Raw genomic sequence first — 239,470 nt, 5'->3', positions numbered from 1 at the left:
AAGTTCGCAGGTTCCGCTTCGGCAACCCGGGGTTCACCGGTTCGGATCCCGGGTGTGGACATGGCACTGCTTGTCAAGCCATGCTGTGGTAGGCGTCCCACATAGAAAGTGGAGGAAGATGGGCACGGATGTTAGCTCAGGGCCAGTCTTCCTCAGCAAAAAGAGGAGGACTGGCAGTAGTTAGCTCAGGGCTAATCTTCCTCAAAAAAAAAAAAAATTAGATTTAAGGGCCAGCGCTGTGGCATAGTGGTTAAGTTTGTGCGCTCCACTTGGGCAGCCAGGTGTTCACGGGTTGGGGTCCTGGTCATAGACCTAGCACTTCTTGTCAGGCCATGCTGTGACGGCATCCCACATAAAATAGAGCAAGATTGGCACAGATGTTAGCTCAGGGACAATCTTCCTCATCAAAAAAAAAAAAATTAGATTTACAGGAAAAATTTAAGTCAGGTCTGGGCAGGAAAGCACAAAGATTGTGGGGAACAGAGAGGGGGAGTGTCAGGTTCACAGGGAGAGGGCGAAAGAGAAGGCAGGGAGGTTGGGTGTGGCCCGGGGCGGGGCGCTGGGCACAGGTGGAGGGGTGCTGCTTCTGGTGTGGAATGGGTTCAGCGAACCTCTCTGCCCCTGAGCAACGGAGCAAGTGGGAGACGTGGGGATGAAAAAGAGGATCCGGAGCTGGACGGGGCGCTCTGAGTGGCGAGGGTAGGGAAAGGGCGTGAAGGGTGTCCACAGAGCACCCCTGGCATTTACTGAGAGTCTGCCGTGTGCCACATACGGCTCTCTTAGTCCTCTCCGCCACTCCGAATATCAGCATTACTGTCTCCATTTTACAGATGAAGAAACTGAGGCTCAGGAGCACACACTGGCACCAAGTGGACTAGGATTCAAACCATTGAACACATTCTTTCACCTCCAGGTGCAGCAGCACCTGGGAGACCCGAGTCCCTGTCCTCCTAGGCCTCAGCAGTGCGTGACCTGGAGTGGCATCAAGCCAGCCTGGGGTTTCCAGGGACCTTCCTGACTGATTCACCAGAAAGACCCTTTCATCCCGTCCTGTGCCCCAGGTGGGACCTGCACAACGGCACTAGGCTGGAGCAGAGGTGTGGGGGTGGGGAGGTATGCAGATCCTTGGGGTTTTAGCAGAGTTCAAATAAGTTTGTTTTGAGAATATGATAAACCCTTTGAGAGGACTAGAGGAGGTGGAGGCAGCCCCGGCGCCACCCCACGAGCCCTTCCACACCCTGGCAGAGCTGTGAGCCAGGGGGATAGTTCTTCCCCTGAAGGACTCAATTCCTTGGGCCCGCACTCCTTTCCCTCATGCTGACATCTGAAAGGAGATGAAATGCCTCAGATAAGACGGCATTTCTAAACCTCGAAGCCCCAGAGCGGGCAAGATTGCTGTGCATCTAAAGGTGGGTGCAACAGAGAAACAAACATGGTCCATGGAATCCCAGGCTTATCCCCCTCCACTCAGAGCTCAGGCTGTCTTCAGGGAAAGTCTAATTGCCTGAGCGAGCATTTTTAATTTTTCCAATCCACCTGGCAGGAAGCCTGACCACAGCGTCTGCCTTGCCCTCTTCCTGAAACTCGGGCCTATTCAGCAGGACTTATAGATTCGGGAGGGGGTCTGTATTTCTTCCCAGTTCTGCTGCCCGTTTTTCACAAGAGAAAACTGGGTTTCAGAGATATGAAATAGATTCTGCAATGAAAGCATTTGGAGCCAGACAGTGAGAAAAATCTAGTGTATAACCAGGGTCCTTTTACGACCATGGCTGCAAATTAGAACCACAAGGACACTTAAAAAAATTCTGATACCCAGGCTCCACCAAATATTTACTCTAAGATGGGGCCTTTTCCTTCCCTCCCTCCCTCCATTCCTTCCTTCCTTTTTCTCTGTCTCTCTCTCTCCTTCTCTTTCTCTCTGTTTCATTCATTTAAAAAGTCTTTCCCAGTGATTCTAATACACCAGGGTTGAGAACTACTCACCTAAATAAGACAACTGTGTTAAAAAGATGCTCCAATAGAAAAATGGACAAAGGAAATGAATGGGGGCAATCCACAGAGAGGAAATAAACATGGCTAATAGGTACATGAAAAACTGTTGACCCCAATTAATTATGAAAGAAATGCTGAATAAAACAATCATGAGATAGCATTTCATGTATCAAATTGTCAACCTGGTTTTTTTAAATGAAAGAATATTCCCAGGAATGGCAACAGCGTGTCTGTGTGTGTGTGTTGAGGTGGGATGGAACGTCTAAACTGGTCTATGAGAATACATGGCTACAAGCTTTCCCCAGGGCATCTTCTAAAAGTAAAAGATACTTTTCAAGGATCTTTTAAAGGAGGCAACAGACACACCTTTTGAGCCATCCGTTTCACTTCAAGATTCTAGATAAAGATATACCAAGATTTTAACTAGAGTTGTTAATCATAGCAGGAACAAAATATTGGAAATTCCTAAATATTTAATTAACATTAGGAGGTTAGTTCAATGAATTATGTGCAGCCATAGATGAGAATGCTGCACAGCCATTGAGTGGGTGTAGCAGATGAATAAATATGCCCCCACTTGGGAAGATGTTCAGATAAATTATTGAGTGAAAAAAAGCAGTTTCTAAATAATAATGATAACATTTTTGCTTTGCTAGAAAAATAAAGTATGAAAAAGTGTATTGTGTGTTTGTGTCTGCACTTAGAAAGGAACTTACAAAAATATATGCAAGGTTTTAGCAGTTATCACCTGAGTAATAAAAAGGTGAGGATTTGACATTTTTATTTTTGCTTCTCTGTATTTTCCAGTTTTTCCCTACAAAGGACATACTTGGTTTTGTCAAAAGGAAAAAAAATGTATTTTTAATTTAAAAATTTACTTTCCGGAGCAAAATTTTCTAATCTATTTTGTTTGGGGAGGGGAGGAGTCAACATCTTGGAGCAATGAAATCACCAGATAGTCCCCTGACCACTTGTCCTGCTCTCCGCATCTCATCTTTGACCAAGAAGCCAAAATAGAGGCTCAGACCGGATTTTTCCTCTTCTTCCAGGCCTTTCCCACATTGTTGGGCTGAAGGAAGTGAAGTCTTCAACGAAGACAGTGAAACAGCTGAGGGAGGCGGAGCTGGGGGAGAAGAGGAGGATCCAGAGGTCTGAGGGGTCCCCATCACAGTGAAGAGCCCAGGCTTTGAAGTCTTGGCTCCATCTCTGCTTAGCTATGTGATCTCGGGTCAGGTCCATGCCCCCTCTAAGCCTCAGTGTGCACAGCTGTAAAATGAGAACAATAATAGTGCAGACGTCATGGGTGGCTATGAGGCTTTCCTGAGGCAATGCAATGTAAAGGGCTCAGCATGCCATCTGGCACATGGCACTCAATGAATGGCACTTCTGTTTGTTTCTGACTTGGGAAGCCAGACCCTTCCCTGCCCAAGGGGTGGGCAGACACACAGGGAGCCTTTGGTTGTCCTGACCCTCAGTGAGGCCCTTGTGACCAGGGAAACTGGAGATAGAAACCAAGCCCCAGAGCCACAGACTCCAGAAGGGTCTTCCTAGGCTCCGTGCCTGGACCTATTGCCTGGGAGGCCATACCTGGTAAGGGCTCCTGATCCAGCCCCTTCCCCATGTGCCCTGTCACTCCGTCCATAAACACACTCAGAGACTGGTGGCCATCTTGACCCTTCCTCTCATAGTAACTCCATTGATTGCGGTCCACTTGGTGATGTGTGAGAGCCACCCAAGGCCTGTGAACTCATCTTGCCACTTCCTCACCACCCCCTGCCCCCACAACAATGTAGGATTGAGAGATCAAAAACCACCTCCACTCACCCACCTTCTCAACCCCCATGACCACCTCCGTGCCTCCAAGCCCCTCACTGTCGACCCAGGGGAAAGCTCACACCAAGGTGACGCAGCTCTTCAGTGAAGAGCGAGGTGTCCACCAGGCACAGAGTTCCCCAGTCAGTGCAGCGGCCGGGGCCTGTCACCTAGGCTTGGGGAGGCTCCTCAGCAACAGTGAGGATGCCCTCTGACAAAATCGGGAACAGAGTGGTTTCATGGTCTTCTAGAAGGTTCTATCTGGGAGTTGGAGAAGCTGTGCTTGCTCTCTGACCCAGAGGAGGCGCTGGTCCCTGGAGGCAGCACCTGGCCCACATATCCTCCACCCCTCCTCAGAGCAGGGCTGCCTGGGACTGGGTCCTCAGACACAGTGTAGGTAGGAGACAGCCTTTACAGCAGCACGTGGGGCATCTGTGAAATCCCCTTCCCCAAAGACCAGGAAAGAGCTGGGGGAACATTGGGGTTTTTCCGCGCAGAGGACCTGGTGGGCTGGCATGACTTCACCTCTCCTGAATGAGTGAGGGGATGAATGAATGAATGAATGAACGATTCGAGTTCACGCTCTTATTTCTAGAGTTAATTAAGATAACATAAAACATCTATGGAGGGGCTGGCCCAGTGGCACAGTGGTTAAGTGCGCACCTTCTGCTTCGGGTGGCCCGGGGTTCTCTGGTTCAGATCTCAGGTGTGGACATGGCACCGCTTGGCAAGCCATGCTCTGCTAGGCGTCCTATGTATAAAGTAGAGGAAGATGGGCACAGATGTTAGCTCAGGGCCAGTCTTCCTCAGCAAAAAGAGGAGGATTGGCAGTAGTTAGCTCAGAGCTAATCTTCCTCAAAAAACAACAACAACAAAACATCCATGGATGTGCTAACAGCCACTAGAAAATAGTTATATAAGCCTGGAAGCTTAGCTGAGCACACACGTGTCAGGAGGCAGCCCCATTTTGCATTCCTGCCCAGCAGCTAAACCAGAACTTGGCCCACAGTGTGATAGTTCAGTCAACTATTGATATTACCAGTCGTACGGGAAAGGAGAGGAAGTTCTGCGTGTGTCTCCACTTGTCCTTGGTGGTGAGACCTGACAGCTCGGTGAACCTTGGAGTCAAGCACCCACAGAGGGAAGCTCATTTATTTAAAAAAGTGAAATTAACAAAGCAAAGGGGCACACGCACCCAGGAGGGGTCAGTCTATGCCCCAGGCTGCTCTCCCAGTGATCTAGTCAAGTCACACCTGCCAGTGCTACAGGTCTTCAGCCCCCACCACCACCACACACACACACACACACCCATGGGGACCCTGTCCTAGGCTAATCTGAGTGTTTGGTGCTTGAGCCATTGTTAGGGTTTGTGTAGGGTGAATTCCCTGCAGGTTGGGCTTCTGGCTGGGACCAGGTACCTAAGAATTCCCTGTTGCCTCAGGCCCTCTGGCCTTATTGCTGTGTTGCGGACTCTACTGGGGACTCCTGGTGGCTTTGAGGTTCTGCCTGATCTAGATGAGTCCATGGGGCTCCAGCATTCCGCCTGGTCCCTATCTACTGTCTCCCACCTTTGGACTCGGCTGGGCAATGGGCTGTCCCAGTCTGAAAGGGGCAGTGCCCAGGCCCTGTCAGGTTGGGGCCATGGCCCCAGGCAGCATCTGGAGTGGAAGGTAAGCCTGCAAAGTTGGTGTTTTTCTTCTGGGGAGTGGCCCCTTTTTGTGACTCAGACCCTGGGAATCTGGGAGCCCTGCTAGGCTCTGGCCGAAGCTGGACTCCCAGGAGCCCTCACCAGGCTCAGAGTGAATGCACTCGGGTTTCTTAGCTCCCCTGGCCCCCTCCCATGCCCCTCAGTGGGTTCCTTTTGTTGTCACTAAATCCCCTCCAATCTCCCCTTCCAAAAGCCGGCAGATCCAAGTGGAATTCAACACCCAAACACTCACACAAAGACTAGGATTAATAGCTGGCTTTGTCTGGGCACAGATGTGCAGCAGCTTGGAAGGGGGGGACATTTTTCCTGCCACTTGAGTCAACCCCGCCAGCTCCACACTGGGGGAGGGAGAGATTGGAGAGGGGGGGAGACTGCTGCCTGGATCCCCCTCGAGGGCGCCACGCCCCACCTCTCTGAGCTGGTGTGCTCTTGGGTATCTGGCCCCACCAAGGAGGAGACAAAGGTCCTCTCCCGCTGGGAGGCCCCTCAGCCTCCCCTCCTTCCCCTTCCAACAAGTCACACTCAGCGGCTGGCTGGCGCTCACAGTCCCTGGACTCGGTCCCTGTTCTTCTGGAGCCTGAGCTCTGAAACAGGCCCCAGCAATCCTCAAAGAAACCCTGTGAGCTGAGCAAACTAACGGGGCACTGACAGGAGGCCCCCAGGAGCTTGTATGCGCAGGCCACAGGGAAGGTTCTGGGAGGAGGTATGGCAGAACTCCAGAGGATGGGCAGGGTCTGGTAGGCAGGGAGGGCATGAGGCATCCTAGGCAAGGGGACTCCAGAAAGAGTCTGTGGGCAGGAGAGAGCAGGGCCTCAGAAGCCTGGAAAAAGGGCTTGGATATTTCCTCATGGCAATAGGCAGCCACTAAAGGTTGCGGATCAGAGTAGGAACTAGAAGAACACAGTGGGGTGTAAGGAGCACTATTCTGTTGTTGAGTAGGGGACAGGCTGGAGGAGGTGTCGGCCAAGGAAACACATGGGAGTTGCTGGGGCGGAGCTGGTTCTCGGTCCTCTTTGCCTCCAAGAGAATCCCTTTGCTGAACAGTCCATGCTCCTGCTCAGCCACACAGTTGTGGTGGGTTTGAATTTGGTCCTGAACACTTAGGAGAAAAATATCATGTTTCCCTATTGTTCTGTGTCAGGTAAATCAGGCTCCACTCCCAACAGGAGAGCTGGTTGGAATTACATCAGTCAAGTTTTGAGGGTGGTGGAGTGGCTTCCCCTCTCTAGGGTGGTACAAATATCTGGGGTCCCCCAGCCCATGTGGTCGCTGAGAAGCTTGTTGAGCAAGACAAGGTCCCTGCTGTCAGGAGGTTTATATGCTACAGGAAAGAAAACAGGTAGAAACAAAGAAGCAAACCAATAAATGAGATGAGTTCACATGGTGAGAATGCTAGGAAGGGAGTAGAGAGTGACTGGCCTGGTTGGCAGGTGGGGGGTGGGGGAGGGTCAGGGAAAGCCACTCCGAGGTGGTGGCATTTGAGCTGAGATTTGGAGGATGAGCAGGAGTGGGACCTATTAGGAGAACCCTATGCAATCACTGATATTTAACCTTTTTTTGGTCCACAAAAAAGGGTAATTTCATAGAGTTCAATGAAATATAAAGATAGAGGGGAAGGGAACAGCAAATACAAAGGTCATGAGGCAGAACCAAGTATGGAGTGGTGGCCCGAGGTCAGAGAGGCTGGTGCAGCACAGGCACCGAGCAAGAGAATGCTTAGGAAAAATGAGGTTGGAGGGGCCGACTGGCCAGCGAAGGAGGTGAGAGTGTAACGTCAATGGGAAGTTGTCAGAGGGGCAGGATGTCGCCTCATTCTTGCCTGGAATGTTGAAATGTTGACTGTTTGGAATTTGAAATTTAAAACATAACACCATTTGCATCAGCACTTTACACTTAAGTGTAAAACTAACAAAGTACGTACAAAATCCGTATGAGGAAAACAGGAAAATGCTGATGAAAGAAATCAAAGAAGATCTAAATAAATGGAGAGATGTTCCATGTTCATGGAGAGGAAGACTCAATATTGTTCAGATGTTGGTTCTTCCCAACCTGACCTACAGGATCAACACAATTCCAGTCAAAACCCCAGTAAGTTAGTTTGTGGATATTGACAATCTGATTCTAAGTTTATATGGAGAGGCGAAAAACCCAGAACAGCCAAGGCAATAATGAAGGAGGAAAACAAAGTTGGAGGATTGACTACCTGACTTTCAGACTTATTACAAAGATACAGTGATCAAGACAGCTAGTAAAGGAAGAAGAATAAACAAATAGATGAATGGAAGAGAACAGAGTGCCCCGAAATAGACCCACAAATAGAGTCAACTAACTTTTGACAAAAGAGCAAAAATGGAGAAAAGATAGTCTTTTCAACAAATGGTGCTGGGACAACAGAACAGACAGGAACAAAGAAAGGAATCTAAACACAGACCTTACACTCTTCACAAAAATTAAAACAGATCATAGACTTAAATGTAAAGTGCAAAACTATTTAAAACTTCTACAAGATAACATTGGGGAAAATCTAGGTGACCTTGAGTCTGGTGATGACTTTTTAGATATAACACTAAAAGTATGATCCATGAAAGAAAAATTTAATAAGTTGGACTTCATTAAAATTTAAGATTTCTGCTCTGTGACAGACATTATTAAGAGAATGAGGGGCTGGGCCCGTGGCCTAGTGGGTAAGTTCACACGCTCCATTTCGATGGCCCAGTGTTTTGCTGGTTCGGGTCCTGGGCTCGGACATGGCACCACTCATCAAGCCATGCTGAGGTGGCGTCCCACACACCACAACTAGAAGGATCCACAACTAAAAATACACAACTATGTACTGGGGGGCTTTGGGGAGAAAAAGGAAAAATAAAATCTTTAAAAAAAAGAGAGAGAATGAAAAGAAGACAGACTGAAAGAAAATCTTAGCTAAACACATATCTGATAAAGGACTGGCATGCAGAATACACAAAGAACTTCTCAACAATAAGAAAGCAAAAATCCAATTAAAATGGGCAAAAGATATGAACAGATGCCTCATCAAAGAAGATATACAGATGACAGATAAGCATATGAATGATCATATGATATGGTCAATATCATATGTCTTTGGGGAAATGTAAATTAAAACAACAATGAGATACTACTACACACCTATCAGAATGGCTAAAATCCAAAACACCGACAACACCAAATGCTTGCGAGGATGTGGAGCAGCAGGGTCTCTCATTCATTGCTGGTGGGAATGCAAGTGGTACAGCCACTTTGGAAGACAGTTTGTCAGCTTCTTTCAAATCCTCTTACCATATGATCCAGCAATCATGCCCACAGGTATTTATCCAAAGGAGTTGAAATCTCATGTCCACACAAAACCCTGCATGCAAATGTTTATAGCAGTTTTATCCATAACTGTCAAAAATTAGAAGCAACCAAGATGCCCTTCCACGGGTGAATGGATAAACAATGATTGTACATCCAGACAGCAGAATCTTACAAGAAAAAGAAATGAGCTATCAAGCCATGAAAAGACATGGAGGAATCTTAAATGTGTATTGCTAAATGGAAGGAGCCAGTCTTTCAGGGTATATACTGTATGATTCCAATTATATGACATTCTGGACAAGGCAAAGCTATGGAGACAGTAACAAGATCAGGGGTTTCCAGGGGCTCAGGGGAGGGGAGAGGGGTGAATAGGTGGAGCACAGGGCATTTCAGCGTGGTGAAACTTCTGTATGACGCTGTAAGGGCGGATGTGATATTATTCATTTGTCAAAGCCCAGAGGACTGTACAACACAAAGAGCGAGCCCTGAAGGAAACTGTGGACTTTAGGTAATAATGTATCGATATTGGCTTATCAGTTGTAACCAATATAACAAAATAATGCAAAATATTAATAATAGGGGAAACTTTGGGGGGGCACGGAAGAGGGGATATATGGGGACTCTCTGTACTTTTTTCACAATTTTTCTATAAACCTAAAATGATCTAAAAAATAAAGTTTATTAATTAAAAATCTTTAAAAGTAATTAAAAACAGATTTGTGCTGCCCACTTCCCTCTCCTTCAGGATGGAGCCGGGCAGCCCCCCTCCCTCAGCTCCAGCTGCCAGCAGGAGCTCTCTCCTCCCCACCCAGAGCCCTAGAGGGCGCATCACGGAGCCCAAAGCACCATTCAGGCAATGGCGGGGTGGGCAAGCCAAGAGCACAGCACTTCCTCCACTGGGGAAGAGAAATACTTCTCATCTGGCAACAGGACCAGCACACACATCATTCTCTCAATCAATTATCTCGCCTGGGACAATGCCCTTGGGCCTCCTCCCTCCAGGCTGGAGCCAACCTCACACCGCCCTCCCTCTCCTCACCCCTCTCAATTCTCACCAGTGTTGGTGGGGCAGGGGGCAGCATTCAAATGCCTGGGACCAAGGTGTGGTCCCCCAGCCTGAGAGCAGGAGGGAGCGGAGACGGTGCGGGGCAGCCACTTCGCCCCCCTCACCTCTGCAGGTTGCCCAGCTTTGGCCCTAGGGGAGGATAGATAACAAAGGGGAGAAAGACCAGATCCCTAAAGACCAGCAAGCAGAAGGCCGCCCTCAAAGAAGTAGGTGGTAACGACAGCACCTGCTTTGCTGGGCTGTAGTGGGATTAAATGAGATAAGTCATGGAAAACATTTAGGCCAGGGCAGACACTGGAAGAGGTCAGGAAATACTGACTGTGACTGCTCGGATCCGGGTGCTCACCCCACGCCCATCCTCCTGGTGGGAACGAGGCTGTGGACTGCGCGAGGGTGGGCGCCAAGCTGCTTTGCTCTGTCCTGGAGCGCCGGCACCAGCAGGATCTAGTCCATCCGCTCCTTCTGCGAGGAGTTACCAGGGGTTGGCCCCCATGCCAGGCACTGGGGACGGCCACAAAAACACAAATTCCAGGCCTCGTGGACTCTACCCTTCTGTGAGGGAGACACGAGCATCAAATAACCACCAGAGGTTTATAAACTCGTAGGAAGCAATGTGTGGTGGAAGGCAAGGAGTCCGGCGGGGCTGGAACAAAGTGCATGGGGAGAGGGGGGACACAGGGCAGAGAAGCAGCAGGGGCCAGAAAGGCCAGGACAAGAATTTTGGATTTTATTCTAAGAAAGCGTGGAGCGCTTGGAGCACAGGAGTGACGTACTCTAATGCTTGGCTGCTGGATGTGGGCTCCGTGGACTGGCATCTCCCAGAGGCTCGTGAGATGCAGGCGCTCAGCCCCATCCCAGAGCCACGGATTAGAAGCTGCACTTTCACCAGTCCCGCGGGTGAGCCGTGTGCACATTCTGGGAGCACAGGACTGATTTATACTTCTAAAGGATCCCTCTGCCTGCTACGTTAGGATCCAGACAAGGAGGGGAGCAGGGAGAAGAGCTGGGAGGCTGTGTGGTAATCCCGGTGGTGAGACGCCAGGAGACCCTGCGTTCGTCTGAAGGGCAGAATAAACAGACCCCACTGATGAGGTGGGTGCGGTGGGAGAGAGGAGGGTCAAAGTGACTCCAAGGATTTTGGCCGCAGCAGTTAGGTGAGTGGTGGTGCCGTCTACTGCGATGTGGACGCCAGGGATGAGGCAAGAAAGGCTCATGGAATGAAAGAACAAACGGCCCACAGGAGCTCCCTCACCTGCAGCTGCCCCAGCCATGGTCTTCCTGCTGCCACAGCCATCAGACAGGCTCAGAGGTCACTTCTAGCTGGGGAGGGTTCCATCCTCTATTTGTTATGACCCACAAAGATCAGTCTCAGTGTGGGGAGCCCTTCTGGTCTCCAGAGTTCCTCTCCTGCCCATCCTGTTCTTGCCCGTAGCCAAGCTGAGGGGTCTGGCAGGCCGGGGATGCAGGCTGCTCAGATCTGGGGACCAGAACCTATTCTTGGCCCCTCACTCCCCTCTGAGCCAGCCCCGCCCAAGATGGCTAGGGATCACATCCAAGCTTTCTGTGTGGCACCGTCTCCACAATGACCCACAGTGTGGCCCAGGCACCCTGGACAGCAGAGTGATGTGTCCGTGCCATGAAGAACAGAGTCTTACAGGAACACGCAGACCCCCTGCACTCCCCAGGGACCAGCTATGCCACCTTGGACAACCTGCCTAACTTTTCTGGGCTTCAGTTTCCCTGTCTGGATTAGTGAGAGGGTGGCCAGAGAGGGCCCAGCCCAGTGTCCAGCAGAGAAAAAGTGCTTTACAGAAAGTAAGGGTCTCCCCCTCCCCCATCTCCCTAAGGGCACAAGCCCTCAGCCCCAACCTGTCAGCAGTCTTCAAGGTCCCAAGCAGCCCCTACCCCGACAGCATGGTCTGTTTGCAGACCACTGAGAACAGAAGGACCCAAGACTCGTGCTCCCCACCACCTGCCAGCACCACTGGCTCCTCTCCCCATCCTTGGCAGATGCCTCTCCTCAGAGCCCACCTCCCTCAGAGCCTGGCACCCCACCAGCTCAGCTGACCCAGGCAGTGCCACCTGGGAGGCCCTCCCCTCTGCCTGGAATATCCTCCCTCCATGTCCCATCTGTACTTAGTCCCTGCAGAGCTGCTCAGGCCAACCTGGAAAACTGAGCTAGAAACCTCCTACCCCAACTGACCCACAGCCTGGAGGCTGGGCGGCCCCAGATGGGGAAGCCAGGTACCTAGGAGGCAGCACCAAGGCCCCCCCACCCTGCCAGACCAGCAGATGCCCCTCAGGGGTTCCTGGGGGCCCTGGCCTTGTGACTCAGAGGTCGCCAGACCTCTGTGAACCTGAGCCCTGGAACCTCCCAGTCCCACCAGGCCTGCCTCAAAGGCCAGGGAATAGGGCCCAGCTCCTGGGATGCAGAAATCTCATACCTCGGAGAGGGGTGAAGCTCCGAGGGCAGAGGGGCCTGGGTCACTGGCTTCCAAGGTCAGATTCAGCGCTGGGTGACAGCAAAGCTGGCTAAGTAGTAACATGGGAAACACAGCAGTCAGAGACCAACGGAAACTGAGGGGAGGAGAAGGCAAAGGGAGACAGAGTCAGAGACTGAAGAGAGGAGGTAAGAGGAGAAGACGTGGCAGGAATGGAGGTGGGATGGAGAGAGAGAGAGAGAGACAGAGAGAGCTCCAGCCAGCACAGGGGGCGGCCAGGGGCCACAGAAGTTCTGCACCGCAAAGCTTAGGGGTGCAGTTTGGCTGGAGGCCACCTCCGGGTTTGTCTCAGAGCTGGGCTGGCCCAGCAAGCGCCTGAGTTTGTTTAAGGCTGAACGTTTGGGGTGTCTCTGTGGGTCACAGCCAGGCCTGGGCCTAAGGCCCTGGAGGTAGGGCAGGGCACCGGCTGCCTGGAGCTGAGGCCCCTCCGCTCCCTCCGCTGCGGACAGCCCCCTTGGGGGTTGGTGGGTCGCCCAGGGGAAGAAAGGACGGACAGGAAGCTCTGAGGCTTCAGTCCCCCCTCAGCTGTTCCAAAGGTCCAAGAGAAGATGCAACTTCTAGCTCCAAGGTTCCCTGTTGACCCTTGTTTTGTCATCACTGAGCTTCCGGCCAGTTTCTTCAGGCTCTGAAGCACCAAAGGTGGTACAGGTGGGTGGCCAGAGCTGGAACTGCATGGTCACACTCCTCCACCTAGCAGCCCTGGGCCCCTCGCTGCACCTCAGTTTCCCCACGCCTGCAGGGTCTCCCCCCATCACCACCCCCTCCAGAATCGTCAGGAGAATCAAACAGCGAATGGACATGACAGGCTTCTGGCACCAGGAAGCCGCACCCGAGTGTCAGGACGATTGTTACCAGCACTGGACCCTCCCCGGGCCGGGAAGCGGCCCTCCCTGCGCGGGTATGGACTGGATTGACTCTGGACAACGCCACTGCAGGGGCGCCGCCACCTGGCCCTGGCTGCAGGCCCTCGGCTGGGAGATAAGTGACCACAAATCCTTTTCTGGTGGCGGCCTGACCCGGCGCGCTAACACACACCGACGCGCCCTCCCCGGGAACGGCCTCCTGAGCGGACCATCGGGAACAGAAGCCTGCTAGTGCGACTGTGCTGAGGACGTGGCCCCAGCGCGCCCCCTCCCCCTGCTGTCTCCAGCCTCCCCGGCCTGTGCTCCCCGCAGCCATTCCCTGTCACTGCTGAACAATAGGCCTCCTGGCAGCTGGCAGCCCGGCCGCCCCGCCGGCGAGGGGAGAGGGGAGCGAGCGAGCGAGCGAGGGAGGTGGGAGGCCGCCGGCGGGCTGCGAGGGGCTCCCAGCTCCAGGCACAATGGCAGCGTGCGCGCCTTCCCATCATGCGCACGGCCGTGCCACCCCCGAGCCTCGAAGGCTGGTGCTGGGCACCTTAGGGCCCCGCGCGCGTCCCACCTAGAGCTTCCGTGAAACCCGCGAGGCCTGGGCCCTGGGCCAGAGATGCTGGCGGAGGCCTCAGGATTCTCACCGGCCGCCGGGGAGAGCCAAGGCCGAAGCGCACGGCATGTACGTGGTCCTGCACCTTCCCTTTGCCCCTGAGCCAGCTGAGTCCCTGAGAGGGCAGGTGACTGGCCCAGGGTCACACAGAGCCAGGACGAGAGAACCTAGGGGGCATTCAGCTCTGTAGAGCAGTCCCAACTCTTGGTTCACTGCTGGCCCCACTGGGACATCTTCCTCCTCTTGTCCCTCTGGGTGGTGCCCTGGTGTGCCAGGAGGACTCCACACCCCCAGGAAGAAGAGGAGACGTGAAGCGGCTGTCCAGGGTCAGGCAAGTGAAAGAGGTAAAGCTCGGATGGCATGCCATCTCCTGACTCCCGCACCTTGTTCAGCCTCCAGTGTCAGCCTGCCTGTGGATGCCATGACACAAGGAGCAGTGATGAGTGCTGACAGGAGAGCGTGCTGAAGGGGTTACAAGAGTCATGGGGCCCCACCCACAATCCCAGCTCTGCCACTTGCTAGCTGTGTGACCTTTGGGCAATTGCTTAACCTCTCTGAGCCTGGACTCCCTCCTCTGTAAAGCAGAGGTGGGAGGAGAAACCTCAAAGGGCTGGGGTGAAGAGTCCATGAGATCATGCACGTCAGCACTTCATGGTGTCTGGCACGTGAGTGCTCAGTTAAGTGGTCACCCCGGGGACAATCACTGCTGATTCAGTCAAAGATTCCTTTCCAAGAGGGGCAACAGGACCTTAAAAGCAAAGATGGAAGAGGCAATAGGCACTCTGGGAGCCCAGACTGCCACACGAGCTTCAAGCACCGTGTCCTCAGTAAATAAAAAGCTGACCACTGTGATGACAGGCATGGTGTTAGGAAACGGCGCTGTCCCCACAAAATGTGCGTTTAGCATGAGGACGCCCCAGCTTTGCTTTATGGCCCAACATAAAACACCGCCCTGAGTGGAGGCCTGGACTTTAGCCCTGCCCACTGTCGTGTGTGCCACAGCTAACATTTGTGGACTTCTGTTTTTCATGGCCTAGAACTGCGTTAAGTGCTTCACATGGATGGACCCATTTAATCCCCACCATTGCAGGAGACAAGCTAGTTATTACCCTTGTCTTTCAGAGGAGGAAGCTGAGGCACAGAGGTGATCAGGAGCTCGCCCAAAGTTACAGGCTACAAACGATGGAGCACAATTCAAACCAGGCTGTCTGGTGGCAGAGCCAAACTCTGAACGCCGGTGCTATAAACTGTGTCTTGCCCTAGACAATAATCACGTCCCCTCCCTGTGCCTCGGCTTTCACATCTGTGAAATGGGGCCCTGGGACCAGAAGATCCATGTCTGAGGCTCCTCATAGGTCTCAAGCTCTCTGAAGATGTCCACTTTGGTGTGACTTTTCTGACTGCTCCGCCTTCTCTGGCCCTCGCACCCCCACCTCCAGCGCTCTGTGCCCTTGGGACCCTTGCCGCCACATCTGTACTGTCTTCGCTTTCCTGGGGTGTAGGTCCCAGTCTATGTAAGCCTTGGAGCCCAGGGACTGCAGCCTGGCCCAGCTGTGGACGAACACTGTCCTAAGCATTGCATGGTTTGCAAAGATTAGGGTTTGGCAAACTGTTTCTGTTAAGGGCCAAAGAGCAAATATTTTAGACTTTGAGGGCCATATGGTTTTCTGTGCCATTGTAGCAGGACAGCAGCCACAGACAACACACAGATAAATGAATGTGGCTGTGTTCCAATAAAACTTTACTGACAAAAACAGGCAGGGGGCAGGATTTGGCCAAGGGCTGCAGGTTGCTGACCTCTGGCAAAGGTGAACATCACAAGGTCGTTGCTCTTCAGAGCAGCAGAGGGACGTGGAGGAAAATGGCGTCCAGCTAACCTGAGACATGGCAGGACTTGTTAAGAGTGTTCGCAGAGGCTCGGAGCACCCCAGAAGAGGTTGGTTCTGACTGCGGAGAAGGCTTTATGGAGAGGCACTTGAGCTTAGCCTTGGAGTGATGGGTGGAATTTCTACAAGCAGAAGTGGGGGCCCAAGCAAGGGCACGCAGTGTGCTGGGGATGACGGCATCCAGAGGGCCAGGATGGGAGTGGGCCTGGGACCCAGAGAAGACTGAGTCCTGGCTTCTCTCATTCCATAGAGAAGGGTGAACTCCAAGGGTTTTTTTCCTTCTTTTAATCCAACAAATGTTTTCATGCCTTTGGAGGCATGAGATGACAGGCATCCGTAACTTGTGTTTTTCTTGCACTGTCAACATTTTCAAAGAGATTTAGGAGCTATGACTTTATCTTATCCTCACAAGTCCAGAGAGATCGAGCGATTTGTGATTTCTATCTCTAATTAACAGCAGATGCTCATAATTCTAGAGACAAACCACTCTCCTGAGCGAGAGACTCTTACTTCTAGCTGCCTAATGAGTCTCCACCGGGATGTCTGGAAAGAGCTCATCCTGTCCTTCTCCCCCTGAGTTTGCTGGGGCTGCCGTAACGAAGTACCATGAACTTAACAACGGAGTGGCTTAAACAGCAGAAATTTATTGTTCTGGAGGCTTGAAGTCAGAGATGGAGGTGTCAGCAGGGTTGGTTCCTTCTGAGGCCGTGAGGGAGAATCTATTCCATGCCTCTCCCCTAGCTTCTGGTGGTTTCCTGGCCATCTTAGGTGTTCCTTGGCTTGTAGACACATTACCCTGATCTCTGCCTTTGTCTTCACAGTGCTCTCCCTGTGCACTCGTCTGTGTTGAAACCTCTCCTTTTGATAAGGACACTAGTCATACCACAATAGGGCCCACCCTAATAACCTCCTTTTAACTTGATTATCTCTGTAAAGACCCTGTTTCCAAACTAAGGTCACATTCTGAGGGACTGGGGGTCAGGCCTTCAACCTATCTTTTTTGGTGGGCACAGCTCAACCTGTAACACCTCCCCAACACTCCTCCCTCATCACATTCCATTGCTGATTGATTGGAACCCTCATTTCCCAGGTCCCTCACACCCAGCCCCCTCCCCTAGCCAGCTGGTATGGTGGCCCAGAACTGCCTGGACTAGGCAAGGCTGGATCCCACGACTCCATCAAAGATGGGCCAGCTGCCGAGGAGGATGCACAGGATCTCCTCCATTAACCTCTGAAGATGGGGGGGAGCAGGGCCAGTTGTATAAATCACAGGGGGCTGCTGGAGGAGGTGCAGCAAACGCGTGCGGCACTGGCGCTTTGAAACGTTGACTCTCGAACCAAGGATGTAAGAGAAACAAAGGCGGCAGGTAGAGTAGCTAGGAAGCAGGTGCAGTGATCGGAGGCAACAAGGGGACCTGAGCTGGGGAAGCTGTGGTAGGGATGGAAAGGAGGTGGTGGGGGACCTGTGAATATTCGGGAACAGGATGACTGGCATTGGAGGAGTGGGGGCAGCAGAATCACACCTGGGAGGAAGGTGACAAGGCCAAAGAGGGGCCCAAAGGGGAAGGATCATCCCAGTGGGAAATGAGGCAGTTTTAGAATGCGCTCAGGGTGAGACGGCACGGCCTGGCAGATGCTTAAGTCCAGGGCTCGGGAGAGAGGCAGGAGCTGGAAGCAAGTTTTCAGAGTCCCGAGTTGATCAGATCCCCTGGGCACAGCAAGCTGGTCAAAGAGCTGGTCACTGACCAACCAAACCCTGGACAAAAATGATTACAGAGAGTTGGGGGAGCAGAGTTCGAACAAGGAGAAAGGCCCAAGAGGCAAGGGAGAACCAGGAGAGAAAGGTGTGTCTGAGACCAAGAGGCATGAGAAGGTCCCCAGCTCCACCTCCAGCAGAGGGAACACGACGACTCCTGACATCCGAGCTGGCCGAGCTCCGGTGAGAAGGAAACTGCACACGCGCCTCACTCATCTTTTAACTGTTTATTGTATAATATAAAACTACAAAAGTAAGACTGCTCATTTCCATGTACATTTAATCTGTCCAATTGTTTAGATTACAGCCCAAACCTACACGTGAATACAGCCATCTGGGTTCCGATGTAACGTCTGTAATATTGCATAGAAAAGGCACAGCTCTCAGGTCTGTGGGGGAAAGGTTACACCTCCTTTTTTGACAGAAGCCCTCCTCAAAACACCATGCACCAAACACACCACTATGTACATCTTTTCCAAAATCTTGGTTGTTTGCTTGTATGGATTGCACTTCTCTTCTAAACTTGTTATCCCCAAAAGATGTCCAAAATTTTTATTGGCTTTGTCTGCAATCGCATTTGATCCTGGCCAATTTTCAAGAACCATTTAGACTCGTTCTTAGAAGCACTGAAAACAACTGTACACAAGCAGGACGCACGCACCTCGCTGCCATTGGCAGGTACCAGGAAGTTAACCATTTACAGCCAGAACGGGTTAAACAAGCTCTTTTCAATATTTTCAGAAAATGTATAAAGGTCCAATTTGTAACAGCAAGGTTTTGAAATTAAGACAATTCATATGGAGAAGGACAATCGCTGCACAAAGCAGAGTCTCTTAGTTGTTTTTTTACATCTGTCATTTAAGAAGGCTGCCCTGCGGGATTCATAATTCATTGTTTACCACAAAGGTGGCTAATAAATTTAGGCTTTAAAAACGATCCGTAAGTTGATACTTTGGCTCTTTGGAGCTTATTTACTTAAGAAATTTTCCTTGATTGACCTCAGGGCCGCTGGGACGCTCCGAGGGGCTATGGCCATCAAAAGCTTAATTGATAAAGACACTGGAGGTGGAGCAGGGGCCCAGCTCGTTCTCAGCCTCTGATGTGAACAAGGGTGTCAGTGTGGTGGCCCCGTCTGTCATAAAGAGAAAGTGCTACTAGAAACATGTTTAAAAATATCAACCCTTTGATGCTTGATTTTCTTAAAAATTTGGAGGTATTAAAACATTCCTCATCCATACCTTTTGCATATTTCAAATAGACCCATATTAGAGAAGAGAGTAAAAATGAATGTGGACTGTGCATACGATGAGAAGACCCAGGGGTCTGGCTCGGACCCCCTTTTAATACAGATTGACATTCCTACAAGAGAATACATTCCTACCATACATTCTGCACATGTTACGATCCAGATGTTGTTAGAGCTCCACAGTAAAATAAATATATTTACACAGAAAAAAGGAATAAATAACTTATGAAAAAAAATCACTTCAAATTCAAAGCTCTTATTATTCTGCTCTCGTCTTGTCACTTCATTGCACATCACTGTCAATAATTGTCCTCTCCCAGCCCCACCCGGCACGTCTTTCTCATGAAGGCACCTCAAACTGCCTGCCTGGCTTACTGAATGCCGCGTGATGTCCTCCAGCACCGGGAGGGCACTGCTGCCAGGTGGCATCTGGAAGCACGTCCCACAGTCAGACTGGGACTCGGAGATGGCACACAGGCTCACGTTCTTCCCTGTTGGGACATCACTTTGTAAAAATAAGACACAAAGATAACTTGAACACTTGATGGTTTTGTTCTTTTAAAATGGGCCACTAACTTCCCCTATCCTCCCCATTAGACCTTGAATATCAAGCATTTACGGCAAGAGTATCCAGAGTTAAAAAGCATCTGCCTGCTGTTCTCGAGGGTTTTGTTTTGATTCTGAAGCCCAGCCTTACAAACACGAGAGAGTCGGAGAACCACGTCTGGGCAACACTTCGCTGTGCTTATCTGAACTGTTGCCCAACATATGGGATTTGTTTAAACACACGATTTGCTAATCCACCCAGAGTACAGTTGTTCTAAGTTACTGTAAATCAGCCTTTAACAATGGCTGATCAGCCGCCCTTAGCCTGTTATTGTTGGGCATCATCAACACTATTGTGTGTGTGCACGTATGTGTATGTGTGCGGCAGGGGGTGAGTCGGCTGGGTCTTCCAGTTATCAAAAGCATGGCGTCTGCACTGACTTGTTCTCCATAGGAAAAGGAAGCTCTTAAAACGGACAGGCACAGTGACACCGGAAGCATCTACAACAACCCTCACCTTCGCTATCTGGTCCCTAGTCCTACCAAAGGAGGTGACACATCTGAAGCAGCACGAGGTGTTCCGGTGGAGGTGGGCTGTAGGAGAACAGGTGCAATTTGATCCGTTTCTCACTGTTCTGAGTTGATAAGTAGCCTTTAAAAACACATTCAAGTGGGGGGGGGAAGTAAATTAGAATGTAGAAAGATTCAATCATATCATACACGAATCTTTTGCTTAGATGAGCAGTTCCTTCATCACAAATGTAATTACTTCCCCATGTGCATTATAAAAATAAAACTATCTATGGCTTGTTTAAAGTGCCATTTTATAAAGCTGACTTTTTTAATTGGCCAGAAAGACTCAATTTTATCCATGGCAAGAAGTGAGCAGAATTGGTGACTCAATATTGACAAATGACCAACAACAAAGACAACAACAACAACACAAATCCCATAATTTAAAAATTCTTAAATAAATATAAAAGTTATTCCTAAAGAAGCCATCTGCATTTCAACAAATATAGGTGGTAACCAGCTAAAGTACCATTGGAAGAAAGAAAAAAAAACGAAACGAAAAGGCCATAAACAATTTCGGCAACAGGCATGATACATTGCAAATGTTTTAAAATTAAATGTACACCGCTAGGAACAAAGAGCTACTTCTCAAGTGTCCTGGGGGGGGCGGGGGAGGGGGAGGAGGAGAAACATGCACAGAAGGTCCTGTCTGTGTATTGGGGTAAAACAGCCTTGCAAAGTGTAGTTAAAGCAGTTGATTCAAGAAAGTAACCAGATTGGAAGCCGTGATGTAATGGGACCGACTCCAGGTTCAAGAGTTACACGAGTGCACCCCAGGCTGAGCCAAGGTGAGCAGAGCTCACTGTGGTGATCATGAAGATGCCATTTCCAGCACTTAGCAACAGAGGGAATGAGAGCTCTAGGGAAGGGAAGCTGCAAAAGACAACTGAGCGACATGATGGATGCCTTCTGGGGGAAGATTTTCTTCTTTACGAGCCTTAAGCATTGCGGTACGGTTTAGTTCCGTGAAGAGGTTGGTTGCTTTTCATAAAATTTTGTTCACGTGTAAAATTTCACGTCATCATAAAAATTACGCCAAAAAGGGAAACATTTGGGTTTTCGTTTAAAAAAAATAAAAACAATTAAAAGCGCAAACTTGGCATAGATACAGTGAGTATTCGGTAGCCTTCCTCTCAAAAGAGGAAGCTAAAGAGAACCATCACTTAAACCCCCCCGAGCTTGACAGTTGTCTCCCGCCAACCGCTGACTGAAAATTTGATGAGCAGACGTGGCTCTGGCTCCGGAAGTCACCGTGCTGGCGGGTGTTCATGCCAGGGGGTCGGTGCTCCTGAAATTTGGGTGTGATATCGCCTGGCCCTTCCTTAAAGCACTGTGTGTGTGTGTGTGTGTGTGTGTGTGTGTGTGTGTTGTTGCATTTGGGGACATCAACTGCAGACTGATTTGATCCAATTTTCTCTTTGCACCAAACACATATAAAACATTACAACTCTATAAAAGTACAAGTGCAACTTGTACATCTGAAGTTTGCAGGAACTAGGTGAGCAAATCCTATCAAAATAGCTATCTCATATGTATAAACAGCATTTGTTTTTAGAAAAACAATATCATAAACTGCAGAATCTGTACAAAAATATAAAATAAATTTGGGCAGCAGTTTCTAAACAGCCATGTAAATGCAACACTTATGAGGAGTAGTTAATGCCTCTAAAAAGGCTGAATTGCCAAGTCAACCTATACAGGGCGAAAATGCCAGAAAAGGTACTGAGATTATCTAAATAATATATATATATTTTTTCTTTTTTTTCTTTTTTTACCTCTTGCAATAAAACTTATAGAAAAAATAGACAAATATGCACATGCAATTTACAGCTTTTCCAACTTATTCCTTGTGCTTCACTTGAACTGTTTATTTTTGTCATTCAGCATAGCAACATTGTCTTCCAATGTATTCTTTCCTATTCCAGGGTAGCAGGTCTCTGAGGAACCACTCCGAAAAGCATATTAAAAGTGGTCGTACTTGGATGAAGGCACTCCAACTCTGCTCAAAGCAAAAACTAGTGTGATCCTTTTGTAAAATGTTTCGTTTTCTCTGAAAAAGGCAAGCAAGGGTGCATGCACAGTGCGGAGAGCTGTCAGGGTGTGGGACGCTGGCAGGGTCTGGATGGGCACAGTCACCGGGTCCCCAGGTCTTAGGACCCGACGAGCACCTCCATGATGTGGTCCAGCTCTGTGAGGTCCATTTTGAAAGGCTGACTCGGGGCGACGGGCTGACTGCTGTAAGGAGCCAGAGTCTTGAGGAGGTCGTCGGCGGACACCGGGGCCATTTTTGAGGCTGTCCCCGACGTGGACGTGCAGGGGTCAAAATCATACATCGACGTGTCGATGTCGGCAAACAGGATGTCGTCCAGGGTCAAGTCTGTCAGAAAGCCTGTGGACGTCGTGATTTCAAAGTTCCCGGGTAGAGAGTCCATCAGTTTCGAGTCGTCAGGCCGGCCCTCCTGGAGCCCCTCGGGTTTCTGGAGGCTGGACTCGCTGGAGTCCCCCTTCGGGCTGTCAGTCGCTGCCACGGTGGTGGCCTCGGTGGAGGTAGATGTGGGACAGAGCTCCTCGATCTCGTCCAAGGCCGAGGAGAAGCTGTCCTTCTCCGGTGGGAGGGCTGGAGGGGAGACTCTGGCGGGAGCAGCCGGCGGCATGGCCGGGGAAGTGCAAAAAGTGTCATCATCGTCCTCGAGCAGCGAGGCCGGGGTGAGGCAGGCCTCCAGGGGCGTAGTGCTTCCGAGGTCGCAGGGGTGCGCAGAAGGGGACGCGGGGTGGCTGAGGGGGGCCGGGGCCTCTCGGTAGCTGTCGCTCAGCGAGTCGGCCGGCTGGGAGGAGGCGGGGAACACAGGCCTCAGGCTGCCTTCCTGTTTGAGCTCCTCTTGGATCCGCCTCAACATGTTGTTGATGAGCACGGTCTTCTGCAAGCTGGGCTCTGTGAGGGGCCTGTGGTTATAGAGTTTCATAAGGGAAATGTTGAAGATAGTCTGGCGCTGTAAGGTGTAAGACACCTTGGACGGACCGTCGGAGGGAGACACGATTTTGCCTTCCAGCCCATCTTCATGCTCGTCAAACTTCCGTTTTCCTCCTTTACCCAACATATATCTGCAAAGGAGAAAGGGAGGAAACGGAATTAATCACCCGAAAGCTAATTCCCACCGTAAAACAAAGACGCTGATTCAGAGGTCAGGACTTGGACTTCAATTCCTTGCCCATGGTTAGTGAGAACAGACTGATTAACTGGGGGAAGACCTTTTGGAATAAGAGAGAATTGGGAAATCTACGTTCGTATGCCGGTGGAGCAATTTTTATCACTAGGTAGTCTGGTGAATATATTTCTTGAGAAATGTGTACGACACAGACAAGTTAAACGTTACCATGGAAACCGTGATTTTGACTTTCTCAGCTCGCGTGCCTGCTTTCGCTTGCATGCCTAACATTACTATGCAGGTTCAATTTCCCTCCCCCAAACCCATTTATTTTTAAAGCTCAAGAAAACACTTACAATGCTAGGACCTAAAGAGATAAAGGTGTCAGAGATTACAGGTTGACCACATCTTGAACAATTAAAAGAACCAAGCTGGAGAAGGGGGAAGAGGTACAATTTGGGCAGAACTGTGTGTGCTTTCAATGTGCCTTTTCCTTGCTCATTATGCATACAGTCCTTCTGTCTGTTTGGTGACATGTGGTAAAGCACTCGGCCTGTGTTAAATGACCAGTGTGATTGACCTGCCACAGCTTTTCAGTCTAGAATCAAGAGGAGGAATGTGGATTTCCCAGCCCGAGTTTTTCCATGACTTGATTTCACTGTGTGCAGTTATGACTGAATGCCACTGGACTAATTTAAAAAGTAATTTGCCCTGATTATAAGCATTGCTCTTTGGGTACTTGAGATGTCTCATAACAAAATACCTACAGATACAGATGTATGTCGAAGCAGCGACGAGCTCGGCTCTCAGAACGTGAGCGTTTGGGAATGGGTTGCATTTTAACTCCCGCCCCACCTCACCTGAGGCTCACAGCCTGGCTGCCTCGCCTCTTGCTCTGCCCTGAGTGAGGACGTCCTCAGCTGGCTGCGCCTTTTGGAGAGGGGTCCCTCTTCTCAGAACTTCTACCAACTGAACAGAACAATCTCAAGTCCACTGCCCTTTGCCTCACAGACCTCCCTTCTACCCATTTAATCAGGAAAGCTGTCCTTATGTTGTCCAGAGGGGGAGACGTGGTTCTAATTAAGCCTGGCCCCTGCCTTCTCCCTCACCTCCTCTACGACACTTACCCATAGATGCGTGTTAATCCTCTCCTCAGTGCCACTCACTCACTCTCGTATCTTCATATACAAGTGAGTGCTGTACAGTGATCCAATTTTTCTTCTAAAAGTGACTCGCCTTTCACTGAATTGCTTCAGCTGATTTTGACGGCGCCTCAGTCAATCCTTTACTACCTCATTCCGCATCTCTGCTGTCCTGGGCACGGGCCAGAAAGCGCGGAATCCTGCAGACGGATAAAGCCTGGTCTTCACGGGGCTGAGTATCTTCTCCCACACCTCAGTATCATTTTGAATTATGAGTCTCACCCCAAAGGAAGAAGGCTAACTATAAGAAAACTTCACAGAACTTCCCTCCGACACTTTGCTAAAGGAGGCCACACTGTCCCTCAAGGGGGCCAGACATGCAGGTGGCCAGAGAGCCTGGCACACAAGTCTCATGGGGCGGTGTGGGGGACTGCCTTCATGTGCCTCAGTCTCCAGGAGAGAAAGGAGACAGCTGCAACCCGTCAACGTCAGACTCAGCTTGAGAATTTGTTAATGCTCATAAAGAATGTGGAATTACTTGTCTGAAACACTTTCTCTCATTTTGTAAACATTAAGAAAATGGCTGTCAATCACTAGGACCAAAGACCAGTCCCATAATTAACTGCTCTCCGAGGCAAGGAAGGGTGATAGGAACAACTTGCTTATCGAATACTTCAGATGAAAGAAACATTTCCCGCTGCTCACACGTCGCCCAGGACACTTCCTGTCTCGAGTCTCTGTGCCTGTGCAACTTGAAGCGAATCAGAGAAGGTGATTCATTTCACATTACAAAATACTTTTCCACTTTATGCAGAAGTGTTACCGGACAACTGTTTTCAAACAGAGAACTGTATTCACAATTATACTATTTGTGTTTGCTTACAACTTAAGCATTTACATACTTGCTTCCAGAAAGCTTCCTCTTTTGCCAAAGAGCTCACTAAGGTACACTTAATTCCCATATGAAGCTGTTAGATGATGTGCATTCTATGTAACAATGTGATCATATCCAATACATTTAAATGTGCGTGTGAGAACACAAAAATGCATACACATACCCTCGGAAACAGTGTTTCTCAAAGTGTGGTCCATGATGAGGTAAGTAGAGATACTGTATTAATTAAAAACTTTTATAGAAAATTTACAGAGTAATTGTATGTCTGTAAATCTAATTTAAAAACGAGGTTTCTATTTTAACGTCTTTGTCCTTTAATCTCATTTCCCAGTGACTGTTTTTATTATGTTTCACTAAAATATTAGTCTATGAAGGAGGAAACAAACAAAATGGTCCTTCATCACAGAAAGTTTGAGAAGCACTGTCCTAAAATGTAAACTGAAGTCACAACTAAAAGCAGGTTAGTAAGCTCAGCGCCACTTTCAATTTTTCTTGGTTTTCTGGAGGAGAGGTAACACTTGGCTAAGACTTTTTTCTTTTGGTCTCGATACAGAACTGTCTCTTGAAGACTTGCTGCCAAAATAAACAACAGGACTTTCTCAATAACTCACATTTCTCTAGAAATAATCACTGAATCTACAGAACTGAGATATCTGATAAGCACGCAGTCCTCCAGGCCTTTAGCCGAATTCTCACAGCTGAAGGAGATCTGTGGAGATCTTTGCAGAGAGATGTCAATGTGGGGAGCACCTAATTTCCAATTAGAAGGATCCAGCTGGTCATAGCTGTGTGATAATCCTAATGATTTGGGAAAAGCCTGATAAAACATTTGTAATGCTGTCTGGAAGGGGAAGGAGGAGGGCCCCTTGTAAGCAAGATCTGTGAGCAGGAATATTTAGACAAATCGAATCTTGGATGCTTTTCAAATGTGTAAATAGGACCCATGATGGAGTATGTCTCAAAGCAAGTTTGCCCTCATTTCTCTGGTTCATTTTATGAGGCAAAACTGGCTGCACACACCCAGTAAGATTGCAAAATCCACACAATCTTGATTTGTAATCCTAATTCTATCTAAATTCTTATAGAAAGGAGTAACATGCAACATAAAATCTAGTCCACATTTTTATTTTAAAAAATTTAAAAGTCTTAAAACATTAAAATTTTCCCAATGTTTGTGGAACACAGTTTCGAGTCAAGTGCTCCCACTCCCAGAAGCGGGAGGGCGGTGAGAAGAGCGCTCCCTCCCAGGGCTGTAGGAACACCCACCTCTGGGAGCAGGGCACCATTCAAAGAAGGACAGCCAGCCTCTCGAGGACCCGACGGCAAGAAGCCAGGCGGGGTCTCGGGCCTGAAGTGCTGGCTGGCCAACGCCAAGGCCGGCTGGCTCCGCAGAAGCCGCTTCCCTCAGGCACTCCAAGAAATAACAATAGCTCTTTAAGCACGCTATTGGAGAGGCACGTGACCTTTTAAAAGGCCTCGCTAGGCTGCAGTCTGAAGATGAAGCAATGGCTGGGGCTCACTGCAGGCTTCAAGGTAACACTAGTGAAGGGGGCATCTGCTGTTCTGGCCTGAAGGGCCCCCAATTGTGGAACACAGACTCGGGATGATGGCCTGGAGTTCACTGAAAGGCGGGGCTTGTGACAAGTCCGGTTTCTAGGCCGCCCTGAGGCTTGACACCCCATTGTGTCTCCTCCCTTGGCTTGTGAAGACCTGAGCCCAAAGCCCGTGCTTTCTACCCAATCTTTCAGTCAAAGTCCCAAAAGGGACCCGAGCTTCAGGGCTGGTTAGAGACCCCCATATGGAGGAGTGAGGTGGGTGTTCCCTCCCTTTTCTGCCCACCCAACTGGGCCTAAAACTAACCACAGGCACTCTCCACTGGCTCTTAATATACGGTGCAAGATAAAACACCCTCCTCCCCAATACACTTGTTAGAAACAAACTCCTAGCACTCTGACTTTCTTTGCATAAATTTCAGCAACTATAACTGCAGCAAACAGTTTTGAGAATAAAGATCAAAACTCATGGGTAGCAACAGAAATGAAAACTTCTCTTCCGGAGTTTTCCAGGAAGTTTAATACTGAATAAAACTCTCTCTATACACCAAATCTGGCTCTCAAGTGTGCAGCTTTCCCCAGGAAGGACCCTGCCCTGAAAAGCTACAACCTGCTTGAGCAAATGATCACAGGTAACCAATGCCACTCAGAGATTCCTGAGCAGAAGAAGTACCAGAGGAACAGAAGACGACAGTACCTATCTGGGAGTCTACAATGCCAGAGTCCGAGGGACTCGCATGGTGAGGAACCCGAGACTGTTACAGACTAGGCGGATCGGGGAGGCTTCTGGAGACAGGATTTGAGATCTATATTTAAAGTGGGATTGTCTCTTAATGTCTGTTTTCCACTCAGGACAGTAAGCCCCACGAGGGCAGAGACTGTTTCATTCATCTCTGCATCCTCAGGATAGGGCAGTCCCTGACACAGAGAAGATGCTCCATAAATCGTTGCTGAATAAATGAATGGTAAAATGGAAACAACGGGAAGAGACACTGAGGGACTGCCAGAGAAGAGTGATAAAACGAAAGATGGGAGGGGTGTGTGTCTTTGGCCCTGAGTGTGATCTGTGCATGGGAGGGAGGGCATGAGAAAGGGGAGAGCTAACGGGCCTCAGAGGTGACTGCTGTACAGAGTGGACCTGGGCAAGGAAATGCGCTAGGACCAGAGGCGCAGAAGGTGGCAGGGCAGCTCCAGCTCAGAGGGCTCTGGTGAATGCCTCTGTCTCACTCGCTAGTTCTTGAACTCGGTGAGCATCAGACTCACCTGGAGGGCTTGTGAGCACAGAATGCTGCCCTCCCACTCCCCAATGTTCTCAGCAGGTCTGGTGTGGGCGCCTGAGAATCTGCATGTCCAACAAGTTTCCAGGTGATGCTGGTTTGAGGACCTCACTTCGAGAACCATGACTTCCTCTTTTCCCCATGCGGCCATTTTGTGTTTAAGCCTGAGAATATCTTTCTTTACTCAATTAATCTTCAGCCGGAAGGTCTTCCCTGTTTGTGTCTAAGCTAGAAAGAAATGAACGGCGTTTTTGTGACGGCAACTGACAACTGACCTTAAAAAAACACTCCATGTAGAATTAAGATGTCTTCAGCTCAATTTTAACGACAAAGCTCAGCCTCTCAGACTGATCATCAGATCCCACTGGCTCAGTGGGACCCAGACTCTTCTTGCTGTGATCTTAGAGGGAACAGCAGTGAGGCCTTATGTCCAAAGTCCAAAAAGGAACTGAGATAGTACCTATGTGTTACAGGGTAACATTTCACAGCTTTTATATTTTTAAGCCATTAAGGGAAAAAATGCCAACATTAAGAAAAACAAGCGATCAGAAAAGTTCTTTTTAACTCAATGTCTTTCAACTACGTAAAGCCTATGCCTTTGAATTTTTTAAAAAAATCACTCTCCTTTAATGTTATCTGAACTGTCAAAATGTTATGATTTTAAAATTAAGAATAGTAAATCTACTTTTGTAAACTACCACTTCTGTAAGCCTAATGACAACAAAGCCCACCGCTTTTTTAAATTGAGGTAACATTAATATTATAACATAAGTTTCAAGTGTACAAGATTATAATTCAACATCTGTATACACCACAGCATGCTCACTACCAAAAGTGCAATTTCCATCTATCACCATACAACTGACCCCCTTTACCCATTTTGCCCACCTTCTATACCCCCCCAGCTCTGGTAACCACCAATCTGTTGTCTGTACCTATGTTTGTTTTTGCAAAACCTACTGCTTTAAGCTGCAGGCTCACCACAGTCCTCAGTGCCCACTGGTGCTTCCTAGAGGCCCCAGCCTGCTGGCTGCTGACTGACAGGCTCACGGAGGGGCTGTGCTGCCCCTGCCGGCAGCCTCACTGCTGGGGCTTGTGAGAGGCCTGAACAGGGAGCCCTCCCCATGGCTTTCTGACTCTGTGCCAGGCAAAAAAGATGTAAAGGACTGCATTATGCTTTAACCCAATTCATCCCAAACAATAGTCACTACTCCAGACAGAAGGAAAACCCTCCATCTTGTCCTACTCAGCATCCAGGGAATTCATGCTACAAAAGGTCTTTAAAAGGGGGTCAAAGTTGATACCTCAGTCCCAATTTCTGAAGCGAGGAAATGATTGGGGAAGGTGTGACTGACCACATGATCAAAAGGCAGTGATGTGGGGAGGCAGCTGACCCGGCACACCTGGGAGGCCGTGGAAATGGCTCCCAGCTCAGCACCACTCGGGTAGAGCGATGCTTGTCAGGACACAGCACAGGATGGGGGATCCCGGAAGCCATTTCTTGGAAACACCTAAAAAGGCCCAAATGGTTTGTACCACATGTACATTTTCAAGCGCTTGTTCCAATTTCCTTTTGGACTAGTGAATAACAACTACAAGTCCAGTGTCTTCCCTTCTCAGAGTGTAGCAGGCTTCATGATTGAGTGATGTGTTTTAAAAGTCAGTTAACAGGGCAGAACTAAGCCACGGTGCCTGCCATCGGGGAAAGGTAGTTACCACCGGGACGCACAGCTTCTGGGGAGCTGGTCACATTCTACTTCTTCACCTGGGTGGCAAAGACACTGCTGTTTGCTTTGGGATAAGTCACTGGCCTGTAGCCTTAGGATCTGTGCACACTTGTGTATGCATGTGGTACTTTAATAAAAATGGTTTTTTTCTTCTTCTCCCCAAAGCCTCCCAGTACGCAGTTGTACATCCTAGTTGTGAGTGCCTCTGGTTGTGCTATGTGGGACGCTGCCCCAGCATGGCCTGATGAGCGGGGCCATGTCTGCGCCCCGGATCTGAACCAGCAAAACCCTGGGCCGCCAAAGCAGAGCACAAACTTAACCACTCGGCCATGGGGCCGGCCCCCAATAGAAATGTTTTTAAAACACTAGTTAATAGTTCTTAAGAAAAAGGCTCCTAATTCAAAGGAGAGCTTTATGAAGCCATATCCCTAATCTCTTCAACGACACCATCCAATGTGACCACTGGTGTGACCGCCGCTTGCTGAAGAGTCCAGAAGTGCTGATGCTGACACTAAAAATCATAAAAATGAAGCATTTACAGTAACACCAACAATTCCCAACAATGATTTGTCGTCATGGATCTACCTTGTTTGAAGAAAATGGAAGCTAAGAGAAGACGTGTGACGAGTGTCTTCGATGAGGCTGGCAGAGGCTACTTCCTCACTCTGACATCCTGGGCCGCCACAACCCCAAGCCCCTTAAGTGGAAACACACACACATGTTCTTTCGGTTTCTCTTGGGGGTGGTGGGAGAAGAAAGAAGCGCCCCTGGCAAAATTTCTGTGCGTGTGACAGACTTCTGAGACGCAGAGAGAGGCCGGCCAGAAGGGGTTTTGAGACAACTTCTGAAATACAGAACAACCTCACTTCTCTCCTCACCCCATCCACTTGCCCACAGATGTGTTTTGGACCCTGCTTTTGAGGTGGTCCAAATGGAGAGCCTCTCTTCCTAACAAAGGCCACCTCCTGCCAGCCACAGGGCAGGATTCTGAGAAACGGTTCTTCTCCTGTCAGACTGTCACACAGCAATGCCCAGGCAGGAAGGAAAAACCCAATCCTACTTCAACGGGGGGAAGCCACGTCTGCTAGGACAACTTTTTACACTGATAAAATATTACACCTTAAGAAACGCACAGGAGTCAGAAATCTGATAATGTCTATGCTTTTAACACCTTCCCTCTCCTAAGTAACAACAAAACACACCAAGAGAACAAAAAGGCCACCCTGAAAAGGACAGGGGTGGGGAGTAGGTGGTGGTGCTGGTGGGATCAGAGACAGCTAACCAAAGCAGGCCAGGCCTCCAGGGGTGTGCTGCCCAGGGGTGTGCTTTGCACCGTGGCTGGCGCAGGAGGACTGACAGCCCTCCACAAAGTGCCAGGGCGGCGATTCCGTGAGCCTCCAGGAGGGTGGGGAGAGGGGGACCAGCTCTCCCAAAGGCTGCCTCCACACCCCAAAGTGCCTGCCTGGGGCCCAGGGGAATGGCAGACTGCAGGGGTAAAATTCCAAAGGGGAGAAAGCCTCTGGGCTTATTTACAGCCAGGGTGAGGGCTCCCAGAAGACAAGGGAGGAGGGTGTTAGTAACAGAACCCCTAAAGCTGCCCGGATCAGAGGAGCTTGTGCTTTTTAAACCAAAGCTCATCTAGGATGAAGTCCCCGCAGTAACATCCATGCTAATTGGTAAGTAAGACAAAGCCTTCCCTAACAAATCAGCAATGTAATTATGAAGCCAGTCGCTAGACTGAGCCAGTTCAGCGCGCTTGGGCGCTATTCCGGAGCTGTAACCCGATACCACTGTTTGCCGCCGGCGCCTCCTCCCGGCTCTCCCGCCGCGGGGGCTGGGCCCAGGGCACCGCACCGGCTGTTTATTCACGATCACACTGCATTTCGACGGGGACGGCCGGGGACAAGCCTGCCTCCCTGACAGCGTCTCAAAGCCTCGAGATAAACCGAAATTCGGCCAGGAAGTCGACCTCTAAGTAAATTAAAAAAAAAAAAAAACAACTTTCACTGTTTGGGATGTCTTCTAAAGTCCATATTTTAAGAAACTCTAGCTTTCCCTCTCGGGATTTTTACATACTTCTATTAAATTGAAGACAGTTTCTGATACTGTTGGTTTGTCAAGTATAATCTCTTCTCTTGGAAAAAGAAAAGAAAATTTTAAAATGTTGACACCTAACTGCAATTAGTAGGCAAAATAGAGTCTAATTCTGGGAGAGAATGTTTCAAATAAATATTTCTTTGAATAAATTATGGCCTTGTTAATAAACATCTGGAAAGAAAAACAGGCTTTTAAGAATGTAACTGTTAAGTAGTATAAAATGTTTCTAATATCCTGGCTTATTGGTCTCTCCACCGGCTGGAAATTTTAGGTTTTAAACCTAACTCCTAAATGAAGCTGGGGACACCACTCACCTTCTTCCAGACAATAGAAATGCTAACAATTCTTTTACTTTACCCAAGAATTCTGGCTATAAGCACTGCACACTTAGAAGATTGAGTAGAATTATACAGTTTCTAAACTTAAGTTTAACAAAAACATACAATCTATGATGCCTGGAATCTGCTTTAAAATCCTCCAGGAAAAAAGTGGCCATGTCGGTGAAACAAGATTGACAAAATGCTGATAACTGTGGAAGCTGGGTGATAAGTACAAGGGGGTGCACTGTATTCTTCTCTTTACTTTTGAGTATGTTTGGAATTTTCCATAATAAAAAAGTAAAGAAACACAACACACCAAAACATATTTTTAAAATTCTACAAATTAAAAAAAATCAAATATGCACAATAAATTATTTATACCCTCAGCGAGAACTATAATATTAACCTGATAGGTTACTGTCCACAGAAGAAAGCTATGAATCTCTATGTAAACAAGCACCCCCGGCACAAGAAGGAACTCCTATTAAGCTGTGAACGACAGCATGTCACATCCAGCCACAAGGGGGCAAAGCAGAGCAATACTCCTGAAGTCTGCTTACTCACTGCATTTTCTACCTACAAATCTCTCCAAGTAGACACATTTCCAAGACTGTTCCCAAATTCAGGTCTCCACAGGACACTGCTAAGCAAGTCAGGGGCCTTGCCAAGTCCAAACTAAATTATATTATGCTATAGTTCAAACTCTGGAAATACTGGCATGTAGAAAAGGTTGTTGCCTGTATGTAAGCAACACATGTTTCAAAAACCATGGTTAAAATCCGTAGAGGACTCCTAAAGTGAGAAAAAACAACAACACACACACAACTCAAGTCATAAGACGTGCACTTGAAGAAGCCAATGGTTCAGAATTTCCAGTGGGAGCCCTCAAGCAGACTCCCAACCACACAATGGTTTCAAGGTTAGCACTAAGAATTTTACTGGCACAGAAAAACCTTCAATAATCCTATTGCTTCTTAATAACAGGAAATTACCTCCAGGCTGAACAGATATGGCTTCAGGCACTGATTTGGGAAAACTTCATAAAGAATATTGGGGAGGAGCCATTTAATTGTAAAATGTAACATGGTTAACCTGAGAGAGAGAATGAAGCAAGTTACTGTATAACTACTTGCTGGAATTCTTTCTATTCAAATTACAAGTTGAGGTTCTACGAGTTGCGTGTTCAACTATAATGTTCATAAGAGATGAACTATTTATCACCAATCTCTCCACTTGAAACTTGGTAAATATGAACATATTACAGTATTATTTCAATAAATATATTATTATAATCATTTAAATTATCTACTTCAAACTAATTTGGTACCAGGAACCCATCTTTAGCATGCTGAATTTAAAGCCTCATTATCATTAAGGTAAGGGATTCTTAGATATGAATTTCTTTCCCTTAAGATTATGTGCTGTAAAGGCTAGCCAGCCTCGCCCCACCCCCATTCCCGTGCATAATGAAAATATTTTTTTCTCCTCTATTTCTAATTGCTTGGATGGGATTCTGGTTTCAACGCTCTTGTAGCATCTTTTCCCCAAAGATACCTTGTTTTTCCCCTCACACTAGAGACCCTTCAGAAACAATGTCAGGGGAAAAATGGCTTAGGGTAGAAACCAAATGCTTTGCCAGAAGTATTTGACAGTTGTTTTTTTCAAAAGAGCCATCAGATATATAAAACAGTCACACTAAAACATGTAAATATAATTTGTTAGAACAAATCCATGAAAAATAAAATTGAATCCTAGTTAAAATAAGAGGTTGCCTTCTAGATTTTGTTAGCCAACTACTTGCCACTGAATAAAACTAACAAAAACTTAGTATCCCACATCAGGAAGTGTTTTCATGGAAGTGTTTCTTAAAGGTTATGATTAGTTTTTAATCTTCTTTGCTTTCAAATTTGGAATGCTTTATTACTGTGAAAAATCACTTAAAAGAAGACATGCTATAAAATATTCTTCACAAATACAGAACGTACTTAATCTTTTAACTTCCACATGCAGTCTAAAGAGGAAAATCAGAGAAATGTTATTTCTTTCTTTACTTACTGAGAAAATTAAAAATTGTGCTGTACAGTCTAAATGTGGATCCCGTGGTTTTTTTTTTTTTTTTTTTGGTGAGGAAGAGTGACCCTGAACTAACATCTGTTGCCAATCTTCCTCTTTTTTTTTTTTCCTCCCCAAAGCCTCAGTGCATAGTTGTATATCCTAGTTGTAAGTCTTTCTAATTCTTCTATGTGGAATGCCTCCACAGCATGGCTTGATGAGCAGTGTGTAGGTCTGTGGCCAGGATTCGAACCAGTGAACCCCAGGCCACTGAAGTGGAGCACACGAACTTAACCACTCAGCCACAAGGATGGCCCCTCTAAATCTGGATACTTTAGAAGAAAATTTTCAAGTTTCCACAATATGACACGAGTATAAAAATTTAAGGTATAGGATAATAGAAATATACTTAAGAGACATGTAAAAAGGAGGAACTAACTATTCTGCTATGTAAATATTTGTCCCATGTAAGCAACATAATTATTCAGAATGTTTATTTTAGTTAATTCTGAGAATTAGGCAGGCTAGTGACAAGGTTTCACAAAGACAATTTAAATTTCATATCATTTACTTGAATAATTCACAAAGTAGAAAAAGGAAATGAGAATACAAAGTAAACTTGAGGGCAGTGAATGATACTTTGTAAATACAGTAGCCACTTATTTTTTTAAATAATTACCTCGCGCTATTTTGAGATAAAATGTATTTATTTCTTCCAGAGGACTTCTGTGTATTGACAATTAACGACCCATAGAACTTTACGCAAAGTCATGTAGTCAAATACAATAAAAATAAGCAGAGTACCACACTGAATATAATAAATATTTATTTCCTAAGGAAACTACCTCATAATATTTCAACTTCAATGATCTTCAATGATCTGTAAGGAGAGGCTGCCCCCAGCCCACCTCACTTGCCAGCCCCTGACAGTCCATTCAGCCTCCCATCAGGATCTTAGAAGCTAGAAGGCAGGTGCCACTTGAGGAATCTACATTTTGAATTTGTAAACCAACAAATGTCAGATAGCTAGCAATCATCACCAAGTGAAATCTACTTCATTTCATATTTCTGAATACGGTAAAAAATATTTTTAAAAATCAGTCTGTTTTAAAAACTGTTCAGAAAAGTCCAGCACCAGGATCATGACAAGCAGAGAGGCAGTGCGAAACTTTCTTCCTCAGCTGCAGACCACAGCGCTCAAATTCCTCAGCCAGATCGGTTCTTATGACAGCAGGGAAGACACAGAGGTACACACGTACATGGAAGTTCCCTCCTCACAAAAGGAAAGAAATCTGAAAAGCAAATCTGTATCACGTATTATTATAAAATGGGATAACCACTCAGGGAGGATCAGTTTAAAATAGTTGCCACCTCGTTATCTTGTGAGTGTGGCTAGAATTTTATGCAAACCTGTTCTGGTGTGAGATGACCTTGGGACTTTCAGATTCCCTGAGTTTAACTCGGGCAACACTTCTGAACACCAGGGTGGGGTACTCCAGCAGGCTCGCTCAAAGCCCAGGAGCCGCGGCGTGGCGTGGAGTGATAAGCAGCCTGCCAGGGCCGAGGAGAGCGAGGGGCTAAAGGTCGATCTGCAGCAAGTGACACTTTAGTATTTAATTTTCTGACCATGGCATATTCAAGTGGCAGTTTTTACTTTTGTTCGGCAGGTTCACACAGCTCACTGTAAGCGTGTGTGTTTGTGTGTGTGTGTGTGTGTGTGTGTGTGTGTATCCTTAAGGCCCAGAATCCCCTCCCCTTCACTATTCTACGTGAAACTCCTCAGAAGCACAAAAATGCCTGGTTTAGCATCTTCTTCTCAGTTAGCTGCCTATGCAGATTTTAAAAGGAAAACAGCTTAGAATTAAATAGTAACTCCGCCAAGCTACAGGTTTTTTTGCAAAGAGACAAAAAAAGACAGTAACACAGACATGACTTAGTTTTAAGAACCTAGGTTTGCTGCTACCTGGAGTTACTGGAGAAACAAAGCTGCCTTTGGGCACCTAAAACTAGTCAGACCTGCTGTAGCAGTTGTACAGTCGGCTCCGCTCTGTCCTCCACTCTCCTCCCTCAGCCCCCACCCCACGCATCCACAGAGCTTGCTCCACTCTCCACTCGGGGCAGTGCCGAGCCGGGCACACTCACCCCTCATTCTGCTGTCCCTGCTCAGAGGCAGGGCCAGCTCTGGACACACAGCGAGCAAGTGTAAGAGGAGGCCAGACAAGGGAGCAGATGCTGGCTCCATTCTGAACTGAAAGCTGCAGTGGGTGCAGAATACAGCTTATGCGATCCCGGTTTCTAAAACAGATAAATCAAATTGTGGTGTTTGCTTCAGTGACTCCGGGCAGGTACCTCCGATTAAGTTCAGATGAGGGACAGCAGAGCTCCAGAGGAGACGAACGAGCCTTTCCAGCTTTAGAAGCCTTCACACCACAAAGACAGCAGAATTTCCAAAAGGGAGTTTGCATTGTCTGTATGTGGTGCTTGTTTAAATGGTAAGCATCTGTTTTTATCCTATTAGAAATCATATGTTTTCAAAGATATTGTGATGTTTTTATTTTGAAATTTTTATTTGTATTTCAAAGAAAATTTTTAGACAGCCAAGCATGTTTTGTTTGTCTCATGATCTTCAAGAAAAAAAAAACAACAAGGCATCTATTTATTACCCAGAATAGGAATGTCGTCTTATTGGCCTGACATATGCCATTCACAGATTCATACAAAGAATGAACTGCCACACAGAGCTCATGGAGAAAGACACTGCTCCACACAATGAGTGATGGGCGCTCCAGGGGACAGCTCTGTTCACAGGGTTTCCTAGCATCTGCACAGAGGGCAGAAGTTTGCCTTTAATACCAACTGCACTGGCCACTGGAGACAATACTTAAAAAAAAATATGCCAACTTTGGTTAGTAGCTATTTCCTTCAAGAATATTAAAAGTAAATTAAATATCCACACACTTCTTAAGCAGGAGTCCTAGCTTGTGGGTTTCTGTCAACTGTTTAAGGAATAATTATTAACAGTAGGTAGAAAATATATGATTTGTACATAGGCAGTGGCCACAGCATTTTCAGATTCTCATGTTCTGCGGATCAGTATTAATTAATAAAAAGACCAATGAAGGCGGTGTTACTCTTACTGTGAGGCGATTTTCACTTAGAAGTGGAGCTTGCCCTCTGGTGCCTTTACCATCCACCTGATCTTTGGACTCAGTAATCAGAGGCACCTCTCTCTCTCTCTTTCCTTTGCCAAGAAACTATTGCACCTACAGCTATCTCCTATAGGATATGCCATTAACAGTAAACACGAAATTTCTGTAGCAACAAAGCCTTAAAAAAATTCTGCAAGTCAATTAAAGTTCAGACTCCTAAATACCATATTTACCTAGACATGTTTTTTATCTATATATAATATTGACAAAGTCATCTTGATTTTTCTGATATAAATGAAATATAAAATAAAGCTTCATGCCTTTACTAGTGTTCTTTAACAAGAAACCCCAGCAAAAGAAACCTCTACAATTTTCTGCTGTAGCTTTTACCTTTCTTAATTACTAAAATGTCAAATATTTTGACCGAGGGTAAACTTATAGTTTAACTTGATACTGATAATTTGTAATATGCTACTTTACTTATTGACAGAAAAATCTTGATGTATTTGTATATGTATCTTCAACATCCCTTATACCTTTTTATCTGTTATGTGTGTGTGCGCTTTCTAAAGCAGCGCTGTAACTTTTATTCTGCCACTAGAGCACCGTTTAAAATAGTAGATGCCAAAAGCTATCAGCTGCTACACAAATCTGAGTGTGTTTTAAAATATCAAAATATATACCATTTTATATGCTCATTGTTAATAATTCAGTACATGGCAACTGGGTAAAATTTATGTTTCAGCTTCTCAATTAAATAAAAAAGCTTTCAAGGGAGACAATTCAGAAAATAGGAGTCTAACGATTTTCTAAATCTGTTTGAAGATCCTTTTCTTAGTTTTTTAAGAGAAACAAGCCTGAGCAACTGTTACCTAAGCTGTGACATTCTCCGGACAATAAAACTGTTTCCTAGGATATCTTTTGTCACACACTTGGTTGGTATCATAAAATGTGACTCTTCTCTCCTACCTGTTGTAATAAAGCCAGGAACAGAGCTGAGCGTTTAAAAAAAAAAAAAAAAAAAAGGCTGTCAAATCCATTTCATAAGATTTCTCACCTGAGAGCAACATGCCTATGCACATTTTAATTAGGAGGAGGGGAAAGAAGTAAACATTATTTTAAAGGGTTCCAGACCTGAGGAACACAACTTTACATTAGCATATAATACCTCTAAGTAAATCAAAAAGCTTGAAGCTAAAGGAAAACTTTCTAACATTTGTCCCTCTCTCTCTCCTTTTTTTTTTCCATGAAGAAATTGATAAAATGAACAGGAAAGCAGAGACCCATGAACAAGCTATTCTTGCTCATGCCAGAAGCTGCGATCTTAAGATGGGTATTTTCATCCACACAGCACACCCTAGCACACTGAAATCAGAACAGACTGCTATAAAAAGGGGCAGGAATGGGAGGAGCTCTTGGGGTGAGACAGGCCTCCTGGTTAGCCCAGCAACTAACCCCCCATCACCAAAACAACCCGGAGGCCCTCAGGTGGACTGTCCTCCAGGGGTTGAGTGGAGCCAAGAGCCCACTTCACTCTTGTCAGAGACTAGCCCCTAATTATAAAAGGCTACTTTGAACACTTAAGGCCTCAGGGATCCTATTGGCTACCACAACTTCTAGGCTGTTTACACACATTATGGATATTTCTTAACATACATTGGGAAATCAAAAAAGCATATTTCATGAACAAAGCTTGAAAACATTTACTATCTTCCTGAAGACCAACTGGGGCTGCCCAATTCGACTCAAATAAAAACTGCTCTAGTCTGACGCTGGATTTCTCATCCTGCTGATTGCCCTTCCCCATTGGGTGCCTGTAAAAACTTACTTTCCACCTCCTGAAACATCCTGAAACTACCTAGCTTGAAAGCAGAAAGTTATTCTAAGACAAACTACATCTAATCTTTTTGTGAAATTTAAGACTAAACCCCAAACTCTACTCCCATCTCAATCTATTACTATTACTTCTACTAAAGGTAAGATAACTCATGCCCAAGAAAAAGAAAGAACAATTTATGATTTTCTCGCTGCAATGGCCCTCTGACGGCACCCTCTGTCTTGATGGTACAAAGTCCAGAGCTTGGGACAGCTGGCTCCCCTCAGCCCCCTCCCTTTCAGTCATAGGCGGTCACCACCAAGATGACTTGTAGATTTCTAACTTAAACACCAATGAGACATTACGTTTAACATACAAATATATTCAAAATCAATTCACTTAGGCATGGGCGAAAAGAGGGTAGAGAGGGATGTTTTTAAGCTAAAAACACAGGGAAACTCACAGAAACACACTATAGCAAGTTGGATGCAAACCCAGCCACGGAACTCAGAAGTGAAGGAGCCTTCGCGCCAGCAATCCGAGCCTTAAAAAAAAAAAGTCTCGCACGTTCACAACAACACAACCGACACAACACGCACACACATCCCAGCTGTAAAAGCGACAGCTTCAAGCTCCCTCGTTCCCACTGCTGAGCTCTGGTTAGCTCCCGACCCTCTCCTGACCCCGGTCCGTGACTGCCCGTCCCCTGCCCTTCCCCCAGCAGATCTGCCCGCAAACGCTGGGGGTCCCCGGACCCGGCCACAGGGGTCCAAGGGCGCCGGGCCGGGAAGCGGCGGGAGGCAGCACTCCTCCTGGTACCTGCTCCAACTCAGGTCCCTCTCGACCAGGCGCCCGAGACCCTCGCGGCCGCCCGGGTCCCTCCTCCGCCCCCGAGCTCTCCCGGCCCTGGCCGGGTCCCAGTGCCGCCCCCCACTCATCCGGAGCCCAGCGCATCTGAGGATCCCCTCCAGCCCGGCGCCGGGAGAACTTACCACATGCAGCTCCACCTGGGAACTAACGCATCAGGAGGGGTTTCTGCCCACTCCTCAAGCTACTCCCGCTCCATGCAGAGTCCCCCGCTCCGGGGGCCCGAGGGTGGCGCCGGGGAGCGGGCAGGAGGCGAGACCGAAGCTAAGACTCCGCCGTCCTGTGCCTGCGCGCTCGGAGCATTATACAATGGTGGAGGAGGAGGCGGCGGCGGCGGCGGCGGCTGCAGGCAGCGGAGGAGGAAGCGGGAGGCGGGCGGAGGGGGCGCCCTGACCGAGCGAGCGGCAGCTCGTACTCCAGCACTCGCCGTGCAGGAGTGACGTGCGGCCAGCGAGCCTCCCGCGAGCTCCGGGCTCCGGGCTCAGCAGGCCCCGCCCGTCGCCTGGCCCCGCCCCTCCGCAGCCCGGCCCCGCCCCCTCCCCCGGCGGTCCCGGGAGGCGCGATAAATGTGGAGCGGGCCCCGGCCGCCGGAGGAGCAGGAAGGGGCAGGCGGAGCACGCGAGGCGCCGGGTGGCAGCGCCGCCCACGGCTCCCTCTCCGGCCGGCGCGCCCTTTATTTTCTCTTAAGGAGAGGCTTAAAACGAAGGGGAGAGGGAAAGAGACACTCCGGCCAGGGGACCACAACTAACCACCAGCAATCCCCTCACGCTCCAGAAAATACTCATGCAAATGACGGAGCGGCTAGTCACAAAGGCGGCGGCCAGCGCAGCGCGCGCACAGCCCGCTGAGTCGCGCGACCGCAAATATGACAAGCATCTGAGCTATTCGGCAACTTGGGGCCGGTCAGCAGGGCGGGCAGGGTCCCGCGAGGGGGGTGGGGGGCAAAAATTCGACCCGCAGGCGCGACGTCCACGCTGCCCGCGGTGCTTTCGAGACAGGCATCCCGGGAGGGCGGGGGCGGCAGCGTCCGCAGCTGGGCCACTCCCCGATGCCCCCGTCTCGGGACGCACGAGTGGCCCGCAGAGATGTCCGAATGGCAGGATGGGTGCTCCAGCTGGAGAGCCGGGGGCAGAAAATGTCCCATGCGCGCGGTGGCCTCGGCCCAACACTCGAAATGGGTCACCAAGTCCAGAGTACTTTCGGAGCAGGACGGAACCGAGTTGCATCGTTTGTGGCAGGCTGCGCCGCGGTGTAGACCCGGCAGCCGGCCGGCTGCCCTGGCAGAGCCCACGCAGGTAGGGAAGCCAGGCTTGGAGACGCAGGGGCGTCAGAGGCGCCCGTCCTCTGCCCAGAAGTTTCATGCTGATAGCCTCTTCCCTCTCCTTAAGCAAGCTTCTGCTTTGAACTACAGACTGACTTCGGCAGGGAAATTTACACTAGTTGGGAGAGGTTGAGCTTATGCCTAAATGGTGCGAATTTAAGAGCACTAGGAAAAGAGAGACAGCTCCCCTGGAAAATTAATGATTATCTTAAAAATTACATGTGCGTTCAGTTCAAAGATGTTACAAAAAGTAATTCAGGCACCTTAAAATTTTGGCTACCACCCCAGTCAATATCATCTCAGCTCACTTTGGCGTTTAATGGTCCACTATACTAGTTATATCTAAGGATAATAAAGCTTTAAGACCTAACATAAAGGTGATTATAAGTCGTTAACATCAAGACAAGTTTAGACCCGCTGGAACTGTCCTGTAATGATTTGTTATCAATCAAATTGATGATTTTATTGAAATTAAACCTGGGTTAAAATGTTGGTAGAGGAGACAATGTTTCATGTTTTATCTTTAAGGGGAAGGAAAAGGTTTTTACTGTACCCTCAGGATAATTAAAATCTTATACGAATTTTTCTTTAAGTATAACCGATGTCAAAAGCTAATTATTTGTGGACGTCTTTAGAAAGTTTCATTATAATGGCTTTCCAAATTACACATGGACGCAGTGTTCAGGGCCCTCTGCAGGTCCTGCTCAGTTTGTGCCTGGGTGGCATAGCATTCAAACGTTTTGCCAGGAAGCCAAGATACTTTTCATTTCCAGAGTTCTGCCTTTTAGAGACGACATTAACTACTAACAGTTTCCTAACCACCCACTCATTTATACTTTCAGCGCTCACTTTAAGGAAAAGTCATTGAAATAGAAGCTGCAATAATCTCTTCCTGTGATATCTTTGTAGTGGAGGCCAGAGGCTTGGTTGAATTTAAAATGAATTTAGACTCTTATTCATGAATTGAAGTTAGCAGCAAGTTAGACATTCAGAATTTTTGTGACACTTGGATATTTTCTAGCAAACGGATTATCAAATGTAGTGTTCCTGTACAAAAGAACTAAGATCAAAGAGACAATTTTTGTGTCTCCAGAGTGGACACGTGATTCTGCTAAAGCACGTATTCTGTGCATGCTGGGTAAAGGTTTGTGTTCTTAGGAGAGCAACCTGAGGTTTGGGGTGAAATGGTTTTCACCTTTCCACACTTTTGAAGGTTGTAACATCCTATCAGTGCACACATTATATACAAGTCCCATTTCCCCCACTTTTAGATTCTGGCATCCTTCACCAAGAAGTCAAAGCATCAAGTGGCAGCTTTAACAGCTGCTGATGTGGTCCAGCACCAGGTGGTTAACCACCCCCCTCCCCCAGGCCGAGTCCCCCACAGGCCAGCACAGCAATGCCTGCCTGGCCCTGGGAATCCAACTCCAAGAGGATAAGGAAAGGCCCCCCTGAGCTTTTGAAGTCAACTCCCTTCAGTATTCAATGGCATGATTTTAAAAAAATTATTGTTTATTCCTAGCAAGAGAACAAGAAACATTTACCAAACATGTACGTGTGGTTTTCACACTTTCACTTTTTGGGACATTTAAAAGCCCATTTAAAATAATCCTACCCTAAGGATTTAGAGTTTAGAGTTTCTCCCTCTCACTTTCACATATAAGAAATTAGGCCAGTCATCTACATTTAACTATCAGGAACATATCTGTTTAGGGAGAAAAAACACACATTGCTTTTGTAAGTATAGAACTGTGATGGTAATTTTTAAAAATACTCATGAGTTTAATTTCAGAGAAGTACTTCTCAACATCGCTTTGTAGTTCTGGGTACTAGATTGCTCTTCGAGGCTTCTCTTGAAAGTTGCTGTGCCCTCACATCTTGCAAACTACTAGACTACTGCCCCAACTGAAGGCCACTTTTAGCACTTAATTAGCATGCACCAAAGAAATGACACAAGGACAGCTGGCTGAGAAACAAAGACTTTAAAACAGTTTGCAAACTTTAATTTTTCTTTCTCCTTTACTGTATTTTACCTTTCAAGTTCCACCTAAAATACTGGTAATAATCATCATCTGTATGCCTTGGAAATTTTGGTCTTACAGCAAAAAAAAAAAAAGATAAACATTTCAGTTATTAAATACATTGTATATAGCTGGCTGGGCTAAATAAACTTGTCATGGAAAATACAGAGATCCTAAATGAATGTGGACTTCCCATTCACCAATAACTGGAAACTATTAATCAATCTTCAAAATAAAGTTCTGGGAGTCACACCACCTAGCTGATTATCTAGGAGTTGATACAGGATGCAATGCTTTGGAAAACTGAAGACTCACAAAGATGGCACAGACAGGTTCAAGGTTCAGTACTTTTCAGCCACTAGCAAGTTAAAACTTCAGGTACCAAAGGAGCAAGTCAACTCATCTACTTCTGCAGACTCTTCTCCATCTCTTCTTCCCCCGCCTTTTGTCAGGTTTTTTTCCTGCTTCTCCCTGAAGTCACGCTTCACACACGTAGAACTTCAACTCCACCGAAGGGCTGCTTTTGCAAAGCTTCCTTTATTGTTACTGGATTGCCTTGCAATGACTGTCCCTTATGTACCCAGAGAGGGTCATTCTTCTGTTAGAGATGTGCCATTTTCTCTTTTAAAAATCTGACAATATTTAAAATTCTAATTTGGAACAAGATCTTAATAATAATATTCGAAGAAAATGCTTTTACAACCACTTGCTTTTTTCTAGCATTTCTGATTAGTCCCTTCTAACCATCACTAGAGAAGATGGCTTCTGACGGGCATTAGCTTCCTTCCTATTCCATTTGCCACTGCTTTCCATTAAAATCCTCAGATAAATTGTGAGGTCCAATTCTGAGCAGCTCTCCATAGAGACTCCAGCTTCTGCTGCCACCCTCTCCTCAGCTGGAAAGCAAAGGCCTTTCCTGGTGACAACTCCAGTGTTCCCTTCCTGCCAGATGCCACTCCACTAAGACTGGTGGTCGCTTCTCAGAAACCTCTCTCCTTGTCCCCAGACCCCCACACAGCACTACCCTCCCGGTGGCCTCTGCATGTTGACTCTGTGCTTCCTGTCTGTAGACCATCCCCCCTTCCTGAGGAGTTCATATTCTTCTCAAGACACTCAGCACTCCTGACTTCCACAGAAAACCTCAATGAATGTTAGAAATCACACAGCCTTCAGACTTCCCTTGTCCCTGGGAAACAGCTGGGTGACATGAAGTGTCCTGGAGCAGGAGCTGGAAGATCTTGTACAAATAAATCACTTAACTATAATTAATCGTTGCCTTTAGTTTCTTAATCTGCTATGTCACAGATTTAGGATCAGCACCAGTTGGGGTGAAAAGACAACAGGTTGTTAGTTGTCAGGAGATTTCATGTCTAGTTCCTCAGCCACAGACAGCAGTGAGGCTGAATCAGACCCTTGACACCATTGGCCACCTCCACACCCCACAAAAGGAGGAGCTCGAGCTCAAAGATGTCTGTAGCCCCTTCCCAGAGCTAGGAGTCTATGAAAAGGTGACTACAATGGGAACTACCTTCATGGAGGAGTTTTAGGACTCAAATAAGAAAATCGGCTCAAACTGGAAGAATATAAAACCAACTTTACACTCATACATTTCTAAAAAAAAAAAGAGAAGTACAAATAATGATAATATGTATGCTCTCTTCAATAGGATATGTTCTTTCAATTATTTTTCAAATTCAGAAGACAGATTTGAGCAGTCCTATCCATATTCTCCTGGATTTGTTACCCATTATGGTTCAAGTCACCTGCCTGTGACATCTGTAATACCCTGCTCCCCCACCCCCACCCCAGACTCCAACATTTGTAAAGAAGCAGGACAGTTTACAAGGCATTTTCACATGGATTCCCTTGTTTGCCCTTCATAACACCTCCCCTGGGCCATAGGCAGGACAAGTGCCACTGCCCAAGTTCTACAGATGAGTAAAGAGAGGCTGAGACAAGGACCGCCTGTTGAACTCTTCCTTTCTCAAGCTGACTCCCAAGAACAAGGAAGGTCTGGAGGCTGCGAGGTTTCTAACATCCATTGAAATTTTGGGAGGAAGCCAGGAAAGACTCCAGCCGAGTGTCTTGAGAAGACTACGAACTCCTCAAGAAGGGAAGATGGTTTACAGACAGGAAGTGCAGAGTCAACATGCAGAGGCCACCAGGAAGGTAGTGCTGTGCCAGGATCTGGATCCCACTTTGCTTCAATCCTACACTAGAGCCATGAAGTAACACTTCTGTCTCTTAGAGAAAGAACTCCAGCCCTGCCTGTCCTTGGCTTTGTTGGCATCACAGTTTAACCCACAGAATTAATAACTCACAACCACCACCACCAAAAAGAAATAAAAGACATCACACCCTCCAGCCCTTCACTCATTTCCAATATGGTTTGTAAAACTGTCGTTATTGTTTGTCACTCTAGCTCTAGCCTCTGGGACAGTACCTGGCACAAGAGGCATTTGGTAAGCATTCACTGAGTGAATAAATTAAAGAATGCTGAAGACTTTATACCAGCTTCATAAACTCAAGGGGTTAATCTTTCCTGCTAAAATTCTCTCACTACCATTTTACTAAGCTCTGTGTGTGTGTGTGTGTGTGTGTGTGTGTGTGTGTGTGTACATATAAATAAGTATACACAGAGATTGTTTAAGCAGTATTTGGGAACCTTCACATTAGAGGGATCACTATGAGCAATATAACGTCGTAATTATAACTACTTTGCAGCATTTCTAAAATACGCCATTTGGGTTTAACATAGTTAAAAGGACTAATGGACACTCACAAAGTACTGTTAGGAGTTAATCTATACAGCCTCACTATTGGGGGAGGGTTCAACCTTGCAGATAAACAAATCAGTGCCATAATTCCACTATTCTGTACTTCCTTTATGAAGATTTTTCTCTTCCTAGTTTAAGAATTAAAAGTCTCAGTTAAATTATATTTAAAAATACAGCAGCATTTGATAATTACAAATAAAAAAAAAAACTTGCCTATCCAAATTTTCTAGTGATTACCTAAATGGTTCAAGTGACCACTTATTAATCTCACCTTCATTTCCTCCTGGTCATGGAATATAAAAATATGCCAATAATCAAACATTTTATGAATATCATCAACCAATATTAATTCCCAGGAAAACCTGGCAAAACGATGATAGGAAAAATCATTCTTTTTAAAAGGATTACTCTAATACCAGCTGTCTTTTATGTTTTATAATCAAGCAAATCATATGACTGGCTGGACTAAATTCTACTTTCTGCTCTGCATATTCTCATACCTACTGTAGAAACCATCCAGGACTGTGTACCTTTAGGTCACCTATGAGTAAAGAGGTCACTTAAGACAAGTATGGCAATTTAGGGAATGTAAATAATATATTTAAACTATTTTTTGAAGTCCCAGCTAGAAAAATTCTACTTTGAGAAGTTAAAAAAATTCAAAGTTTTAATGTATATAGAGGCCCAGGAAATGCATTTAAGTTCAGGCTATGAGGTCTCATCAGAAAATGAACCTGTGGACAGAGAACACAGTTTAAATGTAAACACAGTAAACAAGTAAAAATGAGTTGGCTCTTTGCCACTTTGAATTTTTATTGGTTTGCTGGAGGAGAGTGAACACTTAGGTAAGATGGGGTAGACTTTATCTTTTCTTTCAGTGACCATGGAGAACTATTTTTTAAAGAGCTGTTGCCAGAATAAGCAAGACTTTTTCAAATTATCCAGCTGTCCAATAATACTAGTCCTTTGCTTTAAATTGAAAAAAATTACATTTTTAAATTTAAAGTTTTTTAGATTTAAAATGTCCGAAATGCACAGAGTGAAGTCAAGTAGAATAAAATAAAGCAAGCACCTCCGAAAAACACCAGTACCACAGCAGATACACTTGTGTAATCAGTCAATTGTTTTTCTAAACATGCTTTAAATATCGAACAGAGGATTTAATCTTGCTAAGTATTATTTGTTTCAAAACTGTTTTCTTAAAAAAGTTTTGTTTGAGATATATGAAACTCCTTAAATGGGCAATTATCAGAGAAACTGGCTTTTAAGGAGAAAATAATAGTGTGAATGAGCTATATGTAACTTCCCTTTTTAAAAACAGAAGTTGAATCTGTAACACCAAATTTAGAAAGGAGAGTGGATGGCAGCAAATACCACGAGAATATCATGTTATAGCATAGACGCCCACTGCCGTTCTGTTCTGTTACAAATAAATGTACACTCTATGATCCTGAGTTTGCTCAAACAACGCATGTATTTAATCGTCCCTACAGATTACTCTTTTAAAAGAAAACATACATGTGAAAGAGTAACATCAAATTTTAAAAAATCACTTAAAAACTGAGTCAGATTCTCTGACTTTACTGTGACTCATTTGGCCTCATTACACAGAGTGTAGCATAGTCCATATTGCGGCTGTGGATGAATAGCTTTTGTGGGAATAATATTGGTAATTTCAACACATTTATATTTCCTTTTAACTTCCTTTAAGAAATTAAAGCCCAAATTACAAAAAGGTAGAAAAATTTTTTACTGAACCAGATATTCATTTTCTTTCTTCTTTTTTTGCTTTGGTGAGGAAGACTGTCACTGAGCTAACATCTGTGCCAAGCTTCCTCTACTTTGTATGTGGGACACAGCCACAGCATGGCTGTATAGGTCTGTGCTCAGGATCTGAACCCCCGAACCCCAGGCCACTGAAGTGGAGCAAGCAAACTTAACCACTATGTCACCAGGCCGGCTCTCAGATAGTCACTTTCAATCCATCCTGACTTGTTACCACTTTAGAACCGTTAGACATCATGCTTTTAGTTTTAGTGATAAAAATTAAGAGCTATAAATATAAAGACTCCAGAATTATTATTTTCACATTATAGCCAAAAATGAAAAGTGAGAAAATAGAAAGCTTTCCAAAAGTTCATCAGACGAAAAGATTAGAATTAATGAGGAGTCGTACCAATTATGGACAAAAATACTTAATACTATATAACCACAAATTCTCCCCAAACTCATCAATAAATTAAATGCAATTGTAATTTAAATCCCAATATTTTTGAACTTGGTAAGCAAATCCAGAAATTCATCTGGAATAGCAAAGGGCAAAAGACAGCTATAATAAGTTTAAAGAACAAGATGGGGGGGTGTGTCCTATCAGATATCAAGGCTTATTATAAAACTCTAGTAATTAAAACAGAGTGGTGTTGGCATAGGGACAAACAGATCAATAGAAGAGAATTGAGAGTGCACGAATAGACCCACACATCTACGGAAGCATAATATATGGCAGAGGTGAGATTACAGATTAGTGGGAAAGAACAGACTTCTCAATAAATTGCTACGGGTAACCTGGTTACCTGCCAGAAAAATGAAATTAGGTACCTAATATTTTTTCAAAAAATATTCAGTTCAGGTGTACTGAAATCTAAATCTGTAAAATAAAACTTTTGGGAGAGACTATAGGAAAATATGTTTATGGCCTCAGGGTAAGGAATGTGTGATTACTGTTTGTCTCCTGAGATTCATTCTCTACTTCCCTCTGCTTTGCTCTGTGCCTTGAAATGTTGGCCCCTGGGGACTAAGCTCCTTTGCCAACTAGCCTCCAAATGGATTCACCAAAAGGAAGGTGCCAGAAAGAGATCAGTGGGTCAGGGGAAAGAGTGGCTGGGGTATTTCTTGCCTGCCCCTTCCTGCTTTGGGCCCCTGTTACGGCAGTACCTCCCTCCACAACCACGGCTCCTGCAGGTGGCCCCTTCTCCAGGATGCCAACTCACGGATTCTGGCAACACCATTTCCTCCCCTTTCTCCTTTGGGCCTAAGGATAGTAACAGCTTCCTACTGTTGTTGGTCTTCTATGCCTCAACTTTTGTCACATTCCTGTAAAAAGTCCCTTCATTAAAATCTCTTTAGTGGAATTATTTGAGTGGAATTCTGTTTCCTGCCAGGACTTCGACTACTGAGAAACAAGACACCCAATGCACAAACCATAAAGAAAAAGATCAACAACTTTGATTACACTAAAAATTAAACATCTATTAAACAAAATATAGTATAAACAAGATAAAGGCAAGCTAAAGATTGTCAAATGATATACGTGATTCATATAATCAAGAAAAGATTAGTACTCAGAATTAATAAAGAATTCCATTGAATCAATATTTAAAAAGCCATATAAGCCCAACAGAAAAATGGGTGAAAGAGCAAACTCAAATGTCCAACAAATATGTGAAAAGATACTCAACCTCACCAGTAATAAGAAAAATGCAAATTGTAAAGAGAGAGTTCACAGCTCTCAGACTGCCTACTTTGGAGATAATTTGGCGTTATCCAGTAAAGTTAGAGATACACACCACACACACACACTCACACACACACACACGGTCTTTCTCAGCTGGGGTTCCACAAGAAAATAAGTCCCACAGAAAAAGATTCAGGTGAATATTTCCTCAATTCTCCCAAGGACGGGATAAAGTTACAAACCAGTGGTGTGCCGGTAAATGTTTCGCAGGCCTGGGGGATGGGGAAAGAAGCCCTTATTTGTAGCATTTGCTGATTTCTGTGGTGTAAATACCCCCACCATGGCTGATTTCAGGCCTCCCAACTGAACTCAGAAAGGGATTCGCACAATTGCTCTTCGGAGCAGCTATGAGTCTGCAGCTCCAGCCTAACGCCTGAACCATTCTAGACCTACAGGACGGAAGTTATTTCACTACATACAATGGATGCCTTAGGGTAGTGGGGCTTAATTCTCTGGAGGAATTCTGGATGCAAAGAGCTAAATCTAGAATGCAGAGAAATTCTTATTTTTATCCCCCAAGGAGATATATAAGGATGTTTGTGGCAGCTTTGCTTATAATAGCTAAAAATTGGAAACAAGCTTAATGTTCACCAAGATGAGAATAAATTGATACACTCAAAACTACAGTGGTTAAGAAGTACTAAAGGGGGATTGGCCCGGTGGCGCAGCGGTTAAGTTCTCACGTTCCGCATCTCAGTGGCCCAGAGTTCGCTGGTTCGGATCCCGGGTGCGGACATGGCACCACTTGTCAAGCCATGCTGTGGTAGGTGTCCCACATATAAAGTGGAGGAAGATGGGCACGGATGTTAGCTCAGGGCCAGGCTTCCTTAGCAAAAAGAGGACTGGCAGTAGTTAGCTCAGGGCTAATCTTTCTCAAAGAAAAAAAAAAAAAAAGAAGTACTAAAGCTACCATATATTGACATGATTAAATGTCAAAAACACAATGCTGAGTAAAATTAAGCAAGCTGCATAATATATACAGTATAATATCATTTATATAAAATATGCAAAATAGTGCTGTTTATGTTGACAAATACATACGTATGCAATTATAGAATAGAAAAATTAGAGATAAAAAACATTCAGGAAAGTGGTTACCTCTGGTAAATGGCGGAGGATAATGGAAGCAGGGAGAGACACACTGCTGGCTTCTGTTTTATCTGTAATGTTTAATTTCTTTTTTAAAAACATGAAAGACAAATAAATATGTCGTAATACTACACAATTTTATTTTATTGTTTTAGATTTCATCAGGTTAAAAAAATACATTTTTTCTTTCTTCCTTATGGTTCCCAAGAAGTAGAACTTTATAAGGTTTTTTCCTACAATTTCTAATATCTATTACTAAAGATATTATTTGTACAATATTTGTATTTCATGCATTTCTTTATTCCCCATAATTTCAGTAATAACTTACTCCTTTCACTCACTTTGATATATTGTCCTTCTCTCTCTGTTACTAATAGTCTATAAAATTCAATAATAATGCTAGATTAACCTAAAGTTCTTAACAGGAAGCCCAGCTGACAGGGCAAGTATAAGAGAATAATTGGTTTAAAGCCTGAGTTTGGGGTCTGTTTCTCACCTGCCAGGCTAACTTTCATCTTACTGGAAAAGACAAAATTTCCTCTCAAAATATTGAAGATTTCTTCTTACTTCCTTAATATGCCAAATTACACATTTAGCACTAAAAAGTGAAATCTTATTTTGTTTTGTTTTTTAAAAAACAACGGAAACACACTTTCCCCACAAAATATCTTTCACTTGGTGTTCAGGTGACCCCTGACTGACACCAAATGCATTTAGACTCTTTCTTATTTTGTGTCTCTTGATACGAGGATCAGAGGAATAAGGCCCACAGGCTCTCTTGACCTTTGGGAACGTGACGCTGTCTTGGTGCCTGAGTAGTGGGACTTTTTTCAGAGATCGTCTTGAAATAAGCCTATGTTTTAAATACACACTTTTCTGCGCGCTAGCAGGCATTCTGAAGCTAGGTGGTTCTAAATAAAGAACTCTAGTCAACAACAGGAAATAACTCCCACAGAAAAAAGGGGCAGAATACAAACTCTCACCAACTCTTGTACACAGTTCACAACGGCCTTTTGTTCCATGCACATTAAGCCTGAAATCTTTACTTTTCAGAGCATGTTTGGGCCTTTGCAGAGCAATTAAATCTTTCTTTTCCTTCTGCTGGTTGTCCTTGCCTTCTTCTCTCTGAGGAAGTTAACCTTACAACTAACTTCTTACTGTGAGGCAGCAGATCAGAAAACGGAACAGCTTCTATTCCGAGACGTAATATATTTTTTTCTTAATGGAGCTTCTCAAGAAAAAAAAAAATCAACTCTCAGTTTAAAACTCACTTTTCCTTCTAATACCTACAATACCATGTAAACACACATGCGTGCGTTCTAAAGGAATGTGTTCATCCGCAGTCTATGTATCTAAAGGTATCAACCAGGATGCATCATATCAACCCATAAATCTAGACTGATGGGTTATCAACGCTTTACCAGGGACATTTCAGCAAATCAATGCAACTAGAAGACAAATTTATATTCTATTCAAAGGCTCCCATCTTGAGTTTTTAGTGAAAAAGAGGGAGAAAACCCTAGATCCCAAGCTAACCAAACAGAAAGACATCTGAAAGATGGTTTTCAAAGTCAAAGTGACTCCTACTGGAATGATTTGGTGGCATTTGACTACAGCACAGCACAAGCACTCCTGACAAGAGAACAGGGCTGAGCAGAAGAGCTTCAGTATGACTGCAGACTGGTACTTCTTCCCTCTCCTATACACTCGGCCTGCCCTCTTTACTGGCTCCTTCCTGTGGTCAATAAATTACAGACTCAACGCGCTCTATCTTCACTGTTAACACAAGAAACAATCCTCCTCTGCTTCAGTGCTGCAGGAATGCTGGTGGCTACTCCTGTCTTTACCCTTCACAGCTTTAGTCCCTCCTATTTCCTCTGGCTGCTGCAGAACTGTATTGACCATCCCCAGAAAAGGGCACCAGTGCCCCCTAAATGCCAAGGCCAACGGACACTTCTCAGTTCCTCATGCTACTGAGCTGCTCTGCAGCATGTGACATTGCTGACCACCTCCACCCATTTCTTTCAGTAACTTTGCTTGAACTACACAGTGTCCTGGTTCTTATCTCTCTAGCCACTTGTAGTTTCCTTTGCTGGCTCCTCTTCCTCTGCCCAACCTATAAACCTATAGTTCTTGACTTTTTTTTAATCACCTCCGGTGGCAATTTGAGACCAGAGAGGATTATGAGGTGAGTGGGGGATGGGGATGATTGGTTAGGATATCAGTCTTCAGAAAAATTTGGAGATATTAATGTGTTGAAAAAGTTTTGCTAGCTGATAATCACTGTCCAAATGTTTGCATTCCCTATTGTTTTATTTTTGCTCCCTCTTCTCTTCTTCTCATCCTATAAACTCTCCCTAGGCAACCTTATCCACTTTCAGGGCATCTATATGCTAGTGCTTCACAAATCATTAACCACATTCCAGACCTTTCTCTTTGAGCTTCATATCTGACCTTTATATAGAGACAGACCATATATCCAGTTTGTTAGGGTCATTTCTAGTTTATGCTTATCCTGGCACAATTATTAATAGCACCCTATTTCAATCTCAAAAAGGTACTGGTTTGAACCATAAAAGTATATAATTAGCCTATTTCTACCCCATTGCCTATTAGACATCTCCACTGGGTATCATATAGGCATCTACAACTCACAGCACATCTAAAATGGTCCTAATCGTATCTTCCTTAAATCTGCCTGTCCTCCTGAATGCCTAAATATAGTTAAGGTACCAGCAAGGTACCCCTAGTGTCTAAGCCGGAAATCTAAGATTCAGAGTATCTTCCCTCTCCTCTTCCCTCACATTTAACTAGACATAAAGTTTTGTCAATTTTCTCTCTTAAGTACTTTTCAAATATGCTCTCCCTCCCCATTTTTCCCATCACTGGCCTAGTCAAGACTCTAATTATCTTTCACTTTGATTATGGCAACAATCCATCTCCTTACTTCCAATCTTGGATATTCTCCTCTAATCCAGCTACACCACCTACTGTGTGACAGGTAGCATGCTTTGTACTAGAAATACAAAATGAACAAGAGATGCTCCTACTGAGTTCACAGGGAAGACTAACTCGTCATTGTGATGCAATGAGTTACGTGGTGACAGAGACATGCTCAGGGGGACAATGGACACACACAAGTGGCCACAGAGCCTGGACACTGTGAGAGTAGTCAGGGAGGTGGTGATGGATTTTGGGGTAAATGGGAATTAGTCAAGGCCATTAAGGGAGATAGAGCAGCAGAGATGGGGAGGTGAGAAATAGCACAGGAGACAGGCGCAGATCTGAAGTGTAAATCACAGGCAGGGAGTAGAAACACACAAGACAGAGGGTTTGGCTGGGCATGTCTAGGAAGCTTGGATGCCACATGAAGGGGTCTGACCTTTACATTCTGAAGGTGGTGAGGAGTCATTAAAAGATTTCCCATGGGGGAGTGGCACGATCTGACTTTTATTTTAGGACATTAACTCCAGATGTATTCCTGAACGTGACAAAATCATCCTAAAATTTATTTAGAATAACCAACAAATGAAAAAGCTGTAATAATTAACAGAGTTGGGTTCTGGCAAAAGAAAAATATAAATAAATCTCCATTGAACAACTTGAAACAGACCTTAGTATAAAGATTTAGTGTATGAAAGATGGTTTTCTTGTTAGTTCGAAAGGAAGGCAAGTGCAATAGTTTACTATTTAAGAGGAAAGATGGACATTAGATTCTTGCCTCACACAATATGACAGAACACTAGAGATTAACTAAAAAATAAAATTTATTTTTAAAAAACGTAAGAGCACTAAAAGAAATTGCAGATGCATAATTGATCCTACAAGTAGATAAGACCTTTCCAAACATAAAGCAAAAGAAGAACCATAAAGTTTAAACAGATCACATTTAAAAACTATGTAGCAAGAAACCCCATAGGCAAAATTAAAAGAAAAGTGACAAATAAGGAAACATATTTGCAACACAGATAACAAAGGCTTAGTGATGTTACAACCTAAAGAGGTCTTAAGAATCAATCAGAAGAACACCAATATTAAACTAGAAAACATGAAACTAAATTAGAAAAATGGGCAAACGACTCAAGCTGATGATGACCAAAGGAAGAAATGCATGAAAAAAACAGATACGAAGTCATCTAATCAAAGCAATACAAAGTAAAAAGAAATATAATTGCCACATACCAAGCTGGTTACTGAGATATCAAAACTGGTGACAATGTGAGGGCACAGAGGACTAGGCTGTGTCATTGCCACTGATGGGAGTGTAAATGGATGCAACCTAGGGAAGGCAGAGTTTGGTCCTGTGTATCAGGAACCTTTAAAAACGTCCACATCCTGCAATGTGGTCATTTCATTTCTAGGAATTTACTCCATTGAACTAATCAGAGCTGTGCATACAGAGTATATTCATTCAACAAATACTTAGTGAATGACTACTGTGTCTTACATTCTAGGAGCTGGGAATGCGGCAGTGAACAAAACACACAAAAATCGTTGTTCTTACCGCTCTTACATTCTAGTGAGGGGAAAGAGAGAAAATAGAATAAATTAATAAATTATATGGAATATCAGAAATTAAGTGCTACAGGGAAAAATGAAATAGGGAAGGAGGACGGGGAGCGTGTGCTTGGGTGTGTACGTGTGGGGTAGGGGTGCACTCTTCAAGAGGTGGTTAAGAAAAGCCTCATTGCGAAGATGACCTTTAAGTAAAGACCAGAAGGAGGTGAGGTCTTAGGTCAAGCAGAAGAGTTTTCATCACAGAGGGAACAGACAAGGCAAGCGGCTGCGAGTGGGGAGCACGCCTGAGGGCTCAAGGATGTCAACCTGGAGGGGAGGCGTGGATGAGAGGGAGAGCGGAAGGAGAGGAGGTGTGCGGAGGGGCAGGGTGGGTGGTCGAGGGCCTTACAGCTAAGGCAATGACTGGATTTTACCTTGAGTCAGACGGGAAGCAATTATTGTAATAATCATGTATTCCCAATATAGTGGCCACTGATTAAACAAAACTAATCCTATTAAAATTAATTAAACAAAATTAATAATAAATCAATAAAATCATTAATTAAAATAAATAAAATTTTAAAACTATAAATTAATAATCGAACAAAATTATTCCTATTGAACCTATTAAAACAAAGGTCAGGGCATGTCACTCCTCTATCAAACCCTCCAGTGATGATGGCTGGGTTGTAATGATTGATTTGTTTAGTGTTCCTTTGAGTTTTTAATCTCTTGAAGCGTGCCAAAAATTCTAATATTTGGAAATGTGCATTCAACACTAAACAATGCGAACCACCGGGCTGCTGTAACGGTGAAGAGCTTCAACTCTGCAGTGAAGGCAGATCCGCCCCTTCTGAGCTTCCCACTTACAGATCTTGGGTAGGTTTCTCAATCTCTGATTCTTAACTGTGAAAAAGGGGAAGTATCACCCATCCCATGGTGTTATAAAAAGTTAAATAAGATAACGTATTTCTTTTCAAAGTAAAGGGTCCCACTGGTGGCACATGAGGTGACTTTGAAAGGTACAAGGACCTGGCACTAAAGGACCATCTTGGAGGAGGAAGGCAACAGCCATGAAAGAGAAGTGTTGTTTGATGGGACACAAAGGTTTCCCAGGAGGAGGAGGAGAACAGGATAATGTTTGAGACTTTACTCAAGGTTCCTTGCTGTCTAGCCTCCAATGCTGCTGGAGGTGGCCAGGTGACACAGTTCTGGCTAAGCAGGTGTAAGGGGAAGGCTGGGAGCCCTGAGAAAGTCTTTCCACCCTGACTAAAAAGTGAAGGGCACACAGGCACGCAGGGAGAGCTCTCTCCATCCCAGCTGTGTGAGGATGTGGTGCCTGGAGCTGTAGCAGCCATCTAGTGTGCATGATGTAAGAAGGCTAAAGACAAAAGGCCAACACATGGAGGGTGGGGGTTGAGGTCCAGGTGGAGCCTGGGCCCTTGACGACATCACTGACCTGATGAGCTGATGAGAGCCAACGGATGCTAGGACCATCCACCTCTAGACTTCTGACGAAAACAACCAACGTCCTTACGGGTGAGTTTGTAACTCTGCAGGTGAGGTCCAAGGACCACAGGCCACTCAATCACCTAGGGATTAGTTTAACCCCACATCCCTGGACCCCACCCAGCTCTGCCAAAACATGATCTCTGTGGGAGGAGCTGAAGAATAGGCATTTTATACTTCCCAGGGTATTGGTTTCCTATGGCTGCTGTAACAAATTGCCATAAACTTAGCGGCTAAAAATGACACAGATTTATTCTCTTACAGTTCTGGAGGACAAAATCTAAAATCACAGTGTTGGCAGTTTCTTCTGGAGGCCTCAAGGGAGAGTCTGTTTCCTTGTCTTTTCCAGTTTCTAGAGGCCACCCTCACTCCTTGGCTCACGCCTCCTTTTTCTGTCTTCAAAGCATATCATTCCAACCTCTTCTTCTGTCATCCTGCTCATTCTTCTGTCTTTGACCTTCTTGCCTCCCTCTCATAAGGACCCTTGTGATTACCTGGCGCCCAGCCAAATAATCCAGGCTAACCTCCTCATCTTAAAATCCTTAATTTAATCACATTTGCAAACTTTTACCATCTAAAGTAACATGCGGGGGGGGGGGGGGGATACTATTTTGACCACTACATCAATTGATTACAGAATCAATAAAAATTATAGGTTTAAGAGCCAGCCCTGATAGCCTAGTGGTTAACGTTCGGCATGCTCTGCTTCAGCAGCCTGGGTTCGGTTCCCGGGTGTGGAACCACACCACTCGTCTGTCAGTAGCCATGCTGTGGCAGCAGCTCACATAGAAGAACCAGAAGAACTTACAACTATACACAACTATGCACTGGGGCTTTGAGGGGGAAAAAGGAAGGGAAAAAAAAGAAAGGAGGAAGATTGGCAACAGGTGTTAGCTTAGGGCAAATCTTCCCCTGGGGAAAAAAAATTATGGGTTTAAGCCACTGTTTGTTGATTCTTCTGTAACCTGCATGTGAAAGCATCTTCATAAATCACTTAATGGTCATAAAAACTTAACCCAGTGGTTCTTGAGAGGAGCAGAGGTGGGGGGGTGGGGCATGGAGGATGGGAAAAAGGGTTGGGGGCAGTTACGCACATTAGAATTGTTTGGGATCTTTTTCCAAAATAATTCCAAAATACCTGGGTTCTGCCCCAGACCTATGGAACTGGAATATCCAGGCAGAGGCATCAGGCATGTATAGACGAACAAACCTCCCTAGGGGATTCAGCTGCGAACCCTGGCTAAAATCCACTGATTAAGCTCCAGCTATGCCTTAGTATTTTAATCTATAAAATATAAAAATAATATATGCTCCCCCTATCTCTCATGATCATGTGAGGATCAAGGGAGGCAATGTACTTGGAAGCATTTTAAAATTGGTAACCAGCTACATAACTATCACTGGTGATCATTAGAGGAAACTGATGCGGGCTGTAAATGGTGGTGCTGGGCAAAAAATTCATCCAGAGAGACTCCAACCACTGAGAACTAACAAGGCAAGCAAAATAAATCCTTGAGAAAAAAGAAATCACTAGGCCCATACACCAAACTTCATAATTACCATGTACTCCCTGAGCATCTATTTAATCTTAAAGATTATTTTAATTTATTTGTGTTTTTTCCCCCAAACTATAGATTGTAAATGGAAATTAGAGGGGACAATGGATTAAAAGAAGCAAGCACATGATACTAGCAAAAAAAAAAATGAATTCAAAAAATTTAGTGATGTGGGATCGTTTACAGTATGGGCAAATAGCACCATGCCCCGCACTAGCCCTGACCAGAAGACTTTGTATTCTAACAGAATATGTGAGCGATCGAAATGACCCTGAGTCATGAAGAAAAGGTAGCATTATGTTCAATGCTCTCTATGGAAAAAATGTACTAACACCACCACAATAATGATATAGGGAAAGATTTTTATTGAACAAGCTTACATTAAGCAAATTTGGGTGCTTAAAGAGAAACTTCAAATATCTATAAAATGTACACATGCAGAATGTACGTGTGCAAATATCTATAAAATCTATAAAATGCACATGTACAGAATGCCTGTATGCTATCTAAATGATATGTCACTGTATAAACTATAGCTATTGTACATCCATACGTAAGTTCTGCAGATGTGAAGGAAGCCCTCACACATCATAAGAGATCAATAAATCTGTGTTGTTCGAGAGAATGAAACTGACATTGCCACCTTCATGGATGAAGGATGGTGTTAGACGGGCTCATCTGCTGGCTGTGGAGTATACAATAACAATACCACACCTTTAAATTTGTATAATTACTTATTTACACATTATAAAGTATGTTGACATCGCATCTTATTTGCTCCCCACCCACTAAAGCCCCAAGAGCCAGCTACTACTATTCTACTTTACATTTGAGGAACTGAGGTTCAGAGAAAACTTTCTCAAGATGCCACAATGACCAAGCAGCAAAGGCCAGCCTGGAACCCAGATGTGATTCAAGATCCAGTTTTCATTTTCGAATTTACGTTACTGTAAATATCACTTCACTTAACCATCTAACAAGGACGCTTTGCCGAAGCACATTTCTAAAAACAAATTCAGATGGGAACTTAACGTATCATGATCTATCTATTTACCTATCTAACAATCTACCTATTTATAAAGCAGCATGAATCAGAAAAATTTTAATATATTGTACCTTTTTTTTTAATGTGTCCACACACTGGGTACGTTTCTATAAACAGCTTTAGCTCAGAGTGAAATTTTATGACTGAATCTTAAACACTTAAATAAATAGAAAATGCTAAAATGATCTAAGCTAGTAAACAAAATCATTAGTTCTAAAAACAAAAAGCTCAAAATGTGCAGATTTCACAAGTATTTGGTTGCTATACGTTACAGTTATTCAAATGGTGTATTTTACTTTTATTTATATTTCTAGTGGACTACTATCTTTCCGCGCAATTTCAACCCACATACATTGATGACATATGCAGAGCTTAAAATGCCATGATTCATCAAGGCTGCCACAGTCATGCAGCTCAGTGATAGACCCATCGGATGTGAAGCTGCACGCTGCATAATGTACACTCACGCTCCCCTGCCCCCACCATGCATTGCATGTGACTCCAGCAAAGCATATTCACCCACCTCCAACCCACCCTCCCACCTGAGGGAGAGCACATGCCATGAAACTGAAGTAAATAAAAAAGGATTACATAAAGGCACCCTTAGTCAGAAATCATCTTTTCCACATTAACAGTAAAAAAGTCTTCACTATGAGTTTGGCCAGTTTTATACCATTACCTTTTGGTTCTTTGCAGAGAAACCAAAGTACAAAATGCAGAGTATTTTCAGATTATTTAACATGTATTTAAGCAAACTATAGTCAACATTTTCCAACATGCACCAGAACCCTCACTTTGCAGTCAAATAGTCCTGGGACAGACAGGGTTTCAAGTTCCAGTTTGACCATGTCTTGGCTATCTGACCTCAGGCAACTTGCTTCAGCTTCAGTTTTCTCAACTGTAAAAAGGGGATAAAACCAGGACCTGAGGTATAGTGATATTGTGAAGGTTAAGTGAGATTATGTATGTAAGGAATTTAGCACAGCTTCTGAAAATGATAAACAAACGTAGCTATTTTTGTTATTAATAATTACTTAATTATAAAACGCTCATTAAGTTCAATACTGCACCGGTGGTCACTGGTATTGGAAAGAGAGCTTCCTTGCTCATCCCCAGCAGGCTTAGTCACTGCTGCCAACTGTGATGAATCTCACGTACAGGTCTGAGAGCCACATTACAGCATGCTAGAGATCAGATGGAACTCCACTCACTCAAGGCACCAGGTCAGACTGGAGTACAGGAAAAATACATCTTTACTGAATAAATCTTGTCATCCGACTAGCATTCAAAATGTACCCACATCCCTGCAATTCAATATAAAGCCAACCCCACTTTCTTTCTTCTTCTAACAAACATTTACTGACTGTCCACTGTGCGAGGCCCTAGGCACAGCTTAAGAAGAGATTCACAAATAACTGAGAGAGGGCTAGAGTGCTGGACTGTCAATTAGTTGTAATTCCCTCCTCCTTGTTCTTTTGCTTTAATTATATTCTGATGGGCAAATGTGTACACAAAACGTAATACAGACTAGCAAAGATCAGCTACTTTCTTCAATGGTTTTACAATATAAGTAACAGGAGCAACCAGCAGGCCTCTCCCTACTTTCATTGCTTTAACTGGGCTAAATATTTTCTATTTCCACGTAGAAAAATGCCAGTGATGTTTGGCAAAGTGAATCCAAAGAAATGGAGAATGTATACCAAAAACGTGGAAAGCTTTAAGCCTCCATTAGGAATAGACATATCCATCTTTCTATAATATCCATTATAAGTGTGTGCAGTTGAACCTCAGATCTCAAATCTCAATTTCTTGGTTTGCTCTGAAAAATATTGGTGCTCATCACAGACACAAATATCTCCATTGGCCCATGTTTCTACCTCCAGGTTGATGGATTATGGGCTTGAATGATATATTGGGATTTACAATTGGCTGTGACTTAAGAAATATTGACTAACAGTGGCTTAAATGACTAAGAGTTCCCCTCACTGTCAAAAAAATTAGAAGTCTGGGGTTAGGCAGTCCAAGTCTGGAAAGATGGCTCAAAGGTACCTGTTCCACCATCCTCATGGTCCTTAGGGTCATAAGAAGGCTACTATCCACCAGCTTTTTCATCCACATTCCAGGTAAAAATAAAATCAAAAGTCTTGTGTTCATGAGGCTTTGTCTTTTTTTTGTTTTTAGACTTTATTTCTTTTTGGTGAGGAAGATTGGCCCTGAGTCAATAAGGGCCAATCTTCCTCTATTTTTTTTTTGTATGTGGGATGCCGCCACAGCATGGCTTGATGAGTGGTGTAGGTCCACACCAGGGATCCAAACCCATGAACCCCAGGCCACCAAACAGAGCGTGTAAACTTAACTACTATGCTACTGGGCTGGCCCCGAGGCTCTGTCTTTTTATTCCAAAAGGGGTATCCTCCCCAGGGACCTCTACCCACATCTCGCAGGCCAGAACAGAGCCCAAGTGGAGCCACCTCATCTATAAGGATGTCAGACCATCAAGTATTTTAGCTTAGCACAGAACAACTCCAAATAAAATCAGGGTTGCCTTAAAACAGAATGAGGGGGAGAGGATTCTGGGAAGATGGAAGAGTGGGAAGCACCAGGAATCTGTCTCCCCACCTAGACAACAATTGCATTGGCAGAATCTGCCGGATATAAACAATTTTGGAACTCTGGAGTCTGTGGAAGGCTTGCAACTTCCAGGGAAAGACTTGTACGGCAAATAGCAGTAAATTTTGGTAAATTTCTGTCCATTTCAGCTTTTAGCACAGTAGCAGCTACCGACCCCTCACCCCTAGCTGTGCATGGCTTTCCTAGAGCAGCTTGCAAGCTGCTCACGGGAGCCAGGAGGGCAAAAAGGACCCTGTCCTCCAAATATTGGGGATCTCTGCTCTAATTGTTAATTGTTGCTTCTGATCACAGAGGTGCAGACAAAGAGGTGGGCAGCCCCTGTTGTTGCACCTCCCCGCATTGTTGCAAGTACCTCCCCCTCCACCTGAAGTAACTTCCAGGGGTTGAAAGGACCAGCACTCTTCGCTGCCACCCCCCCTTCATTTTTTGCTTTTTCCCCTTTTGAAAGCCAGACATTAAAGACTAGGCCATCAGAAAACAACTGCAATAGGGCCCAGCCCCATGGCTCAGTAGTTAAAGTTCCATGTGCTCCACTTCAGTGGCCCAGCTTCACGGGTCTGGATCCTGGGCATGGACCTACTCTACTCACCAGCCATGCTGTGGAGGTGTCTCACATACAAGAGAGAGGAAGACCGGCACAGATGTTAGCTCAGGGCTGGTCTTCCTCAAGCAAAAAAAAATATGGAGGATTGGCAACAGATGTTAGCTCAGGGTGAATCTTCCTCAGAAAACAAAAACAAAAACAAAAACAAAAAAACCCATAACCTGCAATACACAGGGAAAATAAGAATGTGACCATGTATGCCAAGAGAAAGGCTCAGAAAAGACCTGAAAAGGCCTTAAGTTTACACCTCAGGCTGATCCTTGGCACAGAGGCAGCCTACAACAATTAAAAAAAAAAACCAAAACAATACAAAAAACAGCAAACCTTGAGGAAGGGAGAGAACTTGATTTCCAGAGTTACCACATTATTAGATTCAAATGTCCAGTGTTCAACAAAAAAAATCACAAGGAATACAAAGAAACAGGAAAGTATGGCCCATTCAAAGGAAAAATATAAATCAGAGAAATTGTCCTTGAAAAAGACCTATTGGAGATATACTAGAAAAAGACTTTAAAACAACTGTCTTAAAGATGCTCAAAGAACTAAAGGGAGATGTGGAAAAAATCAAGAAAATGACGTGTGAACAAAATGGATATCTCGATGAAGAGACAGAAAACCTAAAAAGAAACCAACAAGAAGTTCTGGAGCTGAAAAGCACAACGATTGAAATGAAAAATTCACTGGAAAGTCTCAAAGGCAGATTTGAGCAGAAGAAAGAATTGGCAAACTTGAAGACAGGACAACGGAAATTATCAAGTCTAAGGAACAGAAAGAAAAAAAACCTGAAGGAAAACAAACAGAGCCTGAGGGACCTGTGGGACAAGTGAAACCACATCCCCACTGTGGGGGGCCCAGAAGAGAAAGACAGAGAGGAAGGGGCAGAGAGAATATTTCAAGAAATTATGGCCAAAAACTTCCCAAATTTGATGAATCCAAGAAGCTCAACAAAATCCAAGTAAGATGAACTCAAAGAGACCTACACCAAGACACATTACAAGAAAATTTTCAAAAGACAAAGAGAAAATCTTAAAAGCAGCAAGAGATAAGTGAGTCATCACATACAAGGGATCTTCAATAGGATGATCAGCAGATTTCTCATCAGAAACGTTGGAGGCCAGGGGCTGGCCCCGTGGCCGAGTGGTTAAGTTCGCGCGCTCCGCTGCAGGCCGCCCAGTGTTTCGTCGGTTCGAATCCTGGGCGCGGACATGGCACTGCTCATCAAACCACGCCGAGGCGGCGTCCCACATGCCACAACTAGAAGGACCCACAATGAAGAATGTACAGCTGTGTACCAGGGGGCTTTGGGGAGAACAAGGGAAAAATAAAATCTTGAAAAAAAAAAAAAAGAAACGTTGGAGGCCAGAAGACAGTGAGCTGATACAGTCAAAGTGCTAAAAGAAACACTGTCAACCAAAATCCTATTATCTGGCAAAACTGTCCTGCCAAAGTGAGGAAAAATTAAGACATTCCCAGATAAACAAAAGCTGAGGGAGTCCATGACGACTAGGCCTGTCCTGCAAGAAATGCTCAAGGGAGCCATGTGAGGTGGAATGAAAGGACACTAGACAGTAACTCAGAGCCATTTGGAGAAATGAGGATCTCAATAAAGGAAAATACATGGACAATTATGAAAACTAGTATTATTGTAAAAACTGTTTTTAACTGCACTTTTTATTTTCCATGATTTAAGAGACTGATAGATTTAAAGAGAAAAAAACCCCAATTATTAGGGGTTAATTAATACTAAATAAAATCTAGTATTACTGTAACTTTGGTTTGTAACTCCAAATCTTGTTTTCTCTACAGTTTAAGAGACTAATGCATTTAAAACAATTATTAGTTTATGCTTCTGGGAACACATGCATAAAAGTGTAATTTTGTGACATCAACAATTGAAAGGGGCGGGGATGGAGCTTTTATAAAGGAGCAGAGTTTTTGTATGTTATTGAAGTTAAGCTAGTATAAATTCAAATTAGAGTGTTATAACTTTAGGATGTTAAATGCAATCCCTATGGTAACCACAAAGAAAACAGCTATAGAATATACACAAAAAGAAGTGAGAAGGAAATTTAAACATTTCACTACAAAAACATCAATTCAGTACAAAAGAAGACAGTAATATAGGACATGAGGGACAAAAGAGCTGTAAGTAATATAGGAAAAAAATACCACAATGACAGAAGTAAATCCATCCTTTATCAGTACTTGCTTAAAATCAATTACATGTCTATACACAAACGATGACGAATCTGAAAAAGAAACTACAAAAATAATTCCATTTACGATAGCATCAACAAGAAAAAAACACTTAGGAATTAACTTAATCAAGCGGTGAAAGACTTGCACAATGGAAACTACAAAACATTGCTGAAAGAAATTAAAGAGGACATAAGAAATTGAAGAGAACACCCCATGTTCATGAATTGGAAGACCCAATATTGTTAAAATGTCAATACTACTCAAAGTGATCTACAGATTTAATGCAATCCCTATGAAAATCTCACTGATATTTTTTGCAGAAATAGAAAAAAATCCTAAAATTCATACGGAATCTCAAGGGACTCCGAACAGCCACAGCAATCTCAAAAAAGAACAAAACTGGAGGACCTAGACTTCCTTATTTCAAAATTTACTACAAAGCTACAATAATCAAAGCAGTGTGTTCCTGGCATAAAGACAGACATATAGACCAACGGAACAGAATAGAGAGCTCAGAAATAAACCATCTCATACATAGCCAAATGATTTTTGACAAGGGTGCCAAGACCATTCAACGGGGAAAGGACTGTCTTCAACAAACGGTGCTGGGAAAACTGGATATCCACGTGCAAAAGAATGAAGTAGGACTCTTATCTAACACCATATACAAAAATCAACTCAAAATGGATCATGGACCTAAATGTGAGACCTAAAAACATAGGACAAAAGCTTCACAACATTAGATTTGGCAATGATTTCTTGGATATAACACCAAAGGCACAAGTAACTAAAGAAATAATAGACAAATTGAACTTTACAAAAAATTAACTCTGTGCCTCAAAAGACACTATCAACAGAGTAAAAAGGCAACCCACAGAATGAGAGAAAATATTTGCAAATTATATATCTGATAAGGGATTAATATCCAGAACATATAGAGAACTCCTAAAATTCAACAACAAAAGCAAACAACTCGATTTAAAAATGGGCAAATGACTTGAATTAGACATTTCCCCAAAGACACATGAATGGCCAACAAGTACATGAAAAGATGCTCAACACCTCTAATCATTAGGGTAATCCAAATCAAAACTATAATGAGATACCATCTCACACCCATTGGGATGGCTACAACCAAAAAAACAGAAAACAACAAGTGCTGACAAGGATGTGGAGAAATTGGAATCCTTATGCACTGTTAGTGGGAATGTAAAATAGTACAGCCACTATGGAAAACAGTATGGCGGTTCCTCAAATAATTAAAAATAGAATTACCATATGATTCAACAATTCCACTTCTGGGCATACACCAAAATGAATTGAAAGCAGGGACTCAAAGAGATATCTGTACACCCATGTTCATAGCAGCATTATTCACAATAGCTAAAACATGGAAGCAACCCAAGTGTCCATTGACAGATGAATGGATAAGCAAAATGTGGTATAAATGTACAATGGAATACTATTCAGCCTTAAACAGAGAGGAAATTCTGCAATATGCTACAGCATGGGTGAACCTCATCGCATGGATGAGGACATCATGCTTAGTGAAATAAGCCAATCACAAAAAGACAAATACTGTATGATTCCACTTATACGAAGTACTTAGAGTAGTCAAAATCATCAAGACCAAGTATAATGGTGGCTGCCAGGGGCTGGAGGTATGGGAGAATGGGGAGTTACTGTTTCACGGGTATATAAACTAGACCCATTACAGTTTCTATAATTACAGTATTTTAAAATCTAAATTCTAAATACCCATTACAGGTTCTTGTAAAACTAAAACTGTAAAATAATAATCTTGTAAATTATTATAAATTAACTATTGTAATTTTTACAGTTTTACAAGATGAAAAGAGTTATGGGGATGGATGGTGGTGAAGGCTGCACAACAATATGAATCTATTTAATACCACTGAACCGTTCACTTAAAAACTGATTGAGATGTTAAATGCTAGGTTATGTGTATTTTGCCACCAAAAGAAAAAGGGAAAGAAGAAAAACCAGAACGAGGGAACAAGGGAATAGGTATAGCATAGATAATTAACAGAATTTGCCATAAGTGGTAAGAGTCTGCAGCTTAAATTTATGACTTCATTGTGGGAAAAAAATGAGTTAAAATGTCAAATGATTATTAACAACTGAAATGGCTTTGTATTGGTTGTATTAATAGAAATAACTGCAATAGCATCTTGTATTCACAGAGAACTTTTCTCTGAGGATCTCCACATGTTTTCTACACATATTAACTTTTCTCCTAAGGTTAAATGAGAAATTTTTCCAGAGAATATTTGCATAAGGTAAAGGATAGGAATGCAGAATACAGAACTATAGAATGCGCCTTTGTGCCAAGCGCTGTGCTAAACACGTTACGTGTGCTGCCTCATTTTCTCCTCCCAGAGACCCTGTGAGGGATTCAGAAAGGTTAGGGAGGCTTTTAAAGGCTGTTCATGAGAAATGCAGTCTGAGTCTAGTTAGGTTCACCAAAACCGTGGCGTGAACCCATGAGACTTTTCAGGAACCCAATCCTCACCCCTTATGAAAGAGGTCTGCAAGCACAGCCCTATGAGTGTACGCACAGGGAAACAAACACAAGGTCTCAATATTTAGGTCACCGTAGTCAAGTTGTCACTGCTAGATCAAAAGAGGAAGGGAGGGAAAGGGGGGAAGGAGTTGAGAGGCGGAGCTTTGATCACTATGAAACAACTCCCAAAGACTGGGACGAACTAAAATCATGTCACCTATGATATTATTCCCTTTAATTCAAATATAAGTTCACAGATGGGTAGCTTTGTCCAAGGAAATTAAACTTTCAGAGAACATGTATACAACATACTCAAGCCCAGAATATATTCAGATTTGATAGGGCATCATATAGCCATTAATTAACATAATTTGCTCCTGAACATATGGAGTTTCTAACTCAATCACAGCTTATTTCTAAATCTTTAATCATTCTGTAGACTAAAAATAAAAGTATTATTACTAAGCAAAACAGTAAAACACAATGGAAGCTCTTCTTCTCTGAGCACATATACAACTATTGTTACTAAGGGAGCTGAGCACACATTCATTTGGAGAAAAAAAAAAGGAAAACTCTGTAATTCTCAGAGCTATTAGAAGTGATGCATTATCTTCCTCAGATGAAAGAAGGAAAGCGGAGGCTGTTTAGATTTACAGGTTTCAAATATGTACATGTTCAATCAATCATATTTATTTTGTGTTAATTTTAATTTTAAAATGTCACCCCACATGAAATGGTTGCATCACTGATGGATTAGATCATAACACTCTTTTCAGAAAAGCAAAGATAAGTTTAGTAAGTTTAAATAATATACTAAATAAAGGTTCCCTTTCTCAGCCAAGAAATCACGTGAGTTGAAATCAAGTATGGGGGAGTTCTGGAGTCAGTTTCATAATTACTTATGACCCCACAAGAAGTTAGAGCAAAAATGCTTCATAGAAAAAAAAATTTGTTTTAATTCACAATTATGTGGTTGGGTTCACATTCACCACTAGCTATGCAGATCATAAGGTCTCAAAAGCAAATAAATACACTCTTTGTCTTAAGACCTTGGTCTATCTTTGAAGAAGAATGGGTGTGTGAGTGGGGTGGGGAGTACTTAAAGCTTGAAGGAGCCTGGGAAGCTCATCCAAGACTTTAAATTTTAAGAAAGACACAAAACAACCCAACACTGGGTCCATTTATGGAGGAATATTTGCCTGGTTGCAATAGTGAATACATTTCTTTTCCTGCGGTGTGTGTGTTGAGGAGGTTGACATGATTTTTAATTGTATACTACCAAAATGGATTTACAACACTTTTTGTTGGTTTTAAAACTAATAAAAAAAATTTTTAAGTAATACTTTTTCCCCCCAATGGACAAAAACTTGGGCCTTCTAATGGCTTCATACGAGTTGGTTTTTAAAACCTGGAAACTGATTGGGTGACATTTAATCTCCGAGATTAAAATCACTTAGTGAATATTGTATTGTTCCACTGTTCTCACTGTCATTTTGGCATTTGGGGCCTCGCTCTGCTGCTTCTGCTGGCGCACTTACCAGCTAATGAAACCTAGCCCAGGAGCAGCTGCCTGAGTCTATGTCAAACTGCATCTGGCAGCCATCTATCTTCCAGCCATCTAAATTCACCTCTGAAATCACACAGAAGCAGCGCAGAGCTGCCTGCAGCCACACCAACACACCAGTCTTTGTTTCATCAAGCCTGTAAAGCAATTTTAAACCTTTTTTTTTTTTTTTAATTTGCCACATATTTTAGAGTGGCAGCTTTTGAAAGGAATGCAGGAAAGTTGTTTTTTTTTTTTTAATCATGAGAATATCAAGTCTTAAAAATATCCTGTTAAAATTTGGTAGACCATCATTAGCACAGTTTTGGCTGAAACAGTACATTTAGGGGCTTGCCAGTAGAGACACACTGGTGCCGACAGATCCCAGACAAGGAGGCGAGTCTGCTTAAAATTCTTGAGTTGTCGCGGTTATTAAATATGCTGTGCCACAAAACCTTCCAGTACTCAAAGTTTTCTCCATATCTGCTCTGCTAAATTATCAAAAATGCTGGTTTTAGCAGGAAAATTACTTACATGTGCAGTCAAGGAACGTTATTTTAAAGGACTATTATATGAGAGAGAAAGGTTTTCCTGAATGAGGAGATAGACAGATATAGATATACATACATAATTTATAATCATATAATTTTAAAGATGAACTTTTTCCAAAAATTGTAATTAGTTGGGTCACTCTGTAACAATTGACTCTTCTCCTGCCCTTCTGATGATGACCCTCATAAGGGGAAGCTATTTTCTTTAACTGCAATGGCTAGTGTTTGAGCCATTAAGAAACAAGTGTAAGAAACACATACTAAGGGATCTACAAGGAAAGCCAAGTCTTAGATGATGCCTAAAGCAAGCTTAGCTCTTAGATCAGAAGTAAGTGGAAAAATAGCTTTTCTTTGCTCACTCATTGATTTTATTCATATATATATTATCAATTTTACTTTAGATAGTGTTTTACCTACATAGTCTACTTTCTCTTTATTGTGGTATTTACATTTATCATTCTAACCTTCTTTTTTGTGTGTGTGAGGAAGACTGGTCCTGAGCTAATATCTGTTGCCAATCTTCCTCTTTTTGCTTGAGGAAGATTGCTGCTAAGCTAACATCTGTGCCAATCTTCCTCTATTTTATGTGGAATGCCACCACAGCGTGGCTTGATGAGTTCTAGGTCCATGCCCGGGATCTGAACCTGTGAACCCCGGGCTGCCAAAGTGGAGTGCACAAACTTAACCACCATACTACTGCGCCAGCCCCCTATTTCAACCTTTGTAAAGTGCACAATTCAGTGGCATTAAGTACATTCAGTCTGTTGTACAACCATCACCACCATCCAATTCTAGAACTTTCTCATCATCTCAAAGAGAAACTCTGTACCCAGTAAACAATAACTCTCCAGTCCTTCCTGCCCCAGCCTCTGACACCCTCTATTCTACATATGACTTTATGAATTTGACTATTTTAGGTAGCTTATATAAGTGGTGGCATACAATATTTGATTTTTTGTGTCTAGCTTATTTCACTTAGTATTTTTTCCAGGTTCACCTATATTGTAGCATGTTTTAGAATTTCTTTCTTTTTAAGGATGAATAAGATCATACTATTGTATGTATATACCACACTTTGTTTATCCATTCATCTGTTGATGGACATTTGGGTTCCTTCCACCTTTTTCTACTGTGAAAAATGCTGCCATGAACATGGGCATAGAAGTATCTGTTTGAGTTCCTGCTTTCAATTCTTTAGAGTATATACCTAGAAGTGGAATTGCTGGATCATATGGTAATTCTACAACTTTTTGAGGAAATGAAAAGTAGCTTTCTATAACAAATCTTCTAAAACTTAATTTTGTCCTTATAATGAGCCATAGATTCGTCTAGTGACTAAAATCTTCTTCTCTGATGTATGGGGATCATCAGCTCCCTCCACATTGCTAAATTCAATGGTCAGTTCTCACTTGACCTACACAGGTGATCAGCTGATCACTCCCTCCTCCTCAAGGCAACACTTTGTTCACTTGGCTTCCAGGATCCTGTACTCTTGGTTTTCTTCCTCTCTCATTGGCCATACCTTCTCAGCCTCTCAGCTGGTTCCTCTCTCTCTGACTTCTAAAGGGTCCCTGGGGCTCAGTCTTTGGACTTCTTCACTTGGAGATCTCATCTAGTTTCATGGCTTTAAATATTCTATGAATGCTGACAACTTACAAATTTATATCTCCAGCCTGTAGACCTCTCCTCTGAACTCCAGACTGGAATATCCAACTGCCTGTTCAACATCTCTACTTAGATGTCTCAAACTCAACATGCACTCCTCAACTTCCCCCCAAAGTTGCCTCCACTTCCGTTTTTTTCAACTCTGTTAAAGACAACACCATCTGTCCAAGTCCTCAGCTCCAAAACTTTGGAGACATCATTGATTCCTCCTTCCTTCATACCCTATATCCAATCTGGCAGCAAATTCTATTGGCTCTGTCTTCAAAATCTAAAGACAAATGGATCACTTCTCATGACTCTCCTGCTACCACTCCAGTCCAAATCACCATCACTTCCTGCCTGGAGTACTGAAACAGCTTCTGAAGTACTCTTCCTTCTCCTTAACCTATTCCCCTACTGTTTGTTCTTAACACGGCAGCCAGAGTGACCCTTTTTAAAATGCTAAGTCAGGTCATGCCACTCCTCCATTTAAAATCCTCCAATGCTTCCCCATTTCACTCAAAGTAGGACCTAAAGACTTTACAACACCCTAAAAGTTTCCACATGTTCTGCACTCTCATTGTCCCTCTAACTTCATCACCAAACTACTTTGCCTCACTCACTCTTGTTCCTCCAACACTGGCTTTAATTTCTTGCTTGTCCTTGAACATGCTGGACGTCTTTCTGACTCAAAGCCCAGAACTCTCTATCTCCATATACCCGCATAGTTTTTCCCTTACTTCCTTTAAGACTTTGCTCAAATGACACTGTCTCTTTGTCTTTAAATCTTGTTTAAAATTGCAAATTGCAACCCACTCACTCTTGCAGTCTTTTTCACATCCTCAACCCCTAAACACTGCTTTAAAATATTTTCCATTGCACTTACCACCACCTAACATACTGTATAATTTATGTATTATGTTTATTGTCTTCTGCCCCAGTTAAACTGTAAGCTCCATGAAAGCAGGGCTTCCCCCACCCCCCACTTTGTTCCTTGTTATATTTCCTGCAGTTAGAAGAATGTCTACTATAAGGGAGATGCTCAATAGATAGTTTTTGAATGAATGGGCCAGCAGAGAGATACCCTTCATTTTGAGATGTACTCTCAGTTATGGGTGCTTAATATAGCTACATTCAAATGTTCAGCCGTTCTCACTTAAGGCAACCCACAAACATTTTTGAAGCATCTTCTATTAGTCAGGCATGGTACTAGCTGCTGGTAAAATACAGATACGCCTTCCTTCATGGAGTTCAGTCCAATGGAGTTCTAAGGAGTTCATAAGTTTTTAAACTTTTTATTTTGAGATAATCGTATTTTCACATGCAGTTATAAAAACAACACCGAGAGATACCATGTACCCTTTACTCAGTTCCCCCCAAGGGAAACATCATTATAAAACTATAGCACGGGGTATTGCCATTGACATAGTCAGCTACAGAACTCTTCCATCACTGCACAGATCCATTGTGTTGCCTTTTTACAGCCAACCTACTTCCCTCCCACTGCCCCCCACCTTCCTTAACCCCTGGAAACCACTAATCTGTTCTCCACTTCTGTAATGCACTTCAAGAACATTACATACATGGAATACGACAGTATGTAACCTTTTGGAACTGGCTTTTTTCACTCAGCATAATTCATCCAGGTTGTGGCAATGTAGCATTAGTTGCTGCCTTCTCATTGCTGAGCCTATGAACATACCATAGTCAGTTTAACCACTCACTCACTGCAGGAAGTGAATTGTTTCCAGTTTGGGGCCACTATGAATAAAGCTGCTATAAACATTCATGCACAGGATTTTGTATGAACTTAAGTGTTCCTTTTTCAGGGATAGATGCCCAGGTGTGCAATTACTCGGTCATGGTAGCGGCATGTTTAGCTTTTAAAGAATCTGCCTGTTTTCCAAAGTGTCTGCAACATTTTACATTCCTACCAGCAACATAGCTGTGACCCAGTCTTAGCATCCTCACCAGCATTTGGTATTGTCACTATTTTTTATTTTAGCCATTCTGATAGATGTGTATGTATCTCATTGTGGTTTTAATTTGCATTTCCCTAATCTAAAGATGTTGAACATATTTTTGCCATCTGTACATTCTCTTTGGTGAAAAGTCTTTTCATGTATTTTGCCCATTTTTAAATTGGATTGATTGGGGGTTTTGTTGTTGTTGTTGTTTTTACTGTTGAGTTTTGAGAGTTCTTTGCATGTTCCAGATACCAGCTCTTTGTCAGATATGAGGTTTACAAATATTTTCTCCAAGTCTGTAGCTTGTCTTTTCATCCTTTTAACAGTCTTTCATAGAGCAAACTTTTTAACTTTGATGGTCTAATTTGTCAATTCTTCCTTTTATGGATTGTGCTTTTCTTGTGTAATACAATTTATTTTGTAATGAACCTGGGTCTTAAATCAGTAAGAGTTTGCCAGAATGAGAAATGGGAAAGAACATTCAAGGCCAATGTATCAAAATGGCAATACTAGCTACGAGGCCAGTTGGCTTAAAAAATATGAGTGCTGGAGAACTCTTTGACAATCTCATACTTACAATGATACTCTAAGTGTAACCAGAAAGTTCTGTACTCTTTACAGTGTGGTGGGGATGGGGTGTAATTGCTCTATGTTTATAATCTGAAATATGTGGAGATTGGCTAATACAGATACTGTCTTTAAAAAAAAAGAAATTACTAATGTCAACCACTCTGAAACAATATATAATTCTAGATACCAGAAATGAAACTCAGAAAGAATGTTCCGATATAAATCATGTGTTGGTAATTAGATAAAGGTGAAGAGTATTGTGAGTAGAGGGGCCTCTCCTTAATTTGACAGGATCATTTTTACGGACTGTTCTACATAAATGAATTTTCCAGATAACTGATGAAGCTTACCTCTTCAGAGTGCCAAAATGTTTTTTCTTTTAACCACAATGGAAGATTCTAGATCACTGTTACTAAATCTAAGTATTTTACTATGTGGTAACGTTGTTAAATGAGCAGTGCCTTGGGCTACTAAAGGTCACGGGACTGCTTGCCCCTCTATCAGATTCCTCTGACCTGCCAGTTTAGTTTTTGCCTCAGCCTTCTGTACGTTCATATTTGTTACTGGACACTCTGCTCTCAATTTTTGCAGCTGTCAAGATGCCTGCTTGTCACTACACTTCCTCCTAATCTGCAGTGGTTTGGGAAGCCCTGTAACTAAGCTAATAAGAATTCTGTCTAAATTAAGAGTACTAGGCTCTGAATGAGGACGTGGTTTTACTCACCTCTGAGCAAAATGCATTAGTGCGTGGCCATGTGATATCCATTTTAAGGCTGTCGAAAGCTTCGAGCAGAGGCTTCTAGTTACCCCCCAATATATACTCTCCCTTTCTTCAGCAATAATATAATTTTTAGATGAGCCCATGACTGCACAACTAAAGACTAAAGTTCCTAGCTTTTTTTGTAGCTGGGTGTAGCCACGTAACTCTGTTCTGGCAAATGGGATAGGAGCTGAAATGACAGCTGCAACTTCTGGGTTATGCCCATCTTCGCCCCACCGCACTCTGTTTCCCCTTTCCGGTGGCTGTTTCAATGGGTATTGTCATCCTGGACAAACGTAATGCTCCAGGGACGGTGGAGCAATAAGACAGAAAGTGATATAACAGTTCTAGTGTACTGCTGCCCAGTCCTTTACCTATTACATCTTTGAGTATCACTAATATTTTTAAGGATGCCATAATATTCTTAGTAAAAAATGAATTCTAAGTTAGAATACCTATTATGTAGAACTTTCTGAGAGGAATGTTGTGGTAGGGAGCCTCTAACATGGTCCCCATTGATTCCTGCTTCCTGGTCTTCATGTTCTCATGAAATTCGCTTCCCTTGAATACAGACTGACCTAGTGACTCCCTTATAACAAAGAGATGGAGCAAACACAATGGGATGTCACTTTCAAGATTAGGTTTACAAAAAGACTGGCTTCCATCTTGCTCACACTCTCTTGCTTGATTGCTATGATGGAAGCAAGACGCCATGTTGGGAGCTACTCTTGACAGAGGCCCACAAATCAAGGAACTTCTTCCAACGGCCCCTGAGGGACCGAGGCCTTCATTCCAACATCCTGTTAGGAAACGAATCCCGCCCACAACCATGTGAATGAGCTCAGAAGTAGATCCTCCTCAATCAAGCCTTCACATGAGACCACAGCCCTGCCTGACCTTGAGAGACCCTGAGGCGGAGGCACGCAACCAGGCTGCACCCAGACTCTTTACCCACAGAAACGGAGACGATAAACGTTTGTTATTTTAAGCTGTTATGTCTTGGGATAACTTGTCATGCAGCAATAGATAACTAATACAGCTGTTTCAAAATATAAATATCAATGATAAGAAAACATAATTTCAAAAAGTCATACATAAATTTCATTTCATGATTTTGCTGTTTTTATAGATACTAGAAATTTGTAGGCAGTGTTTATGTGAAAATAAAAGGACTAAATTATCCAGAGTATGAAAACAACTTTGTTTATAGCTATACAATTTAGACATAAGCAAATCAGTCTTTGGAAGTAATAAATTTTATTAAATCTTGTAGGACTAAAGATTTCATATCAAAGCAATGATCTATATTACACAGCCATAAAGATTTGTTACTCTTTTCCACCAAAATAAAATAGTATCTTGGTTATAAAATAATTTAGGGTTGAATTCTAATTGTTAAATTTATAAAATGTTATAAAATTCAGGAGGGATATCAATAATAACAAGCAAATTTCTAAATGTCCAGATTTGCAAATGTTTAGGTATTGGTAATTTAAATATTCATACATTAGTAACTTAAATATTTGTATCTTGGTAATTCCAAGCCCCTGAGTAGACTCTCTCTTGCACAGAGGGAAATCCAACTTTCTTTCCTCCAGATTCAATTTTGTAAAACTCAAATGAAGAAGAGAAATTTTTTTTTTTGAGAAAGATTAGCCCTGAGCTAACTGTTGCCAATCCTCCTCTTTTTGCTGAGGAAGACTGGCCCTGAGCTAACTTCCGTGCCCATCTTCCTCTATTTTATATGTGGGACACCTGCCACAGCATGGCTTGACAAGCGGTGCCATGTCCACATCCAGGATCTGAACCGGCGAACCCTGGGCCGCCGAAGCAGAACGTGCGATCTTAACCATTGTGCTACTGGACCGGCCGCAGGAAGAGAAATTTTTTAAATAGCTTTATTGAGATAGAATTCACATGCCATACAATCCTTCCATACAAAGTGTCTAGTTCAATGGCTTTTAGTATATTCACAGAGTTATACAACCAACTGCCTTTTGCACTGGGTGCTTTCAGAGGTCAGGATGAAAAGAAAGTAGACAGAAGAAACTTGTACAGAAGAAACTACCACTCTTTTCAAAGGCTCAAGTCCCATCTTCCAAAGCTAACCCACAGGAATTTTTTCAAAGCTTATTCTCCTTCAGACAACTGGCTAAAATGCCTAGATTCCTTTCCAGTCTTTACTCTTAAATGATTCCGCCCTCCATCCATATGGTCTTATACTTGCTCTTGGCCACTGCTCTTTCCCCTTCCCCTCTAGCTTCACCCTCCAGATCCAAAGGCCTGCTATAGCACGTGGTGTTGTAGCACAGAGCTTCCACACTATGTGCAAACTGCCACGAATGGGTGACAGGGATGCCGAGGTGCTGCTCCCTCCCTCTGCAGGGCAGCCATGGAGGGCACAAGCCAATGGAAACTCTTAAGCCAGGGTCTCTACAGGGCTCACCCTCTTCAGCATTTTCTCTGTGTCACAGAACAAAAAAGGTTGTGAAGTGCTGCTCTAGTTTCACTAATTCAGTGAACAAACAGAGCTTGACACCAGCCACGTTCCATTGTTCTGCTATGTGCTGGGGCAACAAGGAAAAAGACAGTCCCTGACAGTCTGGAAAAGGGACATATAAGTAATTACAACACACTGCGATATGAGCTCCAAGGTAACACTGTAACAGAAAGTAACCAAGAAAGCTCCTAGAACTGGTTTGGGAAACAAGAGAAGAGAGAAGTGAAAGTAGATGAGAAATGGCTGTTTCTAGCTAAGGAACCACCTTCTCAGGGAACCTGGAAGGTAAATGCCACCTTCTTTACCTTGTTCACCCCAACACCAGCATAGGGCCTGGCTTATTGCAGGTAGTAAATAACTTGGCTAAATGAAGAGAGTTCACATTCCTCTTCTTATGCAATGTGACCAATAAGTAAGGGTTCACTTTTGTCAGACTCTGCAGAATTACAAAACTATTGGAACGTGTGAGCTTTGCCTTTAGTCTCCTGGGATTAACTGATCCTTTTCTGGGGACTTCTATGATCTGGTATTTCTCAATTCTGCATTAAATGTAAGCATAAGGATTCATTTAATTTAATTCAACAAATATTTAATGAGTGCCCATGATGACAGAAAGCCATTTTACTAGAAAATTTACAGATTTCACAATACTACTCATTTCTTAAAAAAAACACTATCTGCCAGATAAACCTTGGTAGGAAAAGCTAGATCCTAGGAAGGTGATGTCTTCTTTTTTTTACTGTAGGGAAGATGGTCTGAGAAGAAATAATCAAGAACTGCTTCGCCCAGAGGGAGACAGCTGGGAATAACAAGAAGGTAGAAGCGGAGAACGTGAACTCAGAACTGGAAACACACACGACAACAAATCAGAAAGAAAAGCTAACCGAGTGCAGATGGTCACATTCATTTTATATCTCCCTGGCAGTTTATGACAGCTTTAGACTTTATCCGCTGTAACAGTAAATCAGAATTCAAATTTGTTTGGTGTTTATCTCCCACTATTTTTTTTTTTTTTTTAAAGATTTTATTTTTTCCTTTTTCTCCCCAAAGTCCCCCGGTACATAGTTGTGTATTCTTCGTTGTGGGTTCTTCTAGCTGTGGCATGTGGGACGCTGCCTCAGCGTGGTCTGATGAGCAGTGCCATGTCCGCGCCCAGGATTCGAACCAACGAAACACTGGGCCGCCTGCAGCGGAGCGCGCGAACTTAACCACTCGGCCACGGGGCCAGCCCCTATTTCCCACTATTTTATAAATACAGCCCCAAACAAACAAAAACAAACCCACCTACAGAGAGTAAAAAAGAGAGGAAATTACAGAAAATACAAAGTTATAGCTATAGCACATTCTATTTATTTTGAATTATAAAAATACCGCTGGTGCACAACTGTCAAATGCAGCAAACTCGCAAAATGTAGGAGGACATGCCTATAGGGAACAAGAGTGCAAACACCTCCCAACAATAATAGGTGTAACTATTACTCAGTCATGCTTAATCCCTGGGATTTGTGGCACTGAAAGAATTCCTGGTAGCTGAAACTACAACAGGCAGGAAGAATGATACTCCTGTCTTTAAAGTGACTCTCCTAGGGGCCAGTCAAAAGTCTTCTTCTAATTCTGAGCACAGTACCCTATCTAATCAAACCATCAAAATTCTCTCAGAAAAGGAATCCCTACCAAGTTTCCCTTGAGTCCGCCCTAACAGCCTGTAAACCCCAAATCTTTTGCCTGGAGTGAAAACTCATACTTCAGAAGGAAGATTATCAAAAACAGAAGGAAACTATTCTTGAGAAGCAGGTGGACAAGCAAATTACAAACTATGATATGACTAAATGAAGCTAAAAATTAGAATTTGAAATTGGATTCCACCTATAATCCTGGAATCCTAATTTTGGTTGCTTTATCACTGTCTATCCTTCCTCCACCCCTCCCCCTACCTGAAGAAACTTTTTAAAAACACTATTAGAATGCAGCAGAACTGACTGGTTTGGTTTTAAGTGTTTCTTCCCATATCTGGGAGGCTCATAATCACTGACGTGTTTCAAAAGATGAAGAGCAAAAGGAAACCGAATGAGGGGGCTGGATTATGTCATTTGATTCTAAGGTATTTATAAGCAAAACAGAAAACCTGTTTAATCTATGAACGAAATAATCACATAAAGAATAATCAAGAAAGGATATAAATTTATCAAATATCCTAGTGATTAAGAGATTTTCACTTGATTTTTTTTTTCCTTCAGTTTGTATTCAGTATTTGCTCAACAGTACAATTAAGTAGTATATTATCTTACAATTTGGATAAAATTGAATATTCAAGATCCCCTTCATTAAGTACAAAACTATTCCTTATACATTTTTACCTTACTTCATCAAAATTCTGTCACTGAGTAACACAACAAATAGTGGCACAGATTATTTACCAATGAGTTTGACAACTGACAGATCAATTGATTTTGGCCATTTTTTCTTTTCTAGTATAAGCACTTAAAACTATCAATTTCCCTCAAGCACTGCTTTAACTGCATCTCACAAATTTTGATACATTGTGATTTCATTTCCATTCAGTTAAAAATATTTTCTATTTTCCTTTGTGATTTCTTCTGTAAATCATGTTATTTTAAAAGTGTGAAGTTTAATTTCTAAACATTTGGGAAATTGCCCAGATATATTTCTGTAATTATTTCTAAGTTTGATTCCATTGTGGTCAAAGAACATAATCTCCATGATTTCAATCTTTTAAACATTACTGAGACTTTTTCTATAGCCACGAATATGGTCTATCTTGGTGAATGTTCTATGTGCACTAGAAAAGAATGTGCATTCTGCTACTAATAGGTGTATTCTACAAAAATCAATTAAGTTAGGTTGGTTGATGGTGTTTTTCAAGTCTTCCAATTCCTTTCTGATTTTTTTCTATTTATTCTATCAATTACTGAGTGGGGAGTGTTGAAATCTCCAACTTAATTATGGATTTATCTATTTCTGCTTTTAGTCCGTCAGGTTTTACATTATATATTTTGAAGCTCTATTATTAAGTGCACTCAGATTTAAGATTTGAATGTCTTCTTGATAAATCTACCCTTTTTCTCCTTCTATTAGATGTATTACCATGTGACAAATTACCCTAAACTTAGCAGCTTCAAACAACAAACATTTATTATCTCATATAGGTTCTGAGGGTCAGAAATCCAGGTGTAGCTTTGCTTGGTGGTTCTGGCTGAGGGTCTCCCGTGAGGTGGCAGTTAAGATGTCAGCTGGGGCTGCAGTCATCTGAAGGCCTGACTGGGGCTGTGGGAGCTGCTTCCAAGATGGTTTCTCAGAAAGCTCTTGGTTGGAGGCCTCAGTTCCTCACCATATGGACCTCTCTTCACACAGTGGCAGCTAACTTCCCCCACAGCAAATGACCAAATAGAGAACAACCAAGCTGGAAGCTGCATTATCTTTTATCTCTTCCACCATATTCTATTCATGTGTCACAAAGTCCAACCCCCATTCAAAGGGAGAAGAATTAGGCTCCACCTCTTAAAGAAAGGAGTATCAAACAATTTGAGGACACATTTTAAAACTACCACAATCATTATGAAATGTCTTTTATCCCTGGTAATATTTCCTGCTCTGAAGTCTACTCTGTCTGATAATGATATAGCTGCTAAAACTTTCTTTTGATTAGTGTTTTTGTATAGTTTATTCTTCTCTGTTCTTTTACTTTTAACCTATCTGCATCTTTATGTCTTAAGTGTACAGATAACATATAATTGTAGATGGCATATGGTTGGGTCCTGCTTGTAGACAGCATAAATAGTTGAGTCTTGTTTTTCCATTCAGTCTGACTCCTTTTAATTGGATTGTCTAACCCATTTACACTTAAGGTAATTAGTGAAATAAGTTGGCTGTAAGTTTAGCATCTCATTATTTGTTTTCTATTTATCTCATCTGTTTTTTGTTACACTTTTTCTCTTTTCCTCCCTTCTCTGGGGCTGGGTAATTTTCACCATTTCATTTTATCTCTTCCATTTGTGTAACAGCTCTTCATTTAATTTCTTTATCAGTATTTTCAATACACATTTTAAACTTAACACAGTATACCTTCAAATAATATTATATAACTTCACATATATGGTAAGAACCATTCTTGGTATTATTGATGTCATTCATTTTACTTCTACATAAATTATAAGCCCCACAATACAATTGATTTGTTTGCTTTAAACAGTCATCACTTAAAGAGGGTTTTTTGGTTTTTTTTTTTAAAGATTGGCACCTGAGCTAACAACTGTTGCCAATTTTTTTTTTTCTGCTTTATCTCCTCAAACCCCCCCGTACATAGCTGTATATCTTAGTTGCAGGTCCTTCTAGTTGTGGGATGTGGGATGCCACCTCAACGTGGCCTGACGAGCAGTGCCATGTCCGCGCCCAGGATCCAAACCCTGGGCCGCTGCAGGGGAGCGTGCGAACTTAACCACTTGGCCACAGAGCCGGCCCTAAAGAGGTTTTTTTAAATGTTATATGGGGAAAAGTCTTTCCTATTTACCCACATATATACCACTTCCAGTGCTCTTTATTCTTTTGTGTACAACTAAGTTTCCACTGGGGATCTTTTACCTTCAGCCTGAAAATTTTCCCATTACATTTCTTGGTGTGCAAGTCTTCTGGCTATGAATTCTCTCACTTTCTGTTGGTTTAAAAGGTCTTCATTTTGTCCTGATTTTTTAAGGATATTTTCATACAGTATATAATTTTACATTGGCTGCTTTTTCTTTAAGCATCTTAAGGATACTACTATTCCACTGTCTTCTGCTTGTATAGTTTCTGATGAGGAGTTTGTAATACTTTCTTTTCAAATTCCCTGTATGTCTATGTCTCTTTAAATTTCTTTTTTTTTTTTTTCTGGCTTCTTTTAAGAGTTTTATCATTATGATTGGTTTTCAGCAATTTGGTTATGGTGTACTGTGGTGTGGTTTTCTTTGTGTTTGTTCTGCTTCAGGTTCATTTAGCTTCTAGAGTCTGCAGGTTTCGTTTTCATCAAATTTTGGTATTTTTATCCTTTACTTTGTCTAATTTTTTTCTCCCTCCACCCTTAGAACTTCAATTACATGTATATTAGATCACTTATACTGTCCCACAGTTCACTGGGGCTCTGTTCATTTTTTTTTTCAGTCATTTTTCTCCATGTTTCTTATTGGATAGTTTCTATTACTATGTCTTCCAGTTCACTGACCTTTTTATTTGTCAATTTCTAATACACCATGAACCCCATCCAGTGAATTTTTCATTTCAGACATTGTATTTTTCAGCTCTATAAGTACCAGTTTTTAAATATCTTCCATTTGTCTTTATGTTTATGTTTTATTTTAAATCCTTGGTCATACTTGATAATAACTATTTTCTAATTCATCATCTTAGTCATTTCTAGTCCTCTTTATATTAACTCATTTTTTCCTCCTGGTGATAAATCATATTTGCTACTTCTTCACATATCTAGTAATTTTTTTATTGGATGCTAGACATTATAAATGTTGCAGTGTTAAGTGCCTGGATTTTACTGATTCCCTTTAAAGTGCTGATTTTGTTTTGACTAGCATTTAAGTTACTTGCAGATCAACTTGATCCTTTCTAGGCTTAATTTTAAGTTCTGTTAGGATGGGTCTGGAGCAGGGTTTCTCAACCTTGGCACTACTGACATTTTGAGCCATAAAATTCTTGGTTGTGGGCAAGGGCTGTTCTGTGGATTGCAGAGTGTTAGCAGCATTCCTGGCCTCTACCCATTAGGTGCTAGTTTTCTTCCGAGTTGTGACAACGCAGTATGTCTCCAGATATTGCCAAACGTCCTCTGGTGGGACAAAATCATCCTTGGTTGGGAACCACTGGTTTAGGGAAGCTTTTACTCTAAGGCTGGTTTAGCCCTGTTTCTAATGTATGACCTTTCTGGTACCTCTACTAAATGACCCACTGGCTATTCAGAACTCAAATGTTATAATGCCTTATGTGAGATCTGGGCATCATTAACTTACAGGTTCTCCCAGTTCTTTGCCTGGCGTACAGAAAATAGTTAACATAGCAGGCCTGGTTGCTATCTTTTGAAAGGCCTACTTAAAGGTTAGTCCCTGGCTGGCATCTGGGAACTTGAATTTCAGGAGTGTTCCCAACACTCTAACTGATAAGAGTGGCTCACCGGGCCTAAACCGTTTCTACAAACAATATGGTTTACACTGAATGTCTGCTTTCTTTGTGAAAGTGTGAAATTTTGGTATGTGTCAGGCAGAACGTGCCTATGTGAATAGCCCCTAACAAAAACCCTCGTACTAAGTCTCTACTGAGCTTCCCTGGTAGATAACATTCCACACGTGTTGTCACAGCTCGTTGTTGGGGAAATTGTGTCCTGTGGGACTCCACTGGGAGAGGACTCTTGGAAGCTCACAACTGGTTTCTTCCAGACTTCACCTCGTGCACCTTCTTCCCTTTGCTGACTTTTGCTTTGTATCCTTTCACTGTAACAAATCTTAGTCAGCAGTATGACTACATGCCAAGTCCTGTGAGTCCTCCTAGAGAATCGTCAAACTGACGGTGATCTGGGGACCACCAACACACCCAGCCTCACGGAGTTTAACCACAGGCATGTATAGTGGAGTACTAGGCAACAGACTCAAGCGACTCCTGTGCAGGCGTCTGCACGGCTCCCTGCTCTCTGGTACTCAGCCTCACAAATTCTGGTCTCTTCAGCCTTAATAAATTCTGATCTCTCTCTCTCTCTCAGTTCACCCACGATGTAGACAAACAGTGCCTCCAGAGGGAAGCCTGTGATGATCTCAGGGCTTACTCCACTTTCCTCTCTCAGAGATCACAGTCCTGCACTGCCTGTTGAACAGTTATGCATCTTCAAAGGACGAGCCACCCATGGTCACTAACACTGATTATTCCCCCTGCGTTACCACTATTTATCAATGCTTTCTTTTATTCACTATCTCTTGATAATTTTTTTGCTTCTTACTCACATCTCATTGAACAAGAACATCTCCTAGCACTCTGTCCCACATGCTTGTTTATCTGAATCATTCATTTATTTGTTCTAACAGATATTTATTAAGCACCTACTATGAGGAAGCCTAGTGAAGTGGTTAAGAGCCCAGAATCTGTCACTAGGCTGCCTGGGTTAAAATTCTGGTTCCTCTTCTTACTAGCTTTGTAGCCTTCATACTTAATCTCTCTGTGCCTCAGTTTCCTCATCAGTTAAACAGATACAACAGTATCTCCCTCATAGGGTTATTATGAGGACATCTGACCCTCTCAACAACCCTGAGGCAGATACTGTTAATCAAATTCTTAAAACAGTACCTGGCACATAGCAGGATCTACAGAGCACTTACTACTACTACTACCACGACTACTACTACTACTACTACTAGTGCCAAGCAGTATTGCAGATGTTGGACGGAAGTGAGTAAGACACAGCCCGTTTCCTGCAAGGAGTTTACAGGCCAGCAAAGGGCACACAAGAAGTAGCAATGGAATAATATTTCAGGAGTTCAAATTATCATTGTAAGATAACGTTTACTGAGCATTAAATAGCTTTACCTGCCACTTAATTCTTTAATAACCCCTACAAGTTAGAGACTATTATTATGTCTCTTTTACAAAGAAGGAAACTGAGCACATGAAGGTTTACACAATCACCCACGGTCATACAGCTGCTATACAGCTGGGATCTGAACCCAGGTCATCTAACTCCAGAGCAGTAGAGGTTTACTAGCTCACCACAGCCCAGTGGTTAAAGCATAAACTCTGGAGTCACGAGAGGAAGCACCATTCATTCTGCCAAGTGGGAGCAGGAAGACATAACATGTAGGTTGTGTTTCAAGGATGAGTAAAATTTCACCTGGCAGGAAGAAGGAAAGGCAACCACAGAATGAGCTAATTAGACAGGAGAATGAAATGGCAAGGTGTATTTAGGGTCCTGAGACTTGTTTGATGAGAATATAACATAAAATGCACTGGGGGTGGGGGGTGGGGTGGGAGATGTTGAAGCCAGAAGTCAGTTGGGGCCATTTTGGGCACAGTCTTCATGGGAGTGCATATTCTACCCTGTAGAGCAATACTTCCCTAACTTTCACACAAAGAAAACGAGGTTTTCACGGCACGATGCAGTGAATGGATGAGTCCACTGGGGACAGGGCTGCCCAGCCACCACTCCCCACCTCTCAAAGGCTGAGGGGACTGGCTATGGAGTGTGAGGGAGAGAGCTGGAGTTCCAGTTGAGATGATAAAAAGATGGGGAGAGATGCCCTAACAGGAGATAGAGCACGTAGGAGGGTAAGCTACAGGCCGGGGAGAGAGAAGAAATCTAACTCAGGATGCACCGAGTCTGGGCCTACGAGACATTTAGCACACTCTGTAAGACCTTACTGGAGATCGGGAGGAAGGTCCTGCCCATTATCTCCTTTTCTAACCTTAATTATTACCCTTAGTGTTGTTTTCAAACCACATGTCCAGTGTCTTTTGGATGTATGAAAAAGAACAGTATTCAATATGTTTGGAGAAATGTGTCCATGAGTTTGGGGAGAAAGGGGAAGCGTTAGAAGAATGAATTGGAGTGAAAATTATCAAATTTTTAGAAAAGGTGGCAAGTACAGCTTCTGATGCACCTGTAGAATAAGAGTACAGCTTACAAACAGTTTTAAAGTTAAGGGAATAGGTGGTAGCCAAACAATTGGATTTACTCGGTATTGGCGAGGGTAGAACGTAATTGTGCAACACTGGAATTTGACCAGGCCATTAGGGTCAAGTAGTTAAAAGCAAAAGGTGCTTCTGATTGCCTAGAATGTAAAACTGTCTGTTTTCCTACTAAAACAAAATTTTTAATCACACTGATTTTCAGTTCTCTTTTTCCTTAATTCCGAAAGTAAGAGATCACACTTACATAAGTGGTACAACTGGAGGAGAGAAAAGATAATACCGAAAAATGTATACATGAGAAAAATCTTAGTGATTTTGAAATAGCTGAATGCGTCTATTAACAACCATAGTTCTGTAAAAAGAAACCGTGTGGAGAATATACCAACATTTAGTTTATGTTTTCACGAGTATATGCTGACTGTCTCATAATTAAGTACACAGAGCTCAAAACAGCCAACACTACGGAGAGCTTACACTGACTGTTAGCCATTATAGAAGGGGTTGAGAGAGATTTGCTAATGACTGCCATAAAAGGAACGGATGACTAAGAACGGAGAGGATGTGTGACTAAAAAGTCCCGCTACAGTTCTTTGAAAATTCCCTGAATAACTAGGCATGCCAAATGTGGTTTGTCATAAAAATATTTGATGCTAAACTCTGTAGTTAGACAACAAATACACACTCTGCCCAAAGGATAAAGTTTTTATATAAATCATTCAACTGCAAAGTGCCAAAACAACAAGACCACCCATAAGGGAAAGTGTTAACAGATGAATCGTGGCCCTGAGTTCAAATGCTGCTGGGCCAGACTGTGCTAACTCCACAGACAATTCATTCAGTCCCTAGAGTGCTGAACCGCAGTGCCAGACACTTCGGGCCACTGCTGCTCTTTCCTGAAGATGGACAGAAAGATTCTCACAGCTCCTCGAACACTAGAATAATCCAAGTCAGCACATCACAGCCTATCTTTGGTAAGTCAACCTTTTTACCCCAAAGCTTACCACAGCTCTGCCCAAATGCAGCTATCAAAAGAAAATCCCAGTACACATTGGGAAATGCATCATATTTCTTTCATATACCCAACTGTCTCTGACTATGCTGACACAACAGAATGTTAGTTTCCCCCAAATAATAAATCCAAATTGTAATAATAATGACAATAGTTATTATTGTTATGTAAACAACGTCATTTAACCCTTCAACTCATGAGATAGATATTACATCATTTTTCAGATGGGGATGCATGCTCAAGGTCACATCATTTAAGATCAGACTGAAACTCAAGTTTGACTGACACTAAAACCCATTTTTGTTTCATTACACTTCACTGTTTCTTGATATTTTTCTGTTTGTTACTGGCATTCATGGGAGAAAATACATTGAGCAAGTACTGACTCAAATGGGGAAACAGTTTTGAATGACTGCAAGAATGCCTTGTAACACACAGCAGTGACTTTTCATGCCATGTGATCAAAGCTGTTATTTATTTTTTTCTTTTCAGTTTTATATTTTTGGCTTTCCTAGGATATGCTACTATTTGGACCTCTAAATATGTTTATAACACTATAACGGATTTCAGTAATATATGGGCTTTTAGTAAAATGTACATCTCCACCATGCATGAATCTTGCATATTTAAGAACCCATGTTCTGGGGCCGGCCCTGTGGCTGAGTGGTTAAGTTCGCGCACTCTGCTTCCGCAGCCCAGGGTTCCCTGGTTCAGATCCTGGGCACAGACATGGCACTGCTCATCAAGCCATGCTGAGGCGGTGTCCCACATGCCACAACTAGAAGGACCCACAACTAAGAATATACAACTATGTACTGGGGGGCTTTGGGGAGAAAAAGGAAAAAAAAATCTTTAAGAACCCATGTTCTGAGTATACGATGAAAAAGAAGCAATTCTTTACTCCTCTATTCAGCTTTCTTTCATTCAATATAATTGATTCAAAAATGAAGGATGAAACTTACTTTCCTTATTTGGATTTTAATATTTCCTCTACCTAGCGAGAAGTACAATGAGAAAGAACTGATTTCATAAAAAGACATTTTTATTTTCTGAAACAATGAACTGCAAACTGGCATTTTGCTCTACTGAGAAAACACAGAATTCAGTATTATTAAAAGTGTCATATATCATGATTACAGAGGACATCTGTTGCTGTTGTGGCATCCCTCTTCTCCTATAACAGCACCCCCCTTTTCTTTGAGAACCACTCTTCCCTCTTTACTCTGTCCAGCTGACTCTACTCTCAGCAGTAGGGATGGGCTCATGACCTGGGCCTGGCCAATCAAAGCATTCTATCCCCCTCGCCACAGTGATTGGTTCCCAGTTGCATACATGTCCCAAGACAGGCCAATGAAATTCAATGCCAAGACTTTTGCGCACACCATTGGAAAAGAAGTGCCCTCTTTCTGCTAAGGATGCTAAAAAGGTAAGACTGTCACTTCTGGCTGTCTTTACTACCACATGGGGACAACACACTTAAGAACGAAGACACCAGAGGAGAAAACAATGAAGAAAAGTAGGAAAGATTACCAGTTCCTGATGTTATCATCTGAGCAGCAGCAGGCTCAGGAGGAGAAGGAGGGTCTTACCCAGCCTCTCCCTGTCATGTGGTCTTACTCTGCTGCAGGCCACCCAGCTTCTCTTGATTCCTTGTTTCCAGGCTTCCTGGCAATTCTGTGAGCACCTAATATCATTTTTGGCTTAAGCAGAACAGGGTCAGTTTCTACGTCTCAACCAAGAACCCTGGCTAGTCCAATGGGCAGACAATGTTATGATCTTAGGGTGAAGAAAGTCTGCCTAGAATGATAGATCTGACTACCCATCTAAAAATAGTAATAAAATAAGAGGAAATAAATTACAAAAAATTATATGTGAACATGTCAGTATAGACATTAAAAGATATTCAAATTAATGACAAGAAAAAAAACAAAGATTAAAAAAAAACAAAACAGAGAGATACTAGTCTCCCAAAACAACAAATCCTGGGAAGGCAAAAACCATTTCTATATGACTTATTATTGAAACCCTAGCATACCCTGGCACATAGTAAGCACGCAGATATTTATTAAAAAATGAATGAATGAATCAGTTTAGGAAAGAAGAAACTGAGTATAATAAAACAGACTTTCTCATCTACTATTAGTAGGACAAGACCCTATACCGACACTGGAGAGCAAATAAGCAACATTATAAAATGTTTGCACGTACACTCTGCTAGACTCAGCAAGCCCATACCTAAGAATTTATCCTACTGGAAAAAAAGGAAAAGTAGTCTAAGACGTAAGTGTAAGTGATTTCCCACAAGCACACGGCTTCCAAGAGGACAAATAAAAAACAATACAAATGTCTGGCAATAATGGTTTGTTGAATAAATTATTATACATCCAATTGCATTAGAATATTCTGCTATTTTAAAAAAAGATAATCTATATTGACATGGAAAGAGTTCTATGATTGAAAATAACAGAAAGAAAAATAGCATCTACCGTATGACTTTATTTAATAAAGTTATCTATTTCTCTGGAGGGAGAGTGGGGTCGAGAAACTTATTCATTAAAATGAAGCCAGTGGATTCTGAGTGGAGGGCTTGGGGGGTTTATACTTTTATGGTTTGGATCTCTTGCACAAACATATGTTATCTTTATAAACAGACAAAATAACATAATGACACATACATACCAGAATTAGTGCAGTTCCCAAAGGAATTAAATTTAATATGCAATCAGAGAAGGCAGGAGAGAATCGTAATTTTTCATTATGGCAATGTAAGGCTAAAAATTTACCCAACTGGCCTGATAGGGAATAAAGCCCCCCTTTTTCATTCTAGAGGCCTAAGACCTAAGGGAAAGACCCAGGTTAGAGCAGCTACCAGGTGAAGCATGCCAAGAAAAAAACTTGTTTTATCTTACAAATGATGTTCTTCTGAATTAACACAAAAAGCAAGGAAACTGAGGAACTATGAGGAACGAACGAAAGCCAACAGTTGTTCAGATGGTCATTGCATCAATTCTGACCAGTCAGAAAAACTACATCCAAAATGCAACTGAAAACTTTTGTCCAACACCACCAGAATGTCTCTTATTTGTTGCAAACTCAGACATACTTACCCACGACTTATCCCCAAATCCTCAGACATATAATCAATTTAAAAAGTAGTAAGTAAAATGCTTGGCATGTAATATGGAAGGAAAGATTGATACCGGGAAGAGATAACGTAATACAAGCTGTCAGTCTAATACAGTAAATAGTACAACCAGTGCAACTGAAAGTCTTGTTTCAACTGCCTCTATTACTCTGAAGTGCTTAAATTCTCAGGAATTCTACCTTTGAAACAGAAACTTCTCTCTACAGGGTACCATAACTTACATAATAAATCCAAGTTAATATTAGGGACTCTCCCCACTTCTTTACAAATTACAATATATGGGAAACGCAAGCACGTTAAACACCAGTTCAGAATTTATGTATTCAAGTATGCATAGGCAGTCGAGAACAGTGGTTAAGGCCCTGGAGGCGGATGGAACGGGTGCAAGTCTCGGCTCTGCCACACACTAGCTATGAAATCTGGGGCAAAATAAGACATACTTCATAGAGCTGTAATGATTAAATGAGTTAATACGTATAAAGCACTTAGTTTCTGACACAGAGAATGCCCAATAAATATTAGCTATTACATGATTATGTGGCATAAATGATTCTAGCACTCTAATTCTGTGGAATAGCCAGGGAATTAACCCATTTAAATTTAAGTTTTAAGGCATTTATAATTCAACTCATAATGGTTCTTTTTAAAAAGTGGTGAATAATGAATTTTAATTCTTTGTGGCACTTTAAAACCCTGTGTTAACTAAATGTTATTCATAAGGTTATATAGTAAAATTATTTCAAAGAGCTCAGAGGCTTAATCTACTTATTTCCTGAGCCAAAATGTGATAATTTTTTTTTCAAATAGACAATTTCTAAAAGTGGATATGCTTATAGATCACAGATTTCATTCAGAAAATTAAAAAATCTTTGCAAACATGACACATACGCTTCAAAGAAGTGGTAATGAGGAGTTTATGCCAGTAGTTATTACAAATTTGAAAGGGCCTTTGCAAAATCCAACTATAGGAAAAGCCTAGTACTAAAAAAAGGCTCTAATCTTAGATATACGTTTTCCCCCCAATCTATCAAAATGAAGCTTCTTTCTTTTTCACTTCTTCATCACTCCATTTTTTTTATTGCGGTAACATTGGTTTACACTACATAAATTTGAATTATATAAATTTCAGGTGTACATCATGCTATTTCAATTTCTGTATAGACCACATCGTGTTCACCACCAAAAGTCTAGCTCCCATCCCTCACCATACAAATGTGCCCCTTTACCCCTTTCACTCTCCCCCCTTGCCCCTTCCACTCTGGTAACCACCAATCTGTTCTCTGTATCTATGTATTTGTTTGTTGTTGTTTCTACCTTCCATATATAAAGGAAATCATAGAGTATTTGTCTTTCTCTCTCCAACTTATTTCACTTAGCATAATACCCTGAAAGTCCCTATGTTGTTTCAAATGGCAAGATTTCATCTTTTTTATGGCTGAGCAGTATTCCATTGTGTATATATACACCACATCTTCTTTATCCACTCATCCACTGACGGGCACGTAGGTATATTTCCAAGGCTTGGCTATTGCAAATAATGCTGCAATGAACCCAGGAGCACACATATCTTTTAGAATTAGTGTTTTCATACTCTTTGGATAAATACCTAGAAGTGGGATTGCTGGATCATACGGTATTTCTATTGTTAATTTTTTGAGGAATCTCCATGCTATTTTCCATAGTGGCTGCACCAATTTACATTCCCACCACTAGAGTACAAGGGTTCCCTTTTCTCCTAACACTCCATTTTTAGCTATCCCTTAATTTCATTAACACAGCATTAGACTTCATTTCATTTTCCCTTTTCAATAGGGATGCTCTTTTAAAAATAAATGTCTCTTTATTTTTGCAAAATATCATGAGGACTAAAATCTGGCCAACTCCTATCATTTCACCTAGAAGAGCTTCCCTTTAACACATAGCACTGTTGGTTTTAGTAGAGACAATCCATGAAACTTACACTACTAGAAATCTACTACATCTCAAAGTAGTTACCATTTATCTTAGTGCAAAGACCATGATTTTACATCTTGATTGGTGTATTTGTTTTGTTCTGAGATTTGAAAGAGATCCCTTTGGGGCAGGTTCGATTATTTTAAAAGTCATAAATAAGCCCTCTTTTCTTGGTTGTAAAACGTCTGAACTTCGCCAGCAGCTCATTCACCTGGACCTTGATTTGAAAGGCAAAGATCACCTACTGGGCCACAGCCTACGCTCTAGTAAAGGTCTGACCTCACGATATAAGTTGTCGTCTAACATCAAATTACACTTATGAATCAGCACACACCATCTACTGCAACCACCAATTTCTAACAGTATTGAGTGCTTTCCACTTATCAACTTACTTAGTCTCACAACAAACCTGTGAGGTAGATAACTCTTTTCATGCTGATTTGATAGGTGGGAAGTCTGAGGAAAAGAGAGATTAAGTAACATGACCAAAGTCCACACATATTGTGAGTGACGGTGACATGATTGGAACCCTTGTGGACTGTGCCAGGGCGCATGCTCTTAACCACTGTAATAACCACTGCGCTCCCTCAAAGATAATTTTGGGCAAGCAGGAAATAAAACACAAGAGTGTGCACTACATCATCATGCATGTACTTTTCTCAAGGTCAACTATATGGGCTCAATTTAAAAAAGGAAGCTGGAAAATAGCAATTTAGGTAGTATAGGCAGTTCCTCCTGCTTTATTCATTGTATGTTCAGAAGGACAGAGATTAGAAACTAATTCTTTTGTACCCTCAGTCAATTTCAGTACTTAAGTACCCCTCCTTAATGACCCAAGTACTTCTCCTTAATGAGAGTATTTAACTAAGCTGAGAATAGTTTTAGTGCAAAGGGACGTTTTTCATATAAGATTAGTTGTACGCAAGTCAACTATGTCATCCGGTGCTCAACTGAAGAAACAGTGATTATTCTCCTGCTGCTGGGGAAAACCGGCTCTCTGAGGAGATGGAATGGCAGTCTCCACTGTGCACCTTCCTAAGGAATTAACAAGAGCAATTTTGACCAAATGCAATTTTTGCTTTACATGCTAACTTCAAAACCTACTTCCTGCCTTAGATGCAACTCCACTGTACATATCAGCATTGCATGCGTTTCTTCAATAACAATGAGTAATGGAGGCCATATAATAACAGAATGCAATTCATACTGATCTGGGCTATTATTGTGGGTTTGCAGTCTCTTATATTCCTCATAGCATTTGTTCAGTTTTTTCCCCACTCTTTATAAAATCTCAAATAGATCCATACCCCACTCATAGTAACTAACAACAACTCTTACTTTATAAAAACATGGAGGCCACGCAGCATCAATTCTCTCCATTTACTTTACTTTCACCACAAAACTCTAAATCCTCATCCAGGCCCTCCTGCAAAAAATTGGAACCTAGTCTCACCACTTTACTGAAAGTGCTCTCTCAAAAGCCAATGAGGACCTGCTTGCCAAGTCCGATCACTTCTCGCTCTTCATCCTACTCTCTCTCTCTCCTTATAGCAGTGATTCTCAACCCTGGCTACAAATTAGAAGTACAAAGAGAATACCGATGCTGGGGCCCCACCGACAGATTCCAATCTAATTGGTCTTCGGTTGGCAGAGGCCTGGGTACTTGCTTAAAGCTCCTCAGGTGATTCTAACATGCAGCTGGGGTCAAGAACGACAGCTCTACAACACTGACTCTACTCATTAACTCACCCCTTCTTGAAACTCTTGGTCGCCATATCATACTCACACTGGGTATTTCTATTTCTCCTATTGTTCCTCTTCGATACCCTTGTCTGGAGCCTCTTTCTCTGATTCCATTTGCTTTGCCAATTGTTCATTTTCCTCTCAGCCCTTTCTTTAAGGTTTCCAACGATCTCAGATCTCGGTCTCTAATACTGAACTCAAGCTTTAGCTACAAACCCTCACCTCACATAGATGTTGTCCCTCTGAATTCAAATTCTACATGTCCAAAACTGTCATCCTGTGCTAGCTGCCTCTCTCCCCATTCTACACAGTAGCTATTTCAAACTTTCTGCATTTTTCTCGAATGCCTCATCCTACCACATCTCTCCTTGGTCACAGCAGAAAACCTTGCTCCTACTTCACAGAGTAAATAGAAGCCATCAGACTGTCTTAACTTGATCCCAATCCTACAAAGTCATCTACATATGCACTCTTTCTCTGCATCCCAACCCCTCTGAGGCTCTTGTTTTCAGCCACCCTGGAGAGCAGGATTTATCAATTATTTCCTTTCCCTCTTCTGGATCTTTCCTATCAGCATCTAAGTATGTTGAGGCCTTTTCCCATTTTCAAAAAAGAAACTCAGAAAACTGTTCAACTCCACATAGTCTCTTAAGTACAACCATCTCTCCTCTCTTTGCAGTTACAATTCTTAACAAGTTGTCCATAATCACTTTTCCCCCTTCCCAATCACTGCTCAGCTCATTAAAGCAAGTTTCCACGCCACCACTCCTCCATCCAACCAGTTCTAAGAGTAGTCAGCAAGGGCTTCCTTGTTAGGAAGTCCATGGAAAACTTCCAGAACTTAGCTTTCCTGGTCTGCTCACAGTACTGTCCACTACTAACCATTGTATGCTTTTTAAATGTTCTCTTTTCCTGGCTTCCAAAACACTTCACCATCTCGACTCCCCCCTACTTCTCTAGCCACTCAGTCTCGGTCTCTTTTGGAGGCTCCTCTCCCTCAAGGTGTTCCCGCAGATGCTGTCCTCACCTGCTCTCTTAAATGCTCTCGCTGTAGACACTCATGCACTCCTACAACATCAACTGTGGGCTCTCTGCCGATGCCTCATGAATATTTCTCCACCCTGATCTTTAATGAGATTCAGATTTACGAATTCAAATGCCTAACTCTACTTCCTCTCTGAGACATCTTAGGGGTATTTTTATTTTTTAAAGATTGGCACCTGAGCTAACATGTTGCCAATCTTTTCTCCCTTCTTTTTCTTCTCCCCAAAGCCCCCCAGTACATGGTTGTATATCCTAGTTGTGAGTGCCTGTGGTTGTGCTATGTGGGACGCCACCTCAGCATGGCCTGATGAGCGGTGCCATGTCCGTGCCCAGGATCTGAACCGGTGAAACTCTGGGCCGCCGAAGCGGAGCGCACAAACCTAACAACTCAGCCATGGGGCCGGCCCCTGTTATGGGTACTTTAAATTCAACATGTCCTAGACTGAACTCATCCTCTTCTCACGCCTCTCCTCAAACCTGCTGCTCTTCCTCTTTCTCAGTAAAAGGTACCATCATCGTCTATCAGGTTTCCCAAGCCAGAAACCTGGGCATTATCTTCATCTCCTCCTCTTTCTAAACCCACCACATTCCACCCCAACTGCTTCACTTCAGTCCAGGCTGAGACTATTTCTTGCTTGGATTGTACAGAACAGAACCCTAACTGGCCAGTGGGAGCTCTCTACGAGTGCAAATCTGACCATGTCCCTCTGCTGCTTAAGACTATTCAAGGTGGTGCACTTCACACAGGCAAGGGGATAGACAGACAGATTCATGGGAGGGGGCAGAGTTCAGAAACAAACCCAGAAAAATAATTTGGTATACGATGACATATAAAGCAGCATTTAAAATCAGCGGGAGAAGACTCAATTAATGGAACTGAGATAATTGACTATTTAGTTAGGAAAAATGAAAGTTGTATCTTTACCTCATATAATGAATGGGTCTAAAATCCAGATAAGTTAAAGACCTAAATGTAATAAAAGAAACCATAAAAGAACATAGAAGAAAATATATGAGAATATTTTTCCTAATCTGGGGATGAATAAGGCACTTGACTGAAAGGTCCAAACTCTTTAGGAGGACATATAAGGACCCTTGCTTTCCCCGTAACATCACCTTTCTATTGCCTCTCCTCCTCCTCTCCAGTCATGGGAATTACCGCTCCAAGAGAGGCACCAGGCATGTTCTCTCACCCGAGGGTCTTCGATGTTCTCTTTGTCCTCTCTCTTTAATTTACTGAACAGTTCATCCTCTTCCAACTGTAAATGCTGTATTTATCTTATCTTAAATTTGATTCTAGGTCCTTGTTTTTTTTCTGGATTCTATTCTGTTCTATTGACCTGTTGGTCTCTTCCTGTGTCAATATTGTACTTACTCTAGATTTAAGGTAGATGTTTATACCTGGTAGGATTATTCTTTTCATCCTTCTTTACTCAAATTTTGAGAAAAAGTAGAATCAGCTCATCAAATTCTATTAAAAATTCCATTAGCACTTTTGGTTGTCATTGCATTTAATCTATAGATCACTCTGGGGAGAAGTGGCATCTTCTCATCTAGGAATATGTTTTCTATGTATTTAATCATTCAGCAAAAATTTTCTTATAATGTATGTCTTAAGAATTATTATTAAAATGTTTTTCCTGGGGATTTAATAGCTTTAAAATGCTATGGTGACTGAGGCTTGATCTCATTATATTTTCAAAGTGATCGCTGATGATATATGGGAAAGCTATTGAATTCTGCATACTTTGCACCTGGCCACCTTACTGTCTTCTCTTACTAGTTCTAATAGTTAGTACTCAGGGAGAGTGAAACAGCATTAGGTTCCACAGGAAAGAAAAAAGGCAGGTAGTTGAAGCAGGTTTGTATGCAAGATAATGAGGTCCATACAAGACAGGTTGAATTTTAAGTGATAATATTATACTTAACAGGAGACATCCTAAAAGTCCACAGAAATACAGAACTGGAGCAGAGTGGGGGGGTGAGGGCTGAACAAGATGTAGGAGTCACGTGTATACAGGTAAGAGCTGAAAACGCTCCTTAAGAGCAAGTTTGAGGGCCAGCCCAGTGGTGCAGCGGTTAAGTGTGCACATTCTGCTTCTCGGTGGCCCGGAGTTTGCTGGTTTGGCTCCCGGGTGCGGACACGCACCGCTGGGCAAATGCCATGCTGTGGTAGGCGTCCCATGTATAAAGCAGAGGAAGATGGGCATGGATGTTAGCTCAGGGCCAGTCTTCCTAAGCAAAAAGAGGAGGATTGGCAATGTTAGCTCAGGGCTAATCTTCCTAAAAAGAAAAAAAAGAGCAAGGTTGATGCCAGGATTAATGAAGAAAAATGTTTATCTATTCCAAAATTTGCTATTAAAAATAGAAAGAAAAAGACATTTAAAAAAAATTGTGTAGTGGTTTCAAATTACAATTATTGAGTATGGACCTGCAAAATGTATTTTTCCAAAAAGAATTTCAGGAGACCAAGGGTGGGGTCTCCTGACTGTAGGTCTGACTACTACATTACTACCGTGAGATTCATGTGAAAAAAAAACTCTAATGATCAAAAGTAAAGGCAGGAAACGGGTGGAGGGAAGGGGAAATGCTGAACTACAAGGTCACGGTCAGGAAACCAATTTGGCAAGGCATGTGGAAAACCAAGACCTATAGAATCAAGCACCACATACAGTAGTGCACAGTCCCAAGCCAGCTTTGTTTCCAGTAACAGGACTCAAATAGCAGCGTGAAGGCCAGCGCCAGCGATCCACAGAGGGAACCACCTCAGAATCCCCTGTTGAGCTCATTTCTTTTAGTCACTCCTACTACTGAGACAGGCTTCCAAACAGAGCTTGGACCAAACGCTGCCTAGGTCCTAAGAAAAACGTTAGTAATAAAGGCCCAATGTTGACTGTCAGCAGTGTACACAAAGTCCCCTTTTCACTCATTTCCTGTCTTTTTTTTAAACAAGTCAAAGAACAATACTTGTAAATCGTATAGTAAAAGAAAATTAAGATATAGTATGTACAGCCAAATCCTAATTTTACGAAAGAAAGGTATCAGTGTGTGTGTATATATTATGTATATAAATATGTTCGTATTATGTGTGTATTCATTGAAAAAACAGTGGAAGAGCATTTGTCAAACTGTTAAAAGTAAATATCACTAAATACCAGAATACAGCATAGTTTTTATTTTTTAATTTATTATTTCCTGCATTTTTACATACTTTTCTGCAATGAATATATATATTGATTTTGTAATAAGAAAAAATGCAACAGTAGGTGTTATAAAAAAACAGAAATCAAAGATCCTGATAAAAGTTTAATATCATTGGGGCTGGCCCCGGGGCCGAGTGATTAAGTTCGCACACTCTGCTTCCGTGGCCCAGGGTTTCGCTGGTTCAGATCCTGGGCACGGACATGGCACCGCTCATCAAGCCATACTGAGGCGGTGTCCCACATGCCACAACTAGAAGGACCCACAACTACGTACCAGGGGGCTTTGGGGAGAAAAAGTAAAAAATAAAATCTTAAAAAGAAAAAAGTTTTAATATCAAAGAAAAACAACCACAACTGTAATACAGCATTTCAGATTACTCAGGAAGATAGAAATTCTGATTAAATCTCCAAATTTTCAGAATATAGGAAAATAAAGGAAGATGTACACCTAGATTTCTCCTTTGGAGAAACTAAAATAAAAGCGTCTTTCAAGGAATAGGTGAAATCCATAGATGTCAGTGTGGGGGCATGAACAGGGGTCGAAATTGATACTCTCGCCATGCCAGAAGAGTGGGAAAGGGGCCAGAGCAAACAACCACACAGCAAGTCAAACAGGATCGCACTTAGGGAAATGAAGGCAGCATCTCTGAAGCCGATGAGGTGTGCTTACAGGGTTAACTACAGGAGGGAGCTCCTTCCTGGCACCGTCACAGGGGAGGGGCAACGGGAGCGGCAGCTCAACTTGCCTTCCCCGGAGACAGCTGTTTCCTAACCTGGCCTCTTACCTTCCAGCACCCTGACCAGGCTGCCTTCCACGTGCCTGGCCCTTCCGGAGAGTCCTCACCAAATCCCACGGCCCCTCCTCCCCCTTCAGAACACGAACTTTCAAAGCTCAGAGGGGAGAGGCTGGGAAAGCAGCTAAATGAGCAAATGAGAGTCCCCTGCTGTGAGGCTGGAAGACAGTCTGCCAGAAGAAGGCTGCCTAAAGAAAGAGCAGTTTACTTGTGACCAGATGTGAGAAATGGGTATGTTTATTATGCTCAACTGAACACATACTTGTTAAGTGTCTTCTACACAGGAGGTACTTGCGAGGTGCAGTAGGAGATACAAAGAAAAATTACTCACCTTCCTAAGGGAGCTAGTGTTGCCAGAGGTGGTAGTGGGGAAATAAGTAAATAATAACGCAATATAATAGTGAGAAAGAACACTGCCTGGTGGGTAAGAATGGGCTCTAGAGTCAGACGACTGTGTCCAAATCCATGGCTTCCCAGCTGTGTGACCTTGAGCAAGTCACTTAACTTCTCTGTGTCTTAGTTTCTTCATCTGTAAAATAACAATAATAGTGGTATCGCCTTACAGGGTTCATGGGAAGAGCAGGTAAAACATAAAGAACTTGGAACAGTTTTTGTTGTTAGTGCCCACATGCAGATTTCGACTCCTAGCGACCCTGTGTATAGCAGCGCAGAACCCTGCCCGGTCTTTCTGTGCCATCCTCTCACCTTCCGGCGCTGTATCAGACAATGCTCCGCTGCTGTTCATAGGGTTTTAGAACATTACATGGCACATAATAAAACATTTGCTATAATTTTGTGCCTACTATGTAGCAATGTGCTAATATTTTATATCGTATATCAAATAAGGGAGGCATTATTGGCCCTGTTTGTAGATGAGGAAACGGAGGGTCAGAGAATCAGGTAATTTGGACAAGGTCCACAGAGAGGAAGAAGAGAGTTGTGATTTGAGCCCAAGTCTGCCTGAACGCAAAGCTTATGACTTTTATTACTACTACTATTCCTATAAAACAGTAGCAGCCAGTATGTGTGTGGTACTTATTCTGTACCAACTACTGGCTGCATAGCTGCAATTATTCTCACAAGACACTATTCGACCCCATTTTACAGGAAAAAGAAGAAATCCTACGTGTGGGGAGGCCTGCACCCAGGCTGGAGATCACCAAGCTGGGACGCAGCCTGTGTCCGCCCCTTCCCAGCACCAGCACTCTTTGGCCCTGCAGAGTGTGCTTCCACTGGGGGCATTCCAGAGAGGCAGAGTTCCGAGGGTCTGGCCCCAGAGGTCTCTGCCTTGGTAAATCCGGGGTGGCCCCACCGCAGCCTGCTCATCTCCGGGCCAGTGGCTCTCCGGAACCTGCAGAGGCATGTTTGGTTGGAGGTCTGAAATGTCTAGGTGAAAAGTTTATACTCGATTCATCTAGAAATGGGGAGTCAATTAAGGTTGTCAGTGAGGTTTTTCAGTAAGCAGTGTTTTAGGAAAATTAATCTGGGAGTAATGAATAGGATGGACTGGAGGGGAAAGAAAAGTGTGGCAGAGACCGACTGGCAAGAAGACTATTCTAAGCCACCAAGCTTATTTTAGTCTTAACACAGCTATATATCAGACACACAGAAAGTCAGTCCTTGGAAGAAGACCCACCTGAACACAAAAAGACTTGCAGCTTGCAGAAAAATCTATTCTAATATTCCAGATTTATATATAATAGCTCAAATAAAAATTGGGTTTTTCCTTTTGAAAAGCTACAAAAGAAATATATACATGTGTATACACAAGCAACAAAATTTTTTAAGTAAACTCTGAGACAATCTAGGTATGTAAATATGATTGAACTGTTCTAGCATATTATGAAGAAAAGAAAAACTGGGATTTTATAGGAATTTATAGTTTTAAAAAACTATATAAACTTTCTGGAAATAATGAAGAAAAGAGAAGATAATGTGTGAGGTTTATTTAATATATAGAGGATACAATTTATTTAATTATAAATTCATGAACTGAACTTATTTTTAATTTGTATTGTAGATGTAAATACATTTATGAGAAGCTAAATTTAAGGGAATAATAGCTTTTGTCAATTTGAGATTAAAAAGCTAAAATCAAAACTGTGGTAAAATAAGAAAGTTTTATAGGTTTTAGGTTCATTATCGTTACAGTGTTGAGCAGACACAGAAAGTACTCATTTTCAGAAAGGAACTGAGACAAGCACTATAAAGATATTAAACCCTTTGACTAAATAAATCTACTTCTAGGAATCTATTCTAGGGAAATAACTGAACAAAAGCAAAAAGGCATACGTCAAAGATACACAATGCAGTGTCTCTCTAGTATCTAAAAACAAGAAACAATCTAGTAATCCAGTATTAGAGAACTGCTTGATAAATTATGATATATAAACATAGAATGTTTATAATACTAAATAAATTTCAATTATAAAAATGATACAGAAAGGGCCAGTCCCGGTTGCCTAGTGGTTAACTTCAGCACATTCTGTTTTGGCAACCCAGGCTTGGTTCCTGGGCATGGACCTACACTGCTTTGTTAGCGGCCATGCTGTGCTGGCAGCCTGCACACTAAAAAATAGAGGGAGATTGGCATGGATGTTAGCTCAGGGCAAATCTTCCTCAGAAAGAAAAAAAAGATATAGAAAATGATTGTTATATTTTAAGTGCATATTCCAGAATACAGCATTGCATGGGAATTATTTCTACCTATATAAAAACACCCATCCATGGAATAAGGCAAATGTCAAAAGTGAAAACAGTAGTTTGATGGTTGTGATTAGGTATCTTTCTCAAAATAAAAACTTTTACTATTGTTCTATTGTCTTTATATCAATTTTTCAATTTCTTTAAAGTGGAGGCAACTTCCTAAGGGAAAGCCACCTGCCACCCCTAATTTCACTGATTAAGATTTCTCCGATGTATGGTTTTGCCTAATTAGTCTCATTTCTAAGGCAGCACTAACAACAGCCTTTCTTCTCATTCTTAATATTTATATTAACTGGAAATAATATAAATCGCTATCCCTTCTCAAGATTCTGTGTCCAGGGCTAATCCGGGCAAACCCAGGAGAGGTGGTCCCAAATCCAGGCTCCTTCCTTAATCTTTGGGTAGGCGACTTCTGCAGCCACATGGATTGGCTCATGACAAAACCCTTCCTATTTCTAGATAAAGTATTTCTGTGTGCTCCTAAGTGGAAATGCACTCAGATTCTCCTGGAGAGTTCCTTTTATCTGGGCCACCGGATAAAAAACGCCTGACAAAGGGAGAAGGAGATTCGGGGAAGTGAGGGCTGCAGATGGTTTTCCAGAGAACTCTTTCTACTGCCAGGTTTTGAGAAATAATTTGGGAGGAATCAGCAGTTATGAGCAGGTTGCAACAGAAACACCTTATCTTAAACAATTTTTCCAATATTCTACACTCAACTTCACAAAATAAAAAACTCAGGGAAAAAAGGCAGTTTTCAAAAGACTTTTCCGGCTTTTTCTGCACCTTTGCATCTCTGGAAATAACCCAAACAGTGGTTTGAAACGGGCCAACACAGGTCTTGCAGAACAGTATGCAGACATTGGGCAAGAGTGAGGCAAGTAAAAGAAGGAGCTCCTCCCCCCTGACCGAGCCACCTCCCCTCCTGTTTCGCATTCTCTCCATGTCACCCCACCACCATTGTTTATTGTCCAACACATCTATTCCCTCACTCCGTCACACAGCCTCTTTTCTTCAGAAAAGACGTATGTCTATGAAAACACATCCGCTTCCAGTTCTCTCTCTTCTGTGTGCCATCAGATTCAGCTTCCTAAACGACAGCTCCTTCCACATCACCCTTCTCTTCAAAACCTGCGTTAACTTGCCAAATTCCTTAGCATGAACTTCAGCTCTCCCCAGCTGGTCCATCTATTGTTTCTATATGTGCCTTGGGATTTCCCTTCTCCAAGTGTGTTCACAGCATTCCCTTTCTCTGAAATGCCTTTCCCCTCTTTGCCCTCATTCATGTCCAAAACCCTACCCATCCGTTAAGATTCGCTTGAAACTGCACTTCCTGCAAAAAGCCTTCCTTGCCAGTGCTACCAAGATACCCTGTCCTTCCTCCACACTGTCATCCTAATTTATGCCTCCATTTCGGCATTCATGATATCTTGGAAATGTTATAGTTATTGCTGAACAAAGTTTATTTCTCCACCTTAAAAGCACTGATGATGGCATCTCTTCTACACCCCTCATGATTGTTGAATAAATGAAGGACTAACTTTCGGGGAAGTTAAGACTGCATATGCACATTCGTGTGTGCATGTGTGTGTGTAAAAAGCTCCCACTCGTTTAGAACTTGGGATTGGCAGCCTCCAGGCTAGCCTCCACCAGTGTATGTGACCCCCATGGAGCTCAAGAGCTCCCCAACCCTGGCTGTGCATCAGTTACCTGAGGTGCTGCTGGGTCTCACCCTCTAAGAGATTCAGATTGGAGGGACTGGCGCAGGGCTCAAGCAGGGGTACTCTTTTCTTAGTTCTGCAGGTGACTGAAGGTACAGCCAGAGGGCAGATACAGTATTAACAGTCCCGGCCTGAGTCTGGGGTCCCAGAAACAACGCGTATGTGGTCCGACAGGGAGGAGGAAGAGGAAGAAGAACTACTCCCCCTTTTCTGGGGGAAGAATGCACCTAGTCCCACTTTTTAGTCTTCCTCTCCCCATTTCCCAGGACCTTATGATGCTCTAATCTCCTGAGTTTCTCACCTTGACCTGCCCTGTTCCCTAGCATCTTCATGCTAAAAGTTCCCTACTGCCCTACCCCTCTCAAAATGTCAGTTTCTCCAAGGGAGTAGTGTTCAACTAGATATTTGGAATAAAGCATTGTCTTGAAAATAATTTACACTGTAGGGATCATTTATGGACCTTTTAGTTGTTTGCATATACGATAAGAGCTACAGTCTACTGAGAGCTTACCACATCCTAGGCACGGGGTCATGTACACTGTACGTGTACAGGCCTTGATTTAATCCTAGAGTAACCCTGGGAGGTAGGTACAATTATCCCCATTCACAGAAGACAAAATAGACTTGACAGACGAGGTAAAGCAACCTGCCCAAAGGTCACATAGCTGGAAGTTGGTAACGCCCAATTTCAAGTCTGAAGTGTCAGACTCCAAACTCATGCTCCTATCCTCCTTGCTACACGTGAAAGAAGACTCTTGCTACCCGACACTCGTCAATCTTGTTCAGTGGCACTTGACAGGATAAATGACAAAAAGAACTCTGGTAGCAGGCAAGAGGACAGGAGAGTGCCACAGTCTGACCACATGGGCTCTGTGCCTGGGATCCGCTCCCCTTGTCACTGTTTCCATAATTTTCTCTCCTTCCTCCACTCTGACCCTCAGATTCTCTCTGAGCACTGACAACACCTACCGTGGCAGTAGCATCTGGGCCTGGTGAGGAGGGGAAAACTGGAGCAAGAGCAGCAGCCATTTGTCGGGGGCAGTGTTGCTTATAATTAGACGGAACTATTTTAAATGCACTGGGAAAACTGCAATTAGTAGATCCATTTCTTAGATTTCTGTTACATTTCACTTGTGAAAGACTTAGATTAAGATCTATATCTTACAAATAATATCCTGGTAGGAGGTAATGAGAAAAATATTTATTGAATGTGGGTCCTGGTTGCAAAAGACAGGACCTATAATATCTAAAAATGCTTTTGTCTATTCAGGGACACCAACATTTAACAAAGGCAAATATTACTTTTAAAAAAGAAAAAAGATCAGACTGGACAAACTATAAAAAGAGCCTTAATTTATTTTCTAATTACCTTACTCTGTTGCCAGAGATTCTCAGCCACTTTCGTGAAGACTCCACATGTCCTTTTAAACCAGAGCTAGGTCTATACGGGCATGCCATTCCACATATCCTCCAGAGGCCAGGAAATCTTTGCCTGATCTTTTGTAACCAAGTTGCGAGAATTCTTTTCTCTTAGCGCATACACACTTGCACACACAAACCCCAAGGGTGTGAACCTCTGCCAAAAAATAAGAGGACAGTCCTGTTGGGAGACCAGGTACATCTGAAAGTTAATCAGTTTTATCTGTGGTCCAATGCCACCACTTTCCAGTCATCCTGACAGCTAATGAATGGAGTACAAACACTCCTCTCGCTTACGGCACATGGGCTCAGGGAGAAGGCTATGATTAGTAGCACAGAATGCACACCTCAGTGGACTCAGTTTCTAACCGACAGAAGTGAAATTTAATTTAGTCGATGTGGTTTCCTAACTGTTCTCATTCCAAGTCTCAGAACATGAGGAAGTACAGAAGATGGTGCTGATGTACACACAGAACACGGACTGACGTTCCTGACCAATGCAGGAGGGCTCAGCTGGCAGCAAGAGGACCAATGACGCAGAGACAAAAATGTCCAGATTTTGATGACTATCTTGAATTCCTTACAATTAAAGCAGATTTGTGGGAAAACTAAATTCAAGGAGTCAGGAACTCCAGACTAGGCCTAGACTTTGCTACCAAATTAACTACTGATCTCTTCTGTGCCTCAGTTTCCTTATGTTAGTACCTGTTGTGCTTGATTCAGTCTTACAGAGATAAAATTAGACAATTAAAGTGAAAGTGTTCTAAAAGCATGACCATAAATAAGATATCCAGTAATGCCAGAATCTTATTACTATTTCTTATTTCATTTACAGTCACCACGGTTTAATGATTTAATAACAGCTAAAGAAGTTGGAAATGGTTTTAATCTCCAGTGGCATCCGTACTCAAGTCACTTTTCGTTTTGTTCCCCTGCCAGAAAATAAGGATATGGAAATAGCTTCTACGGTAAGGTTCCTCAGTCTCAAATAACTAAGTAAGCTATAAAGCTTTTAATTAAAAAAAAAAGTTTTCTCCTCATAATTTTCACTGCCTTAGCCATGTCAGTACTGTGAGGGGGAAAACGCACTAAAAGTACTTGAATTCCTACCTCACCTGTAACACAACCAAAAGAACCAGCACCTGAAAAGCAGAAAAGGTTGGACAAATACATCCAGCATCTGATACAAAGAGGGTAGCACTGAAGGGGGCTCCTCTCTTCTCAACACCCTTGATATCGCTGAACCAGGGACTAATAAAGCTGGTGAGAGCCAGAGAATCAGACTTTTAAGTAAAAGATGTATAGAAAAGTGCATAAATATAAATGGACAGATTCACACATTATTGAACAAGCATCTGCACCCAGGTCAAGAAATAGAACATTGTCAGCATCCCAGAAGCCCCCTCCCCACCACGTACCCCTCTTTGACCATAAGGCCCCCCCCCCCCACTCACATATAGGTATCCTTGATGGATCCTGGTGCACAAGAGCTGTGTTTCTCCAGGGCAGCAGTTCTCAAGTGTGGTCCAACTCTAGGACCCCTGGGGATCTCCAGACTCCTTCAGATGGTCCACAAAGTCAAAACTAATTTCATAATAATCCTAAGATGTTACTTGTCTTTTACACTGTTGAAACACCCTGAAAACTCTGGATGGGTTCAAGGTGACACAAACAAAGGCAGGAGCACCAGACTGTACTGCAGTCATTGTGTTCCTCACCTCCACACGCTAAAGGACATATGTGGGGTTCACATGAAACGTCCTTGGTGAAGCAGTAAAAACACTGATTTTATTAAAACTCTACCCTCAAGTACACGTCTTTTTAACACTCTGTGTGACGACACGGGAGAGGGCACAGAAAGCGCTCTGCAGACACCGAGGCATGAAGGTTGCCTGGAGAAAGGCACGGGGCGCTCGTTTGCCTTTGAGCTGACGGCTGCTGCTTGTTCAAGGGACCCACTCGACTGAAGGAATGACCGTCAGACAAACTATGGCTATTCAGCCTTGAGTGTCTGGCAGGCAAGTGAGCCTATCACTTTGAGAAAAACAACTGACAGTTTTGGGGCCAATGATAAAATTCGGGCTTTCAAGTGAAAATTAGAATTTTGGAAAACTTCTATCTGCCACTATGTGCTTGACAGCTTCCCAATATTTAAACACTTTTCTGATGAGATTAGTCATGAAGTTAAAGAAAGAGACATTTTAATATTGTATGATGAAACGTGCCAACAATGAAAAGATCTATATAACTCTGTAAACCAATATTTTCCAAAGAATCAATGTATGATGTCACAAAATCATGAGTGAGCAAAAATCTATTCAACATGTTGGCAATAAACTAAAAAATTTTAGTGTAACAAAAAATTAAAAGTTTATTGATACGGTTTCAGATTTCACATTGCCAATAACCTTTAAGAAACGACCATCTGTAGTTTTAGCTGAGTAACAAAGAATATTTACAATTGTTTGAAAAGGTTATTAAAATACTCCTCCTTTTTCCAACTACATGTCTGTGTGAGGCCACATTTTCTTCATATACTTCAACCAAAACAACAACCACAACAGACGAATGCAAAAGGAGATAGGAGAATCCAGCCGTCTTCTATTAAGCTAGACATTAAAAAGATGTGCAAAACTGTAAAACAATGCCATTCTTCCCACTAATTTGTTTTTGGTAAAATTTAGTTATTTTTCATACAAAATAAGTTATTTATGTTAACATGTAATGAATTTTTTTTTTTAAATCATGAGGAGATTTTTTTTTTTTGAGGAAGATTAGCCCTGAGCTAACATCTGCTACCAATCCTCCTCTTTTTGCTGAGGAAGACTGGCCCTGAGCTAACATCCGTGCCCATCGTCCTCCACTTTATATGTGGGACAGCTACCACAGCATGGCTTGCCAAGCGATGCCATGTCTGCACCCGGGATCCGAACCAGCGAACCCCAGGTCACTGAATCGGAATGTGTGAACTTAACCACTGCACCACTGGGCCGGCCCCCGTAACAAATTTTTTGATGAATAAATATTTTAAAATTTTCTCTATTTTCTAATATGGTAGATATCAATAGACATAATCCACATAAACAAAAGTTCTTTGAAGTCCTCAATAATTTTTAAAAGTGTAAAGCGAGATCAAAAAGTTTGAGGAACTGTTGCTCCAAGGTATAAACGTAGGAGTGAGACTGCTGGATCACAGGGTTTCTTATCTTCAGCTTTACTAGATACTCCCAAACTTCTTCCCTACACGGTTGTACCAGTTTACACTCCACCAATAGTTCTTTATACATCTGAATATGGGTCCTTTGTTAGATGTATTCTAAATACTTATCTCACACTACTTTTTCCAATCTTTTTAGTGGACAGAAGTTCATCAATAACAGTGAAATTTGGGGCCGGCCTGGTGGTGCAGCAGTTAAGTTCACACGTTCCACTTCGGCGGTCTGGGGTTTGCCAGTTCCGATCCCGGGTGCGGACATGGCACCGCTTGACAAGCCATGCTGTGGCAGGCATCCCGCAAATAAAATAGAGGAAGATGGGCACGGATGGTAGCTCAGGGCCAGTCTTCCTCAGCAAAAAGAGGAGGATTGGCGGCAGACGTTAGCTCAGGGCTAATCTTCCTCAAAAAAAAAAAAAAAGTCAAATTTATTAATCTTTTCCTTTATGGTCAGTACTTTTTGCGTCTTATTTATGAAATCTCTCCATATTCATAACTCTATATTCTCCAATATATTCTCCTAAACGTTTTATTGCTTTGATTTCACAGTGAGACCATGGCACCGTGTGCTTATCAGTTATTAAGGATCTCTTTGGGCTTTTGTCTGTTTGCAGTGAGGAACTCTAGCAGTCTTCTCTGCATTTTCATATGGCTCACTGAGGGGCGATTCTGTGCCACTGCTGTTAAATTTCCGTCTGAATCTCTCAACTCAACTCAAGAGATACAAGGCTGAGAATTCAAATGTTTCAACAGAAGATAAAAAGTAAGAGACCTTCAACGGACTCTTGGATAAATACAGATATCATCCACCCTCTTAGAGAATCACAATGATCAGGAAAGCTGCCCTTCAAGCTCTCACAATACAGTTTTCAAGAAAGCTGTGTTGATGTTCTGTTTTAAGAGAGAACTGAAAGTACTTTGGGAAATTTTCTAGGTCCACAGGATTTCAGTATTTCTCAGCAAAAGGTAAGTCCAAAACACAGCAGAGTGGAGCTGATTGCAAATGGCACTTGTTTTATTTACTTTATTTTACAAAGTGTTAGGGAGTGGCTCCAGAATATTCCTCAGCAGGAAAAGCACCACCACATCCACCATGGGAACTGCAAAGGGCATTCATGTCACACATTTGCCATCCTATGAGACCCCAGCATCTTTCTAGAATGTAAGTTATTATTTATTCAACAAGACAATAAATACCTATGCCCAAACATCTGTTTGCACGTGAACTTCTTACCTGCTACTTTTAATGTCTAGCACAGTATTTTTCAAACTATAGATCATTATCCACTAACGAGTCATGCAATCAATTAGGTGAATTGTAATCAGTATTTTTAAAAAATGAACTACAATAGAATGTAATAGAAAATATCAGAACGCCTTGTACATAGTGAAGGTGATTATTGTTTCATAAAGTTTTTTTCAATTAAACATACGTATACATGTGCCTTAATGCAAAATGTATTTCTTACTATGGATTTCTGCAAAACAATTGAAAGGCACTAGTGTGACATGTTGTAGTGACCATATTTACTGGGGAATTTTCTTCCCAACAACCATCCCCTATCCTGGGAAATACCCACCCACCCACTTCCAGTCATATGAGTAAACACACGTGTCACCATGTTTCTACATGACCCCCACTCCCTGACCCCTGCTGAGTGACCCAGGGATGGACACATACTGATCTGATGAGTTTCTTGCCTACGATTTCTTTTAAGTTGGCATTCTGAGAACTTTTCAGTGACAGAAGCTATAAGATAAACTGTTAGTGGCCATGTTTCTAGCCATGCGGAAAATGGTCTGCCATGAGAAGAAATGAAACAAACATGCAGAAAAGGCATAAATGAAAGATGGAGAGAGTTCTGGCCACATTCAGGACAACTGCAATACTGCCCTTCCCACATTTTGGTGGCCGAGCCCTTCTTAGATTCTGTAGGTCAATCAGTCTGTTTTCTAAGGTAGCTTGATAGGTGTCCGACCTTTCAATGAAACAAACACATGCAATGCCTGTTTTTCTCCTACAGTCTCAGGGGCTGCACTGATGAACTGAAAATTTAAATCCCAATGAATAATGAATCAGATTATTGCCCTAAAATCTATGGAACTCCTCCCTTCCCTGCCATTTACAATCTAAGAGGGAAAATTGGAACAATTCATAAAAAACTACAAATATAAAGAGAATTGTTATTGAAATTCAGCTTTGGTCTTCACTACCAAAATGAAATGAAGGACACTTTCAGGTAAACGTGGTAAGTGGAGGTAGGATCCTTAAAGTCTCTTCAGCAAAGTTCACATATGCCCCATTTATAATATTTTGCCTCTGTCTCCGGCCTGATTTGAAGCCACTGAGACACACTATGGCGGAAAGGTACTGCACAGACCTCAATCAATGGGGTATGTTTATTTTTCTTAAAGCTAAACCAAAATCATTCCACCGAGTTCTTCGGCCCTGGAGAACGAAGCGAGGGCTGGATCACCTGATTATAACCAAGTACTGCTGGGTGTGATTCAAGGACTTAAGGGCAGAAACCTGAGAGAATGAAGAGAGGTTGGCTGAAGAGCAAAACCTGGAGCTGACAGAGGCAAGTGCGATACAAGCCAAGAGAGTGGGAAATGGAAGGCAGCTTTTAAATTAAAGAGAAACTCCTCTTCCTCTAAGAATATAGTATAGCTTCCTCCTGTATCTGCTTTACTGGAGGCTAATTTGCCCATGAAATTTACAATCCAACTGCCTTTGTGTAGACGTGAACATTTCATGCAGAATACCGCACAAACTGACCCATTTACACAATGCAGTTGGTCCAGTTTGGGAAGTAACCATGGAGAAAGATGAGTTTAATTCTGGTGCAAGTTAGGTCTATAAAGGCATTCCGTGAGTGTTTTTGTTGGCAAAGTGATCTCTTTTATATAATGGAACTTGTAATTATTCTGATCAATTCTGCATTCGCTACCAATTCAGCTTGACTTGGAGACTGCCCAAATTATCAGGGGTTTCAGAAAGGCTCTCCAAGTCCTCAGCTGAACGGCACTCACGGAACGCTAGCACGCGGGTGACTTGAGCACCGTCAGCTCTTTGGAAATGTACACCAAGGGGTTAAAAGCTCTTAGCAGAGCTTTTATAACAAGGCCCAAGTCATACACGATTTTTTCAGCCAAAACTTCTAGGGACGATGCCTAAAGAAAAATCTGGCACTAACCATCACAATTTGATTTGCTTTTAATCTTTACACTTCAGCTTCTCAGGGATGGGCAGCATTATTCTGAAATGTCCCAAAGTAGCTACAGTTGTCTTTCATACAAACAGAAGGTCACATAAGAAAGGGCTTCTTCACAAATGTTTCCAGAAGACTGAGGCCAAATCTGGGTTGTCCATGAATCTAGCTGTGACATTCTTCGTCTTTTAAATGGCTGAACACTTAGCACAGGGTGCATTTTACCCTCGATTAAGTCCCCCCCACTAGATCCTAAACTACGGCAGGACTGGCTCCAGCACAGGGTGGATGCTCAGGAATGTCTGCTGGACGCTCAGGTCAAATGAGCTCCTATAGCGTCTGTTTAAGGAGGTGAGGTGTCCTTTCTCAAAGAAAGAGCACACTGGTCTACATCTGGGGAAACAGGCCCTAGTCTATGCAACTAACTGGAGTTTCACTTTCCTTATGAAGGAGCTTTACTCCAGATTAAAAAAAAAAAAATGTATATTAAAACTGCACAGTCCCTAAGGTTCATTCTGCACTACCATTCTGAGTCTAAGTAAGAAATAACAAGTCTCCTCTTTTTTTTTATTATTGTTTTATTAACTTCAAAGTCAATCAAGAAGCTGCCCTTGATGATATATATGTTCTTACTGTGAGCAGCATGAACTGGTCACTAAGCTGGATTTGCTGACTGTGGTTTTCTGTGCAGATACCAGAGTGAGAGGTGGGGACGACCACGAAGCTGGATGTTGCCTGAGTGCTGGTTCCCAGCTCGGTGAAGGGAGCGTCAGAGCAGGAGTCAAGAGTCAGGGACTCCAGTCGAAGCTCTGCTGCTTACTAACTGTGTGCCCTTCGACAGGTCACCAACTCTCAGAACTGCGTTTCCTCATTTATAAAGGGGCAGGGCAATGCCTCATGAGGTGGCTGCAGCTGCGGGTGTCAAATAGGATACTGCTCCTGTGAGTACTTATAAACTGCAACGCACCACACAAATCCAGGTGGTGTTATTTGTAACAAATCCGCCAAAAGGGCATTTTTCAACAAACTCTGAAGCATTAAAATAAAAAGATAATGCTTTCACGAAGGGTTAAAAATTAAAATTCTACTTTGTCTTCTGCTCGTATGATATCCACTGTGGAACAGATAGAAAGATAATTACTTAAGAGATAAAATCTAAGCCCAGCTTGGCTCTCCCGCTGCTCTCCCACTGACTTCAGTTATCTCACATCTGTCCTCTGCCCTTACTACGATTTGTTTACAATTACAAACAGCCTCTTGCAGTGAGGAGAAACTCCACTGCTGTTAAATGATAAACTGGGACACTTTCGCCATCAGTTTTTTTAACTTAAAGCTGGGCTGGGCAGACCCCTGCGGCCGTTCCCGTAAGAAGTGGGTGTGGGCTTCCCCCAGGGCAGAGCTGGGGAAGCCCCCCTCCCCGCTGTGCACACTGCATGGGCCACTCACTGCAAAGGCGGCTCAGCTCCCAGGCGGCCCCACACTGGGAGCCCTCACTGCACAGCAGAAGTGAGCGGCTCTGGCCGGCAGCTGTTACTCTCTCCTACTCTCCGTCACTCACAGAAAGAAGCCATAGAGGGTGAGAAGGTAGTGACTTGTTTTCTTTGTTAAAGCAGATTTTATGTATTCCGCCTTTATTCCTTCAACCGGCTGTAATTTTAAAAACTGGCAGTAGCATCTTTTAAAAGCAAAATTACTTTTTCCATTTAATGAAATAAGATGCAAAACAAACAGTCTTTTGGTTCATTTTAAGTTAAGCAATAAAATACGTTTCTTTCACCCCCAAATGCATTTTTTCTCTGGGGTATATTTTAGTCAACTACTGTGTAGATGCTAGCTTACTGAGGTTGTTAATATATTTAACTTCTAATTATCACAGCTTCATTTAAAATTCATTTTTGAGTACCTACTGTGTGCCAAAGTGAGCTTTAGAAAGCAGTTTATTTTTTTTTAATTATACTGGCCTTTTTAATATATAGGGTTTTAACACATTTTCTGTCAGGGGTAAGCAAAATCAACATTAACTTGCATTCCCTAAACATACACTTTAAAATCAGGGAGCTGGCTCAAATTGGGGCATTTGGCAGAGAAGTTAAGGTCCAAGTCATTTACTGTGGATAGTCCACCCATATCTAAACACCCTTCCTGCCTATTATTAATGTCACATTGAAAAACAGAAACAGATTCAGAGTCACAAACAGAAAACCAAGAGTTAGTCACACCATGAAGCACTCCCCAACCATATATGTAACTACAAATCATGGAAGGGAATTGTCCCTTTTCACTTTTTATAACTGCCTGAAAATAAACTAGAAGTGGGCACATGAGAAAGACAACTATTTTATACAACAACAAAGTTATATTTTAACCAGTGGTCCACCTCTCCCCTCCTTCCCAAGACAATTCTGATTTCTAACTAACAGAACAGTCCTTTCGTGTTGTTTTTGTCTCTTCCAGTTAACAACACGAGAGAATTACCATCATTCATCCTCTCAATTTGAGGTAGCTTTCAGAGGCCAAATGAAGAACAGGATCATCTCGTTAATAAATCTTTCCAATTAAGCCGGTGAGTGTAGACTTACTCTAGATTTTTCAAAACGCTCTCTCTGAGGCCTGGGAGTGAGTTACCTTATCATCTAGGGGTTCCCAAATGCAACAAGACTGCATCTGATTTTAACGCACAGATGTCCAGACTGGAAAAAAAACTCATAAATCATCATCCCACACATTTTCAATGGGAGAGGAAGTAAGAGAATTGAACAATTAACAATTACTAAAGAAGTTTTTAGTATATGAAAAGAGAGACAAAACAGTATTTCAAATAAATGTCTGAATTTCAGTCATTGTACCACTTGCTAACTTTTTAATTCTCTGAACTCGAGTTAGCTCATTTCTAAAATAGGAGTAACTACAATTCTTCTCCTCATCACACAGTTTCCTTCTTAGGATTCTGTGTGAAAATTCAAGGATAAATACTTTACAAACAGTTTTAACGGGCGACCCCGGTATTCCTGACATTAAGGAATTTCTCTGCAGTGCATTTATTCCGGTGTGACTGAAGACGACGAAAGCCAGTCACAGGTCGTCAACAGTTCTGCCAACTGAAAATCTCTACAGTGGGTCCGCTACCACGGCCGCATGGGGTGACGTCAGGCTGTTGTTTACAGGAGAAGAAAGGCGGCCAATTCCACCGAGCAGAAGACCGCAGCGGTCAGCCTCCTCCAGCTGCGTGTGAGCAAGAATGGACTCTTTATGTGTGGCGTGTGTGTGCATGCAGCGGTTCACGTGCAGGGCACCAAAACAAGAAAACTGCTCTGTGTGTGCATATTAGCACATACTTTGGGTCTTAAGTTTTCACTCAGAAGACTAATCAAAATAGATCAAAATGCAACTTTCACTTTGGTTACTCTGAAGAAAACAAAACTGTCAGAAACAGCTCAGTTTGATTTTTTAAAAGCATTTTTAAACCAGAACTAATTTTAAACCAATTCTTCTAGTTTTTACAGACTTGTCCTCAACTTCTACAAACATTCACTTAGAAAAAGAATTGCGGAAGATCTATTGCAAAGCATAAGATCTATTCAGACTGCAGGAACCAGGTTTTATAGGAACGACTTCATTTTCAGAGTGGCGGGAGTTGCTTTCTCCTATAAGTTCAGGAAGTAGCAGCATACTCACTCAAGTAGTAACATACTCTAAACGAATCCACTTTGAGCAGATACTTTGTTAAGTTTATTACTATAAAGGAAAGAAAAAATCTGGCTTATTAACATATGCCCATTCATGAAATTTCCTGGCAGAAAGCAACCTTATATTAAATCAAATTTAGCAGGGCAAAAAGAAAATAGCGGCTGCATTCATTATGCTCTTTCTTCGAATATCCATCACCTTCTGGGATAGCAGTCAAATGAGGAATAATATGAGAAGAGATCATGGTTATAACTGGCACTGAAACTTTACTTCAGACAATAAATCTAGTGTAAATCCTAACATTGGAACACTGAAGAAGAGGCACAGGAAATATTTTCAGTACCTGGAAATGTATTTCTTTTGGTCCTGTTGTAAATATATCTGAAAAGGAGAGAAACGAAACTACGGCTCAGTTAGAAAATGAAGTTGAGGGAGAATCCTGAGTTCTAGTTTTGGTTCTGCAGCTGATTATAGTATAATTCTAGGTCAAATACCCAGCCACGATGTGTCTCGTTTTTATTCTCACCTGAGAAATGGGATGATAATAGGAGATATTATTCTCCAACTTTTAGGAGAACATAAGAAAAAAAACATAATGAGTGAAAGTCTTACATAACATTACATCACAGGAACTAGAAAATAATAGAAACACGGGCTGGGAATTCAGCCTGATATTGGCCAACTCCTTTGAGAGGTGGGGAGGAAAACGTGCTAAACAAGTAGGAAGCGTTATTAGCACTTCCTTCATTTTACAGTTAGACATAACAGCAGAATAAAACATACAGCACCAGTTCAACTTTTCCACGGCCGCTTCCAGCAAGTAACATTGGCCACACATTCTTAAACACATCAAGGAACTGGAAGGGCCATCCCTGGGCTCCTCCTTAGCATGAATGTTAAAAAAGTATGCCAGAAAACCTTATAGAAAAATATGGAGGTAGTTTTAGATTATACTTGAAAGCGGCTGTTACCAGTTTCATTCATTTGTGTGGTGAAGGACAGCTAAACACATCACTGCTGATGCAAAACAATGACAACAAAATGGCAGCATGTAGGAACATTAATAGTCTGGCAGTCAGGGATGTTTTAAAAGCACAGGAATTTTACTGATTAAACAGAGCAGTGGTTAGAGCAGAGCTTCACACATCCTGAGCCAGTACAAAGTTGATGAACTTTATTTCTAATTTAAAAGAAATAAAACTTTATGAAAAGTAAAAGAGTCAACTTGTCAGTCAAGGCAATCAGCAAAAGGAATAGTAACAGAAGCTAAATTGATGGTAATCTTCCATGTTTAATACGTTTCCCCATGCAACTTGCTTAAAATTCTAAAATAAACTACTTGGACTTCATTTTTGTTGCTCTTTCTGGCTGTCACACTGACAGGGTCACTATAAAGCAATTATAAATGCACATCAGGAAAATGAGGGCAGGAGAAGAGTAAAAATTTGTAACTGGATTGACCAAGTCCCTGAGTTCCCACCTGACACGTCATGGCTTAACTGCTGCACTCAGGATACCAGAGCATCCTCTGCTGTAACGTGTGCTTTTCAGAAAAGTCATAATATACTTGCTCGCTATGCATTTGCTTCACAAACTGTCTCCTTAGGAGCACAAAGGGTTCTAAGAACTCACTACACTAATGCTCACAAATGACTTCTGAATCATTTCAACTTCAAAGACATACCTAATAAAAGAAAACTCAGTTCCATTTCTGTAACTGACTGAACAGGACAGAACTTCTCTTTGCCAAGAATTTTTTCCTAGTCCTATAAACATGTCTTTTTTCCCTCATCACATAATGGTGTGCTGAGTTTGCACTAATACCTGCATCCCGTATTCAAAAGTTTAAAGATGAGTATTCCACCTCATTTTGTTCTCCTAAGCTAAGAAGTAGGGAAACTGCTAGTTGGAATGTCAACAACTTGAACCAAAAAACAACTTGAAAGCTTTCAAAAGAGTCATTCTCACACCGACAACGCCTATAAGCATACAAACGGCTAATATAAGATGAAGCAGAAGAACGAAAGAAAAGGCTTCCACTTTAAATTTAGGAAATAGGAAATCCATCAAAAAAAAAAACACCTTTCTTATTCGTACAATTACTCAAAAATAAAAGTCACAGTTTCTCCAAAAGAAGTGAAACCTAGGTCATCAGAACAGTCACCAGAGATGACATGAAATGATTAGCAGGTTACACAAATGAACAAAAAGTACCTCTCCTCCATCACCCCCTAACATAGATTCTTTGCCCATCTCCCTGTCCAGTCATCACGGGAAAGCGAAACAAAACAAAAAAGTCTAGTCCAATGCCTTTATGTCTCTATTAGTGACCCTAAATTAGCCCAAATAGAAAATGCTTCACTTTTCATCATACTGTTCTTACGATGCATAAGTACTGCAAAAAACAAAACCAAAAATTCATGACCCATGTCAGTCTAGTGCATGGGTCACTTACCACTCAGTAGTCACTATATTAGTGGTAACGTGAAACGAGTTGCAGTAAAACTCTGCAATACTGCTGAGAAGACAGGAGTATCCCTGAACCACAAAGTTTTCACACTAAGTTAAGAAAGACGGACTGCATCGCTAGCAGAGTCCATGACTTGCTAATAAATAAATCCACAATAAAACTAAATTTATGGCTAATTACTACTTTTCTGACAATCAAATTTTTCAACCATAATACAATTCTAATAGTACCCTTAAACTATCCTTTCTTTTTGTTCAGCTGCAAATTAAAAAAAAAAAAAACTACTTCTGAAAATTCAAGTTGACCAATAAGTGTCCCCAAAGTGCTTCATAACTCAGTCATACAGCATATAGTTAAAGACGCACAAAGTGAATGGTGCAGTGCTTAATACGGCAAAATGGAGCCATGGCCCTAAAATTTCCCCATGGTATTTAGGTCTTTCAGAAATAATAACAAGGGGCCGGCCTGGTGGTGCAGTGGTTAAGTGCGCACGTTCCGCTTCAGCGGCCTGGGGTTCGCTGGTTCGGATCCTGGGTGCGGACATGGCACTGCTTGGCAAGCGATGCTGTGGTAGGCATCCCACATATAAAATATGGGGGCCAGCCCAGTGGTGCAGCAGTTAAGTGCGCACGTTCTGCTTCTTGGCAGCCTGGGGTTCACCGGTTCGGATCCCGGGTGCAGACATGGCACCACGTGGCACCCCATGCTGTGGCAGGTATCCCACATATAAAGTAGAGTAAGATGGACATGGATGTTACCTCAGGGCCAGTCTTCCTCAGCAAAAAGAGGAAGATTGGTAGCAGATGTTAGCTCAGGGCTAATCTTCCTCAAAAGAAAAAAACAAAAAGAAAACCCAAAAATCATTCTCCAAGAATAACCTCTTTTCCAAATACCTTTTTAAAAGCTACTGTAAATATATTTTTCTTAGGTGGGCAACAATTGTTCACTGGTTATGCTGCAATTTACAATCAAAATCAACTCCTTATGAAAAGTGAAAACAATAAATGACCTGAGACAAAGACAGTTTGCCCTTAGAATCCACTCCATACAACTTTAGACCCCGCCCATGAGAAGCTCCAAGAAGAACACAGAAATGACAGAACCGAGAAAGCAGCAAAGACAAAGCTCTGGCAATTACTCTAGCATTAGAGTATGAGTCCTGGGTCCTAAGAGGTAGATGACGCACTGCTCTCCAGCCCACCATCACCTGGACCTTTGTTCCATTCTCTCAAGGAGACTAAAAAGTAGGGGCAAGAAGCACAGTTGAAACATTTCTTAACAGGAAAGTAAAAAAGAAGGTGAGTCACGGCCAAATGCTTAGCCTTGATTGGTTTTTACCTGCCTGACTGAGAGTCTGAGGACAGGAACACATCCTGACCCAACTACTGACCCCACAATCAGTATGGCCAACGGTACAGCTACGAGCAAATGCTCCCCACATACGACTCTTCACATTACCGCAAAGCCAGCCTTATTCTATTTAGGAAATTTAATGTTACTTTGAGCTTTTGGATCTTGATCTTTGCTTTCTTTTCATTTCTTTTTTTAACATTGGGCAGTGGAAATAAAAACACAATCTAGTATTAGACGGGAAACAACAGCCATTTCACTTTTCATTTCAGCCTCTCAGCCACTGGTAGCAAACCTTAGCTAAACAGTAAAAGCGTTTGTTACACAACAAAGGGAATCTTGTCCACAAAACTTTCCTGCAAGGTACTAAAATTAAAAATTTGCCCAAACAAAACCAAGCTTCACAAGCTATAATCACATGTCACCCTTTTTAAAAATAACCAATAACACTTCAAGGAAACACAATACAAATTTCAAACTTTTTCTTTTTTCAAGACTCTAGCTAGCACTTTTAACAAAAACTATAGCCACAATGTCCCTTCTCTGGCTTCTTTGATAAAATTACAATTGATTTCAGAGTTGTGCTTGCACTGTGCTGCTGCGTAATCGAGCGTTCGCAGAACCCTCAGTTGAGACGTATAAGAAACGTCAACACACGGCAACGATTCACGTCAGCGGAAGCCGTGAATTATGGATGCACCCACTCAAAATCTGAGTATTTTCAGTATTCACAGAGCTTAATAGATCAATAGATACCTTGTCAATACTAAATCTAAAGATGAAAGATAAAGTAAAAAAACCGTAAGTGAAAAGGAACAAGCCAAGGATCAGCATTTTCCCAGTCAACAGAGACGCCAGACTTTTGACCTTCCATTCCCTTGCCAGGGAGGCTGGCAGGAATGAAATATTCTACTTGAGGGGTCAAGAAGGATCGACAGCTCTCCTTCAAGAGTGATCCCAGGGGCCAGCAGTGGTTAAGATTGCACCTTCCACTTCAGTGGCCCAGGGTTTGCCAGTTCGGATTCCGGGTGTGGACATGGCACCTCTTGTCAAGCCGTGCTGTGGTAGGCGTCCCACATATAAAATAGAGGAAGATGGGCACACATGTCAGCTCAGGGCCAGTCTTCCTCAGCAAAAAAAGGAAGATTGGCAACAGATGTTAGCTCAGGGCTAATCTTCCTCAAAAAAAAATGTGATCCCATCCTTTAGGAAGAAAATTCAAAAGGAAAAGGCGAAGATCTTCCTACGTGACTGGGCTGCGACAATTTTGCAGGACTTTGCAGGTGTCTCAGGAGTGCTTTAGAAATGCCAAAGGGGAAAAAATATGACAATCCTTCCCTAGATACTTGGGAAAGGGCATGCCTGAGCAAAGACCCCCCTCCCCGTGAACACAAACACTGGAAAACACGCTTTGGAAGATGCCTTTCTCATGGTGGGTGAGAGAGGGTTCAAGACCAAACAATCCAAAAAAGATTTGCTGGCAAATTAGATACAATTCTTTTTAGAAACTAACTTCTAGAGAAACCAGAGCAGCTACACTATCACGGTAAGCCTAGATTTTCCCTAAGTATCAAAGACCTGGTCTATCCTGGACAAATAAGATACTATATTGCATACATAGCATTTTATTTTGCTGAGTTTTTCACAAGTTATGGTGCATTTCTTTTAATAAAAGGGGTAAAATCTATTTCAACTCTGTTGATTTTACGGATAGTGAAATTTAAAGAGATTTTTGTTCACACTTGATCTAGATCTTGATAAATATGTACACGCTGGTGACGTTTCCCTTCCCTGGCTTTGGAATGATACCAAGTGAAGCTCAAATATATAATAAAAAATAGGATGGGCCAAGATAGGTTAATGGAGGGTATCTGGCCACCCTCAATGCTCACGTAAAACTCTATGCCCTAGATACTGAGGTGAGAGGACAGGTAAGAGCAGTTAAGGGAGAGGTGCTGACATGTGCTTACTAGTACGGAGTGTGGCTGTGTCAAAGGAAGACAGAATTTCCTGTAAGATGGAAAGGAGAGAAGAAAAAATAGGGATTAGCATTTATTAAACATCAGCTTTGTGTTTACTGCCTTACCTATTTTATATCAGTTAAGAATCACACAGGTAGCTATCACCGAGCCCATTTTACAGCAAAGAAAACAGAGGCTTAGAGAAGAGTAATAAGCACCGTTAGTGGTAAACCCAACATCCATTCCTCCCTTCCTCTCCCTAAGAGAACCCCATCCCCAGGTCACTGGTCCAGACATGGGCAGAAATGCCCAATCAGACAGAAAGACAGACAGTCCATGCCTGTGGAGAGGTTTCTGACTTCCTCTGGACACCAAAATGTGTGGATGTGAACCAGCTTGGGGAAGGAGCCAAAACAAGCTGGAGCCAACAAGGAGTCTGGCACAGCACAAAGATGCGAAGAACCTGAGCTACAGAACTGACCGACCCTGGAGCCTGCCCTACCTCCGGATTTGTTGTGAAATAATAAGTTTCCTGATGATTCCAGCGAGCCTGAGGGTGGTTTCTGAAAGTATCCTAACTGATACAGGAATTTCACTTCTCCAAGGTCACCTGCAGTAAATGGCAGAGGATGTATATGAACCAACATCGTTCTGGCTTGAAACTGGGCTTTTTCCACTAAACCACACTGTGGCATGAACTTTGATAAACATTTTTTCTCATGATATGATCATGAGATGTTAGAGCTAGAAAGCATCTTACCTCACCATACATAAGAAAATGCATTTACCTCACAAAAATGTTTGAAGTAGTGGCCTTACCTGCAAACACAGAGAAGAAACACATCTTTAGCAAAAATTCCCAGAATTTCATATTCTGCAGAACTTCTCACTTCATATGCATTTAATTTTTAGCAGAATGTGAATGCATACACCTTTAATAAATGGAATTGAGCTCTTGAAAAGCATCCCAAAGTTGTTACTAATTTTCTTAGGTGTGATAATGGTATTGCGGTTATGTAGGAGTGTCCTTATTCTCAGGGGATGCTTACTGAAGTATTTAATGGTAAAGAGTCATGATGTCTGAAACTTACTTTCACGTGGTCCAAAAACGTATAAAGAAAGAGAGAGAAAGTCATAAAGCCAATACAGCAAAAGGTTATTACTGAATCTAGGCAGAGGGAATATGGGTGTTTGCTGAATTATTCTTTCAAGTTTACTATATGTTTGAAAAATTTTACAATTTAAAGTTTGGCTGTGGGGGAATATGGTGTGGGAGGCAGCACTGAGGAGCAGTTTCAGTTACCCATGGTCAACTGCAGTACCAAAAATATTAAATGGAAAATTCCAGAAATAAGCAAATATAAATTTTAAACTTAAAAGTTTTAAATTGCTCGCTGTTCTGAGTGGCATGATGGAATCTCAAGGCTTCCCTCTCTGTCCCGCCTGGGATCTGAATCATCCCTTTGTCCAGCTTGTCCACGCTGTCTATGCTACCTGCCTGTTAGTCACTTAGTAACCCTCTGATTATCAGATCGACTGTCACAGTATCACAGTGCTTGTGTTCAAGTGATCCTTTTTTTACTTAATGATGGCCCCAAAGCACAAGACCGGTGATGCTGGCAATTCGGATATGCCAAAGAGAAATTATTGTTGTTAATCTTTTACTGTGCCTAATTTATAAATTAAGCTTTATCATAGGTATGTATGTATGGGAAAAAACACGGTATGTATGGGGTTCAGTACTATCTGCCATTTCAGGCATCCCCTTAGGGTCTTGGAACGTATGCCCCGCAGGTAAGAGGGGACTACTGTACAGTGTGGCTATGCATTAGAATAACCTGCGGACTTTTAAAAACACTGAGGCCGGGGCCTCACCCTGACTGGTGGCCTAGGCACAGGTAATTCCAATGTGTCCTGCTGGTATGACAGAAAGAGCTTGAGCTGTACAGTCACAGCTCATTAAGACTCTGACAGTCTCAATTCCATAAAGACAACTCTGAACATTTTTCTAGACATTTTTTTAATTCATGTAAAATTGCTAGTGTTTTAAACTTGACGTAAGCATTAATTCCAACAATAAAGAAATTTCCCCGAAACATACACTGGGTGACACAAGGAATACTCAATTAATATTAAACCATCGCTTAAACAAACATCTATTAAGCCCTGTGTGCTGTGCTCAAGACACAGGAGCAAGAAGAATGCAACAGACTTAGTTCCTCCCTACACAGATCTGTTCATGGAGTCGATGGCCCAACATGCCAAAATTTAATTTACAAAAATGCAAAAAAAAACCCCAACAATATTTAAGGAGGAGCATTAAGCCATTTAACCTCATTAAAAAAAAAAAAAAAAAGTCTTACTAAATCATGCTCTTTACTCCACGCCAAAGATGAGTCATAATCTGTTAAACCATAAGGAAAGGACGATTCCTTGAAAAATACACAACTCCAATTCTCTAAATTCAAATTTGTGCAAATTACTTAAAGATACTCCAGTGAGCCTTACATATGGAAAAAAGCTCTCTAAGGTCCTATATCTAAATTTCAGCTGGCGTATGGGCCTCCTCTGTTCTATTAGTCTTTCTAAAAACATGTGTGTCTGGGGTACGGGTTAGAGGTGAATAAATGGTAGATAAAATAAAATAGAGAAATAAAAAATACATGACAAACCTTAAAAATATAATTCTTATAACAGAGATTTTATTTTGAAAATACACCTTACAACCTACATGGCTTTTTTAAAAAAAAAAAACTTTACAAATATATAATAAATGCATATGTTTAAAATGTATAATTTGGTAAGTTTTGACATATGTATATACCCTTGAAACCATCACAGCAATCAAGATAATGAACATAACTATCCTAGGTGGCCTTCTGAATCAAATAGATGTGAGATGATTCTACCACAGACACAGTTTTCAGCAAAAGAAACTCTTCATAGAAACTGTCATTTAAGAAAACAAAGAAGCCGCCACACAAATGTCCAAATACTTTCATCAACAGATAAAATAAACATTGAGGCTGCAGATTTATTTGCCCTAATTTAAATCTAAGAGACAAGCATACTTTGTGTTAGTCTATCTTAGATTTAAGTCCAAATAAACAAACAAATGCACTCTAAAAAGAAAGAGATTCTTAATATTTTCGAACATCCAGGAAAATGAAAACAAAAGCCACAGTCGCACAGCATTACGTCTGAGAACTTACACACACACACATCAGGAATTTTGGCTAATTCCAAAACAAAACAATTTAGAAAGATTATACCTACATATTATAGCAACATATACAGACTTCCCAATTTGGCAGATTAGGCCCAGAGCACGCCCATCTCACAGGCAGGGCCGCTCCAGGCAAAACTGAGGAAGAGGGTGTCTTCAGTAACGGTCAAAAGTGTCCAACTCTACTTCTTTCCTCCCCTTTCAGTGTTTCTTCCATTTTTCGGTGAACTCCCCTTGTCCACAGGGCCCTCATCGATGTTCCAGGCCTCCCAAAGCTATGGAATAATTTTTGTCTTCAAGAACCTAAACCATATCCACGGTGTGCCCATGCCTTCTATTCTCAGGCTGAGAGTTTCTGCTTCCCACAGGGCTAGGTAGCAAATGTAATAATTGGCTAAGACGTGTGCTCCATTCCCTTTCCCTTCCCTCTCGCCCTGAGCGGTTGCAGTAGCTGTCCTTAGGTGCCTAAGGCACAAAGAAGGCCTGCTAACCATCTTTGCCTAAACTTAAGAGGAAAGATTGCGCACCCAGGGCCTCCAGAAGGCAAGTCCATTTGACCTAGGACTAAGTTTACTGTACGGCCTACACCAGACTTCCCATCAAGCTAAATGCCACATTGCCTAATACAGGAGATTTAATTGTCGTGTGGAGATCTTCTGTCTCCTCAACTCGACTCTATGGACAGGTGCCATGTCTTATTAGTCTCTGAATCCCCTAAGCACGTGGGACATGTATTAAATATTTACAAATAAACATAAAATAATTAATGAAAATCTTTATATTGTATTATATCATATTAATGCTATTTTACTGCAAAAACACTTAGTAGACCTACTTTAATATTTGAGGTGGAAATGTACAGTAAGGGTTTTTGTTTGTTTAGGAACTTACATAGTCTTTACAATCGTAGAAACAAAAAATTAGTTCTTTATGTACACTAGACAAAGCAAACTTAAGATGTTCTTGTTAATTGTGCAATATAGCTGAGATGACTATGTTTCCATTGTGCAATTTTCAGTATTACACATTTTTTTCATGCTCTATCACAAGGAAAGCAAAGAGAGAAAACAACTTAAGACATACAAAGAAAGCCTAGAAATTTCAGACCATGTCCACTGTAAGGCTTCCCGGGGTTCATAAAATGATGACAATTTCATAAGTTCTGGTGGAAACATCCAGCAACATTATAGGTTTTTAATATTTCAACTCAAACTCAAGCAGAAAGTATCCATTCAAATGGGGTTTGTTTAAAGATTTAGGATTCCTTTTACACCAAGTCAAAGGACATAAAATCCATATGAAGAAATCTTACTTTTTTTTATAACATGATTACACAATGTTTAGTTATGACTACTCCAAACAGTAGATAACAAACTCTATACACCAAAATAGTTTGGAACGTAACTTCCACAAGGACAGGAATGTCTGTCTCTTTCCTTCACTGCTGTAATATATGAGCCTAGTAAGAGTAACTGGCACACAGTAAGTGCTCAGTAAGTATCTGTTGAAAGAATTAAATGAATGAATGAATGAATGGAAGCCAGGAATGGAATGCAGGTGTGCAAAAAAAAAAGATCATGCTCCTTCCATGAGGCGTAGATTTTCTAAAGTAAAAGTTCTGAAAAATCTCTTATTTAACCAACTCCAAAATGCTGTTCATCTAATTTATATTTGAATTGTTTAAATAAAAAGTCACAATGGACTGTTTGTTTTCTAAACCAAAAGGAGGATTCATTTTGTTTAATCAAATTGAAAGGTTTTCTACTACTGATGTCTAAACAATGTTAGGTATTTTGAGAAGCTATTAAAACACTCTCTCCAAATCAATGGATTTTAGTCCTTAGGAAAACTTTGTACTTGATGGATTTTTATGTAAATCTTTTTTGTCTAAAAATACATATTCATTTTCATACCTTTTGATTTTCTGGGTGAAAAGAACGCTTAAAATCAAAACAAAAGTTAACTCAAAGGGATACATTTCATTTGAGTTGAAGCCATGGAAGACAATAAAACTGATGGTTACTTCACCAGGAATCATTAATCATTCAACAAGGGTGAACCCTGGAAAACCTCATCGTGGACATGGTCTGATGTTTGGTTGGGTTTTAAGGCATTAAAAACAAAACAAAGGAGCTGCTCTTCATGTCTAATGTGATGCTCTCAAGCCAGCCACTCCCCACATGGTCAGGTGGCTATGATCTTTGCTGAAACAGCCTCCAGAACTCGCCAAGGCACCGGGCGCTAAGCAAAACAAAGCTTGTATGTTTGAGATGTTTCAAGGTGATGTGGACAGAAAAAATTTTGTGGGCATCCCCCCCATAAAAGAGATGAGCAGAAAAGCAGTAAATAATAGACACTTCACAGTTTTCCATTTTCACTACTTCACAGAAGCAAAAACTTGGTTTTAGGTTTACAAAATGGCCCCTTACATTTTGTGTAGATAAGATACCAGAGAGCTCATCTTCTGAGATAAGGCAAAGCAAATTTTCTATATAGTAAGCATTTGCCTCAGTCCCATAAAAGCAGACTGAAATAAATGAAAACCTCTACTCCATACTTTATACAGGGACAAAGGCAAAAGAAAGCTAAAGAAAAAAACCTGCTGTGATCAAGGAAAAAGGATATCGATGTGAAAAGTAGAGCAAAATAGGCAAGATGCTGCACTAAAAGAAAGACACACACACGTGGAACTATTAAGAAAACTGAAAAACAATGGCAGAACAAAGCGAAGAGGATTGTGAAAAATAGATAAAGTTTAAATTAAAAGTGAACTGTTTTGGTCATTTTATTTAATATGTTAAAAGTAAACATTCAATATACCAAAGAGTTACACATACCACCACACAAGACATTATAAACATCAATGTAGACTTTAAATTCGAAAGTAGGGAAGAAAGCTGATCGTTTCAAGTTTCCATCAGTTGGCTGTCGCACAATAAGGACAAAAGGACAATATATTTTTAAAAGTTGCTTTCTGCTTAGCAACCTCACGTTTGAGGATCGCTGTTTGTGATCCTTAATGTTAGTTGAAATAAATAGTATTTCTTTGTATGTCCCACTTGTTTTAATAGGTCTTACTCTGCGTACACGAGATTTCATCTCCACTTAAGCGAGTAACAGTGAAGTTGTGACAACTCTTGTGATAATAACCAAAGAGGTGAAGCTGAATTCAAAGAAACTTATACAATGTGCTAACTCTCAGCTTTCAACTTTTAAAGACTCCTAACTCACTTTTAGGGACAAGAGGAAAAAAATAGTTTCTTAAAATAAAGTCTTTCAACATGCATCTTCACTTGCCTTCCTAAATAAAAGATTAGATGGAAGAAATTAAATTCTCCAAGCTGCTATATTCTGACATGTGCACATCTCACTGCATTCAAGGTACAAAACAAATGAGCATAAGGAAGGGTCCTATAGCCAAGTAATCCTTTTGAAATTTAAAAGTAAATAATATGATTAATTTTTCTCTTTGCATATACTTCTAACGGAATCCGATATATCTGGACATGTTTTCCTGCAACACAAGTGCAAGTTTTACAAGCTTTAACTTAGTAAAATGCATTATCTCCTAGATACATAGTTTGTTCTTACAACATCAACATCTGCTATAACCCAGGATGTACCAAAACTCAGTGTTAACATTTAAAACCCCATTCAATTCAACCAAAGTTCCTTGACTCTTTTAAAGATACTTTACACATTTTTGTGAACATATCAATTAGAGGTCTCTTCAAATATAAAGTTAAAAGCAAAAATGCCCTTCAGACAAAAGATCTAAAAAGTCACAATCTTAAAATAATGATAAACAAATATCCATTTCTAAATGTGAATGTCTACCTTGTATTCGCTTGCATTTTGTCCTTCTCCAATGCTTTTAAAAAGCACTTACAGCATACCCCTACAAGGTCCTCTGTGAGTGAGGGCAGGGTAACTGCCTCTCTCTTCCCACTGAAAGGATAAGACCACGGGGAGTCCTGGAGGTTAAGTGTAACGTTTAAGTCACGTGCCAAACTGCAGCATCACTCAGTCTAGAACCCCATGGATCTTAATTCTAAGTTTATGTCAATAGACAACGCATACATTATTTTCCTCTCCTTTTGATCACTGGCAGAGTATAGATAGTAATCCATTTTCTTAATGTTAGAAGACAAGGATAGAAATCACAAGCCCTAAAGATTATTTCTAGCCTCTTTCCTCTTCTTTCCAAACAATTCTTCATCAGAAACATTGCTTTTTTTAAAAGTTGGAGATATCATATACATCTGTAAAATATTAATAAACACTTGAATGTCTTCACAAAAATGTTAAATGAAAAACTGAGCTGTGAGCGACAGAAACAATGTCACGCTGAAATGTGTCAAGTGAAAAGTAAGTGACCTTCCATCTTACAAACCAGACACCAAGCATAGTTTCTAAGTGCCTATAAGTTAATTTTTTAAAATTTCATTTTAGATTGGCTGCTTTAAAAGTATAGGAACAGGGGCTGGGCCAGTGGCACAGTGGTTAAGTTCACACGTTCCACTTTAGTAGCCCAGGGTCTGCCAGTTCGGACCCCGGGTGTGGACTTACGTGCTGCTTGACATGCCATGGTGTGGCAGCACCCCACATATAAAGTAGAGGAAGATGGGCATGGAAGTTAGCTCAGGGCCAGTCTTCCTCAGTGGAAAAAAAAAAAAAAAAAGAGGCAAACTGGCAGCACATGTTAGCTCAGGGCTAATCTCCCTCAAAAAACATTTTTAAAAAAAGTATAGGAACAGAAAAGGGCAAGTTTTCTCAATTAATTGTTTTAGCCAATAAAAATGAATATATTCAACTGAATTGGGTAACTGATGATTAGGTTGAACAAAGGATTATGTATACAAAATTATCCACATTGTAGTAGATAGTTCACATATTTGAAAAGTTTTAACAATGTTATAAACACTGTAACACTTCTGACCAGATTAATATTCAGATTTCATTACTGAGAATATCTCTTTCATGAAAGATATTTCTTGCATTTCATAATTTCAGAGGTCATAGTAATTAAACTGGATTTTATTGACAAGTAAAACGGACCAATTCTACAAATGAAGCAGGTGCTGGGCCCCATCAATTTTGCTTATTTAAAAAAATATATTCCTTGGGGCCAGCCCCATGGTCTAGTGGTTTAATTCTGTGCACTCCACTTGGGCAGTCCAGGTTCAGTTCCTGAGCATGGACCTATACCACTAGTACGCAGCATGCTGTGGCGGGGACCCACATACAAAATAGAGGAAGACTGGCATGTATGTTAGCTCAGGGGAAATCTTCCTCAAGTAAAAAGAGGAAAACTGGCAACAGATGTTAGCTCAGGGTGAATCTTCCTCAGCAAAAAAAATAAATAAATAAATAAATATATATATATATATATATATATATATATATATATATATATATATATATATTCCTCAATTGTGTAATGTCTATTAAGTATGCAGTGAAGTTTAAAGTTTGTTTTATTTACTAATTACACATACTCCTTTATGATTCCTATTACACAATTTACTACAGCCATTTCAAAAGCTAATTATTTATTAAGACTGCCCAAGAGAAAGAGTTTCACTCTTGAATGAAAAGAGAAACAAAGTGGGCTGGCCCAGTGGCGCAGCGGTTAAGTTCGCATGTTCTGCTTTGGCAGCCTGGGGTTCGCCGGTTCAGATCCCCAAGGTGGACGTGGCACTGCTTGGCAAGCAATGCTGTGGTAGGCGTCCCACATATAAAGTAGAGGAAGATGGGCACAGATGTTAGCTCAGGGCTAATCTTCCTCAAAAAAAAAAAAAAAAAGAGAGAAATAAAGCTTTTATTTTCACAGTGTTAGTTTGACAAATTCTCTTTATTATTTTTAATTCTGAAGCTGTTAATAACATCTCATCATCATTTGGGACATTCAAAATCTAATCTGTATTATTCATATTACCTATAACAACATCCAACTTAGTGACAGATAGTTTGGGAGTGAGAAAGTCTTACAATAAAAAATGGACATTTCAGGTACCAAAGAAAGATATCTGATCTGTACTTTTCAGACTATTTTAAGTTTAATCTTCAAAATGAAAACTATTTTCTTCATGAAACATAAGTTATACTGTAATTCCCCTCATTTACTCTCTATTTACAAAAAATAATAGTTGAGAACGTAAAAGTTCAACTCAACAATACAAATAATATTATTCTCCACAATATCACTTACAGTGTCATTCAACTACTCATAAACTTAAGAATAACATTATTTAATTCATTCCACAACATTAATTAAGCTTCTTTATGTACCAGGCCCTCTGCTCGGCACAGGAGATTAAATTATGAATGAAACACTACTCTTACCATCAAAGAGCTTTCCGTTTAGTAGAGGAGAAAATCACAGATAACAGCAAAGGTGTGACGGAGATCATTATAATACAGGTATGTATATTCTATCATGCAAGTTTAAACGAAAGAGCGACCAACTCAACTCATCCAACAACTAAATTTCAGAAAGACTCATATAAATTCTCGTTTAAAAGTATAAATCAAACATCACGAACATTGATAAGAATTCTGCTTCTTTTGACAGCAATAATTCTTTATCTTTACATAAAATTTACTTCTAAAAAATAGTCACCCATGTTCCAAGACATACAAGGAGTATGAGAGAGAATTAAACTTGAAAAGATGTACCAAACATTAGGCAAGATCTTTGCATATATTAACTCATTCCACCCTCACAACAACCCTATGAAGTAAGTGCTTCTGTGATTCTCCTTTTACAGATGAGGAATCTGAGGTTAACTTGCCCAGGGTCACAAAGACAGCAAGAAGCAATGCTGGGACTTGAACCGACAGGATCTGGTTCTAGAGGCCCCACTCGTACTCACTACACTAGACGTCCTCTCTGAGGATGGTGATGATGATGGAGCAGCTAACACCAAGTGCTCTGTGACTTGCATTCTCATTTATTCTTACAGCTACCCTTTGAGGAAAAGCCATCCTTCCCATTTACAGGAGAAAACCAGCAGAGGCCAGGTCAGCTAGCCATGGAAGGCTGGCGGCAAGATTCAAATGCAGGCAGTATGGCTCCCCTGTGCTAGGAGGCCTCTCAGTGATTCAGTCTTCCACTCACAAAAAAGGCCACATGATGAAATTTATTAGACAATTCAAAAAGGGTTTGTATAAGTCTTCCTGAAACACTTTGCAAGGTTTGGGGGCTTATGGCAGGCATTTCTCTACAACAGCACGTACATTTGAGTCAACTTTACTACTCTGGGCTGATCATAAACACATTTCTGCTCTTTAAAAGGAAATCTTTCTGTCGAAACTTGGCAGATTTCAGTAAAGGAACACTCTATTCTTTAAAATTAAATTTAGTAACAACTTATTCTGGTTAGTCTGAAAGAGAAGAAGAGAATCAGCTACTAAGAGGCCTTTCCTGTACTTTAATATTTCAAAACATGTTTGGCTTGGCCTAATTTGAATCTTGTGGACAACTAGACCAGAACTTGATTCAAAGAGTAAGACCATTTTAAATAGGCTGAATTCTCAAAAGTGACCTCAGAAGCCGATTCAGAGTCATTATTTCTTACAATTTTTACTTTTATCTCAAAATAAATATTAAAGATGCATAAGGCAGGATTCTTATAAAGCATACATGGGCAAGTATGCGTACTTTTGAGCTACCAACAACGAAGACACTAAATTAAAATTTTATAAAATTCTGTAGCATGACATTAAGAGCAATCAAGTATACAAAAGAGGGATATCAGAAGAAGAAGAAAATGCATATTTATCCTTAACACACCCCACTGTGCCCAGTGACTGGGAAATAAAAAAATTCTGTGTTGTAATTTCTCGCCAGAATAGAGGGGAGCTAAAGATGAAGTGTCAAGCTGCATTTCCATCTTACCGTGCTTCCTTCCAACAGGTTCAAAGACTTCATAAGCTTTACTTCTCTACGGAATTCGTATTTTTTTCAAAAGGAATCCTATAAAACTATTTTAAAATAGAAATAGCAAGCCATGCCACGAGGCAACCTGCCTTCCCTTGCTCTATCACCACACATTCAAATTAGAAATACCTTTGGCTTTGCCTTTGTTGAATAAAAGTTTAACTTGGATTTGGAGGAAAATGTACCCATCAGCCTTTTTACACTTTCTGCAGGTCACAGTCCATCAGATCACATCGCTGACTATTACCGCTCACTAAGCATCCTACAGACAGAAAGCATGCCATTACCGCTCATTTTATACGCGTTATAATGCCCCGATGGTGGAAGTCTGGCAGTACCTAGAAATACAGCAAGGCTGGTGAATAAGGAGTCGAGGGGCGGGGGAAGAGAGAGCGAGAGAGGGAGGGAGGCAGTCGCCACCTCAAATCCACGCCGGACCAGGAACCTCCAGCCCACAACGTGATCCCTGCCCTCCCCAAAGTGGACCAGCTACACCATTTTCCCAGAAACCCACCAAAACCCATCACGGTACTCACCTTTCTGCGAAGAAGTCGGCACCGGGTCCAGCTCCGAGACGGGTCGGGGTGGCAGCGAGGGAGGGGACGTCTGGACTGTGGGCGGGGGGTGTCGGTGCGTCACTCGAGCGCAGGACGGTGAGTTCGAGGGGTGGGAGCGGAGAGGAGCGGGGAAATCGAGTCACCGCCGAAAAAGGAGGGGAGTGGAGAGCCCCCTCTCTAAAATAAACCCACCGGCCCCTGCGACCTCCTGCCCCAGGGAGGGAAAATAAAATCAGGGGAAATAATAGACTGACAAATCTCTAAAACGCCGAGAAGCGAGGAACAGACTTTAATTTTAAAGGGGGGAAATTGAGCGAGGGCTGGAAGGGAGACAGAGAGAAGTGGCTCTCGGTCTATCCCATGCCTTTGCAGTCCCCGAGCGGAGGAGGAGGCTGGCTGAGGGGAAGTTGCAGCGGCTCCTGAGGAGGAGGAGGAGGTTACACCGTAACAAGTACAGACAGACAGCCATGGATCAGAGGGGCGCTGCGAGCAGGGGCGGCCGCGGCGGGGCGAGCAGCGCGGCGGCAGCACCGCCTGCTCTGCTCGCTCAAGACATTTAATTGGATTGATGGGTTGTGCAGTGACTCACAGACTTTACAGAGTCGTACAGCAGTCCCCGCCCAGCTGGACAGGGGAGATGCGGCGGGGAAGGGCGGGGAAAGGGGGCCGTGGAAGAGCCGGCAGGGAAGGAGGCGACTGAGAGGGCGAGGCGTTGGGGGGGGCGGGGAGCGGCGCGGTGTCACCCAATGGCGAAGCCCGCCGCCTCGACGGGCGTGGGCGTCGGCCAATGACGGCGCGGCTCGATAGGCGGCTGGCTTCGCCCCTGGCCCAATGAGTCTTCTAAGGACACTGCCGCGAAGCGGGCGGGGGAAGTGGAGTGGGGGGTGGGGAGAGGTGGGTGGACGTTGAAGTGGGGGGTGGAGGGAAAGATGAGGCGCCGGAGACCGGCGGAGTCACTCTGCCCTCCTCGCTCCAGAAGTGCGCCTTCCGCCAATCCGAGGGCCGCGTGGGGGTGATGGACGCAAGCCTGTGGCCAATGAGGAGGAGAAGATACCGCAGCGAGCCAGAGGGGAAGGAGTGGGCGGGCCAACGCCCTCCCCTCCCTCCGGCGGCCGGGTCCTCCCTCCCGCCCTGTTCGGGTCAGTCACGCAAATAACAGTGTGAGGGCTGGGGCCGCGCGGGAGGGGGGCGGAGGGGCCGCGCTGCTGGCGGCGTGACAGCGATAGGGACTGGCTGTGCTGCCGACTCCGCGCCGGCAGGAGGAGGCGGCGGCGGAGGCTGGCTCCTTACTCAGCTTGCAGGCGGCTGCTCAGCTCCGCCTTGCGCTGCCGGGGAGCCCCTTCGGCCAAACCCCGCTCGCGAGGGGCAACCGGATTCGGAGTGAATCAGACCAAAACTTTGCCCCACGCCGGTGCAGTGCCCACTCTCGGAGACAGCTCCGTGTGACGTCCTCTGGGGCTGTGCTGAGGCTGGGATGTGAGGAAGCTGGAAGCCAGAGACCGGAGGCTTGGCAATGGCATTTGCCTGCTTGCTTGCCTGTTTGGGGGGGAAGTCGGAGTAGGGTGTGGACAGGTTGAAACAGCTCCTGAATACATACCAGTTCTTTATTGAGTTTCTGGAAAAGGCACTTCTTAACCTGGCATGAGCGAAGCTGTATGGGCTTTGCTTTTTTAATACATGTGCATACTCTAGCTTCCTCCAACCCTCCCTCCCCCACCGCTCTTTCTCCCACTTCTCTGCCCACCCTCCTCGCCTTGTACCCTGACCGCAGTGCTCAGGAGCGCTCACTATTAGATCTTCTCGCTGCTCATTCCCGGGAGCTATGGCTTTTCTCAATTTCTTGCCTACTGTCCAGTAATCCTTTTACAGACCTTAACACTTTCCATGCACTTGTACTTGGAAGTAATTGCAATCACCAATAAACCTGAATTAGAGATGCCCAGAAAACCAAATACACTGGCAAAAACCCACCTTCTTTCCCACAAGGTGTACTTCTGCGCATTATTTGAAATTTACAATTGCTTCCTATCGAAACCAAAGAGAGGCAGATCATATATCACATCCCTACAAAAAGAGATTTCAAGTCCACTTAGAATGCTCAATATCCATTTTCCATAGACAAGTCAACTTGAGAGAGCTAGGGTTGATTTAGGGTCCTGAAGCAAGCAAGATCATTTTTTTTTTTTTCATAAGTAAAAAATTTAAAGCTACAGTGGTCTGGAATTCAGAGAGACACTGAGTGAGCGTGAAGACTTACTCTAGTTATGTTGAGGCTTTCTTTGATTATTGTCCTTTTGGGGTTTGGATCCTTCCCCTGACCCGTGATTGTGACCCTCAGCCTGATACCTCTTCCCTTTCTGATTTTAGCCTTTCTCCGTGGTTTCAGCCTGTGGTCCTGAGCTTGTAGTACCCAGCTTGTGTATGCGTCGCCCCTCAGTGTGTTCAAACTCCTTTGGAATTTGGCAGTGTAAGGAAGCCCCTGTCCTCACTCTAGGACATAGTGATCCACAGGAGATGGACAGTGTTCCCTTAGCCAGGTCACTTTGTGATAATCTGAACAGCTAGATCCCTCGTGTGGGAAAAGTCAGCTCCGTTTCTAATGTGGGCTGTTGTACTACATTTAAGATGTGCTAATGATACATTTTAGAAAGCCCTTTTTTTATTTATTCTGCTGTGAGATCATTTTATGGCTCAGGAGAATATAATTGGTCAGAGTCTTACCTTCCATACTGTGGAGGGTACTAATCACACAGGAGGTTTTGAGTCTAGACACACACTAGTATGTTTCAGAGAATCTCCAAATACCCAGAGTTAGCCTCCTGTGGCAGAAGGTGCCCCTTGTCAGTTGTTATTGGCACACTTCCAATCCCACCATGTGTCATTTTCTAATTCTGTGCTCACCCTATTCCAGTATTTCTTAAATGGTTGTCCAAGGCCCGCCCAAATTCCTGGGTCTGCTCTCAGATCTACTGAACCATCAACTTTGTAGGCTGGACTTGGACATCTGCTTTTTTAAACAAATACCCCAGGTGACTGGAATAAACCTTAAAATATCAAAATAAATATTCCATTTGAGAACCCCTGTTTATTCCTTCCTTTTGAAAATTTGAGAACACCTATTTAGTTCTTAGTGTCTTCTTTCTTTTTTTCCTTTGTCACACATATCTTTCCTTTCTCCTATATATTTTCTCTTTCTCTTTTTTGTGGTCACTTCCCTTTCTATATCTCTTCTACAAAGACTTGTGTTATACACTGGTAGGGTGATCCCTAAAAAAGAGGATGAAGGCGCCAGCTCGATGGCGCAGCGGTTAAGTGCACACGTTCTGCTTCGGCAGCCCAGGGTTCACTGGCCTGGATCCCGGTGCGGACACGGCACTGCTTGGCAAGCCATGCTGTGGTAGGCGTCCTACATATAAAGTAGAGGAAGATGGGCACGGATGTTAGCTCAGGGCCAGTCTTCCTCAGCAGAAAGAGGAGAATTGGCAGCAGGTGTTAGCTCAGGGCTAATTTTCCTCAAAAAAAAACAAAACAAAACTGATGAAGCTGGCAAATTGTCTTTCATAAATACCACAGGCATACCTTATAACTATAACATTTAAAAGTATGGGGAAGGGCTGGCCCCGTGGCCAAGTGGTTAAGTTCACATGCTCTGCTGCAGGCGGCCCAGTGTTTCGTCGGTTCAAATCCTGGGCGCCGACATGGCACTGCTCATCAAACCATGCTAAGGCAGCGTCCCACATGCCACAACTAGAAGGACCCACAACGAAGAACATACAACTATGTACCGGGGGGCTTTGGGGAGAAAAAGGAAAAAAAATAATAAAATCTTAAAAAAAAAAAAATATATGGGGAAGTTGGGGCTGGCCCTGTGACCGAGTGGTTAAGTTCGTGCGCTCCGCTGCAGGCGGCCCAGTGTTTCGTTGGTTCGAATCCTGGGCACGGACATGGCACTGCTCATCAGGCCACGCTGAGGCAGTGTCCCACATGCCACAACTAGAAGGACCCACAACAAAGAATATACAGCTATGTACTGGGGGGCTTTGGGGAGAAAAAGGAAAAAAAATATCTTAAAAAAAAAAAGCATGAGGAAGTCAAATAATTTTATAAGCTTAAAAATATCACTGTAATTGATGTTATGAATCTACCATATGTGTGAAACTTACTAGTTTATGATTTCAAAGTACACAGAGATAGAATTTTTCATATGTAGGAGCCACATTTCAAAATGCAAATTTCAGTATACAAATAATACATTTATATTGTTACTGTCATTTTTTTTCAAAGAGTGGAGTGAGACAAATGATGTACTAAGAACTATAATGGTTACCAAAAAAAAGTACCATATGAGATTTTTATTGTCTCACAGAGCTTACAATCTATTGAAAGGCTCAAAAGTACTCACATGCAATATTTAAATAGGAACCTGAGGAAGAGTCTAGGAAGACTTTAAGTGTGTTTGTCATAGATAAGCAGGATTTGGTTCATTTTTATCTATTTTCCTTTTGCTTATCTTACTTTCTAATCTGTTATGATTATGAATTAGATGTATAACTTTTTAAATCTAAAATAAAAAATATACTAGCAGTATGTGACAATATAATATTTCCCTTTTTGGGCTGGCCCAGTGGCACAGCAGTTAAGTGCACATGTTTCGCTTCTCGGCGGCCCAGGGTTCACTGGTTCGGATCCCGGGTGCGGACATGGCACCGCTTGGCAAAAGCCATGCTGTGGTAGGTGTCCCACGTATGAAGTAGAGGAAGATGGGCATGGATGTTAGCTCAGGGCCAGTCTTCCTCAGCAAAAAGAGGAAGATTGGCAGTAGTTAGCTCAGGGCTAATCTCCCCCCCCCCAAAAAAAAAATTTCCCTTTTACTGTTATTTAGATATTATATGGTTGAAACTGATCTTCTCAATTAGATTATGAGCTCTTTCAAGCAGGTTTGAATATACATAACCTACATGGACCAGGAAGCAAAAGCACATCCTTTATTGAGAATAGAGGATTCAACCCAGGCCTCGTTAGAATTCCCACAGATAGAGCCTAAACAGACATGAGGCTACAATCCAAATTACAAAACAAATGAAGAAAAAAGCCATCATGAGCAAGAGGAAGCAGAGATAGAAAAAAAGAAAAATAGCAGAATTAGATTCTAGATTTGAAAAAGGGCAGTTTGAGGACAGAATAGGCCCATTTCACTTATGAATATAAATGCAAAAATTCTAAATAAAATATTAGCTCACTGAATCCAACATGCTTACTCCAGTGAACTGGGAGAAACATTGAGACTCATTTCCCTGTCTTTAGTTTAGAATGTATCTATCTAGCTACCTGCTATTTATCATGAAAACATAATAAATCAAGTAGGGTTTATTCCAGAAAGTCAAGTATGATTTAACATCAGAAAACCCATCAGTGTAATTCATCTCAAAAAGACTGAGAGAAGAAGCAGTTGAGAAAGTGTATCACTTTTTAATAATGAAAACTTCCAGGAAAATTACAAATAGGAAGAAATTTACTTAACTTTATGAAGGACCAAAAAAGTACAGTAAAAATGTTACTTAATGGATTAACTTTAAACACATTCCATTTAAGTGTGGGGTCAAGACAAGGTTGCCACTACGGTTTAATATGATACTGAAAGTCCTTGCTTACAGAATAAGATTTATAAAAGGAAGGAGAAATTAGGGGCCGGCCCTGTGGCCGAGTGGTTAACTTCACACGCTCGGCTTTGGCAGGCCAGGGTTTCACGAGTTCAGATCCTGGGCGCGGACAGGACATGGCACCGCTTGTCAAGCCATGCTGAGGCAGCGTCCCACATACCACAACCAGAGGCACTCACAGCTAGAATATACAGCTATGTACTGGGGGGCTCTGGGGAGAAGAATGGAAAAAAAAAAAAAGGAAGAAGGAATTAAATAGAAGAATCAGAAGGAAAGAGGTAAAACTGAGACTGGTTGCAATAATATGATCAGCTACCTAAAACACTCAACAGAAACAATAAGCTATTAGAAATGATAAAAGAATCCAACAAGATGACAGGGACACTTTTCTCCAGTTTTTCCATAGTACTACATATTTTTAATAGGGCACATGGCCAACTAGAAGAAAGACATCTGCTAGCCTCCCTTGTAGCTAAGTATTGCCATCTTCCAGGCTATGGGTTAAAAGCAGAATTGATGCACACATCCTGAAAGAGAGAAGATGTGCCTCATCCCCTTTCCTGCCATCTGAAATGAAGACATAATGGCTGGAGCTTCAGCAGTCATCTTAGGCCATGAGCTGACCTTGGGTATGGAAGCCACACACTGCAGAGCAACAAGACAGAAGCCACCGGCTATACCAGCACCAGCCCTAAAGTGTCTACCTCCAATCTTCTTGAACTTCTTGGATAAACCTCTATCTCATTCATGGTACTGTTACTTTAGTTCCTGTGTGTGTGCATGTATGTTGTTACTTATAGCCCAACCTAATCCTAATTGATACAGCAGTACTCCCAATACAAAATCAATTCATGAAAACCGAAAGTATTCTGGGGCCAGCCTGGTGGTGCAGTGGTTAAGTGCACACGTTCTGCTTTGGTGGCCTGGGGTCCGCCGGTTCGGATCTCGGGTGCAGACATGGCACTACTTGACAAGCTATGCTGTGGCAGGCATCTCACATATAAAGTAGAGGAAGATGGGCACGGATGTTAGCTCAAGGCCAGTCTTCCTCAGCAAAAGGAGGAAGATTGGTAGCAGATATTAGCTCAGGGCTAATCTTCCTCAAAAGAAAAAAAAAGTATTCCTACACACTAGTACTACTAACAAAGTGGAAAATAAGATGCCATTTATAATAGCAACAAAACTATAAAGTCTCCAGGAATTAACCTAAGAAAGAATGCACAAAATCTTTATGGAAAAAAATGTTAACTCTACTAAAAGACTTTAAAGAAGACCTAAATAGGGGTATATATAATGTTTGTGGATAGGATGATGTTACACTATTAAGATAACAATGATCTAAATTTATTGATAAACTCAATGCAAACCATTCAAACTGGTAGCAGGATCTGAGTAATTTAAACATTCTCAAATGCATATGAAAGACTAAATTCCATTATAACCTGGTCATTTTTGAAAAAGAAAATCAGAGAGGGGAAATTTACCCTCCCAGATAGTAAGACATATTATAAGTTATAGTAAAAGACATGAAGTTCAGTGGGGACAGAACAGAGAACTCAGAAACAACCCATTTACTTCTGAGAATTTGGTATGTGATAATGGGAACATCACAAATCTATGAGAAAGTCATGTTGAGATAGTCAGCCATTGCTGCAATAATAATACTACATAACAAACAACCCCAAAATATCAGTGGTTTATAGCAGCCGTTGTTTTTCTCCCTCATGGGTTTATGTGTGAACTGAGGTTCTGCTGATCTCTTCTGGGCTCCTCAAGACTTGGTTGGGTTCAGCCGATTTAGCTGAACTTGGCTCCAAGACACACGTCAAGTTCAGACCTTCATCACGTGTCTCATTCTGGCAATGACAGAAGTTCAAGAGCTGAAGCCAAGTCACTCAAACACATTTGACATCCCTGCTCCTATCACATCATCTAACATTCCATTGGCGGAATAAGACACACAGCCAAGTTCAACATCAATCGTGGAAGGTCCTACAAAATCACATGGTAAAGGGCATGGCTGTATAATTCTGTAGCAGGGAGGACATGAAGGATGGGAACAACAATCCTATCTAACACAGAGGTTTCGTTTCATTGGTAATGTTGGGAAAATTTGTTCATCATGGAGAAAACTAAAGTTGCATCCATATCTCATACATATGCAAAAGTGAGCTCTGGATGAATAAAAAAACCTGAAGTTGAAAGGGAAAACTATAAAGCTAACAGAAATTAAAAATAGAAAAATAGGTTTGGAATCTTAGGCTAGGAAAAGACTTCTTAAATAAGACTCTGACAGCATAAACTATAAAACCAAAAGAACGATGAACTTGACTATGTCAAAATTAAAGTTGTCTGTTCAACAAAGAACATCATAGACAAGTTAAGAGAAAATTGATAGATTGAGAGTTATTTCCAAAGGCTAAAACTAATAAGAGATTAATATGTAGAATACACTAGGAATTCCTGCAAATCATTGAGAAAAAACTCCCCAAAACAGGAAACACAATAGAAAAATAGCCAAAGGATACGAACAGGCAAATTTAAGAAGGGAACCTTGAGAGACTAGCAAGTAGATGAAGAGATATACAGCTTCACTTATAATCATATAAATACATATAAAAACAACAAGACACTTCTTTACATCCATTAAATTGGCAAAAATGTGAAAGTTAGATAACACCAAGTGTTGGCTAGGACAGGAGGAAGCATGAACCCTCATGAATTGCTGCTGGGAGTTAAATCCCTGGCAGAGTCATTTTGGAGTTGTCTGGCAATACTTAATGAAATGGCCCAGAAGTTCCACTCCTGGGAATATGCACTGCTAAGAAGCTCTTGCGCAAGTCCCTAAGAGGGCACATTGAAGAGCCTCATCACAGCAACACTTGAGGTAGAGCGTATTGTAGGCAAACTAAGTCTACATCACCTGTACGATGGGTAAGTAAAATATAGCAGATGCTGTGGAGCAACATGCAGATGTTGGAAATGATGTGCTCAATGCACATCTTGCAACAAGGATAAATCTTTAAGATGTTTTATAAGTGAAAAAAGGTAAGAAACAGAACAAAGTCACACAAGCCCTAGGTCTCGGATGTCTTTCATTATAGGGTGCATCAATGTGTTTTTCATTTCTGCTCTTAGCTGGGGAACTCTGAGGGAAGGATACAGAAGGTGCTGTTACGACTCACTTCAGAGTCAAATATTTCCTTCCAGTTTTCACAAGAAGTTGTGAAAGGTTTTCATGTAGGCCCTCCCGACATGCCCCAGGTCGACTCCTTCTGCAGGCCCCCAGAGTTTCCACCACCGTGGTATCCCCTAGCACCTCCCTGTTGCCCCATACATGTTTGAGATCCATATGCCTGGTTATAAGTTTCCTTCCCAGGCTGGTTGGGAGATGGGCGACGGCTGTTGAGGAGTGGGCCATGGTCAGAGACACTACAATCCTGCCACTCTGGTAGTCACACTGGCCTCTTTCCCCATTTCCAAGTTAGAAACACCCAAAGATTACTGGATTTTAAAAAGGTTTATTTCAAGACTGACCTAAAACATGTTTTCTTACATATTTTTATTTACCTCCTAGTGTGCTGTCAGTGCTAATAATAATCATAAGGATGAAACAATGATGGTAATGGTAATATTAGCTTTGTGTCAATAAGCAGTAGACATAAAGGCCTTTTAAAGTTGACTGAGAGGAATGAGATGAAAAAAGATAATTGGCTGTAGAGATTCAGGTTATATATCAGAAATAGCTCCCTGAAACTGTGGTTGACAAGTGAAGGTTTTGGGATAGATGGGGAGTTTTTGGAAAAGATTTAGGGGTTTTCTAACCTAAGGACGGGAATGGATACAATGGCTCTTGAAGTTTCTCTCAGCCCCTCAGGTTATGAACCTCCCCCAGAAGGCATGTTGGAAACAATTGTTTCCCACAAAGGTACACTGAGAATAGCTTCTGCTTGGATTATACTGCCTTAAAAGCCTTTCTCTGCCCCAAACTTTCCTTAACGGCTCATTACTAGGAGATTAAATTCTGACCTTTAGTAACGGTTACAATTTCATGGCCCTCAAACTCCTGTATAAAGAAGCTCGCCTGAACCCAGTTAGGGAACTTGGTAGGACAGCACATAAGGCCCAGTGGTCCACCCTTCTCAGTGGACTGAGCAGCAGCTGCAGTCTTCTCTCTGGCTAGCTATGGGTCCCTGCTTTCTGCAGACGCCAGAATGTGATCCTGCAGGGGTGACTGTTGTCAGCATCACATATCTTATGATTCCCATTTAGGGTCTAGACACTCATCACTAGCTCCCAATATTGGGGCATTGATGTTAACTTGCATCTATTACATAAACCTAATCCTAAAAGGTCTAATGATTTTTCCATCTGTAGTTTCTGTAGCTCCTAGGAGCTGTATGAGCCAATCATTCCGCATTTGTTCAACGATTACTTACTGAGTTCTAAGGAGTCTTGGGAGATGTACTTGGAAAAGTGGATTGAGCTCAGATTATAGAGCCTTAAATGCCTGGTTAAGAGTTTCAATTTATAGGATAAGGCAATAGGGGGACTTTGAAGGTGTCTGAGAACTGGAATCACATGATTAAAAGCGTGTTTTAAATTTACTCGAGCAAACACTTATTGAGGAAAAGGACAAACAGCTATCAAGTTTCTCTTACAGAAAAGCACTGGGGTAAGCACAGGAGAGAGAAAGAAAGTCTTTGCCTTCAAGGAATTTATAGTTTCTAGATGTTGTTCTGTTTTTGTTTTTAATATAGGGGATAGCATTTTGAGATATTAGCCAATGTGATTTCCCTGCATTTCCTATACCCCAGTGCCGTCCTTCAGGGCATGGATACTGCACAGCCTCCGGGTAGACACGCTACGGGGGCTAATTGGAGCAGCTTTATATACAACCATTTTTATTCTAATAGTATATACACAATATATTGTATTCTAACATTACATCCACAATATATTTTATTCTAATAGTATACATGGATAATACTTATCACTGACACCTAAAAGCCATGACTATTGCTTAGAGCAAAGCTAAGCTGACGTATAGAGCAAAGTTAGCTTGAATTAATGTTTTAAAAAGCTCTCTATAAATAATAGCATAGCTGGTGCCTAGAGATAGCACAAATCATGAAAGTGGTTCTCGTTGGTGATACTTGAAGGTGGGAAACATTGCACGGGACTTTGTGGTTCTTAGGAAAGTGGATATGGGCTGTGGGCAGCCCTACCCTATGACCCCAAACACAACTTGTTGCCTAAGAGACTACTGTAAACCTCTCCCCATTCCAATAATAGTTTTATTTTGAGCCCTTTTTATGTGCTAGATGCTGGCAAAGTGCTCTACGTACATTAGCTCATATATACATAAACTCACAATATTTCTATTTATTTAAAGATGCCTCCTCAGGCCAGCCCGGTAGCATAGTGGTTAAGCTCAGCGCACTCCACTTCAGGGGCCCCAGTTGGTGGGTTTGAATCCTGGGTGTGGACCTATGCCACTCATCAGCCACGCTGTGGCAGTGACCCACATACAAAATAGAGGAAGATTGGCACAGATGTTAGCTCAGGGCCAATCTTCCTCAAGCAAAAAAACGTAAAAAGGAGGAAGATTTGCAACAGATGTTAGCTTAGGGCTAATCTTCCTCAGCAAAACAAAACAAAACTAAAACAAAAGACAAACATGAAGATACCCCTCCTCCTCTTCCTTGTCTTTATCACCATCTTCATCACAGCCATTGGTGCTGGGTTCTCTGAAGGAAACCAACCTGGCAATATCAACCCTGCACCCATTCCTGTTGTTATACGGAAGAGTAACAACATAAACTTACATGAACTTATGTAACAAATACCTACAATATCATCTTGCAATATGTAAGTGTATCAAATCAACACATCACACACCTTAAACTTGCACAATGTTATGTGTCAATTATATCTCAATAAAGCTGGAAAGAAAAAAAAAGAAATACCTACAAGGGGATTAAAAATATTAATAATTTGGCTAATTCCTGGCATAACTCCATAGTGCACACCCCTGCTCTACCCCAGTGCCTGTTTATTCACTTTAGTAAGGGAGGCAGAAGCACTCTGTGCACATTACCCTGTTAGAATATTTTGAAATCTAACCACTTGATCTCTAGTATAGAAGTCATTGTAGGAAATATGAATTCTGATAAACAGAACTTTTTTTTTGAGGAAGATTAGCCATGAGCTAACATCCACGCCCATCTTCCTCTACTTTATATGTAAGACGCCTACCACAGCATAGCTTACCATGCGGTGCCATGTTTGCACCCAGGATCCGAACCGGGAACCCCAGGCCACCGAAGCAGAACATGCGAACTTAACCACTGCGCCACCAGGCTGGCCCGGAACTTTAAGTGATAATCTAGTGCAAAAAAAAATGGAAGAGTTATAAATCTCTTTAAATAATTATTTTACAATAGATACTCAATAGGCCTTTAACTCTGGCACTACTCCCATTCATAACATGCCAAAAAGTAGGAAAAAAATCAACAACAGAATGCCTTCTTCAAAAGTGCTGGTAATAGAGTTCTAGCAACCTCTGTGCAAAGCATTTCTATGATTCATAGATCGGGGAGAGCTAGGTTCAAAGGTGCTGGGGATAAAAGCTTAGCTTAGCTTTTTCGTTCTGTTTTGTTTCATCACAGTAAACTTCTCTAAAACGACAATAATCCCAAGTATAGAACTTCTACAAATTAAAGAGATCTATCATATGTGGCTAAATTTAGAAAGAAATTTTTTTGAAGATTTTATTTTTTCTTTTTCTCCCCAAAGCCCCCCGATACACAGTTGTGTATTTTTAGTTGTGGGTCCTTCTAGTTGTGGCACGTAGGATGCCTCAGCATGGCTTGATGAGCGGTGCCATGTCTGTGCCCAGGATCAGAACCTGCGAAACCCCAGGCTGCCAAAGGGGAGCGCGTGAACTTAACCACTTGGCCACAGGGCCAGCCCCTAAAAAGAAATTTAAAGCTATTTTTATTTTAAAAAACTTTCAATACATGATACATGCTCATGGGACAAAGTTTAAAAATACAAAAGGATAGATAATAAGAAATAAGTTTCTCTCCCATCCTAGCCTCCCAGGAGGCAAATATTGTTACCAGTTTCATAAGTATTTCCAGATACATATACATTTGATACGTATAAAAGTTAAAATATGCATGTATACTTGTGATAATATTTTATACTGTTTCTGCATCTTTCTTTTTTCACTTAACAGTATATGTTGGAGAGCCTTCCCCATCAGTACTAAAAGGAGTTGCTTTAGTCTTCTTCAAGGCTGTGTGATAGTTCCTTACATAGAGCTCTCCACAGCAAAATCATGTTATAATAGTGGTATTACAGACACCCCTCACTTTATAAACTAGGTGCTAGCAAGAACGACACATTCACTGTCACCCTGCTTGCATTTTGCAGTCTTAGAACTACCTCCATGGTAACCAACCAATGCCTTAGCTGGACTTTTAAAAACAGACCTATACAGAGCTCAGAGGATTTTTAGGGCAGTAAAAATACTTTGTATGATATTATAAAGACAAATATATGTTATTACACATTTCTCCAAACCCATGGAATGTATAACACCAAGAGTGAACCTTAAGTAACCTATGGATGTTGGGACTATGATATGTCAGTGTAGGCTCATCCTTGGTAAACAATGCACTATTCAGCTGAGTGATGTTGATAATGGGGGAGGCTATGCATGTATGGGAGCAGAGGGTTTATGGGAAATCTCTGTACATCCCTCTCAATTTTGTTGTAAACGTAAAATTACTCTAAAAATGTAAGTCTTTTAAAAAGGCCTCTATCTACAAATGTATACCCTTTTTCTTAATAAATCTAAAGGGTAGTATTTCTTTGGTCGACTCTGGAGTTTAGAAAGTGAAACTGAATAGAAACCAAGATGAAAGATAGTCATCAGCCTTCCTCTTTAGTGTTGACTGCAGCACAAACGACCAAATGATGAGAAATAAATTACAGTTAAAAAAAAAATTCCCTGTTTTAATTACTGCAAATGTTAATGTGACTAGGTAAGAATTATTTTTAATCACCTATAATTACACGAATAGTGTACATCTAAAAGCATAAAGTCAGTATCCAAAAGCCACAATTAAAAAAAAAAAAAAACCCTAAGACAAACTTTGCTTTTGTTCGAAATGTGTAATACTTTCTCTTTATATGCTGCTTCTCCCAAATAAATTCTACGGTTAGAATTGCTGGTTTTTAGCAAATACAGAAAGCCAGCTGCAAACATCCTCTCCCTGAATTCAACGGGTTTGCCTCTTAACCAGTTTGAGCAAATTCTTGGCGAATATTTCATGAACTCACAAGAGACGAATTTATGTGACACGTTTAGGAGACATGTAAAATAAAGTCGTGAAAGTTTTAAATCTTCGCAAAATTGGGGAACTCCCTGTGCCAGAGACAGCTCACTAGACCTGCAATTAATACTTGGGATTATAAAGGAATGCACATATTCTTCCTTATCATTGTGTATTAGGATCGTCCATTCTAGGAAGGATTTTTCGTTCCCTCCTTCACAATGGAGGGAAGGAGACCGAGGGCGAGCTAGGTCTGCGGTCGGAGGAGCGTCTATAAATAGAAGGTGAAGTGTTCTAATACTGGGAGGGTGCGTCATAGCGTCCCTCCCCCGAGCCGAAAGCGCCCGGCGGCCGCGGGAGCCACAGCGCGGCACCCAGACGCCGGCCCGGCTTCCTGCTCCCGGTCCGCACCCAGCCGGGCCCGTGCCCGGCTCCCTCCCAGGGGCTGGAGACCTGCGCGCAGGGCCAGGGGATGGGCCCGGGAGGCGCCGGGCGGTCCCCGCAGAACCCGAGCCTCGGGCTGCATTAGACCCGCGCCCGGGCGCACGGTCCTCAGCGGAGAGGCGGGGCGCCCAGAGCGAGGCCCCCCGCTCGGGTGGCAGACGCGCGCCGCTGCCGTCCTCCTGCCGGCCGCTTCGCCACCCCGTCCCACCCCTCCTCCCTGCCCGCGCAGGGAGAACAATAACTCCGAACGCGCCTGGGAAGCGGAGACTCCCGGGCAGACAGACAATGCGAGGGGAGTTCCGAGGGGGCGGCCCCCGCGCCGCGCGCTCCCGCGGGTCTCCCGGCCCGGCGGGACCGCGGCCACCGGCCGGCGCCTCGGGCACAGGAGGAGGCCACGTGGAAGATGGGTTAGGTCTGTTGAGATCTAAAATCTCAACGTGTCTGTTCGAGGCCGGGGAGAATTTCCTCTAGTCTAGATAGATCAGCAGCAGTTGGTTAAAATACACGGAGACAGCGTGTGTACTTGGGTCCTTTTCTATTTCGGATTTGAATCTCTAAAGTCACTGTGGAATTTCCATAGGCCTGTCTTTTTGTAAACAGATTGTTCTGGGATTCCCCACCCCGTCTCCTGTCTTACCCTGCCTGTTCTTCCAGCTTGACCCAGTCCAGATCTCCAGATCTCCATCTCTTTCCCCTCTTCTTCCCCCCTCCCTCCCTCCTACACACAGTTTTGCTCCCTTTGCACCTTTTCTTTAACGAGTGTATGTGTGTGCGCTCGCACGCGTGGCCTACAGTCCTTGCTCCCTTTTGATTGGCGCCTCTGTGGGGTCCCCCTGCCCTTTCCCAGGTGTTGATTTTATTTGTCTCTCTCATAATAATTTGCTCCCTCCAATTCCTTCCTTCTTTCGTTTTTCTTGCACAGCTAACCACATCTGCATGATTTTTTTTCTTCCCATTACCTTAAGTTCTGTCCCCTGAAGGACTCAAGACTTCCTGAAAAAAAAAAAAAAAAAACCAAGAGGATTTCATGGCATTTTATCTCAGGGAAATGTGTGATGGTTTCACTTGCAGGGAGTCTGGGCTAGCCAGGATTGTTATATGTGTATATAGGTCAAGCCATCTTAGCTGAAGAAATTACAGTAACGTCTTGGGTGCAGGGTGCTTGCTTACAATAAAAAGGCATGCAGGAAAAGCAGGGGGAAACAGTACTTTCAAATTAAGTCTCTGAACATGAATTTTACACCTCCTCACTTACTTTAGGGCAAAATTTTGATCATACAGTATTTGAAAGTCAGGACACTGGCATCTTTCATTCACCCATGAAGTGCCATGTCTTGGTCATCTTTTTCCCCTTGTTCCCATCTGTGCAATGTCTGACCACTTGGCTCTTTCCTCTGAATCTGGTCTGGAGTACAAAGTACAATTCTTTATCAAACCACACAAATCAGAAATATCTCCTAGACTTGGGACCTGAAAACAAGCCAGGCAAAGAATGGTTAAAGGGTTTTAACAAAAAGCATACCTTTTGTGGCTAAACTATTTGGAGGTGAGAATGTGGCTGGAGGGAAGATGGAGTGGAGGCTGTGCAATCATTATGCATTTCCAGGAAGCAGTTTGCTTTGCCAGGGCTGCAGGTTGGGAAGGGCCTGAACATGGCACAGATCACATTTCTCTTCAGGTGATACGAGAAATGAACTTGGCGCAGCCATGACAGGGAGAACAACCACCACCACCTCATCCAGAGGAGAGGAAGACTCGTCCGACTGAGGAGACGAGAGGAGAGGGTAGCTGGCAGGTGTGTCTTTTTCAGCACCAGCTGTGGATGGGGGCCTCTCCTCCATCCTGCCACCACTTCCGCCTGCCTTTCTGAGTTACCAAACCCACTTTCCTCCAGCCAGGACTTAGACTGGTGTGGATCAAGAGCAAGCTGCAGGTCATGAGCAATCCTATTCCAATAAGCCACCCTCATGCCCTTCAAAAAACTGTAAGGATTTGGGGACCCAAAGATCAGGCCCAGCCACCAGGGTTAAGACTCTAAAGTAATAATATCATCATTTATTGAAATTTATTTTGTGCTAAGCACTCTGCTGAGCTTTAACATTGCATCTCATTTAATCTTCACAACAAGACTTTGAGGTAGCTATTATTACCCTCATTTTACACCTAAGAAAACCAAGGCACAAAGTAGTGGCTAAGAGCATATTTGCCCAAGTCACAAAGCTAGTGAGGGTAGACCAGGACTCAAGTGTTAGTCTAGCTCAAAAGCCTAAACTATAATTTCTTCTCATCAAGGGGAGGAGGTAAAGGCTGGCCCACTATGAGGACCTGGGAACTCATTCTGAGGTGGGGGAGGGTTGCGGTATCCCTCCCTGTGTGCCTTTTAGGGGTCCAGGTCTGTGTTTAGGGGGGTCTGCACAAGTCTACACAGGGGGCACTATAACAATCACCTTTTCCCTTTGGAACTTGGTTCATGTTCTTCTAAGGAGAACCTGTCAACCTGAAAGAGCAAGGCTTCCTTGAGAGAACAAAAGCCTTCCTCCCTAAACCATGTCTTCAAGGTTGGGGGGCAAACCTCCATCTGTGTGGGGCAGAATAGTTGGCTCTTTACTGTGGCAAGAGGGCAGATCCGTTACCAGAAGCAGCCGCAGGAGGAGCATCTGCCAGGAGTGACTGAGCAGGCCTAGGGCAAGACGTAAACAGCACAGGCGGCCGTGGTAAGACGTCAGGGTGGGGAGCAGTGGAGTTGCAGTGGGAGGGGCCTTGATGGTTGACAGGTTGGCAACAACTCCAGAAATGACCCAAGTCTAGGTCAGTGGGCATCCAAGGAGTCCTAGACACTACCAGGGCTTAGTGCAGACAGCCACAGGCTGGAGGTGTTTAGTGAAGAGGTAGTGCATTGCGAAGTTGAAGAGTAAGGGCTCTGGAGCCACACTGCCTGAGTTCTGCCTCCATCCCTTCCCAACTCGATGACTTTAGACAAGTCAATTAACCTCTCTGTGCCTCAGTTTTCTTATCTGCAAAATGGGGATGATAATGCTACTGCTGCCTCTCTCATAGGGCTATTGTGAGGGGTAAATGAGAGAATGTATACAAAGCACTTAGAACAGTCTCTGGCATGTGGTAAGTCCTCTCCCAGTGTAAGCTGTTATTATCATAATCATCCAGCTTGACACAGGGTGAGCCCCTGGGACTGACAGAGGTGGAAGACAGCAGGGGGATTCCCACTTCAGGTGTACATTCCCCCAGTGAGAAAATAAAGCAAAACCAGACAACAGAAAGACCAGTGGAGTTAGAACTCCAGCCAAAGACTGACTAGAAGTTTAAGCATAGCATAAGTCCCTTAATTCCACCCTACACCCCACGCCCCTGCCTTTCCTGCGGCTGAAGAGCTTGAAATGAGGATTCTACAGAATGAGCAGCAGTATGGGGGGTCACCCAAGCATTTGACTGGGTGCCAGAAGAGTTGAGTTTAAGTTGTAACCTTGAGTAAGTCACTTAACTTCTCTGAGCCTAAATTTCCATATCCATAAAATGAATCAGAGTGGATTTTTTTGAGGGGGGGACGAGAGAGGAGGAGGCATGGGGGGAGGGTCTGCCCATCATCTCCCCCCTTCTTATGGAATCTGTTTCTCTCCCGCAGGCTAACTATGGGAAACTCCATTTTCTTACACGACTCCACCTCCTTGGCCATAGTTGATTGGTCCAGGAGGAGGCATCTGACCCAAGCTTGGCCAATCAGAATCTTTCCTTGAGATCTTTGCTTTTGTTGTTAAACTAAAACTGGGAAAAGAGAGTCAGCACCTCTGGGTAGAGTGTATAGAGTGGGGCTCAGGACCACTTGGCGGTCCTGTTTCCACTTCTGAAGTCTAAGAAGCTAGCATGCAGTGAAAAGCAGAGAGGAGCGAGATCATTCTCCTGGCATTGGGATCAGGTGTCTCTGAGACCCATGTGTACCCTGCCTTGCCTGCAGCTAACTGAGACACTCAGATTGATTCCAGTTGATTCTCCTTTTTGCCTAAACTGGTTCTAGTTTGTTTTCTGTCACTTGCAACCCCAAAATCCCTGATTGATACAGACTAGTTTATTCCTTAGATCCCTTTAATTCTAAATGTCTATGCTTTTATACAAAAAATAAATGATGGTGTTCAAAAAGGGCTAAGTCTCTGAACCTTGGAAAGTTGTATGCAAAAGTCAAAGATTAAACGAAAAAAAGGAACCCCTATTAACACACTCAAAAGTGTAGAGTAGGTTCAAGACTCTTTATAGCCTTTTATTATATCTAAATGCAAGAAATAAATAAGTCAAGAGCTGGTGTTTTGGTTAACTGTAAGGAAATTGGCCATTATAAAAACTGATTTCAAAACTGTTGACATGGTGACCCGGTTTTGAAATTGAATCCATTTCTTGCTATGCTCAGTATAACACAAGAGGGAGATTAGTAACTTTGGTTTGATGAAGACCAAGAATTTAGAAAGACTGGGTCATAGTCTGGCTATTTTAGCCTAAATTCCCTAATTTGTCTCCACTACCCAGTTAGCAATGAGTGAGTAAAATCTTTTCTTTCTTTTAGTTTAAACAGTTCATGTAAATAGCTAAGTCTCCCACTTCTGATTTCTACTCTAATCCATCTGGCTGTCTGTGTTTTATTAGAAGTACCTTACATTTTAGCTTTCAATAAGTAAAATTATAATATATTTTTTATTTAGGCTTCTTGGGCATTTATGGATTTCAGTATACAAAATTTTGCAATTTTGCCCGTGGTAAAATAACTCAGAAATGTCTGGCAACAATAAATCTTTCTATTTCTAATGACCTCTTCTCAATATTAAATTTGAAATGTAGGCACATGTGTCTATACATCTGTAATTGTGTTTCATTCTTCTCATTCTACTGTAATTAATTCTTGATAATTAGTGTTGTGGGGGATGGTGCTTTCATAGATAGTGTTAATTGAAATCCATAGAAAATTATGAGATCTCATTTTTTGCAATTATTGTCATTTTAATCTCCTCCCCAGAAAAAACTTTAAACCAGAGCTTACATGTATAGTAGTAAAACCAGCTATTTTGAGTTTCACAGACTCTCTTAGCCCACTTTTTTTGAGTTGAGGACCTTACAAGATGCAAAATCATATGTAAGGGAGAAGTGAGAAGAGGTGGGGGAGGCTGGAGCGTGTATAAACCAATACAGGGATATTCATACATTTGAATAACAAAACCCTGGTGAGGTGGCGTAGGCCCGAGTCAGTGGTGTCTGATGACTGGTCCTGACTCCCTCTCTCGACTGACTGTCGTCTGGAGCCCAGCAGGAACCCAGCTATCAAGATCATCCCTAGTGAAAGATCAGAGCCATGTAACTGCTCACTTTCTTCCCACTTGATAACCCTTGTATAATCCTTCCTGTCAGGAAACTCCTAATGGCCTGACTGAACTCAGCAATGAGGCGTGCAGTCTAACCCATATGCACTACAACCCTGTCTTCCTCTTCTTTGTCCCTTGCCCTCCTCCACTTTAAACTCCTGCACAGGCACCTCCTTGCTCTGCCCTCATGTCCACCATGTCTTGACTACAGAATATCCTGTCTCAGTTGACCATTTCTTTCCTATGTCTTGGTACCACCTCATTAGAGGACCATCAAGGAATGCCTTCCTAGAAGACAGCAGGCGGGTGGAGTCTGTGCAGAGAACTCTCCCGGACACTTGGCTGACCTTGGCTTTTAATCTTCTTTCGCTCTGATTATTGTGTGTGGCGACCAGTGCTGATCAGGTGTGCCTGTTTTTGGTACAGTTCCTGCTCTGGCCCAGGCCAATTTGGCTTACTCTCAGTTCCCTCGATCTATCCTTTGCTACTTACACAGCTAGAGAGAAATACCCAGCTCTATCTGACAGAAATATACTCAGTAGAAGACATGAAACCTCTGTATACAGCTATAGAGAGTTCCACACCCTCACTTTATAGATAGATATTTAATAGAAGAGACAGAACCCCCATATGTGTCAATAGCGGCTCTCTTACATTTGGTTCAAGTCAAGCATCAGACCGACTAGTCAAGAGACTAGCACAGTGATGCGCAAGTGATGGGCTGCAAACCCTACACAAGTGGATGTGTTCAGAATAATGTGAAAATGTATTTTTGCTACAATGTAACATATAATCAATACTACAATGTTAGTCAATGAGTATTGCAACTTAGTATAGACCTCCGTACAACTTGCTGAAAATACGTTAAATACTGAAGAAGTTATGTCTAATGCTAGAATACGGATAGATATATGGTCAGGTAAGTAAACTGACGGTACCATGGTGAGAACTGTAGATAATTTTATAGCGACTGTGAGACATTGCTTTGTAATCATTGTTCACTTCTTTAGTCCTGCTTTGAATCTTTTCATCTCTTCAAGTGTATGATCAAATTTTCAGGAACTTGAAAATGTGTCATGAGCACAAAAAAGACACTGAATTATGAGAGCAACTGTAATTAGTCATATGGTGTGGACTAAGAACATGTAAAACGAAGAGAAATAGCGTTAAGATCGATGAAGAGGAGCAGGGGAAAGTGGAGACTGTGGCAGTGTTAGGTGGACATCACTGCAGATCTATTGTCTGCAATGACAATGGACACGCAGACGACGTCCCAGACCCAGGAGGGAAGGCTCCCTAACCTCTGATGAGAGTGAGGATAATGTTTGAGAAATTATTCATTCATTTAAAAAATTCAATCAATAGATGTTTACTGGGCACGTAGGATATGCCATGTAATACGCCCTGGGAGACGGAGATACAACAGTAGGAGATACACTGTCTCTGCCTTCATGGAGTTGTTATTCTAGTTGGGGAGAAGGACAAAAATGAAGTAAACAGAGAACACAACTACAAGTGCTGATGTGTTATGAAGAAAGTCAGCGAGGGGCTGAAACAGAGCACGGTGTGTTTGGGAGGAGAGACTGTCTTCATAGAGAGGACAATGAGACCTTCTAAGTTTTATTTCCCTCTTCGCAGCCAGCAAAACAGCCTCTGAAGGTCCATGGAGACTTCAGAGAGAGAAGCTCTGCGTGTTGCCCCGGATGAAGTAAGCTCTATTTTTCAAATGAGTGAAGAATGGCTTGGGATCACCGCTGAAGTATAGAATAACTAATGAGGAGAGCCTACAGTCTCTCAGAGATGAAAGAAGGAAAGTCTACTTAAGAGAACCAGGAGTGGGCAGTGTCAAAGAGGAAAAGGAAGGAATTTCAAAGATTAGCACAAAGTAGGACATGTTGCAGGGAATACAAGGGGATAAAATTCGGCAGAGATTTACTAAGCATCTACTGTGAGCCAGGTACTGCTGGGGAGCAGATACCAATGCTGAAGCCTGAACTGGCCTCCTAGCCTGCTGACAGGGGTCAGACCTGAGTGCCACAGAAGGCAGCTGGACACCTGAAGCTCAGGGTGGGCACCCCAGACAGCGCAGTGCTCGCCTGGCTGACAAACCCAGCACTAATTTGCTTGCTAACATGGGACAGAGATGGTGAGCAGGGTTTTTGCTTTTAAAAGACTTACCTCGTTTTTTCTCCCCCACCCTCATCCCCCATAGCCGAGATTCTATGATGCATCAGGCCCTTTTGGCATAGAAAAAAATTTCCATTCAGTGCTGAATCTCTGGGCCTTTAGTTTTTATTTCTCCTTTAACACCAACAAGTTTCTTTTTTTTAAAGATGGTGCCTGAGCTAACATCTGTTGCCAATCTTCTTCTTCTTCTCCCCAAAGCCCCCCAGTATATAGTTGTACATTCTAGTTGTAGGTCCTTCTGGTTGTGCTATATGGGATGCTGCCTCAGCATGGCCTGTTGAGTGGTGCCATGTCCACGCCCAGGATCACAACCAGTGACACCATGGGCCACTGATGCGGAGGGCGCAAACTTAACCACTTGGCCATGGGGCTGGCCCCATCACCAACAAGTTTCTTGCCCCCATTGGGCTTACTGTCTAGTAGGGCAGACCAACAGGTATCAAGACATCACAAAAAGAGATAAAGGCCAATTTATTCTGACCTCATGTGAACAGTGGCCATCTCAGGGAGCTGGGGTTCAGGTGATTTTTAGTTTCCCCTGTCCTTTTATGTAATGTTCAAAAATGTTGCAATGGGCGGGTATTATCTATATAATCAGGGGATTAAAAGTTATGTTTAGTATTTTTTAAAAGAGAAAACTCACGCAAATAAATGTTGTATTTTAACTGTGGGGAGAATTATGAAAAAGAGGCTCATGGTGCTTGGGAAGGAATGCAAGGAAGGCATCTGCTCAGGTAAGTCTGAGAAGGCTTCCTGGAGGAGGAGCCCCTCCACAAACAAGGACTTGGGAACAGGAATGGGTTAAGTGATAAACCCACATATGATAGACGCAAACAAAGATATACACAGCTATCCACTTAAAGCAAGGCTTCTTAATCTGGAGGCTCATGGAGAAAATTCAGGGGCTCAGTAAACATAAATGGGAAAAAATTCTATATTTCTTTTCCTTAACCTATAAATGTTATTTAGCATATCATTCCATTTTGAGTGTAAACAACAAACTACAGTAGTATCAGCAGTATCTGTAACTTTGTCAACTATAGAAATCTCAGATATGTTCAAATCATATTCTAGTTGTTGCGTATATCTTGAAATACCTTTAACTCTCACCATCTTTTCAAAATTATACTAGTTATTAGACCCACCATTAGATCATGTTAACTAATCTTTTTATAAGCAAGTGCTTACATTACCATATCACAATTTATGTGTTGATATCCATATTTGGTTTCCTTTGTAATCCCATGCATTTTACTTTATGCGTTTAAAAATATTATTCCAAAAAGGAATCGAAAAAGGGGGATCTATAGGATTTACCAGAAGCCAAAGAGGCCCATGGCAAAAAAATGGTTAAGCATCTTTGCCTCAAAGAGCAGGAATGGTTTCAGATCTGATAATATATTGTACAGAAAGTAGCAATCAGTGGGAGAATTGTGTCCAGGTAGGGGCTGGCCCCGCGGCTGAGGCTTAAGTTGTGGGCTCCGCTTCAGCAGCGCAGGGCTTCGCTGGTTTGGATACTGGGTGTGGACCTAACACCACTCATCAAGCCATGCTGAGGTGGTGTCCCACATAGCAGAACCAGAAGGACCTACAACTAGAATATACAACTATGTACTGGGGGTCTTTGGGGAGAAGAAAAAAAAGGAAGATTGGCAACAGATGTTAGCTCAGGTGCCAACCTTTAAAAAAAAAGTGTCCAGGTAAATTCCTCTTGTTCAGCTTTCCTGTTTGCCCAGCAACCTGTTGGTTTTCATACAGCCTCCCATGCAGGTTTGCATAAAGGGAGAGAAATCCAATTATCAGCAAACATAAGACTATGGTCAGCTTGTGAGGGATTCATATTTTTTATTTCAAATTCAACTTGAACAACACCAAATGCTGGTGAGGATGCAGAGCAACAGAAACTCTCATTCATCGTCGGTGAGAATGTAAAGTCGTGCAGCCATTTTGGAAGACAGTTCGGCAGTTTCTTATAAAACTAAACATATTCTTACCTTCTGATCCAGCAGTCTTGCTCCTGGGTATTTACTCAAATGAGCTGAAAAATTATGTCCACACAAAAACCTGCACAGGAATGTTTATAGCAGCTTTATTCATAATTGCTCAAATTCGCAAGCAACCAAGATGTCCTTTAGTAGGTGAATGAATAAATAGCGGTAATCAAGACAATGGTATATCATCTGGTGCTAAAAAGAAATGAGCTATCAAGCCATGAAAAGACACAGAAGAACCTTAAATGTGTATTACCAAGTGAAAGAAGTCAACCTGAAAAGGCTACATATTGTATGATTCCAATTATAGGACATTCTGGGAAAGGCAAAAGTAGGGTGACAATAAAAGGATCAGTGGTTGCCAGGGGTTAAAGGGAGGGAGCATGAATAGGCAGACCTCAGAGGATTTTTAAAGCACTGAAACTACTCTCTATGATATTATCATGGTGGATACATGTCATTATACATTCGTCAAAATCCATAGAATATATACCGCCAAAAGTGAACTCTAATGTAAACTATAGACGTTGGGTGATAATGACGTGTTGGTGTAGGTTCATAGATATGACAAGTGCACCACTCTGGTGTGGGATTTTGATATAGGGGAGGCAGTGCATACGTAGGGGCAGGAGTTACATAACATACATAAATCTCTGTACCTTCCACTCAATTTTGTTGTGAATCTAAAACTGTTCTAAAAAATGTCTATTTTTTTTTAAATTCAAATTGAAACATTTACATCGGTCATTAGGAGTTGGGCTAATGTGAGTCCACTGCTGAGAGATGGAGCCCCCTCTAGAGTGCCAGGAGGGTCAGCCTGTCTCCCTGAACTGAACTGAGTGGACCCAGGTTGTTCTCTCGGCCTCCAATGTTCTTCTTTTCCAGTGAGGAATTCTCATCTGTTAAGGTCTGGGAATAATGTAACATCCTTCTGTCTCCTCTCTTGGCCTTGCTAAAGGACGGTTCTTTACTCCCAGTGTGATTGGCAGAGGTTGGTGCCGCACTCTAGGGTGGCACGTGTCACTTGATGCTGCGGGTCTTTGCTTCTGTGGGTCTTTCGTTAGACTGTGAGTTCCTCAAGGGCAGGGATCATCTCTTTACCATGTTTCAGTCTCTCCAGCATCTGGTACAGCAAAGTTGTCTAGAGAGATGACAATATCTGACCTGTGTTTTAAAGCAATTACACTAACAGTGATGTGAAGGAAGGCTTGGGGAGTGAAGGATAAGGGACAAGGAGACTCTTCCAAGGGGCTTGGCAATGTTCCCACTGAAAGATGATGAGGTTCTGTAAGAAGTCAGCAGCAGAAAGAATGGCAAGGACAGAATGTTGGTAGAATCATCAAAACTTAGCGATGAGGCCGGCCTGGTGGCACAGCGGTTAAGTTCGCACGTTCCACTTCGGTGGCCCGGGGTTCAGATCCCAGGTGCGGATCTATGCATTGCTTGTCAAGCCATGCTGTGGCAGGCTTCCCACATATTAAAGTAGAGGAAGATGGGCACAGATGTTAGCTCAGGGCCAGTCTTCCACTGCAAAAAGAGGAGGATTGGCAGCGGATCTTAGCTCAGGGCTAATCTTCCTCAAACAAACAAAAAAACTTAGCAATGGATTAGATGGTGGGGAAGACAGGAAGGAGGACTGGAAATCTGGAAGCTTCTAGAGCCTCTTAACTGGTGTTTCTGTATCAGCCCTCACTGTCCTAAGAACTATACAGACCATAGTCTGATCTCAACACAGTGGCCAGCGAGCTGATTGAAAATTAGAATCCTCTTCCTCCTCCACTCAAACTTTCCAATGACTTCTCATTTCTTTCCTGGTAAAGCCACAGTTCCTTCAACGACCTGTAAGGTCCTACTTGCTCTGGCCCCATCCCTTGCTGCCTTCCCTCTCTGAGCTCACTCCCCACTCTCCTCCCCTTTGCTTCCTCTGCTCTAGGAGCACATGGCACATTCCTATCCCAGGTTCTTTGCTGTCCTGTTGGCCTGGAATCTCTTCCTCTAGCTGGTGCCCTCACTGCCTTCTAGTCTTTACTCACTTGTCACCTCTTCACTAAGGCCTTCCTAGACCACACTGTTTAAAAATGCAGAAGCCCCCACAGATTCCTCTGTCCCTCCGCCTCATTGGATGGCTTTTTTCCCTATTGCTGTCTAACATGCTATAGCTTTTAGTGACTTTTCTTCTCTGCCCCGTTGGACTCTATGCTCCACGAAGGCAGGAACTTTTGTCTATTTTGTTCCCTGCTCTATCCCAGGGTCTGGAACTGGCCTCATCCATCACATATTTGAATAAATGCTCAATCAACAGTTGTTGATTGACTGACTGGTTTTTCATAACTTGCCTCCTGAATAGGCCATGAGCTCCTTGGACGTGCGGATTCCCTCATGTCCCATACAGCACCTAGTAGGTGTTGGACATATGGCAGATGACCAAGTGGACCCTGCAGAGAAGGGCTGTCTTTCTAGCGTCATGGACCTGAATCACCCCAGACCTCAGGGGTCTTTATATCTCCTGTTTGCCTGCAACTCGCTGTCCTGCTTACACCCAGATAGGAACACAGTCTGGATGGATGACAAGTTGGTGTCCTGTAAGAACGACCACATAAAACACAGTTCAGCAAGGATGCCACTCCCAAGTAGTTGTGCAGGCAGCACTGAAGAGTAAAGTCACTTATAGGGCCAAGATCATGCTGGATTTCTCCCTTTGTGGAATGAAGCAGATAGGTCTACTTTGCAAAGTTGTAAGGATCAGGCAAGGTGAATGTGATGCATCCATGGCGATGCTTGTACATAGTATGTGCTCAATAAATGAGGACTATTAGATGAAGCAGGGTCAGCACCCCAACTCCCCTACCCAGTGCGGCCACAACATTGATGTTGATGAATACGTGACTCATTATAAAACCCAAGGACACTTGGCAGCCTTACCTGTCGCACGTTCTGAGGACACAGTTATTTCCTAAGGCTGCAAAACCTTGCCAAGATCCACTCAGGCATTTCACGCAGCTCATTTCCTTCCTCATCTAGCAGCATCAATGACTTTAGACATTAAACATTAGAAGAATATATCTGTGTCATACTTTAAAACTGATTAGGACTGGGTCCAAAAATAATGCCAAAGAATTCCCCAGTTCCCAGATAATAGCCACTGCTGTGAGCTGTTATAATACCACAATTAAAACAAGAGGGGTGCCGCCATCTTTTCGGGCAGAGTCAGTGCTCCTCTTTATACATGGAGAAAGGAATTGTTGTCTCTACTCTTGATGAACTTAAAAAGCGAGCAAATCGTTGATCAACCCCATGAAAGCCCATATTTTGACACTGCCTGACATTTCCCCTGAAAGTTTTACTTTTCTTTCCTCCCCTTTGCATTTCAAAATTTCCTCTCCAATTATTACTTCCGTTTGGCTCCTCCCTATTATTCCACCTTCCTGTTTGCCTCCTTTTTGTTTTTTGCTCCTCCTGCTTCTTCGCCTGGTGTACTCCGTCTTCAGTGAATTGCTGGAGTTCTTCACCTGCCTGGCCCTCAGGCCTTCTGAGTGGGATCTTAGGTTCCAAAGCTCCTTTCCCTTCCTGTGTAGCTCCTTTGGCTTCTAGGGTACAGTTGATGCCACCCTGGCTCAGAAAGCTCCTAACTTCCCTTTTCTACCAAGTTCACTGAGGTTAGAAGCAGGCTTGGTTTTTTCGTTTTAATGGCCAAGGGCCTAGAGAGACTCTCGGACTAGGAAAAAGGCATGCTCAGTGCATCCTTGCTCTCTTACAGCTTGAAAGAGTTAACATGCAAATAGCACTTTACAACTACTAAGGAGAGACTGAAATATGGGAGAAAAGAAAATGGTTGTCTGTTGCTGTCTCCTTAAGAAGAGTCATGAGGCGGAGAGAGCTCAGAAGCCTTGGCTGGTGTGGAGAGCCCACGGCAGGGGGCCCAGGAGAGCCCACTGGCGGCGGGCCACAGGTCTGTTAGGGGGATCCTGCCACTCCTTCTCCGTACCCCCCACCTCCCCTGTGTGTCCAACTCACCTGGCCTCTGCTCCAACCCCTTGGCAAACACAACACACCCGACAGTGCTGGACCTTGGCCCACTGCTTCTCGATTGCCAACCAGCCAGGAGAACACCTGCTTTTCATTCTCTTCAGGGGAAGTGTGAATTTTTCCCCGGGGGCTGTAACCTGTGCCTGTGCTATAACCTTTCTCCCTGGTTTCTTTTTCAGCATCTTCTAGGCTGACTCCAAGCTGTCCGAGTGAGCCCCAGCATCTGCTCTTCACGGCCCAGGGACACCCTTGAGTCTCTGCAGTCGGTGCGGGAGGGTCTGTGGCGGACGACTTGCCTGTGTGGTTTTGTTTTCCTTTGTCTACATTTGGTTGGCATAAACACTTCTGAAAAATGGGCTGCAGCTGATGCCTTTTAGTTTGGTTCCTTTAACGAGGGGTTTATAAAACGACTCTTACCATGCAGAACACATGTTCTCGGTATACAGTTACTTGATGGATTGAAACAGTGCTGAGGGAGGCAGAACACATGGTTTAAAATATTCCTAAAATGCATAATTACCCCGTGGACCAATCGGGTACATAATATACATTTTAATACACCATTTAATTGCTGTTTACCTAGGAGACAGGAACTTTTCTGGTCTCTTGGGTTAAACTACAGATTTTTAGAAACTGTCTAAACACATATTTACTTGATTCATTCTGGTCTCTTGGGTGAAGAATCCTTTTCCAATGAAGTGGCTTCACATGCGAAACAAGAGAATTAGATGCTCTGAGGTGGTGGCTACTAATGAAAAGACAAAGGCTTTATCTTTCATGATTCAGGAATAACAATCCCAAAGCGCAGGCTGAACCCGAGAGGCCTAAAAATAATTCACTCCAGTAATTCCACATCACTGAGACTCTCCCCCTCCCAACACGTGAATATTGTTTCATCATAAGCATTTCTGATAGAAATGTTTAAACTGCATCATAGTGGCTTCTTTAAAAGAGAATATGAAGGAGAACCGGCTGGAGAGCTCCATCTCTAAAACCCCAGTCCAAGGGAGAGCCATTATCTCCCTCCCCACAAAACCTGCTTCTCCCTCCGTGTTCTCCATCTGAAGAAACGGCACCAAAAGCCACCCAGTACCCATGTCAGAAACCAAAGTGTCACCCTTTACTCCTTCCTCTCTCTTCTCATACCCCCATCCAATCAGAAACTATTTGGGCATATTACTTAGCTTCTCTGTGCCTCAGTTTCCTCATCTGTAAAATGAGAGTTATAATAATACAGACCTCATAAGGTTGTCACTGTAAACTTTAAATGTCAAGTGTCCAGAACAGTGCCTGACACATAGTAAGTACTATGTAAGTGTGTTCTTTTTCCTTCTCCCCACCATATTTAGTATTTCTAGAATCTGTCCACTTCTCTATCACCACAGCCAGTGTCCTAATTCAAGCTGCCATTCTCTCTCACCTGTGTCCCTACCTGGTTTCTGAGCATTCACTCTTTCTGACCCCACCCAGCCCCACTCCAGGCCATTCTTTGCAAAGAAGCCAGAGCTGGCTCCCACATTCAAATCTGAGCATGTCCCTCCTATGCCTAAAAGCCTCCAGTGGTTTGCCCATCATTCTTAGGATAAAGATCAACTTTTAGAAATGGCTTTCAAGGCACTCCATGATCTGTCCCCTGTCTCCCACTCCAGCCCTCCCTGAGTTCCAGAAGGCTGTGGCGCCTGGAAGTCTGACTTCAGCATGAGTGGCACAAAACTCTATGCAGGAGGCATTATGAAGTCTGGTCCCCTTTCTGGGAACAAGGGGACCCTCTCAACGTGATGGTTTCAAGAGAGCCAGGAAAACGGTGCTGGCTCCCCTCAACACTTCCCCTACCAAATCCTGAGATTTCTTGGCCTCAGAAAACAACAGTACCCCTGAGACGGGCAGTATTTAAACTTCCTTCCTTCTTATCTTTGGTAGATACCTGGCCTCTCATAACAGAGTATAGAAAAGTTTGGTTCATGGCCCAAGATGAACAAGGGTTGACCACCTTGTCTAAAATGACAGACCCCAACTACCCTGGAAAAACCTCAGTCTTGTGAGGGAAGTGGACCTGTGTCCTCCTAGGAGAGACAGAATCAGAGGGAGTCATAGGACAGTGGTTCTCAAACTTGAATGTGCATCAGACTTACCTGGGGGCTTGTTAAAACACACTGTGGCCCCACCCCAGAGACTCGAGTTCAGCAGGTCTGGGGTGGAGCAGGTGGAAGGGTCAACAGGCCTGTGAGGAACCACCTGGAACCTCTACCTAGGCTTCATCCCTAGACAGTGGTGTCTCTGTGGTGGCCCCTTTGCTTTCTTTGCTTTTTCTGCCCTCAAGTTGTTGGGACCTCAGGAAACTCCTGGCGCAGCTTGGTCAAGCATGAAGACTGCAGCCTGACAGGCCTGCACACAGGGAGGCCAGCTTTGGTGAGAGTGTGACCACGGGCAGTGCTCACCAGAATAGTTGCACCAAGGGAGAGCTGAGGCAGCTGGGGCCTTTTATCCTGGCACCTCAGAGCGATTCATTCCGCTCCGGTAGAGCCCTTAGCTTGCAAAAGTCCAGGATCTAACTCACCAGCCTCAAATTCTCTGAAGGGACCATTCACCTACCCCACTAACAACCGCCAGCCTCTGTGTCTCATGTCGATCAGCAGGGGCTGCTCACCCTCACATGGGAGTCCTGCTCTCCATGAGGAAGACTAAAGTCTGTGGGCTCAGGGCCACATTGTCAGCCGTTTTCACCTGCGTGTGCAGGAGAGAAAGTTTAATGGTGGGAATGTAGGCAGGGGGGAAGTGAGAAGGACAGAGCCCCCTAGAAGGTGAACACCTGGGAAATGGGAACAGACAGGAAGGGGGATGCAGCCCCTCTAGGGCATCTGTTTCCATGGCAATGGACCTGAAGGGGACAGAGATCTCACTGGTACCAGGCCCTTGCTGCCTGCTCCAGGCCCATGGGGAGGCCCAGGAGGAAAGGTTGACTCTGGCTGCTGACAAAGACTTCCTGTCTGTTGTAGCAGCAGAGGGGAGCCATGCCCACTCAGAGCCCCAGGGAAGAGTCAAAAACCACAGTTCATGACTGTAGATTTTCAGGCAGAAAATGCCAGGCAAGGCCAGTTAATCTGAGCAGGGGCAACAGATGCTGGACCAAACCCACTAGGGCTTTAAAGGGTGAATTTGGAGGCGGAGAGAAGGTTAGCTGAGGGGGGCCATGGCAGTTGCAACTGCTGAGATGGAATTGAGGGCTCGTTCCCAGCACAAGCCAACTGGGACAGCTGAAGCCACGTGCTCTACGAGACAGCTAGCAATCCAGTAACCAGGGAGACCCTTCAGTTTCCAGGGAAGTCTAAGAGGTGGGGATGCAAAAGTGAAGCTTACCTGGTACAACAGCTGACTAGGTCTCCAGTGGAAGAGCTATGTAACAAGACTTACGAGGATGTCTATGGCAGAGACACCATAGCGAAGGATGCTAGCAGACTGAGGTTCAGGTTCAAATCTGGATTCAAATCCTAGCTCAACCATTCACCAAATGTGTGACCTTGGGCAAGTCATTTAAGCTCCCTGGGACTATATGACATCATTAAGAGAGGAAAATAATAGTATCTACCTAATAAGGTGTTTGTGAGAATGACCCGGAATAAAAAACATGTAAAGTGCTCAGCATCTTGCATGGCATATGGCAGACACTAAAGTTATTATTATTGACAAGCAATGATGTCTATGATATATTATTAAATGAATAAATAAAACACATGCATGGCACAATCCAATTTATGTAAAAAGGAGCCACTATATTTCCCTCTGTGGGTGTGTTTATAAACACATGAAGACAAGTCAGGAAGAATCAAACTGTTAACAGTGGTTCATTCTGGGAAATGGAATTGGGGAAGTGGGTGAAAGGGGATTTTGCTGTGTCATTAACAAGCATCTGGACTGTTTGGGTATTTTGGGGGGTGGGGTGAGAAGGGTGAGGGATGTGGGGGTGGAAGGCATCTTTCTGTCTTATGGGGCTGTGATCTGCCAACAGGGCTTTGCCAAGGCCTCAGTATTTACTTTTTGGTCCAAGAACCTCATGTGAGTCCTTGGGTAACACTCACTGAGCTTTCTCACTGTGGGTGATACTGTCTCCACAGCACACACCGCCAGGCTGCCTCCTTCCTTTGCTTAGTGGCCCTCCTCGCTACATGGCCAGGCCACCTGTCTGACTCTGCTCCCTCTAGGGCATAGCCCTGCCCAGGCTCCACACCAACCTAGAACCCAAGTGGGAAAATCTGAAGAGCTAGAGACTAATTCTTTGGTGCTCAGCATTGGCTGAGGCTCGTTGCATTGACCAGTCTCTGAACTCTGATTGCTGGGTGTCGCACAGCCCATTCTCTCCTTCTTCCTCTTAGTAATTGAGTACCACTGTAGCAGGCTGAGCAGTGCTCCTCGCCCCGCCCCGCCTCATATCAGGTCCTACTCCCTGGAACCTGAAAACATTATCTTATTTATTTGGAAAAAAGATCTTTGCAGATTTAAGTTAAGCATCTTAATTATCTGGATGGGCCCTAAAAATGCAATCGCATGTATCTTTATGAGAGAGAGAGAGAAATTTCACACAGACAGAAGAGGAGAAGGCAATGTGACCAAAGGGGCGGAGATTGGAGTGATGTGGCCACAAACCAAGGAATGGCAGCAGCCATGAGAAATTGAAAGAGGCAAGGAAGGCATTCTCCCCTAGAACCTTTAGGGAGAATGCAGCCCTCACAAAGCCTTGATTTCAGCCCGGTAATACCGATTCGGATGTCTGACCTCCAGAACTGTATGAGGGTAAAGTCCTGTTGTTTTCAGTCAGTCACCAAGTTTTTGGTAACTTGTTACAGCAGCCACAGGAGACGAATACAATCCTTCCTGAATTTTAGGACTCACGGAGACACAGGTAAAGATACGGTTTCCAGTTTCTCTGACAACTAGGAGTAGCCGTATGCCTAGGTTCGGCCAATGAGTAGAAGTGATGTGTGTGACTTCTGCTTCCTGAGTTTCAAAATGAAGTTTCTTGCCCTCCACATTCTCCTTCCCCCTTCCCACAGACTGGAACACCAACCTGGTGCTGGTAAGTCAGATGAGACCAAGAGGAGAGAACAAATGGAGTAACAATCTCAGACACAAAGATGGAAGCGAAGAGCAGAGGATGCATTCCTGGGTCTCTAGATAACCTCATGGAGCTGTGGGGGTCCTTCCTGTTTTACAGAGAGGAATAAAATTCTATGTTATTTAAGCTGTGTTATATTGGGTCTCTTTGTTACAGCACCTATACTCAGCTTATGTAATGTTATAGACCAATGTTGCCTTAAGAAAAAACAAACAAAAAACGTTAGGCTTCTGTCTTGTTCTGGTAATCTGGGCCTCTACTTGCCTATAAATCCCCCCCATAGCCTATGCCTGGGTCCTGGCTCCTGCTGACCTACCTCCCCACTGTAGACAACCATCTTCCTGGATTTCCGAATGTCACCCACTCCAGGATTATTATCAAGTGTCCTACTTTGCCTGCCTGTTTGGACACCTTGATTGCTCTGCGTGGAGCTGCCTAATGCTGACACTACTTAAGTTTCCTCATACCGTACCCTCCAGATGCTAAGCTCCACCTTCACTGCCCCTTCAGCTAGCTGTGTCTCCCAGGAGTCTGCCCACTCCAGGAGGAAAATTTGCCTCTAGGTCCTGACTCCTCCTTGTCCATCCTGTCCTGCAGCAATTCGCCAGACCATGCCTGGCTATGTCCTCAGATGTGTGGGGAAAAGGTTGTCTGGCTCCTGGCAGGAAATACGCCGTATAAGTGCCAAGTCTCCCCCCGACACCTCCCCTAGCTAACCCCGAAACCGACTAGAATTTCCACTTGCAGTGTCAAACCAGCAAAGGACTACTCTGGGCTTTGGTAACAGAGATAAATTTCATTGTTTGACGGCTTACACTTAATGTTTGTTTTCCTTCACACAACTTTACAGTTGATAACGCATCATCAGACACTGATGTTGGCCTGAGAATGTGTACTGCTTCAGGAACACAAATTCCACATTGGGAAGGTGCACAGGTCTAACCTCAGGTTAAGAATCACTGGGGCTCATGGTGAGAAATGCGTGTGATTAACTCTGAGCTGCCGAAGGAAACTCACCCAGTGTCCTGGATCAGACAGCAGCTATTTACTTATGCAAAACATTAAGACAAAGTCATTAAAGCCCCCATTCCTGGTAATTGTCTCAAAAATTGCATTCCCTGGCCTCGCAATTAGTTTTACACAGAGCAAGAAGATATTTGGGTTAATAATCTTGAGTTTTTATGACTCAATCAATATTTTGGTTGCTGCAGGCTGCTTTGCTACTGTAAATTTTGAGTACAGTGCTTGTGGGGTGTATAAATATTTAGCTAACCATTGAAGCATCATTAATGAAATCATTTCTTCTGTTCTTTAATTTAGAAGATTCTGTTGGCCATGTACGGGTACGAGGTGTTTATTTTGGCTGCTGTCATAGACTAGGAAACTAACCTGCTGTTGTGCTGTGTGGTTTGTTACTTTGTCGCTTTGCATATCCGTACTGCAGGCATCTCTTTTAGATTCATCTCCTTCAAATAGATCTTGAATAGCCTAGTCACTTGCTTCAGATGGTTTTGACCTAATTTTAACTGTATAACCATGTTCCTCTAGCTGTTTTCAGATTTGTTGTATTTTGCATGTATGTGCGTGTGTGTGGTTATAAGTACGTGTGTGTTTCTTAATATTACTCATGTACTAGAGGTCACAACCAGAACTGATTACTAAGCCCTTCCTTTTAGAATGTGATCACTTTAAAAAAAACCTACATAATCAGAGTCAAAAGCTATAGCTATTAAATACTGAAACAGTCAAGTAAAGTGAAGCCTACTTTCAATTGCCTATTTTGTCTAAATCAAGATTTCCCAAAATGCATTCCTCAGAATATGTATTCCTGGGATGCTAAAAGGATTCTGTTTTGTTTCTATGTGGAAAGTCAAGTGGAAAAAAAAAAAAAAGAGGTGGTGCAATCCAGTTATTAGTGTCCTCACTAGCCACAGACACGTTGAGGGTGAAGGACTGCGCACCCGCCAGCCTGTATTTTTTTTTTTTTTTTGAGGAAGATTAACCCTGAGCTAACTGCTGCCAATCCTGCTCTTTTTGCTGAGGAAGACTGGCCCTGAGCTAACATCCGTGCCCATCTTCCTCTACTTTATACGTGGGACGCCTACCACAGCCTGGCGTGCCAAGTGGTGCCATGTCCGCACCTGGGATCCAAACTGGCGGACCTCAGACCACCGAAGCGGAGCGTGGAAACTTAACAGCTGCACCACCGGGCCGGCCCCCCCATCCTGTATTTTTCAGGCTGAATTATTAAGAGGGTTTTAACTCTTCAGCAGTGTCCTAGAAAAGAACTATCAACTATTGTACATTTTTCTAACTGTGATTGATTGGTATTGGCACTTGGTTGTAAAACTAAATCAATACAATAAGCAGAGAATCCCAATGGTCATTATTAGGAAAGGGACTCTGAATTTTTAGATAATCAGGGACATTGAATGTGAACTGGGTATTAAGTTATGTTGAGAAAATATTTTAATCTTGTTAGTTGTGATAATCACACTTTATGTAAGAAAATCTCCCCTTTTTTGGAGATGCACAGTGAAGTATTTAAGGGTGGAATTGCATGCCATCTAGAATTTCCTTTAAAATACTTCAGCAAAAAAGGACAGGGGATAAAAGTGAGCATAGATGAAACAAGTAGGACAAGATAGCAATGATTGTTGAAGCTGAGTGATGAGTGTATAAAGGTCCTTCTAGTCTCCACTTTTACTTACATTCAACGATTTTTATAATACAAAGTTAAAAAAAAAAAGTCCTGTGGTCAAATCCGTTTGAGAAATCCTACCTTTAATAAAATTAAATTAAGCCTGTTTCTCTACCATAAGGCTTCTCAGGACCTTTGTGTGTTAATGTCTGTGTAAATCTCTTAATTTTTTTTTCTTTGCAGATTATCTCGAAAGACTGCTCTTCTGCCAAATATGCTAGCATACTTTAGGAAATTCTGGGCTAATTTCTACCTAACAACTGGTTTGGATTGAGTTGCCTGCATTGACCACTATTAGACTTGTGATCAAGTGAGTGGCTTATGCGTTTCTTCCCATCTCTCCCTCCATTTCGGTCCCAGGCAGCAGAGTGTTGGGGTTGAGTTTCTCCTTTAGAAAGGTCAGGTGGGCTGACCTTCAGACCTTGGCTCAGCCACTTACTCGCTCTCTAATCTCAGGCAAATCATTTAATCTCTTTGCCCCCCAATTCCTTCATCTGTGAAGTGGGGATAATCATAGTGCCTACCTCACAGGATTGTCATATAGAATAAATGAGATAATGCCTGGGAAGCATTTTGCACAATGCCAGGAACATGGTAAGTCCTCAGTAAATCTGAGTTACTGTTGTTATAATTCATGCTTTAAAGGTTAGCTTAAATTGTATCCTCTTTGTGAAGCCTTCTGGGCGTCCCTCACTGAAAATTAATACCCTTTTCTTCTGCATTCCGGTAGTTTTATACTTTTAATGTGTGATCAATTGTAAATGCCTTGAGGATAGAGACCATGTCTTATTCGTCTCCATATTACACCAGCATTCAACACAGGCCATGAAACCCAAAACGATGAGAAAGGGGCTCATGCCAGCAGATTCAGCTTCCTTTAAGTCCTTGAAGACCCAAACAACAATATCATTTACATGTCATCATTTAGCCATATCTAGCTGCAAGAGAGGCAGGGAAGTGCAGTCTTCATTCTATCCTCTCCTTAGTCAAGGCAATGCTTTATGTATCTATGTGTCTACCTATGTATCTATCTTCTATGTATGTATGTATGCATGTACATATCTGTCTGTCTACATACCTGAGATGAAGCCAAAGGGTCAAGGCTGGTCCTGCACAGAGCCCATGGCTCACTCTCATGAGTGGAAAAGACTCTCACTGCCTTTAATATTCTGCTTTCAAAATAAAAACACAAGAGCTTCCTGATGTCATAAATATCATTGGGCCTTTGTCACACTAGAAAACATCTTAGGCATTGACACACTTGAATACTATTTAGAAAAAAGCCTTCAAATCAGGGCAAAAATAACAAGTGCTTCTGTAGCAGTAATGCCCCCACTGAGGCACAGTGAGCGCACACTGAGCATTTTGACAGGAAAACATGCAGGTATTTACTTTGGCAACAGCCAGATTTCAGTTATTACTTCCCAGGTCTAAGCCGTATAGTCATACATCTTCCAAAAGAACATGCAGGCAGCAATGTGAAACCTCAGATTTAACCAAATTAGACCTGTTTCTTTAGCATGAGCAAAGCTCTCTGCCAATTCGTAGGCATCTTTTCATTGGATTTTCCTGATGTGGTGTGTGAGTGAAAAATCAGATTAATTCATCAGCGAAGACTGGCGAATAACAGACCTGAGCTGAATAAGCTTTGTGCAGACAAAGCTTTACTGAGTGTCTTTTCTTACCTAGCTGAGGTAGAAAGGAGTTAACATAATCAAGAATACACACACCTCTTCAATTCCCATGGGAATAGTTAACTAATTTCTGGAGAATAACAAAAAGTCTACAGATGATCTAAAACTATCATATTGACTGTCAGATTTCATTTTCTCCTTTGGTGAAATTTCACCCGATTGGCAAAAAGGTATAAACGATGATTACTTGTCTATTTTCCCTTTATCCTTCTTTCCCTTACCACTTAGGACATTTCTTCTTATTGAAATTAATTTTAAAAATATTGAGGGGGCCGGCACGGTGGCGCAGCGGTTAAGTTAACACATTCTGCTTCTGTGACCCAGGGTTTGCCGGTTCAGATCCCAGGTGAGGATGTGGCATCGCTTGGCAAGCCATGCTGTGGTAGGCATCCCACATATAAAGTAGAGGAAGATGGGCATGGATGTTAGCTCAGGGCCAGGCTTCCTCATCAAAAAGAGGAGGATTGGCGGCAGATGTTAGCCCAAGGCTAATCTTCCTCAAAAAAGAGAAAAAATATTGAGTATTTGTTGTGCAATGTAAGAAAGACAAACTATATGAGGGTACTGCTCTCACTAAGTTTAGTTTACAATCCGGTTGGTTTTATTTGTTGTTTTTGTTCATTTTTAACTCAAATGGTGGCATACTATATAACTACTATGCACGTTAGTTTTTACTTATATATCATGGAAAAGGTTCCATATTAATATATGTAGAAATATGGAATATGGACTATTCCTACAATAGGAATATGGAAGAGTCCACATATGGGAATACAGAATTCGAAAGAACTGAACTACCTCATTCTTTTTTTAACAGCTACATAATATTCTATTGTATGAAAATATCATAATTTACTTCGCCGGTCCCTAAATGATGCACATTAAATCTTTTGCTACCTTAAATAATGCTGCAGTAAATAACTGTACGTTCTCTATTTCCCACCTGGGCAAATGCATCTGTAGGATCAATCCCTAAGAGCTGACCTACTGTGTTGAATTGCAGAGAGCATGTGCTCTTGTGATGTGGTATCTACTGCAATCAGATAGCTATTGTCAAATTGCCCTCCATGAAGGAAGACAACTTACACACTCCATAAACACTCACATCCTCACTCTCATGTATTTGGTACCTTACAGTGGAGTGCCCTCATCAAGAGAGAAAATTACCAAATTTTGTCAATTGGAGAGAGAAAAAATGTCACCTCATATTTTTAATTTGCATTTAATTTATTATGAATGAGGGCAAGTACTTTTCATATGTTGAAGCAAGTATTTAGGTCTATTTCTGGATTCTCTATTCTGTTTCATTGATCTGTCTGTTACCTGTCTTTTTTAGAATGAAGAAGGATGATTCTTAATTTAGAAGAAAATAGAAGGTACAGCTGAGCTCTACCGCTGACTAGCTGGCTTGAATGAATCCCTTAATCTCTTTAATGTTCGCTTCTCCTTCTATTAAACGAGTATGCTGGCTCCGATGAGTTCATTTATTCAGTGTATGTTTGTTGGGTGTTAGGCCCTGTGCTGAGGCTACAAAGGAGAGCCAAAGCACATGCCGCCTCTGCTCTGATGGAATTTACAGTCAGTGGGGAGGGGGCAGACCCTGTCGGAATCCTGACACAGGTTGTTGAGAGTCCCTAGGAAAGGAAACTTAGGAGACGTGGGAGGAGGAGGGAGCAGGGAGAGGCCATGGAGATTTCCTTGGACAGAAAAGTGACGTGGAAGCTGAGATCTAGTGGGAAAGGAGCCAGCCAGGTGAAGCCAGGGATGGTGGAGAGAAAGAGTTTTCTAGACAAACTTTCTGGCATGTGAGAACTCAGCGTGAATGAAGAACTTTCTACTGTAGCTGGAGATAGAAAAATGATGGGAAAGTGGTAGGAGATGAGAAAGGCTAAGGGAGTAAACAGGAATGGATCCATGTAGAGTCTTGGATAGATGTTTTGGCCTTTATTTTAAGCATTTGTCTTGCCCAGGACCTCTAGGAAGCAAAGTCTGAGCTAGAGACTAAAGTAGTAACACTTTATTGGGAGGTGAAAGCCCAGGACAGTGACAGTAGGCAAGAAGGGAGGTGAGGCAAGGAAAGATGTGAGGCAGTGCAATGCTAGGCATTATCACTCTGGTCACTGGGTCACAAGCAGCTGCAGCTGCAAAGAAACACAGCTGATGAATTACCCGGTGTGTTAATTCAGTGCACGGGATTTCTCCAGAAAGCTTACAAGGAAAACCATATTTCAGAGCAATTCTTAGCAGGAAGAAAGGAGGGAATAATTTATCTGCCGAGTATTCTCCCATCTTCTATTGCCTGTTGTTTGTGTTTCACTCTACAGAAAGCTTATTCCCCTGTGCTTCCAGAGTGCATCAGCCAGCCCCTCAGTGGTCATGCCCAGGGTGTGGCATTTCATCCAAACCTGGAAGTTGAAGTGTGGGTGGAACACTAACCAAGAGGAAAAGAAGGATGCAGTCAAGGGAATCTGAGAAGCACATGGAATTTGTGTCCAACATCCTATTAAATGATTCCGTGCAAGAGAGTGGTATGATTTGACAACATTGTGGAGAACGTCTTAGAGACGGTCGAGAATGGATGTATGGGGACCAGCTGGGAAGCTATTACAACAGTTCAGAAGAGTTCAGATAATGTCTAGTGTTGGGCTGGTAGATGTGGAAATGGAGAAAAGTGAATGGATGTGAGACATTTCAGGAGGTAAAACTGCCAGGGCTAAGGGAATGGTTGGATTTGAGAAATAGGAAAAGAATCAAGGATGTTGGGTTTAAGACCTGAGCAACCCGATGGGTGGTGGCAACACTTGCTGAGATAGGAATCTGAGGTAGAGAACCAAGTCTGAGAGGAAGGATCCTGACAGGGTTTGGACTCGTGCCTATGAGAAACCAGCCTGGAGATTTTGAGTAGGCAATTGAAGATATGAGTCTGATGACTGGAGCTGTGGATGTGGATGGTAGGGATTGAATATAGAGAAAGGGAAGCTTAAAAAAAGTAAACATTTTATGGCACTGTAGAGAAGGATGGGCTTGGAAAGAAGATACAGACAGAGCAGGCAAAGAGGAAGGAGGAAAACAAGAAGAGCCTCAGGCCATTAAAGCCCAGGAAGGAGGGTTTCGGGAGGAAAGGGTGCCAGAGGGGCCAGGGGAGGGGAGGACCAAGTCCTTTGCTTTAGCAACATGGTAGTCATTAGTCATTTTAGCCAAAGAGATGGGGCTGAGGAGTGAGGGAAGCTGATGAAAAGGAAGAGGAGTATGAACAACCCATTTGAGAAGCTTCACTGGAAAAGAGAGAAGAAAAAATAACAACAGGAAGGGTCTGTGGGTTGAGATAGGTGTTTTTGTTTTCCCTTAAAAGAGACTTGCACGTGTTTAAATGTAACTGGGAAGGATTCAGTGTCAAGGAAGGGTTGAGTATACAGGGGAGAGGTTACAGTGTGAGGCTCCAGAGAGAACAAGAGGGGCTGGATCCAGAACCCAGGGCCTGACCTCAGGGTAGGAAGCAGCCGCAGAGGGACCGGAGGAAAGGAAGGGGGATGGCGCCAGTGGAGGTGGGGCCGCAGCAGGAAGTTGAGGGTCTGGTTCAAAGGCTTCAATTTTTGAAAAGTAGGAGGCAGGTCATAGGCAGAAATGTGTGGTGGGGGTAGGAACGGTAGGAAGGAGAGAGGAGAGGGTTTGCAATAGAAGAAACTCCCAATTGAGTGATCTCAAGAGAACTTCCTTTATGGGCAGCTTGGAGGAAAGAGACCTGGGCGGAGGGATGAGGAGAAACGCGGAAGGAGGAAGGAAGGAAGGAAGGAAAGGAGTCCCAGCCAGCGCCCCAACTTTGGCCTCCCTGCCTACCCTTGACCCAGTCTGGGCTCTGGTGGTCCAGCTTATAGGCAAGGAAGCAAACAAGGTGGGTCTGGTAGAGCAACTCGCAGTTTTTGGCTTCCAGATAACTAAGAGGGTGTCACTTTTATGACTCACAAATATTAGCTTAACACGAGAACTGATCCCTTTTTGAAAACTCTTCTTTTATTGTGGCATCATGGTGGTACTTCCAAATGTTGACTCTGGAAAATAAAATAGTATGAGCATCCACTAACATTTTAACACAGGAGTATGTTAAAAGTCTTTTGTTCCTTAGGCTTTTCTTTTCGGCTAGAACAGGACCTAACTGTTTAACTTGTGGTTAAGGATTATTCGTGCGGGGCACCTTGGTAGGTGAAATGTAGTGGATTTGGCATTTTGCCCGTGGAACACTGGGCAGGAGCTCCAGTTACAAATTGCAGCTGTATAAAATAACAGGAAATGTGGGGCTTTGAAAGATTCCACTGGAAAGATTAATTATTTGGAAAAGAGTTATGCAGCAGCTCCATGTGTTTTTGGAGAAAAGGTGGCCCACGCCATTTTTAATAGTGCAAAAGAAAATTCTGCTACCAGGCGAAAGAGGGGAAGAGAAGAGCTCTTGTTTCCTGGAAGGGCTCACATTTAGTTTTAAAACCATCTTTATTCTCTTTTTTAGAAGACAAGGAGTTAGAAATGAAAGCCAGATGGAAACCCAGAAAGATCTGAGGCTTATAAATGAAAAGATCTGGATTTCCTACTTCTCAGAGATGACCTCCCTGTTTGTTTTTTTTTTTCAACTTTTCACCCCACCATCCCCCATCCTGCCCCCCAACATCTTAACAATTTCCTATATATCAATCCACCATGGAGTCATTTTCCCGTTGGCATAAGAATGTTATTCAAATAAATTCACAACTTCTGAGTGGACATTGACTCTGGATCTAGTGTCACTGTGATGTCCAGAAGGATAAACCAACATTTTTTGCACAGCTGGGACAACCCCAAGACTTCACTCAGATAGACTTGAGCACAGTGTTCTGAGAACAACTTGTTTCTCCACATTTGACATAAAATAATTCAGTCTCGGTGCCCGCCGGTGGCGCAGTGGTTATGTTCACACGTTCTGCTTCTCAGTGGCCTGGGGTTCACCGGTTCAGACCCCGGGTGCAGGCATGGCATCGCTTGGCAAAAGCCATGCTGTGCTTGGTGTCTCCCGTATAAAGTGGAGGAAGATGGGCACGGATGTTAGGTCAGGGCCAGTCTTCCTCAGCAAAAAAGAGGAGGATTGGCAGCAGATGTTAGCTCAGGGCTAATCTTCCTAAAAAAAAAAAAAAATTCAGTCTCCCTAGTGTACTCTGATTGTGAACTGCCAAGGAATTGTAGTGGAGTTGGTATTTTGGGGGGAAAAGGCGTTTTCTTGAGTTCCTGAGACATCCATCTATAAGTGTATACAGAAAAGGGATATATATTTCCATGTAGGTTCATCACTTTATTTCATCTTGCACATCACTTATCTGAAGTCAGCTCTGGAGAGATTTATTTGACGTAAAGGTTTACCCGAGCAATGAGGGGAGGACATTTTCTTCCTCCATTTCTACATCTCTCATAGTTGAGTCTGACCATCAAATAGGAGAAATATTTGTTATCTGATGTGATCAGGGAATAGGACGTTCAGGTTAATTGGTGACTTGAATTGATAAAGAACCACCATTTGAAGACTTTGTGTGCAGTAACATATGTTTCACCCTCAATTCTGATGCTGTGGAACTCAGACTTTCTGAGATGACCTGGACTTCAGGCCTTCAGAATCTTCCAGTGCCTTGGGTCATCATTGGGAACAAAAGTTAATCTCACGGGAAGTAGACGGTGGTAAACTGGATATTTCCAGTTAGCAGAAGGCCAGAAAAACACAGCTTTTACTTTACTTCTGTTAGGTTTCTAATTGAATTTTTAAATCAGAGAAGTGTGGTTTTGAAGAGATTATGATGGAAATGCATGGTTTCTCCTCATTCCTAAAATCTAGCAGCATAGTCTCATGGCTGCCTCGGACTTGAAGGGAGCAGATGAGCGTGAACCTTGTCTATTGTAGCTGTTGTCTCTGTTTTCTGTACTCCCTCCTGCAACCCTACCATCATCTGCACACCTTGACTCTGGTTCCAAGGGTCTCTCATCCTCTTTAATAGTGAACTGATAATGGCCTTGGTGCTAAGGGTTGGGGATGAGAAGAGAGATAGCCCCCACCTCTGGGGGACATTCATTTTAGCTGGAGAGACAGAAGCACATGTCGTTCCAAGGAGGCGGATGCTTGGAACACAGAGTGCAGCCGTGGGTACCTTTTTCGGGCCGGGACCTGGAAGGAAGGAACTTAGCGCAGGAGAGGCCAGAAGGAGCATTGTCAATTGCTGAGGACATTACTCTGATGAGTCAAGATGGGCCCACGAGCTGTGTTGGTCCCCCACCTCTGGATGATAGCAGAAGGACAGATCCTACAGCTTCTCCAGGCTTACTCAGGTATTACTCAGGAGTTTCCTGCTAGCCCAGCCTCCATCAAACCCTCACTCTGTCACTCAGTTTAAAGCTTGTCTCCCTGCCTGAGGCTTGGAAAACCTAAATACTTCACATTTTTCTATCTATTCTTCTGTTTCTCCTCCAGCCTCTGGCTCCTCCAGGATGGGGCGTGGGGAGCAAAGACAGGTAAAGGGCAGAAGCTGCCTGTCTGACTGGGGCCGTTCTAAAGGGCCATTGTGAAGCGGCACAGGGGGCGCCTCATGCTTTCGGTAGGCTCTTTTGAGACCCTGGGGTGGGGGGCAGGGGGCAGGAGGCTCAGTGTTCCTTAGCAACGGCTGTGCCCCTGCAGCCCACCACTTAAACCGCGCTTCTGGGGGGCTCCTGCTTTTGTTGATAGAGCACTCCCACACACACACACACACACACACACACACACACACCACGCCAACCCCCGCCCCCACCCCAGGGTCATCTGCCCTGGCGAGCAGAGCTTAAAAGATCTTGAAAGAAATTTGAAAACAATCCAAGCCAACTCTTTTTCCCTGCCATGTCCCTTCTGGCCCCGTTCTGCCAGGGAGACCCTCTGAGACCAGGGGTGGGACACGGCCTTGTTTCTCTGCGGCAATCCCCTCCCGCAGCCCTTGGGAGCAGAGACAGCCAGCGCCTCTCCTTTGAGCTGTTCCAGTCTTCCTAACTGTAGGAAACCCATGGCAAGCTCTCTGGGCCTACGTCTTGGGTCCCCTCACTTGGCTTGAGGGGAAGGGAAAGGCCCGGGACTCCAGGACAACTCTCTCCCTAGTACCTTCACCGCTAATATTTAGAACAAATTGCTTGAAGGTGAGTGAGTGATAGGCTCAGAAAGGCAGAACTCTAATTTTTGGCTTTTTATTTTTTAATTTAACGGGTCCTACCCAGAAGGTCCAGCACCTTTCTTTAAAAAGGGAGTGTTCTAGTTGTCTATTTTATCAATGTAGGAGGCTTCAGCTGTGTGTAACATAAGGAGAAAAGTCCTGTATTATCTCCTTGTTATTCTGAATAAAAGTAATATCTAAAATTTGTATAGAGCTCTCTCAGGGCACCAATAGACATTGTGTTCGACGTGGTTGGCACCCCTCGAGTTGTGCAGTGCACAGCTTGCACAGCTGAGCTGGCAGCCTTATGCTAAATGGATTTGTTTTAAGAGAAATAGGCCCTTTCACATATATAGTAGCAGTAATTATAACCATCACTACCATTTTCTTTAGGATATAGGATGTACCAGTATATATTATACAGTGGAGAGTATATACTTAATCTTCACTAAAAGCTTGTTTTCAAATGAAGGAACTAAGGCTTAGCTTCCAGCCTGGCAATAAGCAATCAGGATTTGAATCCAGTCCTGTCCGTCTCCCCAAGCCATGCTCTTTTTCCTTCTTCCTTTTGGATCCAACCACTCATTTTACAGATGAGCAAAACGCCAGCTCAGAGAGGCCGCACAGCTTGCTCTGAGTCATACGCGGTCTGCCACCTTCTTTCACAGAACGTTTGGGGCCTGGGTGTGTGTGCAGGAACGTGGACTGAAAGGACAATCTCGGAGAGACATCGTAATGTTGACCACAAACACAAAAGGTGTAGGTCGAGCTCTTTGGGGGCATTTTTCTGTTCCTTTTCCTTCAGGCATCATTCTCCTGGCATCTTGGGGGCAGGTGGGGTGGAGCAGCAGGTGGACCCTGAGAGAGGGGAGCCCTTCCCATGTTACCCACAGGCGGGTGTTGGGTTCTCCTAGCCTGGGTTAATGAGAAGGAGAGAGGCTAATTGTGAGTCAGGCTCAATGCAAACCCAGAAAGTGAAATTGAAATTCTGGAGCCTAATAGTTCTGTGTTTTCAAAAATGAATATTTACTGATTTCTTTTCTAATTAAAGATGATACATACTCATGTAGAAAATGTATGTGATACTGCAAAGAATAAAGAAAAAAAGTAAAATCCTGTTACCCAAAGAGACAAATGAGACTAGTTTGTTTATTATTTTAAAGCTGACACAGGGAAATAGCACGTTTATTTGCTCCTTGAGCTGTCCTGTTGGGGCTGAGGTCACAGGCATTTTTTAATCCTTCTCAGGAAGTAAGCAAGAAGACAGAGAAGGCTAGAACTCGAATTGCGTAACAAGGAGAATGGCCTACAAAGTCCAAATCCAGGGCTATTCTTAGCCAAACTACCCTTTTTCCTCAGTCTTAAAAGTCAGCCTCTTCTCTCTTACTTCAGTACTAAAAGTGATTTACAGACTTGAAAAATAATTCCTCCATTGTGTTGGGGGCTCAAGAAATGCTCAGAGTTGAAACGGAATGAAATAGATGGACAACGGAGGCAGGAACCATCGTCTCAGATTTTATGAAATCTGGTCTGATTGAGGAATTAAGGCAAATGCGTGAGTGGGTCAGACAGATCCAGCCCTGCTTTTCCTCCTTGTCTGACTTTGGGCAAAGGTTCCACGTGCGCCCAAATAGAAGTTGGCAGCAAATATAAAGCAGCCCTAAACTTTCCAGTGGGGAAATCCTCCCATAATATTTTGGTCAACCTGAGCACATAGAACTTTTAGTGACATAGATGAAATTGTGATCGGCTTATTCAATTTGTGAATTTAGTTATACTCACATGTTTGATACCATTTATATAATATAATAAGTTAATTTATAAATACTTTTTTCCCACTCTCATATTTCATAAAACAAATCTATTCAAATTCTTCATGTGCCTCTTGGTCATCAGTGTCCTCATTGTCACGAGAGCCATTTCTTAGGCATTCTCATTTCCATCTGGATTGTTGGAGATTCTCTTGGACCCGTATGGGATGCTGTCACTGGAAACTTTATCCCAAACCACAGAGTGCCCATTTGCACAGCATTAGTCAGTTCGTGTTTTCACTGGTCTCTCCAACATAGCTACTCACTGTTCTGCTTTTTAAAGTGATCATAAAAGGCTTGTTTATAGCAACTTCCAGCATTGCAAATGTGAAGTCATATTCCCAGGAATAACTAACAACTCTGTGCTACATTTTCTCACCTCCTTTTGTACTGAGTCGGTGATCTCCCTAAGCTTCCAAAGCTAGTATTAATTGAGGTCATTTCAGGCTGATGTCTTCCTCAAACTGTACTAGGGTTGTTAAATATAAAGAAATTTAGAAAGCATTGGTGTAACATGAGAGACATTGCAAGGACCTATGATATTGTGATTTATATTAAGAAATATATTTTTGGTCTTCATCTCCATTTCTGGCACAGAGTTCCTAAAACCCTTGAAATTTCCTAAGTGATGAGTCATAAAGGTGAAATGGGTATCTTTTGTTGTTCCAATATAAGCCCCTTTCACCTTTCAAACGCACCTGAGTTTATCTTAATGTGATTTTGGGGAAGCCCCAAGATAACCTTAGGATGGAGGCTGGTTGCCAGCAGAACCAACCACGTGATTAGAGGGTTGGACCTTTCAGTCCCACCCCCTGACCTCTGGGGAGGAGAGAGGAGCTGGAGGTTGAATCCATCGCCAATGGCTGTTGATTTAATCAGTCATGTCCATGCGATGAAGCCTCCGTAAAAACCCAGAGGACAGAGTTCGGAGAGCTTCCTAGGTGGTGAACACATGGAGGGCCTGTGAGAGTGGTCTGTCCAGAGAGGGCATGGAGGTCTGGGCCTCTTCCCATGTAACTTGCGCTATGCATCTCTTCCATCCTGTTGTTCCTGAGTTAGTACATCCTTTCATAATAAACAGGTAATCCAATAAGTAAAGTGTTTTCCTGGGTTCTGTGAGCCACTCTAGGCAAGTAAATTGAACCTGAGAAGGGGTTCACAGGGACCTCTAATTCATAACCAGTTGGTCAGAAGCACAGGTGACAACCTGGACTTGAGATTGACATCTGAATTGCGGGGGGCGAGGCAGGGAGGGCAGTCCTGTGGGGCTGAATCCTTAGTTCATGAGACCTGATGCTATCTTTGGGTAGATAGTGTCAGAATTGAGTTAACTTTGAGGACACCCAGATGGTGTCACAGAATTGTTTGACATGTGGAAAACCCACACATCTGGCCACCAGAAGTGTCAGGAGTGTTGAGTGTGAGTAGTAAAGGAGACACACAGGAGTGTGTTTTCCCTTTACTGACCCAAAGAAAAACTACCTCCCTCCTTTCTGAGCAATAACTGTAGGAAAAAACCCTAGGCTTATTGGTGGACGCGTAGTGGTTAACATCTTTAGACTTTACATTCGCAGGTATAAAATATGGATAATAACTATTATAAGTAACCATGGTTCCCTGAGGGCAGGAATCATCTAATTTATTCACCCTTGTCCTCTGTGCCCAACACAGTGACCAATTTATAACAAGTGCTCAATGTATGGTTTTGGACAAGTGAGTGAATCCAAAAGCATTACTCCGTCTACGAGGCATGTGTCCACTTCCGTCTGCAAGACTGTCCTGACACCGAGCTCCTTTCACGAGAAGTGGGAAGTGAGAAGTGGGGAACTCGGCCCAAACTGACTGGTGATTTAGGCTAAAGTGTCGCACCGCTGCCGGTCCTCCAGTGCTGGGAGCATGGTCCACACTCCCCACACACGGATTTCAAAACCCGCCTAAGTTCAAATGTGTTCAGACAGGATGCTGATTTTGGATGTTGCTACCTCCGCTCCCCTGGGTATGGCCCTGTAACTTCCGGTTCCGGGGCCTGCACTACTGAAGTCCCAGCTGGGGTACAGCTGGGTCCCACGCTGGGCCCGGCCTGGAGGTGAGGCATGCTGGGGCTGGGGGGCCTCACCAGAGAGGGGAAGGGCCCCACGCTACAAAGACAATGTCTGAGAATAAGGACTAGCAGCTAGAAGAGGGTTTGAGTCAAAAAGACAAAAAAGTATAGAGGTTGGGTGGCCGTTCCATGGATGGGTCAGAAGCCAGGTAGAGAGAAATCCCAAGGAAACTAATACCCAGTCAGAGCATGGTCAGAAAATCAAAACTGGATTTATATTTACTTAAATGAATAACGCTCCACCATCCCGTTTATTAAGGGGACTTTACCACAAGCCCTGTGTGCATGTGAGCATATGTGTGAGAGAGGTTCCTGTATTTAAGGGGGTACAGGGGATGCCAGCTTCCTGCCCTTAAGGAGTTGAAAAAATGGGATCAATGGAGAAGGAGAAAACAAACATCTGCCGAGCACCAGGCTTGCCAGGCACAGCAGTGCTCTGGCTCCACTGCCAAATGGCCTAGATTAGAAACCCAGCTCTCCTGCTTACCAGCTGGCTAAACTTAGCCTGGTTATTAACACCTCTGCTCTCAGTTTCCTGCTTTCAAATGCGAATACCAGTACCCTCCTCATGGAGCTGTGTGAGGATTACATGAGTTAATGCATATTATGGGGGGTTAAAGAGAGCCGCAGAAGCTTTGCTATTCCTCCTGTTAAATAGTGGAGTCTGTTTCCCTTCCCTTTGAGCCTAGGCTGTCCCTGTCACTGCTTTTGACCACATGACACACACACACCTCCCCCCCCCACCAATATGCGCATGTCCTAGTCTCCATAACCTGTGAATATATTACATTGCATGGCAAAGAGGAATTACAGTTGCGGATGGAATTAAGGTTGCTAACCAATGGACCTTGAGGTGGGGAGATTATCCGGGGTGACCAGGTGGCCTAATGTATTCACAAGGGTCCTCAGAAGTGAAGAGGGAGGCAGGAGAGCCAGAGCCAGAATGACACAGGGTGAGAAAGACTTGACCGTCCATTGCTGGCTTTGAAGATGGAAGGGGCCACAAGCCAAGTAATGTGGGCAGCCTCTAGAAAACAGAAAAGGCTAGAAAATGGATGCTCCTCTAGAGCCCTAGAGGAACACAGCCCTGCTGACAGGTTTGGTTCTAGCTCAGAGTTCTACTTTTGACTTCTGATCTCCAAAACTATAGGACAATAAATTTGTGTTGTTTTAAGCCACCAAGTTTCTGGTAATATTTTGCAGCTGCAATAGGACACTAATATAGACCAACAGAATGGAGCAGAGTTATGCTGCGTAATATCTAGGCCTTAAGAGATCTGTAGCTTCCAATTTCATCCCTCTTGGAAGTCAACTGTCATGTAAGCAATCCAACGATGGTGAAACACCATGCTGTGAGGGAGCCCAAGCTTCCCCGGGAAGGAGCACCAGTTTGTCAGACACGTGAGTGAAGCCTTCTGGGTCCTTCCAGCTCAGCCACCAGCTGAATGCAGTGGAGTAAATGGCCAGCTGACACATGTGGAGCAAAACCAAGCTGGGCCTGCTGGGATTCCTGACCCACAGAACCGTGAATAAACAAAATGGTGGTTGTTTTAAGCCCCCAAGTTTTAGGATTGTCTTTTATGCTACAATAGAGAACCAAACTCCTGTAAAACACCATAGAAAGGTGCCTGTCACATAACAAGCATTCAAAAAATGTTTATCATTAGACTAGTTTAGTTATACATACACAAACTTCTCAACTACTCTGCTAAATAGGTGCCGTGGTCCATTTGGGCTGCTAAAACAAAAACCCCATAGACTGGGGGGCTTATAAACAAACAGAAATTTATTTCTCACAGTTCTAGAGGCTGGAAAGACCAAGATTAAGGCCCCAGCAGATTCTGTGTCTGGTGAGGACTGGTTCCTGGTTCACAGAGGGCTGTCTTTTTAACTGTGTCTTCACGTGGAGGAACGGGCGAGGGAGCTCTCTGGAATCTCTTTTATAAGGGCACTAATCCCATTCAGGAGGATGATTTAATCACCTCTCAGGGGCCTCACCTCGAAATACCATCACATTGGGGATTAGGTTTCAACATACGGATTTGGGGGGGACACAAACATTCAGTCTATGGCAGTAGGTGTTCTCCCATCTGTGATAGCTGGGATTATTGTTGAACAAACATTCACTCCTTTTCCCCTCCTGCTGTGAGCAGAGGGTACTTCCTACGCCATTGATGTTGGGCGTGGCCTTGTGACTTGGTTTGACCAATGCGACGTTAGCAGATGTGTCACATGCAGAGGCTTTCAAAGTGCTTCCACAGTGGGGCTTCCCCACTTGGGCTCTGTCGTAAGAAGATGCCCAGGAGGCCTGTAGGTCTCAGAAGAGTGAGAGACACGTGCAGCAGAGCCACCCAGCCCCCATGCAGACCTGTGGGCCTCCTAACACATGCTCCTTGTTTTATGCCACTGAGTTGTGGGGTGGTTTTAACGAGGCAATAGGGGACTGAGATGCAGTTTTTAGGTGGGACAATTGAGGCCCAGAGAGTCTTGTGTAAAAACAAGACAAAGCCCATGGAAATGTTCATAATAAAGGAAGTTTTTTATTTAAAGAGCCAAACGAGAGTCCCTGCACTAGTTCCCCGGGCTCCCATAACAAATTATCCCCATCCGGCTGACTCAAAACAGCAGCAATGGATTCTCTCACAGCTCTGGAGGCTGGAAGCCTGAAATCAAGGTGCCAGCTGGGCCGCGATCCCTCCAACGGCTCCAGGGGAGAATCCTTCCTTGCCTCTTCCTAGCTTCTTGCATTTCCCAGCAATCCTTGGTGTTCCCTGGCTCACTGACTGACGCCTCGCTCCCATCTGTGCCTGCATCAGCCTTCTTCCTTGCCTCTGTCTCCTTCCCCTCTCCTTTCACTAAGGAGGACACCAGTCACTGAATTTAGGGCCCACTCGAATCCAAGATGACCTCATCTTGACTTAACTAATTACATCTGCAAAGACCTTATTTCCAAATAAGGACACATGTTGAGGTTTCGGGTGGACGTGAATTTTGGAGGAACACTATTCAACCCAGTGCGGTGCCTCTGTTTAATACTAGAAAACTGGAGAGAGCATTAGGCGGACTAGCTCAAACGAGAGCTTCGGGCAAAACCTCAGAGGGGGAACAGTTTAAACCTTGAGGGGAACAGGTTGGGAAGACCTTGGGTAGAAGGTAAGACTGAACCTCCACTTAGACATTTCATAAATCTCCGCCACTTTTGGAGCTACGAAAGAGCGTTGTTGAATGCTATTACTGCTCGAGGTCAACCGTGAAGGTGAACGTTGCTCGCTTTGGATAAAACTCTCGAGCCATTTTAGGCGCTCACAGGATGAGGCATCATTTTCTACCCAGTGGTTTTTCTTGCCAATGCCTTTTACGATGTGCTTCTGTCCTGATGAGCCCCTCACTGGAGGTGGGGAGCCCCTGGACACCTTCTCCCTAGTTCCTGCTCTTTTCTGGGAGTTTATTTATTTGTGGAGGAATGTATTTCAGAATTTTGGGCAAACCAATGTGCTAGGTGAGTCTCAGCAAAGCTACTTTTAAATGTCTACAGTCTGGCTATTTCAAAATCTAATCTATGTGTGGACAAGACAAAGTTTGCAATCCTTAGTGAAGACATTGTGCATGCCACGTTCAAAAGTAGAAAACACCACTTCTCACTGGTTGATCCCAATACAAAACAGAAGGTAAACCATCATTACTATCCAAAGTCCCACTGGCTCAAGTTTTCTCTAACATGCCTGGGCTCTGGGGCCAGGCAGACCTGGGTTCAAATCCCATTTATACTACTTAGTAGGACCTTAGGACCTTGATGTGTACCTGCTCTGAGCCTCAGTTTGAAAACCTACAGAGTGGTCCCAATACCCACTTCAGAGGGCTGCTGTGAGGATTCAGCGAAGAGTAAAGTGTAAAATGCCTAGAACAGAGCAAGGTCTGTGTCGTGGGTCCTCACAACGTTAAAGTGTTCAGTTCTGTTGCCCTTATCTTCTTGCACAGACATGGGTGCCAGTGGATTGAGATGTGCTAGCTGTCCTTGACCTCAGTAGAGACCCAAGTGTCAGGATGGTTCGTCCTTCTCTTCCAACACCAGACTTTGTCCCCGGTACATACAAAGGGTGGGGGCAGGGAGACGGCAGAGTTGGGAGGTTGGAAGGAGAGTGGACGATGCAAAGTCTAGGGACAAAAAAGACTCAAAAGCACCATGGAATGTAGCTTTTTTCTTTGGCTTGCAGTGGGCTTTCTGCCCCTCGTGAAACTGGGGCAGGGCAGTGACAATCCTGTGGAAGAAGAGTGGAAGAGCTAAGGCAGCAGACAGGAGGAAGGGGCAGGAGGGGTCTGTGGGAGGCCAAGAGAACGGCTCAGGCAGGAAAAGCCTGAGCTGTCCACGGGGGCCAAGTCGAGAGCAGGGCAAATCAGAGGAGGAGAAAGGGAGCAGGGACAGAGCGACCCTGGTCACCGATAAGAGGAAGTGGGGCCACTGCATCTGGGCCACCTCATGCAAGAATTAGAGCTAACATTCACAGAGCACTTACCATGGCTGTACCTCAACTCATTTTTTTTTTTTTTTTAAAGATTTTATTTTTTCCTTTTTCTCCCCAAAGCCCCCCGGTACATAGTTGTATATTCTTCGTTGTGGGTCCTTTTAGTTGTGGCATGTGGGACGCTGCCTCAGCGTGGTTTGATGAGCAGTGCCATGTCCGCGCCCAGGATTCGAACCAACGAAACACTGGGCCGCCTGCAGCGGAGCGCGCGAACTTAACCACTCGGCCACGGGGCCAGCCCCTGTACCTCAACTCATTTAACCTTTGTAACAACTCTAGCACGTGGTTACTATTATGACCTTCTCCGAGGCCCAGAGAAGGTGTGGTTGCCAGTTCCAAGAGGTGATCCAGTGATCTTTACTCCTGGTGTCACACCCCTGAGGGCCTCCCTCCTACACTGAATTAGGGCTGCCACTGTCCCTCATACTTGCCTGTGACCCTGCCTTTGGAGGACACGTTTCTGCAGCTCAGCCTTGGCACCCCTTTGCACAAGCTGGTGGCATTGGCCCCTCTGCTGTAGGTAACAGATACTGAGACACTCTTACCTCATCCTGGGTCCTGAGCCAGCCAGGCCTGCCCCTTCCCGCCTGTCCTCTGAGGGCTGGGAAAGCATAGGTGGGATTCCTGGAGTGATGGAGGGAGGTGAGGAGATTGCCCCGACCCTTAAGAATACGATTCTTCCTGCTGTCAGGGAATTGAAAAGTCTTAAGGAGATAAAGCCTTTTGTTCCACCATTATGGTTGGTAAGAAATATAAAGGGCAAATACCCCTAGGAGAAAGAAGTAGGCACTGACTTGAACTCACACTGGATCTAAATAATTCTGAGAGCTGAGTTCAGAGCAGGGAGAACCCCGGGGTTGGGGGTGAGGGATGAACAGAACCCACAGCAGGAGGAAAAGGCAGGCAGAAAGGGGAGGCTTGGTCTAATCCAAACCAACAACGGTCCCTCCAGCTAGTCCTATCTGGAAGCACTCTTGAGGTCCATCTTCTGAAACCTGCAGCTTTCAGCCAGGACACGGCGGGCGAGCAGCGGCCTGAGGGGGGTGGGGCGGTGAAAGTAGTTGGATTCATTCACCGGACACCGATTTGCCAGAAAAGGAAGTGGGGGTGTCGGGGACATTATTTCCACTTCCTGGATACATATTCAAACATGGAACAAGTGAGTCCTAACAGGACAAGGCAACAGAATAGGCGACCACCCCCGGTGATACCACACCCAGGGCATTTCTGAATAGAGTAAGAACTTGGAGTAATATTTTTAAGGCTTCCAGAGAGCGGTGCCTGGTTACCGCCTTAAATCTAGAGGACAAGAATGATACCTCAAGGATAATTTCTTTCTTTCTTTTTTTTTTTTTGAGGAAAATCAGCTCTGAGCTAACATTGGTGCCCATCTTCCACTACGTTTTTTTTTTTTTTTTTAATATGTGGGACACCTGCCACAGCATTGGCCTGACTTGCGAACCCCGGGTGGCTGAAGCAGAATGTGCGAACTTAACTGCTGTGCCACCTGGCTGGCCCCAAGGATTCTTTTTGTTTTTTAAAAAAGCCAGCTTGGGGGGCTGGCCTGGTGATGCAGTGGTTAAGTGCGCACGTTCCACTTTGGTGGCCTGGGGTTCGCCGGTTCAGATCCCGGGTGCGGACATGGCACCGCTTATCAAGTCATGCTGTGGTAGGCGTCCCACGTATAACTTACAGGAAGGTGGGCGTGGATGTTAGCTCAGGGCCAGTCTTCCTCAGCAAAAAAGAGGAGGATGGGCAGCAGTTAGCTCAGGGCTAATCTTCCTCAAAAATAAATAAATAAATAAATAAATAAGCCAGCTCCAAAAAGGTGGGGTACAACCTCTTTGCCTTTTAATAAAATTAAATAAATTGTGATACATTCATACACTGTGACCAGTAAAGAAATCTGGCTGCTTTCTGTGTAGTGGTATGGAACGATCACCAAGATGAATGTGAAAAAAGCCAGAGGCAGCACAGTCTGGAAAATATGCTACGTAGTGTGCAAAATACATTTTACTACATTTGTGCAAAATAATAACATATCCATATTTTTGGATATGCGTAGCATGTCTCTAGAAGAACACACATAAATGTGTATGAGCTACTAAAAGTAATAAGGAGGTTATAAGTTAGGAGAGTGATTCTCCTTGTTGGGGGGACTTGGGGGTTTTCTGGGGCGCTGCTGACATTCTGTTCTTGACCTGGGTGCTGGTTACTTGATGTGTTTGGTTTATGAGCACTCATTCGCCTGTATTTTTTCCGTGTTATATTCTGATACAATTTTCAAAAAAGTTATTTTGAATAACAAATTAATTAAGCACATAAATAATACAAAATAATAAAATAAATTTTAAAATAATTTTGAATAATGCTGAAAACATAACTCCAAATTCAGGCAATCCAGGAGGTTCTCTTGGTCCCCTTCCCAGCGATCAGGCCTGCCTATTAGCCAAACACCCAGTCTGGGCCAGGGGATGAAAGAGGCTTACGTTTCAACGTTCCCCAATCTGGCCTAATTTACTCTTCCTTCACACTGACCTCAGCCTCTTGTTTATCAATTGCTTTAGGACTTTTTTTTTCAAAACAGATTAAGCCACAGTTGTTCATCTGTTCAACAAAGTCTGCCCGCTGTGCCGTCTGTGGCTCTCCAAGGGCTGGGGTGTTGAAGAAAACCTGCTGGCTGTGAAACAGAAGGGGAGTTGTTTTATTTCATGCCGGTACTTTTCAGGGTGAGCAAGCATATTTCTTCTGAAAAAAAAAAAAAAAGGGTGGCGAAGACTTAATTCCTTGATCCCTTAAATTGAAGAGGAAAAAAAGCACATGCAATTTTCCTCATACAAGGTGGTGATATTTTCCCTAAAGGGTCACAGACTGCCCCAGAAAGAAAAAACCAAATTTGACCCTCGGCATTCCCTGTGAGGAGAGTTGGGTGTTTGCCCAGGAAGTTCAGAGCAGCAGCCAAGATTCACTCACACCTGGGATATACAACCTCGTGGAGAAGGGGCAGGAAGCAGCCTGGCATTTATTGAAGACCTACTGTGCGCCAGGCACTGTGCTGGCACTTCCACCATTATTACATTCATATCACAATAACTCCATGAAGCGGCGCCTACTGTTTTGCCCTTCTTACAGAAGGGAACTAAACCTCTGAGCGGTTAAGTATTTCACCTGAAGTCATACTGTATGCACACCCCAATACGTAGTGACTGAAAACAACACTTTATTATTATGGCTTATGGTTCTCTGGAGCTTGGTCCCGTGTTTGTCACTTAGGGTCTCATGCAGCTGCAAGCAGATGCTGGCTATGGCTGCAGTTAGCTGAAGGCTCTGCTGTACAAGCAGAACTCTATTGAACAAATGCTGGCTGGGGCTGTCACCCAGAGTGCCTACACGTAGCTTCTCTGGTCCATTCCAAGAACAAGCATTCTGAGAGACCCAGGCAGAAGCTTCAAGTCTTTTTCCATCCTAGCATCACTTCTGCTGCATCCTCTTGGTCAAAGTGAATCACAGGCCCAACCTGGACTAAAGGACAGGGAGAACAGATTCCATCTCTCAATGGGAAGAGGACTAGGAAAGAATATTCCGCCATCTTTAATCTACCATACCTAGGAAGTGGTCAAGCCAGGATTTGAATCCAGGTTGGCCTGACTCCTTCCCTTAGAGTTACAAACTTCAGGCTTAATTATGAACCCGCCCAGCTATTGGAAATGGCCATTACTGATTCTGGTGTTTGAAAGGAAATTAGGTGGCAATATGAGCACCACTTATATACATCTTGTTCAAGATGCCAATGCAGGCTTCACCAAGCTCTTCCAAGAAGGGCCCCAGTCACCCCACTACCCACAGGAAGCTGCTCTTTTCTAACATGAAGTGAGTGTCTTGGGAACCACTGAGCCCAATGCCTTCAAAGCTTCAGGGGTGCCAGACGTCCCTCCTTCTGAGGTGGCTGATCCTTCCACCTAAGATGATGGGCACTGGGTGAACCTGGACATGTAGCATAGGAGTTCTCTGGAGGAACTCTAATAAATGCTATGTGGAATCCTGAGCAAAGGTCTGTGTGCTTCAAAAATAACTTTTTACCGTGGTTCCTTTTAGAAATGAGAGCTCCAGCCATGTTCCCCTGCCACCCATCCTTGACTACCGTCCACACCATAATCCACCCTCTCCAAAGACCCATCTGCACACCCATCTTTGGCTCATCTCTGCTGCTGTGTCCTAAGCTTCTCCAGATTTTTCGATGTGCTGCCTGGAGCTATGACGCTAAGGTGTGAATGGCCTTTACTGGGGTCTAAGAAAAGTCCACTCATCCTGGAGCACCAAAGTTCCGTGAAGGCAGGTGGGGGTGGGGGGGGGGAAGCATTCTATGGAAAGCTGAGGCATCCTCCCAAAAGGGACAGGTGAGGGAGTTTCATCCCTTTAGCACCATTGCGGGTTTCAGTCATTCCTCCAGCATCTCATCGGTGCCTGTGTCACTGACTAACTGCCGCCAGTAACTCAAATGAGGTTTCAGAAGCACTTAATTATTTCTTTAAATTGTTTTTTTAGTGATGTTAAGAGATGCAATCACCAACCTCCCTGAACCAGTCCAAACCCCACTGCAAGAGGGCTGCCTGCATGCATGGGCCCAGAAGTGCCTGAGAGATTACTTTCACTTCATTTTAATGTTAAGATCTCCGCCCCAGGAGGGGCTTAGGCCTCACTCCCGTAACACGTGCTGTATGTGGAAGCATGTTTTCCAACTTTCCCCAGGCGAGGGAATCCCCTCCTCTCCCTTTCCAATATTCATTCCCCATCCAAAATAAAAGGCCCCTGCTTTCCCTTGCTCTGGAGCCATGGCTTTGGGAATAATTCCCTGTGGGCTCCTTATTTGCTGCAAATAAATCTCACTTCGTGTGACAACTACTTTTGGTGAAGGCTTTGATTTCAACTCACCAAGAAGCGAGCCCACTTTGGTTCGGTAACACCTGGGCAGTGCAGGCATTGCCTCCACCTTCTTCTCATTCCGGGCACGTCTTCCCTGGCCTCAACTACCTTCTCTCCTCTGAGAGGCTCCCAGACCCCCACCTCCAGGGCAGAGAGAGCCTCCTGCTTCAAGTATTCATTGAATAAAGACACTTTACCCTTAAATTTTACAAGAAGATTTTCAAGTTGAGGAGAGGCGGCGGCTTAAAGAATCTGAAAGCTGCAAATTGGAGAGTTTAAAACCTAATTACTCTTTAGACACAGGCCTTGAAATGGCCTCAATCAATATTTATTGAATGATTAAGCAAACTTTACATTCACACTGTTGGTAAATAAAAGGGTTTTTCTAATAAGCTAATCATTAAAAGAGATTGCAAGAGAGAGTTTGACTTAATTAAGAGGATAGTTCCCAAACCTTTTGTTTGATCCGTTCCAAATAACAGGCTTCTTACAAATTTCAAGGGTGCCTTAGGTATTTGTTAAAGAGAAGTCTTAAGATTTGTCTCTATTTGACAAGATTTCGTATTAGTCAGTTTGTGTAGGTGATTAAAAATAGTAACATCCACTGTCTTTTAAATAGCCCTTCTCCTAAGTTTTTACCAATTCAAAATGACCTTTACTCCTTTCACCCACCATACTCAAAAAGTGTCCTGGCAAAGTAGATCTTAAGACGATAGCTTAATGTCTTCGTCTGTCAAATCGAGATCGAAATGGCTCCTGTATCACAGAGTGCTCACTGAGGAGTAAATGAGATTGTGACAGGAATATATTTTGAGAAACTTACGAAAAAGTTTTTTTACCCTATATTTATTTCCTAGTGTCCCTTGCCCTTCTCACACACAGTCCATAGTCCTTCCTTATCACCTTGAAGTCAGTAGCATTTATTGCTTCAGGGGAGGAGTGATAAGGCAGAAAAGCCACTACTTAGGAGTGGTAAGAATGAGCCCTTTGGAACTGCAAAAATTTAACCCTTGAATAATTAAAGCATCAAATTTGTGCTGAAATATTAGAAATGGAAAAACAGAGAACTAGGCATATAAGGATTATCAAGACTATGGAAGGGAGGAGAGAAGCTGAGGAGACGCCAAACATTGGTAGTAGGGCCCTTTCTGAGACAGGGGCTTGCCCCTCTGGGAGGTGGGGTGATGGTGCGCCTCCTGGCTCCAGGGCAGAGAAATTTCTGGGGCAGAAGGTTGAGCAGGGAGGTGGGAGAGTTTCGCTCTCTCCAGGTGGGAGAAATAGTAGTTTGTTCTCCGTGAAGTGGGAGGTGGTTCTCAGGTAGCAGAGAGAACCACAGCCTTGAGGTGTGGAGGAAAGGAGCAACCCAGGCAGGGCTCTGAAGGAATGTCAAGTCTGGCAATCTGGGGTGATAAAGTTCACACAACCGAGGCTACCCCCGTGGCCCCGCCCACACCACAAATCTAAACCTGTCAGCCTGCACTTATGGGAAACACCTGTCAAGGAAACCTAACATATACCAGTCACAATCCTCTAACTCAGCTTCAGCTGGCTGACCTTACCCTAGAAAACAGTCCCTGCAAGCCTTATAAGGAAACCCCTGACCTCCTAGCCAATCACGACCTATGTCTGTGTTGCCTCTGGGGGCTGGCCCATGGCCAGTGGTTAAGTTCACGAGCCCCCCCTTCGGCGGCCAGGGGTTCGCAAGTTGGGATCCTGGGCGCGGACCTACACACTGCTCATCAAGCCATGCTGAGGCAGTGTCCCACATAGAAGAACTAGAAGGACCTACCACTAGAATATACAACTATGTGCTGGGGCTTTGGAGAGAAAAAAAACCCTCACTCTTGTCCCAAATCCTGAGGGAGCAGTGCTTCACTGCTTGTGAGGCCCGAGATGAGAACATCCATGGATTGTTCTCCCTTGAATAAAGGACATCAAATGCACGTTGTTTTAGTTTTCTCATTGACTGGACACAATGGCAGATGCCACTATGGGTAAATGAATGCCAGAGCATGGAGTCCCAGCTACTCCCATCACCTGGGAACTTAGACAAAACCTGGGCTAGAGCCAAGTCAATTGAAATTAAGTTCCTGCCACCTAGCAGAATGGGCATTTGAAATAGAAATTAAAGCCATTTATAGAAAAAGTAAATTAAATTGCATTATTCAACTCCACTTATCTCATCCAGACCTTGAGATTTGCCCCCACTCAAAGATAATGCATGTAAGTGCCTGATATATAATATGTGCTCAATCAATGCTAACTCCTACTATTATTTATTAACTTTGATCCCAGGACAAGACACTGAAGAAAGTCCTATTACCTTCTTTTAGAGAACCAAAGAAGGAAAGGGGGTTTGCTTTATTCCTGCCAAGGGACAGTCAGGTTAGTACTGTCAACCGTCATGGTGGGAAAATGGACATGGACAACCCAGAGAGGCCAGCAGCCGACAGTCTGCATAACTGATAGGGTAAGTTCCTCTTTACTTTTCTTTTTTTATGATTGACTTGACTACTTAGGGACTTCTATAGAGACTACTAGGTATTCTTCAAAGTCAGCTTCCTTTTGGGCACTCAGTGAGACTACACTTCCCAGTTTCGCCTGGAAAGGTAGGTGGGGTCATGTGAACAAATCTGGCCAATGGAATGGGGCAGAAGTAAGAGATGCTACTTCTTGTACCCTAAAAGTCTCTCATGTGATCCTCTAAAACTGGAAGCAAAGTACTCCGAGGACCTAGGAGACAGGCAGAGCCACAGGCAGGGGGAGCCTGAGTCCCTGAGAAGCCCCTTGGAGGAGAGCCAAAGAACTCGGACCCTTGGGTGGGACTGTTTCTAAGTGAGAAATAAGCTCTCCTTGGGTGAAGCCGCTGAAACGTGGGGGCTGGCTGACACAGCAGTCAACCTTAGTACACACTGTATAAATGTGCGTTCCTTCCAAACATGATTGTGATTGTGGCTCCCCACCTCTGTACCCCCGCCTTTGACCCCGTCACCGCACTCAGCCATTTCTAGCAGCCTCGCCAGAAGTCAGAGGGTAAGCAAGTGCAGCCACAGCGTACTCACCTACTAAATCTTCTTTGGGATTTAGGTATTCAAAAGAGGGAGCATGAGATGGTTTCATTTTAGGAACTTGGAAATCCTAGACTGAGAGAGTTTTAGAAATGAAAGCTACCGTTGTAGTCATCTGGTTCAACCGCTGAAATAAGCGAGGAGGAAACCTTGGGGGCAAAGTCCTGACTTAAGGCCACAGGCTGGATAGAACTGGAACCCAAATCAGCACTCAGTTCTTCAGCGCTCCCTTCAACGTGCCTGTCGAGACATCTGGCTGTGCGGCATAGCATCACATTAACAACTCAAGCTTTAGAGTTGAACCAGACTGGGTTAAAATTCTGGCTCCCCCTCTTACCAGGTGGACCATCTCAGGAATAGCATTTAACATCTCTAAACAGCATTTAACCTCATCTGTAAAACAGAGATAATAATAATAGTACTTTCCTCTTAGTTTTGTTGTATCTACTAAACAGATTAATGCATTTAGAGTGCTTAGCACACATCTGACCCTAATAAAATTTTATGATGTTAGTTTCTGCTGTTATTTAAAAGAATACCAAAGTTATATAAAAACAATGCAGCATCCTTAATAGGACAACATCCCACAGAGCTTGAGGATTACTTCCTCTGTGAACAGAACTTTGCATTCTCTACTCTCATGCTTTTGACGGAGTTGAGGACATGCCACCCCCAAAGTGTGCTGTTTTGGTATATTGATTATTTGGAGCCAAAGGCACTTGAAAAACAGCAAATGCAGGGAGAGGCTTTCTCTGAACTGCTCTTATCTGCCTAAAGACAGATCCTGCACAAGGAACTCCATTGTCCTAAATCCCCTCCCGGGGAGTTTGTCAACCAGGGAAGATCAACCCTTATCACTGGAGAAGAGACTAGAAGTCTACGCCACACCCAGACACACTTTGTCACAGACTATCATATCTCCCATCTCTTCTTCTAAAGGCCCATTCATCTCTCCTAAAAATCATTTACTCTCCCCTAAGAAACCCACATCTCCCCTCCCCTTAAGATGGCATATAAGCTCTCAAACCCCATCACTTTTTAGGTATTCACTTTCTTTTCCTGTCATGCCTCTGTCCACTTTGCTTTTTGTAATATTAAAAATTACTAAATGTGTATACCTTTTTTCCTGTTAATCTGCCTGTTGTCAATTTATTTCATAGACCCGGCTGTGGACCCTAGGAGAGTCGAGGAAAGTCTTCCTTCTCCTACACTTTATCCGGGGCATCGATTCCTTACCTTCTATGCCTGGCTGTCTCCTCTACCACATGGTAAGTTTCTTGCTCCCTCATCTCTTTCTGTATCCCTCAGGGTGGAGGAATGTGACTTGCACAAAACTGATGCTCCCTGGAGCTTGTTGGGGAGCAGAGCCCAGTGTGGGGAAGATGAATCGAAGAATTCATGAGTCTCTAAGACCCCATTCTCGGCCAGGATTGACCAGGCCCCACGCCTGCCTCCTTCTTCAGGGCTTCTGCTCCTGCTTTCATGAAGAAGGCAGCCACTCCTGAATAGCTGAATGGTCCTTATCAGAGAAAACCCTGACCTTGATAAGCTCAAGAGAAGGTGGTGGGCCCCAGAAATGCCCGGCCAGTTCTGGCCACCAGCAGCTTCTAATTTACTGGGCTCTTACTCTCTCTCAGCTTCATCCTCAGGATGAGAACTGCTTTATGAAAACCAGAAGGCTGGAAAGTCTGGTAAGTCTAGCTCCTTGTGCCAGGGCTCGCGATTCCCATTTGCATACACCCTGCCTCTAGAGGCTGGCCTTGCTGTCAGAATCCCACCCATTTCACTCTATATCAGCACCCCCAGACCAGAGCTGGAGAGCATGAAACTCAAATTAAACTGACTATAGCTGTAGGTAATAGGAAGATGCGAAACTACTTCTCTTAAGAATTAGTCTCACTGTTTGTTGATTGGAATTTGAGGACTATCCAGAGAAATCAGAATTTCCTAAGGCCTCTTCAACCTACAGGCCCTAAGAGGACCCCGTTAGCAGTAAAAATTCAAATTTCCTTGGCTTAGGCCCCCACTTGGAGCCTCAGCCTCCTCTGGTGCCAATTTTAGGAGGCCCCAGGAGCACATGAGCTCACGGTCTTGGCCCTTGAAGCCAAGGCAAGCACTGGTGCTGCCACTCCTGCCAGACACAGTGAGGAGGCTGAGGTCCCAGCCCAGGGCACTGACCTCGGGATCCCAGGCTGCCAGCCCTGGAGATGCCAGCTTTACAGCCTTCACTCCCTGAGGTCCTCACTACCCAGTGAGCTGTGCCATGTACCCCTTGCAGTGGAGTGAAACGGACCTCTTCCCAGCCCACATGGCAGGGTGGTCCCTGAGCACCCGAGTAACCTCCACCCATGCGGCTCCACGCAGTCCAGACCCAAGGCCTGACCCTGTCACCTGGCAGGCCTGTGAATACAGTGGGGTGCTTGGCTAAGCAAAACTGATATATTTTTAGCTCTTGAAGCAGCAATTTAAGGGCTGCCAGCTGCTTCCGGGGCTTGGTGGAGGCAGGAAGTCATTTTGGAGCAGATTTTCTCTGTTCTAGGAAGACACTTGGAGTGGCCCCTCTTCTTCGTCATGTAAATGTAAAGGCTCAAAGGTGCTCCCTGCCCTGGGGAAGGAGTGCAGCAAGACCCTTTGTGGGAGACAAAGGCCTCTCCATCACCCTTTACATGCAGAGTTGATCTTGTAGAGGAAGAAGAACTATTCCTCTATCCTCTAGGTTCTTCTGGCTGGCCCAAGAATTAAACTGAGGGGCCGGCCCTCAATTTGGCGTATTGGTTAAGTTTGGTGTGCTCCCTTTCAGGAGCCCAGGTTTGCAGGTTTGGATCCCAGGTGTGGACCTATACCACTCGTCAACCGTGCTGTGACACCAATCCACACACAAAGTGGAGGAGGAGAAGGATTGGCACAGATGTTAGCTCAGGGCTACTCACCTCAACCCAAAAAAAAAAGAACTAAATTGACATGAGACAGAATAACACAAGAAAATAAAACAAAGTTTAATAACGTATACACGGGAGAAACCCAGGAAAACTGAGTAATTCATCAAAATGGCAGAAGCCACCACCTTAAATACCATCTTTAGTTAAAGACAAAGGAGGATGTTGGGGGTAGTGGTTTGGGACTTCAAAGAGGAGAAAGGCAATTCACATGGAGATGGAAAAGCAAATGTTTGATAAACAAATGTTTGCTGGGCCATCTATAGACAATGGGACCCAACAGAGAACTTTGATAAAAAATAGGCCTTGCTAGGTGCCTTCCTGCCCACCACACCTAGAGTTATCTATGGTGATAGCTCCTTCCTGGCACAGCCCTTCTATCTTAAATTCTTTTAGGCAGTTAGAGGGGGAGGGTCAAAGTTTCTGTCTGAGTCTTTTATTCTTAAAAACAGTCAAGCAAGAGACATTTTGTGGTGGCAAATACTGATCCCCCACAATCTCAAGGAAAAGAAGGGGCCAATTTGCAAAAAGGCCCAGAACTTTCTGGAGTTCAGGGATGCTGAGGTGGCTTATTAGAAAGCAGGTCAGGACCACCAACAGGAGCCCACCTCCAGGGAGGCAGCACTGGATGTGACCTGGGGTCAATAAGAAACCATGATGCTGTGAGGGCTTGCCTGAGTCTGCCATCTCTTGGCTTCCTCATCTGCCCTGTGAGGAAGGCAGAGTTTCAACTCTGCTGCACCTTAGAATCAGCAGAGGAGGATCTAAAAACTACAGAGGCTGCAGAACTCAACTATTCACACACCGATGGTCATAGCACATTATTCACAGTAACCAAAAAGTACAGATCATCAGTGTCCCAGGTGGATGGATGAACAAAATGTGGTATATCCATACAACGGAATATTATTCAGCCTTAAAAAGGAGTGAAATTCTGACACATACTACAACATGGATGAATCTTAAGGACATTATGCTAAGTGAAGTAAACCAGACACAAAATGACAAACATTGTATGATTCCACTTATATGAGGTACCTAGGGTATGCAAATCCATAGAGACAGAAAGTAGAATGGTGGTTGCCAGGGGCTGAGGGAAAGAGGGAATGGGGAGTTATAATTTGATGGGTACCAAGTTTCAGTCTGGGATGCTGAAAATGGTCTGGAAGAAGGAGAGAGGTGATAGTTGTACAACAACGTGAATGTACTAAGTGCCACTAAATTATACACTTAAAAATGGTTAAAATGGTAAATTTTATGTTATGTATGTTTTACCACACACAAAAGAACAATACCAAGGAGGTAATATGGGACTTTTCTTGTTGTGTCAGGCACAGCTGAGGGCCCCATATTGAAAAAGTAGGTGACAAGAACACCCTTTTTAAAGAAAGATGCTGGACCTTCTAGGCAGGTGGGGGAACTGGAATTGGCCACCCAAAGATATGTCTCTTTGGCAGGAGGATTATTTTGGGCTCGTTACTTTTAAAAACTGCAGACAGGAAAGAAACTCTGAAAAGTAGAATTTACTTACCCTTTGTTAAGAGACATTTACATTGTAAAGGAAATCTCCATCTGCAAATGTGTCTCCCTCTCTGTCCAGGAAGAAGGGGGTTGACCTTATCTTTAGAAACTCTCAGCAATGCAGAAGGCAAGGACTTAAATCTGCATAATAACCTTACCCTTGTTTACTGTGCTTTTCTGGTAATCTCCCATGACTGACTCTCCCCACCCCCAACATCCTCCTTTGTCTTTAGTTGAAGATGATATTTCAGGTGGTGGCTTCAGCCATTTTGGTGAGTTGCTCAGCTTGCCTGAGCCTCTCCCAGGTATACATGCTATAAAGCTTTGTTTAATTTTCTCCTGTTATTCTGTCTTATGTGAATTTAATTCGTTCTCCGGCCAGAAGAACCCACAGCAGGTAGAGGAAGTGTCTTCCTCCCCTACACAGGACTTATTAGATTGAAAAAAAGAAACAACTGAGGCAAGGGTGGGCCCGAAACCCTAAAAACAAACAAATAAACAAACAAACAGCTCACCAGAGTTCTGCCTTTCTGAACCTATGGGGCACCCATCTTCAGGTGATTTGTTCTAAATGTTGGTAGTGACGATACTCTGGGGGTAGAGTTGCCCTGGAGTCCTGGGCATTTCCCTTCCCATCAAGCTAAGTGAGGGGACCCAGAGGGCTTGACCTGGGTTTCCTGAGAAGGTAGCAGGATATGCCACCCCAAATATGCCACCTTGGCATAAGGATTATTTTGAGTTGAAGGCCATTGAGAAGAAGCAGAGACAAAAAAGCCCTCTGCTCTCTCCCTACTTGCCTAAAAGAGCAGGATACAGGTTTGTGAAGGTGTCCCCCTCCTCTCTCTATCAGGAAGGTCAGAAGTTAATCACTGAGACTCCTCTAGACTCTTATCAGCCCGGAGACAGCACCAGAAGAATCTCCATCACATAGAACCTTGCTAATAGGAGCCCTTATCTACCACTAGTTTCCCCATATATTTGCCTTCCCACAATTTGCCCTTAGAAGCTCAAAGTCCTTTTCCTTTGTCTTGTCACTTCTCTAAACATTTATTGTCCTTTTGTTCTTTTGTCATCTCTGAGTGCTCCATGTGTATGTGCAATGCACATGTTAATAAACTTCTGTTTGCTTTTCTCTTGTAATTCTGTCTTTTGTCAGTCTAATTTACACAGTCCCAGACAATGAATCTAAGATGGATAGAAGGAAGAAAGAATTCTTTCCTCTCCTACCCCAGCAGTTGGGAAGACTAGAAAAGTTCAGAAGGAGAGGGCTGGCTGCCCCTGCTCCTAATCTGATGGGCCTTGACATTGCACAAAGGAGCCTCTGGAGGGACTGGAAGCTTTCCATGTCTGGAATATGGATCTCGGTGGTAGTTCCCCAGGTGCAAAAATTCACCAAGCTGTATACTTAGGACTTGTATGCTTTGTTATACCTCAATAAAAAAGTACCAATGGCCAAGCTTACCCTCCAGAAAGTCTCGATTTAAATGGTCTGGGGCAGTATTTCTAAAAGGCATCAGTATTCCTAAAGCTCCCCAGTTAGTTCTAATACGTAGCCAGCATTGAGAAACACAAGTGGGGCCCTCGCAGCGTATCATTGTGGGGGCTGGCTAGTGACTGGTCTATGCCTGGCCTTTGGAAGCAGGACAAGCCCCTGTGGACTAAGTGAACTCCAGGGACAATTCTTGGGGTGGAGGGGAGGAGCATTATAATTTGTGAACTCCCACTTGTCCCCCTATATCCTTCTAAGACCTCCATCCCCCCTCTCCCTACAAACCAAATTTGCAAATCCACCCGGCAGGCACCCCCCAGGGACTCATCAGTTCGGCCTACACATCTGAACCCTAGAGGCAAGGGCCTCCCATAGTAAAAGCCACAAGTCCAAGGCTTCAGCCCCCAGTGCCTCTGGCCAGAGTATCACCTCATGGTAAGTCAGAGAGCCAGAGGCTTAAACTGCAGGAAATCGGGGCCCACAGCATCTAGACACATAGCCTGCAAGGAAGGGGGTACACAGTGAGGTGGGTGGTGGGAGGACACAGACGTTTCCAAGGACCCTGGAGAAGAATGAGTGAGATGATTTTGGCCGCAGAGCCCCAAGTAAATGCAATGTAAAAGCTTTGTGACTACGGCCTGAGGAGTCGTTCGAATGAGTATTTATGGCTGTATTTTTCATTGAGCTTGGCTAGAAGGCTTCAGAAAGGAAAGATTTTTTGGCACCAGAAGCCTTGCACCAACCAGTATATCTCTAAATTAAGTGGTGAAGCAGACAGGCTTCGAGTTACTGGACACTAATTTCATGCCTCGGCATGAAAATTCAAGCTTCTTAGAACAGGTTCTTGCAATTAGACATTTAAAAATATCTAATGAATACTAACGAAGGAAGAAAAAATGAAGTGACGTCTGCTCAAGTGTCTGTTTAACAGAAGAAAGAGAGAGGTGCAGAGTTCACCTGCGGGGCAGCCCACCAAGGAGATGCCCTGTCCCTTTCTCGAAGGTCAGGGCCACCCTAAACCGCTTCCAGTTTTCCTGAATTACATCCTGAAGTCCTAAGCAGTCAGGATACATCTGAGAGGCCACCAATACTGCTCTAGAATCATCCCACCTTTACCTCAGACCCCACCCGAAAAGCCAGACCCTCTCCCCCTGCTCTCAGCCATCATCTTTCTCCCTTTACCGTCTGGGTCCCGTCTGGCCAATGTCCCTCAACCCCCTGACAGTTTCACTTCCCTCATTCGTATTGTTTTCTTTCTCCTTTCTTCTTCATCTTCTTCCCTTTTCTTCTCTACTTCAGTCTCCAATCCCAGTCATTTTGTGCCACCCTTGTGATTTTAGTTAATTAATAGTTAATTTTGTGACATTGACCAATTTTTTTCTCTTGACTCCCTTTTTCTGTTTTTTTAAGATTGGCACCTGAGCTAACATTTGTCGCCAATCTTTTTTTTTTTCTACTTTTTCTCCCCAAATCCCCCCAGTACATAGTTGTATATTTTTAGTTGTGGGTCCTTCTAGTGGCATGTGGGATGCCGCCTCAATGTGGCCTGACGAGCGGTGCCATGTCCGCGCCCAGGATCTGATCCAGCGAAACCCTGAGCCACCAAAGCAGAGCACGTGAACTTAACCACTGGGCCACGGGGCTGGCCTCTTGACTCCCCTTTAAAAGCCTAGATAAAATTACTTTCAAAAGAAACTTTATATAAATGAAAAATCAGTATCCATTGCTATAAATAGGAGAAAATTACAAAACGCTAAAGTAAATACAACGAAAACAGAGTAACGGTGTTCCATTCTGGCTGGATACTGTTGGTGACTGCAGGCTCTGAGCTGGAGGCCTACCCACCCTTAGTTAAGAGAGGAGATAGGAGATGTTAAGAGAGGTGTTGAAGACAGACTAGCACCAGTCGGAGGCTTTCTCCTTCACGTCATCAGGAGTGATGTGGTATTATTTACTTATTGCTGTGTCCTTAGACCCTTTTGTGTAGCCCCAGGTAGCAAGGTAGGAAGACCACTCTGGTGTGTTCTCTGTACCCTAATCTTTGTCCTCTCTCTCTCATTTCTTCCCTGTTCATTCTTTCATTTCCTCCCCTCTCCTCCTCTCTTTTCCCAGCTTTTTTCAGTGCAGTAAACAAGTCCCTTTGTTATTTTCAGTGTACTAACTACTCACTTGAAAAAAGACAGGAAAAAGAATTCCAACCGAAGAAAGATGACCCGGAGAGGCTCCTAGCCAGGCTGCCTCAGGCCCCACATGAGCCTTGCTTCCAGGGGCTGACCCTCTGCCTCCTCCAAGCCAGACCCAGCTCTCCAAAGCGGGTAGGACCTCTTCCCTGACAGTGTCAAAGGGGGAACACCAATCAGTGAGTGGGAATGCAGGGCCCAGGTCAGCCACCCTGGGCCAGCCCTAGCTGCCATCCCCGGACATACTGTCCCCCAGGGCCAAGCTAATCACCTCCCCACACAGTGGGATGGCTGGGACTGGGGGACGCGGTGTGACATTGCTATAAGGTAAAATCATGACTTCCATAAAAATATTAAAAAATGAACACGCGTTAAAGAATTTATTTTGCTCACATGATATGACAGAACCAGGCAGATAGATGTTATAACTGGTTCAAAGGAAAAGTCAAAACAGCACCAATTTACATGGAGTAAAGGAATGTTAGAGATGAATTGCAAATGAAGACAAGTGTTTTTTTTCCTGCCGACGGAGTGGTGGTGGGAAGAAGTCAAATCTACCAGGTAGGACAGAATTTACATATCTGTCAATTAGCTACAACTTACAGAGTTGCAAAATAGCTTAAAGATAATGAATAGGCTTGAATCTTATAACCCTGGAAGGTATGCAATGGATAACACATACAGATGATTCAGTTTTCCACTGAAACACAAAATTGTTTCTACATAATGTTCTTAACTCAGGGGAGACCCCATTCATTTGATGGCTGTTTCCCTCACACCAGCTCCTCCCCACCCCCACCCGCCTCCCTCCACCTGGCAGGTAGGCTGGGAGCAGACGCCATTTTTACAATAGGTGGAAGGAGAGTTGGGGCCTTGAGTTCCAGGTGTGACTCATCAACTAAGAGCAGGAACAGCATGGCCTAACCCTCGACCAAGTCACCTAACCCTCTAGGTCTCTCCCTTAAAATGAGGAGCGACAACAATGGGTGCTAAGTTTCTCTAGCTCTAAAGTTCCAGAATTCCAGGGAGTCAGAAGATGTTCATAAATCTTAAAGTAGCCCAAAGACTTAACGGCAAGTAAGCGGCAACCCACAGGTTGATTCCTGGCCCCAACATGTCAGTCACCGCCCTGGGGTAAACAGCAAGTGGGATACTATCTCTGGGGTTCCTCCTTTGTTTGGTGTTCCTACCCACCCGCCTCCCACCGCCACTCTAACAGTTTAGGGCCCCTGATCGATACTGTCGCTTTGATTAAGTGACTGAGATCCCTCTCCCACGTGGTCTTCCAGGAAGTGATTGGCTGGAGCGGGAGACTGCGGATCTTTGAGCGGGTCTTTGTGGCGATCGCTCTCCCCACTCCAGAATCGCTGTTTTCCTCCAGCTGTGGGCCGACGAAACGACTCTAATGTGGCGTGTGGACTGGGAGACATCCAAAGAAGGTTCAGAGAGGCTGTGGGGCCGGCTCGGGCTACACCCCAGAGAGCCACGCTCCACCCCAGGAATGACCAGGACACGTGCCACTTCAGGGGCGCCCCCGCAGGGCCCAACGGGGCTCCTCATTGGGCCCCCACTGCTGTCCCAGCGGTGCAGGGAAATGCGTGAGTCACCCTGGGGGCGGGCTCGCCAGAAGCCGAATGCCTAAGGAGCAAGTACAGGACAAGTCTGCCGTGGGCCTGTGACGGGGGCTGGGCCGGCGGCGGGGGACACCCCGGGAAAGCAGGATCGTCCCTTCTCCTCGCCCGGAGTCTCCCGGCGCCAGGAGCAGGAGGGGGAGGAGCCACACAGCAGAGGGGGGCAAAGAATCGCGTTTACAGTCGCTTCCAGTCCTAAATTCTCCCTGAGACTGCCAGAAAAGATGCTAATGAAAGACCAATTGTCTGGCCAGAGTGTTTTCTTCGGACATCTGCCCGGGGAACAGGATAGGAAGCCCAGAAGCAAGGTCACCAGCCCTATCCTATGGCAACACCTTTTGCTCGCTACTGACCCCTCCTGGGGTGATGGGGCAGCTACTGGAGGTCGGGAGGCAGCCGAGAGAAATAAAATTGTCCCGGACACCACTACTGGGTTCTCAAACCCAACCGCTGTTGGAGGATGGATCCTGCCTAAACCTGAGAGGCTCAAACCTTGGCAATTCCCTTTCCTCCAAGGGGCCCCGAAAGCTTTCACACAGGACTTCTCTTTGGCCTGAATCTCCCTAACCTTTTGTCCTGGAGAAATGGAGGGGGGCATTGAGGACCTTTAGGAGAATGAAATGAACGTAGCTGGGTGTCAGCAATGTCACCCTAGTGGGGGAGCAGAGGGAGAATTGGGGGGCAAGGCTAGGGTCAGCCAGGGGTCCTTAACAGTTATTTATTGACGTCCTACTGGGTCCGGACACCCGCAGGGGCCCGCAGCAATAGCCCCATTGAAAGATCTGCAGGAGAGATGGTTGGAGAGAAGAGGATGGGGCCTCCTGATGGGTTGGGTGGGGGAGGGGCTGGAGAGAGAGAGAGAGTGAGAGAGAGAGAGCGAGAGAGCGAGAGCGAGAGAGCGAGAGCGAGAGAGCGAGAGAGCGAGAGAGAGAGAGAGAGAGAGAGAGAGAGAGAGAGAGAGAGAGAGACACGAGCGCAGAGACTAGCACCACCTCCCCCTCCACACCCTTCCTTTCCCTGGAGGGTTGCTTTTTGCTGACAAAGTAAATGCTGACATCCTTCCAGCAAAATGGGATTCTAAGCAGAGGAGCAAGTGCAAGCCACGGAAAAGAGAATGCATTTTGAAGCGAATATGTTGGGAGATGGGTTAACTGCAGTGGCTGAGAAGAAGGACTGGCAGCAGTCTGTTCAAAGACCAGCTTGGCCACTACTAGTCTGGGACCTTATGCAAGATGCTTTGTCTCTCAGCCTCAGTTTCTTCACTTGTCAAGAGAGAATATAACACCTACCTCATGGATTTTTTTATTTTTTGTTTTTAATGATTAAGTGATTTAAATTGTTTAGTGCCTGTCACTTCAGGAAATAAAAGGTTAAAACAAAAAGATGAGTAATAAGCAACCGAATGCTATAAAAATAACTGATTGATTGTTACTATGAGCCAGACGTTGTACTAAGCATTCTCCATAATCTCATTTAATCTTCTCAGCAGCCCCATAACGTAAGTACATTACGGTAGGTCTCTGGTTTACGATTGAGGAAACTGAAGTACAGAGAGCCTAAGACACCTGACCAAGGTCACACAGCTAATAAATGGTAGAGCCAGGACTCAAACTTAGGTCTGTCTGACTCTAAAACCATGGACTTTTTTTTTTGAGGAAGATTAGCCCTGAGCTAACATCTTCTGCCAATCCTCTTCTTTTTGCTGAGGAAGACGGACCCTGAGCTAATATCCATGCCCATCCTCCTCTACTTTATATGTGGGATGCCCACCACAGCATGGCTTGCCAAGCGGTGCCATGTCCCACCTGGGATCCGAACCCTCAAACCCCGGGCCGCAGAAGTGGAAGGTGCGAACTTAACCACTGTGCCACCGGGCCAGCCCCTAAAACCACGGACTTTAATGATCACACTGATGGCTTCACAGCACATACAGGTCAAAGTGTAAAAGAAAGCCCTTGGCCTGAGCTACAGATTGAAAAGTTGTCAGGTTGTCAGGATTTGATAATAGTTGAAGCTGTGGTTGTAGATGGAATTGTCCAAAAGAAGTGTATACAGTTGAGAAGGAGAGAAGGAAACACCAACACTTCCTCCAGTGCAGACAGAGGAAGAGAAGCCCAAAACAGAGACTGAGCAGGAGCAGCTGGAAGACAGGACAGGGTGAGGTCAAGGGAGGAGGGTGGGCTTCAAGGAGGGGGAGGTCAACAGGAGCACACTGAGCAGCCAGCTGTGGCTTGAAATGAGTCCAGTAATGGGTCCTTGGAGAGCTTGACAAGAGCAATGGTGGGGCAGAGGCCAGGTTGAAGGGAGAGTTAGAAACAGACAGCAAACAAGACTCGTATGGTCCTGAGGGAAGGAGGGAGAGAGGGCGATCGCTGGCTCTGGGTGCAGAGGAAAGGAGGGTGGCCTCTGGGTTTCTGATGAATGCATTGGGATGGAGAAAGACTTCCTCCAGCAGCAGGAAAAGATGCATCCTGAGCCAGAAGGCGAGAAGATGGGGCGCCTTGTGGCCAACAGTCTCTCTTTTCTCTGTGAAATTAGAGGTCAGCTGCAAAGGGAGTGTGGCGGGAGTTGGGTAGGCCATTTGAGAGCCATGGTGAAGATTTGAAACCAGCCCTGTGGTGAAGGAGGCGAATGGTGCCAGGCCAGCCAGGCCCGGTAATGGGACTGCCAAGCCAGGGTAAGCTCCGGTGTGGAGACTGGAGACCGTGCACTGAGAATGGCCTCTGGTCACATTGTTGGGTGCTTTCCCCAGCAGCCTCACCAGCCCCCGATAGGGTCACTCCCCACTGCAGTTTACCCAGCACAGTTCCAGTTGTAGCACTTAAAGCCTGGAATCCCAGGAAGTCCCCCAATGCAACCAGGCAAACCTGGACAACAGTTTGTTACCCTAGCTCATGTGTGGCAGCAGCGAAAGTAAAGTTGCATGGACCCGTGGGTAGCTTCGTGGGTAAGCGTGTGGAAGGGTGGCAGGGAGTCAGGAGTGGAGGGAGCCAGCAAGAGAAGGGTGAAGGTGACCTGCTATGCAAGGGTTCTGGGAGGAACTGAAAGATGGCAATGACGGGAAAGAGTAGATGGAACTGGAGAGACAGAAAGGGCCATGGGACTGAGTTCCCCAGGAGAGTGGACTTAATGTGAAAAAGGATTTTAAGAGCTGGGAGGAAGCAATGAGGATGCTTTGGGCTGCAAGTCACAAAAACCTGACTCAAAGTAGCTTAAACAATATGGAGATGTATCAGCCACATAACAGGAAGGGCAGGTTTAGGGGTGGCTGATTCAGTGGCCCAACAATGTCATCAGAGAATCATGTTCTTTCCATCTCTCTGTCCAGCTACCTTCACTGTTGGAGTCATCCTCAGACTAGAGGAAATGGTCAGCTCCAGACATGACAACGTAGAGTGAGAAGAAAGACTGTCTCTTCCTACGAGTTTCTCTTAGAAACAAGGACCTTTTTCTCAGAGGTCCCCTAGTGGACTTCCCTTCACCTCTCATTGGCCAGGACTGGGTCACTTACTTATTCTAGAACCAATTGTTGGCAACATAGGCCAATCAGACCCACTCTGGAGCATGGGGTGGGGTCGGCTTCCCTTGAGGCACGTGGCTGCATGGGGGACAGACCATGGAGCTCTGTTAAAACTGGAGTTCTGTTAGAAAGAAAGATGTGGGGGTGGTTGCTGACTGCAAAACCAATAGAGTCCATCACAGACAGTAGTGGGCAAGTGGGATACGAATGCTATTGATGCTATATGCTATGAATACTATATGAGATATATGCTACATGCTATATTCATCTGTGCTGTGAATGCTATATGAAATATATGCTACATGCATATATGCTATGAATGCTATATGAAATATATGCTATATTCATCTATGCTACGAATGCTATTGTGAAAACTATTCCACCTTAGTTTTTTTTTTTTTAAAGATTTTATTTTTTTTGTTTTTCTCCCCAAAGCCCCCAGTACATAGTTGTATTTCTTCATCATGGGTCCTTCTAGTTGTGGCATGTGGGACGCTGCCTCAGCGTGGTTTGATGAGCAGTGCCATGTCCGCGTCCAGGATTCGAACCAACGAAACACTGGGCCGCCTGCAGCGGAGCGCGCCAACTTAACCACTCGGCCACGGGGCCAGCTCCATCCACTTTAGCTTTTCACCTGCTCAGATTTTCACTGGCTCTCTTCTGCTATGAGATGCATTACATACTCATTAGCTCTAACCAATATGGCAGGAAACCTTTAATCATTTATTCACAACAATCCTTAGCTCTGGCCAAGCATGTCGAGCCCCTGATCCTAGAACACACCTTGTGTATTCTTACCTCCTTGCCTTTCCCGGTCCTTGGAATATAGCCTCCCGCCCCTCCCCCCAGCCTTCTAACAGGTAGCTAAAGCCTACCCATCCATCAGGGCCTGGCGCAAACAGAATTGCTTAGCCTATAGCCATTAGTGCCCTGAAGAAACTTCCAGACCATCCAGCCCAGTATCATCTGTCTTCAGGGATCTCCCTGTGTAGACATAGCTCCTGGAGAGTGGGTCCAGTTTTACACTTCTCAGGGGTCCTCTTAGCCCCCAGCACAATGACTGATACACACAACAGATGCTCACTAAGTACTTATCGACTGACAGGTTAATCAATAAATGCTCGCAGACTGAGGAGCGAGTGTAGCCCTCCCTGCTTTTGAATCTGCAGACTGGCTCTCAGGAGAGAGAGCTGAGGAAGGTAGGGAGGAGAGGCTGGCTGTGAACCCAGGAGGCACTGCTGGGCAGCCCCGGGATGTGAGGGTGGGGAACAAAGCGATCACAAAGCTGAAAGGCGCAGAAATTAGCACCCCTCAAACAGACATGTTAACTGGCAAACTATAACCCTTGACTGTCTTCTAAGATACACTTTGGTGTCATCTCTGCTAAAGTGAGTCCGTCTGCTGCCACCCGTCACTGGCCATTTTTATCCCAACCCTTAAGGTGGGGATCTTTGGTGGGAGGGAGATGAAGAGGCATCCTTGGAAGAGCCCACAGAGACCTCCCTGCCTTTCTCTCCCCAGAGGGGTGGGAGCCTCTGGGGTCCTTTTCATTCCTGATGGCCGCAGCAGCAGGTCTGAATCTCCCCTGATTATTTTGGATTCCCAGAGATCCTGAAAGATCCCGAGGATTCCGGATCCACTCTAAGCTTCACGGATAGGTCTCCTTTAGTGATTAGCAGTCCTGGCCAGGCTTGTTTGTTTTGAGAGTTCAGCAGCCAGTGAGCAAACGTTTGCTGAGGGCCTACTTATGTGGGGGACACCAGAGCAAGCACGAGAGAGAATCCCCTAGGAGGAGGTCACAGTGCAGTAGAGGCCTCAAGGTTAACGAACACCTGCAACGATTAGCAAATGATGTGACCATAATGATCTGTGGGCTCAGACTGTCCTGGTCTTCCCGGCACCATCCGCCTCCAAATTCTCTTCAACAACTTCACCACCGCAGCCATTGGGGTGGACGCCACCAGCCAGGAGAAGAGGAGGTCACTTCTCCTGGTTACGAGGTTGTAAGGGGAGAAATCGGGGGCAGCAAGGTCATGTTCCAGCTTAGGGGGCAGCCAGCTTGAGAGGGGAACACGAACCTAAAGAAAAAAAACATCCTGGGGGCTGGCCCCGTGGCCGAGTGGTTAAGTTCGTGCGCTCCACTGCAGGCGGCCCAGTGTTTTGTTGGTTCGAATCCTGGGTGCGGACATGGCACTGCTCATCAAACCACGCTGAGGCGGCATCCCACATGCCACAACTAGACGGACCTACAATGAAGAATATACAACTATGTACTGGGGGGCTTTGGGGAGAAAAAGGAAAAAAATAAAATCTTTACAAAAACATCCTGGAGACAGGTCAGGTGGGGACAGACGGACAGGTGGAGTTTAAGTCCCTAGTTGGCCAGGGCTCCCTGAGCCCCCAGCTCTAGCTTGGAACTTCCCTCAGATTGGTTATGATGGGGTTCAGGACACGCTACCCCAAAATATGGCACCTTGGCACACTGAATATTTTAAGCTGAAGGAGTTTGAGAAAAGGCAGAGCAGGAAGGTCACTCTGACCCCCTCTTCCCTGAAACAGGCCAGAAACCCCCATGTGAGAGGTGCCCCCCATTCCCAGAGGGAAAGAGCATCCTTATCTCTGAAGACAGGGACGCCAAGAAGAATCCTGCAAACAGGACTTGCTGAGTGTCCCCCAGCGCACTCCTCTCCTACTCCTTAACCTGTCATATTCCTCCATGACCGTCTGCTCGTCATCAAACCTAACAGAAAATAGGTACCCAGCTCTAACTGTTTCTTCGGTTCAGACCCGAAGAAACATTTCCTTATGAAGCCTCCCGTGTCACGTAAAACTTCCATTAAGGGGGCCGGCCCGGTGGCTCAGGGGTTAAGTTCGCACGTCCTGCTTCTTGGCAGCCCGGGGTTCGCCACTTCGGATCCCAGGTGCGGACATGGCACCGATTGGCACGCCATGCTGTGGCAGGCATCCCACATATAAAGTAGAGGAAGATGGGCATGGATGTTAGCTCAGGGCCAGTCTTCCTCAGCAAAAAGAGGAGGATTGGCAGATGTTAGCTCAGGGCTAATCTTCCTCAAAAAAAAAAACTAAAAAACTTCTATTAAATGAATTTATATGTTTTTCTCCTGTTAATCTGTCTGCCAGAGAAGTTGCAGACCCAGCCAGGGACCCTAAGAGGGCTGAGGAAAACATATTCCTCCCCACAGTTACAAGAGCCAATGCGTCCCCTGCTTTTTCCTTTTAGGTAGTGCAGGCCAGGTCCCCACCCTGCAGTCAACGGAGCCCCAGGAACGAACACAATGTCTAGCCAGGGCTGGAATAATTCAGGAAGGTGGCCTTGAAGGATGGAGGGGAGAGAGAGCAGCCCAAGTGGAGAGGAGGACAGGAAAGAAGGCTCTAGAGAGACGTGAGCAGGGACAATGGCCAGACAGGCTGGAGGGTGGGTCTGGGAGGGTGCATGTGGAGGCTGGGGGCAGTTGGACAGGGTGCCCGAGTGAAGCTTCTGTCCAGGGATCCCTGGGCAGGGAGCTACGGCTCCTGCCGCTGGAGGCAGGCCCTGAGGATGCCTGGCCTCAGCGCTTGCTCAGGGAGGCCGGCAGCTGTCTGCGGGGCCGGCCTCCCTCGGGCACACTTCCTCTGCACGGGGTGATCCCTTCCCACTGCATAAAGCGGGGCTCGGACTGTGTGCTCAGGTTACGCCCAGCTCACCGGTGATGCCATCCCATAGCTGGCTTTGTGTCATGTCCATGTTCTGTTCACATCCCCTCCAACCGTTCTATTCTTTCACTTCTAACCCTCAGCTTCTCTGATTTCCCATTTTTAAAATGTCTGAAAACTTGCTCACCGTCGAGACCCCTGCTCTGGGGAGGAGGAATGGCAGCTAAAGGACCTGAAATCTCTACTTTTCTGAATCTGCATTGGACACCCCAGCCAGCAGCTTCTGAATCGTAAACCAGACAAAGGCAAGGTTCTGGATGTTCTCATGGCAACCCTGATTTACACCCCAGAAGGAGCCTTCTGGATAGCCTACTGGGTCCTGGGGGGTTTTCACTGGGCAGTGTTTGCATCAAAGGCCTGTTCGCCAGCGACCTCAGGGATCTGCCGTCCTGAGGCGGCCCTCCTCCCTCCCTGCCCCACCCACCCTCTGACCTCGCTCCTTCCTGCCCGCACCAAGGTGGGGCCCAGTCACCCTCCCCCACTCGCCCTCTGACTCAGTGGAAGCCGGTGGCCACTTCCCCCCACCCCACCCACGCTCACATTCCAATGGCCAGCTCACTCGCTTCTTGGCACTCGACCCACACCCACCAGACCTCTGCCTAGAGTAGATAGTCCTCTTTTTATGGGACAGTTTACCACCAGGGCCAGCCCCGTAATGGCAGGGGTCACGTGTGCCTCAGCCTCTGCGTGCATGCTCTTCCAAAGCCAGTAGCTGATCTCTGTGTATCTTCCTTTTGACCCTTGATCCACTTGGGACATTTTGTTTAAGGGACTAGAGACTTCTTCAGTGTGGTACCTAGCACAGTGCTGACTCAACATATGTTTGAGGAAAGGAGTTTAAAAAAAGAGAGAGATTAAAAATGGAGAGTACTCGGGGGGGGGGGGGGCGGGGGGGGCGGGGAGGAACCCAGGCTTCCCAGCACCTCACAGATGCCACACCTCCATAAGGATAAAGGTGGAAGTGGTGACACCTGGGCTGAAGCCCCAGCTCTGCTACTCTGAGGTCTCTTATGACTGCCTAGGCCTCCGGTCCTCACCTGTATTCTGGGATGATGGGTCTGTGTTTCATCAGCTCCAGGATGGCCAGGGTTTCATCTTTTCATATCTCTGAAACTGGGCTAGGTCTTCCAGTTGAGACAGGAGTGGGGACTTGTATTACTGTTTGCTGCAGTGTCCCTGCCTGCAGGAGGAGCCCACATCTGGCCTGTCGCGCTCAGGGGTGGCCAGGTGACTCACTCTGGCCAATGGAGTGTGGAGGGGAGTGACATGTATGACTTCCAGGCTGAAGCTTTAAAAGACAGTGTGGTGGGGGCTGGCTCGGTGGCATAGTGCTTAAGTTCACATGCTCCACTTTGGGGACTCAGGGTTTGCGAGTTCAGATCCTGGGCACGGACCTACACGCTGTTCATCAGGCCATGCTGTGGTGGTGTCCCACATAGAAAATAGAAGAGGATTGGCACAGATGTTAGTTCAGCGGCAACTGTCCTCACGCCAAAAAAAAAAAGGGAGATTGGCAACAGATGTTAGCTCAGGGCCAACCTTCCTCACCAAAAAAATAAAAGACTGTGTGGGGTCACCTCAACAGGCAGCCAAGCTCCAGATGGAGGCTGGTCCATGGGCCTGGATCCCACAGGGAAGATGATGTGCGCTAAGCTGTACCAAATGGGCATTTAAGGGGAGAGAAACATAAGCCTTTCTTCTCTCACCATTGAACTTTGGGGTTCTGTGTTCTGACAGCTCAGTCTAGCATATCCTGACTGGTATGGCATCTTCCAGTTAATTGACAGGGTTTTTTTCTTTCTTTCTTAGTGGTACATAATGGTGCAACTCACAATCGATGGCATCGTCGATTGGATGAAACACAGCAGTACCTCTCACAGACTGAATGGGTAAGTCCACGCACCTCACTTCGCACAATGCCTAGCCCACAGCAAGCGTGCAATTCCCATCAGCGCTTGTTGTGTTTCCAGCCCTCTGCACATCACCAGTGTTCATTACGAATTTGGAGTAATGATCTGATGACCAGAAAGCCGGCAGCCCCCTCAGATCCCTTGTGGGCTGAGAAAAGGTATAAATAAGTTCAAGAAAGTCACGACTTTGGCCCTTGCCGTGAGGGGCTCTTTGAGGGAGGGGGTGTTTCAGACGGCCTTCCCGGAAGCCAGCCCCTGAAAAAGCCGCTTGTTTTGGTAGATACCTAAAAATGCTGATTTTTTTTTTTTAAAGATTGGCCCCTGAGCTAACAACTGTTGCCAATCTTTTTGTGTGTGGGTGCTTTTTCTCCTTGAATCCCCGCAGTACATAGTTGTATACTTTAGTTGTGGGTCCTCCTAGTTGTGGCATGTGGGACATCACCTCAACGTGGCCTGAGGGCAGTGCCATGTCCACGCGCAGGATCTGAACCAGAGAAACCCTGGGCCATGGAAGCAGAGCGCGCAAACTTAACCACTCGGCCACAGAGCCAGCCCTGATTTTTTTCTTATTAATTAACAGTTTGTCATCTGGGATATGAGAAGGTGGGAGAAACTACTAAATTGTAGGATGGCAAGCTTTTGGTGCAACAGAATAAAGAAACTCCGTACTCTTTTAGATGGAGCAAGATATAAGAATCTTGATTTTTTGCAGCATTAGGTATCAGCCACAGATCCAATCTGAAGATAGCAGACTTCCAGCTAATTCCTTACGCTCTGTTTTGGACCCCTGTGCTTTGGAACAGCAACCAGTCCTGTCTCTGACTCTTCATCGCCACTGTCCACCCCTTCAGCATCCACCGCCCTGAAGCTCATGCTACCTGCCTGCCCCCTCCTTCACTTCCTCCACTCAGGAAGATGACAGAAGCCATTTATCTGAAAGTATTAGTGACATATGCATTCCTTTCGCAGGAGCATTGGTATTTTAAAAGGGAACCTAGGAAGTGAAAAGGAAATTACAGGACAGTGTGTAGGGTTGTGTTAGGGATCTGTTAATTGCAAGAAACAGAAACAGAAACTCACTCAAGCTGGCTTGGGTTAAAAAGGAAGAAGGCTTATTTTTAGGAAACTGGAATCCACAGGAAACTTGGTGGAGATAGAGCAGTGTGGCCTTGAGCGAGCTCCCCTCTCTGACTCTGGGGTTTTGTAGTCCCTCATCCCTCCTGCCTGTGTCCTCCTCAGTCTTTACTCTCAGCAGATGGCTTTTTTCACTCAGTTGTCAGCTTGTACATGGCCCATCACAGCTGCCCTAAAACGGTGGCCCCTGCACCTCGTGACTACGGGACTTTCTCTTTCAAGCGCCAACACCAACTAACCAGAGTTTCTCTGATGTAATTGCTAATACCTGAGAGGGAGGATCTGGCTTCATGCAGCCTACAGCTTGGGGTCAGTTGACCACATCAGGTTCAATCAGCTGTGGTGCTGCCACTATTGGGCAAGTTAGTTTCTCTAAAAAGACAGCATGGTTGGTATGTCATACAGAATTTGGTTTGGCTGCATGTGGCAGAATACCCAAAATAAAAAATAGAAATGTATTTCTTTCTCATCTAAGAGGTGAGCAGTCCAGGAGTGGTATGCTGCCTTTTGATCGCTACCTTGGTATGTGACTTCTGTCCCCAAAGTTACCTCATGATCCAAGATGGCTGCCGAAGTGCCATTCATCACATCATGTTGGGTTGCAGGCTGGAAAGAGGAAAGGAAGAAAGACTAAAGCTGTTTCCTACTTCCTGCTGAGTCAGCTCTCTTTAAGCAGCCTTATCAGGAGTCCCACAGAACACATCCATTTATGTCATTGCCTGAACCTAGTCACCTAGTCACACCTACCTGCAAGAAGGTCTGGGAAATGGAGGTTTTTAGCAAGACACATTGACACCCAGAATATAATTAGAGTTCAGCCACCAAAAAAAGAAGCAAGAATGGGTACTGAGCGAGACTCAGAATCTCAGCTACAGGGACTGGCCCGGTGGCACAGCGGTTAAGTTCTCACATTCTGCTTTGGCGGCCTGGGGTTCACAGGTTCGGATCCCATGTGTGGACATGGCACCGCCTGGCAAGCCGTGCTGTGGCAGGCATCCCATATATAAACTGGAGGAAGATGGCCACAGATGTTAGCTCAGGGCCAGTCTTCCTCAGCAAAAAGAGGAGCATTGGCAGCAGATGTTAGCTCAGGGCTGTCCTTCCTCAAAAAAAAAAAAAAAAAGAATCTCAGCCACAGTTGGGGAGGAACTATAGGACATCTCTAGCATGTTTTTAAGTTTCCTTTTTGTGTAAGAAAGATGTGTCACTTTGGAAATTAAAAAAAAAATAAGTAAAAGGACCACTTTGGAAAAAACGAGAAAAACTCTGGAAAAGAAAGATCAGTGCTTAACCCAGAGGAATAATTTCTGGAGGTGGAATTTCAGGCACTGGAGAGACGGTGGTGTTTGAGGAGTGGGAGCTGAGACCTTGTCAGGGACCCTTGTCACTCCACGTGAACATGTGGAAGGCCTGCCCCGTCTGTGGGAGGGCTCCATAGGCACGGACGTCCACTCCCTCCTGCACTGCGTGTCTGTCTGCCCCTCCCTTCTCCATGTCACGGTGTCACTCACGGAGGTGGAGTGTGAAACTCACAGTCCACTCCAGTGAGTGAGTCATGCTCTTCTCTTTATCTCACCACAGTCACCCTCTAGGCAACCACCTGAGAGCTCTTTCTAAAATGAAAGCAAGTCCGTCCCTCCGCTGTTTAAATCCTTCTCAGCCTCCCTGACCAAGGCAGGGCAACTCCCTCCCCATGGGGCCCTTCCCTTATTTTCAGCCCCGCCTTCTGCCTCCCTTTGCCCAGATCCAGCTTCCAAGAAGCTTCTGTCCCTGGAATGCTCTGCCCCTAATTCGCCTACCTGGCAAACTCCTACTTTCCCTTCAATGCCCTGATCACAGCCACCTCCTCTGTGAGGCCTTCCTTGATTGCCCACAGGCATGGGCCTTTTTCTCTTTCTTGTGTTCCTGTGACCCTTTGTGTACCCATCTCTGCCAGCAGGTCTGTCTTCTACCCCTGAGCATGAGCTCTTTCAGAGCAGGGACTGGGCATTATTCTTGTCTCGATGCCAAGCACAGTGGAAGGCAGGAGAGCATAATGGTCACAAGCATAGACTCTGGTGCCACCCACCTGAGTTCACAGCCAAGCTCTGCTACTTACTGTGACTTAACATTGCCATGCCTCAGTTTCCCTTCCTGTAAAAAGGGGATAAAGCTACTTCCTACCCGACGAGTTTTGTTGAAGTTTAAATGGGGGAGCACATTCAAAGGGTTTGTCACTCATTCTGACTTATTGCTGTTATCTTTACTGTTTCTGAGTCAATGTCGCAGGAGGGGCACACACAGCCCCAGCTCCATGATTTGGGGCAGGCAAGACCCTGTCTCTGCGGGATGCAGGCCCATGTTACTCAAAAACATTTCACCGCAATGACATCCTGGTATGGCGACTTCCTGGAGAACTTCAGGGAAGTTACGAAACACGGTCCCTGCTTGAAGGACCTTGCGTATTTCCTCAGCCCTTGTGCCTTTGCTGCCTTTGCCGGAAGCACACTGAGCAATCCAGGCGGAGCGCTGGAAAGGCTTGGCTGGCAGGGTGGTGCCCAGAGCCGCAGCAGGAACGGGCTCTGGGGGAGACGGGGCTTTCTAGGCATGGTGGAGAAGCATCGTCTGAGGCCGGCAGGCTTCGCCATGCTGAAGCGGAGTGTGCGCCCGCGTGGCGTTTATGTGGGGCTTTCTATTGCTTCCGTCCTGGTGAGGTTCAGTTGATCCGCATCACGGAGAGACGAGGCGCAGAGAAGGGAAATGCTTTGCTCCACCAGGGTGACACGGGAAGTTATTGGAGAGGCTGGACTAGATCCTTGGTTCATTCAATAACATATATTTATGGAGCCCGCTCTGCGCCAGGCCCAATTCCAGCTGTGGAGGACTCAGCAGAGAGCAAGGCAGACAGGGTCTTGACGTCCCCCCAGTGGGGACGGCAGACAATAATCCAGGAAGCAAATATATGCCATATTTCACTGATTCACTGATTCTAGGATGCCCCCCTCCAATAAAAAATCTCTGGGATCAGAGGGGGTGCTTCTTACAGCTGGTGGTATGTCTTCAGAACATTTTTTCTTTGATAGTGATACATAAAATAATGTTGCACCTCACAACTGATGGCATCTGAGATTTAATAAAATATAATAATATAATTCAGGGGATGGCATCCTAGCCCTCCTTGATACTGATTTATTTTCCATCCAAGCAAGTTACAGTAGAAACCCGAAGCCTGAAATGAACAATGATTTCTCTGACTGGTCTATTTCTGGGACTTCTTTAGAATATTCAGCTCTTTCAGTTATATTTTTGTGAATACACTTTCCTTTGAAATCAACAAAGATACTGTCTGTAACAGTAAGGAATTTGTTTGGCTGCAAATAAGAGAAAATCCAACCAATAGTGACTTACACTAACTTGCGTACTCCTAGGGCTGGTGCAGCTGCTCAAATAAGTCATCAGGTACCTAGGCTTCTATCATTTAGCTCTGCCAGCCTTAATTCATGACTTTAGTCCTCATGGTCACAAGATGGCTACTGCACTTCCTGGCCTCACACCCATGTCTCAGGCAGGAAGAAGGAGGAAGGGCCAAGGGCTTGTCAGTCCATTTTTTTTTTTAAGTCAGGAAAACAAGCTTTTCCAGAAGTCTCACTTGGCTGACTGCCTCCATCTGGTAGGTCAGTGTGGTGTCATATGCGCACCCTGAGTTAGAAGGTGGCTATGCACAAGGGAGTTGTGGAGGAAGATGAGAAGCAGCAGTGTCTGCTCTGCTGAAGAAACAGCACAACGCAGCTCTCATGAGCGCGCCGTGTGTTAAGTGTTTGAGGGCACTGGTGGTGGGAATCAGGAGGAGGAGGGGCCCCATTTCCTACTCCTGAAGGGAAATCGCTAAACAGATGTGTCTCACCTGAAACCGTGACAGAAGCCAGTCAGCACATGTTGAGGCAAAGCCTGGGTTTCTTCACACTTGTCTCCAGAGATCTGGCCAGCTCGAGGAACAGGATGGTCTCAGAGACACTGGCCACATGTTACTAACCACTCACTAACTCCAAATACGAGGGAAACAGACATTCCAGATCAGGGTAATGAACCCCTGACTCGGAGCAGAGAGGCCTTTCTTCCCAGAGAGACGGAAAGGACTCCATCAAGAGGACAGTAGCCCACAAGGGAACAGGATTGCTGATAGGGAGCCAGAAGGTGGGAAAGTCTCCTTGACCACATGCCAGTGTCCTGAGGGCAGGACGCACCTTGGGCAAGGCCCGGCCAGGTGCTTGCATCCAGGGGAGCGGGAAGTGGGGCTGAGTCGGGTTTGGGGGGGGAGCCCGGGGAGGGATTGGCTGTTGGGGGAGCAAGCACATTAATAAAGGTGTCGCCTTTTGACTACCTTCTTTACCAGTCTGGTGGTCTTGCTTTTCCAAATATCTTCTCATCCTAGGTGTGTCAACCTGTTAATACGAATCCTTTTGGAAAGGGTTGACAGGCTGTACACACTCACAAAACGGATTGATACCTACAGTGCTAGATTGCAAAAACGGCCACAATCCGTCACGGCTCCCTTATGCTCGCTGCTTTGCAAGTTGACTTTGCAGCCCTTCCCACCAAGAGCAACGGCCATTTCCCCGCTCCCTGAATTCAGGCTGCCCTGGTGACTTTCTTCGCCTGGTAGAAGGCAGTGGGTGTTGTTTATGCAGTTCTGAGCCTAGGCCTCAAGAGAACGTGCCTGCCCCTTCTCTCTCTGGAAATCATGGGAACAGGCTGGGCTAGCCTGCTGCAGAATGCAGGGCCATGTGGAGCAGAGGCGCCGCCCCCACGGAGGCCATCCTAGACCAGCCGGCCCCAGCCCACCAGGCAGTCTACTGCAGAGCCTGCCAAACTGCAGCATCGTGAGCTAAGGAACAGTGTTGGTTTAAGCCACTAAGTTTTGGATGGTTTGTTAAACAAAGAGCTAACTGACACACGTAGTATGTGCCAGACACTGGTTAGGTACTTTCTGTAATTGACCTATTTCTTTGAACAATGTTAGTACCTAGCAGTGTGTAGAATATGAATTTTGGGGAAAAATAGCCCCCAGCTGGCTCCTCAGTTTGCTTCTGCCTGTTCTTCTGTTCTGATTGAATTTCTGTGTAGTCATTTGCTCCAAGGAGCTTTCAGCCTCTGACAAAAGGACCAGAATGTTCTGTGATAACCCCCTACCATTCCTCAGTCTGCTGTCACTTAAAGGTAGGTGGGGTGAGGGAAGTGGCACTCCAGCTGGAATCCATCCAGCTTCTCATCCTGCAAGCAGCTCTTTGGGGAGCTTTCTTGCTGTTTTTAAGCAACTGTAGGTTCCTAGATGTCAGGGACCAAGAGACGATCCTTTAGTGCACTTCTCAGACAGTCCTCAGGCACCAAGGGAGGAATGCGAGATACTCCATTCTTTCTATGCAGACAGAAGCGGGAGTAAATGGAAGGTGGTAGCTTAAAGCCCTTGGCAGGATGACAGTCACGAAAGCAGTGACCGTGGTAAGTGTCTACCTAGGGCAGCCTCACGCCCAGCAGGGAGGTGCAGCCTCAGGCTGGCGAGGCTGCTGCCTGGATGCGGCCCTCCTGCATGGATCTCCTCACTCTGCTCTTGCTGTGGGATGCGAGGCACAGTTTGCCGCAGGCCCTTGGGGTAACAGACACTTATTTAAAGTCAAGGTGTCTGCCAAAAGATAATAGCTTTAAATGTAAAATTACAAATCATTATGGGTAATGTGATGCAAATTGCAATAGAAGCATTGGCGGTGTTTTACTTTGACTTCATTTTTGCTTTTCTCTCACTGCCAGCCTTGTCTAAAGCTGCTGCTAGGGACAACTTATTCACACACCATTTACCCTTCCGCTATGGTACTGATATTGTCCACTCAGGGAGGACAACAGTGGAGGCCAAGGAGACGTGGGGGAGCCCTCTCTTCCACACAAACTTTGTTTATTTCTAAGAAACCCAGTTTTCACTTTTTTGACATCGGTTTCCTCATTTACCCTCTAGACAGAGCCTGGACGTGTTCAATTTCCGCTGGGAATTGGACGTCAATTTTAATGGTTAATCCAAAATTCATTCTTCGCCTCATCAAATGCTAAGCGAAGGCTTTTAAATAACCAGTTGGCTGGATTTGATTCCTTTACAGTCCATGAGCCTGTGATGGAGGAAGAAAGACTCGTAAGCACCCTGGTCCTCAAAACCTCAAACCTGGGTTCTGTGTTCTTTCTTCCCAGGGACAGGGGATAATTGAAAAGTGGTCACCTCTCTACCGCTTTCCGGTAGAGCCCTGGGGAGATAGCTGTTGCTGGACTGAAGGTCTGTCTCTGAGCAGCAAAGCCAGGAAAGAAAGGAATAAGCAGCAAGAAATACAGAAGTGTTAAAACACTCTTTTCAAATGTTTTATATCGAAGTTCTTTCAAGGAAGGAGGCTCAAATTGGCTGACCATTCGGTTCCTGAGGGAAGCCCTGCCAGATGTATTCCCAAACACAGCGGACGTCTCCAGGGTGACTGCCCAAAGGACTTTGGACAACGGTTTCCAGTCTTCGGGGTTTAGAACTGTCTCCTTGCGGGGCTGTGTGGGTCTCACTTCATCTTCCTCTTTTTCAGCTCCCCGGTGGCCACCTGTTTCCGAGGAGCTCAGCACTCATAATGACAAGGAAACCTAGAGGCTGAAAATAGAGCTGATTTCCCAGAATCTCAGGTACCGAGAGGGGTGGGGACTTCTTGGACATGAGTTCACATTCGCTGATGAAACGCAGCTGTCATGTGCCCCACAGCTCCGTCCAGCTCCTGGTGACAGGGAAGGAAGCCAGTGTCGCTGGGAAATACTGCAGAGGTTTTCACGCGAAGGGCTGAGCTTCCACACGCTGGAAAGGTGGGCCAGACTCAAATGAACCTGCCGCTTGGACTGCCTTTTCTAAAGAAAGTGCTCCATCAATTCCTAACTGTGGGAACTGCATTAGATCAATAGCCCATAACTCTCATTTTAATGTTTGTCACCTGAGCCCTGGAGGTCATGTGAATGAGGTCTGTCAGCCCAGGCAGGTCCTCCCTGAGACCACTGGCTTCTGCAGCACACTTCAGATGGGTGTGAAACTGGTCATTTCAAAAGAAGCTTTGTAACTTGTCCAGATGGTCCTTAGCCCATCACATTATGCACAACCTAGCAGCAAGGTATCCTCAGTTATTAATACTGCTCACAGCACACCTGAGGCAGAACATCTCCGTCCCCAGCTTCTTTGCTCACGGTGTTGACCCAAGAAAATAATAATAGCAAACATTATATATTAGTTTTCTATTGCTGTGTAACATAAATTATCCCAAAACTTAGCTGCTTCAAACAACAATAAACTTTTATTATCTCACACAGTTTCTGTGGGTCAGAAATTCAGGAGTAACTTACCTTGACAGCTCTGGTTCAGGGTCTCTTACAAGGTTTTAGTCAAGATATTAGCTGAGGCTGCAATCATCTGAAGGCTTGACTGGGGCTGGAGGATCCACTTCCAAGATGGCGCCCTCACTTGCCTGGCAGCTTGGTGCTGGCTGTTGGTAAGAGGTCTCAGCTCCTAAACTATGTGAAAGTATTACTTTGATTAAATTTTTAAAATATATATTAAACTAGGGGCCGGCCCACAGCCAAGTGGTTAAGTTCACCCACTTCGCTTCGGTGGCCCAGGGTTTTGCCAGTTCAGATCCTGGGCACAGACTTAGCACCACTCATCAGGCCATGCTGAGGTGGCATCCCATGTGCCACAACTAGAAGGACCCAAAGCTAGAATACACAACTATGTACCGGGAGGATTTGGGGAGAAGAAGAAGAAAAAAAAGATTGGGAACAAATGTTAGCTCAGGGCCAATCTTTAAAAAAAAGAAAAAGAAGAGAAAGGCTTAAAATCAATAATCTAAGTTAAAAAAAAAATATATATATATATATATTAAACTAAGTAAATAAATATTCATGAGGACGGATCTAAAACCAAATTTCCCTATCGTAGTAATTTTGTCTGCTCTGCTTTATGCTGCCACCTGTCTCCCCTGGGTACACGTCTGTCTCCCCCATGAGCTGCATGCTCCTTGGGGTCAGGAGCCTTGGGTTTTTCATATTTCTAGTGCCCTGCCACCCCTTGTCCCTGCCCAGCTCCTCTTCCTTCATTGCCCAGCATGACACATACACAGAAGGGGCTCAATGTGAAGGGAATTCAATAGAATCCCTTTCTACCTGTAGTACATTCTGCAGCGGGGAAAACACTGACTCCGAGGAGAGTCTCAACCCGTGTTCAATTAGAGAAGCAGAAATATGGATCTCAACTGTGCTGGTTTGATTCCCTCAAATGGACTCATAACATCAGGGGAGCAGAGTTGGGTGGATGGCAGGCACAGAGGAGCAGGAGCAGAGAGTGATTTCTTTTCTAAGATGGGTCAGGAGCTTCACTCCACCTGGAGTCCCGGGCAGAGTGGCCATGTTGGAAGGTGGCTGGCCATCCTCAAACGTGGTTCTGAGGGCTGACCTGCGGCTCCTCACGGTGGAGAAATCGGTCCCTGGCAGAGCCGTGGGAGCACAGAGCGAAACAAACCCTTCTCGTTTAAAAAGGAAAATGTGTTCTCTGCCCCCCAGACTACTCCTGTGGGTTCATCTCTGCACCAGCCCTGGCAGGAAGGGGAGGAGGAAGAAAAAGAGGAAGGAGGGGGCGTTTCCTCTCACAGACGGGGCTGCCAACGCAGCAGCTGCTCTAAGAGTCCTCTTCTCTGTGGGTCTTCCAGACAATACGGCCCTGCTACTTGCCCAGAAAATACTTTGTCCGGTGGTGCTCCCACTCGAGCATGTGCTCCTCCCTGTTCCGGGTCCCACATCTCCATTGCCGCCTGGCCAGCCTCTCCAGGCAGAACACTTCCCTCGCTGCTCCCCACTTGGCCACCCTCCTTTGTCTTTGAAGGCCCGAGTAGGTCAGGACTCCTTTGGTTTTCCATGAAAGAAACCCACTTCGCATTAGCTTAAACTAGAAAAGGAACATGTGAACAGAATTACTGTATGACCTGCAATTCCACTCCTAGGTATACACCCCAAAGAACTGAAAACAGGTATTCAAGCAAATACTTATACATGACTGTTCATAGCACCATTATTCATAATAGCCAAAGGTAGAAACAACTGAGATGTCCATCAGAATGGACAAACAGAATGTGGTATGTATATCCACACAGTGCACTATTATTCAGCCCTAAAGAGGAATGAAGTACTTAAACAGTCTACAACACGGATAAACCTTGAAAACATCATGCTAAGTGAATGTACTCCATGCCACTGAACCACACATTTTAAAATGGTTAATGGTTAATTTTATGTTATGTGAAATTTACCTCAATTAAAAAACTAAAGAAAGAAAAAACCCAATCCTTAAAAAATAAAATCTAGTGACAATTTGGGGAAAAAAGGGATCTATGGGCTCCTGTAAACGAAAAGTCCGAGATGGACCCTGCTGGCTTCAGACATGTCTGGATCCTGGGGCTTGGCGATGCTTCAGGGTTTTGTCTCCATGTCTCAGCTCCTTGCTCATCTCGGCAGCCCTCATGTGGTGGGAGCCAACGACTGCTGCCAGTTCTGGTGTCACATGATGCTTAGAGAGCAAGAAAGGAGACTTCTTCCTGCCTTGGTCATGTGTCTGTCCTTGGACCAATCCAAGGGTCAAACCCTTGACCAGGGTTTGGAGACTTCTGACTGATCTGGCTCCAGTCACATGGTCACCCCCGTGGCCAGCCCAGAATGGGGTCGGGGAGAAGGTATGAGGTCAGCGCCACCCAAAGCTCACGGGCTGAATGGGTTACTGTGGATGGGGAAAGCGTGATTCCCCAAAGGAAAGTATGCTGGGTAGCAAAAGTAACCCTCCACAGAGCCTTCAACGGGCTTTCTTGCCTTCTTGGATGGCCCTCACCTCTCCCCCCACCACGTGCCCAGGCTCAACTCCCTCCCAGTGTCTCAGCCCACTGGGCCCACTGGGACCTCCCTTGCCAGCACCACTCCATTCAAGAGCAGAATCCAGCTGTGTAGGTGGCTGTGTTAATGTGCTTAGTCTTTACAGAGAGTGAGTTGGCACTGTGTGCTAAATTTTGAACGTTCTTATCTTTTGACCCTGCAGTTATGGTTTTAGGAATATATCTTAAGCAAAAAGTCAGCAAGGGTGCAGAGACCTATACACATAGGGATAGCCTCTGAGTAATTGCTGATAACAGTGAACATAGAATAACGTAAATGATCATCAGCAGGGGAGGGGTTAAATAAATTACGGTGAAGACAAATGAAGGACTGCCATGCAGCTGTTTAAAAGGACAACACAACAAGTCACTTAGTGACCTGAACATGAAATTTAATTATTTAAAAAAGGATACAGAAAGAAAGCATAATATGACCTCATCTTTAAACAACATAACCCTTGTAAATGAGAGGGGAGACCACAGGGTTCAGTCTCTATTTAGACTTAGTGCATAGTTTAATGGGCAAAATTAATACAAAATAAATTCCATTATTTAATCACCTTTCTGGAAGAACATTAAAAAGACTTCAGGGGCCAGCCCGGTGGCTCAGCGGTTAAGTTCGCACGTTCCGCTTCTCTGCGGCCTGGGGTTCACCGGTTTGGATCCTGGGTGCCGACATGGCACCACTTGGCATGCCATGCTGTGGTAGGCGTCCCACATATAAAGTAGAGGAAGGTGGGCACAGATGTTAGCTCAGGGCCAGGCTTCCTCAGCAAAAAAAAGAGGAGGACAAGCAGTAGTTAGCTCAGGGCTAATCTTCCTCAAAAAAATAAAAAATAAAAAAATAAAAAGCCTCCAGGTTGTAATCACATCGGCCCCTCTCAGAGGCTCCTTCCTCCAAGCCCAGTTTTCTCTGCCCTGTAGCTGCTCCACAGCCTCGAATGGGCTACAGTCTGAACACGCTCCTGACTTTTCCCTGCTCTGGACCTCTTCCTCGTCCCACTGCATTGCTTTGTTATGTAGATAACTTAGCTCTTCTCAGCACGTAATAACTCTTCCTCTCTCTAGAAGACAGAAGTGAGGGGAAACCGAACAGACAAATTCAGGATTTTCTTCAGTGGGCAGGGGGAGGAGAAAGCCTAGGACCACTCATGTTAATAATTTTGTCTCATGTAAAAACATGTATCTGCACGCACAGAAAATAGTACAGGAAAAATATACAAAAGTGCTATCAGGGCGACCACTGTGTGGTGGGATTGTAGGTGATTTTTTTGCTCCCTTCTTTATACCTTTTGTCTGAATTTCTTTTTATAGATCATGTTCTACTTATATTCAGAAAGAAGCTTTTTTTTTTTTTTTTAAAGAAGAAGGCTTCGTACTGTGGCATATTTCTTTTTATTCCTTTTTTACCCCCCAAGATCCAGCAAAGGATAAAGAGAATTGAGGCACTGAATTCATCCTCAACACAGAATGATTTTTCTTTTTTCTCTAATTTTAGAACTTTAAAAAAGTAACTCCCCTTCACACATTACAGGAAATATGAATAAAAGAACATTGCTTAGTAGGTTTATAAATTTTATCCATAACATGCTACTGTGCAGATTCATTTGAAATAAAGCAGGCTGAGCCCAGGTGTAAGGACTAAGCTCGTTCTGAGGGCCAAGGTGAGTCCCTCCACCGCCTGGGGCTGGGGGTGGGGGTGCCGCTCTCCCTCAGCAGCTGCCCCTGCAAACTCCCCTTCTTCTAGTGGAAGCTGACCCATGCAGCCTGGCCACTGGGTGTTAGCGACTCCACGCTGCCACGTTGAAGTTTCCACAGCCCCTCGTGAGAACCTCCAGTGGGTGTGAGTGACCTTGGCCTTGGGCAAAGCCAAGCGGGAACTCCCCCTCTGCTGACTTGCCCTGTGAGAGCTCTGGGGTCTGAGCAGGGTAAAAACTACCCCGCTGCCTATTTTTCTCTTCCTGCTGGGTCCCTCCTCAGCTCCTCCGCCACCTCCCCTGGGTCCTCTCTGGCCAGCTCCGTTTTGTGTTTGGGCCAAGTGGGAAAAAAGCATTTGGCTCTGCTCCTTGTTTGTCAGGAGTCCAGCATTACCAGGGGTCTCGCCTGGTTTCAAGTATTTCCCGGTGCCTTTCCTTGCTCCGTAGTCAAGTTTCTAGCCAGGATTTCTTGGCTCTGGGAGAGATTGAGTGCCTGTCTGAGCCTTCGAGGCCTGTGTTTCATTTGCAGCCGCCTGGCTCTAACTGGGTGACAGTCCTGGCCCTCCCCATCAGTGAGCCCATCCCCTCTGCTTGGCCAGCAGAGGAGGCCCTTTGTGTCGTCGTCCTGTCGCTTGGGAGGGAGGAGGCTCCTAGTTTCCGTCCCCAGCCCTGTGTCCTGGGTTTACTGCCATCCCACCTCAGGTTCAGGGGTGGCACTGCCTTCCAAGAGCGAGCAATTCCTGCCTGTCTGCAAAGCAGGAATGCCAACCCCAAACCGCCCCAGCCCCTAACTGTTTCTAAGGCAGACGAGGACCTGCTCAGCACCTGGTGCTTTCCTGCTAGAAACTTCCAGCTGTTCTGATCTTTCACACAGGGCTTGGCAAGGCTGAAAAGGTCTGGAAGCAAATGAATTCAGGAAGCCTGCAGAACATCAGGCCCGGACTGGTGGGCCTCTCCCTCTCCCTGATTAAGGAACCCTCATAGACTCCCCAGTCACTTCCTGCCTTTGGATCCATCTGGGGCAGAGGGCCTGATGGGACCACTAGCCCCTGGAGTCTAAGCCCCAGGGAAGAGCCAGCAGTTTACCGTTGTGACACCATGCCCCAGGCAAGGTGCCCAAGGGTTGCCAGGCCAGTGCAGAGAAAGGGTGTGAGCCAGGGCTGCAGTTTCCAGGAGCCAACTTGGGAGCCTGTTAAGGACATGGGCACAGAAGCAAAGAACCTGGGGACCCTGATGTGTCCTCATCACCATAGGTGACCCATGCCCTGCCATCCTGGGGGTGAGGGGGGCTGTGAATGTCCAAATAATGCATCCTTGACAAAAACTTTCTCTCCTCCTCTTCTTTCAGGCTATAATGTATTTCCTGAGCTCTCGTTTGCTATTCTTTTAGGTACCACGATCACTGAAGGTCCCACTAAATACCCAAGTATTTGTAGCCCATCGACGGTAACAGTCAGGGGCGAGCAATTATAATCATCCGAGGAGGAAAAGGGCACTGTTGGTGAGGTTTTCCTCTTTGCACGTCTGACACCCTAGTAAGTAGGTAAGAGATAAACCAGTAGTTGGAAAGGCGCCCTGCCTGTGTGCCCCATCCTGTCAGCCCAGCATGGACTTCCAGCTGCCTCCCCCAGGGTCACTAAACCGCCCCAGCTGACTTCCGCCTGGGAGCGAGCGCAGCAGAGGCCCGGCTGGGGTGTTAGGGAAAGCTGGGTTAGGCGCTGCCTTTGAACCCAGGGAATCCCCTGGGTAGCGAGTGGGACCGGCGTGGGGGTGGGAAGAGCTGCAGTTCTCATCTGCTGCAGGGCGGGCGGGGACAAGTCACAGTGACTTGGGTTTGGCCCGCCCTGGCTAACACGAGGACTGTTACACCCTTCACCTGGTTGGGTCCTCACATCGCCCCGCTCAGAGGGGGTAGGTACCACCCTCCACTACAGATAAGGAAACTGAGGTTCAGAGCTTCCAGGACTGCCCAAGGTCTCTCTGCTGGCAACCCCTGAGCAGGGCCTGGGTCCCCAGCGTCCTGTCTCCCGGGCCGGGGAGGGGAGGGCTGGGCCCTCTGGGTGGCGCAGTTGCCTTCCGGCTCCGCGCCCGGAGGCGGCGAGGGGCGGGGGCGGAGGGGCCCGCAGCCGGCAGGCCCTCGCCCCCGGGCGCCCCCGCTCCAGCCCGGCGGGGACGGCGCCGCAGCCAGCGGCTCCCGGCGGAGGCTTGGCCGCGGCCATTGGCCGCTCGGAGGCGGGCGGGGGGGCGCGGGCGCGGCGTCGGGTTACTGGGCGCCCGCGGCGGCCGCGGGGAGGGGCGCGCGGCAGCTGGCGGGTGGGGGCGGGGCGCGCCCGGGCAGAGGGACCCCCCCCCCTCCCCTGCCCCCAGCACGGGCCCCGTCCTCGGCCTTAAAGGGAAACCATGACCGCATTTGTATCCAACTCCATGAACAAACAGCTGTGAAGCGCCCTGACGGGTCAGGTGCTGTGTTGGACTTGAGCGGGTGCAGAGTGGCATAGCTGGGGTTCTGCCCGGACTCGCGTCTAATTGAGGCAACAAGATATTCACACGGAAGAACGCTGAAGACAGCAGGAAGTAGATGATAAGGCCTAACGGAGAAGCTTGAGCAATCAAAGTTATTGGGGTTCCCCGAAAAGGAAGTCCAAACACTCCTCACCCCCAGTCCCCCAGGGGGAATCTGGGAAGTTGCCACAAAGGGGCTGCCCTGATGCCCGCTCCGGGCCTCCAAAGCCCAGGGAAAGCAATCCCATCGTGCCTCACGCCCACCCACCTCAGCCCCACCCGTACCCCACATTGCTGAACCTGCCAAACCCTACGTGGTGCCCACCCTTCCTTCGCTCCCAAACCCTACTCCGTGCTTCTACTCTGAGTCTCCTCCAAGACTAGGACCCTGGCTTCCTTCTTCCTGAAGCCAGCCTGTACCCTGAGGACACTGCAGTCTCCATAGCCCTCTCCAATAGAGGCTGTTTTACCCCTCAGGCCATGCACTTGACGGCCTGGAGATGTCCTCACTCAGCATTGAAGTTCCCAATCTGTTTCTTCTTCCACCTTCAAAAACCCAGCTCCTTTGGAATGCATTTCATCAGGGTTTACTACCCACCGCTCCTCCTCCTCCTAATTAGTGTCACCTTATCATCCTCTTGGTCACTTTCTCTGTCCCTTGATGATTTTAGCACCAGGCTCTTTCTCCTCCACTGTCATCACTCTTGGTGACCTAGCATCAATGCTAGTGACCCATCCAACACCCTGGCCCATAAGTCCCTTGAGTGCCTTAGCCCTAGTAATACATTTTTCTTGCCCCACCTTAGCTTCCTGGTCATGCCCTAGACCTCAGAACCCTGAATGTCTACACCATCCTTAAAATCTCAAAGATCCCACCCCCTGCCAGCCCTCCAGCTCCCTCACTCCCGTCCTTCCGCTCCACCAGTCCTCCTACCAGAGACTTCCAGGCCATCGCTCTGCGGTTTCTTCAGGATTTATCTCCCTTCAGGTCTTCACTTCTCAGCCAGCTGAGATTTCATAATCCAGCACGCGAAATCCCCTGCAAACACTCTTAACTTCCTTGCGCTGTTCTCGGATCCACCTGGAGAAAACCCAACTGTGGTTAAATCACACTGTTTACTTCACACCTGCAACGGAGCAGTTGAACCCTGCCGAAGAAAATTACCCAGCTCCTCTGGATGGAGTCACCTCACATTTATAGCATAAATTTCAAATGGGCATTTGAACTGCTGGACAATCCTACTACGGTTTCTTAGAAAATTCCTTTTCCCTCTCCACAGTGCAACCATTTCACACTTTCTCCCCTCTCTGCGTATTTTCAACACCCCTTCCTCTTTCGTTCTCGGTCTGACCTCAGACTATCCTTCATAAAGAAAATAGGTACAATCAGACCAACTGCCAGATCTTCCCACCACCAAAGTCACGGGAATGCCTGCAGCTCTGCACCCTGCCCGCCCATCTGTGGCCAGCCCTTCCATCTGTGCCCTGGGCCCCTTCCCCTTTCACCAGCACCCGTATTCCCTTTCTTTCAGGCATCATCAGTTTCTTCCTCTCTACTGGATCCTTCCCACTGAAATAAAACAGGACTTAATTTTCCCTAAATTTAAAAACATATTAGGCTTAGCCTCACATCTCCTTCAGGCTACTGCACCATTTTTCTGCACCTCTTCAGAGCAAATGTTCCTGAGAGAGTGGTCTGTATACTGACACTCCTCTTCCTCACCTCCCATCCTCACCTCCGCCCACTCCAACTGGGCTCTTAGCCTTACCATTCTATTATAATACCTCCTACCAAGAATGCCAGTGACCTACGTCTTGACTAGATTAGTGGCCAGTTCACGGTCCTTGTCTCATCGGGTCTCCCAGTGGCAGTGAACATGTTTCACCACTCTGTGGTGGACTGAATTATTGGTCCTAATTCTTGCCACTCCTCCCTGTGTCCATATCCCTTTCTGTGACGTCGCAGTCCCTCCCACTCGAGGTAGAGTAATCTTTCCCGCTCTTTGACTTTGGGCATGGCTGCCTGACCCATTTTGGCCAATGGACTGTAGGAGGAAGTGACATGGTGCCAGTTCTAAGCCTGGTCTTAGGAGGCATCTCGTGTTTCCACCTGCCTACTTGTGCCAGTATTATCACCATGGGGGAAAAAAACCTCACGTAACTGACCTGCTGGTGCAAGGATGGTGAGGGATATGTCTGTGGAGCAGACCCAAGCCCAACTGCAGCTTCGAGCCGCCCAGCCAAGGTCAGCCACGTGTAGCTGACCTCCAGCTGACCCACAAATGCATGAGTAAAATAAATATTTACTGTTATAAGCCACTGAGATTTTTGTGCTTGTTTGTTACCCAGTGATAGCCAACCAATATGTCCTCCTTCTTGAAACTCTTCCTTGCTCAGTTTCCTTGTCATCACAATCTTTTGCTTTTCCTCCGGCTTCACAGGTTGTTCTTCTCAGTCTTCTTCGCTGGCTTTTCCTCTACCAGATCTCTAAATGTTGGAGGGGCTTCAGTCTCAGCCCTCTCTCTTCTTTCTTTTTTTGTTTTTGTTTTTGTTTTTTTTTTGAGGAAGATTAGCCCTGAGCTAACTACTACCAGTCCTCCTCTTTTTTTTTTGCTGAGGAAGCCTGGCCCTGAGCTAACATCTGTGCCCATCTTCCTCCACTTTATATGTGGGACGCCTATCACAGCATGGTGTGCCAAGTGGTGCCATGTCCGCACCCGGGATCTGAACCAGCAAACTGCGGGCCGCCGAGAAGCAGAATATGTGCACTTAACCGCTGCGCCACCGGGCCAGCCCCAGCCCTTTCTCTTCTATCTTTTCTTTCCTTACGTGGAATTTTCCAGGCCACAGCTTTGAATACCATCTACATGCTGGTTCTCAGATTTAAGTCTGAAGGCAAGATGCCTCTGAACTCCAGACTCAGACCTGTCTCCATGTGTCCACTTGATGTCTGATAGGTCTTGGCATGGCCCAAACAGAACTGCTGAGACTTCCGCTTCACATGGGCATCTCATCCACCCCAGGCAGCCCCAAAATGGAGGCTTCATCCTCTATTCCTCTCTGCTGTCATAGGTAAGTCCTGTCTACTACACCTCTAAAATTGGTCCAGAACCCAGTACCACATCTCAGCATCTCCATAGCCACAACCCTGGTTTTATCTCCTCTTGCCAGGACTTCTGCAACCACATCTTAACTGTTCTCAGCTCCTACTCATGCTCCACAAAGCAACCAGACTGATCTTTGTAAAGGGTAAATGAAATTTCTCCATTACCAGCTTAATATCCTCCAAAGGCTTTCCATTGCAACCAAAATGAAACCCACCCTGCTTACCTTAACCCAGGAGGACCTGATGATCTAGTCCCTGCATATGTCTCCCAAGCCCAGCAAATCTCCTTGTTCAAGCTCGTGGTCTGTCTTGAACAGAACAATAGCATTCCTGTCTCAGGGCTTTTGCACTTACTATCCCTTCTGCTTAGAGCACTCTTCCCCAAATCTTCACAGGGCTGCCGCTTCCCATCCATAAAGCCTCAAATGTCACTTTCTCAAAGAGGCCTTCCCTGTCTAAATAAAGCAGTGCTATCACCCTGCAACCCCCACTACCCCTCCTCTGTCACCTTAGTTCAGCTTCTTTGTAGGACTTATTGACATGTGAAATTGTTTGGCATTGTGTCTACTCTGTTCCCTCCCATGAAAACATAAAACCCCTGGGGCCTGCCCAGTGGCGTAGTGGTTAAGTTTGTGAGCTCTTCTTCAGCAGCCGGGGTTTGCAGGTTTGGATGGGGAGTGGGTGGGATGGGGACGGGGGACAGACACACAACATAGCACTGCTCATCAAGCCACACCATGAAGGCATCCCACACAAAATAGAGGAAGAGTGGCACAAATACTGGCTCAGCGAAAATCTTCCTCAAGCAAAAAGAGAAAGATTGGCAACGGATGTTAGCTCAGGGCCAATCTTCCTCATAAAAAAAAAAAAAGAAAAAAACCCCATAAAACCCCTAAGAGCAGGTATTTGTCTTGGTCTCTGCTGTATTCCCAGGGCTCAGAACATGCCTTGCACATAGTGGGCTCTCAGTAATGCATGTTGGCTGATTGACCGATGCCAGAACTGAATGGAAAAGGGATGTGATTGGCTGGACTGTGAAAATAGGATAGGTGTCCCAGGAAGGCAACTGCAGGGCCAGAGAGAGGGAGGCTGGAGAATTCAAGATATATCCAAGGGACCCTGAGGGGCCAGGCTGGCTACAGGGAAGAATGCGTGAGGGGAGTGGGAGGAGAAGTCTGCATGGTGGGAGGGCTTGAATGCCGTCCTTGAACTCCAAGTCCTCCGAATTAGTGGGGGCTGCCGACGATTATGAACCAAGGACAGGATATGTTCAAAGCAAAGGCTTTAGGATGATTAATATGGTTGAAGGGTATGCACTTCTGAGTGTCCTTAACTAAGTGCTGTCCTGTGGGAGCACAGAATTTTAGAAGACAAAGACATCTAGAAGGATCTGGGAGCCCAGGGGAGCCAGAGATCAGTTGCTTGGATTCCTGATGCAAGAAAAACCCATTACCCAACCTTTTAGGGACCAATATTGAGTTCTCCGTTTTGGAAGGTCTCCCTGGGTAATTAAGGGTTTGCTGAGCGCACAGGAGGCGCTCGTACACATGTGTTAACGAGCTGGTGCCCCGTGCCTTGGGCTCCTTTACACCCTCCCCCAACACACACACAACTAAATTGCTTTTTTTCACCCAGTGACTGAACACAGCTTCGCCAGACCCCCTACACCACGGAGACACCCCGGACCCGGCTCCTTGCCTTCCCAGCCCCCTCCGCCCAATTCCATTGTCAGAGCTGAACAAAAGGCCCAAGGCATCCTGGGTTAAAGGATTTTAACTCTGCCAATCCCAGGAGGCTCCAACAAGAAGCAGCTTCCAGCAGGAGAAAAGTGACTGAGAAATCTCCCCCGGGGACTGTTTTTCTTTTTTTTTTCTGGTCTGAAAAACATACCGTGTCCGCCAATCAGACACTCCCACCAGGCCCCCACTCCGGCCCCCACCCCGCGATTAGTAGCTTTCTCTCTCAGAGCCCTCTCAGCGCTCAAACGGCTTCGGGTCTTTTCGCTGATGACTTCTGTCTGTGGCGGTCGGGCTTGTTAGCTTCTACCCAAGCCAGAGGCCCCGTCCCCGCCACCCCCATCAGACAGGGCTCCCCCCACCCCCGCGGCTTTCCTCCTCGTCCTCCTGCCCTCTGCCTCCCGCACGTCGCCCTGTGCCCGCACGGGTGCCCCGGAGCGCCCCGACTATGCCCCACCCCCCCCCATGCTGTGGTCCTCGGAGCCCAGCCCGGGTTCCTCTGCTACCCGGGGCGCCCACGCCGCGGGGGACACGGCGGCCAGGCGGGCTCAGCCGCCTGCTCGGCCCGCTCCGTGCGGCCCCGTCCTCCTGTGCCACCAGCTCCCGAATCTGGTGGCCGGAAGCGACCCCGTCTGCTAGCGAGGAACGCCCGCGGGCTGTTGCTTCTTAGCAAGAGCATTGCCAAGGGCTGGGTTCCGGGTGTTTGTTTCAGCGTGCCTCTGTCCTGGCCGGGGAGCAGCGTCTGGGGAGCCCTTGCTGGCTGTGCTGCCCCAGTCCAAGAGGTTTCCGGGACAAACTGCATTTGGTGTCAAACCCCTTTTGCCCACCCTGGAACTAAAGTTAAGCATGCATTTTTTCCCTTCTTAAGTGTTTCACGTAGAAGAGATACTGGGTAAATTAGAAACATGTTTGGGAAGGGAGTGAGCAGTCAACGCTGGCATTTCAACAACACAAAAATGCCCACGCCAGGCCACACGCCCAGGCGGCCGCGCGCCCGGCGACGGCGCAGCGCCCTCTGGCGACCACGCGCGGCTCGGCCGCCTGTACCCCACCCCGCGCCCGGCAGCGGGAAGAGGCGCTCCCCCAAGTGCGAGAAACGCTGGCAACTTTGGGAGAAGAGAATTAAAGGTGTCCTACGCCGAAGTCCTAGGGAATGCTTTTTGTGGTTCCGTGGCTGGCACCGAGGCCAAGAGCCCAGGGAAGGGCCAACGTAAAAGAAAAACCCCTGTTCCACTGTCAATGGCTGCCTGAAATTCTACCAACGCCGTATCATCCCCCCCGTTTTACCTGCAGACTTTGATTCTTTTTAAAATTCAAATGCCTCATGGAAGGGTAACCCTTTAAAACAAGGGTAGATGGCAGACTATGTCAAAAAATTGCCAATGTCATCACCAAAAAGACATGATTATACCCTAAGTACACTGGATATGGTGATGACGTCTGACACGTATCATCTAATCTTTTCCCCCCTATTGTTAGTTGGGGGGGCATCCTTTTGTACTCGGAAAAGCAGTGTTATTTCAGGCTGCCCCACCCCCAGTGGCCACTCCCTCCATTTCAGTGGGCTCCAAGTTTTCTTGTCTCTTGTACATCCTAAATAGTTCTTCCCTCTTTCCACTTCTCATTCTCGCGGCTGACGCATGAGTATAGGCCCACCGAGCTCATTGCCCGTATCACGGCTGCTCCAATGTCAGCAGCTGGAGCCCTTCCCTGGCACACGGGATCCCAGGCAGAGGCCGGGGGCTCTGTGGAATCCTCTGCCCAACGTGCAACACCACCGTGTCTGTCAAGAGGTGGCCACCTCATGCTCGTTGGGGACTCACGACCCAAAGTTAGCAGAGTACTCCTGTTTTCAGCTTTGTCTATGCAGAGTTTCTCTCCAGAAAAGTATTGCCCCTCTCCTCTGTCTGGTGGAAGGCAGAAGAGGTGGAGTTGCTGGGTTTCTGAGGCACCCAGGCTGGTTCTCTAACAACCCCCACCACTTTCCTCTGAACCTCTCTTTTCCCTGCCTGAAGAATTTCTACTCATCCATACTGCCTGGTGGGAATTCCTCCACCTCCCCAACTGCATATCTGCCTTCTCTTTGAGGTATTTCCTGCTATATTTATTCTACATAACAAGGCACCCAGTGGCTTAAAACAATAAACATGTATTTATTTGCTCCTGAGTCTGTGGGTCAGCTGGGCACTTTCTAGCCTGGCTCTGCTGGGCTCACAATGTGTCTATGGTGAGGTGGCAGGTCGCTGGAGGGTTTAGGATGGACGGCCTCACGCACACTTTGGCAGTCCGCAGGCTGTCGGCGGGGGGCAATGGCAACTGGGCCACATGCCTCTCACCAGCGGGCTAGCCCACCCCAGGCCTCTTCCTGTGGCAGCAGGCTTCCAGGGATGGACAGAGCAGAAGCCACAAGGCTTCTTTGAGGCCGAGGCTTGGAATTTGCACACCCTTACTTCTGCCACGTTCTCTTGGTCAAAGCAAGTCACAAGGTGAAGCCAAACTCAGGGGATGGGGAAATGGTCATCAACTCCTGATGGAAGGAGCTGCAGAGTGTTGTAGCCATTTCTGCAATCCCCACACTTGCCCTCTTCTTTCTTGGGGCACCCTACAGATAAAGTAAACACACTTTGAGGTACTCCATCCCTATGCACACCTAGGACAGGCAGCACAGCATGGGGCTGAAGCACACAAGCCCAGCGGTCAACCAGCCTGGGTTCAAATCTTGTCTCCACATTTATCAGATGTGTGACCTAGGAAACTTATCTTACCTCTCTAGGCCTCGGCTTCCTAATCTGTGAAAATAGGAGTTGTTGAAAATATTAACTAAGTTAATCCATATTCAGTGATTAAGTGAGGTGCTGTTGGGCACGTCATAAGTGCCCAATAGATGTCAGCTATTATGCCATGGGGTGACTGCTGGCTCCCCACTAAGACTCCTGAGGCCACCAGGACCATCTTTCACAGCTGCCCCAAAGCCCCCTCCCACCAGTGCTGGCACTGGCAGCCCCTAACTGCAGGCTCTGCTGGTGGCGCCTGTGTTTCCAGTACCCCACTTGAGATGCCAGTGAAATGGTCCTGTCAGTTTTCACCAGCTCCTTCCCTGAAGCCCGTCTCTAGAGCTGGGACAGGTTAGCCATTACAAATAGGGCTCCAAAGTCAGACGGACTTGGAGGTTGCTGCCAGCTTCTCTTCCTGAGGGATTTAGATAAGCTAATTCATCTCGCTGAGTTTCAGTTTCCTTGTCTGTAAAATGAAAGTAATAGCAGTACCTCCCACAGAGCATATAAAACATGAGATGAAGAACTTAAGAGTCTGTGCTTAAAAATGCTGGTGCTCATAGGACACAGAACCTGTGTGTGCCAGAAATTGCCCCTCCCAGAGGTGCTGAGAAATTGCCATGATGAATCCTTTTTCCCAGAAATACTCTTAGTCACTCATAGAGCCCTCCCTCCCTCAGTCAAGATGGGCCAGGCTCCTGGGGAACGAGCGGAGCTCTTCCTGTGGCTGTTGGTGTGATGTCTGGTCCGTCCATCGTACTCCCTGAGGCCTGTACCTATGTCTCATCTTCAACCTAGTGTCTCGAACGCTTAGCACACAACATGGTGAGGTAGGCGCCCAACGAATGTCTGATGAAAGAAAGAAAGAATGAATGAGGATGTAGGAAAGACTTCCCCCTACCCTCCCAGGTTCCCTCTGGCTGGGTCTATGTAATAAGTTAACAACAGGCAAGTTAACAGGAGAAAAGTATGCAAATTTACTAATTTTTATTTATTTTTCCCCCTTTTTCTGCATTTTCTCCCCAAATTCCCCCAGTGCATAGTTGTATATCTTAGCTGTGGGTCCTTCTAGTTGTGGCACATGGGATGCTGCCTCAATGTGGCCTGACGAGTAGTGCCATGTCGGCCAGGATCCAAATCAGCGAAACCTTGGGCCACTCAAGCGGACCGCCCACGAACTTAACCACTCGGCCAAGGGGTGGCCCCAAATGTACTAATTTTTAATATTACAAAAAGCAAAGTGGACAGGGGCATCACAGGAAAAGAAAGTGAATACCCAAAAAAGAGATGAGATTTGAGAGCTTATAGATCATGTTAACAGGGGAAGGGCAGGTCTGAGGTAGACAACTAGGGGAGAGTAAGTGATTTTTAGGAGAGATGAATGGGCCTCAGACGAAGAGATGGGAGGGATGATGGTCTGTGACAGTGTGTCTGGGTGTGGCGTGGCCTTCTGTCTCCCTTCCTGTGATAAGGGTTGATCTTCCCTGGTTGACAAACTCCCGGGAAGGGGATTTAGGACAATGACTGTGGAGTTCCTTGTGCAGGATCTGTCTTTAGGCAGATAAGAGCAGTTCAGAGAAAGCCTCTCCCTGCAGTTGCTGGTTTTCAAGTGGCTTTGGCTCCAAATAATCAATATACCAAAACAGCACACTTTGGGGGTGGCATGTCCTCAACTCCGTCAAGGACTTCGCTTCATTCTGATAGTGATCTTTTCCGAGGGTGAAACCGAATTCTTTTGCATGAATTCCAAACCAAGTCAGCCCACTAGGGCGGAAGTGATGTGCCTGAGAACGGGCAGTGCGGTGACGCTCGTCAACCAGGCTGCCGGCTGCCATCATCAGGGAAGCCCAGGCCCGCTCCGTGCCGGGGAACAGCCTCGGTGTCCAGAATCCGGAGGGAGCCCTGATTTGTGCATGTTCGTCGTTTCCACCGCGTCTCTCCCGGAATCCAGCCTTCCAAAGCTGACAGGCAGGAGCCCCAGATCCCGCTGATGGTTCCCATGCAGTTTAGACCGCAGGGGAAAATGAAAGAGGCTGGACGGCGATTAAAAAGGACACCACGAACCCAGTTCCATTACAAAGTGTGTGTTTGTGTGTGCCTAGGCACCACTGAGGGAAAAAAGCCACTTATCCTAACTTGATGCTTTAAGGGATTCATGAAATGAGTTAATATCCACAAATGTGTGCTATGCAGAGTAAACGTGAAAGCCAGCAGCAACAGCGGAGGATGAAGACAGCTGGCTGCACAGCAGGCTCCAGGCTCCTGTGGACTGGCGCTAGGGAGTCTTGTTAGGAAATCTGCGAGCCAGTCAGACAGGTGGCCGTTCAAACCACTGGCCTGGGGAGGGGGCGGGTGGAGAGGAAGGAGCAGCTCCTCCTGTGATGATGGGACTAAAGTATCTTCTACAGAACTGGAGGAGAAGGCAGGAGCAGGGCTCCCAGGAGGAAGAAGGCTGAGTTCGTAAACCTGATTTTTTTTTTGGCCTAGCTCTTTTGAAAGATGGATGTGTATCCACGTGCAACACACTGGTCCAGGCTGGTGTTAGAAAGATGGTAGAAGAGTGTGGAGAAGCCAAGTCGGTGCACCTGGAGCAAATGTGGCGTAGGCAGGACTCAGGCAGGAGCTGGCTGGAGCTTGAGAAGAGGTGATCTTGGAGGTGATCTTCTTGGAGCACACAGTTCTGGGACTGGGGAGGAAGACTGTCTCCTGCATCAAATGAGACTTGTAAACACTGGAATTTAAATTTAGGCCCCCAGGAAGGGATCTGATTGTTCAAAGGATAAGGGAAGTAAGGCGAAGGTTGTGCTGATCCTGAGTGGGTCCCTAAAGTCTCTGTGACACACAGACTGTAACACACAGGCTGCAATAACCCTTGAGGTAAAGGGTGGTCCTGGGTTATTTACAGCAGAATGAACAGGCCTGCTTGTTCAGAACTTGTTTCAGGGCCTGTCCCAAATCTACTTAATCTCTAGATACTAGGTTCTCTAGGGACTGGGCCCGGGGAATTCAAAAAAATTTTCTTTCTTTCTTTCTTTCTTTTTTTTTGGTGAAGAAGATTGGCCCTGAGCTAACATCCGTTGCCAATCTTCTTTTTGCTGAGGACAATTCGCCCTGAGGTAACATCAGTGCACATCTTCCTCTATTTTGGATATGGGACACTGCCACATCATGGCTTGACAAGTGGTACGTAGGTCCGCCCTGGGGATCTGAACCTGCGAACCCCAGGTCACAGAAGTAAAACACGAACTTAACCACTATACCACCAGGCCAGCCTCTCAAAATTTTAAATATAAGCCCTGAGTGATGCCCAGGTGCCTAGGGACCAAGGGCCTCTGGTAGAGTTGTTAGATGGGGATAGAGGAGGCCAGTGGCTCCTAAACCTAGGGGTTTGAGAATGGGCTTGGAGCTTTCAAAGCCGGTCTCTGCCCCTGGTTGAGCTGAGGTGGGCCCAGGAGTCAACATTCTTATCTCTTTCCTCAGATGACTGTGATAATCCCTCAGGTTAGGTGTCCTTGGAGGGAATTAACTGGGAAGAAACTTTCCTGACCTGTTACTCAACTCTGGAAATTTCTCCACGTTGCCTCTTCATTCCGACCAGGGCGTTCTGCGCAGACCCCAGAGCAGGCTTGGGGCGTGGAGATGCTGGGGCCATTGCGTTGTTGTTTTTTTCCCTCTTAGCCTCATTGAGATATAATTGACATATAACACTGTGGCAGTTTAAGGTGTACGTGTTGATTCGATACACGTATATGTTGCAAAATGATTACCACCGTGGCGTTGGCTCCGTCGAGTTGGCTAACACCTCCATCGTGTCATGTAATTACCACTTCTTTTTTGTGGTGAGAACATTTAAGATCAACTCTCTTAGCAACTTTCAAATATATAATACAGTATTATTAGCTATAATCGCCATGCTGTACATTACATCCCCAGAATGTATTCATCTTCTGACTGGAAGTCTGTTCCCTTTGACCAACTTCTCCCCATTCCCCGTCTCCCAGCCCCTGGTAACACCATTCTACTCTCCGTTTCTATGTGTTTGCCTTTTTTAGATTTCACATATATAAATGAGATCATACAGTATTTGTCCTTCTCCATCTGACTTATTTCACTTAGCATAATGCCCTCAAGGTCCATCCTTGTTGTTGCAAATGGCAGGATTTCCCTCTTTCTCATGGCTGAATAATATTCCATTGTGTGCATGTATGTGCGTGTGTATCCCATTCGTGTTGACGGTTACTTAGGTTTCCATATGTAGGCTGTTGTGAATAATGTTGCAATGAACAATGGGGTACAGATATTTCAAGATCCTATTTTCATTTCCTTTGGATATATACCCAGAAGTAAGATTGCTGGATCATATGGTAGTTCTATTTTGAATTATTTGAGGAAACTCATACTGTTTTCCATAGTGGTTGCACCAATTACATTCCATCACCAGTGCGCAAGGGTTCCCTTTTCTCTACATCCTTGCCAATACTTGTTATCTCTTGTCTTTGATGATACCTATTCTAACAGGTGTGAGGTGAATGGGGCCATCGTTTTGAAATATTTCTGGCTCCATAAGAACCGACAAAATGGGGGGCCAGCCAGGTGACACAGCCATTAAGTTTGAATGTTCTGCTTTGGCAGCCTGGGGTTTGCCAGTTCGGATCCCGGGTGCAGACCTACGTACCACCTGTCAAGCCATGCTGTGGCAGGAGTCCCATATATAAAGTAGAGGAAGATGGGCATGGATGTTAGCTCAGGGCCAGTCTTCCTCAGCAAAAAGAGGAGGATTGGCGGTAGATGTTAGCT

General features: G+C 44.4%; 1 protein-coding gene and 3 long non-coding RNA genes across 9 annotated transcripts; 2 read left to right on the top strand and 2 right to left on the bottom strand.

Annotated features, from left to right (window-relative positions):
• Positions 1 to 17,709: 17,709 nt before the first annotated feature.
• SERTAD2 (SERTA domain containing 2) lies at positions 17,710 to 132,468 on the bottom strand. 4 transcript variants are annotated; one of them, XM_070572510.1, is made up of 3 exons: positions 131,725 to 132,458; positions 24,136 to 24,350; positions 17,710 to 22,964 (listed from the first exon to the last, which is right to left on the bottom strand). In XM_070572510.1, exon 3 carries the CDS (start codon positions 22,958 to 22,960, stop codon positions 22,013 to 22,015), a length of 948 nt encoding a protein of 315 aa, XP_070428611.1. In that variant the 5' UTR covers positions 22,961 to 22,964; positions 24,136 to 24,350; positions 131,725 to 132,458; the 3' UTR covers positions 17,710 to 22,012. The 4 variants fall into 4 exon arrangements, with proteins under 4 accessions (XP_070428611.1, XP_070428610.1, XP_070428609.1 ...); XM_070572509.1 differs by lacking the exon at positions 131,725 to 132,458 and adding an exon at positions 40,029 to 40,346; XM_070572508.1 differs by lacking the exon at positions 24,136 to 24,350 and having other exon boundaries at positions 131,725 to 132,468.
• Positions 111,868 to 116,354, top strand: LOC139075538 (uncharacterized). Its single transcript, XR_011526025.1, has 3 exons — positions 111,868 to 112,136; positions 113,007 to 113,115; positions 113,484 to 116,354. It is a non-coding gene; the product is annotated as an uncharacterized lncRNA (long non-coding RNA).
• Positions 132,469 to 209,416: 76,948 nt separating the features above from the next.
• LOC139075537 (uncharacterized) lies at positions 209,417 to 220,257 on the top strand. The gene is made up of 4 exons (XR_011526024.1): positions 209,417 to 209,553; positions 209,948 to 210,109; positions 211,674 to 211,753; positions 219,496 to 220,257. It is a non-coding gene; the product is annotated as an uncharacterized lncRNA (long non-coding RNA).
• On the bottom strand, positions 218,818 to 228,380 carry LOC103560875 (uncharacterized). Of its 3 annotated transcripts, none has more exons than XR_547303.2 (3): positions 228,223 to 228,367; positions 227,992 to 228,138; positions 218,818 to 220,459 (listed from the first exon to the last, which is right to left on the bottom strand). It is a non-coding gene; the product is annotated as an uncharacterized lncRNA (long non-coding RNA). The 3 variants fall into 3 exon arrangements; XR_011526023.1 differs by lacking the exon at positions 218,818 to 220,459 and adding an exon at positions 223,227 to 223,922 and having other exon boundaries at positions 228,223 to 228,380; XR_011526022.1 differs by lacking the exon at positions 218,818 to 220,459 and adding an exon at positions 223,235 to 223,622 and having other exon boundaries at positions 228,223 to 228,361.
• Positions 228,381 to 239,470: the final 11,090 nt, after the last annotated feature.

This window comes from Equus przewalskii, chromosome 14, assembly GCF_037783145.1.
Source record: "Equus przewalskii isolate Varuska chromosome 14, EquPr2, whole genome shotgun sequence".
In the NCBI taxonomy this organism is placed as follows: Eukaryota; Metazoa; Chordata; class Mammalia; order Perissodactyla; family Equidae; genus Equus; species Equus przewalskii.
The sequence above is the reverse complement of the archived record's forward strand: the minus strand, read 5'-3'. Positions and strand labels throughout refer to the sequence as shown.

Coding starts and splice junctions, on each gene's coding strand:
- SERTAD2 (XM_070572508.1), bottom strand. CDS start 22,960: ATGTTGGGTAAAGGAGGAAAACGGAAGTTTGACGAGCATGAAGATGGG.